The sequence below is a fragment of the Calidris pugnax genome, unplaced genomic scaffold (assembly GCF_001431845.1).
Source record: "Calidris pugnax isolate Ruff unplaced genomic scaffold, ASM143184v1 scaffold44, whole genome shotgun sequence".
In the NCBI taxonomy this organism is placed as follows: domain Eukaryota; kingdom Metazoa; phylum Chordata; class Aves; order Charadriiformes; family Scolopacidae; genus Calidris; species Calidris pugnax.
In genome coordinates this window covers 4,230,823-4,458,169 of record NW_015094506.1, presented here as the reverse complement: position 1 = coordinate 4,458,169, position 227,347 = coordinate 4,230,823, and the positions used below count along the sequence as shown (strand labels likewise).

The 227,347-nt window shown below is 46.1% G+C and overlaps 1 protein-coding gene across 8 annotated transcripts; it reads right to left on the bottom strand.

Moving 5' to 3' along the window:
* Positions 1-43,755: 43,755 nt before the first annotated feature.
* Positions 43,756-222,832, bottom strand: CACNA1I (calcium channel, voltage-dependent, T type, alpha 1I subunit). 8 transcript variants are annotated; one of them, XM_014964117.1, is made up of 38 exons: positions 222,363-222,832; positions 222,190-222,208; positions 209,521-209,822; positions 138,735-138,846; positions 137,675-137,808; positions 120,682-120,779; positions 101,736-101,895; positions 99,176-99,491; positions 98,415-98,507; positions 92,314-92,620; positions 90,513-90,916; positions 82,075-82,226; positions 81,279-81,464; positions 80,479-80,596; positions 80,033-80,188; positions 79,503-79,593; positions 77,360-77,562; positions 75,758-76,174; positions 74,739-74,839; positions 73,580-73,703; positions 72,540-72,608; positions 71,398-71,582; positions 70,933-71,059; positions 69,709-69,834; positions 69,152-69,241; positions 67,162-67,381; positions 65,943-66,094; positions 64,209-64,318; positions 63,469-63,602; positions 62,654-62,724; positions 58,847-58,925; positions 58,160-58,281; positions 57,072-57,410; positions 56,300-56,446; positions 51,968-52,084; positions 51,425-51,593; positions 50,391-50,587; positions 43,756-48,581 (listed from the first exon to the last, which is right to left on the bottom strand). In XM_014964117.1, the coding sequence occupies exons 3-38, from the start codon at positions 209,799-209,801 to the stop codon at positions 47,880-47,882; spliced, it is 6,609 nt and encodes a 2,202-aa protein (XP_014819603.1). In that variant the 5' UTR covers positions 209,802-209,822; positions 222,190-222,208; positions 222,363-222,832; the 3' UTR covers positions 43,756-47,879. The 8 variants fall into 8 exon arrangements, with proteins under 8 accessions (XP_014819603.1, XP_014819604.1, XP_014819605.1 ...); XM_014964125.1 differs by having other exon boundaries at positions 47,880-48,581; positions 51,425-51,590; positions 67,189-67,381; positions 222,363-222,479; XM_014964118.1 differs by lacking the exon at positions 222,190-222,208.
* Between the last annotated feature and the right edge of the window lie 4,515 nt (positions 222,833-227,347).

Below are 227,347 nucleotides of genomic sequence, written 5' to 3'. Positions count from 1 at the left end.
AAACTGTCTTCCATAATTCCAGAGGAAAAAAAAAGTAATATCAGATAAGGCTTTTAACTGTACCATTTTTCAATTTGGGTTATTTTCATATTTCACTTAACCCCTAGTACTGTTGTTGCTCAGCAATCATTTAAAGTCTAAAACAGGTCTGCTTTGTTGAGTCTCTGATTAGAACTGCATGCCCTGAGCTGCTGCACAAGAAAAGTGACTAAATTGTTTCAGGTGGCTGGGCCAGAGCTTCTTAACTCTCAGCAAAGCCAGGGTTAGAGGCCATCAGAAAGAGCGCAGAATTCCCTGCCATTCTCACAGCTACTCATCAAATTTTGAATCACCCAAGTCAAATGCACCAAGCCCTAGTACTTCCAGCTTTGTGCGCCGATTAAAACACAGCATTTGTTCTTTTGGGGAAGATTTGCAGGAAAACAAAGTGAGCAGTAGATAAACCCCTCCAAGTGCCCCCCTCCAAGCCCTGGCCCTGGGAACCTAAAACTAGATGCCTAAATGTTTGTGCAAAACCAGGAATTAATGGATCCTGGCTCTTCTAGAGCAGTCTGCAGCCAGCTGCTCGCCCTGGTGCGGTCTGCATGCCATGGTCATCGCTGCAGTGCAGGGCTCAAGGTTGTGTCCCAGTGGTGACACCACAGGCTGGTGCAACCTGTAGTGTTCTGCACATCCCTTGGATGCCAAGATCAGACCACGCCCTGGCTCCCTCCCCTGGGCACAGAAAAGGACCTTGCACACTAGTTCTCATCTGAACACACAGGTGGGGCAGGGGTCTGGGCACACAAAGCAGGGTTACAAACTATGCTCTGGAGCCCACCTGCCTCAGCTTTGACAAACATGCTGAATTCAAACACCACCAGCATTCTTGAAAGCCACACAGTCTCTTGCAAATCCACAGAAGAATTTAGCAACCCAACTTTAAAGCATTTAATCTTTAATAGCCTTGATATTTTCACAGCAGGCCTGCTCGCTTGCTTGTAGAAGGTGACAGCTGCCACCTCCTTTTGTGGACAAAATTCAGGAGGGTCCTGCACAGAAGCTGCCCTTCACACACAATCTGTTTCTCTTTCAGGAGGTTTATAGAGCTTCTTGGAATAGCAGAAGCTTGGCTGATAGCATATTTGCCTGCTTAACTGCCTCTGCCCTTCTCTGATATCAAAAAGGAAATGAGTGTTTGGAGGGAGCAAGGAGGAGGAAGATGGAGAGAGAGAAAGGAAGGAGAGGAGTTAAGTGAAAGTGAATGATAATAGGCAGCATTTCCTGGTATCGTATCTTCCATGGGAGAGTTTGAGTGGGTAGGCCAGCATCTACATTACATGGATAAATTACCAGCATGAGAACCAGAGTCCAGTGAAGAATGAGAGCCACCCAAACCACAGGAGAGGAAAAGGATCTGCACCCACGACATTTCTCGGATGGAGCTCTGCCATACAGAAATTATACTCATCAGCTTCACACCAGGTTCCAATACGAGAAAGCAAGACAGCATCAGCTGGTGTATATGTATTGTTGTGTAACTGGAAGACCTTTGGATGTGGTTTCTGCTGAAGCTGTAGCATGAGGGTCCCGAGTGAAAAAGCTTACCCAAATTTAAGATACTGAAAGATTTTCAAAATGTATAGATTTGTACAGACATGTCATGTCTTTCCATTACTGGAGTGATATTATTACCTCATCTTAGTATAAGTGGTGGAAGAAAGAGGAAAAGAGAAGAATTAAAAACCTGTCTCAGATGGAGCGTCTGGTAGAACATATGCAGTCATTGTCAAAGGACACAACATATCTACCTTTAAATCAGTTCATTGAGCAATTTAAATTCCCCACTGTATCAACTGTTTAGTACTACAAGCAATTATGACACTGGCCTTTCTATGATCTCTGAGCTCTATTTCTTGCAGTAATGTAATTATTGAAGGCAATTTTTTTTTTCACTAGCACATTCTCAAATCAAGAGATAAATTTAAACTTTTTTTTTTTTAATAAATCTAGTGTCATGCTTGCTGACTCTGCTTTGTAATCTTTAATGGGATATGTCACTGGGGATATCCACGCTACTGGAGAAATTGCTTATAGACACAATCTCCCAAAAAAAATCTAGCTTCCTCAAAGAAAGCTCCGGTTAGCAGTGCATGAAGAACAACGCAGTATATGCCTACACTGACAAGCTAAAGTAAATCATCAGTCAAGAAGGAAACAGAAGTGCAGACCTGTCTAAACCACAGCTGTTGGGACTCGCGTGACATCAGCTTGTGCAGCCCAGAATTACATTGCAGCCATTAGAAGAAAACTGCAGCACTGGCTCACCTGGAAGAAAGCCTCACATCACACGTGTGCCCATACAGATCATTCTCTCATATTACTAAGGTGCCCTTAATTTGAATGGAGCTCTAAGTCACATGCAAAACTGCATTTTGTACTTCAGTAGGCAGAGTATGCCATGAACACAACCAAACTGCAGCTGAGAAGGTGCAGTTTTGCTATGGCTGTTATGCATAGACTAAAACGGCGTGCCCCAGGCTTGGAGTTGCCAACAGAAGGTCTAAGAAGCCCCTTGCACTGGGGTCTTCTGCACATCAGTCATGATGAGCAACTTGTATCTCTTAGGATAGCTGTGTTGTCAGAAATCTGCCATGAAAAAGCGACGAAGAGAAACGAGTAAGGGAGGAGAGTCACGCTAACTGACTTTTCCTACCATTTAAAGAAAAGAAGGAAAAAATATTACCATATGCTATATGACCCTTGGATTTCTGCAGATGGCACCTTCTGTTGCACAGCTGAGAGAAAAATGGATTGTAGGCAATTTTTACATAGTCCTACAAAATTTTCACGCATCTCTTCTATGCCAAGTAGGTATGTTTACTCCTTTTTTCAATTGAACACACTTTCTCCGCGTACCTACCACCTGCCCATTGTGTTTTATGCTGTACTGCAGTGAGACAGCACGATGCCGAGGGGCAGCTTCTGGATATATGTACGGCTTTTTAGCCTTTTTATGCAAGCAGCTTCCAATGACTCTCCCTTTAGGAGAGTTTTCCACACAGGCTGGAAATCTCTCTCTACCTTTCCTTCTCCACATGGCTCTGAGTTTGCTAATGATCACATTTAAGACCATTTGGTGCCAGCAGCTAACTTTTAGGGCTGCTCAGTGAATATGCTGCATCAATGTGGGATGAGTGGGTAGAATGTTTTCTACTGTTTTTACTTTTTACGGGAAAATAGAACTAATCTGGTGGTTTTAACAGTTGTGCTGTCACTGGTATGGCCACAGTGATAAAGAATAAATTGTTCAGTCTTGACAAGAGCTTCATCAGCAACAGCAAGATTGCTCATTAGATTTCACAGCATACACACTTCAACTACATTCTGTGCATCTGTGGTACTGTCAACTGCTTAGAATTTTTTTTACATATATATATATACACACACACATTTTCTTTGACTTCAAGTTTTGATGCTTGTGGCTTAGTTTATAAACAAACAGGATCCTCAATCCTGACATTTTACTTCATTGCCAATGCATAATCCTCAGTACTCTGACTGAGACCTAGTGTGTTGATGAGAGCCGCTCCATTAAGAACCACAATATCATCATTAGAATGACTTCTTTGCAAGAGTCTGCATAAAATCAAATTTACTGGTTGGTTTTAGTTCATTATTTTCAAACTAAGATGGGCATTTGTTTTCATGCCAAATGTTTCTGTAAATCACCTGTATTATGATGTATTAAAGCATTTATAATTTGAAGTCAGCATTAAGAGCAGCCAGATAACCAACAAAAAGTTTCCATGTCACTCCACAGTACATTATATTAATTAGAGAGAAAAGGTATTTTGCATTTTTCAGTAATAATAATGGGTCCATTAAGCCTACAAGAAAGTTTCTGTATTAATTCTGAGTGGCCTGCCTCCGGACTTCTCTCAAGCCATATATGCAATGGCAGCCAATGGTCAGGGCTAACTGTGGATGGACAAAGAAACGTGCCATTTTACAAACACTTCCAGTGGGGGCCTTGAGATTACCTTCTCAAAGGACAGAAAAAACATGAGAAGCATGATATCTTCCTCTCATGAGTCAGAACGCAACATTGAAACATTTTCTCAAAAAATGTTTCAAGGCTATTGTTTAGAGGGACAGAAGAAAATATTTTCCTCAGGAAATAATATAAAGCATATTCTGTGATCCCGTGGGTGCATAACAAATCTTATCATGAATGTTTTCAGGGGAAAGAAACAGCTCTCAAAGACTTTACCTTGTCATGGGATTCAGTTGACCTACTGTCTTTAAGCCAATACATGGCATAAGTGCCACAAAACATTACAACAGAGTTATTTTTCCTAAAGTTTCTGGACAAGTTCATTGCTCTCTTTCTGATAGAAAAAAAAAAAAAATTGAATCAGCTGTCATCCCTGTTGTTTGACCAAGACTAACTCACTTGTTTGTTTCACAAGATCACAGGATGATGAATCATGAAGAGATGCGAGGCCTGTGTTTAGAAGCTGCAGATTAATTTGCAATAATTTGATCACTTCAGCTCACTTCCTAGAGCACTGATCATAAAATCCCAAAGAGTGGACGTCATGCAGGTGCTCATCTTTATTTTTCTCATGCTGAGGCCTTTGCTGATTTAGACCTCCTTTGGAGAGTCATGACGAAATCCTTTTTCAGCAAGTCAGGCTCTATATTAGAACACAATAATGGCCGTACTGGTTCAACAGTTAATGAGAAGTAAGGCAATTTGATTCATAAAGGGCTTTTATCATATGGATACTAGATTGTCAGCCCTGTGGAAAACATCCATTCTATTGATGAATTGGGCTAAAGTTTGATTTTTTGCCAGATGCCATTGCAAGTAAACTTTTTCATAGTTTTGGTGGTCAGGAACTTTTAGCATCAAACCATCTGCTCACCCTATCAAAAACATTGAGAGCGTCTTAATCCTTCATGAATGGATAAAGAATTTTACTTGTCTTGACAGCGGCATACTGACACTAAACTATAAAAATCAACTCAAAAGTTATAAAGTATTAAAAAAGCAATTAAAATATAAAACCAACATGTTTTTTGGAAGTGTTCTAACACTGACGTTTTATAGTTGTGTTTGATTTACTACTGTTCTTACTGAGCTACTGAGAGTTAGATAAATTTGCTAAGAGATTCCCATCTTCTAAACTATATTTGCAATTTTCTCATGACAAAGAGACCCTCATTGTCCTCCTGGACGTACACTTTGCACAGTGCTGTCCTGTCTCAAATGTAATGAAGCCATCAGGGTCTTCCTGACTGTAACTAAGTTACCAGAAGAGAAGTCTCCATTCTCTGTAAACACAGTCCATTTAGCGGTAGAATAAGACACTCTAATCAATGAAAATTTAGTTACCTTAAATACTGCTGTTTTACCATATTTTTTTTTATTCAGTAATAAAAGAAAATCTCAGGGAGCGCTAAGTCATTCTCAACTTCTTTGGAATTCACTGAAAATAGCCTTTTTGCTATAGTGCCTTGTTTCAGAATGAACCAAGAGTGCTGGTGTGATAAACTGCTCCTATTGCCTTTGTGTCACCAGCACTTAATTTTGCCAAATTGATTTATCTTGAGAAAGTGTAACAATTACCTGAACACAATGTTTCCTGTATTGTTATGGATTGCCAAGGCAGGTTGGAAAGTGATGTGTCCCACTGCTGCACCACTTTCAATTTTATTTTTTTTTTTAAAGTTTACTCTTTCATCAATATTGCTACTTGTAGGTAACTTTTTGAAAACAGAGCTTTTCTTTAGACCATACAGCAGTCTGAATACATATCAAGCCTTTCTAACTTTGCTGAATTGCGCCGTAACTGACAAGACCTACATGATTTCCCTTTATTAGGCAAGGAGATGGCCTTCAAGTAATTTATCCAGCCAAGCCAGAAGCTTCACTGTCCTAAAATACTGAACATGCAGAGGTTTATTGCAATATCCTGTTCTGATGTCAGACAACAATACTCATTTACCTGCTTATTTTTGACAAAATTGCATGAAATTCCCCATTGATAGTACTGGAATTAGAACAAGTCAGCAAAATATGGGGGAATAATTACTTATTTTCATCTCACTTAATATATTTTACTTTCCCCCCATGGGGTCAGTGTCTCTGGCTGACAGTCTGTCTGGTGGTTTTATTCCAGTCACACATTTCACACCACATAAACATCTAAGTCATCTTAACATGCATCAGCAGAGAAGACCAAGGAGGAGACTTGGGTCACTCACAATGCCACCTGGGTTCGCTTAATATTAAGAAATGAGTGCTTAACAGGCACTATGTGTGTAGGGGGAAGGGAGTTACATCATTATAACATAATACAGTAACATACGGTTTAGCAGCAGGTCAAGCTTTATGCTCTGATGATCCTATTCATGATCCAACAACATAGTTTTTTATTACAGAGTGATCATATTAGTGAGGAAATGAGACTCCTCCAAGTTTATAATCTTAGAATGCAGAGCCCATTCTGAATGCACAGTATAAGGATAAAATTAAGATTATAGCCATATAAACTCTATATTCCTGATCAGTAAAAGTACCTTAGCAGTTAATATTTACAGATGCGCCACCTCCCTCAACATTTAAGTATATCAGAAAGACTGTCCTATAAATTCCAATAACAAATCTAATTCTTCTTGGCTCATCCCTCACCAGACTAACAAGATTGAAACTTTCTTTTTTGACTGTTAGTGTTCTATTAATAGAAAATAAACTTAGATTTAGCAACCTATGCTTGTGTGCAATTTGCTATAGTGATTGCAATTTGATATTCATCAGTTTCCCTTAAATTATTCTAAAGAACTACTTGATAGCAGTCAGTTCTTCCCCAGTTGTAGCATGGCACAGCTGGAGCAGTCACTCTCTGTGAGAATCTCAAGCGTTCCTTCTCTATGAATACAAAGGTATTCCACAAAATCTTCAGTTAAGATTCTTAAAGAAACTAACATGCCATGGGATAAAGGTTCCCAAATGATCATGTAACAGGTAAAAGACAGGGAAAAAAAAAAGGTTTGTAGTAGAAGGTGGTTACAAAAAAAAAAAAATATCCCCTAAGAATCTACATGTTCCATTCAACATATTCAACATATTCAACATATTCAGAAGTGATAAAAAAAAAAAAATATCCCCTAAGAATCTACATGGGGACATGTCCCATTCAACATATTCAGAAGTGATCTAGAAAAAGAACATACCATGTGGTGACAGACTTTGCTGAGAAGTCTAAATTGATCAGATTATTAAAGACAAAGATTGATAAAGAGTTGCCAAAATACTGAACAGAAGTGTTATAAAGAGGCAGAGGGAGGTACAGTGTAGGTAAAGCACCATTCATTTGAAAAATCAGTAACTTTACATCCACTGTGATTAGTTTTGAGATGAAAATCACCACTTTAAAGCAAGGTCTTAGTATTGTAAGAGAACTGTGAAAATGTCAGTTTATTGCTCATCAGTGGCCAAAAAGCAGGTGGAATGGCATTGACCAATTAAGAAAGCAACAGAGACCAAAGTTGATCATCCTTATAGAACTGTATACATGTATGGAGCTACCGCATTTTCAATATTGCATGAAGGTCTGATCCCCCTGTCCCAAACCTGGTCCCCAGAATCATATAACAGAACTGTGAAAGTTAGAGATGGGCATCAGACCCCTAAAAATGACAGATAAAATAGTAGGAGAGTGGATAGGGAATGACTTGAATACAAGAGCAAAGAAACAAAGGTGACAGATAAAAAAATAAACAAAATGGTAGCCCTTTAAGTAAGGCATAGTTGAACTATGGAATTTCCTGCCAAAAGATGTTGTAAGCACCAGAGGTTTCCCTAGATGCAGAAAGTGACTGAACACGTTAATGAGAAAGAATCTGTTCGGTCTCACCATATCTAAAAGCACCACCTCTAGCTGAGAAAGTCCCTGAGCCACAGTCAGGCTGGCTGGTTTGGCTGGCCTGCCAGCTTAGATGTTCCTGTGGCACACACCCATTTGTAAAGTGCATTGAAATGCAGGATCATGTTTATGCTGAGCCATTTACACTCTGACCAACACGACTACAACATCCTCCCCCCTACCATCTGCAATACATTCCTTTTCTGTGACAATATTTTCATTTGCTGCCTTGCAGGTGTTGCTTCCTGCCTTTCAGAGACAAACTGAACTACTTCACAGACAGGGGGCTTAAACAGGAAAGGAGATAATATTGCCTCAAACCCTGCTTCCTGTGTCACCCTGAAACCTCCCTCTAAGAAGCTGTTAGCTACAAGCACTCTGAAAGCCACAAAAACCATCTTCCTTGATTGCCATCCCCCAAAGATGTCACAAGTAGCCATCAAAACTCAAAGTCAGATCTTCAATCCAGTAGCAAAGCTTTTGTGACTACCATCTACCTTACTTCTACGTCCAATGCCTTTCAATCTTTGGGAAACACTATAGTGAGCAATGCAATGCTGACACCTTCCTCTGGGGATAGCATGCAGGCAGCTGGCAAGTCTCTCTATCCTTCTCCAAGGCCAGGTGAGTTTATGAAGTCCATGCTACACGTTCAGATTCCTTCATTCTCTCCACTCCCAGTCTGCTTCCTAGTGCTTGCTGAATGTCGATTCCTGGATAGCTCAGCTAAGCATGTCAGCCCTGCACTGTTGAGTGTATATTATGAGCATCACCCTTTGTGCTGCAGGCAATCCTTACCATCACCCCAGGTGACTACAATATTGAATATGCCAAGCTGCTTCAACAGAGTTCAGGTTGTCGAGGGTTTAAGTAATCATTATAATTTAAGTCACCATTATTCAATGGTAGGTATTATCAGCAAAGGCTAAAAATCTAATAATGAAAAACAGTAACAATTGTCTTAAGCAGAGCATTTCAAAATCAGGCAACGCATTTGTGCATATTCACTTAAATGGTTCTGGGCAGAGGCTCTGGCTTACCAATCACCAAACCAAAACTCTGCAGTTACTCATAAACATCAGCAGCTTCACGAGGGGGACAGAAAGCTTTTCCTTGACCCAGTCCCCTCTGTGAGTTCCTTGACCTTGAGGGGATTAAAACCTTACAGTTATTTCTAGACATTAAACAATTGCTGCTAAAAACGATAATTTTTAACATTTTCTAGGCAAGTCCATAATTAGAGAGATGTCTGTAGATCCGTAATTAGAGAGATGTCTGTAGATCCACATGAAAACAAAAATGCATTTGTTTTGTTAGCTGAGCTGAGGAAGTGACTCTTGGTTTTGCCCCTGATAACATCATTCATTACTGGGGAATGACAGTGGCATTCAGAGCACTCACACTGCTGGAGGAGATGTCACTCTGCCAGATACATTTTTGCACCCTCTTCTGTAACATGTAGAAAATCACCTCAGAGCATCCTAGGGTGAGTGACCACTCTGAAGATGCTGGAAGATGCACTTGATTCCAATAGAGACACATTACCACCAACAAGAAAATACTAAGCATTTCCAGAATAAAAGAGAAGCCACTACCATGGAAGTATAGACCAGAAAGGCTTTTGTCTCAAATAGACTATATAGAAAAAAAATACATCTTGCGTGCTTACTGGGGCTGGGAAGTATACAGTCAAAAAGACAATACTGCTTGTTGCAAAAAGCTGGTGTGCAACAGTTCAGATCTGCATATCTCTAATATGTTCTTGAAAGTAATAAATTGATTTCTAGTTAGTTAAAATATTAATGCAATTCTCACAGCATAATATAATTTAAAAATACTTAGTATAATGTAACAAAATGATTGCATCTTATCTGCATTCTCATGCGAGTTGGATGGGTGCCTAGTTATGCACCAGTATCTCGCATCAGCACGTTAGCATGTGACAAGTAAACAGCAGAACGTTGCCCACAAGGACTCTTTGTCATGTCTCCCAGTGAAAAGGAGCCATAAAACTTTTCTCAAAGAGACATCAGTGCATTCCTCCACAGATGGGGAATTATGCCAGTTCCAGACACACTCCTGCATCCCAAAGAAGGAATATGCCGAAAGGCAATAAATGGCTGCAGGGTTATTTCAAACTGGCATAATTAATTAGCTCAGAGGCTGAACACATCCCCAGCTGGCCCTGGGAAGCAGAGGGAGAATATAAAGGTGGCTTTCCCACTTGTTTAGTTAGTCCTCAGTGTATTCTTGTCATTGGGTTGCAAGGCAGCGCTCACGGGAGCAGTGTAGAAGGTAAAATCACAGGTGGAGAGGGAGAGGAAAGCATACATGAATCCTGGAAGTGGCAGCTGCTCTACCTGTAAATCTGCACCCACATATGCTGCTATTTAGCATGCTGAGGGCTTGGTAAGTGCTTTCTGGTACATAGATCAGACCAACATCAAGCCTGGGACCGTGGCAAGGACAGTGTGGCACTCTGTGTGACATATAGGACTGCGTTGCACTCAGACTTTCTGAGGATGCTTTTTTCTGTAGGTGAATGGCTGCTCTGGGAAACAGAAACCAAGTCCTTGTTAAATCTGTAGCTGCTTTTGCTGACAGTGTCTCCTATTTAACTCTCATCCTCTTTTCCCTACTCCAATACCCCCAGCCTTCCCTTCTTAAGAGATGGATGTTTCATTGCTCTCCCCTGACAGTCCCTCAATCCCACAGCTGTCACCAGTCAGTGAAGCATCTCCACCTCTCTCAAATTGCATACTCCACCCTATGGGTTACAAAAATCAGTCTGCAGGAGCCTGTGAAGGGCAGAGCTAGTTCAAGCTTCATCCTTCCAGAAGAGGGGCCACATATCTGGCTGCTATTTACTGCACACTGTTATCTTCCCCCCTTCCTTGGGATGAGGCCTGAAAGCTGCAGTAGTAGCAACTGCTGCTACCAGCTTTTGTAGAACGAAGTGATTGCTTTTGAACAAAAAGCCAACCTCATAAATTTATTCTTCATGTCAAAACCCCAGCTTTAGTTTAGACAAGTTTCTAGTCAACAACTTAATACATTTTTCCTTTGGATAGAGGAAAACAGCTTAAAAACAATTATCAACAGCTACAGAAGCAGAAGCAGCATATGAAGTGAATTAAATATGTTTTCATATTTGCAAGGCTTCAGTTGAAGCTTCAAATTTGTTTTCAAATTTTTTTTGTAAAGCAGTGTTTCTCAGTATTTTCTCTTTGAGAACTAAATATAATTTTCCTACTCTCCCTTTTTACTTCTCATTTGGTGGGCTGGATATTGCCACAGCTTCCCTTCATATGCTTTGAAAAAGTTGAATGAGGAATTTTTTTCCATCTTGATTTGTAGATTTGAGTGTTCCCACAACAATGTTATATATAAACAAGCAGCACTCGGTGTGGCATGGAAAGCTTATGGTTTTTAAAAAATCATCTTAATTTAAAATAAATACAGTGGTGGTCAATCTCAGACACTACATGGAGATTTGAGGTTTGGTACCCACCCCAGTATATAGTCGGATATGATTCCTTGCTCATTTTAAATTAAGCTTTTACAATTACTTTTGCTACAGTATACAAAGACCTCCCAGAAAAGCATCATGCAGCCTCATTATTTTTGTTCCCACATCCCCTGCCCCGGCTATTGTCTATTTAAATTGGTCAAACTTTTAAAATTCACTTGTTTAAGTAGGAATCAGGTCAACAAGTATTTGCATCAGATACATGTTAGCATACCCATTAGCAAATACCTGATGCAAATAACTGCATTCCCATTTCAGAATAACTATTTCTAGCAGAGTTTTTGGTGGTTAAGACATGTACAGTTTTAGATGAAGAGTCATTTACCTTTACCTTTGTACCATTTTCCACCACATCTATTTGTTGATTCTTAAATCATGCCTGTACAGAAAGGGTTCAGCACACTTTTCCAGCTACCTGGTGTTCTGCAAAATACAGCTGCATTTAAAATAGCTCCTCAAGGCCCCAGCTTAATGTGGCTAATTTATTCTATTCTCACTGCTAATGAGGATTTACAAATTAAACTTTCATTTTATGAAAATCTGGTATAACATTGTTTTCTATTTCTCCCTTATGTGTATTTTAGATTCAACCATCCCCATGGCATCAGCTTCTTCTTACATCTTTGTCTTATCTCCCAATTCAGTTGTTCCAGCAGACAAATCATCCTTTCCTTACTCCTGCCACAAAGTCTTCATATTTGCTTTCACCTCAGGGGTTCTCCTCTTCCATTTCATTCAAAGAGCTCAAGAACAAGGTCCTAACCTCTAGTTCTTGCCAAAAGAAGAAAATTAAGATTTCATCATCCTGAATCTCCTTTCAGATTCAGGAGATACTGATGAAAAAGCAACCAGTTTTAATAGCAGAACTTTCCACATTTACAGTGGGACTTGGAGGAAATTTCCTCTGCAGAACAGTATTTCTGTGCACTGTACAGCTTTCTGCTGGAGGCCCACTCTTCATGGTTCCTACACCAAAAGCCGTGGTATTGGAGATGAAAAATGCAGTTTTGGGTCTCCTAGGCAATATAGGTGTTATGGTCCAGAAGCTGCAAATTATTAAAGGATAGGTGGCAATCATGGCTAATGCCATTCAGCTTCTGATCAGGTTCCGGACAATGCCCTCCAAGCCTTAAGGATACCTCTGATTACTTCTAGTCCTCAGCATGACTACAGCAGGCTCCTTTCCAACTTTGTGCCATTGTTCTCTCACAATACATGTCACACAGGCCATCCGACTTCATTTATAGTGTTCAAATAATTACAATCAGAAACACAGTTTAGTTTCAGTTCTCTTGAATATAAACTTCTCTCATCTTGTCCTTTGCACTTTGTCACTACCAAAACTATTAACATCTCCCCATTGTTCAAGAGTTTAATCCTCAAGAGCTCACTCTGTGTACAAGACAAATATTTGTACAGTCATATCTGCCTGGGTGTTACTTAGCTATCTGCTCATTCATCTCTATTCACATCTGTGGATTGTCCCTGCATCTCCCACTAATCTATTCTTTTTGTAAACAGAAAAATAGAATCATAGAATCGCTTTGGTTGGAAGACACCTCTATGATCATCAAGTCAAACCGTTAACCTTGCACTGCCAAGTTACCACTAAACCATGTCTCTCAGAACTACGCTTTCACATCTTTTAAATACCTCCAGAAAAAAATGTCTTATCAGCTAAGCATCAGGATAGTAGCAGGGAAATACGTAAAGGGATAGTATAAAGGATGCCTGTGGATGGCTAGGGGAAATAACAGGCTAGAGGTGGAAGATTTAGGATCCAAAGCTATAAAGGACCCAAGTGAAATAGCTATGAAAATGTTTATTGCATCAAGAGGGAAACCACTACCCTAAACTTGGAAATATTCTATGCAATACAAAGCCTGATTTATAACAACTCTAAATAAGTCTCTACTTTTTTAAGTGATGGACCTCTCAAAGCATTATTTTATAATTTGTTTTTCGTACCACAGACTAAATGGACTCTGAAGCACTGTGTTTTACAATCCACAGCCCCACTGTCCTTCTACAGCAATCAGAAATTTTTCTCCTGGCAGCTTGCCAGCATATGTTCTGCATACTTTTATGAAACAGCTGCCAGTTTCTTCCCTGGCTACAAAACCAAAACAGAATAGATGAATTTTCCATTATCCTCAGAGTTTCTTCCCTGGCTACAAAATCAAAACAGAACAGACGAATTTTCCATTATCCTCAGAGTGAACCTGTTGCACGGGCAAAGTACTGATGCAGGAGTGGTTGCTGACCACTCCTAGGAACTGTACAGTACCCGGTGAACCACACAACTGAGCCAAACAGATTTTGCTCCCCTATCTATCACAGCAATGACAAACTAAACTAAGTCAATGGTAGCTAAAATGGATGGTGTAACTTAACCCTGCTAGGACAATCTAGATACCTACACATATTCTGAATAATCCTGTGAACTACAGGAAAAACTCTGCCTTCAAGTTCTTGAGATGTTTTCTCCCTTAGAATATCTCCCGAACAGACACTTATGACACGGTCTCTGTAGAGTCTTGGCCAGGTGGCCAGGCTACATCTCCTCAGACAGGTTGCTAAACACATACAAGCAACCTGACCTTCAGTAAACAGAATGCATCCACAGGCACAACAGTGTGCTAAACCACCCATGGCAGGGAGTTTGCAGCAGAGAAAGGAATTTAATCCTTCCAGCAAAGGGGTCGTTCAGGTTGGACGGAGGTGAATGGTTGACTCAGAAACCTCTAAAAATACCCATGCACTGAAGAAAACAGGTTGTAATTCATACATGACATCCTTCCTTTTAAGCTAATATTTAGCTGATCAACAAGATGTAGAGGAAACAAGGGTTTCTGTACACTGTCTAGCAGAGGTGGCACAGAAGAGAAATTCTGAATGCTGGGTGATATTTTTTTGTGGTAACCTTGTCTGTGGCAAATCTTCACAAGTAAAAAGCCTTCCCTGCATTTTAACCACAACTCCAGTATATGTCACTTAATGTAAGTGTCCTCCTTGCAACTCTACTGAAAGTATATTTCATTCCCTGTTCTTAACTGTCATATAATATTGCTGAGACACAACTGAATTTAACCTCAGAAATAGCAAAGTTTCAACCAGGCTCAAGTACAACGTGTATAGCTATTTAAACACTTTAGTATCTATTAGGAGAAGGAGTATTGATGTGTAACAAAGAACACTGCAGAAACACAGGACCTTTATACAGAAGACCCTGCCTCCCACTCTCTCAAAATTTTGTGCCAGTTTCAACCCCAAAATGTCCTTTCAGGTAAACAACTCTTGTTTTACACAGAGGTGCCAGCTACTCTTAATACAAAACAACACTTGTCACGCTGTTTTACATTACCAGTGGACCAATTATACATTATTCCATACAGAATGAATGACCTTCCTCTCTAAAAGCTGTTCAATGTGCCATGGCAGTCATGGCTTTTGCTATGTCCCTTCCAAAACAGCCTGGAAGGCAGAGCTGTGGTGCTCTCCCTTGCGCACGCAGTGCTGCAGCATCTGTGGATGTTTACCTGCAGCAGCTCTGTGATGGAGCTGTGCATCCAGATGCTTCCACCTGGACAACTCAACCTCCGTGGCTGGTGGCGTCTGCCCAATACAGCACTCCCCCTGCTCCCTTGAAAGGTAAAACAGAGCCTTGAATGGAGAGGACAACAAGGGGTTAAATAGATCTACACACCAATATGAAGAAGATTGGCTGATGGCATTGAGGACACTGAGGAATACACACAACGATAGCAGAAGTTCATTGACTGGAGAAGCTGAGAACTGGAAATAGGAGTGAATATGCCAATAATAGACTCAGTCTGGCTGATTTCAAGTGGTGGTTTAAATACCTTCTGATAAAGGACTAATGGGAGAATAAGTGACTGGTGAGGTTTGTTTGGAAGGCAGCAGGCAGAGAGAGAGAGGATGGATGGGCCCTGATCGTCATGCTTCGGTGAAAGAGACAACTGCTGTTAATCAGAAGCTGTCTGGCACTGATGAATATATTAAAATCCACTGTGGGCACTTTGCCTTCCTACTTCCTTCCACCCAGAGGAGTCACTAGAAGGCTTCCGCTGTGGCTGCTGCTAGAGAGTTGTCTAAAACTTTTTGCATTTATTAGGTATGACCCCTAAGGATGATTTGTCTGCTGAGAATTTGGCATAGCCATAAAGGTGCCTGAAATTAATTCAAGTAAACCTCATCGAAAGGGCAGGACATGGGGATCGAATGATGTATAAAAGATGAAGTGCAAACAAGCAAAAAGAAAATTACCCCGATGTTAGCCCTCTCTTCATTCTCAGTTAAGGTAGTGAGCCGGTCGCGGTTGTGCAAAAAAACCACACACTGTTCTTCTTGAGCACGCACAGTTTTCCCTTTTTAATCTTAAACTACTGGCAAATATTTTTGTTCAACGTTAATCTTTCTCCATGACCCAATTTCCACCTCCTCCACAATTTAGGATATTTTGGCAGATGCCTGTAATTTTTATGAATTAAAGTAAATGTCAGAAGGAAATCTTCTCCTCCCATCTCTCTCAAAGAGCTGGAAACCCCGTGTCTAAGGTTATAAAGCTCAACGCTCCATTTTGGAACATTGCTAGAACAAGTTCACTTAGCAGCACCACGTTAAAAAAATGTTTCCAGAAGAGTTTCTGAATTCCCTCAAAACAAATCAAAGAACAACACAAGCTATATCCCAATATAGTTTTTACAAAGGCTTTTCCCATAACAGCTTCAGCCTGCACACTCATTTTAGCACCAGTCCCTCAATGTTTTATACTTTTTCAGATAGACTTGTAACCGTAGCAGTCTTGAAACAGAAGTTTTAAAGTCAAGCTGGTTGCAAGCTGAACTAAGCATGCTGCATTGATACCAAACCTCAAGACCGGGTAAGGAAAGAAAACTATTTTGTGGTTGGAGGTGCAGAGCTACAGAAACAGGTGCAACCTCAGACCCATTCTTAGGAGTCTGATGGGGTAGAGGTGAGCTCTCTCTCATCAGCCCCACTTTTTTGCTTTTTCTAGTTTCTCCTTCAAGCCAGTTACTGCTCCACAAAACGCTAAGAAAATTCCTTTCCCCAACTAGACAAAAGCCTTGTACTCCTTAGCCACTTGTCCTTTTAAGGGCAGTGGTTTTCTCGCTATGAATACCTTCTGGGATCCCTAGCAGCCCTCTTCTGACACCTGCAAATAATTCCCACAGTCTGACTTCAAGTCTTTTTTGATATGAGGGAGGAGAAAAAAGACTTTAGCAATAGGGAAAAGAGGAAAAGCAAAAAGACAGAAATGTTTTCCTAGACAGCGTGATGGGACAGAAAGGCACAGACACAAGCAAGGATTCCCGTTCTGTAATTTATTTGGGGGGTTACCTTCCCTTCTGCCCCTTAGCATAATAAACCTTATGCAAAGCCCTTAATTTGAAGCTCCCAGTGGAAGTGACAACTTTGGGATACCTCAAGATACTATAGCAGGATAGATTATTACAGCAATGAGATATCTTTATTCTACATATCTGTAGCTTTTATACATTTTCAAAGAACAGAGATTACATTTTTAAATAAAATATATATCTTGAAATTCTCATTTAATGGTGTTGAACTACAACTTCTGAAAAAACCCAGTAAGTCTCCAATACTGAATGAACATTTCTAGTCTCAAGATTAATTATGTTAATGGTCTAAGCAAAATTAATCTCCTCTAACTCAGACAAATTAGTGTTTCCATGTGGCTCATTAATCCCTGCCTCTTCATCTGAAGAGGCCATGCTTCATAGGACCAATGTATGCAAAAGAATAGCATGCCAGGAATGCCTCAGACTGGAAGTGCTGAGAACAGTAGAAGCATTGTCTGATTTTTTTCTAGACATCTAAGGTAGTGTTTTGTGCTCTCCCTACCTCTCATTTACTGCCCCCAGCCCCTTTAATGAAACCTAGGGTGTACCACCACATGCCATCATCTGCTGCAATCCCACTGAGACTAGAATTTTAAATTAAGGAACAGACATGTATTGCACATTTTGTCAGAGAAAGCTTCTGCCACTTGGACAGAGAGGAAAGAACCAAAGCATCTGCAAATCTAATAACCTTGCCACTGACATTCATTCATTAATAATAGTTAAGAATCATCTTGCTGACAGACCTTCACATATGGTTTCAGTAAAAGGGGACAATAGAAGAAATTTCTTTCCAATCCTTTCAAGTCTTTCTGCAGAGGTTGGGCTGTCCTGTCCCTGCCAGCTCACCCAGGTACAACTCCCAGAGAAAGGAACAGCACAGCACCAAGCTCAGGCTCTCCTCCAAAAAACCACTGCCTACGTTTCACCTGGTTACTGAGGATTTGCCTTGGTTAGGACCCTCAGCTGTCAGTACCAATGCAAGAAATAACCACAGACCAGTCAAGGTGCTGCTTTGGATAGTGCAAAATTTACAGCATAATGAAGTTACACTTGTGATAATTTTCAGCACTTGTATATTATCACACACAAAATCTATGACAAATCAAGGAATTGATTTGTTCGTTGTAGCAGGCTTCAGGATCTAGCCGGGGTATCATCTTCCTTTCCTCATAATCCCTCCTGATTTAAAATTACTTTACTGCTCTCTCAAGGTATTTGATCCCTGAGGTCTGAAATCCTCAGTGTGGGTGCCACTGCTCACAAATCAATTGCTAGTGTCACATATGATATTGATTCCTGCAGTGCAGTGCCTAGGAGCAGCAGATGGAAAAATGCCAATTTCAATTACTAAACAAAACAGAAGATTTATTTGTGATTAGATGACAAGAGGAAGATTACCACTAGCTACATTCTGGAGAAGAAAAAAAAAAGAAATCAAATGTCCTCACTTTGCAAAAGATACAGAAATCTATAAAGATACTAGATATGTCCAGCTACAGTATTTATTTTTCCACTCTGTTGAAAAACTTGATATATATACATACATATACATACATTCACATACAGTTGCACCACAACAACATATACCCCCTGAAAACAATTCAGACTAATGAGAGAGAAGTGTGACAGGGTGATTTTCCAGTGCATTCTCTTGAACTCAGTGCTACAGAAATTTTGATGAATTTTAACTGGATCATTTTAATGCCTTCTGTCATTGTTATGTATGGGCACCTCACTGGCATCATTGAATTTAGCCTGACAAAACACTCCCATGTGGGAAATATATCTCACAGTAAACACAGGGAGATAAGTGGAGCTGAAACAGTAGGTCTAAGAACCACAGGGAAAGGTGTCCCTTGGCAAAGACAAGAACTACGTCTACATCTCCAAGCCCCTGACATCACCCTCTCTTGAAGGCCAACCCACACCAGGAGAATCACATCGTCTCCTGGCAAAGAACCAAAGACCACTTTCTCTTTTTTCCCCCCGTGTTTTGGTCACTGTTCCCACTGACATTTTCTCAGCCTTAGCTCTGCCAGCAACAATGGCATTCCCTTCAGAGCCCTGTTTCCTGATGCCCAGGCTCAAAGGACCATTCCATCACACTCACTGCTGCAATGGAAGTTCAGCCATCAGCCGACCTGTGGTGACAGTGAGGGTGACAGCAGCAGCAAAGCCTCCCTGCATCTGGTCCAGTAAACACTGTTTTAATTAATACCTGCAGATGTGGCACAGGGCTGTTCACCTTCCTATTCCTCCCGGTCTGCCTGAACTGCTCAGGAGACATGACTGCAACCCACACAGGCAACTTTCAGCAGAGGTAGCTCTCACATGCAGGCAGGCTGCACAGACATTGGGGTGTGTAGCCAGCGAATGGTGTGACACCTGCAGAGATGGCTGCGCCTCCGTGTTCTCGCTGCAGATATTTCCTATCTGTGGTTTAATCTGCCTCGTGTATGTCTGTACGGGTGCAGCTTGGCTTCCTCATGCTGTGTAGAGAAATCTCAGTTACGTTACAGTGAGCAAACTGACACAGCATGAGGTCGCAATGCTAGGGACACCAGTGACTTACTAATCTCAGTGCCCCAACCACTTCCACCAGCAGCAATGCGTGGGCAACAGGCATTAACAACTGGCTAGCACAGACACTGCCAGTAGGGACGTCTTCTTGGCTCTTGACCCGGTGACATCTGCAGTCCATGACTTTGGCTCACATGTCACACCGAAATCTTTTTCTGTGATCTCCTGTTTTTTTAAGGGGAAGGGGAGACTGTTCCTACATCTAATCTGCAGCGCTGGTATGTGGGTGGGAGAAACAGTGAGATCCACAGAGGTTGCAGGGCATTATTCAGGGAAGTAGACCCACTCGATTTCATGCTTTCTCTTCTGCTGGAAGGGGAGGTAGGGACAGCAAAAAAAAAGTAGATTAAATATGCTTCAGCTCTTATTAAGAAAGAGACTACTCCAGGCAGCTTTCACACAGCTTCTGCTTCAGCTTGGAGCAGGGCTGCAGGGGATGCGATGCAATGCTGTGAAGGGCACCATCTGAGGTACAAGAGATACAGAATACAATCTGCACACCCTCATACTTTCCCTTCCTCCACACTCCCCGAATCTATGATTCTAACCCTCTCTTTCCAGTTTAGCCAATATATTTCTGGCTAGAAGCTGGTGCATAAGAGGAAAAGGGGATTGATTTCCTGCAGTATGGCTTCCTTTGTAAAATAACATTGCTTTTTTGGACTAGCAACATCAAGAAGGTACACCTGTCAATAACACTTATTAAAAAATACAATATTGTCATGCCATTGCAGATCCTTGTGCTGGCCCTTGAACTGCGACATGAGTTGAAGTTATTTCTGAGACTGCTAAGGCACAAGGAACATTTTCCTGAATGCATTTTGCTGGAAAATTGTGTGCAGGACATCACTTTAGAGATCTAGAGAGGTCTACATTTAGACTTCCATTTTTCCTTTTAAGACATCACTGATGTTAATTGAGACTGAATCTTATGTGCAGAAGGGATGTTATTTGCAATGGAATGGGCCAGATGCTGTTCCCAGTGGCACCATCAAAAATATCCTCACTAAAGCAGTGGTGCAAAGGACAGAGCAAACCCTTGACTTTTTTTAGAGTCACTACCCAAGGTCCAGCTCTATAAAGGGTAACTGATCTTGCTTTGAGAAGGGTAATTACTACCTTTCTGTGGCTTGAATTGACTTCAGTAAAAAAAAAAAAAAAAAGGCTAAATCGCATTTGCTTATATATGTATTTTGTTGGGGTTTATTCTACTGTATAAGAGTGTGAAGTTCCCAGGTCAGCTGGTGACATTGCAAAGATGTACAGAGAAGGTTAAGAAGGAGATACAATCTTGCCACTGATCCACAGTTCATGGAGCGTGACAGACAAGTGATAGACTTCAGATGGCTTTGACTAAAATCTTCTGCATTAGGTATGCCACCGGCCCATCAAGCCCTGGGTCAGTTTTCAGCAGTCTAACATCCCTCAAGAGACCCCATGTCATCTTCCGTACTCTTTCTCTGCATTCCTTTACTTCAAAACTGTAGCTTATAATTAGCTTTAATCTGCAGAAAGGGCAAGCTGAGTTGCCTTTCTGGAATTACTCATGCCTCATATCACAAAGAATACTTAAAAACACCCGCATTGACTTCAGATCAGAACATCCAAGTCAAGTGGACTAACAAAGAAGGGAGTAGGCTCCTTGATTTTGCAGGAATCAGCAAGAGAAGTCCCAGCTGTTGCCCGAGTGAGCAGTTGTAACCTCTGCAATATGGTATGCAAGTCCTACAAAGTTCATCAGAAACGCAGCAAAAGTTAAAGAAGGAAAGGCTTCTTAAATAAGCACCTCATCTTGCCAGGACTGTTCTGGCACGCTGCACTCAGCAAGAGCACAGGCTGGGTCAGGAGGCTATTTCTTGGATGTAAACTCAAACGGCTTGGCTAAGGGAGTTTACAGACTCCACGGGCTTCTCAGGTGGAGCCCATGAGTTCCCCATCAAGGGAGAAGGGCTCAGCCAGAGCTCACCAAATTCACAGGTGAATGTGCTATGTGCTAAGAGAGCACATAACCAGTTTGGACCCAAGTGGTTCAGCTGGTGGCATTTAACATTAATTATCTGCACAAGCATAGTCTAAGCACTGGGACTGACGCAGTTTGGGAACCTCAGTCCCTCTTCCACAACCCAGCACCACCAGCCTATGGTGCACCTCTTGGATAGGATCTTTAAGTTGGCTCTGTGTTGTCCAGCCTTTACTTGGTAGAAATCCAGGCAGGCATGGATCAGAAAACTTAGATAAGTCCTGGATGATCTGCAAAATTCTACCTTTGCAGTCTGCAGCCAATGAGTATTGCAAGAATTCTAAGAGGCCTTGCCAAAAGCTTAAAAAAACATTTTCTAATTTGATCCGAAGTTATACTTTATGTCAGCATATCATCAAGGATTCTTGCAGAAACAGAGTTTCTAGGCCAAGTCTCTTTTGAGAAAGCCTGGGAAAGAAGCATTTGCAAAAAGCAAACTGCATAGTTAATATTAGAGCTTCATTCCAACAAAACAGCTTTAAATTGCCAGAAATATGGTTTATTGGCCTCACATCACACAAACAAACAATCAAGAGAACGGACTTTGTTACCGAGGGGATTTAAGAGGCTTCAAAATTGGATACAAAGCTAGTTAAAATCATTACTACATAGACATTGCCAATTCTCCATGCTGTACGCACATGTACAAGTTGTGTAGTCACACAGGCTAACTCACTGATGGGATGTACAAGAAAATACTCCACTTTGCAGAAATGTTTACTTCAGAGGCACAATATGTTCTCCTGACAAGGAAGGGTTATAATATACATGATTAGGAGTCTCTCATTATACCAAAATTTGGACATTGTAGCTCTTATAAAAATTGGTCTCTGACAACACCCAAGTTATTTAATAGCACTTGGCATGTTAGTAGCACACACAGTATTAGCAAGAGCGTGACAGTCATTGCTAAATAATCTGTGTGGCTTTATCAACGAGCAAGCATTCCAGATGCACGGCAGCAAAATCTTTATACAACATGCTTCACATATGTGAGTGTGAATAATATTTTCAAATCCTCTTTCTCTCAGCTGTGTCATCTCTTTGTAAGATGGACCTGCCTAATATTGGTGGAAAACCCTTTTGCCAAGGGAAAAAGCTCCTTTTCTGATAAGCTTTTCTTTTAACAGAGTGAGAAATCCTCATTCATAGCACAGTCTGCACTTGTCCCCATCTATATGAGTTTAACTGTTAGAAATTGAACAGTATGTTTTAAGGAGCGACCACTTTCAAGGTCATATGGCTTCAAGGAAAGTCCATTAGGGAGCCATTTGCAAGGCTGAGTGAATTGGGATTCTTGACCAAAGACTTGCACATTAACTGTTTGACATACATGCATTGGTAGGTTCAAGACATTCGTGATTATAGAGACAGAGTAGTCTACTCTTTGCTTTTTAATGTCACTGGGAAATGCTCCATTTAGCAAGACTTTAATCTATTTCCTTTAGCCTAAGGACAGCCTGAAGCCTGTGCCTACCCTAGAAGATTAGGATTTATTTTCTGGGACAATGCAGCAAATATCCTTACTTCACAGAGTCTTCCTAGCAATGACCAGACTTGCTGTTGACCATAGAGCTTCATATTGACAAAACTGATGCCTGCGTTGGGAGTCTTAAGAAGCACCAAGCAGCAAGAACACCCACCTGACCTACAGCTAGCCACAAAATAAGAAAAGGTGAAGGTATGTGAAGAAGGATACCCTTCAGTAAAAGATGCAACTTTTCAACAAAAAGGCTCACTTTTTTAGTAATAACACTTCTTGGTGAGTATCACAGGTTGGGGTTCAGACTGGATGAAGATGATGCATTTGGATGCTGCTTTGTTGTTGTTGTGTTGGGGTTTTCTTGGTTTGTTTGGGGTTTGATGTTTGTTTGTGGTTTTTTTTTTTTAAAGTTAATACACTACAGGAAAGACTCAAAGCATTCTGCCATGGGTTAAGAGATGCTGTAGTCTGACCTTTGCAAGCTGACAATTGAGTAAGCTGGGTGAAAAAATGGGTCATAATGTATTTTCAAGCGGAAGCTCTCAGTGGCTGTTTTATAGCACCAGTCATCTGACAGTGAGCTGCCCTCAGATCATCACAGGAGATATATTGGCCCATCACTGGCTTAGAGAGCAGTACCTCAGGGTAGAGCAGAGGTTTATACCTGACCTACCTGGGCACATCAGCCAATGCCCTTACACAGAAGGTCAATAGCCCTTGGAAATACTACTTTTCACATTGGAAAACGCACTGATCCTATTGTGTGTGGTCATATGAGCTCATTCAGGGCTGGAATAAGGCAGGAAAAACTTGACCATGATGGTTGGGTGTGTTGCTCCTCCTATTGAGCCATACTGGGAGTCCCAGCACTGCACTCCCTGGTGCTATCAGCACGAGGAAGCATTTCCAGCTCAGGCCCCCAAACCATAAAAAGACAGTGTCTGCTTGAGTCCAGAGAGTGAAACATTTCTGTATTTGTGGGAAACGTTACCCACAGGGAGAATAATCTGCCCAGTGTCAGAGGAGCAAGGGCAATGTTCTCCTGTGTCCAACAGCAGAGCAGCCCTATAGCCCTTGCATTCAGGAGCTCCATCCCATGGGGGTACTGAATGCTCGCCTGCAGACAAGAGTTCTCTAAGTGAAATGAAAAATCCAGTATCTCCTTTGCCTTGCCCTGCTTGGCCCCTTGCCCCCTCCCTCAGTAATGCAGCAGGAGGCCTCTGAAGGCCAGGTGCTTCTTGACAACCAGTGACATGATTTACATTTCCATGGCACATTTCACACTAATGGACACCAAAGGACACTTCAAACCATCTTTCGTAGAGAAATTATTATACCTGGGTTATGGTAAAACACTGCAGCATGTCTCACACAGCAGCCCTATGACAAGCAGCAAAGATAAGTATCAAAGGTAGGTACAAGGGGAATTTGGGTGGGGTGAAAGCAGTTTCCCACATTGGTTCTGGTCAGAATATCAGAACCAATATCATCCCCTTGCTTACAAAGGATGACACAGAGGTCTTAGTATATACAAGTTTTTATATCTCAGAAGATAGTGTGTCCTGGAACCAAAATCATACAGAGAAACTAGAATTAGTAGTAAATCAAAAAGAAATGAGTTCCACTTACTGGGTCAGTCCTCACCATGACCTATGATAACCTATGTCTTCCCTTCAGCTCTCTCTCATCAGGCTCATAATGACTTATGATGAGATCCCAACCCAGCTCAAGGCAACATGTCTGGATGCAGAGGGCTAATGCTCTGCCGATGTACACTGACAAGATGCCACTGAAGTTGATGAAGCGGTATCAATTTACAACAGCTGAGGATATGTCACATAAGGTAATCAGACTTTAAAAGAAATGTGATGGCAAGAGTCCTAAACATTTTCAAAACACTGCTGTCAGAACAAATCTCAGAGTACAAAACCCTTCTTTGAGAAGTCGCTAGAGACCCAGATGGGTTGCTGGTTTATTTTATCCTGCCTGGAACATTGTGCACCCATCTCTCCTCGTTTCCAGTTATTATTATTCCTGCACCCTAAAAGTCCTAGTGACAGGAGTCTCTGGTATCATGTCAGCCCAAAAGCTTGGCTTAAAATTGGCCAAATATTTTGCTGCGCTTTCTTTCTCCCCCATCTCGGTTGTTAAAACTTCAGCTTAAAACATTTATTTTTCATTATTGCTGTGAAATGGGGAGTTTCAAAAGAGACAGAAAAACAACCTGTAAAAGGCAATTAATAAAATATGCCAACCCTCCCAAAACTGTTTAGAACACTTCATTCAACAAGGCGTTGAGACAGAACAACAGCAAAGTTGCTAAATAGCAAGCGACAAAGTAAAACCCAGGAAAGGCAAAATAATAACCTGCATTTCTTAACATCTTTTATCCAAAGTGCTTTGCAGACATATATGCATATTATATAGGGATCATTCATCTAACTCTGAAATATAGCTGGCTTCACATCAGAACAAAGTTATATAATAGTGCATAATAAAACTATATAGCAGAGTCAGAGAGAGGAAAATGAAGAGTAACTGTTCTAGTTGAATTACAGAACAAATGCCAAGTCAGCAAAATACCGCTTTCTCTAGGTGAAATTCAGTGGAACATCAAGGATTGCAGTCAAACTCATGTGGAAGATGTTACAACATCACTAACAACTAAGCCTTTAGGTTTACCTCTAAATGAAAATACAGTATCTCCAGCAGCAAAATGCCTCCACCACAGTGTTAGAGAGGGCCCAGGTGTTACCCAGTGAATCATCAACATTCATTTCTGAATCACCTGCATTTCCTCAAAGGTCTCCCAGCTGAGTATCAATCAGTGAAGCCCAGTAAAGGTTAATATTTCTCAAGAGCCAGCGTGATCATAGCCCTGGCATGAAAACTGCTTCTAATGATTCTGTTAGGCCAGGAGCACCGAGTATAGTTTGAGAGAGGCCAGTCAGGCCACAGGATGCCGTCACTTACTCTAAAGACTGTGGCTAACAGCATGGTGGAAATGAAGTCCACCATATGCCAGTGTGATTGCATGGAGCAGGGGGGAATTCTATTTCTGGCTGTGGACCACACTAGCTAGTTAAGGGGCATGGTCACCCCTAGCTACTGGAGCTTGGAGATTTGCACAGAGGTTGCTGGGCCCCTAGCACGCTCATCCAGGAACTGCAATTTTAATCATTATTCACAAAGAAACTCACTATTGCATTCTACATCACAGAGTGCACGTTACAGGCAGGAGCTTTGCTGTTAGGTGGCTCTTCATTTTCCTCATTGCCTGTGAGTGCCCAGACCTCACTTGTTTGCATCATAACAAGTTTCACATATTCAAATGACCAGCGTTTTATTCAGAAATTTCTGGTGATGGATGCCTGGGGGAGTCAGCTCTGCTCAAAAGCCTTCATTCTGGTTGTTTGCCGTTTCAAACCTCAAAGTGCATGAAGTTGTAATCGGTTCATGCTTGGAAGCTTTCCTTTGCAAATAAAGGCTAGAAACATTAGTGTAATGCCATCTTTGATTCTGCAGAGCCTAAACCTGTTCCACAGACCAAGGGTAATACCCCTGGAACGGGGATTTCCTCCCTTTATCTTACAATACACAGCACTTCTCAGTGGTCCATCACAGCACTGGAGCCAGAACTTCCCTCGCAGGTATCCCCATGCCTCTTTGTGCTACCAACAGGCTTGGAAGCTGTCAGACACATAGGACAGCAGAAATGCAAAGCGTAATTCACCCTTCCTCTCAAATGGCCAAGCAAGCCAGTTTATGTCCTTTTCCCAGAGAAGGCTGCATAAAAATCTTCAGGTATGAAGCAAATGGGATACCTAGGATGGTATTTTGTCCAAAAACCAGGATCATGACACTCATATGAGTGACAAGAAACTACTGTTGGCTCAGCGTGAGGTGCATCACCTGCTGAAGCAATATCACTCTCTGCCACCTTCATCTCTGTCCTTGCCTCCTCCAACCTCACAGCACAATTACTAGAAGGCTGCAGGCATACTTATCCCCCTTTTCTTTACACAGTCTGTTTCTCTTCCTTATTCACACACATATATCAGTAGAGTGACTGTTTTCTGTGGTTAAAATTATATCCCCAGACACTTTAGACCTGTAGCCAAAGCAGATTTGCCTAGTCTGAATTCACCTTTGAAGAATAAATAGGAACATGGAAAGGTGTTGGAATCAAAGCTATCGCAATCAAAGACTGGAAATCTCCAGCTATGTCTTGAGAGACTTGATCTGCAGCAAAGAGAGCCCTTCCAATTTAAGGAAGAAAAGGAGGGTATTGAACAACTACTGTGTGACTCTTTCACCCCTGAGTCTTCCTATAATTTCTTATCTCCATGTGGCTTTTTTGTCTCTAAAAGTCATCTCTTTCCAAGCCCTTTACTGTAGCATACCAGCCTGAACACAGAAAATACCCCCCCAAACCATGGAACTTACTGGGACAGACCCGAGTCAGTCAGTCAGCACCAGCTGATAAGGAATAATTCAATACAGTCTATTCTGCAGTCTCTGGCCCTGGGACACTAATCCAGAGGCTAATAAAGCAGTAATCCCTTGCTGATCCGCAGGCTCCGTTTCCCCTGCTCAGCCTCACGTCATTACTCAGGGTTATATCTGCTCTCGCCACCCTCAATCTCCCTTCCCTCCCTTGTTTCCCCACCTTGCTCCATCCTCACTGCTGTGAGATCGTTACAGCTGCCTCTCAGGACCCACCTAATGCAGCTGTTCATATTTAGTTATTTCAGCTTCGTCTCCTGAATTATTGCTGTCCCAAAGCACATTTGCTTTTTGAGCTGGTGGGGTCAAGCTTGTCTCAGAAATGGCCCTGGTGTCCCAGTGTGGGAGCTGCTTCTGGTTCCCAGGGAGCTGCTGAGAGTGGGTATGAGGAGCACCATCACCTCCAAAAAGGGTTTCCCCCCCACTTCCCAGGCACCCCAACCTGCCCCAGGAGGGGAGATGTACAAACAAACTGACAGGAGGTCCTGGTTACAACATGACAGCCCCTGTTTACTCTGCTGGCTGCTCATTCATCTGGCACGGGAAGCCATAAGTCACACCATGGAGCAGCCAACCCTCCGGTTCACTTAATCTTCCTGTAAACATCTCTGGCAGCCACAACTAAGAGGGGAGCAAGGGAAGAAGATGTATATCTCCCTGGCAAAGCATAGGGCTGCTGTCCCAGGCCAAGACCCTCTCCAGTTTGCTCTCTCTGTGGCCACTACCAGATGCTACAAGAGAAGGTAAATGATGGCGAAACATTGATCTTCTGTGTTAAGTCTTATCGTGCTCCTAATAAATAGAAATTGACTGAGGAACTGAAGCATAAGGTTTAGCATACCATCAGTAAATATTATTATTCTGAAACCTCTGGATTTTCTCAGTTACGTCTCATGCCCAGCCCAAATGAATCTTGCAGAGATCCTGCTTTCGGGGATGTTCAGGAGCAGGGAGTTAGCTTTACAGTGTGCTTTCACTTAGCAATGATCTGGAGCTTAGTTCCAAGCTTGCCATCTTTTAGTTAAATCAAATATCCTTTGAATAAGGTGCTGTATTTTAGGCATCCCAAAGAGGCTGATAAAGGGAGAGCTAAAATGCTGCTTCTTTCCCACCTTTGAAAACACACATCTTTGGCCCACCACTAGAGTTCACCCTGAGACACAAGAGCCAAAGAGAAAAGAAAAAAGGTGCCTTAAGAGGATATAGGAAAAGAGATATCAAATGCTCCCAATACCCATCAACCTGTAAGCACAAACTATTTGCTTTCAGCAGGTGTCTCAGGATGTCGAACACTTTTACTAGAAATGAGTACAAGAGTTGTAGGGTACGTTACTGGGTAGGCTGTCAAACAGTCCTGAGCTCTCTCCCTTAATTTAGGGGATAAGAAAGGCTCCTTACCTTCCACATGGGTGTAACTTTATTCCAATTTTTAAAAACAAAGCAGAACTTAAGAGATCTGCATGCTTCAAGTCACACACAGATTCAGAAAAAACAATAGAGCCGTGGCAGTCTCCCCGGTTGGGAAGTGCTATTTAAAGAGGACCAAGAAGCTGACTACAGCCCTCAGTTTCCATCTGTCCTTCTTGCATCCCTTTCATCCTCCCCACTCTCCAGATACCAAGGAAAATGGATGCAGTATAAAGATCAACAGGTTGGGGAGCTTCAGCTGCTGGTGTTTCCTGCTGGCTAAGAAGGAATAGAAATGCAAAGGCAAGTACACAAGCCATAAGCAACAGGGCTGCCTTAAAGATGTGTGAGACATCCCTAATACAGCAGCTAGGCATGGAAATGACTGCAACAATAAAACCCCGTGTCCAAAGGGCCTCCATCCCTCAAGTGAGGCTTTGCAGAGCTGTCCATTAGAGGTCACTAGTGCCCAGTCACAGCAGGAGCCCGGCCCCTGCAGAAGAAATCCCAGGCACCAGACCTCCAGCCAAAAAAACTTTACCCCCAACCAAAGAGGTGAACCAAACAGAAAACACACACTCTTCTTCACGCTATTGTACACGAGAAGAAAACACCTTAGTGGGGAAAACATAGCTTAAGAAAATAGGTGCATGTGCCTTTGCCACAGGTTTGAAGGAGGGAGCCTGGGGAACCCACCAGCTGCAGGGGCGAGTAAGTGTTCCCTTGTAGTGATCAGAGCAGCCTCATCCAGCACTCTTGGCAGCAAGCTCAGAGAAGTCACGGCTTCTTAGACAAAAGCAAAGATTTAGGCAGGCAAGCTATGCCCTAGGTATTAAAACTGCCAGGCCATTCAGGGTTTGGTTTCAGCTGCCAAGAGAGAAGCTGCAGAAGAGAAACGAACTGCTGGCCACAGCATGGGAAACGGACACTGTTTCTGCTCCCCTCAGAGACCTTCATCCCTGCTGCACCCACCCTCCCCTGCAGGAGGGAATGATCCCACTGCAGCCTGAGTGTGACAGCAGGAGAGAATAACTGTGCTGTGACACTGCCATACAATCCCCCCCGCTGCCTCATCCCATAAGGGTAAGGACACAACACATCCCTGCTAGCCCAGAGCTGAGACTAGGAGGAAACCTGGTGACCTGAGTCAACCTGGGAGCATTGGCATTTATTATAAAGGGACAACACAACATCTTGTGGCTCTTGAGAAAAACATCCCTCCCTCCCTACAAGTTGCTGCCAATTTGCTGTGCTCTGTGGCTGATAACCTGCCTAAAAACACTGCAATTACACTGGATCCCAAAGCAAGTGGGCAATTCATCAGCCAACTGCATCCCTCCCACACATCACTGTTTCCTTTTGTCCTGCAACAAGGAGAAATTGCCACCTCTCTCATTTCCCTGTCAAGCACACAGGACCCTCACGGCTCCATCCACAGAGCTTGTGGCTACCTGATGACCCCCAGGATGACATGTCTGTATTTGATGGCACTCTTGTGGACAGAAAACACAAGGGGTGCAATGGAGCCACAGTGCTGCATCAATGTCTGGAGATGTGAAAGTCAGGCTGCGACCTCTTCGGACCTCGTTGCCCACTCCTCCCTCCGAGAGACCAAACCTGTGATGACAGTCCCTCCACATGGCCACCTTGCATCTGTCCAACTGTTCCTGCCCTGGTAGTAGCTTCTGTCCTTAAGGACCCGACTAGCTCATTTGAGATTACGGTCACAGGCACAGCGTGTGTTTGCTGCATCCCTGTCTATATGCTCTTTACGAACCCCCGGCAGCATGAGGATGCAGCGCACGGAGGCGGCGGGGGGCCGGGGAGAGGGGAAGGATATTTGAGTACTGACTGGGCTGTCCTCCTGATGAAGGACAATGACAAGCCAGGATTCACAGTCCGCAGCTGCTCCCTTTTAACTGCCTATGATGAATATTTACAGAAGGGGAGGGGGAGGAATCATGAAATTATCTGTTATTTTTTTGCATCAGGTTTTCTTCCAGAGAAGAGGCCAGTCTGACAGCCACCCAGGCTGCCTCCAGCCCTCTGTTTATACCCAGCTGGCACAGGCACTGCGAGTTTCTACGTACACATACACATGCATCTTGCCCACCTCAGTACTGACCTGCAGAAGGCTAAGGGAGGAGATCAGAGAAGTCAAAGGCTGATGAAGACACTGCTCAACAATGTATTTATTTTTTTCTGACCTGGCACTGGCAGATTCAAACTGAAGCCCAAAGCTGTTAGACCACTCACAAACCTCAGCCTGGAGTTACGACTCGGTAGACTGCTGACCTGGGCTGGACCCACAGCATAACTAAGCCTGAGAGGCTTAATGCCTCCCCTCTAAGGATTGCTGCCTTCACTACTACCAGGCAACCTGCTGCATTAACCAGACTCCCCAGGGGTCATGCAATAAATCTGCCTTTGCATTCACCTTCACCCCAGGCACTGGCTGCAAGAAGGACCACAGCTTGGCAACCCTCAGCACATTGATGAGATGTGCCACAGCTGAAGCAGGACTCAGCCAGAAGAGGTGCTCAGGAGAGAGAGCCATTTCTTTTCCCACCTCAGGAAGGGGAGACAAAAATGGGAGAGTTTGTTCCACACCTTCTATTCTGTCTGAGCTGTGTGTCCCCTTGCACAGCTCTTTATTCTTTCTTGCTTTTTCAGGTTTTGTGCATAGAAGCACGTTCTTGATCTCCAGGCTACATTTGCCAACACTTTGAAAGATTCCTCATGGGGAAAGCTGGGCAGCCTGCTCTGCTGAGCTCTGTGCTTTGGAGAAGACACAGGCGAGTTTACTTTGTTGAGCAGTCCCATGTGGGCTGTGGGGAGCAGGCTGTTTGTTCTGCCCTCAGTGCCTGCCATGATATCTGAGGTTTGGAAGGAAGACAGGCAAAACAGCTGCTCTGTTATTTCAGTGCTCCCCAACTTCTGAGCTAGAAAAGCCTTAGCCCCAAGGATATCTGGTCTTTCATGACAACAACTCTCCAGCAGGCTGAAATACAGCTCCTTCAAGCTCCCACCCTTACCTCAAGGCTGAAGAGCATCTCCCCTTGCTCTCTAGTCACCACTGGGCATCACTCATCAAGTTTTTCTGCCTTCTCCCCCAGCTGTGGAGTCCTCTATGAGCACAGGCATTTTGTGCAGGCACTGATGGATGCTGAAGGTTGTGGGTGGGAGGGTGGCTGAGCACAAAGAGGACCCCTTCTCTGAGAGGTTCAGTGGCTTGGAAGAGTTTTCCTCAAGGGGAAAGCATGGTACAAGCCCAGGATTGTCCCTGTCAGCCAGCTTGTTTCCCTTACCCTTGTCCAAGTGAGTGGGAGAGCACTGTCTGCTTGCATTAAAGCAGTTGCACTGTTGATAAGCTGCAAGCGAGCAAAGAGTTCACTTGGGGAAAAACACAAAGCGTGGCAGGGCAGGAGAGACTCTGTAAACACTTTTGTCTTTCAATAATCACGGTAATAAGACCTCTAGTGGAAAATCTATACCTAATAAAAACTTAACAAGTCCAAGGAGATATTAGAGGCTACTGAGACCAATTGGCAAGAACCTGAGACTTACTCACCAGCCCTCAATATGTTAATTCAGTGTGTACCTGAGAGAAGATGATGACCCAAAGCTCCACAGAGTTACAAAAACATTGCTGCTGGGAGGATCAGATGAAAACTTTTCAAACTGGTGTTGGTAGCAGTCACTGGCTGTTCTTTCAAGAGGAAAAGGAGGAGAGGAGCAGTTCAGCTATTTTGGAATAAGCAACTGCAAAAAACCTGCCTGAATCAGTCTTGGAATCACCGAAACTAGTTAGCCTGACATTCCATGGAAAACGCTTCCACCAGGGGCTTAAAGCAAACGGCGAGGACAGTTTTGATAGAGGGGTGCAGAGAAAGGCAGGGACAGTAGGAAGGAAGAGGCAGGTGGGAAGCCAGGGAAGCACTTCCCACGCAACACAGAATAAGCTAAGGGAGAGCTTTGGTACAGAGCTCAGGCTAGGAGAGACACTTGGACTGTTGTGTTCAGGGAGACAACCTTGTGTATGTTCCTGGTCAATAAAGAAAGCCGCACCAAGGACAGGCTTTCCTCCACTACCAATTACTTATCAATCCCTGCACTCCTGAGCTAGATGCTCACATCTGGAGGTGTCACTGGCTGCTGGAAAGATTTTGGGACATGCTGCATCTCCTCCTGCAGCAAGCACCATGAAGTGAATCCCAGCAAAGGGGAAGGCTGGCAACATAACTGAGGCTGCAGGAGAGGTGGAGCTGCCACTTGTGCTCAGCATCTCCAGCTCTAAGTCCAGGGCACACAGGACCACAAACACACATCAATAAATACATAAGCCTAGCCAGAAGGTTTTACTCTGGGCCTCACTAGCCCAGGCATCCACACCTCTAAACTCCCTTAGGGCCATTAATGGGCACAGAAATGCACACAGGGAATTGCTCCCTTCCCACCCCACTAAAAAGCAGTCCCGACACAGCAATCCCTTGGCCTGGTCACACACACATACTGCTGGGGAGAAAAAACCAATCTTACTACTGCTGCTTGAGCACCCATCCTGAGGTACTCAGAAAATACCATAGCCAGTGTAATAGTGCTTTGCAGTCCTGGCAGCAGCAGCAGCCAGATGCAGCACCCTGAGAGTGCCAGCCCCACTGCCACCCCCACCGCGCAGGCAGTCATACAAACTTACCTTTCACTCCTTCCTTCACTAACTGTCTTATCACCATAGCAACTGTAATCCTAGGTCATGCAGCTAGGAAAAAAAAAAATACACAGCACAAATGAAGATATACACTATCGCCAAACACAGCCTTGGTGGTAGAATCTAATTATCATTAGAGACATAACACTGGTTTTGCATAATTATACATATATTAATGCCCAACATGCTCATCTTCAGTTAAAATTAATGAATTCAGTTCTAAATAAAAAACCCTGCTTGTCACAGGTTAATTTTTAATTTTTTTTAAAAAATAAGAAAATATTTCTAAAAGCTCAAGTCATACGAGAGCTTTGGTACAGAGCTCAGGCTAGGAGAGACACTTGGACTGTTGTGTTCAGGGAGACAACCTTGTGTATGTTCCTGGTCAATAAAGAAAGCCGCACCAAGGACAGGCTTTCCTCCACTACCAATTACTTATCAATCCCTGCACTCCTGAGCTAGATGCTCACATCTGGAGGTGTCACTGGCTGCTGGAAAGATTTTGGGACATGCTGCATCTCCTCCTGCAGCAAGCACCATGAAGTGAATCCCAGCAAAGGGGAAGGCTGGCAACATAACTGAGGCTGCAGGAGAGGTGGAGCTGCCACTTGTGCTCAGCATCTCCAGCTCTAAGTCCAGGGCACACAGGACCACAAACACACATCAATAAATACATAAGCCTAGCCAGAAGGTTTTACTCTGGGCCTCACTAGCCCAGGCATCCACACCTCTAAACTCCCTTAGGGCCATTAATGGGCACAGAAATGCACACAGGGAATTGCTCCCTTCCCACCCCACTAAAAAGCAGTCCCGACACAGCAATCCCTTGGCCTGGTCACACACACATACTGCTGGGGAGAAAAAACCAATCTTACTACTGCTGCTTGAGCACCCATCCTGAGGTACTCAGAAAATACCATAGCCAGTGTAATAGTGCTTTGCAGTCCTGGCAGCAGCAGCAGCCAGATGCAGCACCCTGAGAGTGCCAGCCCCACTGCCACCCCCACCGCGCAGGCAGTCATACAAACTTACCTTTCACTCCTTCCTTCACTAACTGTCTTATCACCATAGCAACTGTAATCCTAGGTCATGCAGCTAGGAAAAAAAAAAATACACAGCACAAATGAAGATATACACTATCGCCAAACACAGCCTTGGTGGTAGAATCTAATTATCATTAGAGACATAACACTGGTTTTGCATAATTATACATATATTAATGCCCAACATGCTCATCTTCAGTTAAAATTAATGAATTCAGTTCTAAATAAAAAACCCTGCTTGTCACAGGTTAATTTTTAATTTTTTTTAAAAAATAAGAAAATATTTCTAAAAGCTCAAGTCATACTTGCACAGCTTATTCTTAATCCTGAGATTAACAGGGAGAGGAAAATGCAAAGATTAAGTCAGCTTTCAAGTGGAAACATGCTATAAAACATAACAGGAAACTTTGCTACTTTTACAATATGAGGAGTAAGAGCAAGGAACAAAAAAATCCACCAGAGGCTGGAGCATACCTGGAATTGAGACCCAAAGGAGAGCATCTTGCGGCCTTTCCCTTTGGTGTTTGTGGTGAGAGCAATGCAGCAGCATTATACTATGAAGCAGCAAACTGCTGCGAGTGACTGAGCACAGGTTTGGCTAGCACCAGAATTTACTACATCGCTTGAGGTCAGTGCTTACAAGAGGAGGTTTATTTACTCTGACGGCACAGATACGAGATAGCAGTGCCAAGGGACAGCCCCAGCCAAGAGAGCCCTACAAAGGAAAGAAACCTTTCCTCTCTATTCTTCCTTTTTTTATGTGCTCCTACTACCTTCAGGTTCCTTCGTTACCCACTAAATGGAAAAGACCTGAGCCTGGTACCTTATTACCCTCTTCATTACCAAGTCTCCAGGTGGGCCTTGTTTCAGTGATGAGGAGCCCTTGGTGCTGGTTGCACCCCACCTTCCCTGGTCCTACCTGTGAGGCAGTGCCTGGAGGGTCATTATTGTCACTTCAGGTGGCAGGGACCTGGGTTTGTAGGGGCATTGGGAGCTCACAGCAAGCTTTCACATTGCAAGCAAGCACACAGCTCTAAGGATGTTCACAAAACCCTGATCTGGTGCATGCTGGATGTGGTACTAAAATAAATGTGGCTTCCTTAGGAGGTGCCTTTTCTTTAATTGTATCAATATCCTAGGCAGGGAATAAAGGTAAAAACTGCTACCTGGGTTTGTCTCCACAGAGCCTTATTTAATTCCTCAGTTACAGAAAATGCAAGGAGGACTGGGACAAAAGGTAGACGAGGGCTGGGCTTCAGGGAAGGGCTTGGGGCTGGAGGAAGGAAAAAGAGAGTGATGGTAAAATTAATGGAAAGGCAGAAGAAGAGATGGAGAGAGGTCTGTCCTGAACAACGACAGCAGTCTCACATGACTGCCAATCTCCATGTCCTCTCCTCCCTGCGCTGTCATTAGCACACAGCGGGAGGAAGAGAGGCTGAGCACAGAGCTCAGCTGGTGTGGAGGAAATAGCTCCCTTCTCATCCATGTTCCTGGGGGAGGGAGAGGGAATCCACCACATCTTTGTCCAAGCCCAAGTCCGCCCTGGCCAGGGTGTTGCTCATCCTCCCTTCTGCAGTAGGGAGCTCTGGCTGACATGGACCTTCAGCAGTTGCACAGGATCCAAATGTGGTCCCTGTGAGCATCTCCTGTCCCTGCCTACGTGCCTGAGCCCTAGAAATCCACGAGGAAAAGAGAAATAACAGCATGGTTCAGTTGCTGCTGGTCATGAACAGATTTCAGATTTAAATACTTTTTTTTTTTAAATGAACATACACCTTTGGCTCATTTGTGCTCATTTTATTCTCCCTTCTCAAGTGGTGGCCCAGACAGAAAAGATGCTTTTTAGAGATATCAGATAGGGCCTGACAGAGGGTCAGGCCCTGCTGGGCCTGCTGGGCAGGAGCCGGGCACAAAATAGTGGGGAGACCCACCTCCTTTCTAACCCCTTCCTCCTCCTGCTTGTCCTTCAGGCTGACCCCTGGCTGGGAAGAAGAAGGTTGGAAATAAGTTTATGTATCTGGTAGCCCATGCTTGGCAAAGCCCTTCCATAACAGTGCTGTATAGCTGACCTGCGTACACAAACTAACCCTGATCTGCCCAGACCATGAGTGCCAGAGACACACAGTGTGTTGCACAGCTGTGTATCTGTGTTGTAGACCTGTGTGGGCTGTTTGCCCAGGATCGCCCGCTGCCTAAGAAGGCTACCCAGCCTCCTGCCTCAACAGAGAGCAGTGACATGGCTAAAGCCTCCAGAAAAAGAGGGAAACTGTTCATAATGCCTCTGAGGTAATATTTACTGGTGTTAACAGGACAGGCATCGAGATATGGTAGGTCCACATGTGAGGAAAGCCGTTAGTCCTAGTATTAACTTCCCTATTGCTAATCTGGAGATAAGGTTCAAAATTTGCTCTGAACTGGTGGAGGAAACAAAACCAGCTGCTCCTCTTATTTTTGTGTTATCTGCAGTTACCACCTCTGATTGCCACAAAAAAGGTGGGTGGGCCACAAAAAGGGGAAATGAGACACAAGGGGGCTTCAGATGAGCTAATGGAGTAAGACAGACATGAGACATGTCTATGTGGCCATCAGTGTTAGAACTGCAGCAGGTGAGGTTGCCCCAGGTGACTTTCATTTCACACCAGCCCAGGTACAAGGAGCAGTGAAAATAACCTGGCACAGACCTGTGCAGGTTTTGTGTCCCACATGCACTTTGGGAGCTCATCTTGAAGCCTTCTCCTTCCGCCCCTTCACAGATGAGTGCCTGGAGCGCCTATGTTGAGGCAAGATTGAGTTTGTGTCCACAGCCCTCTGTGGTCCACAGCTCCATGGGCTAAGCGCACCCCTGACTCCTCACCCTGTGCCTGTCACCCTGGATGCTGGTGTGCCCTGGGCCTGGTTCCTGAGCACAGGCCACACACAGCCAGCATCGGCCAGCTAATGCCTCTTCCTCACTTCCCGCTCCTCAGGGACAGCATGGACAGAGGGTTTCCTTCTCAGGACATTTGCAGGGGATTCTTGGACCTACTGGGAGTAGCTGGAAAAGTAGTGTGTGTTTTCCCACACCCTCTCCTGCCTTCTAGTATCTGTGATGTAGGATAGGTTGTGAGGGAACATGGGGCTCTTCCTGGGGTGAGATGGGCGTGGGACCCCGAAGTGGCTGGGGAGGTCCCTGAAGGTACACCAGTCTCCCCCACAGAGAATGTCACAGAAGTGGTGCTGAAAGCCGGTGGTGGGACTGGGGAAACTGGTTCAGTATAGACATTCATCTCAGGCAAGTGGCATTAACACAGTAATGGTGTAAAAAAAGTGAGTCCCCACCCTGAGGGAGCTGAATGGCTCAAGGTGCGTAAGGAGACCCCCACAAGCAGCCTCAAAAGGGTTTGTGACAGACATCAGACAAAAAGGGCTTGTGACTGACCCCCTCCCTCCCCCATGTCCCTCATGGAGCCAAATAAATGAGCTCAGAAGAGAAAGCGACTAAAAGGAGATGGGTGTGTGGGAAGGAATTAAGATAAACTCAAGGAGGAGCTGAAATGATCGACGTGGAAGCTTGTCTCTGCCCCAGAAATGTCACCATTCCCCCTTTCCTCCCGCTGACTCCTGCAGTTTTGGTACAGGCCCAGTCTCCCCCTTGGTGTTCCTCTCCTGCAGACCCCTCTGCACACAGACATCCCTCGACATGGGGCACAGAACATGGGGAGCCCTGAACCCCCTCCCCACTCCATCTCCTAGGGGCAGGGGGTTGCCCATGTCACCTGCTGTGGCTCCCATGGTGCTGGGGGAGTGGCAGGGAGAGCTAGAGCTCTGCTGGGGACCCCAACAGGGTGGTCCCCCGCCTGCAAACATGGGTATTGACTCACACTGAGGGAAAGCAAAGCAGCAAAGATTAAAGTGACACGTCCTCCATTACCCTTTGGAGGAACGCTTATGGATGCTGGAGAGACAGAGGGGATCTGCAAGCATATCCAGCACCCCAAGCTTTGTGATTGAGGCAAACAGTGTAAATGCTTAAGTACTTAACACACTAATGTCTTTCCTAGCGCTGTCACAAATGGACCCTCCTGTCCACCTGTGCAGAGCAACCTCTGCTGCAGTCTCATAGTGGGGACCTGTGTAATTGCCTCCTTCTGCCTACAGGCACGCCTGGAATTCATATCTGTGCAGTATGGCACTGTGTCCTCTCCCTCTGCCCTGCCTCCCCATAGGAAGGGACGTGCCAGTGATGCTCATCCTGTCCCCCAGCAATGTGCTGGGGACCTCTGCGTGGTGCACGGCGCCTTGGAGAGTGGCACCCAGGGGCAGGAGCACGAGGCAGGGAGCAGGTGATTTGTTTCAATGTTTTGCTGAAGTGGTGTGGCAATTCCTGACCAGCCGGAGAAGTGGAAGATGCAGTAATTCCAGCACTGGGGTAGGGGCTCTCCTGCCCCTCATGGGCGTAGATCTGCTCTCCTGTGTTCCCACAGCAACAGGGAAGCAATCACATTTCCTCCTCCTCGGCTGCGCACGCCGATTAAAATTGCACTCATTGCGAGCGCCTCAACTCAAGCACCCAGCCCTTTAATTGCTGCAATGAAGGATACGAATGCAGGCGATTCTGAGGCCAGCAAAGCAGAAAATTAGCATTTAGCGTGAAAATGATACCACTGCATCTTCACCAGCACAAAGCAAACAACACGACTTGCCAGGCTGCCTCTTTCCCTCCCTGTCTGCCTGCTCGGACTCATCAAGTGCTGCAACGGCCCCATGGCTTCCTGCACCCATGGGTCCTGCCCCCGTGGGGCTGCCACCAGGGACCCCTGGCAGGCTGGGGGCTGCAAGCCGGCGTCTGCTTTCCACCTCTGGACTTTTGATGAAGCAGATTTATACACTCGCTTCTGAGATAATCCTCCCTCAAATGTCAAAAGTGCCACATTAGCCGCTGCATTGATTCCTGCAGTATTTACAGAGCAGAAAAATGCAGAGGCAGTGAGCACGTGGCTGGAGGGAAGAAACCGGCACCCTTGGGGTGTCCCTGCGGGTGAATCATCCCTGTCTCAAGCCAGGAGTCAGATCTTCACCTCCTCCAGACCCTTAACTAGCTTTCTCCATCGTTAGTGGAAATTCCCCTCAGGCCTTTTCACCTCTTTGTTACCTAGGCTGTATTTTTGCCTGGTTGGACACAAATAAACATTAAAATGCTGTGTCCGTCCAAGCACAAAAGGAAAAGCTGTTTACCAGCCAGGCTGGGATGGAGCCAGCACCCCCAGCACCAGAGCTTAGCCTGCTGGTGGGTCCCACTAGATCAGGGTGTCAGTTTGGTGGGATGGAGGCGGTGGCTCTCTGTCTGTGGTGGTAACTGAGCAGGAGTATGGATGAACCATGGAAAAAGCACTCTGTAGCAGGATCCACGGCCCCAGGCTTGACTCCAGTCACAGGCACTTCTTTGTTGTGAGGTACAGGGCTGTTCAGCCATCTCCACATGGGAAGTGACCAGGATTGAAAGCAAAATCCAAGTTACGGATCAAACTTCTAACAGGCTCCAGGATTGTGGGGACTGGGACAGGGGCTCATGGTTCCTGCTGGCTGTCTCCATTTGCTGTCCAAACTCCTGTAGGAGCAATGTTCAGATGGATGATAAATAACCCTCTGAATTCCTGAGCAGCACAGGGCTGCTCACCACACTTGCCTGCCCCAGCCAGGGCTCTGTATGCTGGTCATTTCTGCCATGCAGAGAGCTGACTTTTCCCTGGCCTCCCTTGTGTCCATGCCCAAGGGGGAATATTTCAACATGTTTTGGCATAGACCTGTGACCTCTTTGTGTTCCTGAGGGAATAATTGATGCTGAAGTGGCCACTCAGGCTTGCGCCACAGCTCAAGTCCCGAACTGCAGACAGACCAGTGATTTACTGAGTGCAAGCAGGGTCCTGGTGGTCCTCCATAGTGCAAGTACATGCATATACAGATGTGGTGGCTCCAGGTGCTCCAGGTCCCTGCATTCCTAATTGCTAGTTGCTCCTAATTTCCAGCCCTGTGGATACTGGTCCCCCAAGCAGCAGCCGTGAGCATGCTGCAACGGCTGATGTGGGTTGCAGCTGAGCCATGCCTGCCTCAGGCTGTGATGCTTTGAGGTTGCCCCTTGCTTCAGGCCCACAGCTCATGGCTGGGACCTGGGGCTCTCCGCCCCGGGGTGAGCAGAGACCTCTGCAACTCATTGCAGCCAGTGATGGAAATGCTGCCCGGGCATCGCCTGATCAGTGCTGCGGGGACTACTGGTGAGCGTTGTCCTGCATCAGCAGTTTGGGGTGTTTATTGTCTTAATATTCACTTGAAAAACAAGACCAGTGGGAGATCTGGCTATAAACGACAGCCACCCTGAAACAAGTACATGCCTGCGCCCACATATACGCACAGACACTCACACACACACACACACAAAGCAGCAGTGACTACAGAAGCATGAGAATAAATATTGAGCAGACACTGAGGGATTTTCAGAATAGTCTCTCTGGTTTTTTTTATTCAACGCTGTGTTGTTTGTTGTTCTTGTTTTGTGGGGATTTTTTTTTTGTTTTTTTCTTCCTGATTTATTTCCTATGCTGGGGCTTACTGTACCAGCAGAAACTAATCAGTGGCCAATGATGATTAACAGCCTCTCACATGTTATTAACTCTGCATTCAATGGAAGGTCATTTTTAAAGACTGTGGCAAGTGTACGAGGGACAGTTTTATATACGTAGAGGGAATATAGACACAAAAGCGGATGTTTTATCCATGCCACCCCATTCACATTGTACTTGAATCTTTCTTAGAAATATCTGTTATCTAGAATGTGTGCAGTATTTCTGTGTGAAGATCACATCTTGAAACAAACACTTCATATGGCTGAGATAAGGAGGTGGGAGAAGTGCATAAATGGGAACATAAATTAACTGTGTTTGTGAAGTTGTAATTGAAAAGATAAATGGGGTCATCTGCTTTCATTGTTATCATCCCAGCAATCATTAGATGCAGGGAGTTTTAGAGGAAAGCCCACCTGCTACTTCACGTCGAAACGTGTGATAGCTCAAAAGCAAGGCTTATACCAAGGACTTGCAGAGCAATAAAAATGCCTGCCTGTGTGTGGACCACATACCTTGGGTTCTTGCGTGATGTTTCTCCCTGTGTGTGGGCAGGTAGCTCTCTCCTAAGGAGGCACTTTGCAGTTTAAGGGCAAAAGATTGCATTAAAGATGTTTCCCTGGAAAATATTTCTCTTTGGATTGCCATCTGCACGGCCAGTGGTATTGCTGATGGCTTGCTTTGAAGCAGCATCTTAGCCCATTGGTGTGTTCCTGACTGAAGACGGGGTGGCTGCCCTGCCTGCTTGTGCTGAGTGGCTGCCAGCCCCCTTTTTGGAGATACTCTGCCAGGCTCTGCGAAGGGACAGTGCTGTTCCCTTAGCAGCAGTCATAAGAAAGATAAAAAGAGAAAGAAAAAGGTGTCAGCAGTGCAATGACAGGCAGCAAATCCCATTGCACCATGGTCAGCACAAACAGGTAACTTACAGTGCAAAAATTTCATCCAGGATGAATAAGCTGGAGCAAAAGGGAGGGGAAGAGCTGCTGGAGGAGCTGCTGTTGTTTTGTGTGTTGCACTGTGTGCATCGACCCTGGCCTGGCAAGCAGAAACAAAAAAAACGGCATCTTTCGAAGTTTTCAGAAATAATAGGCAGCTAAAACGGTGTTAGCCAGAGGGGTTAAAGTACTCTGGTCTCCAGGAAGATGTCCTTAGGAAAACAGTGCCTCTCCCCCTCTATCCTTCTGCTCCGTGGACCGTGAGACAAATGCAGAACCGTATCTGCTGACTTTGGTGAGTACAGACAAAACTAAGGGTAAAGATTTGTATTCCTCTGTGCCCAGCAGCACTGTGCAGCGAAGGGGGAGCGCGAGCTGGAGCCTGCTGTGGCTTACATGGCAACAGCCCAACTGCTAATGGGAGCAACTTTGTGAGGTGCCGAGTCCTCCCTGCTCCTACTAACATCACGAACACGAAAGATGCTCAGCAGCTCTGCTGATACGCAAAGCGATGCTGAGGACGTCCCCAGCCATAAGGTCCATCTGTGCAATCCCATCGCTGGCATAAGAGAAAGGGCAGAGCCCTTATTGCTGGGACTGCTGTTGGAGCAAAAGCAGAGGCACGTTGCAAAGTGGAGGCTGGGATGCTGGTTTTGGTGGGGGTGAAAGCTCTTTACTTGTAAATTGAGCACATCTGCTCTGGAAGTGGTCGGGAGGCATAAATATTGATTATCACATTGCCAGCTTGCGTACAAAGTGTGACAGGATCTTAGCAGAAATAAACAGTGGGCTTGGAAATATGCAGGAAAAGGGAAAAGTTCTAGAGGAGAAACATGTATGTCTAAATGAGATGGAAGAAATGAATGATAGTTCAAAGATACTGAGATACTGAGTTCCTACTGGAAACCCATCCCTAGCAAGGAACAAAAATAACATGGAAAAAACTGAGAAGGCAGATCTTTTAAAATAAAGTATTCATGAAGACCAGGGAAGGGAATATTTGGAAAGTCAGATCACATGCAGATAAACTGAACTTGATGGCTTACATCCAGGGGCTTGACTTTGCAAAGAACCAAGCATTTCCTACAAGGTGCACTGTGTGTTTTGTATCACGGCTAGTCAGAAAACCAGTGGGGTTTAATTTTCCTTCTCTCTGTAAAATTCTTGTGATGAGAACAAGCAAAGCAAAGCCACTTACCTCCACGTCTTCCATAACGAATGTTGAGTTTTTAGTTATGTTTGCCAACATCATCGCTCCTGAGCCGCTGCTATGACGCCTTTTGCTCTTGTTGCATGGCGGGTGTGCAGGGCACATCTCCTCTGGCACCTTGCGGGCACCTCACTGCCTCACCTGAGTGCCTTGAGGGATGGCCAAGGGGCCTGGTGTCCTGAGGAGACAGTCACCAGGTGTCACCCAGAGCACAACACCTCTGTGATGCCCTGTGGGGGCATTTTGGACACAGGAGAGCCACTTTGGCAGGAATCATTTTGGTCTCAGCCAAAAGGAAAAGTAGAAAATTCCTTGGAGACATCGAAGGCTTCTGCTTTATTTTGTCTGAAAAAATTATTTTCCTGCTTAATGACACTTTCAATTTCGCCCCCGCCCCGGCCTGCTCAACTTGTACTAATTTCACAGAAAGCTGGTGTTTTTCAGTCCTTCACAAAAAAACCCAAACCCCACCAAAATGCAGAAAAACTACTCCAAATGCACAACACTACTGACTTCCCATGAAAGAAAACAATGGTCACGCTGGCAATTATTTCCTATATGTCTAATTTTGTAAGGAAACTTTTGGTCATACTAAAGAAGACAGATGAAGATGGAGAAGCCATGAGAAGAAGCAAACCTAGCAGTATGCTTTGTTCATTTGTCAACGCTGAGATAGTGTCTCTGAGTACAGGAGAACTACTAAATATGGGCAGGTTGGAGCTGGTGAGGATTTTCTATGCAAGAGAAGGTGGGAAGCACTCAGGACAGGCTCTTCTCTGCAGCTGCAATAAACCACACCAGGTGGGCCCAGAGGCCAAGGTGAGAGGGGAAAATGTACAGAGAGGACTTAGAAAAATGAACAAAAAAAAATTACTGAGAAGAGGTGAAGGAACTGGCTGCCAAGCCAAGATGAAAAGAACTAAATCCACCTAGCTTAGTGGAGCAGCAGCCGTCCGTAGTGGTGTGCAAGCATGTGGAGGAGCTCAGCATCGAGCAGAGAAAGAGTCTGCTTTTGGTGGCAGACACGGGGGAGAGCCAGGCACAAGGGTGACATGGCAGGGGGACAAAACAGAGATCTCGGGTTAACAACAGCAAAGAGTCTCCTGGCAGGAGCTGCCTGCGATATATTCCCCCGTGGGAAGTGGGGAGTACGGGAGGCTGAAAAGATGCTTGGGCAAATCCTGGCTGCCCTCAGGTGTTGTCTGGGAGGTGGGTGGGTGATGACAGAGGTTTTTTCTGGTGTCAACCAACAGCCAGGCATAGCTGGGAAAGGCATCTCTTGCCAGGAGAAATGGCACAACCTGCCCCACCGCAAAAATCCCCAGCAAAAACACAAAGCATTTGCTGGGTTTTAGTATTCTGCTTCCTCTTTGGGAAGGATGGATGTTTCCTCCTTCTTCTTCAAACAGTTAGTAAATAATTAAAAGAGAGAGACAAAATATTCTCTAAAGATAACCTAGTCTTCTGTTTCCATGGCAACCTCCTTCCTAAGCCAGAAGCCTTTTGCTCGAGTCATACGGTGGAGGGTGAAAGCCCTTTTGCGGGGAGGTAGGAGTGGTGGCATGACCCTGCTAGGAGGCGAAGGGGAGACATCGTGCAGAGCCAAAGGGCTGTCATGAATCCCAAACTATGAGGGAAACAAAGAAGTTTTTCCTTGTGAGTCACTTCCAGAGACAACTGAGAATAAGCTGAGAGCATCCATTCTAGGGGCTGTAAGTCACCCCATGAGGTCACCACCACCATCTTTCCCACCATCCTTTGACCCTTCTCCCCTCCCAACTATCCCAGGCACATACCGTACTTCTATCATGACCAAATATCAAGGTAGCTTCTAGCATTGCACTGATCTCTGACCTTTCTCCCATTCTTCAGCTGAAATGTTTCACAGCCCACACAACTGCCAGGACAACTTGGTGTCCCACCTCCAAGTCCCCTTATGGCCACCTTCCAGGAAACACTTTGCATTGAGTTGTCTGGATATGGATGGGTTTTAACTGTTTGGGCTTCTTCAGTAAGCCCTACCTCTGGCTTCAAAGCAGTTCCAGGTTTGAGTCTATGCCCTGTGCAGCCCAAATTCGTTGTTCAGCCATCCGGGGGCTGACTGCCCTCCTTCCCCAAGGATGTGAAACCACGTGTCTTGCCTCTCCTCTCTGCCCACAGGAGAGCAGGCAGGGGCAACTGACCCAAAGAACCACCAGTGCAAAAAAAGCATTTAAAGACCCTTATTATTGCTTTAATAAATCTGGATCAGCATCCTTTCTGCAAGGACAAGGACCCAGGCTCTCCTGTTCTCTCCCCACAGGCCTGACCTCCCTGCAGTCAGTGTGCACGCTTGCAACACAGCAAACACTCCTTCCAGCAAATAAATCAAGTCCACACAGTAATTATCCTTTTCCTGTTGGGTCCCATTTGATGTGTTTGCTGTTTACAGCCCCGGCTGGTAAGATGCAACAGCTGCTGAAAAATCAGACAGGTCACAATAAAACCAGAACATCTGTTTTGTATTGCCCACTTCACAATGCTTCACATGCCAGCTGGGAGAGCTTCGCGAGGATTGCAGGGGCCCTCTTGATCTGATGGAAAAAATGGGACACGAATCCTGCAGGGAACCCTGCTCCTTCTCTGAGCAGTGCACCAGCCTCCAAACCTCCCTGTCTCTAGTGGGCTGCTATCATCTCCCTACCATCCTTCTCAGTCTTCTCTGACACACCTTAGTGGAGATTCCCTGGGGTAGCAGGTGACATCTGAAATTCTTTCTGCTCCCCAGGTGGCAAACCTGGGAAAGGTATGAAACCTGGGAGTTGCCACAGGAGGAGATCCAGGCTGGCCCCGGCCAAGAAGGAGAGACATGCCATCGTGCTGCTGGAAAGGCAAGGAGGGGTGCAGCCTCTGGAGGCCGTGCTGCAACCACGCCAGGAAAGGATCCCATCTGCTGGATCAAATCCCAGATCCTGAAGCAGGGTCATGATTCGAGGAGTCGTTCTGCCCTTGCCCTCCGCACTGCAGCCCCCCCTGCTCTGCAAGGCAAAGACAAGGAGAACTGCAGTTCTCCTTCTCCTTTCTGCCCCATCTCTGCAGCTGGTGAGCCAGTTAGCCTGGACACAACACGCAATAAACATCCTTACATTTGCACACACACACACACACATACACACACGGGCCAATATTCCCTGCTCTCCATGGCCGCGGTTGGTGCTGAGCAGGACTCCGGTCGCAGCTGCACTGATGCCAATCAGGAAAACTCCGGCGGTTGAAGGTGATGCTGGAGAGGTGGCAGAGCTGCCACCAAGCCAAGGATGTTCTTGTAGGGTCTTCCTGTTGGGACTCGGAGCAGGATTAGCCCTCAGCCAGGGGACTGACTGCATTTTGTGTTGTTGAAGCCCCCTTTGCTTTTATTTGCCTTTTTTAAAATTCTAGTTTTTGTTTTAATATATATATAGCTATAGATACAAAAATAACAGATAGGTTTCTCTAGAGATGATTTTTGCACCTTTGGGCTTCTAAAGCAAAATAGCACAATTACTGCAAATGAAAGGGGGAAAAGTTCAATTTCCTCTCCCCTTTTTGCCCCCCCCTTCCCTTCCACTCTGCCTCTCCCACTCCAGATTTCCCCACACATCTTGTAATTTTTTTCCCTCAGCAGTTTTCTTTCTTTGGAAAATGAAAAAGACAAAATCAACCAAACAGCAGCAAAAATATGCCATGTAGCCTTCATCCCCTCCTCCCATGAGCGTGCCCGCTGTGTTCACACATTCCCTTCAAAGCAAGGCTTTTCACCTCAAAACGTTTCCTGTGCTCCATGGCTGTTTGCTTTTCCCTGCTGCCGGGGCCAGATTTCCACCTGCTGTAAATCAGCGTGAATCCACCTCAAGCCAGAGCTCTGCTGCTTTACACCAACAGAAGCGCACAATCGCATTTTGCCGATTTATGCTCGACCTGAAGATCTGGCCCACGATTTTTAATGTTTGAAATGGAAGCATGGACAATAAGGAAGTTCCCAGAAACAGGCAAGGCAAACCCCAGACGCCCTTCCCCTGCTGATCACTTTGCTACCCTTCCCTTCGCCCCCACCTTCCACGTTTGGCGTAGCACCTCCATCAGCCCCCGTTTCCTTGCTCCTCCTTAGCACTTTCTGAAATTCATAATCTCTCAGTAAAAAAAATAAATAGATCGATCTCTCTATATATGTATATGTATATAACTAAACAGCTGCCACGTGGCAGTCACCTGGCTGGAGGGTCCCGTCCCTCCCAGCCCCATGGCCTTTCCTTGTCACTATAGTCTCTGCGGTGATGGTCCAGGTCTTGCCCTCGGGCAGGACTGTTCCCGTATTGCTTGCACTCTCCCATGCCTCTGAGGTACGGTACCAGAGTATTTATTCTATATATATATATATATTTATGTATATATATATATTTATAAATTTTTGTTTGCCTGGTTCTTTTTCTTGCAAATCCTTTGGAATTGCTGCTGGGGAGAAGCCAGTGAAACACGCTCCCCGTCCGGCGGCCGAACGCTCCCTCCCTGTGCCCCAGGGACCCTCATCTGTTCCTCTTGCTGACTCCATCACCCAGCTCCAGCTCAGATGGGAGCGGGGAGCCACGGTCCCCTGTCCCCAGTCTGCCAGGGCCATCTGGCTCCTCTCCTTCCCCAGGCGACGGAGTGTCCTTGCAGAAGTCCGTCACCCAGGAGGGCATCGAGAGGAAGCCCCGGGGGTCAACGGTGTAGAAGGGCTTGGCGTGGTGGGCGGTGGGGCGGCGGGGTGAGGGGCTGGCGTGGAGGCTGCTGGTGCTGCTGCACTTCTTCACCAGCGTCAGCCCTGGCGGCGGGGGCGAGAAGAGGGAGGTCAGCGAGAGGCTGCTGAGGGTCTCGGAGGGCTCGCTGTTGTTGCCGCCCCCCCGCAGGCTGCTGCCCGCCCCCTCCTCATCCGAGGGGTCCATGGAGTCGTGGTGGGTGCAGCCGGGGCTGGTGCTCCCACCGCTGCTGTGGCTGCGCTGGTGCCGACGGATGCTTCGTAGGCTGAAGAGCCCCCGGCCCCGCAGGCTCCGGCGGCGGGAGGCAGGGGAGAGGGGGGCTGCCAGGGGTCTTTGGCTGTTGGCAGCTGGGACGGGGCACAGAGCAACTGGAAGGTCCAGGGTGCACTGGGGAGAGTCGCTGAGGTTGAGGCTGTCCTCCAGCGTGGTCTGTAGGCTGCCCGCTGAGCTGCTGCTCTGGCTGTCCAGCGAGGTATCGCTCTCGGGGGCCTGGGGAGCAGGAGTGTGAAAACACAGTTCTCAGGAAGGAGACAGGCAGAGGGCAAGAGACTTTGGGGGCTTTTGGGTTGTCTGGGTTTTGGAGGCTTTTTTTGAGTACTTTGGGGTGTGAAAATAAACCACAATTACAGAAAAGGGGAAAAACTCCAATTCCTCTCTCACTCTCCTCTGCTGGAGAAGGCAGCTATAAACCACCCAAGCAATGCTATAAAGCACCAGCCATGCAGCTTGCCCAAGAGATTCCCTCCTTGGGGGTTTGAAGAAAGGTTTCAATATTTTGAGCTCTGATTTCGTTCTGCTCTGTGATTAATCTTCCCTTTCCATGTGAACTGCCCCAGCAAAAGGAAGGGTTGCTGGGTCTGTGAACCCTGCAGCCCCTGCTGCTGGGCTGTCCTTGCCACTGGTTCCAGGAGGCAGTGGAGCCAAGTTTACCTGTGGGTCCCCACTCTTGACTTCCCTGTGAACCTGCCACACAGGCTATGGACACATCAAAACCATCACCTGGCCAGAAATCAGGGAACTTCTGTACATAGATTTCAGGCTTTGTACATAGTCCTCATCTCATTAAAAAATCAGAAATATCTGGGATGAGAAAAGAGGCCTCATGGTTCTTCTGACCAGCACTAGTGGCAACGATGGCATTTAGGGCAGAAAGATATGGTGCCCTTCCAGCAGGAAGAGGAAACAGCCTTAATTTCCTTGTATCAGGGCTCAGTTAGTTAACGTGCATTTCAGTTGTTCCTAGGAAACCGGTCTGCACTGTCAGATCATCACTGGGAATGATGCATGTAGGACTGGGAGCAGTCTCCTGAACCATAGCTATTCAATATAGTCAATCACATAAACAGAAGTCTACCAATTTCTCCTTTACAACAGTTGAGTACTTTTGCCCCAGTGGTATACCAGCTCCAGAGATCTTTCTCTTTATGTCTAAACTTATACCAGAAGTTTCAACACCACAACAACTCAGTGGCCTCAGTTCAAGGCTAAATTTATCCCTGGTGATTTTATACACATTTGTATTGTGCCAGCAGCGTCTGTCACATAGACCTGGATAATGTATTATTTTATTTTTAGTTTTCAGTTTGTCTGGAATAGAGTGTCCCTGTACCCCTCAAACAGGAATTGTTCATGGAGTATCTTCCAAGAATAATAACAGGGATCTTTATTGGACTTTCATCTCTGCCTCCTCTGCTCTTCAGGGACACTTGATCTTCCCTCAACACTTTTATTCTTCTCTTCCATTAGTGAAAAATAGCTGTCTTTTCAGAAAGAGATAGCACCTTTCTGGGACGTAAGATCTAAGTGGGCAGGGGAAAACAGCAAGCTCAGGGATGCGGTGTGTGGATGTGGCCCGAAGGGCTGTGGAGGAGGCAGGTGGGGAGAAGCCTGTTCCAACCAAGCAGGTGCATGATCCAGAGTTTGGGTGCTCAGAGGAGCAGGTGTCTGCAGCACACTCAGCGCAGGGGACCCAGGGGTGAGCTAAAAGGTGATGTGATTTCATCTTCATATGGGACTAGCTGCCGCTGTCAAACTAGTTTTTGATCCAAAGCAGAAGAACGTATGCTTTCAGGGGGTGAGAGCTGTACAACACCCCTTTGCTATACAACCCTCTCTCCTCCCCAGCCCTCCTGTACTCTACAGTCCACTGTGCTCTCCAACAGGTTAGATCCAGGTGACCCAGCCCGTGACCACAGCTGCCTCTCTCCTTCCTCTGCCCTCCTCCCCATTCAGCCCCCTCTGTTTGGATGTGATGTGAAAATCAAGCTTTCTTAGTAGAAGGAAGCGGGGGATCCTCACCTGGTGAAGAAGAGAACAGTTCACACTCGGAGATCTCAGTGATGCCCACGAGCCTTGCAGAGAGATCTTAGGAAGGTTGCGTGGACATGAATCTTTCTCAGGCCCTGTCTGTGTGGCAGAGATGGCTGGGTGGAAAAATTCTGCTGGTACAGGTAACAGAGGGCAAGCCGCACCTGGAGAGAAGGAGCTGGGAGGGGCTGACAAACAAAACAAAAAAAGTTGAAGAGTCCTCCAATTTGATGTGGTGCCTTTGCTGCTGTTACACCGAGGGTCCTGCAAGTCCAGTGGTATGGAGGATATTTAATAACACACCCTCCTGGCCAAGAAGTCTCAGTCTAGTGTTCACACTATAGGCCCCACTTTCTACACAAGGACCAAAACCTGCACCAGACCTGGAAGATCTAACATGGCTCAGAGCCATAAAGCACCAGCCCAGCTTGCCTCTCCCGTTGCTGCTCTCGCAGAGAAATGCTGAGCCATACGGCCTGGATTCAACTACGTATCACTGTCAGAGGACTTTCATCCCAGATCCTGCAAGGCAAGGGATGAAGGGAGATAAATAAACTGGTGGTTTGGGAAACCTGGGGACCAAAGGAGGCCACAGTGTGCTCTAAGAGTCGAACTGGAGCACTTCCACCAAGGGCAGACACATTATGTGTTCCCTGAACCTGTACCTGAGGGGGCAGCAATGTTTTACTGTGCCAAGTGAGCACAGTTCATCCAGCTGGCGTGTCAGCGGCGTCTGTCCCCAACTCTTCTCTGATCGTGCATGGGTGCACTACTGTAAATGGGAATCAGCTCTTTCATGATACTTCATATAGGCAAGTCTGAGGGAGGATATAAGATCTAGCAGCAAAAGAAGAAACCGGTCTTCACCCCGTTCCTGAGGACTGGCAAAATGAAAGCCAACTCTTGGTTAGTGAAACCCCACATCATATTAACTCCATTCCAGGCAGGAGGGACTCAGGAGAAAGGCAAATGAGCTGAACCAACTGATACCTTCAGCAGACCTGGAGAATGAAAGCCATGCTCACCTTTGGTACTTTCATGCTTTAGCCAAGACTGGACTGAGTTGAAAGGAGTTTTCTCCATTTCACACAGGTAACTGTCCGGGTTTGTAGAGCCATCTGCACTGGACATTGGGAGCAGGCATTCCCCCAGATCGCCTACCCCAGTGGAGTCAGGGCTGTCTTGGCCATCCTGCTAGAAAAAAATTAATGAGGACAAAGCTTTGTGAAATTTAATGGCAGATGACAGAGCAGATTTGTCAAAGCCTCAAGAAGGGCTGATTCTGAAGATACCTTCAGGCTAGTTAAGAGATGCTCAAGTTTCCAGCCCAAATCCTTCCTCATTCAGAGGAAGTTACTGACAATAGTGAAGAGAATTTTCAAAAACATACATCCCTGTTTTCTCATCAAATCCTTCTCCAAAATGTGTCTCTATGGAAAGGCTCTCAAACAGTGACCAGAATTTATATTCCTCAGCAGGGACACTTGCATAAATACAGAGCACTTCAAATGAGCAGGGGCAGAAATACAGTGCATGGTGCAATGTGCCTATGACCGCCCGGGGCTAACCTTGATCTCCTTAGGACTCAGCTGAGAGGTACTGCGATTCTCTGACTCATCTCCTAGAAGGATGGAAGAGGACTTGTCTGAGTTGAGGGATAATGCTTCCATTTCTGCCAGCTGGACCTGCAGGAAGGGAAAGGAGCTGTCACAGGTCATGCCTGGCATCCACATTTCAAGCAGTCACACTGTTTATGGTGGGTAAGTGAGAGCCTGTAGACCTCAGACCAGTTTTAGGTTATATTACTTGCATACACCAGGTGCTGCCTAACCCAGAGCTGGGCTAGGCAGGAGAATCCACTTTTTAAGGAAGGTTAAACATACGATCTGCAAGCAGCCCACCGCCAGTCCATGCTCCTCTAGTGCCAGAATTGGAGGAAGGAGTCCTGAATCTGTCCCAGCGATACAGCTGGCACAAGGCCCTGCAAGTAAAGCCAGGCAGGGAGAGGGCTCCCTCAGGCCGGTGACAAGGCAGTCTGCTCTGCTGAGGGATGAGGAGTGGGATCCTTCTCTCTGAAGGTGCCACAGACAGCCCTGCTTAGACATGAAGGTGCTTTCATTCCAGGGATAGCCATGCCTCTTGCAGTCCATGCCAGTATCATGCTTTTTATATTCTCTTACCTTCATCACTGAAACCCTGTTTCCTTCCAGCTTCCCTGTGTCTTCCCTCTCTCTTCACCTCTGTACTACCCAAGACTTCAGCTAACACCATCTCCCATCCTGCTCTCCATCCCTAAACTCACCCCTTCTTCCCACTCATACTTGTGCTCTCTTGCTTTCTGAAACCAGGTCTGACTACTGCATCTCTCTCATCCTTGAGCCTCAGCTCTCCTCCAGACCCATGTCTGACCTTGCCTCATCTTTTGGCCTGTTTCATACCACATATGCCCCTCCTATCCTCTTTCCTCCAAACTTTCAATTCCCCTCTGCCTGACATCTCTCTCCTCTAATATCTGAAAAACATCTCCTTTGCCTTAGTAGACTAAGCAACCCTCCTGTGCTTGGCTGGTCTCTAGAGTCCCACCCATTCCCACCACCAGCACCTGACTCTTGAGAGCTATATTCTGGGTTGTTTCAGTCAGGAAAACTTGCTTCCTGGCCAATTATTTTGTCCTCCCCTGTGCTAGTGTTTGCAAGAGGTGGGTACAGCTTTTGTGCTATAAGAATAGATGGAACATTTGGAGAGATGACTCCTTCGAGCTGGGAGTTTAGTGGCTTGTGCCGGTGCCAGAGACTGGAAGAGGTCTCCATCCAAGGGATAATGCACTTTGAATAAACAGGATGGAAAACCAGAGCTGGATTTAAATAAAGGGCACAAATGACATCCTTATTTGGGATATTATTCTGACACAGGGACATGGTGCCTTTAACCATGAAGAGATTCCAAAACCAACAACTACTGCTCAGAGCATGGATGCACTGGAGAACCCACAATGAAGTTATGTCAAGCACGCTATACACAGCCATTAGCCAGCAACTACATGTGGAGAGAAACAGAGTCTTCATTCAGTCCCACTTAATGTGCATACTCATCCATTACTCGCCTAAGTGCTTGTTACACCAGAACAGCCTTACAGCTGTGCTTGCAGACACAAGCGTGAAATGTGATAACATCTACAACTACCTTCTCCATCCATAAAAAAAGGGTTTCAACAAAAGCCAGAATAGTCTGTTCTTCACTGAACCCCTTGCTCACAAAATCTCACCAGCCTGGGTTCTACACAAAAAACATAATCAACAAAGTCATGAACAGATAAACGGCATGTGTGGAAACACAGTTCTCCGCTGCTCACTGGCAAACTCCCACCACTGGCTAAACACGCTATCAGCCACCAGTACACAGATGTCTAACTGTCAACTAGCCCAAGAGTGAAAGGATACCAATGACAAGAGGAGACATTAGTGGTACCAAAAAAAAGATGTTTTGTTCTTATTGCTTCCCCTACTCCAGAATATTTAAAAATCTTCTGATGAAAGATGAGGAACAAAAAATTTAAAAAATTGCAGTGTGGGCAGAAAGGGCTGTTCACTCAGACTGCAATTCATGAAAACTGCCAGGGACTTCTGAACCATCCACACACATCCCTTAGAAAATTACTAGTTGCAGATATAAAAGAGCCACAATTACAAAAATCCTTAATTGTACAAATAATTGGTTTGAAAATAAGATGCTAGCAGCATAACCGGGAAAGGCGCCGAGCACTTCTACTCAATGGAATAACAAGCTTAGCACATCTTAATATCTTTAAGTATACGTTTAAGTGTTGTGTCCATCCACTGTGCTGAGAATCTTGACAGATTAAACTACAGATGAAAATGGATTGAACATTTTTTGCTAATACGTGATTTTCATCATAGGGGCAGAGTCAAGGGTGATTTGGTGGGCAGGAAGCATACTATTTATTTTTTTTGAACACATATGTATTGAATAGGACTAGATAAAAACTATTTTGCCTATATAACTCACTGTCAGTTACTTCTGAGATGGTACACCTCTGTCTGTGTGTACAATGCACATTCATGTATGTTGATGTACCAGAGTACACTCCAATGTAATGATTGTGCGCATTGCTGGTGTTATTACTGGGATCAAGCCTAGCTGCGACTCGATGTAGTAATTTCCTGTTGAAATCATCTCAATGTTTTTTGTACTATGAAATATGAAGAGAAGGTCGTGATCAACCATAACTTACAATCCTGAGCTGTAGTTTTGATTCATAGGATCAGAAATAAAATATCTACATTTTACTACTAAAGTTATTCCTGCAGATACAGATCATTTCTTTTCAATTCCACATTTTAGATGTCTTGAAATATCAATTTTGAAAAATAATTTATGGTTCTATAGCAGCCATTAGAAGATATGATCTAAGAATAATTCTTTGGTTATGATTATTCTGTTAAACTCTTTGCTGTGGCTGTGGGTTGCACTTGAAAATTTTGCTGTCTAGTTTCCTTGCTGGGAAGGTAAGAAAATTTGTTGTTGTCTTTACTCCTAGGCAGGATATTGGAGATTATCTGGAAGGTTTTCCAATGCAGCAAAGTAGCTACAAATGACTTAAATTGGGGGAAATAATTCTGGAATGCTGTAGAAGACCTGATTTTCTGAGACTAAGTACCAACTACTGAATATAAGGACTTATGTAAAACAGTGGAAATTGCAGTTAATTGAAACTAGTTATTTGGCTGCATTAATGCAGTATCCAGTAGTGAAGCGTTGCAATACTGATAAACTACAGCAATGTTTGCATTTTGCTACTTTCAAAGGGAAGCTATGGGGACAAGCAGATAGCTGAAAGACTGAAAAAAAATTAGAGCATCAGAACTAGGCATCTGAAGCCAAATAAAATATTGTTTTCTTCAAACATGGATAGAACAATCTGCCAATAGGAAGTTTCCTTGTTTCTTTATAAGCAACAGCAACATATCAAGTTAGTTATGGAGAAGGAGATGGTGGAGACTGTCACTGATGTGCTGTCAGATGAGCCACACTACTGTTACAAGTCTGAGCACGATCATAGCACTTAAATACAATAAAATTATTTCAGAAACAAAATTAATCCTGCTACTCATCTAACTACTCCCAGACTACTTCGCTTCTGAAGTTCCACAACCTGAAAAGACTAATTGCTTAGGAAGTAGTTTTCTAAAGCATCTAACTTTAGAAGCACAAGTCTAAGCCATTTGGTGTCCTCTCTCAGCAACAACCCATTTGTCAGCTAACAGGTTCTACATCAGAAAAGAGACTCTCAAACTTTCTCAGAGGGCCTGTTTTTATTTAGTTTTTGCTCAAACTAGTTTTCACCACAAACCAATCCTTGCTCACAGACGGTGACTCTATTCAACAAGGCATTTAAGCATGTGCTTAATTCATCAACCTCAACAGGGAATAAAGAAGCACATGCTTAAAATGAAGACAAAACACGTGCTTAAATATCCCACTGAACTGCCCCTGAATGCTGTTATTGGGATGAGATTCTCTGAACCTTCGGTACAACATAAGCTTGAACCTCTGCTTTTCTTGCAGAATTGAACACAACAAGAACTGCCAGGACACCTTCATAGTCATTTCTCTACAGCTCATTCAGTCTCTTCTGACCTGTGTCCTGGCACATCTCAGCTTTCCACCACCTCAAACATCCCCCAGCAGTGGCTAAGGAGGGCAGGCCTGTACTAGAGGCAGTACCAGCAATTCGTGACAGACATCAAACACAGGTCAACGAGCTCTCTGTCTACACAATCTACAGCCAGGAGCACACATCAGACAACCTGAGGGCATGTGGGTGTGGGTATGCAGGTCTTGGGGGGGAGTCCCCTCACGCATCCTCGTACGCGGGTTACCTCTTGCTTGTCATGGTTACACTTCTCGCACATGGCCGGCGAGGAGTAATGATGGAAGACGGAGCCCGATAGGTTATCGATGATCATTAACTCCCCGTCGAAGGAGTCCTTAATAATTAAAGAGACACTGTCCAGCCATAAGTTCTCCTAGGGGACAAGAAAGGGGGGAGGATGGGAGAGATCATTTTAAGAATGCTGAGTTTTTTTGCTTCAAAGTTTCATGTGAATTTGGGGCTGGGTTCTCCACCCTGACTCATCTGGAGCAGCACCTTGTTCTGCAGGTACCTGCACAGGGTCACTGGGGGAGCATTAGCTCCTTAGAGTGTGTAAGGGTGCCAGAGTTCAATGAAGAAAAAAAAAAAGAAAAAAAAGAAGGAAGGATTGTCTTCACTCACTGTCAGTACACCATGGCACTCACACCTCCCTTCCAGCTCTGCTGGAGTGCCTCACTCTTGGTCTGTCATTTCTCCTCCTCTCTTCTCCTGAGCTTCCCTCTCAAATTTGCCCCTAACACACCTCTAAGCTGATCTGCTCCATCCTTCTTCTGCTGGCGCTCACGTTCCTACACTGTGATGACAATGAAGAGGACCCACCTGCTGTCATATCCTTGTCCCCACACAATGCTACCAACTCAAAAGTCTACCACTGAAAGCAAACCTCTCACCCTGAGGTGGAAGAGTCTATCTGCTACTGCTAAGCTCTTCTAGGCTGCCCAGCTTCTCCCCACAGTTACCTGCTGCAGTCTGGTTGGTAAGCTCAAAAGCGTACTCACCTGTGCTGGAGAGTAACATCTCATGCATAGACGTCCTTCAGGATCTGCTCTCCCACCACCTCCTCCTGTTCCTGCTCCTTTTCCCTGTCCTGAATTTGGGGAGCCTGACTTGCGGGAGCACAGTCCATGTGCAAATTCCAGCTCAATCTCAGCATCCATCTCTGCATCCTCCTGGGCCTCCTTGTTGCTGTCGTCAAGATGTTTCATGAGCACAGCTACCACCACATTGATGAGGACAAACTGGGCTGTGAGCACAAAGCTGACAAAGTACAGTGGGGAGATGAACTGCAGGTTGCTGAGGCAGCTCCGGTCATCGTGGCTGCAGTCACGCAAGGTATCCTTGAGGGGAAGTTGGGTTTGAGAGGGAACGATGGAAGGAAGGAAGGACTAAAGTAAGAATATAAGCTTGGCTGCTCTTTCTGACAAAAAACACTGATGTCAACAGAAAGAACAGAGCAAACCCTTTTATCACCCCACACCCTCTGGGATTATGAGGTCCTCAAAAAATCAAGGACACTATCCAATCATGTATTCTCAGCTTCAGAGCAAGTATGTCCAAAGGTGGACAGAGCAAACTACTTCCAAACCATCGCATGTTGCTGCCATTGTAGCCACACACACGTGAGCAAGAACAAAACCGAGCAGTCTGGTACTGCCTTCTCCCATTTGGACTCAAAAGCAACACATGTTCAAATAACTTTCCTCTCTCTCTGTCCTTTGAAGGAGGTAAGTATTTTTCATTGTCGTGGTAGCTCTGCAAATGGGTGCCATGTCCAATGCACCTATATTCAGCTTTGATAATAGGCCTTATGACAGTGGATATGCCCTCTTAGCCTGGATAGTCTTCTTGTTCCTCTCAGGGGCAATTTACATTTTTCTCAGCCATGTGCCTGTAGGACTAGATGAGCCCAAGGTCTGAGTTACCATGGTGGGAAGGGAGATTTTGGCCCAAGCAGGAACCATATCTAGCAATTCAGCTCCTGTGTTCCTCCCCTTTTCTAGCCCAAGCACTGCTAAACATAGCACACACACATCAGAATTTCTCCTTCCCCACAATAAGGACATCCATACTTCTGAGGCCCAGTTACCTTCATGATCCCATTCCAGTTGTCGCCTGTGGACACCTGGAAGAGTGTGAGGAAGGCCATCCCAAAGTTCTCAAAGGTGGCATGGCGGCTCATGCCTTCACAGGGGTTCTCATCATTGCATACTGAAAGCAAAGGGATCACAGCTATCAGTGGAGGACACACTGCTGACCCTGAGACCAACAGCTGAAACTGAGGAAGGGGACTTGAGGCTTCTCACAGCCTGGAGACCTCAGCTAATGGCCTCAGCACCCTGCCCAACAGTTGGTTGTTGCCCAGTAATACAGAAAAATCCCCAATGGCCCAGATGTCAAGCGGTGTAACTCAATTGCCCAGGGGAATCCTCCCAAGGTGTCATTGTGCTGCCTTTCTTGATTAATATTCCATGGCAAGAGACATAAACAAGCCTTCCCTGAGTTTTTCCTGTAATCTTGAAGGCAATATCAATATAGGCAGTGCAGAAAAAGTAAAAGTTTAAGAATGAAAGGGAAACCAGACACTGCTTTTATTTTGTTAGTCTGGTAGGACAATAACAATTTAGAGGGAAATTCCTCTTGTATCAATTACACATAAGGGAAAATAAAGGCCACAAAGTAATTCAGTCCCTTTATTGAATAAGTACTGATGAGAAACCTCAGCTTCCCAGCAGGTCTGTAGCTCAGACTGGAGCATAGTCTTTTTGAGACTTACCCAGTTTTCCAAAGAGCTCCACTCCTAGAGCAGCGTAGATGAAAAAGAGGAGCATGAAAAGCAGTCCAAGGTTTCCCACCTGAAAGCAAATGGCATGGTCAGCCTACCCCAAAGCCCATTTCATCTGTACAGGCAAGTGTTTCTGTCTTTCAAAGCCTGAAGAGAACAGCAGCAAATTCCACGTGTACAAATGCAACCAAACAATTGCTCAGCACTTGGGAAATCACTAGTGATGGCACCAGTTGCAACAGGACTTGAAGGATGCTCTTTTCCAAGTTGCCTCCACTCCAGGACAAGCTCTGGCCAGGGCTGACTGAAATGTGCAGTATCTGGGCCAGGTGAAGACAAGCATTTGGGAGCAGGGGCACCAAAGGTGAAGCCATTTTGGCTGGGTAAAGGACAAGCTATGGATTACAGCATAGAGACACATACTGCAGTGCTACATGCCCAAGTCCCCTGGAGGTCATGTGAAGAGCGCAATAGCAGTGCTCCAAAAAGACAGAGACACAGGTACATCAGCTCCTGCCTGAACCAGGCAGAGCTTGGTGGGGCAAAGCGCCAGTCATATGTGGAGACTACAGCAGGTCTTGTGGAAGGAGTAGGCAGGCGGGAAGGAAGAAGGGTAAAGAGGCCCTCTTCAAATGTGTGGAGAGGAGTAGAATAGAAAAGAGGAAACTATGAAGGAGCCAAGAGGGCAAGGAGAGCTTCCTTTGCATCTCATGAAAAATAGGTCAAAGTCCGATTTCTGGGCCGCCAGCAGCTGTCTGGAAACCCCCCAATGCAGAGATTGCTGCTTCATGGTGCACAAAGGCCTCAGTGCCACCAGCAACACAGGCACCACCACAATTCCTCACTCTTACAAATCACTGCTTGCCTCTCAATCTTCTGTCTCCCAGCATGTGGGGCAGCCAGGTTATATGTGAGGAGCAGGAGAGGGATTTGGGCAGGTTAGGCTGAACAGTAACAGAAAATTCTAATAATGGTTAGCACACTGTTAGTGGAGCAAGAGAAGGCGGGGAAAAAGTTAAGGACCTAACTGGTATATGGGTGTTTTCTGAAAAAACTGAACAGTCTCTGGTCTGAATGCATGTGGTCACTGGGCCTTTGTTAGGAACATCCACTTCAGGAGTCTAATTTAGTCATTGCAATTGCTGTGCCATCCAAATTCAGGAGACAAATGAATGATTCGGCCCACCCACTCCACCGGGCTGCCAGATCCTGGCTCCCCACACACTCTGTGGAAAGAATTATTTCTGATGACTAAATTGGACACCATAGTAAATGCTCTGAACGCACACCTCTGGGTCTGTGTCTACAGGGCCTTAAGAAAAAGAAGTTATTAAAACTTAGATAAGGGCTAAAATTCCAAAGGGCTCTTTAAAATTAAAGCTCTATTCACTATTAAGAATTGTTGCTGTATAACAAAGACAGGAAGGGAATTGAAACAGGACAACTGGAGACGCCTTATATGCCATTAGCAAGCCAAAATCCCTGATGTGAGTCTGTGCTCTAGGAACATAAAGAGAAAGGTCGAGAGGAGGAAAAAGCGCAAGGGAAAGGACAGCTTATTTTAAACTGCTTCTTTTGGCAAAGCCAATAAATCTTGGAGAATAATATTACAGATAATTCAATTGTCCCCTGAAGACTCAGTGTATAAAATATGGAGACTGAATTCAATCTTTTAACAGTGAAACTGAGGGATTTTAGCCCTGCTTTAAGTGCAGATTTTTACACAACTTTAACTATGAAGTGATTTTTGATCCCTCTGTTCTAGAACTTTATTGAACGAAGACAACCTGTTATAGAAAGAAGCAAAAGTAAATCTATAGGAAGTGGAATGATGATAGGCTTTGATGCTGCAAGGATTAAGCACTGCTTGGTATTACTTTCCAGGGAATACTTGGAGGCCAGACCTTTAGCCATCTGCTTGCGAGGGGTTTGTGCTGCCACACATTAACCTCCAAAAGATCTGACCTATCACCTTGATTAGCAAAGGAGCTGTAGGTGAATGTGAGAGACAAAGCCAGAATTTATAAAGTATGGAAGAATATACATCTGGTTTGTGGCTAGGACCAGACAGCAGGGCTCAGAGTCTTGACTTTGCTACACTGAGCAAAACACCTCACTGCCTGATGACTCAGTTTCTCCATCTACATGACAGGGATATCAATATTCCCTCCTCTCCTATTTATTATTTATATTTTGGGGGTCCTCAAACCTGGACAAAGTTAAGTGTCACCACTGAAGTGTAAATATACTGCAGAGTCCTCTTACTGAGGGCTTCTGGATACTGCTTCAGCCAGTTCTTAATATGTGGGCTGCATATATCTGGGTTGCAGAATAAGATGTCATAGACATGCAGATGCTGGATCTGAACCTGCTCCGTTCCAGATCCTCCCCTGAGAAAAATCAGCCGTTGTGGCTCCCGGAATGGAAAAGAGCAAGGTGCAAAGAAGTTGCACTGGGCCAGCCTGGAGCAGCAGAGCCAGAACTAATCAACATTACTGGCCCAAAGCTATAAGAACATGTTTAATCTCCCGTTTCTTCCATTGTCCAACGTATCTCAGCCCCCAACTATCCTAGATGATTGTATCATTATATATCCTACATATGAATTATATTATTATTATACAAAACCACAAATTATTATTGTTTAATAAAAAGCATGGGAGATCAGAGTGTGCTCAGGATCCATAAAAGATCAGAGTGTTTCCCCCTCTTTTTTTGTCCCACGAGATTCCTCTCATTCAGATCGACTTTTATTGTTACCAACATCAGAAGTAAATTCCTTGGGTAACTACTGCTGCTATTTTCAGATTGATTCTCAGCTCTGCTCACTCACTGAGACTGGCACATTAGCTGATAAATCAACTGACAAATGCCCATGCATTTTGATATCATGCAGGATATCTGCCTGCTCGGGGCCTGCCAGGGGAATGGTCTGATGTATGATCAGTAGAGCCACTTGGTGCCATTACTCCTTGCTTAACAATTCCCTCTCGAGGATCCAAAAGGAAGGGGACCGGTCTCCCTGGCTGCTCATCCATCACGGAGGATCCTTGCAGTGGGCTTGAAGCCTGTGTAAAGCACCGTGTCAGCATCTCATTCGGGAACAGCTGCCGCTCACAGCTCATGAAATCCTTCTGTCTAGCTGTCTTGCAGTAGACACTTAACTGCCGGCTGTGTGAGCCACAACAGAGCGCGTCACTGCTTCTCATACCCGAGAGGCTCAGAAACACAAAGGGATCCAGGAGGAGAAAGGAAAAAAAGAAAGTAGGAAGGGGGAGGCACCGGCTAAGGAAAGGAGTGATGGGAATGTGAATGAAAGAGAAGGGGGAAATGGGGGCACATGCAGGGAAGAGTGAGAAAGGCGGGCACGCAAAGACCTCCTTTGCTCCTGAAATGGCTGCCAATCACTTTCCCCCTCTTATGGAGAGAAGAGAGAGGAGCTGGGGACTGGCCACCCCCCGTGTGATGAAAAGAAATCTGCCCTTATCCAGGAATCAAGCCTTATTTCATTCACCCACTGGAGAACAGAGACATGAGGTGAGCTGTACCGCCGTGACTGACAACATCTGGACAACATCTATCTGAGGAGAGCTGTACCCCCATGAAAACTTGAACATCACCTTCAGGCAGTTGCCTGCACAGCACAGTAGACATCACCTCTGAGACTCCACAAGAATCAGCCCTTTGGAGAAACGATGCATGGCGGTGGGCCTGGACTAGATAACCTTTAAAGGTCCCTTCCAACCCAAACTATTCTATGATAAAAGGAGAGTCTTTGGGGCAGCTGTTCTGTTTTACCTGTGGCAGGGCTTGAACAACTGTATCCAGCAGTGCTCGCATTCCTGTAGCCATCTTCAGTAGCTTCAGAACTGCCACAACAAGCACAAGAGAAGTGTCTCTCAGACTGAGCTCAGAAGGTCTGTCCTTTGTGTGACTTACTAATGGCAGTAGCGCAAGACAGATGTCCTGTCTCCCCTTGCCCTAGAAAAACTCTGTCGTGCCCCTTGGCCCTCTCTTCTCCCTTTGCCCACTTCTTTTCACCATACAACCCCAGTGATTCCTTCTCCTCCAGTGCATTTTGTTCTTACTAAATACTCTGTTTCTGCCACCCATGCCTATCAGGCTTCTTCTGCTTCACCCAGACAGTCTAGCCAAGAGATCTCTTTCTCCCAGCATTGTGTATCACAATTCTCCTTCTACTGTGATTTTTCATTCCATCATTTTATCTTCCTCCAGCCACCATCTGTTAAGGCAGCTTAGTGCATCTTGGCCACCACCAGGAAGATTCAGTCCTCTCCCTGTGCAAACTTTGACCTGCTTGGTGGCACCTTCTCTAAACACCACTGCCATACCTGCCCTATAAGAGTATAAGAGAGAAAGCTCAGCTCTCACATGATCTGCTCACCCTCCTGTTAAAACCACTGCATCTAAATGCCTGGCTTAAGAAAGCTAAAAAGCCTTAATCTCTAGGCTGTCCTCCATCACAACCCCTGCCTCCCTCCCAGGGCTACGGACAGGGGGATCCCATGACTGATCACTGCTCAATGAGTCATGGCACCAAGTCCTACTCCACGGCCACCCACACTCCTGCCTCTGGCCAGTGTTTCTCTCACCCCGGGCAATGCGCAGCACTCTCATGATCCGGATGATAGTGGGGTTAATTGGGAGAGCAGCATTGATTTCAATCTCTTCCAGTGTGATGCCCATGACAGACAGCAGCACAATGGCCAGATCTAGCTGGTTCCACCTTAAGAAGAAAAATTGAAGAGAATAAAGGAAGATGGAGTTTTTCCATTTCCCTGAAAAAGAATGTGAATTGTCTCCACTTCAACCTAAATATTTCTTTATGTATAAATTCAAGGCCCCACTCTGAGTCAGCCTATATGGGGTTTTGCAGACAAACAGATACACTCTGCACACACCCTGAGCAGCCAGAGGCAAGCTAGCCTGATCTGAAAGCGTGGAGCTGTGTTACTATGGTGCTATGCTTTGACTAATGGGCTCTGCTTTTTATGGCCTTACTACCTCAAATCAGCTTCGTTATATACATTTGGCTTCAGCATGCTCCCAGTTTGCCTCAAGGGCAGGAAAAAAACGGCTCACTCTAACCCCACCTCCTTTGCTTTCTAGCCTAACCAGCAGGTGCCAACCAAGAGGCAGCTTTTGGACAACTTTTACTATTGTCTAGGCATTGCGGTTCACGCAGGCTGAGGTTAGGTCCATGCTGTGCAGAACTGGGAGGCAGTCAGAGCACTCTGCTACCACCTCATGCTCCAGATAGGAATCCATCCTCAAAACCGCCACCCCAAACCCAGTTGTCCCACAGCCACGGTTGACATAATCCTCTGCTTACCTGTCTTTGAAGAATCGCCGCAGACCAAAAGCCACCAGCTTGAGGACTGCCTCCAACACAAAGACAGTGGTGAACAGGTAGTTGCAGTACTTGAGGGCTGTCTCCAAGGACTGCCAGCAGAAAGAGAGGGTAAAGAACTGAGGCAAAAGCAACATCAAGCACATAACCTGTGGGGGTGACTCTCCTGAGTGCCAAGAATTCATCGGGAGGTGGGAAAACTGCCCCATGCCTCCTACCTACTTGAGCGTAGAGGCTACCTACTAAGGGCAGCTATCAGCTAACCCCTCTGCCCCATGCTGTTCTAAGGATCAGTTATTGCTCCTTTCTCCTGTACTGCTCAGCAAAACAGGGAGGAGGTGGCTGTTGCAGGAATAATCCATCAAGTACCATCAGCCTCCTCCCTCTGCCAGTAGCCCATGCCACGTGGATGCCACCATGTTAATGGCACTGGCACAGCTATCAGCCAAAAGTGAGGTACTAATGTTATTCCTGTTGTGGATACACGTTATCCCTGATGGGAGGAAACCCCTTTTTACCTTGGTCTGGGGAAGGCATATGTCATGCCACCATTTTGTGGCACTTTGTACTGGAAGGGTTTGAAGAGCTTTGGCGAGATTCTTTAGCAGAGCCTGACAGCAGGTTGGCATGGCTGGACCTGCGTTCCAGGGGAAGGAGCTGAGGAGTAAGGAAGAGGAATGACTTGTTCAGGAACAAGGGCCTGACATGAGGATGACAACAGATAAAGGTTGAGAATTCCTGCAGAGTAAAACTGGGCACCATTATGGGCAAGATAAAAGGTGGGTAGCTGGGCAAGACGGGCAAGAAACAGAGGAGACTGGCAGTGGATTTGAATGAGGACAGACAGATTCCGTTCCTGATCAAAGCCTGAGCTACTTTGGACATCACCTGCTCAGGCACCAGAGCCATCACCTCAACCATGGGTCTCCTGAAGAGAAAACTGAAATGCCACCAGGCAGGGGTCATGATGAATGCTTTGTCTACACATGGAGGCAGAAAGCTCCTTTGATACACGCAGCATACATTTTTTTCCATCAGAGGCATCTAGAGCTTGCAAGGAACACTGAGAGCTACCTGGTCTCCAACCAAAGTATAAAACTTATTTGGCCTTCAAGGCCCTTTTCTGGGGATCAGCCCTTGCAGCTGAGAGGCTCTGCTGAGTGCTTGGGCTCTGCATTTTCTTTTACACAAAAAAGGTGGCTTGGTAGACATCCCATCCCATGACACACAACCAGCCACTCTAGTCCTCTCAGCTTAGGCCATATGGCAGGAGAATTGAACTGGCATTTGGAAATCTGATGCAAAGCCTGAAGCTCCCAGGACAATGCTGTTTCCACCACTACTCCTGTTAGGATCCAGGGGAATGTACAAAGCAGACCAGGCAGCTAAATTTGGGTGACCCACATACCCACTTAATAATATAAAGCACAGAGACTTAATTGCACCGCGCTTTCTAGGGACCCAACTCGTATCCAGATGCCTTATTCTCTATTGATTTTAATGGATAACAAGTGTCTGAGTAGGGGCAACATTTTTGAATATATATGAAACTCTTCACATAACTGTGCCTACTACATTAACTCTTGCAATGCTTTAATGGTACTTTTTAGAGGCACTCAAGTGTCCTACCTGTTGTGGTGGGCAGTGGTCATCAGAGAGCTATAGCACAATAACATAATGACTGGAGGCAGGGCTTATCTCCACGATCTCACTCACCACAGGTTGGTTGTAGTGCTCCAAGGACATAGTGACCACGTTGAGGCAGATGATGAAAGTGATGAAGATGTCCAGATAGTGGCTGGTGCAGACCGAATGAATAAGGAGGCGTATGGGGCAGTAGGTAGCATAGTACGGCAAACGCTGCGCCTCTTCAGTGGGAAGAGGGAGATGGGCAGAAGTAGGAAGAAATTGGAAGAAAGAGAGAAATGGGTAAGAAACACTGAAGAGGGAGCAGGCATAAAAGTGGTGATAGGTATTGAAAGAAAAGGAAATGACATGGGAGAGAGAACACAAAAGAAAGGTAAAAGATAGGGGACATGGGAAAGAGGGAAAAAATGCAAAAAAAGAGGAAAGTAGAAGTGGGGAAAAGTAAGTAGAAAAAAGACAAGGAAAGGAATGCTAGAAAGAAAATCTGTTAGTCTATGTTTGTGGAATGGTGCTAAATCAGCATTTCATGCCTCGACAAATTAAGATCACAAATGATAAAAGGGAGCAGATGGTTCTAGAAGAGGCCCTGGGGTGTCACAGGAGAGAGGGAAAAACTGGAGCAGAGGAAGGGAAAACATGCCCACAGGCTGTGAATGGAAGAAAACCATCAGTCTGGGGTAGTAGGGATGATTTCCAGGGGCAGGTATGCTTTTGCAATTTTTGTCTAAAGGTAATACAGAAGAAGACAGAAACACCAGGAAGAGGGCTTGCTTCACCTCAGAGGGTCTGGGACCCCAAGAAGTGACACTGCAACATTGATGGAAAGAGCCAGGAACAAAACACAGGGGTCTTCCTCTTTTTTTTCCCCACCCTCTTCTTTAAATTTGGGTGTTTAAACACAAAGGATGGTCTGTCCAGGTCTTCCCCAAACACCAGCTGGGTTGCAGGAAGCCCAGGTGGGACTATCCCAAGCCCAGGAGGTGTACCAACACGTGCACGTCCTGTGTTAACAGTGCACGCCAGCACCTGCACAAGGGCATTTTTGACACACGTTATCTCCCAAGGGCCAGGGACCCTGGAGCTTCCCAGTGGCTTCTCCAGAGTCCCAGCAGACCTCGTCAGCCACCCCTCTTCCCCAGACCGCCCCGGTGAGGTGTGTAGCGACACAGCAGTGGCGCAGGGAGGAAGGCTGAGAGCACGGCCACAAGCAATGCATTTTGGAGATCAGTCCGTGGGGAAAGAAAAAGAAGAGGAGAAGGCTTTTCTCAGAAAACCTTGGCCTACGAACCGACCAAACACTTAGGCTGTGCCTTACTCCTTCGCTTCTTCTCCAGGCGGCGCAGGCGCTTCTCCTCCCGCCGGCGCGCCTCCTCAGCCTCCTGGTGCTGCCGGCACTTGTGGAAGTTCTCCACCACCACTCCCACGAACATGTTGAGCACAAAGAAACTGACAATGAGGAGGAAGGAGATGAAGTAGAGAAGCATCCAGGGGTTGTTGTTGATCACCGGCTGGAGGAGGGAGGAGAACAGAGAACAATTGTCTGGATGTGTGGTGGTATGGAAATGATGGGGGTCAGACCTGCCATGGTAATTGGCTGCTAGGGAGGTAGGGAGAGGTTATGGAAATCAGGGGAGTGGGCTGGGAAGAGCTGGGACTACAGGCAAGGCAGTTTGTGATTGGCTGACTGAATTTCAGCATCAGCTGGTGGTTATGGAGCAGTTGGAAGTCAAGGGCAAGCACCCGCCTGCACAGCGTCACCCACAATTCAGGCAAACCCCAGCTGCAGGTTGAATACAGAATCACAGAATGGAAGGGGTTGGAAGGGACCTCTGGAGATCATCTAGTCCAACCCCCTTGCCAAAGCAGGTTCACCTAGAGGAAGCTGGACGGGGATGTGTCCAGGTGGGTTTGAGTATCTCCAGAGAAGGAGACTCCACAACCTCTCTGGCCAGCCTGTTCCAGTGCTCTGCCACCCTCAAAGTAAAGAAGTTTTTCCTCATGTTCAGGTGGAACTTCCTCTGTTTCAGTCTGTGCCCGTTGCCCCTTGTCCTGTCACTGGGCACCACTGAAAAGAGTCTGTCCCATCCTCTTGACACCTCCCCTTTAGATATTTATAAGTTTTGATAAGATCCCCTCTCAGGCTTCTCCAGGCTAAACAGACACAGATCTCTCAGTCTTTCCTCATAAGATAGACGCTCCCATCCCTTGATCATCTTCGTAGCTCTCTGCTGGACTCTCTCCAGTAGTTCCTTGTCTTTCTTGAACTGGGGGCCCAGAACTACACACAGTACTCCTGATGTGGCCTCAACAGGGCAGAGTAGAGGGGGAGGATAACCTTCCTTGACCTGCTGGCTACGCTGTTTCTAATGCATCCCAGGATATCATTGCCCTTCTTAGCCACAAGGGCACATTGATGGTCATGGTCAACTTCTTGCCTGTCAGGACTGCCAGGTCTTTCTCCGCAGAGCTGCTTTCCAGCAGGTCAGCCCCTAACCTGTACTGGTGCATGGGGTTATTCCTTCCCAGGTGCAGGACCCTACACTTGCCTTTGGTGAACTTCATTAGGTTCCTCTCTAGCCTACATACAACACCAGTATGTGGTCCAGGCACCAGGAACATCTTTGGCTCGAGGGTGAGTAGAGGTCACATCTACACATCACCAAAATGGCAACGAGACCAGAATAGAAATGTCATCCAGCTTTGGAGAGAAAGGAGGCCCTGACTTTCACTGGGTCTCCTAACAAAAAGCCTGCAAAGCCAACAGTGGTGTACCCTGTGCAGAGCTTCAGAGGTCAATAGAGTATCATCCCTGAGGTTCAAGCCTGTGGTACTGCATCCCATGGCAGGTGCCTACAATGGACACTATCAAGGTCATTGATAGTGTAGAGGAATATGGATGCAGTGGGCAGCAGCCCAACAGTCCCTGCTTTACAGGGTATTAAAATAGCCATCTGTGGGCCAGGAGGGAGCCAGCATGCCCAGAAAGGCACATGGCATTTTTGCTCCATCATTAGAAATAGATAAAGGCCTGCTGTGAGATCCAAACTGAGTAGAGAGTGAGAATTACTACAGACACACACTGCACAGCCACAGCTCCACCTCCCTGAAGAGACCAGGCATGACCCTGACCCCTTGAAATAGGTGAGCAAGGATTCAGAATGGCCCTGGAAGGGAATCTTGGTTTGAGGGAGGTGTCTGAAACAGAATGTTAAAGCATGTTTCTGCATTACTAGCCCAAGGAAAGGGACAAAGGTCCTTCCACAGGGAATTCTACATACCTGCTGGTCAACCGCTACAGCATCTAGTCCATTATACATAATATTGACCCAGCCATCCTTGGAAGCCAGAACAAAGAGCGACATCAGAGCCTAAAACATACAAAGCAAAGCAGATGTGGAGCAGGTGCATCCAGCAGGCTGGGAAAAAAAAATTGTGGGTTTACGCCGTAACACACACAGCATTGAAATACTCTTCCTGCCTGTGTCACTCCACACATCAAAATCTGGTCCTTCCCCCGTGGAGGAGAGGGAGGAGGGGACAGGAAGCCATGTGCAGCCAAGCCCACCAGAGGAGAGAGGTTGTAAAGAACAAGTGCTTCATGGCATGAAGAAAATCAAGCTCTCTGCTGCCACCACTTTTCTTCCCCCTGCATCCTAATACCAACCCACTAGTGATGCAGCTTCTGCATGGGTACCCATGCCAAATAACCGTCCCTCCTGGCCCAAGGACCGGCCTTTTCAAGCACTGGATCTGTGCCACAGGGAGGGGCATGGATAGGAGGAGACAAACCCTCTGCTGGATTCCCATCACAGACAGGGGCTGTGAGCACACTCACCTGTCCCAGGTTGTCAAAGTTATACTTGTGGTGCACCCACTTGTAGTTGGCAGCCACGCAGTCGGACCGGTTGGTGATGTTCCTGATGTCGACTCCCAGGCAGTGGTAGAACTTGCCCTTGAAGAGCTGCAGGAGGGGAGTGACCCCATCAGCCTCTTTCCCCACAGGGTTTCCCTTGCTCCCTGTGATGTGCAAAAGCTCTCAAGATGGTGGGTGGGCTGCAGGGCTGCAAGCCATGCGGAGCATGACAGGTAGGGAGGGCCACCAACACAATGTAGAGCACAGGCTCAGACATTGCTACGGAGTCAGGGCCACCCTGTAAACCCACATCTAGCTTTTCAGCCTCCTCCATTGTCCCAGGCCAGCACTGACTGGAAGCCCTTACAATCTGACAGCCTCTAGGGCAGCCTTTTGCGGTGCAATTGGAGCCACTGGCCCAAAAGGACAAAAAAACCCTTCTACTCAGTCCCCAAGAGTAATCTCCCCTTCCTGCTTCCCAGTAACTGAGAAAGCTGACGGGAAAAGAAGATCTCATCTGAGGGTAAAGAACCAGAAAAAACATCCCCTGCCTCTCAGATATTTTTTTCCACAGAGCTGCGCTGCACTGCTGTGGCTCTTCTGCCCAGGGCTCCTTTCCCCATATGGAACGTACTGGATTGTGCATTTGTACAGATGCATCAGCTCAGACTAAGTATAGCGCATTCCCCGAGATGGAAGTAACGCCCACGCCCTTGCTCCTCTGCAATGCAACAGCCAAAAATAAAGAGGATTAAATAAAAAAATAAGAGAAGGTTGTGGGTGGATTTAGGGCTTGGAGTGAGGGGGAGAAACAGAGCTGACTGGAGGCAGGGTTCAGGCGCTGAGCTGGTTGCCCTTGTGGTGTGACACGGATGTGACCAACAAGCCCTGTGCTATGCCTATTGTGCTGACCCAAACCCTGACCCAAACCCTGACCCAGCTCTTGCCAGGTGTGAACATTAACTCCTGTCTCGCACATCCAGCAGTGCCTGCACTCACCAAGCACCTGGCTGTCCCTTGCCAAAGGCTGTGGGGACACTATGGTAGGAGACAGCTCATGGAGGAGGGCAGGTGCAGAAAATTTCCTGGCTTGCCTGTCCCTCCTGCTCTGCTTGGTTCCCTGTGCCCATTGTAGTACCTGGGGGTACAAGGGCCCATGGTAGGGGTGAGGGCACCGGGGCTGTTTAATGGGTGGTAACAACCTACCTGCACACCCAGGATACCAAAGATGATGAAGAAAGCGCAGCAGATGAGGACAATGTTTCCTATGGGCTTGAGGGAAGAAATGAGCGTCTCCACTACCAGCTTCAGGCCAGGGGCTCGGCTGATGACTCTGGAAGGGAAGGAAGGGGAGGGGTGACAGAGGGACAGGGCAGGGATGTTTGGCCTAAGCTAAGCATTCTCAGCAGTCGTGGGCCCCTCTCTCCCTGTGCAGTGACCCATCAGTGGGGATCACTCTCTGGTGGTCAAAAAGCCTCTTCTGTCCCATGGGTTGGTTGTCTGATGAGGTACCTCCAGGGCCAGAGCCACATGGCTAAGGGGAACCTCCCTGTGGCTTATGACTTGTCAAAAAACACGCTTCGCCTGGCACAGTGGGATCTGACCCTGGGAGCCTTCCTGGGGGGAAGCAGTGGGAAGAGGGGGCTGAGTAGGGCTTGATGGGGCTCTCACCGGAGGGGACGTAAGGTGCGCAGCAGCCGGAGGACCCGCAGCACCCCCAGGATTTTGGCACCGCCAGCAGAGGCCACCGAGACCACAATGTCAATGAGAGACACAAAGACCAAGAAGCCATCCAAGATGTTCCAGCTGCTGCGGAGATAAGCCTGATCCCCAAAATACAGGCCTAGAGAGACCACCTGCAAGAGAGGAGAGAGGAGAGGGGGTTAAAATGGCTCCTCTCCATGTTGCCTAGCAGAGGGCAGCTGTGGAGAGAGGGGAAGGATAGGGAACAGTTATCAACTCCACATGGCACTGAAGTGTCACCTTGTCATCTTTTCCTTTCACCTGGAAGGCTATGAAGGAAAATGCCTTTGGGGTAAGTGGTGGCACATAACTGCAGAAATAACAAGGCCACGGTGACTTCTCACCTTTCTGCTGCCTCCCTGAGCAAGAGGACACCATAGGGAACACACAGAAATACTTTCCCTGCCATCCCACAGACCTGAGTCGAGTTTCCCAGTCCAGAGATAAAATTGAGGTAAAGTTGAGCACCAAAACCCATACTTTGGCTCCTAAGGAAGTGGTTCGATTCTGAGCAGTTCTCAACACCAGCAGTTCCTACAGACATTGCCAGTCTTGGGGAGAGCTGAACACCCTGCAAATCGTGGCTGTAATTTAGGTATGAATTTTAGAAGATTTAAGTTCAGTTTTGAGACTGTCTTTACCCAGTTTTGGGACTCCTTCCCGATCTCAGGAGGGGAAGAACAAGATTTCCCTATTGTCACAAAGTACTTAAACACTTACTGAATAATTATCTCAATAAAGAGCATGTTATTAGTATTGTTGCTATTTCCCCATTCTTGTTCCAAGAGAAAAGGAATGGACATTTGACATCATGACAAAATCCATACCTGAAGGCCAGCTATTCCTCCCAGATACTAGATCCCTTTGGATTTGAAGTCTAGGATAAGCATCTCCTCTATGCCTGACAAGAGGGGACTCAACCCCAGGCAGCATCTGCCTTTACCAAGGTAGAGGAAGGGACTGGCACACTAAAAAGATGGAGAGATTTTAGAAGGGTGCTGAGCAAATATGAATCATGCTTTTGCTGACACTGGGAAAAAGCTCTGAACTGTTCACCTCCAGTAACTTACCTTCAGTGTCATCTCAGCTACAAAAATTGCTGTGAAAATGTAGTTGGACACAGTGAGAAAGATTCTCTCCTAGAAAAAAAAAAAAAACAAAAAAAACCAAAACAACAGAGAAAGGCCTTAAATGTATCTTGATTTCTTCTTGTTACCCTGTCAGGCCCCCCTGGTGAACTTGATATCTTTTGATTTCCTGTGAAGGGTTTGAAAGTTGGGGAAATAATAGAGGTGGCCCTGGCAAAGGTCAGTGCTGGGCAGCTTTCAGCTCATATGCCTTGGCTCAGGCCTGTGCCACAGCTGGGACAGGAGCCTATTCAATTCTGCAAGAGCACAGCTGATGGGATTTGCAATACATTCTGCAAATCTGGTTTCAAGGCACTCCCTGCCCTGTTCTGCCTGTATTGCTCAGTCCTGACCTGCTGCACTGACCTGGGACTCCTTCGTGAAGGGCTGCTGAGCACTGACCACTGGATTGTGTGTAAGTGCAGTAGAGTCTAGGGGTCAGCTAAGGCAGACATACAGAAAAAGCCATTTCACTTGCCAGCTTGAGCCATCTCCAAGACAGCTCAAAAGCAGCATACATGAATGATGTAAAACCAGGCTGGATGGGGCTTTGAGCAACCTGGTCTAGCGGGAGGGGTCCCTGCCCATGGCAGGGGGTTGGAAGTAGACGATCTTTAAGGTCCCTTCCAACCCAAATCATTCTATGATGACATGCCATTCCTACAGAATGGAAGTTATTTCTATCTTTTATTTCCCAGGCCCTGTCCCTTTTGCCTGTCATCTCTTAACTGCAGGTGTCTGGAGGAGTCTCTTACTTTTCAAGAGGGAGAAAACTATGATTACTGTATTATAAAGTGAGTTGCCACATTATAAGACCCTGCAGGGGAAGAACACTATGTGAATACTTGGGCATTTGAATAGATGAGTGGGAGTTGGTGTTTAATGCGGAAGTTCTTCCAGAGGTCATACCAGTGCCAGGAACACTTACAAACCTCTGTCAGAGAGGTTTTGCTAAAAAGCAAGTGGGAGGAAATGGTGCTCACTGTGCTTCTGTGTTCAATCTGCGGTCTCTCCAGGGCAATGGTGATGCAGTTCAGGAAGATGAAGGCCAGCACAACGTAGTCAAAGAGTTTGTGAGCAATGATGGTTTGGCAGAGGAGGCGAAACCTGCAAGAAAGTTCCAGTAAGCACTGGAGTCCAGTAATCCTTGGGCAGAGCAAGATTAGGAGCTGTGAGGACAGAGAATTGAGAGGTCTGGCCAAAACTGAGCTCTGACATAGCAGCTGTCCTATCGCTGATAGTAATGTCCCTTGCCATGAAAATATTCCAGGGTGGCCTATGGTCACACAGGGAGCCTGGAGCAGATCAAGGAGCTGAATCTTCGTCCATTACCCCAGTGTCAGAGTGGTTTCCTAATCATTATGGGTCTGTGCTCCTCTCTTGCCCTGTAGTGACTTTCAGCTTTCCTCTCAAACTCATACTTTGTACCACCCTAGGGCAATTAGGAGAGGCAGGCAGGTTGGCAGACATGGGGTCCACACTTCTGTCTGCTTTGAAAGACACAGTGTCTGTTAGCACAGGTGTCACGTGCAGTAAAGAGCTGTCCCTCATGAACTGTATTGAAACCCCCTTCTTTTCAAGGGGCAACACACATGGGCGAGAATACTGTTGGCTGGGGTACATGGAGGTTTTCTCCTGACGGGAAGACCCCCTTAGCAAGAAGGATTTATCCCAGATTTCTTTTCAGGCAAGAAGAATTCTAACTTTTCCCTAAAAGGTGTGATATGACTGCTGATAAGTTGGTACTGGGACTGAGAATGAAATGAAGAGACTGTTCTGGTACCAGGGGAGAAAATATCAGTATTATGGAGTCGTTAATAATACATTCCTTCTCCTTTTTGGGTTAATGTTAGTATTCCCTGCCTTGCTTTGCTATAAATATTTATGATTACACAAAAGAAAATAGGATGCTCCAAAGGGAGGGAAAATCACAATAGCTATTTAGGATTCTCATCTTTCCTTTCATCTCCAGAATCAAGGAAGAGAAATTTTGTTTGGCAGTAGAAGGGGAGACAGAGGAGACGAAACACATTCCCACCTGCTAAGTTTGAAGTTGCAACCTAACATGCAGCTCAGGGATGTAGCACGGCATCAGAATCTGTGCCATCTTCTCAACCCTCTCATGCGAAAAACTACACGAACCTGTTTTGTGGAGAGAAGAGATATATGGACCAGTCTTCCCGTAGCTCACACCAGTCTGGCTTATAGACTTCCATCATCTTCCGGATGCGAAAGCACAGGCTCTGGAAGGACACAGCAGAAACACGTGCCACTGGCTACTTTCCCACTTACCTGAGAGAGGCGTTCTTCCTTTCACATCTGACCCCAAAACACCACTACCTGCAGTTCACCAGGTGCACTACCTGCCTTTCTTTAAGCCTCCAAACAAGGAAACAGACTCAAAGACCAACAAGCTACTGAAAAGGAGGTAGGAGTTGCTTTGCTAGGGCCTGGTTTCCTCCCCAGATCATTACAAATAAAACTGGTGGTGTCTTCCTAGAGCAGGATGCTGTCCATGATGCCTTCTCAGAGCTGTTGGAGTGGCTGTTACATGAGGTCAGTGTTTCCTCTCTACTTCAGTTAGATGAAAGGACAGGAGGGCCTTGTGTTGGCACTTGAGCTTGGAAGTAGTTTAATTTCATATAGCATATATGTCTGTTCAAGTTTCTACTGACCCTGCCTCTACTTTTTCCACCCTTTGATCTGCTCAGAGATTGGGCATTGCGGTCTCGCAGGCTGGCACTGCAAAACTTCCTTGCCTTGTCACTTGTGCCTGAGCTTCTTGCTCTGACCTATGGAATAGCTTTTCCCCATGGAAAGCTACGGCTGCTCACACAGCCTAACCTTTCCTATCCTGCAGAAATCACTTGCTGCACTCATCTGAAATAACAGCCCCCGGATGACCATGCACATGCCTCACATCTGCCTTCCTCCCACCTTCCACCTGTACGACTGCTTTGCAGGCAGCCTAACAATGTGGATTGAGCTTGTCTGGGACTAGAAGGTCCCATCTGTGTTCAACGTTGTCTCCCAGCTGTACTTAAAGCACCTCTGCAAGCTCTTCCATCCACGTGGCAGGGAGACTGAAACTTGATGATGGATTTGGGGTTTCTCACAGCACCGTGGTGTGTAACCCCAGGTTTCCTGCACCAAGTACTCACATAATCTATCTCTTCATCATCCTCTCCCCGTTCCTTGCGGTCGTTCATCTTTGGGAAGATCTCCTTGGCAATACTGGGCATTTTGCCGTTGCAGTCTTGATGCTCACTGGCCCCCGATGCTGCTCCCAGCTTACGGGCCACTCTGTGGCCGGGTGGGACGGAGGCCAACTCCAGCAGGTCACAGGAGCCTTTGTTGTCCAGGGAAAGTGTCCGGCGATGATGAAACACCCTTCTCGTCCCATCCGACTCCCCATCTGCGGCCCTGTGCCTCTCCCCAGACAGGAGGGATTCGTGCTCGGCGGAGGGAGGTTTGTGCTTCAGGCTGTGTCCCCGGGCCAGGCTGTTCCAGCTGGAACGACGGCTGCCCCAGGCCCCGCTGCGGCTCCAGGCACCATAGTGGGAACTGCGGGAGCTGGACTGTAAGAGAGCGGGATGGGGACTCAGTGACTCCGGGCACAAGGAGGGAGCATGCGATCCCATCCTATTTCAGATCACAGACTTCTCCCTGGGCCCCTAAGGCAGGAGGTTGCCATTTTTCAGCCGTTGAGGAAGTTGCATATTGGGAACATAGCAGCTATCTCTGTAAATCTGACAATAAATTGATAATGAGTTAGAAACAGTGTTGGCTGTGATTACTTTATAGCACCATCTGTGTGCAAAGCAGTTACAGGGAAAGGTAAATGATAAAGCCAAAGGCCAGGTGCCTGATGTTGTTACTTACACCAGCACGAAGCAAGAATAAAGCTCTCAAAAAATCTGATTGGCAGCTTTTTATGTTGCCCTGGGGTAAAGGATAACGCAAGGTACAGGGTGATGGATAATCTGACACACCGTCTTTGAGTACAGTCTTAGTAAAAGGAAGAAATGAAAGAAAGAGGCTTGTTGGTTACAGTCTATTCCAACCACATCAGCAACTTATCACGTAGTATGTGGCTGCCAGCTCTCCCTGTTTAGAAGTAAAAAGGGCACAAACCCTTTTAGCACCAAAGCACTCCCCCAGAGCTGTGTGTGTCAGTGGGTAGAAAGCCCACAAGAACGATGTTACAAAGTGGACAGGTCTGAGATGCATTGGCTGGACAGCCAGCAGTGCTTGGGGAAGTGCTAAGGGGCAGCAGGATCTGCTATGGGGAGCTCCAAGTCAAGACTTCTCTCTTCATTGTTATGAAATCTTCCAGAAAACCCATCTGTTATGGGACTTGGCAGCTGTGACATCAGCCAGATATTCCTATGCTCTTAATTTAGGGCATCATTTTGTGTCCTGTGCTCTAGGAAAACAAGGAAAGGGCAAGAGGACAACACATATTTCACTCTAAGAGGCAGACTCTGTCTCCTTGGTGTTCCCTCTCTCCCACCAGAAGAATATAATAGAGCTGAATCCCACACTCAATGGAATATAGATCAATAACCTGGAAATAGATGTCAATAATCTGGAAATTTAGATAAATAGTGTGAACTGACCTGGCTTCCTAAAGACAGGCAACATGGTTGTGTTAGAAGCCTACAGCAGCAGCACAATCCTCCACAGCAACCCCCAGATGATGGCAGAAAGACAACAGAGTGCTCAGACTTCCAAAGACAGGTACAACAAACATTCCTACTCACCAAGGACCGCTGGTCATAGGTCATTCTCCCCAGGGACATCACACTGCTCTTCCGGGAGCCAACAGGAACACGGATCTGATCAGGCTGCAAGGAGTTCCTTGAAGAGTTGGTGACCCCCCCAGCAGCCATAGGAGGGTTGGAAGAGGGCAAGGATGGGTCCAAGTGTCCATTAGGTGTCACAGGAATTGCACAGAGCTTGGGATCTGGGTGGAACAATGTAGAAAAAAGAAGAAAGACAAAAGGAGAAGGTGGGTTCCTCACTATACAGTGACTGTTTCAATGTCTAAGCTGTATAGCATGTTAGCAGCAGATAACAGAATATTAGCTGTTTAGCATCAATCAACATGAATTCCTTCTGATTTAGGCTGTTGTGGCAAAAGCAATGCAAGCTGGGAAGACTTTGAAGTATTCTCTTCAGTCCCAAAAACTGAGGGCAGCTCTCCTTGGAGCCACCGGATGAGCAGACTCAGGCTGACCAGCAGAGCAAGAAGCTGATCCCTGGCAGCAAAGGGGAGGAGAGTGCGCTTCTACATGCCAAGAACAGACACCTGCATCTACAGGTCTGAACAAATACTGCCGACTAAATAGTCAGACTGGCTATTTAAAGCAGTTAGACTGAGACACTGGGGAAGAGATTTAAGATGTGAGAAGACCCACTGCCGTCCATGCATTGCGGTCACCTTTAAATTCCTGCAATCATACTCTTCATCCTAGTCTATCCTACTACACTGGGCCTCTTCAAATGACTGATCATGGACCTTGAAGATCCAGGACACCTTTGAAGGGTATGTTAGAAGGGTATGTCCACAGGTATGGCTGTAGACAACTATCAGCATTTGTCAAGATGGATGGAGAAGATAGGGTAGTGGCTTTTAACACCTGAAAGGACTGGAGCAATCATTATTATTTCTTGACATTACATAATGAAGGTCACATATCCTCACCTCACACAGCATCATGGCCATGAGTGCACCAACAGGCTCTGTAACCTCTTCCCCATCTGCCCTCCTAGGGATTTGGCTGCCTACATTCAAGGTAAGCTCTGATATGGTGCACCATGTAACCCAGGATCAGACTGCTGTGAAAAACACCTAAGTTGCAAGGTAAGAGTTGTGACAAGCCAATATTGGAGCTGCTGCTCCCTGCTGCGGGAGCTGCATTTAAGGTCAAACCTGTGCCTATGGTCCTTGTCTGTGTTACACTGTGAGTATGCTTGTGCCCATCTTTGCAGCTTGCTGATCCTGATCTCTTCTTGCTGACTGGGTCAGTGTCAGACCTAGCTCACCACTGTGGACTTTCCTGGTGGTCACAGAACCGTTTCCTGACTCTGCTCTGCTCACCTTGTGCAAGTACGGTGTCTTTGTTGGCATGGTCCCTGCCCTCTTGCCTTGGCCTTCCCCTCAGCTCTTGGCTTGCTATCCATTGTGGAGCAAGCTACTCTTGCTGCTCCCTGCCACCAAGTCCTGTCTGAAGTATAATACCTCTTGCAGAAAGACTTGCAGTCTTCAAGGAAAGACTTTGAGGGGTGGAGACCTTACCCAGCCGTTTGTAGGCAGACTGTTCCAACGGTTAATTATCTTTCCTTAAAAATATGTGGCTTATTTTCAGTCTGAATTTGTCTAGCTTCTGCTTCCAACCTTTACAATCTCATTATGGTTTTTTTTCTGCTCAATTAAAGAGCCATCTACCATCAGAAATGTCTCCTTATGGTTGGCACTTACGGAGTGGGTGATCAAGTCACTTCTCTGGTTTCTCTAAGCTTCATTAGCCTCTCGCTCTGAGGCAAGACTTCCAGATTTGTCTGAGTCCTTTTTAATGTGTTGGTATCCCCTACACAAATATGGGTCCCAGATTTGAATATGACATTCCTGAAATGGTTGATGCCTGTGAAGCTAAAGCAGAGAAAGTCTCACTTCTCAGTCCTAGTTGCTGTTCTGTAGGTCACTCTCCTGAGCTATCACATTCCTCAGGATGCCAACACAGCTCTGTTTTTCAACAGATAACAGCGCAAACAAGGATAAGTTCAAAATGAAAACCGGTAAGTTCTTGGAGATAGGGTTGAATTTTCTGCAGAACCTGCTTTCAGATTTCTCACTAAACAGCAATAGGACATAAGCACATGATGCTGTTTGATCTACTGTACCTGAGCCTTCCTGGACCTCTTGGAACTGATCTAACTCCTCCATGTTTGAAGAACTCTGATCTTCATCTGAGTATGATCGGTTGGCATCACCCTGGAACACACAAATTTAGAAGTTGGGAACTCATAAACAGAAAAGACCATTTGCTTTTGTCTTTCATTGCTGAAGAACTGTAAAATCCTCCTTGGAAGCCAGGATTTACTCACTGGAAAGAGTCTTGTGTGACCTGGGATGACTGATGGACTGTATTATTGCTTTTGGAGGGGCAAAGGACTCACCCTAGCAGGGTAGGTTCTGTTGCACAGGATGGAAATTTTGATCTCCCTTCCAGAGGACTTGTCTCATTCCTTGCAGAGATTAACACTGTCGTTTTAAGAATTTTTTTAATGAAGCCCACCCTCAACTTAACAAGGGAAATGACAGCGATATGATACTTTGGGAGTCCTCCACCCCAGTACTCTCAAGTTGTCTTAATGGTCCCCTTTTAAGCACCTCTATTCCTCCTCCTGATGAAGCTTTGGTGGCAACTTACCTCAGCCTGGAACCCCTCCACAAGAATAGCCACCAGCAGATTGAAGAGCACATAATTGCCAAACGTCATGAGAGCCACAAAGTAGAGGGATGCCCATGGTGAGGTGGAGGCCATGCCATTATAGAGCACAACATTCCAGTCCTCCTGGGTTAGGATCTGCAACCAGGAGCAGATGCCTCATAAACATGAAGGAAGGACAAGAAGGGGATTCTCAGAAAAGGACATGGAAAGGATACACATCAGGGGCACATCAGGCCCCTTAACTTCCCCGTAACCACACACCCACTGCCCACTGTCACTGTCCAGCTGTGGTACTGCTCTGATAACGTTAGCTGAGAAGAAGAAACAAGAGCGATCATGAGGACATGATTCTATGATTCTATGAAAACGCACCTGATCCTCTTCACTTCTCCCTGGCCTACCCATAGAGAGTAAAGTGGGCTCACCTGGAAGACGGTGACGATGGCCCACAGCAGGGAGTCAAAATTCTTCCGGTCAGGAACTGTATCTCCTGTGTCTGTCCTGAGGCTGAACTTGCAACCAAAGATGTGCATTCCCAGGATGCTGTTGGGGCAAGAAGTGGAGGTGGTATCAAATGTATATATCTCTGTCACCACAATGAGCTCATCACAGTCATTCTCTTTTCCTCCCAACAATCTCATGTAACACCACAAGAGTGAAGGATAGAACAACACAGCCAGATCACTGGGACCTATCCATGAACAAGGAGCTATGTATTGCACCCAGAGAGCTCATCAAAAAACCTTGCATTCCATCTGTACTGCCTCAGAGCTCATATATTCCCTCCAACCTGTCTTTCAGATCTGCTCTTTCCATCATTCTTGTTAGCTCTCATTTTTCTTCATTTCCCTACTATTGTGTCCATGGAATGCACTTACAAACTTTCTTGGTTGTTTCCTGCCACCCTTCTGCCAGTCACCCTCTAGATTGAACTGTTTCTGCAGCCAGCATTGATTAGCAAGAGACTTCGTCTATCCTGCAATGGGACATTATGCTCAACGTGCGCATTTGGTGGCAGTATTTCTCCACCCCGTCCAGGCCAAATCTTCAGCTGCTGAACCCAATTTAGGGCAGTGGTAACCTCAGCCCTTATGAACAAATAAATGTTTGTCAGTGTTGCCTGAGCCTAGAGCAATGGGCAAGACGAGTCATGCAATCTTGCTCTGAAGTTGCTGTCATTCAGTGCCTCTCCAAAACAACGGGAGGCAAGTAACTGCCTCCTCACCTGAATATAAAGATGAAGAGCATGAGAAGCATGCAGAAGGTGGCTACGTTGTCCATAGTCTTCATCAGCACCACGAGCTGGCGGCGCAGCGCAGGCATGAAACGCACCAGCTTCAGCACGCGCAGGAGACGGAAAGTCCTCAACACAGAGAGGCCCCCATCTGACTGGCCGATGATCTCCCAGATGCTATGGCCCAGAGAGGTACAGGGAGTACAAGGGACAAAATGAAAGACGAGTGAATGAACAGCAGAGAGAAACAACAATGCTAACCCAAATTTTCACCTCTGCATTGGCAGCAAATATAAAGGGGTCAGAGATAAAAATCTGTTTGAGTAAGATATAATTAGAAGTATATACTATAGGCTTATACTCATGTATAGAAAGCTGCATTTCTCCCTTAAGAACATGAACACAGCAACACTAAATGTGACAGGAATGAGGAAAGGATTGCAGCATTACATTCCAGCAAGGTAAGTTCTTCTATCACACATTAAACCTTTGTAGCATTCTTAATTTGTGCATTTTTAAAATACTTCACAGCTAATATTTCTTGTTGGCTTACAAGGCAATTGAAATTGCCTCCATTCTACAGAGGAGAGGATGGAGGAGCAGAAATGCTACACAGCTTGCCTATGGTTGCCAATTGTTGGGAAGAGACATCATGGTCTCCCAATCTTTGGCCTTGTGCATCAGCCCAGCTTCCCCTAATATAGCTGCTAAATTCTTTCGGAAAAGGCAGAGAATGCAAGCTCTCTTTTCTATGTGTATTTCAGTTGATCCCCAAGGCCCTTGTCACCTGATGATGACGATGATACTGTCAAAGATGTTGTAGGGATTGCGGAGGTAATCAAAGAGACCAAAAGCAGCAAGTTTCAGGATCATCTCCAGGGCAAACATGCTTGTAAAGACAACGTTGCTGATCTCCAAGATGTTGGTCAATTCCTCTGGCTAGAGAAAAGGCAAATTCAGAGAGTCAGAACTGAAAGAGCCCTGAAATTATGGGAAATAAAATGCTGCCATTCCCAGGGGACAGGCTTTATAGAGAGACTAGAGTGGAGCTGGATAGAGCCACTTGCACTCCAATTCCTTTGCACATTTACTACCTTCATCATAGACTACAACCCTAATACATTCTTTTACTAGAGGTGGTCAGGAGCCCCACAGCCATTCACACAGCCAAGACTGACCAAGTGTCTCCCACATCCCATTCCAGACCCTGGTCACCCAGCTAAAGGATGCTTTATTTTGTGCTAATAACTTGGGGGTTTTTTTGAAGCAGGACAGAAGTGACTGATCTGTGGTCAACCTCTTTCTTCAAGGATTTCTTCGTCTGAGGTTTCCACATGTAGCTGGCACAATTTTTTGCTGAAATTCTGAAAACACTTGAATGATAAGTAAGCAGTTCCCCATCTTCCTCTAAACCACACTGCAATTCTCTGCCTCTTTCCCCTCTATTCTTTCCATTCCTCATTTTTCTTTCCCCAGCTCCACACCAAATCCTTGATATGCATTGGTTTCCTGGCCTTCCTCCAGCAATCTTTTCTCATACCTCTGTCCTCAGAGTGGTCTCAATAATTACCTGAGCAAATATCAGCCTGGATAAATAAGACAACAGCGAGATGGGGCACACTGCTAACACCTACCTGTAGGGGACAGGAAGGGTAGGACAGGGTGAGAAGAAGAGAAAAATGAACAGCAAGAAGAGAAAGGCAGATGCACAAGGTGAGAACCTCCAGGGATGACACAAGATGACTGTGTTGAAAGAAAGAAAAAAAAAAAAAAAAAGAAAAAGGCAATCTGACCCTGCCTGAGGCATTTCTTTTTTCTGTTGAAACTCTGGCACATCTTTCAGGCTGTGTGGTATAGCCTTCTCCTGCAGAGACCGATGTGTTTGTGCATATGAGAGAAAGTGTTTTAATGACTCTATCAGTGAAACAAGTCTGAGCAAATTAAATTACTCCTCCTTTTGTTTTCTGAATTAATGACTTCTTCAGCGTGTGCAGCCTTGGAAACTTCTCTGACAAGGTCAGAAAAGGGTCTAGACTGTTTCCTCAGAAATTATGAAATGTTGCTTCACAGACAGAGGCTGCACTGATGTCATCGATGAGGGATGCCAGGATCTCGCCATCCCCTGTGAAACGCAGGCATTCCCTGCACTGAATTTGGGATGGACTCATCTGCTCAAAGCACCTCTCATCCAGGGACTAGGACTGCACTAGGCCAAACAGCAAGGGCTGATGTCTCGAACAGGGCCAGATACACGAGGGGTAACACTCGTGCAAGCCTGCCCACGTTTGTGCATACGCAGACACACGCATACATAGCCCAGGCAGACTACCACGGCAATGGCAAGGTACAAAATGTTCCCAAAGTAAGAGAAAAACTTCCTCCCAGTGTAATGGGTTGCATCTTGAGGCCAAAGCTAGACAACACATGGCCTTCAGACTGCATGAGGCTGCTAGGGCAATTCACCTGGCTGTAGCATGCTGCTGGCCATCACCTCCCCAAGCAGCAGCTGATGAGGACCTGCTCCAGATGAAGGTGTGCCGCCTTCCCAAGCGGAGGGATGAGGCACAGCAGCTCCAAGGCACTTCTTCAGGGCAGGGCTCCTCTGGCCCAAATTTCCATGTTTACCTTGAAGCAGGTATGTCACATCTCAGACAAGGTTACATTTTTGATATTTAACATACTGCACCTCTGAGCCCCAGCTCCAAGCCTTTGAGGTGAGCCTGACCCAGGCTCTGTGGCAGCGGGCAGTACTGCTCTCACTGTTTGGATACCTGTGCCAAAAAGGTAGCTGAAGACTCCCCTCTTCCTTCACGTTGGTCTGAGCTATACCTGGCCACCAGGATGCCCTTTTAAGCACCACATAAAATGGAAGGGAACACGAAAACTGCAAAAACCTGTTGTTCAGGGCAAGAGAGGACAGACACTCCTGGCACTGTGGAAATAAAAAAGTGAGTCCCTGCAGGTCAGAGTCAATATTTTTATCATGAACTCAGTATTAGTGTGCACTAGGAAGGAGAGTCATAGTATCTCCCTGAAGACTGCAAAATTGCTGTTTTTCTGAAGGGCAGCCTTTGTATTGGCTGTGCCTATTACTTATTCAGCTAGTGGAAGGGGAAGTGAAACACAGTTCTGGGTCTGACCCTTCCCCTGAAGCTGGGGGCTGCTTTAACCCCTGCTCTGGGACTCCCAGGGGCCCAGATCCTCCCAGGTGAGCAAATGGACTGGAAACTGCTCCTCACATGTATGGCTTCCCGTGCCATTTGCTAATTTCTTGCACTCTTCGTTGCAAATTTTTATTGAAATAGTCCATTTCTTTAACATCTAAAAAAGGGAGATGGCTCAATTTCCATCCATAATTACATTTGAATAACAAAACCATCCTGGAAATGAGGGGGAGAGGATGGGAGATAAGAGTGAAGAGAGAGAAAGAACGAGCAAGTGCACATGGGAAGGTAGAGATGAAGATCGCTTCATGGAGAGCCAGGCAGTAATGACACTTGCCGGGAACATGAGGTCCATATGCCAATTTCAGCCTGAATCAAATGATTATGTCAGTGAGAATGAGCAATGTATAAAAGCGACAGGCTATGATGGTGGATTATCCTCCTCTCTGCTGTCCACACGTTCTCTCTTGTGCTGTCGTAGGGAGCAATTGATGTTTGAAAAGCCATGCCTGCATCTCGCTTGTGGAAAAGGTCACCTGTTCCCCCGTCTCTCCTTCCCTCCCTGACATCTGTTTCTCTAGTCAAGCCTCCACCTGTTAATCTTTTTCTAATGGGCCATCAATCAGCCCCAGCAAAGCATCCTTCCTAGAGAGAGGGGCAGGAAAGACTGGGCAGGGAAAAGGAGGAGAGATGAGCAGCGAGAAAGGCAGCGAGAGGAATTAGAAAACAAAGCTGAAAAAAACAGTAAAATAAACTCGCTGGCACCCACAAGAGTAGAGAAGGAGAGATTTTAATAAATGGAGTAGGGAAGATGTAAAGGCTGAGCAAGGAAGAACAACACAAAAGGGAATGAACTCAGGAAAAAGAGGAGAAAAACAGCAGATCCAGCTGGAGCAGCCCAAGACAGCAACCTCACTGGCTAAAGGCAGATCCTGCCTGGCAGCTGTTTCTGGAGATACAGATAATTCGGCAGAGTACAAAGAGCCATCAGCCAGGGCTGCGGGGTGGGGGCCACCAGGGGCCGTGTCCTGTGCGGTGATGCCCTTGCATGTGGGGCAGCATGGCCATGAATGACAGTGGGCAGGGCTAGTGGCTGGGGCATGGTTGGTGCTGGGGTCTCTCTCAAGTGTGAACTTGATGAAAGGGGCAAGCAAACGGGGAAAAAGTGGTTCTCTCTCCTTTTCTTCCTACCAATGCACAGGATCCCCAACACAACAGGGGATGTCACAGCTGTGAGAGATCCCCAGGCTCCCACAGACAGCACTCAGGCATTTATCATCAAAACCGTTAGCAAGGCTTCCTCCTCCCAGACCCCCAGCTTTACCTAGAAACTCTAAATTGAAGTGCCTACCAGGGAAGGACTGAACTCAGGACTATTTTAGCTCAAGTAGAAACAGGGAACACCAGAAATCTCCCCACAAGAGAAGTCTGTCCATATTGCCAAGCCAGGATAGAGTCATTTACCCATCACAGCAGGAGAGAAACTTGGATAAAACTGTGGGAGCTGAGTATTGGGGTGAGAAGAGCATCTTGAAGGCGAGAAAGATCCCAGGGAGCAGAGCATGCCCACAGCCAATGTTTTAACCTGACTGGTTCACCTGCTCTGAATATGGATCTCTTTCCAAATTCATGAAACTACCTAATTCAGATCTTCATGGCACTAAGTCCTTCGTCCCTGCCAGTGCAGATCAAATACTGAGTGCGAAGTCCATGATTGAGGTCTACTTCAGGGCTCCTGCCCAGTGATCAGAAGCTAGACCTGGGGCAACAGAGGGCAGCTGCTCAGCTTTTTTCTCCTTTTCAGTTTCTTATTCACTAGCGTTGGTGTTCTTATCTCAGATTGGACTGAAAACATAATTAGTCCATTATCTGACAGCAGCCAGAAACTTCTGCACTACAGGAAAGCTTAAGAATATGCAGACCACCATGAAGCCTCTGCAGGAGGAGTTTCTCCTAACCAAGAATAAATTAGCAACTGTCTAGAAACTGAAAAGTAATTGATGTGATCTATGCACCCAGCCCTACCAACCGTACCTGCAACATCACTGCCTCTAAGAGCATAAGAGAGAAATATTCCATACAGAGGTCTCTCCAGCCTGTCCATTTTTACTCACCATTTCAAAGTCACTTGACAATATTCACAAGAGTCACAGAAATCAGTCATGGAACATAGCAACTAGCTTTTACTTACTCTAATCACCACCCCACAACCAATGCAGGGTTTCGTGATGTTTTGTTATACCCTAGTTTTACAAGGCTGAAGTAATGTGGTTTCCTCTAACACCCCAGGGAAACTGTTCCATCATTTACTAAATGTCAGTATGATGAGCTGGCTTGGACATTTGCTGAATGTTTCTGACAAGCAGCAAATAGTAAAAAGAGAAGCAATAACTGTAAAATATGAACTAGTGGATGCAATAAATGCTGGTATAAACGGAAATCGTGCAGGCTAAAGGATATGAAGCTACTGATCCACAGGGCTGGTCTAGTTAGGAAACAAGGGATCGCCTCCTGATCCACACAAGACAGATCTCATTAAGTATTGATCTGATGTATGAAGGAATAATATAAGTAGATACTGGAGAAGATAAATCAAAGTTACTCAGCAATTTTCTCATTGGCTGCTAATGGCAAAGAAGCTTGAGTCCAGGCCATTCAACAGGCCATTCAAGAAATATATGAAAAAGGCAGCCCAGGACATTCAGCCAGGACCAGCCTTTCATCCTCATGCTGAATAAGGGAGAAAAGCAAGCAGCACCGGATCCTCTGTGAATATTAAAAAAAGTAATCCTCTTTAAAAGATACTTCTGGACAGCCACAAGTATCTAATATCTTGATTTTCTACCCTGGATTTTAAAAATAGGCATTTCCAAGAGAAGCAGATCTGAAAAACTGCAAAAACTATTTCAAGCAGGACAAAGCTTGAAATGATGGATTTTGGCTTGTGCAACGTCCCAGGAATATCTGAAGACCTAATGCTGAGGATATTACATGGTATAATGCACACTGATGGATTTAAATAAACTTATCTACTTGCAAGAGATAATTGTGATAAACTTACGGATTAAAAATGACTCATAGCAGTGCAGTTTGTCCCAAAATGAGTTGATTCCCTTCACAAGAAATGTATAAGGAGATGGCAAGCTGCCTGGGCCACACAAACAGGACAGGACAGGGGACTGGATGGATAAGCTAAACAAAGCCAAATTCCAAGGTGATTTGGATCCAAGTAAATGGGTTTGAATTGCTGAAGTTAAGTCTCCTGGCAGAAAAACATTGTGAATACTAAATCCCTGAATTGTCACAGATCATTTTAATTCCTGGGTTTTTTTCTGTTCGTCAAGGCTCAGGAATCAAAGGCAGGACTTGCACATGGGCTCTGTCCCCAATGTTCCTGTGTTTCTGAGCCTGAACCTTGTGCCTGGTTCCTATAGTCTCTCACCCCTTAACCTGGTGGTTGGTAGGTGCTTTGGTCAGCAGGCCAGCTCACCTGGGTATAGTCCATGAGCAAGCGAAGCAGTAAGGAGCTGATGGACGTGCCACCAGCTCCTCCCAGGACCCCTGAAACCTGTGACACCTTCACACGTCCTTTTGCCCAGTCAGATATGTCCCCACAGAGTGGCTGGGTTTGTGATCTCGAATGCACCAGAAAATAAAAGCTCGAGAGGTCTCTCTACACGTTAGCTCCAGGCCAGGAGAGATTTGTATGACGAAGTAGCTGAAGTAACATAAGCTACTTCAGTCATAGGATGGCGTCACCCTGCTAATCACAGATCTCTGTGGGCAGAGATATCATTCTGTGGGCTTGGATATAATTCTGTAAAAACTGATGTTTCTGGAAGGAAAAAACAACAGGAAAAAGAGAAAGGAAGGAGAGAAAAGGAGGTGACGAAGCATCAGTCTGAGATGTACTGTTAGTATAGCTTGAGGAAAACTGTAAGAGAACAAAGGAATGTGCAAAGGCCTATCGGCTTTTGAGTTAACTGCTGACTAAAAAAGACCTGGAATTCATGGTATGGTCTGAATATTTTTTTTTTAATCTTCTTATGCCAGGGAAACAGGAATCAGTATACACATTTTAAATAAACAGGCTGCACCACATTTTTCAGTTATGATCAATTTAGCTGACATATCTTTCTAGTAGAAACAGCATGCAGGGTCATAAGCTTTTCCTAGCTACTTAGGGATAAAAAGTGATAGCATAAGTTTAAGGACGTGTCATTAATAACCTGCTAATAGAAACCCTAAGGCTGCAGGCAGCTCCCGCTCTGCTGCGGGCTGTACAAACACAGCAGAGGCAGCCTAGAAGGGCTTAAATCTGCACACACAATAGCCAGAACACGAGAGTGAATTCTCTACCTCCAGCTCAAATATTCTTCTGCTAAACTCTTAATTCATGCTGTCTCCAATAAACCAAAATGAACAATGGCTCTCCCTGCTTGGTGCTCACATCTTTAAAACATCAGTGGGCAGTTTTCATATTGTCCTGGGCTTCAACCCTTAGTCATCTCTCTGCTACGTGATAAATACATCGCTCTTTTTTATCTATTTTCATGAGTCAACCCCTCCAGCCTCTTCTTCATTCTCATCTGCTCTGAGCTCCTGCCAGTATTTTTCTGGTACTGAAGCATCCAGTGCAGTTTTGCATTCTGAGATCAAATTAAGGTTTCCCATCCTTGTATCAGAAACTAGCTGGGCTTTGAAAAATGGTCTAATGCTTGGTACGTGGGTGGGATCCAGACATCTGGGGGTTCAAATACTGGCTCAGACACTGTGTTGCCTCAAACAGGGAATTTAAGATATTCTGGGTCTCAAGATACCTCTGTCCTAATACAGCACAGGACAAATCTGAGTGCCTTGCTTGAACCAGACTCACTGCCTTCTGCTGCCTGAGACTGTGTTCAGGACTAGGCTTCACCTTGGCACCAAAGCTTCAATGCAGTCAGCATCTCAGTAGTGTTCCAGCAGACATGTGGAGAGAATGATGGTCACATTCAGTCTGGCAGCACAGATCTGAGACATGGATGTACACCATGGAATCATAGAATGGTTTGGGTTGGAAGGGACCTTAAAGGTCATCTACTTCCAAACCCCCTGCCGTGGTCAAGGACACCTCCGCACTTGACCAGGTTACTCAAAGCCCCATCCAATCTGGCCTTGAACCGGTCCATGGTCCTACAACATGAAGTGCAGCAGAGTTACCAGCCAGCAATGCAGATGCAAGGTCATGGGCGTGCTTAACACCCTCTGAAGCTGGCATCACAAAGTAGACACAGCCTCTGTTTCCCAGCTATAAAATGAGGGCACACAATCCTTCTCCATCTCACAAGTCTGTCATTAGGACAAAGTCCACTGCTGACTCAGAGCTGCCTGCAAAAGTATTGACATGAAAGTCAAACCTATGCCCACACCTGCTGTCTATGTCTGACCTATCTATCACTTTTTGCTGTCAGGGCAAAGGAAGGGCTCAAGTCATCTGAGCCCCCAAAATGACTGGAGATGAGAGGTAGTGTCTTTCCTACCCTTCTTGTATAGATAGACTGTGCTCAGGCATCTCTTAATTAAGCTGGAAAGGCTAGCAAGCTGATGGATTTGAATTGAGATGCTGGTGAAGTGCCTGTGACATCCCCAGAGGGCACACTAAATTAACCAAATAGACTAAGGATTCAGTAAGCTAATGAAGAGAGAAATGAGAGCGAAAGAGAGATAAGAAAGATGGAAGAGATGAGGATGAAGGAGAGGGAAGCAGATGGAAAGAGAAGACAGGGTGAAAAAGAAAAACAGAGGGATAAAAATGAGCAGGGAGGAGGAAAAGAGTCGGATTAAGAGGAGGTGAGAGGAAAATACATGGAGACAGTAAAAGTGATTAAGTACGGGGATAAGGTGAAAAGACCCTGCATGATCCCGAGGCTTTCTCCAAAAGCCATGCTGGGACCATCTGTGCTGCAGCCTGGGGTCCAAATTGCTCAATCTCAGCCTCCAAGTTGCATCAGCTGCTTAGCAAGGCCATAACCCTGAGCAGGACTCACCAGTCCCCGCTGCCCACCCTGTGGCGCCTTACCTGCTCGTGGTGCTCGATGCCCATGCTGATTGTGTTCACTAGGATTGCGATCATGATCCCACGGTTGAAGTACTTGCTGTCCACAATCCCTCGAAGTTTGACCCTCACTTCTCGCCACATGTCACTGCAAAGCTTCAGCCGCCCGCCTTCTTCCACCTCCTCCTCCTCCTTTTCCAGTGCCGAGGCACCTCGGGCCTCTCTGCTGCCCTCTCCCTCCTCTTCACTGGCTCCTCCGTCCTCCTGGTCTGAGTCAGCGCTATCCAGGACAGAGAGCCTTCGGGATGCTTCGTGCTCCCCTCTGTGGCATCGGGGGCAGTTGGTGGGATCAGAGGTTGCCGTCACAGCAATGGGCTGGACCAAGCCCTGAGGAGGGCAGTCAAGAGAGTTGTGCTGCTGGCAAAGTCCTGGAGAGAGAAACGATCATGCTTAATGGAGAAGGCTTTGAAAAAGACATCCAAACTGGGGAGCTGTTTGGCTTTTTGGGTGTGCAGACAGGGTAACTGGGGCTTTTTAGCTATAAGGGTGATTAAACACTGGCACATCATGTCAAGGGCAGCAATAAAAGCCATTGCTGCTGAGGGCTTTACACTGACTGGCTGTGTCACCAAAAGGCAGGGTACTGTTCAGCTGCCAGTGATTAGACTCAATGGGGGTTCACGTCCATCAGAGGAAGAACTGTTTTGTCTGATGCAGGAATCACAGCTTGAGACTCAGTAGCATGTCTTAAGTGGGAACTGAGGGGAAAATGATCACGAGGGCTGCTTTTGGCCTGAACAGCTACAAGTGGGGTCTGAGAACCTACATGCTGAGCTGAACTCTCTAAATTAGGGAAGCCACATTAGCAAAGCATCTCAAGAAGCCAGAAAAGGTAACACAAGAACAGTTCCTCCTGATAGTCCGTGCCCTCTGAATCAGAACAGATCTGCTCACTTCAGTGAGAAAACTGTTTGTGTTCCTCTGTCCTCCAGTTGGGCCTGGAAGATCAAATGGGGGAATGAATCAATTAATTCATTAACACAGTGCATGAGGCCTGCAGAAACTCCCAGCAAGTAAAGAAGAAGAAAGACTGAGTGTGCAGGACCAGCTGAAAAATCTGCTTTTTTGCTTGTTAACGGGAGCATTACTTACGAAAGGCATTGTAAGGCTGTTAATACTAACTCTATTAAACTATTTTTACAGTCACTTTTCAGGCCAGGAATCCAATTTAAATGGCATTTCGTGTCTAATTTTACACAACAGCATGTGCTCCCATCAAGAGAAATTGTCTTCATTGCCCATGCATGCCAAACTGACTTCTTCAGTAGTGCTCCCTTGGTCCAGGAGGCATCCTACGGCAATTCTGCTCCCTTTGCCTCTCTCTTGAGGTCCCACTGCAACTCAGCTTGGGAGGAGAATTCTGGGGAACCTGGTGTGTCACCCAGTCCAATGCTTAGTCCCATGCTCTTATATGCCCCCCCTAATTATCTCTCCTAGACTGCTTCCATCTTGCTATACCAGACCTGGAGCCCATTACAAGCCCCAGTCAGTGTCTTTAGTGTTGTCCCATTATGGTCTCTGGGTTTCAGTCCTGGGTTTCCCATGTTCCCTGCTGGTCACCCTGGTTACATTCCCATTCCTGCTGGCCATCTCCACTTTGCTGGTCTGGTGTACCAGTCATGGCCCCATGCTCAATGGCCAATGTCAATTCTAATTCTATGCTTTGCAGGCACAGGTCCTTTGGCAAGCTGGCACATGGGGATGCTCCCAGTTACTCTCACATTTCCACTGTTGGCATTTCCAGCTTTACCCATGAAATCCTTACTGTAGTGCCTCTGGCTTTTCCTGTTCGTGCGTAGCTTGGCATCGCTCGGCTCCACGTGGCCCTGGCGCCAGCTCTGTATGCTGTTGTACAGCCCAAGGGTACGGCGTTTGGCCTTGCGCATGATGTGGCAGACGTATTGGAAGATCTCCTCGTAGCAGTCTCCTGGCTCCATGTAGCTTGCGACAGTGCTGGACGAGAGGTACCGGGCCCGCTGCTCCTGCATCAGCTGGTGCTCCCGCTGCTTGGTCTCTGAGAACTGCGTGGCAATGACCACCAGGCACAGGTTAATCATAAAGAAGGAGCCCACCTAGTAGCAAAGGAGAAAGAGGGACAGTCAATGTCAGCCAGAGGAAGAACATCGAGGAGGGGAAAGCGACCGGAGGCAGACAGGAATGGGAACCGGTCTGCATATGGAGAAGGGTTTTCAGAGAAAGCCGGGACTGGCTAAGGTTGTTTTTGAGAACTCACTCAATGTCATTTCCATGAAGAATTTAGAGCTCTGAACTGAAATTCAGGAAACACAAGCCCTATTTTCAGATCTTTGGCAGGTTTTGGGACCTTTAGCATGTCACTGAGAAGTTAACTACAAATGGTTTGATGAAAACTGGACTTTTTCTTTCCCTCTCCTTTGTGTTAAACAGAAGGTGGGAGACAGACAACTAGTTTGGTTGTTTTCTCCTCTGCTTACTCTTTTATTACTGGAAAAATCATGCACTGTCATTTATAGTCGTCAATCCCTGGAGGACATGTCAGTATACTTAAAGCATTTTATTTATTTCTACCATTTACACTTTAATTCACCATACAGAGAGATGGCACTTTGCTGAAATGAATCGGTCTTTGAAATCAAAGAGGAGTTTACAAAAACTAATGATTTTGAGAAGGACACTAAATAGTCTGGCAAAACAGTGTTTCCTTGCTCATTTTCTGTTCTTCTGATTTTTCTGATATATTACAGATATTTTATATTAGCTCTTACTTTACTTGTCCTCCAGCCTAGGTAGGATTTCCATTTCAAACACAAAACCAGTCACAACCCACTCCCCCAGTTTCTTAGAAACAAAACAAAATACCCAAGTTCTTCCTATTCTACACACAGAAGCCAATACGTTGATCAGGCTTATTTTACACCTTTGCATGTTCCCTTTAAGCTTCCTTTGCCTCAGCCTTCCTATCTGTAAAATGGAGCAAATATTCCTTAGTGCTGAGAGATCTGGAGGTAAAAATCTCACTCTCAGTGTAACGTATTATGAAATTACAGGTCAATCTCCACTAGAAGAGACTCCATTACACTCAAGATAAAACCTGGGCTTCCATATGATGAGAATTCCACACATAAAAGGGCCGAAAACCACGCTCAGTTCTCAGAAGCTACGATGCCTTGATTGGTGCCTACTCCCCATAGAGATGTAAGTGGCAATATGGTATTGATAAAACGCAGAGTCTGATCTCTGAACAAGGACCACATGTCTGTGCTGCTCTGAAATGGACTCTGCAGGGCAGCCCCCGGGAGGAGAGAAAACGCCAGCTCAAGATTTCTCCTTCCCCTGGACCAGGGAGCATCCCTGCTAAGGGACATCCTCGCACCGTGTTCTTCTTGTACAAACTCTCACAGGACACAGTCTCACCTCCCCATCTCTCCTCTCCAAGAAATAGCCTTAACATAGAGCTGAATTCAGTCCTGCCCTTACCTTCACATGTGTGTCCTCCCCCACGTAACCCTTCCAGCAAAGAGGAGAGGGCAAGCAAAGGTAGCGATAACCTGACCCCAATCCTCGTGCATGGAAAAGGTGCAGGTTTTTTCAGCAAGTACCCCAGCTCATTTTAGCTTTCCAAGCAGCCTTCCCCTCAGTGCACAGCCCTTGCCTCTCCCCCATCAGCTTGCCCCCTTCTTTTGCATACTGAAGCCCAGCAGCTCTGCCCAGAGGCTCAGTACAGTGGCCCTCAGTATTTCAAAGTCTGTGCTAGCATCTGAACAAGCCTTTGAAACATGAAGCCCTTTCCAACCAGATTCAGCATAAGGACAATAAACCACCTCAAAACAAAGGGCTTTTTTCCCCCATCCTCCTCTCAGCACCCTTCAAAGCTGTTCTAATTCTGTTTCTCTTCATCACTGAACCCTTCTCTTCCCTCTCCTCCCACCCATATTTCAGCCTATTTTCCCTTCAGCTTCTGTATGTGGCCTTGAAAATTAAAACGATGTCTCGTTCAGATTCCTCCACCTTCCCCCAAGATTTTCTCTAGTTCATGATGTTTTGCATATTTTCACTGATGAGAGTATGACTGGGAATCCAAAATCTTCTCTGATGCACTCTCCTGCCCTCTTCCCCCTCATCACCATACTGCACTCACACAGGTTTGGCCATTCAGTTACCTCCCTCTGCTTGCCCTGAGTGAGGCAAGGTTGGGAGTTGGACACCAACTGTCCACACATTTCTGGAAAGCTAATTGTGACCCTGCCTGGGCCTTTGCAACTTCCAACAACTCCACAGACAACAAGTGATTAACACTTGCAACAGCTTCTCTCTAGGCTACAAACAGAGGAGCTGAGGGCACCAAGATGCCCTCAGCAGGGTCACGGTGTAAGCCTGTGGTTGAATCCAGGAAGGAGTTCAGGTTTCACATCACCAAGCCTTGTCCTTACAGGCACCATTTGCTGGGATTTCCCACCAGATGACCAAAAAGGGGAGGAGTGGATATGGCAACTAACCCCCAACTCTTGAACCTCTTAGTGAGGAACATCAAACACAAAATAAATGAGCTTCTTTAATCCTTAAGACGGCAGGCAAGTCCATAAACTCTAAGGCTCTGCTGAGCTTCACGCTGCCTCCCAGCCAGCAGAAGGACAGGAAGGGTCCCAGATGGCTCATAATTGAGCAATCCATCTCAGCTAGCTGAGCGAGGAGACTGAAAGTGTCTGACATGGAGTCAGACAAAGCATCTGACAGAGGCAGAAGGAGAGCACTGATTCAAAACCCCAACACAGGAGTCCCATTCAGTCCTGAGACTGAACTGTACTTGGATTAAGCAGAACCTGGCCTTGTTCAACCCAAGGTTCAATCCCTGTTTCTAACAAAATATAACTGGTGCTAGAGATGTGACATATTTATTTGCTCATTACTTTTATTAATTATGCCTGGATATCCAGCTTGTCTTCTGAAGCCCACATATGTAATCACAGAGCACTTCAAGGCAGCCACTAAGTGCTGCAATGTGGAGGTCAGCCGGAGAGTTCAGAAGAGCTATCTCTAGTCCAGGAGCCACATCAGTGGCCACGTAGCTGGAGAAGTGACAAAGAGGCAGCTGGACCTCCAGCAGGAAGACTCAAATGAAACACCGACTTGAGATGTGAAAGCAGTCCTGCCTTCATGTCACTTCCCTGATCTCTGGCAGAGGGGGAAGTTATTTACACTTTGCTTAATATGTAAAATATTTTTACTAGGTTGTTCTGCAAGGCCACTCTGAGTGCAATGGTCAGCCAGCACCCTTCCCCTCAGGGGAGTACAGCTATGCAGGAGTCCTAACCATACTGGGAATATATCCAGGTGGTGGAGCCTTCTTCCTGCCGGATGAGCAGTAGCAGGTAATGCCCTTATGTAGGTGTCCGTGAGGGAAGGAGACATCATGGATGAAAGCATAGCTCTGAAAATGAGGCTGCGGAGATCTGTCCCCAGAAGAGCCAGTTTGAGCCAAGGCTAAAACGTATGTGGAAAAGCAAAGGGTCAGGGCTTGAAGTACAACTGTCAGAGCAATCCTGCTTAGACACCCATGCCATTCAACCATGGAGAAGGAGGGAGGGATAAAGGATGGAAGGACTGGGCTTCATGAGACTTGAAAAGGGGTTCTCATTTCTTTAAGAGGAGGGAAAATGAAACCATGTGATCACAAGTTCACACTATGGTGTTGCTGTGTGCTGCAAAAGATGCATTACACGTGCAAAGAAGGTAACAGAAAGGCTGAGTACTTTCTTCATGTCAACCCACCAACGGCAAAGGAAATACCCCATCTAGCATATGGCTCCTTTGTTCTGAGCAGTCCCCAGAGTAAGTCGAGGTTCATGTGCTCCTGTGTTTGATGGAAATAAAACCTACATGGCTTCTGCAAATGAGGAGGGAGTGTCTAGAAATGTCAATGACACTCTGCAGTAAAATCTCAGGCGGAGTGTTTAATTGAGGGTTTTCAGCCGCCTGCTAATTCAGAGGCAAAGTTTGAATCACTGGGAATCCACATGAGGTGAGCCAGCACTAAAAAGATGCTCCTGTTTAGAAACCAAAAACATGCTGACAGAATTTATGTCGTTTGGAGCAGAGGGTGAGGGGCAGCTGAACTGGCCTGCAGGAAATGGGCATGCCCACCCCAAAGGTTAAACACTGACTCTGCACAGCCCTTTCTGGCTCCGGGAGAGGCTGTGTCTGGGGCCAGGAGTAAAGTCTGTGCCGACCTGCATGTTGCACAAATCTGTGTATCCTGGCCACGCCGCTCAAAACGAAAATGCAAATAGGTGCTAAATATCTATTGCATGGTGGGAGGTCTGAACAAACTTTATGGGAAATAATTGTTTTCTGAACTTACAAAAAGCAGTGGATGCTCAGTTTGCCTTTGGGAATAGAGCTGGGGGGAATTCTCCTCTCATCCTGTGCAATCATACCTCTGCGTTGTCTCTCCTTGGCACTCTCCAGCCTCAAAGTAAAAACAGCATTCCTCAAGGTGTATTTGACCTCTGCTTTCCTGGCTTATGCTGTAGCCCAACTTTCAGGGCTACTTTCTGGTTTTTTTTCCTCTCTGTCTTTCCCTTGTGATGGTAGAAGGGCAGAAGGCAGGGAGAAATCAAGGATACCACGAAGATTCGAGGATTCTGCTTTTCAGTAAGTTGTCTGACGTGAACAGACCAGCAGACCTTTTTTGTGCCACTCCACATACGCACAGGCTACAGGCTTTCTCCCAGAAACTGGATTAAGGTTTGTTTGCTCTCAAGTCATTGCACGTCAATTTGAATTTAAACTAGATCCTGTGCCAGGTGAGTTTACTTCTAGAGATCCTACTTCTAGGAGGGCATGACCATATAGGACAAATAGTAGCTGCAAAGTAGAGTCTTAGCCAGGTCCTTTCAACAGCCCATCCAAATGTATGTAGGCTTTGGAGATACCCACTGAGGTCCTTACTGCGTGGGTTATCTAGAATTAAAGTGCACTTTGGGTGTACAGATTTTATACTTCTCATAATCCATCCTAGGTCTTTTCCTCCTAGTCTTGACTTTGGTCTCTTTGTGGGAAAAGTGCAAGAGTCTTCATAAAAACAGCATCCTTCCTTGTTAGAAATAGAATGTTCCCTCCAAGAAAATGCATTTACACATGGGAGGCTTGAGGAATGGAAGAGACAATGGCATCACGTTTCTCACCTCTCTCTCCAGGCACCACCACCAAACGTCCTTACAGCAAAGCAACTTTCAACCTTCACTTTATAAATCCATGGGGCTTATAAACTGTTTATTAAGTTCTCATCATGGACACACTTCTCTCTTTCCTTCCCCACTAGCCACAAGTGATCTCACGCAGCCAGCTTATGTTGGACTGCTGACACTTTTGGAGCAGCAGCTCCTTTTTGTTCATGGTGAAGAAGTAATTCAGCATGACAGACCCTGAATCTGATAAAATCTGAATCTGAGACCCTGAGTCTAAGAAATCCAGGTGCTGCCAAAAGCCATAAAAACATGTCTCAAGAATGACCCAAGAGCTTAAGATGTATAAAGAGACCAAGTAGGAGGGCAGATGCAGAAAAGGTTTTCTGAGCTTTTGGGCCTACCGGGTTGGGGAATTAACTCTGAAAGAAAATCTGTGGATGAAAACATTATCCTACACTGCGTATATATATCTCTAGGAATCGATCCTGAGCATATTTTCTGAGTGAAAGAGAATAACCTGGCTGACAACTATGTGATTCTGCCACCGACTCTTGGTGACAATCAACTAGCTGTGTTCCTGGGATTCCTAGAAGAAATCCAGGTAAAGTAGCTTGCTTCCAAGTATCTGTGCTGACCTAACACCTGTCTTTTCATAGGATCTTAGTTTACAATGCTGACAGTCATCAAGGCTTATACTTACAATTATCAGCAAGATAAAGTAGATAAAATTGTAGAAGGAATGGGCATCCATCACGTAGTACATAATCTCCACCCACCCTTCCAATGTGATCACCTGCAAAGACAAACAACAACAAGAGAAATAGGAGGGAAGTGGGCTTCCAGAGTTCACTCCTCAGTATACAGGCAGACACTGGCAGAGCTGTTACAACCCAAGGAAGGTGAGAAACAACAATTCATTTTAAGGAGGCCAAATTTCCATTCCAGGAAATCAGCGTGGTACTGCTTGGTGGCACTGGCATATTGTCAAAGCCTGTGAGATCATGCTAGTCCACAGCAGGAATATTTCATTAAAATAGTTCATTTCCCTGGATCACAGCGGGGGAAAACCCACAGGACGTTTCTGTGCCCCTTGGACTGGACACCGCGTACAGCCGGCAGAAAAGAAAAAAGGGATGGATTTTAGCTCCCATCTACAACACGTGCTGGAAATTAGAAATAAATAGACTCTTTTGCTATAGTGATCTGGATTGAAGGGAAAACTGGTACAAGTCAGCCTGAAGTATGTAGCTCATTTCAGCAAAAGCCTGGAACGGGTCTATGTTCCTCCCCATCTTCAGGAACACCGTTTGCAGTGGGCTTGGTCTCTCTTGCCAGAGTAGGCCCTTTTCTCTCTGCAGCTGTGTCACACCCTGCAGAAACCATCATGGGAGCAAAGAAAGAGACTGAGTTGGAAAAAAGAAAACTGGATTGAGCCTTGTTAGGAGGCTAACTCAGTCTTACCTGAAATATCACGATCCAGGCATACCCAATGTTGTCAAAGTTGATGGCACCCTTGTGTGGGTTGGCATTGCCTGTACGGCACACGTTGTAGTACTGGTTCCAGTTGACACACATGCCACTGATGTTGAACTCTTGACGGACTGAGTTGTAGTAATAATAATCGTCCTTGTCCAAGCAACATTCATGGCCCCGCTCCTTCAGTGGGGGTATCTCATGACAGCCCATAATTCCATTGTCTCCTGACAATGAGCAGATAAAGGGCATCTCATCATCTTCTTCAGGTTGGTAATAAGGGGGCAGGACAATGTCACCTTGTCTGTAAGGATAAAAAACCCACAGTTATAAAGTTCCTTAAGAGAAAGTTTCCCATCAGTGACACTGGTAGAGCTGGTAAATCTCATGCTGACATAGGGACTGCAGTGGGTAAGGGATTTCCAGGTTTATTGCCTCAGGAGAAGGGAAGGGAAGACAGGGCTCCTGAAAAACAGGAAATTTCCAGGGTGAGTTCCTAGTTTTCATAACTTTGCCTGCCATCAGATCACCCCAAGCCAACTTACACAACCTGCTCTCACAGAGATGAAGAAAAGCTGGAATGCAGAGATTTGCATTCTGATCACTCTCCCCATTAGCATCAAAGCTAAATCAGATGCAGTGTTGTTAAGGAAGTTCATCAGGCTTCACTGTGATGTGCTCATGTATGTAACCGTTGATGGACATGTTTTATAACATTTGGCAGTGAACCTTCTGTACTTCTAAAAAAAAAATAAAATCCAGTTCATGCATAATTAAGGTTGCACAGCTAAGCCTTAAAACCAGGAAATGCAAAGTTAAAATTGACTTAACCTTAACTTTGACTCCTCCTTGACAGTTGGCATTATGGGTGCAATGTTTCATGACAAGTTCACATGCTTTTTTCCAAATAATGCAAGCACCTTCCAAATGCATGAATAATTAAAATCATCTATGCTTGCCTAGCTGGAGATGAGCTAATGATGAGGAAAGTGAAAGATGGAGATTTAAAATTTTCCATTAAACTTTATCTGGTGCATTCCTTCCAGTGCTACAATACACAGCTTTCAGTGTCGCATGAATGCAGACTTTTTCACTAGGTGTCATTGGAAGAGGACAGGTGTTGATGAAAAAGAAAAGAAAGTTTCTGATTCTAAAGTAAGTGGGACTAAACCAAAAAGATCTGCCATTACATCATTGCAGAACTGGGTGCCTGCAAACTTAATTTCTCTAGTAATGGTCAGCCAAAGGTTTTCTAATATCTGTTACTTTGCAGGGCTGTGGCCCCGATTCACTTCTCAGTTACATCAACTCTGCATGGATGTAATTACAGTCATTTCGGTAGTACTACTCCTAATTTGCATAAAGGACAATCATCATAAACATTCGTTTTTCCCCAAGGAATATATAAACACAGTAAATGGCAGCTTTAAGCAGCTCCTACTCTCCAACCCCACTGCTGTTCTGCAGATTATATTTTCACACATTTTTTTTTCCAATTTGAGATGATCTAAAGCTTCAGAATTGTTTAATCAGTCTAAACTGATCTACAGCTTTAGGTTTTTTTAAGCAGTCTAAACTGATAGGACGCCTGGGATTAGCATACTGTCTTAAGAAGACATTTTAAAGCCTGAGATCTGCTCAAGCCAGAAAGTCAACAGGAGGAGCTGTGCCCTGGACATGGTACTCTGCTCCCCGGGAGGGTAACTGGAGAACTGGCAGCAAGCAGGAGCTTTTCCACCCCACTGCCTCTGGGGAGGAGGAGAGCTGTGATCTGCAGGCCCCCCTAGAATAAACCTCAGATACCTGTAATTGACCCCTGTGTGGCTCCAGGCTCTTTGCCAGAACTGCGTCCACATTTCCCCATGGTGGGTTGTTTTTTTTTCTGGTCCCATTCAAGCAGCCATTTTTCTCTTTCAGATGGTCTCATTTCTACTAACTCAACTGTAGGACAGCTCTCACAACAGCCCTCTGTCCCTTCCCCATGGGACCTCCCATGAGCAATTCTACTCCTGATATTTTCTATGTCCCTCCAAAGCCTCTGGAAGCAACACGTTGCTATCCCAACAGTGATCTCGGCTCCACCTCGAAGGTGCCAACAGTGTCCCTGGAAGCATCAGGCAGCACTATGGTTTTCCATAAGACTCATCTTGTTTTTCTGAAGAGGAAGCAAGTCCAGGAGAAAGACAGTGTTGCTGGTGTTTCAGTGTCAACTATTTCTGGGAGTAGGATCAGCATTTTGAATCCCTGGACATGGCCAGAGGAGGCAAATAAGCATTTTGAATCCCTGGACATGGCCAGAGGAGGCAGCTATGCCAAATGAGCCCAGCCATCTCTGGACCATGAAGACAGACTAAAAACAGCTGCCTCTGCCCTCCCGCTCTTTCCAGTCACTGCAAGACATGGCCAATGCTCTGAATGGTATCAACGTACAGCCATTTAGAGTAAGAAATACACAGAGAGAGGGGCAGCAGAGTATAGCAGAGCAAGGAAGGGGAAAGAAAAATGCCCCTGGAAGAAAGGAAAGGGACACTGTCTCCCAAGCACTCACATTGTGAAGTTTTCCTCCATGAAGCAGCGGTTGCGGAGCAGCCCAGCCCACAGCTGCACCCCGATGATGCCGAAGATGAAGAAGACAAAGAAGCAGAGAAGAAGGACGTTCCCCAGCATGGGCAAGGTGTCCAGGAGCAAGTTCACAAGGATGCGCATGCCTGCAAGAGGAGAAGAGAGCCAGAAAGAGCAAGTGTGGGATGCAGGAACAGAAAGGGGGAAAAGGAAGGGAAGAAGAGGGAAAAGAAAGAAAAATTCAGGAGACATAAAAAAGCCACATGAAGATAAAAGCAGACTGTCGGAAATTAATTACTGCCCAAACCAGGCTAGATTTATGATCGTTGCCCTTTCTTGTCCTAACCTCTACTGACAGGCAGCCAGCAGAGCTGCTGTGATGCCGTGATCTCTTAACCCTAGGCCTCCGTCTGCAGCAGCGAGAAGAAAAGGGAATGAGACTTCTGTTACCATCAGCTATCTGATAGCCCTCCCTCCCCCTTCCCTGCAGAAAGGCAATGGAGTGAAAACTCTGCCCCAAAGGTGCACAGCAGCTCAACCGCCCCATCCTCAGACAGCTCAGGCTGAAAGTCGTCCCAGTTTCATGACCGCACGCTGCAAACCATGAGAACTGCATTGACGGCCCAAGGCCAGCCTGCCCAGCAGGATGAATCTTTCCAGCACACACAAACAACTGGCATAAATTGGTCTTCTCAGTGACAGTCTCATGAGGGGACAGCCACGGAGCCACATTCCACTCCTGTCTAGTCCTCCATACCCAATAGGGCTGGAGCACACAGGCAGAGGGCACAGCCTGAAATGCTGTTGGCACAGCACCTTTGTCCCTTTTTTTTTTTCCCTTTTTTTTGTTCTAATTACCCAGTGAATTCTTGCTCTGGTTTTATTTCTCCCTGATTCTTCAACTCACGTAGTCACAAGTAGGGGTAAGGATTGGGCTCGTTTCTCCACGGAGCTAATGACTATTCCTCTGCTCTCTTGGGATGGTGAAAGTCTAGAAATCCTTCTGAGCACCGCTGTACCACCTTTACCCTTGCACACACCTCGTGCAGTTGTTTCTCCTTGCCTCCATGGAGGTCCCTCCCCCAGGGGCTCAGGGAGTTCCTTCACTGAAGATCTTCCATGTAGGCCAGCAAATAATTAGCTAATTAGGTATTTATAACCAGTTCATTACTTCAGATGGCGGTGGAAGGGGGAAAAGGAGGGGAAGATGAGATTAGGATTCTCTGACAGCCCTTTGAGGCTCAAGTTAATCCCCCTTGTGTGCCCAGCGTCAAGTAATTAGTCACACGATGCTGTGCACTGGGCTCTATCTCTATTCCCCAGGCTGCTCCCGCCACAGAGAGGGGAGGGAAATGGTGCCTGCGGGGGGCACACAGGCCTGGGGTGCACACACAGCAAAAGGCAGGGAGAAAGGTGCCTGGTGTGGAGAATCGGACTGGTTTAACTCAGGAGGGAATGTTTCAGGGACAGATGTGGGTGGGAGAGACAGGAGCGGCATTTGCAGGTAGGTGATGTGTGGGAAGGAGAAGATGCTTAGAGGATGGCTGCATGGCATCACGAAGGATAAGGAATGATGGCATTAGCCCTAAGGCCAGGCTGTGGAACAGCAGCTAAACCCTGCTTGCCTGACTGCCCAGCTGTACCACTAGTCACCAGTTAAGGCCGTTTCCAGACAGCACATCAGTAACTCAGCAGCGCAGGGGCGCAGCTCCAGCTGCTCACTGGAGATCGTGGACATGCCCTGAGTCACGGATAGCTTTCTGATCTGTCACCTCACAAAGCCCCACAGCATAGCCACAGTGCCCTGCTGCCTGTCGCTGTGACCTGCCAGGCTCTGGAGCAACGCTCGGCACAACACTTTGGCTTTAAGGCCACACACCCTCGCCGCAGTGCAGCCTGTTCCCAGCATTAATGTCGCTTCACAGCACGAACTTGGTAGTTCCCATAAACTATCCTGGTCAGAACATTAAGGAGAGCCAAGTGACATGGGAGACCGTGCCAGCAGTGCTGCAAGAGGGGGTGATGTTTTTCAGATCAATTGATACTAGCTCCACCTCAGAACAGAGGAAATGGGAAGAACGAGACTGGCCTTATGCTGAAACACAGAACAGATAGAACAGACATTCCCACCAGAATCATACAGACAACACACTTGCTGAGCCAGAATTTGTAAAAATTGGTTTTTTCCATGTTCCAAGAGAAGACAGGTGACTTCCATTTCTAAATCCAAATGAAACCAAATTTTTACTTTTAAAAAATCTCCCAATCGAATAGTCATCCATATCTGCTCATTGATGCTGACTGTGGATACGAGATTGGCTTTTCCAAAAGCAAGAACACTGAAGCTACACCTATCCAAACATCAATTGTAATTCTCCTATGTGCCAACCACCTCTAAAACAAATTCATCACTTTACTTTGTCCAAAGCCTCTTTTGCTTCCTGCACTAAACTGCAGAGCAATTGCTCTGGGACCCCACTTTTCACCAGAGGCACCAGTTGTCCATCAAATGGGCCTCCTCTGCTGAGTTCACTCAGTCAGTGCAGGTACTTCAACTACTACTTCCATAGGGAAGAAAGGCACACTGTAAATACAAGTTCAGTACCTTTTTTCTCTTCACTTTGTTAGCCTCCCCTGCTGCCTGCAATACTCATGCCAGAGTCCCTGAGCCCCATCCTCTGCTATAGCATCTTGCCAGTACCCCCCCTGCACCTGTGCTAGCCCCTATGGGTAATCTGGGGGGAAGCCCTCACAGCCTCCCCATTCCCTCCTGAGCCAGCAGCCCTGCATGGGTCTGTTCACACCCAGGGCTTTGCAGTCCCCTGGACCCAAGAAGGGATGGGTTGGTCTAGCAGCCACGCTAAGGCAACTGCTGCATATCTCCAGGGAAGCACCCTCACTGCCAAATGTGTGAATGCTTTCATGGGCAGGAGATGAGCCCCACGCAGGAACGACCCACAGAGCAGTGTGTTTTGGGGTCTGCACAGCCTGACTGGGAGCAGGTTGCAAACAGTCCCTAGTTACTCAAGCACTCATGAGGTGTAGGGGAGAAAGAGGGAGAAGGGCTGAAAAGCCTAAGGATAGAGGGTGATGACTTACTGCAGACCCTGGTGGCTGAGGTAACAAGGTCTCTAAAGCAGCTGCAGGACAATGGAAACAGGCAGATATCTTGTTTGTCAGTGAAGCTCTGGGAGCATCCTGCCCTGGAGAACTAGAAAGCCTCTCTTTTCCAGCCTTTGCTGGACAAGCCCCCATCCACAGCAGCACTGGTGCAGAGAATCGTAGAATGGTTTGGGTTGGAAGGGACCTTAAAGATCATTGAGTTCCAACCCCCCTTCCATGGGCAGGGACACCTTCCATGTAGTAGACCATGTAGCTCAAAGCCCCATCCAGCCTGACCTTGAAATCTTCCATGATTCCCTCTTGAAGGTGCTGGAAAGCTGGTTCTTTGGCAAAATCCTTCTGCACCTTCCTTCCTACCTTCCACCGCCTCTGCCTGCCTCTCTGCTCCTTTACTTTTCTCTCTCTGTGCCTACATCTTCTCTCTGCCTCTGCACCGCTCCACAGTGTATGTGCGCTCATCTCCTGGCCTCCCTCCCCACTGCTGCCTTTCCCCACATCCCTGTTTGTCCTTTACCATTGGCAGAGCAGAAGCCACGCTGGCTCACAGCAAGGAGGGAATATAAAAGGGACAATGACCTTTTCTGAAGCAGCCTTTGAAAAAAGGAAACGTTCCCTGAGAAGAGAAAGGAAGAGGGGCTGGGCAGTCTGGAGGAAAAGTAGGGAGGGAGAGCATTGATGAAGCAACATTCAGCAACCAAACAGGCTCCCAGGGCATCAAATATGAAAAGGTTTTGCTCTTCAAGGGGAAGAAAAGCTAGAAACATGAAATATTCATGAGTGCCAGGTGTGGGCTCTGAAAGGTCTTTTCTCTTCCCCACTCACCCTCACGAGGAGATCAGGGGAAAGGAGGAAACAAAATGGCATCGGCTGTGGGCATCCAAGGAAGGATCCTCACGAGACAATGCTCAGATAATTCTCTGCTGCTCACCCATGCCCTTGGGCAAGGGGTGGGGAAGGGTGCTTGACTTCGATGGCAGAGCTACTCCTGGTAGGGTATCCTGCAAGAACAAAACCACAAGCACAACCGCTTGTGTTCACCGCTCCAACACGGCAGTGGACGTCAGGGGGAAAGCACATCGCAGGAATAAGAAGCAGCGGGAGGAGGAAGGAGTGCTGGGGAGTGAGCTGTCAGAAGGACACGGAGGGCTGTACAAAGCCAAAAGATGAAGCAATGTAGCCGAACTCCCTCCTCGGTACGGGCAGAGCAAATCCTCTGTCTCACCCCGGCAGCATCCAGAGGCCCTTCCTGACAAACTCTGCAGACGCTACAGTGACCGCAGCTCCCTCCAGACACTTGCCATCAACCCTGATTAGCCTGGCCGTCACAGCTAAGCAGACTCACCCAGCGTGTCCCAGCCCCAGGGAAAGCGTGGCGGTGGCAGTGAGCAGCTGGGGCAGGGCTGGGGTGGAGGTGACCTCTGGGCAGCCGGAGCTGGCCATGCAGTGCAGGTGTGTCTGGTGGCTCATCACCCCTGCTCCTGCTCAGCATCGCTCTGCCGCTTCGCCTTCTCTCCACCTGCCTCTTTCCAAGAGTGAGGACCAACACCTGAGCTGATTCACTCCCTGGCCCTAATCACCCCATGATCTGAAAGAGGACCGGCTCAGGAGAGGGTGAGAAACCCTGTTCTTTCTGGTTTCTTCTATCTCACCCACCTCTGAGGCTTTTGAGTCCTCCCCAGCTCTTCAGAGAGGGACAAAGCTAACATGCGCAGAGTCAAAATGAGATAGTGGTTAGAGAAAAACAGATGGAAAAGAACATAATTCTCAGCACCCATCTTATCTGCATCATGGGCCAAGCCACCAATTGTCATTTTAACTGGAGCAAAAGCAAATCTCTTCCCCATCAGCATTTGTGACAGTAGCTGGCAGGACATTTTGCAGAATGCAGAGACCAAAAGCATCGTTTTGTCCCTCAGCCAGGCCACTTGTCCAAGCTCACCTTCTTTCCTTCCTCCCCTGCCCCAGGACACATGGCAGTCCATCCAGCTAGTGCGAGGTTGGCAGGATTCTCCTGTGCATGTTTCTTTATGGGAATTTTCAGATCTGAGGAACCATTCCAGCAGATAGATGGTATTTCGGAGAGAGCACACAAGGAGAGCTGCACTGTTTGGGGTTTTTTTTGTGGTCAAGACCTGTAGTTAAAATAATCTCAGTTTGTGTGCACAGTGCAAGCTGGTGTTCCAACTTGTGACCCTCCTCACTGATCTCTTGCTGATCCAAGGCTCAGCTGCCATTTCACACACTGCATTCATTTACATTAGCTCAAACGTGGGGCCAAGCTACAGCTAAGAGAAACCGATCAGCTGTGTCTGCAACAATAGATTCATCATTATTATAACCCACAGCTTCCCTCGCCATCCAGATCTTTTTCTCTTTGCTGCACTCCTCCTGAGGCCTTTCCTGCAAACACACGTGTGAGCAAGAGGAGCTCAGCTGGAACAGCCGGTGTGCAGCTCCAGATGCCTTCTCCTCAAGCTGCAAAGCCAACCTCACCCACATTGCAGACCATCACTCCTCACTTGACACCAGTGCAAGAGACAGCATGTCCAGATGGCTGGTCTGACCCAGATTAAATGAACCCTACGGAAAAACAGGTCTGTCTGACAGGACGGTGTAGGGAGAGCTCTTAAACCAGCTCTGCTACTAAGGAAAACCTGCCCCAGACACAAATGTGAAACACTGGCCTCATTCAGAGGTAATCAAAGTCTTTTCACTGTTCTCTCCACCAGATTCCCAGAGCATTTGGAGAATGCATTTAAGGTTGGGGGTTTTGCACTTGCAGGTTGTCAGCATGATTCGTGGTTTAGGAGCACCACTCAGTTCCTCACCACCACCCCACTCTTGCCAACAAGCAAAGCTTTCAAGCACCCCTGACTGGCTCAGGCACCTCACCCAGCTCAGTTTGTTGATGCCCTCACCTCCAATTACCCAAATATTTGTCACTCCTCAGCTTGACCACAGACACAGAAAATATCAAAGCATGACATTTCCAGCACTTACAAAGCTTTAGCCAGTACAAAAAGCTGCTGCTCATTTCCTCAGTAGCATGGGCACATCAAGCCTCACCTCGGTACAGTGACTTTCCTCAGGATACTGAACCAAGTTCAAGCATTAAGTATCCTCAGTCCTTACTTTCAAAGGGCTCCTTAGCTTAAGCCCGAGGTAGCCAAAAGAGAGACTAAAGCTCCAGGGAAAAAAACCTCTTGGTCAGAGCTTCACCCTGCTGGGACAACAGGGCTCTACAGAGTAGGTTTAAAGTGTATTGATGTAAGAGCAAGAGCTCTCTCAAGCTTGTTCCAGGGCTGTAGAAACAATTCCCTTGGGAGCCAGGGACTATCACAGACCTCACTGCTTTTCACTTCAAGAGCAAGATGCTTACCTTATACGGATCAGGTCAGGACAACACGAGTATCAAAAAGAAAAGAAAGAAGAGGAAAAACTACACCACTTACAACACCCCCATACGCACACTTAGCTAAAACAACTATCAAAAACAGACTGCGAATGAAACCTGAGACATGCTGTTTTCCTTGGGGGGAAGATGAGAATACAAACACATGGGTGCTGCACGGCCACGATGCTCAGCACGCTGCCAAAAGAGGCTCAGGTGCCAGAGCCAGGGCTGAATCTCAATATTCGGAATCCCCCAGAGCTTTTCTTCCTACCTGCCCATCAAATGTCATATGCAGGTGGAGGAAATAGGCCCCTCCTAGAGAGACTTAGCAGACAGAAGTGTCAGCAACCTTGAAAATCTAATTCCCTTTATATAGCAACAAGTCCCATGGAGCCCTGGCTTGGCTCATACCACAAGTAGTGACTGCCACATTTCTTTGCTGGAGACCTACAGTAAATCCTACAGAGAAACAGGCCCACCTTCCATCACAGGGTAGTGAAGATGTCTTTATAAAGCATCTTCTTAGAGAATATAAAGATGTCAAAAGTGAAAAAACAAAAAAAACCCAAAACCACCTTGGATAATGCAAGAGAAATATACACCAAGGTCAGGGAAAATTATCTTCTCACCAGATCATAAATAACGCCAAAAATTAACTATGTCTTGAAGGGTCAAACTCTAGTCTTGCTTTCCAAGCCTTTTGCAGAAGGCAAGTAGTCCAAACAGACCCTGTGGAGTCAGCTCAGTCCCAAGCTCTCATATTTCTCAGCTTTGTTCAAGGTGCACAAGACCCTTCCTGATGGGCTGGAGCCTCACCAGCCCTAGAGAGGGATCAGAAAACTGAGCCATGACAGGTGGAACTGTCAGGTGCTTTGAAGAAGCAATCCCAGAGATGAGGCCTCCTAATTGCAAACCTGATCCCAGGGTGACAGTGGCCTCAAGAATAAGGGCAAAATCTAGAGCATTTGCCTTGACACCTAAATGCTGACCCCTCTGGAAAATGAGAGGCCTTGGTCCAAGCTTTTCTGTGATCTAAAGAGGAGATACCTCAGCTCTGCAGCGGGCTGCACCCAGCTACGGTCCTTGGATAGCAACAGAAAGCTCATGTGTGCCACCATAGCACGATTGGCAGCAACCAACATCGTGGCACAAGCAGACATGGATGGGGGCAAAAGTCTCAGCCAGGAGCCCCCTTCTTCAGTCTCTCGCCCCATTAACCCTTGCAAGCTTTGGGCTGTTAAGCAACCTTGTCTTGGAGAGTGATGCCAGGTGTCAGATTATTTCTTAGAGAGGTGTCTCTCTGGGGGATTGCTGTCATTCTGTTCTTTTTTCTAATACTGAACATCTAATAAGCAACACCTACTACCACCTGCTACTGTTGTTCATTCACTGATCATCTCATTTTTCCCCCATTTATCACTGCAATGATGACTGCATTCACTTTCAGTGAAAACTCTATTAAAAAACACACAGTGCCAGCTTTTCTTTCAGAATTGCAGGGGTCACCTAACACGGGGGACAAAAGGTAACTCCAGTGCCGTGGCTGCGAGCTACTTGTCTCCGTTCTATAAATACCCTTAAGTTCTTTACACATCTCTAGCGCTGTGTAAGTAGGACAGAATAATGCAAAATATTATGTAAAACAGTGTTAATGCAACTTCTGGTTAAGATTTAAGGGAGCTAATTTCCTCTTGCTGTCACTAGCATGAATCATGTTTCTTTCTACAGCAGGCAGTGACGTGACGTTAGGCAAAACGTGTGTGAAGAGGAGAATCGGGCCTGAGATACACAAAGATCGCAAAATTTAAGGTTATGGTTGTAAATTGCCCTGCCCACGCACACGAAGTGTAATTTGCATTAGTGTAATATGACATTATCTTTCACCCCATAATACACTGTCATTATTGCTCACATTTCCATGGTATCCATTGCTTGATAGGTCCCGTGGGACAGATTTTGCAAAACAGCTCAGCTCCCATTTAGGCAGCAAACTATGTGGCTGGGCTTTCGAGAGCGCTGTGTACACTGGAGACTGAGCTTGTTTAAACAGGCAGCAGAATTGTCACAACGGGAGCAGCAAGGAGCTGAGCTTTTTTACAATTCTGGCTGTGCAGGTTCCCCTAGAGGAGAAGGGAGAAATAAAGATTCCAGCGAAGGTCTCTTTATGACTGGTTTTGGGGCTGTGTGTTGGGGTCTTCTTTTTTTTTTTTTTCCAGGCTTGCTTTACTTCCAATAACACAAACTCCAAAGTGCTGCTGCTAACTCTTGTGATTTTTATCAGTAGTCTTGGGATGCATCGCATAAACCTTGGGGCGTGAAATCTTGCTACAACTTGACAATCTCAGATCACAGAAAAAAATTTAAAAAAGAACATAGAGAAAAAGTTTCTATTACTCACTACTATGGGGAGGTAAAAAGAGGACTACAAGATCTATGTCACAAGTCTAAAGGTCTGAAAGTAATGGAAAAATAAAAATAACCTGTGATATTTTTTCCTTTTCTTTTTCCAAATCTCTTTATTTTAAACCCATCTGACAACTTACAAGCACACAATTTGTGACTTTTGAATACTTGGTTATACCAACAGTAAAATTGGTTCAGAGAGGGAAAGATGACTTTATCCTATGATCTGTGACTGCAAAAAGAGGGACTAAGCATGGTACAAAATGAGGAATTATCAGTTCTACATTTCCTGCGCTTCACTGTTCCCCAGGTCCCTGCTATGACGTTACACTAACACAGGGATATAATTTTCGTTTTGTTTTGTTTCCTAAATTTACTTTGATTACCCATTTAAACACGTGGCAATATATTGCACACTGTGGAATGCACCTGAAAAACAGCACTGAGATGAGACAAGAAGTAAATAAAATTGCAGCCTGTCTTCAGTGACTGAAGACTTCCTCCAGCACTACAAGGTGTGGGTCTGTCACAGCCCACTCAGTTTGTCAAAAAGCCCTAGAGAAACACTGATTTGCAAAACCATACAGCATATTTGAGAGTCAATAGACTTTCTTTATACCCATCTTTGCCCTTGTTTCCGTTTTGGTTTCCTCCCCTTCTCTCCACCCCCACTTTCTCTGCATTATCCGACACACAGAGGAGCATCACGCCTTTGCATGCCGTACCCGGCAAACCCTGCTGCTTCCCTCTTGTCATTTCTCCTTCCAACCCAGCTCCTTCTCCTCCTCTCTCTATTGATCCTCACGCTGTTTCCCTGTATCCTGAACACACTCGTCTGATTTAAGGCTCAATGGACTTCATAAAGAACTGCGCTGCCCAAGGAACAGCACATACAGGGAAGTGCAGCTCTGAGTTACATTTCCATCTCCAACATGCACCCTTCTCTGAGGAAAGGCATCCTTTAAAGGCCTGCTCTGGGCATAAATCACATTGTTCTGTTCAGCGCTTTGCTCCACTTGGCTAGGAGATTGGGTTGGGAACAGAGGATACAGACTGAACTCAACCTCATCAGTCAAGTCCATCCCCTGTCAGCTTTTCTCCATCCTTTCACTGCCCGCCTGCCTGGGACAGAGCCTAGAGCAAGCTGGCAGCTTCATCTTTGAATGCATTTGAGCCACACATGGCCTGACTAGGGAATGAAAAGGGCTTTTTGACCTCTTAACTTCTGAGTATGGATGCTGCAAGAGAACATCACTCCTGTCCCTGTACCAGTCTGCTCAGGACTGTGGCTGCGTGTGGATAAACCTGTGTGTGTACGCATTTGCAAGTCGTTTTAAGCATGGTTTGTGTGTCACTGGGATGTGATAATAAATATTTACAGAGCAGATTATATGAAGAACTGAGGATGAGCGAAGTTTAAATACTTGGAAAATACAACATCCGAGTTTCAGTTATCTCTTTACAAATAAACCTGTGAGGGGGAAAATTGTACTTCCAAAATAATCTAATGGAAGAGTACTTTTTTGAAAGTGAATCAACATTGGAAGAGGACAAGCAAGTGTCAGTCCTCTTTCAAAAAAATGAGGCACGTGAAGCAAAAACCCTGGATGGGGGGAGAGGTCTTAGAAGAGGAATCTCATAATCCCATAATTTCCAGCTGCCAGGGCAGGACTGTGCCCACCAAATGCACTTGCTTTTTTGTCTGATCTAGCAGTAAATTAGACTGTTTTACAGCCTAATATATCTCAGTCAGAAGCTAATTCCACACATGCTCATCAGTGAAATTAGTTCTTCAAAAACACATTTAGAGAAGTAAATGTCATCACTTTTCCCCCGTGCCAAGTGCGAGGTTCTTAGCCAGACCACTCTGTCTTAGGCACTGTTACAGCAGCAAACACAGGTAGCTTGGTGTGGAATCCAGATTTAAAGCAGGAAATATAAATACAAAACATCTGCTTTTCCCATTCCAAGGTTCTGCCATTTCAGAGTATTTTTATATTGCTGCTTTGGTTGACTGAGCTGAACACAGGGCCAAGAGTTAGGAGATGTCAGTTGTATTCCTGAGTCTGCTGGTGACACTTGCTGGGTCTCACTCACCCGGGTCAGAAACATGAGGAAGATTAAATTAATGAGCCTTGGTTTATATCTCTGAGGTCTGTAGACAAAAAGTAGAGAAATCCAGTCTATTCAGAACCATGGAGCTACTCTGACAACAATAAAGAAAAATGGAGCTATACTAAGGTTTTCCTTCACAGCACTTCTACCAGAAAAAAAAAAAAAATGCTATTTCATTGAAATGGAAACACTTCAGTGTTGTGATAGTTACTGAAACACCATTTAGCAAAAATAAAAGGAGGACAACAGGAGAGAAAAGCATTTTTATGAAGTTTAAATGTTCTATTTCAGCACTTCTAGAATGGTATGGTTGAGATTTTCTGATTTTTAAACTTCTTTGTCATTACAAAGTATAGGAAAAAATCAAAAAGCCAAACAAACCACCTAAAATTAGGCAGAATAAAACCATATTAAAATGGATGGGAAATGCTTATTCTTGTTCTGACTGAGAAAAAACACATCTAGAAAGAGCAGACCTTCCCACAAATCTGAAATTCTATTTCCTGCACAGCTAGTAATAAGAATATAACATAATATTTCTAATGCCTATACCGCCACATAAGTATTACTGCACTTTCACACCAAGTATTAGCACATGTATACACTTTCTATTCAATAAAGTTGCTATGCAACACTCTGCAACAGACTCGTTCACTTCCGTACAGTGTGCTCAGCTGAAGTAATCTGCTTCCAAATGATGAATCAGTTACTAAATTGTAAGTGGAAACTGGAAGACATCAAACACAATGCAAGGACTCTTCTTTGCATAACACCAATGCGGCAAGAAAGAGTAAACTGAAGAAACATTTTCTGCTCCAATGTCAAAAAAAAGGTAATAACAGAAGCAAAAGAAATTCAAATGATCAGAAACTACTACAGCATCCCATCTGAAAAGCAGGCAGAAATAAAACAAATCCAGCCTCCCCCCTAAACCTTGTGCCCTGCCATGAAAGGAAGGGATAAAAGAGCCAGCAGAAACAGCGTTTCACCTAGCAACCTGCCACACAATTGCAAAAGGACAATAACAACAAATGGATGTGGAATTTCACCCCAAGCCCAGGACACAGACATGCCCAGATCAGAAAGCAACTCCTCTAACAGAGACCCAGAGGGTATTTTTTTCTCCTCTTTACACTTGTTCGCTAGCTTGCAGGGCTTGTCACACCAGCTCATTGCCATGGAATTGAATCACATGGTAATAGGACCAGAACAATCTATAATTTTTTGTTTCATGCACTTTCAGATAAAACCCCAAAAGGCAGCATTCCTGGGGCTGTAGTCAGGAATGCAAGAGATAAGCAGGAATACTAAGGAAGGTGTGATATATATTACAAAACTAGGTTGCCTCATGTTTTCTGTAGTACACTTCAAAGATTACATGCAAATGGAGGAATGATCAAGTGGGGCAGAGCCACAGACCTCTTCATCCAGAAGTGAAATCTGAAATGGTCAGTATCACATCCTGCTGAGAACTGCAAGAAATGCAATCAATTGCTGATAACCAATAGCTAAAGATCAGCTCTAACCCTGAAGCAGAAATGTCTGAAATTGAGAGGTGTCTCCAGGTGAGCTCTGATCCCTTGGACATCCCATTTTACTTACTTCATTTACAGCACCTCAGCTTGATTTTGGGCTTGAAGGACTTCCCATGGCAGCAAACTTTACAGTCTAATTAAAAAATTGAATGGAGAACTTCCTTAATGGACTTTGCATTTGCTACCTTCTGGTTGCACTGGATGTCCTCTTCTTCTTCAGTCATGATTCAGATAGAAGAGTCTATGCATCCTTTATGCTATCCATAATGAGCACAGCACACACAAATAGAATTTGTCAGCTCTTTGTAGGATGTTATTTGAAGCCTCACAAGTCTCTCTTACATGAAAGGGCTTTCAGTAATATGTTGAAAATGAACACAGGTAAGCAGAATTTAGACATATCCAATTTGGGCATTTAATCTTGAGCCTTGTGTCCTGGTTCTGGCAGGAATAGGTTATAATTTTCACAAGGAGCTGGGATGGGACACAGCCCAGACTGACCCGAACTAGCCAAATGGGTATTATGTGAGCCCTGTTCAGTATTTAGATAGAGAGCTGGCAGGAATCTCTGGGGATAATGGCCCTACCCGGAGCCTCTGGCAGAAAGCGCCAGGGGAGATTCAAAGTAGACCCCTAAGGTTTTGTAATTGGGGATACAGGGGATCCAAAGCCTGCTAAACTCCAACTGAAAAAGAGGCATTGGCAGCAAGGGTTTGAGCTGGTTCGGAAGCGGCTGGTATGGAAGCACAGCTCCCCTTAGCACCTCCACTGCTGGTGTTGGGCTGGGTGGTCAGAGAAAGGATCCCTGCTACACATCATCCAACTGATGCTATGCAGGGTAAGTGGATCGGACTGATCACACAGCAAGCCCAAACTGGAAACCCCAGTCACCCAGGAATTCTGGAAGTGATCATGGACTGGACAGAAGACAAAGATTTTGGAATATCACCAGAGGAGGAAGGGTGTGGAAGAGGCCACGCTACCAGAAAATGAGATGAAATATGGCTTGTTCACTGACGGGTCTGCCAGGTTGTGGGAAAGCATAGAAAGTGAAAGGCTGCTGTGTGGAGTCCTACATGACGAGTTGCAGAAGCCACTGAAGGACAGGGTGAATCGAGCCAGTTTGCAGAGGTGAAAGCCATCCAGCTGGCTTTATATGTTGCCAAGTGAGAAAAATGGCTAGTACTTTATACTGACTCATGGATGGTCACAAATGCTCTGTGGGGGTGGTTGTGGCAGCAGAAACAGAGCAACTGGCAACGCAGAGGTAAACCCATCCGGGCTGCTGAATCGTGGCAAGATACTGCTGCCTGGATAGAGAATCTGGTTGTGAAAGTACATCACACAGATGCCCAAGTACCCAACAGTCAGGCCACTAAGGAACATCAAAACAATCAGCAAGTGGTTTGGTAGACTGATTACATTACACTTCCACAAACCTTCCAAGGCAAGTGCCATGTGCTCACAATGGTGGGAGCAACCACTGGATGGCTGGAAACATACCCTGTGCCCCATACCTGGAACTCTACCCTGGGCCTTGAAAAGCAAGTTCTGTGGCGACATGGTACACCAGAGAGAATTCAGTCAGTCAACAGGACTGTTTTCTGAAACAGCCTCATAGACATCTGAGCCAAAGAACATGGCATTGAGTGGGTATCACATGCCCTATCACGCACCAGCCTCTGAGAAGGTCAAACAATACTGGACTGCTAAAAAGTACACTGAGAGCAATGGGTGGTGGGACTTTAAAACATTGGGATACACATTTAGCAAAAGCTGCCCAGCTAGTTAACGCCAGGGAATCTACCAATCAAGCTGGCCCTGCCCAGTCAAAACTGCCACTATTGTAGAAGGGGATAAAATCCCCGTAGTTTCACTTGAGAACCTGGGTGCACTTGGTGGGTGATGTGGAAGGATAGGGAGGTCCAACGTGCACCCCATGAGGATCTGATTTTGGGTGAGAAAAGCCAATAAATCAACTTGTATGCTGTTAATTCCTAAATAACCCAGCCACTGCATGTCATCATTACTATAATTACTATATGCCACATCAATGGTACTACAGTAAGAATCACCCAAACCAATGACAGATGGACTTTGATGAAACCAAGTAAAGCACAGCAGTGATGGGATCAGAACTGACCTCATCAAGTAGCACCCAGCAACTTGCTCAAGATCAACATCTTCAACCCGCAGACTGTGGGCATGGGCCACATCAGACACAGCAGCCGTGAACTCTGAATACAGCTTGCAACAGTCCAGAATTCCAACCATCTCACCTGCGCTAAGAACCTGTTCTAATAGATGGAGCCCAAAGTGATGGATTAAATGAACTCAACTGAACAGACGTTTTGGAAGAATGGCCTATAGGCTACGGGAATGATATCTGTGTGTACCTATGTGTGTAGATATGGTGCTAAGGAACACAATTTAGCGGTGGACTTGGCAGTGCCAACTTAACAGTTAGACTTGATGATCTTAAAGGTCTCTTCCGACCAAAACGATTCTATGATTCTATATATATACCAAAGATGGGGAAAAGTGGTGCCAATTAATTGGAAGGTGTAAGATCTGGGCACAATGTGGATGGTACAGAATAAGGGGTGGATGATGTCCTGGTTCTGACAGCTACAGGGTTCATTTTCACAAATTGCTGGGACAAGACACTGCCAGGTTGGGATCCAAACTAGAAAACAAGTCAGTATTTAGCTGGGAAACTGACTTGGGCAGGGGGCAGGAATTGCCACTCAGATGGGGGCTTTCCAGGTTTGGTTGGTGAGTGGTGGTACGTTAACTGTGTTTTGCATATTCCTTTATCAGTATTATTGTTGTTTTCCTTTCTTGGCTTTTCTGTTAAACTGCCTTTATCTCAACCTACGAGTTTTGCCTTTTTCTTCTGATTCTCCTCTCATTCCAGCAGGGGGTGTGGGGTGAGTGAAAAGACTGCATGGTTCTCTGTTGCCATCTGGGGCTAAACAATGACACGTTGCCCACCTGTCAAGAATATAAAATTAGCTTATTTATCTAACAGGTCATACCTTTTCATCTACCAAGTTGCTACTGTTTCCTTAGAGTCATTCTGAATTTCTTCCCTCCTAATTTTCTGGCATCGCTTCATGTAGTACAAAATTTCTCTCAAATTGCTCCAGAAATTTCTCAATTTTGTGTGTAGACTTTTCAAATGCTTGCTGATTATTAGAGTGTTATTGTTCTTTGTCCACTAAATAATCTGCCCAGACAGACCACTTCAGCACTCTTTCCCTCATGCAGTAATCATTCAGGTTCCTAATCACTTTGTCCATTCTCTTGATAAACTGCCATTATTCAGTCCACACGGCCAGACTCCTCTGTGAAAATCAGTCCCTACCTGGGGGTCCACGTGGAAGCCTTTGAAACGGCCACCAGTGAATGCTGGGCCACATTGTCCCACCACAGCCTTCTGACCATGGCCAAAATATCTGCCTTTGGGATAAAACCCCCTGTCCCTCCCCAAATATTTCACGCTCCCACCAAGACCTCAATTTGCCTTTTACTTCCCACTTATTTCCCACTTTCTTTGCTAGCACCTGCAACACCTCCAGCTTGGTATCATCAGTACATCTCACTAATAGACTTTCCTCTTGCTTCAGATCAGTAATGAAGAACTTTAAAAAGACATTAAAAGAAGATTTGTGGCCAAAGGTCCCATTAATTATGTTTGCTGTACCCCACTAGGCACCTTCTTCCAACACGGCTCATTCCCATTTATCACAAGCCTTTGTTTACAGCCTCTTAGCCAGTTTTCAACCCTCAAGTCAGTGCTTCCTTTCCCAGGGAATCTGATTTTTTTTTTTTTAAATTAATGGCAGGATGTCTTTCTTCCAAAATGTTTTCTGCATAACCAGAGATTTATGTAGCAAGAAAGATACATAAAGATTTAACCACAGAGTGGAAATTAAAACAGCATCAATTACATACAGGTAGAGTTTTATACTGATAAAAGGAGCAGACAGACAGCGTCATGGCTGGGACATTCAGGGGAAATTCAACAGCCTGCGCTCTGCAAAGGTCAGATGAGATGAGCGAAAGGATCCCTGGTGTCTCCACTGGACAGAGCGGGTCCCTGGTGGGCCAGTTTTGATGCAGCTCACACCACTCCTCCTGGGGCAGCTCCTGCCAGCCGGGCTTGGGGCGGTGTCGGGGAGGGCAACTTCAGCTGCTCCAGCTGATAAATAGGAATAAAACAAGGTCTTGACCCTTTATCAGCCAAGCTCTGCTCCTGGCCACCAGTGTACAGCAATTAACATGGCAGATGTCTGCAGGAGTCAACTGAATATCGTTCAAGATGCTCCCACATACTACCAAGGTTAAGTCTACCCTAAATCCTAAATAAGTCCTAAAGGGATCTTTGAGCACAGACTCATGGGACTCCTAACAAAGCAGGGAGGAAACAGGGCTGCATAACATGAGGATGGTGCTGCCCTCATGCAGCCAGCTGTACGCTTCATGGAAGGGGTGAGCCTGCCATGCACGACCTCTGGGCCATCCCCTCACAGAAGAGATGTCCCCCCACATTGATGTGCATGCCCACAGCCAGGACTGTGGCTGGCTCCCAGCCCTCTCCTCTCTGGAATGGGAGCAGAGAGCCAGAAACAGGCTGGGGAAGTTGTTTTGCTGATAGTCGATAGCCAAAAGCTTGCTCTTAGCTCCCATTTTGATCACCCCATGACACCTTTGTTAATTGCCTGGGTGTGTGCTCTGTGCCCAAACCAGCTGCTTCTCTCTGCCTGGTGCCCTCCTGCCGTGTGGGGCACACAGGGCTGCGCCCCTGTTCCTCCAGCACACCTTGCAGCACCCTCTAACCCTGGCTATTGCCCAGAAATAAACATACACCAAGGAAGGGGGACAAGACCTCTTTCCAGAAGGGCTTTGCATGGCGCCAGAGACTCTGAAATCCAACTCCATAGCATATGCAAGAAACTTCTTGTGTCATGAAAGTGACTTTAGCACAAGGGAAAAAGTATTATGCAGACTGGAATGTCAACTGTACAAACTTCCTCAGGTCTGCAAAAGAAAAAGGAGCATCTGAGCTCAAGAGAAGGATTAGGAGAGCTCTGGCAAGGTGTTAGCCACTGCAGACAAGCTGACTGGGGAGATTATGGGGAAGAGCAGAGATTTCCTGCCACTCTGCAAGACAGAGAAACTTGCAGAAGAAACACCTGAAGTCTCACAGGTCTGCGTGTGGCAGCTGCTGCCTTTGCACAGGGAACAGCCAGAGACATCGCAGTGACACAGCAGACCAAGTTCAGTGCTCTTGCAACCCCCTGATCCCAGTGACACGCAACCTGCCTGCCGGTTCGCTTCCATCCACCGGGATACAACCACTATGAACCCCAAGCCACCTCCATCAATGTTTCCTGCAGGTAAATAACAATGGCAACGCTTGCTTACTTGCAGGGTTGCAGGAAGAACAACACTGACTTGAGGGAAAAAAAAATATTAAAAAAGAGAGACAAAGGAAGAGAAGAAGAGGGAATAAACAGTTTGGCACCAATAAAAATGGCAAAGCACAGCAAAGTAGCTGGTCTTGTCTTCGTCCTCTGGGAAGAGAGGAAGTAAGGGTTACGGAGATGCCACCTCCGCCATGAGAGCAGTCCATGCACATGGCATGTGCCCCAGGGATGCAGCTCACATCCTAGGGATGCAGCACCTCACCTGGTTTGCATCCAGACCAGAGCTGGGGACTCTGTCTGGGACCAGAACAGTATCTGAACCCTTTGGCTGCTGACACATCCCGGCTCACACGCAGCCCCGTGCCCAGAGGCGCTCAGCCCAGCTCATAGACACACGCCAGCTCGCAGGGGGGAGAGTCAGCACAAAAGTAGAAGTAGAAAGCACAGGGTGAAGAGGAGAGAAAAAACAGCCGGTGCTACATGCCCCTAAGCTGCAATAGCATGAACATTTTTCAGATGAGAAGATCTGGAAGAGTGTGTGAAAGCCTGAGCAAAGCAATTCTTCCTGCTCCCACCACCCTCTCCAGACCTCACATGCATTCCATTTTGAACCTGCAGACATTATCAAAACTGCAATGTCCTTCAGTAAGAGCAAGAAAAACCACTTTATTGTACATTGTTCAGCTTCAGCTCCTGAGACATCACCATGGTCCTGTACGAAGGATGACCAGTGCAGATATGTTGTAAGACTGCAATTTTCTTGCTCATCCAACAAAACCTCTTGGCCCCATGATGGGGAAAAACCTGCACAACAGCCTCCACTCAGTTTGCACCTGAACTCAGCCTGGAAAACACCACTACACACAGCCTGACTGATCACATATTCCCACGACACAAGCTGAGCAGGTGTGAGAGGGAAGCATGACTTACTAGGCACACGGTTGATAGCTTTCAGGGGTCTCAGGACGCGGACAGTACGGATCGCAGACAAGTTAATGTTTTGGAGATCCAGGGAGTACTCCACCATCCTGGAGAAGAGGAAAAAGAGAGAGAGAAAAAAGATGTTTAAAAGTATCCAAAATATTGGCTTGAGTCACAGAGTCATCGTTTCTTTATTGAAGGGTTTCTGGAAGTTGTGGGGATAAAACCTAAGCCTTTGGGAGCAAAACTGAAGCCCCCAGAAGGCCTCTGGGAGCAGGACCAGAGCCCACAGCCTCCCCTGGCAGAAAACAGCCTGTCCATGGGATGGCAGTGAGCAGTGAGAGCGTGCTGTCAGGATGCAGGCCAGGAGCTGTGGTAACACTTACCTGCTGGGACCATCAGAAGGAAAAGGAGCTGCAAAAAGATGCCCCGATGAGGAGCGTGTGCTCCTGGTGAGGGTGCACATGTGGGCCGGACATTTCCCAGGAGGCCAGGAGGAACGGGGCTGTGTAGCCAGTTCTGCTGAGAATTACCTGCAGCACAGCAGGGTGCTCCCCTCATCTCACAGTAGGGAATGAGGTCCCTGGAGGTGGCTTCAGCTAACCTGTTTTATCTCACATCGAAGCAAACTCTCTGCTTAAAGCAGTAACTGCTTCAGCTAGGTGGGAAGGCTTCTCCCATAGCTGTGAATCACTCCTTTCTGACACCAACAAAAAGGAGAAAAGCCTAATTTTAGGACATATGCTAGACCTTAGCTTTCCTAACCCAACAGCATGCTCCCTAAATAACCTCAAAGTGCAAATAGCTATGACTAATGCATTGGCTGTGCTGCAAGAGCAGCAGGTGCAGGTGAAAAAAAGTGACCTGGCTCAGCATCCCTCAGCCCAGTGCTGCCCTCCTCGCCCGCTGTGGCAAATGTCCAGTAACTCGCCTGCCTTTTGGAAAACACAGCGAGAAACTGGATTATAATAACCATTTACCCTGGACAGCAATTTCCACCTGAGGATCTCAAAGCATTTTGCATGTTTCAGTGCACATGAGACCTCTGGGAAGACATGGGCTGTGGTCACCAGCTCCCCCGGGGTGACCCTGATGGGCAGAAGGGATCAAGAAGGTGACAACGTTGGCAGATGAAACAGCAGCAGAGTAAGGACAGGAACAGCTTTGCCTAAATCTCTTCTCAGATGTGAATAATGAAGCTACAAAAAGCCCTGTTTCTCCAAAGCTACAAAAGCCTTTCAACATGCTCAAGAGACAGGGAGGGAACAGGAGACACAGCCTTTTGTTACTGCACCCCTTCTCAAACCAAAACCACTATAACTTAAATAGAAAGACCCACAAGTCGATCGTCCAGTAACCTAAAGTGCACCCAAAGCCCTCTACCCAGGAACCACTGAAGAATAAGAGCCTAAATGAGACGTTACGAGGGAAATGGGGTACAGCCAGTCTGTAAGAAACGTCAGGGAGAAGACTTGAGTGCAACTTGAGTGAAACAAACTGAACCTTCTATCCATCACCCTCTTCGCTCGAAAGGACCTTGAAGAGCAAATGTCTAGTTATGTCTACACCTTTCACAAAGGGGACTTGTCAGAGTGATAGATTTTCAAACACAATGGGGTAAACCTGTCGAAGTGTTGTGATTATTCTCTCTCATGCTCTCTTTCTTTCTCTCCCTCATTCCTTTCACTCTGTTCTCTCATACACTTTTAGGGTAATTGCATGAAATAATTCTTCCTCTGAAATGCAGTGGCATTCATTTACCTCCCTGGAGCTGTCAGTTCCACATACACTGAGTGCAGAAAGAGAGAGAAGGTATTTCATACAGATAATCAAAATATTCACAACCCTAAGAAGTTGCAACCCCAAGAAACTCCACCCCAAACCAAGCAGCAATACTTACCTTAAAGAAAGCACTTAGATCTGGTCAGCTGAAACTGGAAAGAGGACATGAAAGGAGGAAGAGTGTGCACTGATATAAACACACAGATGTGACCACAGGGCATCACACAAAGGACATAACTGTATGGTCCAGATGAACACAGTACAAAGGGCCTTGAGAAAGCACTGATCAACCTTGTTCCAAAAGCACAAAGCAGGATTGCTTTATCGGAGCGTTGTTGCTCCAGAATTAGACAGACCTGCTGAAACTTTGGAACTATGGTACGGGCAAAGACCTCTGAAGGCAAAAAAAATATTTTTGAACAGTAACGGAATAACCTTAAACACACTCTGTCAGACACCAAATAAGCAAATGGCCCCAAAACATGTTTAATTTCAAAAAGTGGTCTTTTCTGAACCGCAACTGATCAAATGAGAAGTCCTGAAGAACACCATGACCCTCACAGAAACTGAGCACAGAGGAATAGCACAGAGCTAGGACTGAGATTAAATCAGTGGATAGAGGTGACATCTTTTCTTAGGCTTAGCCATACAAAATTAATTTAAAAATAAAATCTCCACTTACAAACCATTCGAGCTTTGTCCTCTTGCAGCTACAACCACATTGCTGGTGTTACAACTAGAGTCGTCTTAACCAGGTGCACATTGCTGCCCTCTCCTAGGTGGAAAAAGCTTTCCACAGATACAGTACAGCCTATGCATCACTAGGAAAGTAATAAACATCAAAATAGTAAGTATAGGCCCTTCTGGGGCAAGACGAATGCTACCCTAGCTGCAACCACGCAGTTCCCACAGCCAGCAAGCCAGCCTCCTGCAGCCCTCAGCGGCTGCAGATTTGCTGCAATTACATTCCAGTTTAGCTAGGGAAAAAAACATGCTGAACAGTCAATCACTCTGTCAAGGAAAACAGCAGGCTGTTCCCAAGGATGGGTCAGAGAAGGGCAACTGTTAAATTTTTCAGAGAGCAACTTCTAACAAAAAACGAGCTCAGCCCTAGCAGGCCCCAGGGCTTTGGCTCACTTAGCAGACCCCTTCTGCCTACAGTCCTTCCTGAGGCCTCCTGGTCTTGGCTGTAATAACAGAGACACATCCAGGATGCTTAAATCCCTGCGGATGAGTTATGCCTATTGTAGTCACGTAAATCACATCCAAAACAACTCTAACAAAATTCCAGTGCAATTTTGCATTAGAGATACTCGTTCTCGCCTTTTCATTCCTGGTGATGGCTTTAGCATCGGCGCACGTTCATGCTTCTTCTTTGCACAAGGGTAGCACACCCATAGAATGACAGACTGTGAGTGAATGGGATGAAATGAAACTCCGTTGATTAACAAAAAGAATATTTTCTGTGTAGGTAAAACCGATAAATCCAAATGGATGCCTCCTTCCCCTAATGAAACAGAATCTCTAAGCAACTCCGCTAGAGTTGCTGGGCATCTGCAGCATTTCAGAGATTGCCAGCCCAGCTGGTTTTGCTCTTATCTTTCTCCAGCCAGCCCTGCTCCCCACTGCCTGGAAACCGTGGACACGCAGACCCTCCAATGTTGGGCTATACCTGATCTCCTACTGCCACATGCGGAGGTGGTGACAGAGACAGAGAGTCAAAAGAGCACATCACAAAAAGTTATCAGCCAAAATCCAGCAGGAAATTTATGTCAGGAGGTTCACATTTTCCCTGTATCTGTGTCTCAAGACCTTGTGATGGTGGATTAGGGGCTTATTTGGATGCTTGGGCAGGCACCCAAACTTCAGTGCTTGGATCTTTATAGCACCAGCAACCCGAGGAACCATGTGTTTGCTGCGTGTTCATAAACCAAGAGCATGGCAATATTAAAGCTAATAAAAATTGGTTGTCTCCTTATTAAACTCCAGGAGCTTTCCAGGCTCCTCCTCCTTGCTTTGTGGCAGCTCACTGCCATGAGCAATGGTAGCCCCCAGGACCTGACCACTCTTCATCTAGTTCTCCCCTGTTTCTTGGCTGATTGAAGCACCTTTTTTTTTGTAAAAGCCTTAGTTTCTTTAACATCTAGGGGCAGCCAGACAAAGCTTAGGATGTGGCAAAAAAAGCCTGTGCTGGTTGCAAGCTGTCCTTTCCCCTTATCGTGATGGGGCAGAGGGAACACATCCCTCCCGAGGGAAATGGCAGCTCATTTCTGCCACCACTAAAGTATTTTGCAGCCTCTGGCGTGGGTGAGCGAGTGAAGGGGCAGGTTAGGAAGCTGGAACTATGCTAAATCAGAGAGAAACTCCTGATCTGTGATGGAATTTGAGCACTGAGCTGTCAAGATAATTGAATTTATACAGTAATTCATCTTCCCTCACTAGAGATTTTCTTCTTCAAAACTTTCTGTGTGAAGCTCTTCTGGAAGGAGAGGGGATTGACGCATGCACCGTCCCTGCACCATACAGCTCAAGGTTGATGCACCATGGGATCACTAACGGGGGGGAAATGGGACAGGAGCACCTGGGTTCATCACCATGGGGTTCACCCTGCAGAAGCAGGGGAGATGTCTGGCAGGGAATGTCTGCATGAGCGCTGCCTCCCTCCCCGCTCTCAGGGTAATCCCACCTCTTCCCTACCACCTCTCTATCATTCCTTCTGACTCATACCTGCCTGTAACATTCCCACTTCTCATTTCAAATTTCCTCCTTAACTTCCTGTTTTTCTGTTCACCCCTTGTCTTTCCTTCATCTTTTTCCATTTTGCCTCATATCCCTCAATTCCCTTCTCAATCCTTTCTTTTTCCATCTTCCTCTTTATTCCTTTTGTCCGTTTCCTTACTGATCTTCCTGCTGCCTCCTCAGTCTCTGCCTTGCTAATAAACATTAGCCTATGCCCAGCTAAATCTGCTCAGCTGAACACACAAGAGACCTTGAATTTAACAGAGATGAGGCCAAGCTAGTGCAGGGAACAACTAAGCAATTTGTTATCACATTGACCCTGTCCAGAAAGTGCCTGCTCTGGTGTACCTCCATCCCATGCCAAGCCACTGGAGGGGACAGCGAGCACCAGGGACAAAGTGACACACAAGCCACCAGCATCGCAAACCTTCACTGCTCATGAAGTCTCAACAGCAGAAGAGCTTCATCAGCTACAGCTTGGCATTTCTTTTGCGCCTCTGCATCCCTGAACTTGAGAGTGGGCTTGAATCTGTCTTGGCACTCCCCACTTCTCCAGCAGCAACAAGACTTGGGAGAGAAGAGTGATGCTGATTGCCCAACAACAGCAGAAATGCACAGCCAGCACGGCGCTCTGCCAGGCAGGGGAGAGCAGACTGACCAGCAGGATGAAGGAATAAAAGCTAAGTCTATTTTAAAATAGACAGAGAGAATATGAAAACCATGTAAGGAGTCCAGAACACTCAGACTTTCTCGTGCTGTACGTGTAACCCAAGATAATGTACTTAGCAGTGCCTGGCGAGCAGCTTCTTCGCAATTACATTCGATGAAATCCATGATTAAACCAGCTCAAACATTACCATTTACCTCTTCATATTTACATCTTCTTATACCTTTATTAAATACTTATTAACTTTCCAAATCTTAGCTCCTGAACTGCTATTTGCTGAAAATTAGCAGCCAAAAAATAATATTTAAATGTATTCTGGAAGCATTCATGAAAAATACAGAGGCAGTATTTTTCTTATGACACAAAGCCAATATGTTTTTGTCAAATTCAAAGGCTGCCTAATTCCCCTTCTCTGATAGGAGTTTTCAATTGAAATCTAATTAACTGCAGTCTAATCAATTCATATTTCTTCGTCAAATAAATTTGGGTTTGGCACAGAAGTCAGAAACTTTTTGGTTGTGACTTCCTAGCTGCAATTCCAGGCTTGCTATGAGTCTGTGCAAAATGAAGGTTTTCCTGCCTGTGGACTTTTATTTGGTTCTTGTATCTATGAGCACCTGAGGCAGAAGATTATTTTATTGTTTTATGCTCTGAATTCCTTCAGCTTCCCAGCTATGTCAGAGGTCTAAACCTTGTGTGTACCTATACCATGAGCAGATGTGATTTAACCAATATCTTCTGTGTACAAGAATATGTCTTTCTGTCCTCGGCTCCTTGATACGGCCATCAAATTTCACAAACTAATTTTTCTACCACTTCAAACATCCAGAACATAGGAGGCACAGGGAAAATATGTTTTTCCTGTCAGAATTTTTAATTCCAATATTGGCACCAAAAGTTGGAGCTGATGTCTCTCCATTTACTAAGGCTGCTATGTGAGCTCTGTGGAGGTAGGGGATCCCACAGCTCAAAACTCCCACCTGCAGTTTGTGGGGTGGTGGTGGGAGACTGATTTGCCCTTAAATCTTCCCACCTCTGTAGCACACACCAGATGAGAGGAAAGTCTCACCACCTCTGCCTTGGCTTCAAAGGCTGCGGCAATAACACAAAGAAGGAGCAAAGCTGGTCTTCTCACTGGACAATGTATTCCAATGGTCCAAATATCTCCCCTCCCCTTAATGAGCCATTTTGATGAAAGACCAAAAAAAAGCATGTGCCCTGCTAAATCCATGCAGTCCTGTCCCTCTGTGGCTAGAGATGTAGCAGTGGGCAGGGGACATGGGGAACACAGCTGGCCAAGCTCCCCCAAGGGCTCAATTGCTGAACCTGGGGTGTGCCAAAAAGGGAGTGCAGCCAGCAAAATCTACTTACTCCTGCCCACAGCTGCCTGGAGAGCAGGACCCATCAGCACTGGAGCAAAAGCGAAGGTGCAGAAGGCAGAGCACACACCTGAACAGCTAAAACATGGGGCATGTGGGGCATTCAAGACACCTCCTGTCAGCTCTTCTAAGGCTGAACGTGCCCGAGCTCGTACACAAGGAGAGCTGTAAGCAGGCAGGCATTAGTAAAGGAATGAATCTAATCTCTCGCAAACTCTCTGGAGTCATCAGAAGTGGAGCCAGGAGATTTTGACAAGGCCTACTGGGCAAGAGAGGAAGGCTACTGCTTCCATCCTGAGTCTGCAGCTACAGGACGCATATGCAACAGCGGAGAGGAAAAACACACAGTGGATGCAAACATAGTACTTGCCAGCCCCAGGACTGTAGGGCTGTGGAGTGGGACCAATTTTTTTAAGATTTCTGCACAGCTGGAGCCACCACATCCTTACTCCCCACCAAAGGTCCTGGGGGCCTATGGCAGAAATTAAAGACTCTCTAGGTTCTCCCTTTTCCCTGCTCAGAGAGTTGTGTTGTGGCCTGTGCCCCTGTTTCCTTCACAGCTCCAAGAAGGCACAGACTTCACCCATGCCTTGGGAATGGGCAGGGGCTCCAGACAGCCCTCATGGGGTGTGCTAAGCACACACGGCCCCCCAGGCACATCAGGGCTGCACTCACCTATGAACCTCTCTTCAAAAAAGTTGTCTTCATGGATGCTCTGGCTCCCAGCTGACTGGTTATTTGGACCTGATCTTTTACTATATGGAACACAGGGTACTCCATGGCACAGGAGGCACAGGGCTGCCAGGCAGCCCCCAGCACTGAACCTGCTTATCAGCTCGCTTGACACATATACTTGAAGAGCAAGCCGTGCAGGCATTTGCACACATTTTGCACAGTTTGGTGCCTCTGGGGCCAGGCTTCAAAATGCACGCTACAGAGATGAGCCGAGCTCCTCTCAACACCTACCACGGAAATGATGGAATAACATTGTATGGGATGTGGCCAGACATCACACAGTATGGCTCTAAATTGCTCTGCGAACCAGAGTGTACTCAGATAAGTAGCCCTGCTTATCTGTTTTAAAGTTACAGCTCACCATGCTGCAAAAAGACAACTCTACGTGTACATAAAAGCTGAAAGACAGAAAAAAAATCACATCCTTTTTTACCCCTTTATTAAAAAAATATATATAATTAAAGACACTATAATTCTGTTAGTAAAAAGTAAGAAATTTCTTTAGGGAGTGATAGATCAATCACTAATTACACAGTCAGCTCCAGAGCTATGATACTTAGTATTCTTAAAAAAAAATAACCTGTAACTGTCCCCTCTTGCCAGCATATTTTTTTACCTTTTTTTTTTAATTGCTCTGCAAGCAAAAGCTGCTGAAAGCTTCCAGAGCGTGTGAGACTGGTCCCTTGCTGCCTAGAATGTGATCATTTCACACCCCTGAACACTCAAGATTTCTCTCCAAACTGTGTACTAAGAGAAAACGTCAGAGTTTCTTAATAGTTTTGGAGACATGATATGAAAAGACATAAGCAGGTTCTCACACTGTGATAAGAAAACCAGAGGGACTCGCCAAGCTCAGATGACTAAAGACGAGTGACAGGGCCTCACTTTTGGAAACCAGGAGTCTGAACACAAGCTCTGAGCTCTGTATTTCATTGTTTAGGGGAGATAAAAGAAAAAAAAAAGAAAAAAAGTGTGTCTGCATTTTGGTCCTGCGAGCCTGCTGGTGTTGCCTATTTTTTTCTATAATAATGCTAAAAATTCACGTGGTAGGAGATTAGCTTTTAGGGAGGCAAAAAAATCAGAGGCAATAATTGAGAAGTACACGTAACTCATGCAGGGTACCACTGCCTCCTTGTTTTGATTCTTTTCTGATGTGATTCATTTCATTTTGATGACTCCTTTCATTTCAATATGTTGCACATCTATGGATAGTTTTACTAGGAGAAAGCAAATGAAATAATTAGTATCATTAAGGAGGAAAAAGTGAGTGTGTGTTGGGGGGGAGGGCTGTGATTCTGATATTTCTGCCTTTGGTTAAGATGCTATTTAGCCTGCTGCTTGCTGGTTTCCATCTTTATCTGATCACTGCTTGAAACACCTAATTGCTGTATTTATTACAGTTTTCACTAACTTGCCATAATTTTACAGAAACTTTCATTTGGCATTGAAGATTAGCTAACTAGGATTTTCTGAGCATTCTGCTGTTTACACTGCTGCTAATAAGTATTTAATGGTCTGTGATTTTAAAGTCATAACTATGCAAATTCTGGCCAGGTCCCTGAAGGACCACAGTTAATTAAAAGTAAAGAGAAAGTGGAAGATTGGCAACATAGTTCCCCATCTTGTGAGATTAAGGCCAACTGGTGTGTTTCAGGCTAAGTGGCATCTTCCCAGTGTGGAAGGACACGCAGTGGTATCTATTTTGTTTTTCCAGCCCCCTTTCCTGGGTTGAAAGGCAGGGGGATAAATTTGGGGCTGCAAGTATAAACTGGTGACTTCCCTGTAAGGAGAGAGTTGGTGTTCAGAGGTACATCCACGGATGATGCACAGCACAGACAAGAACTGGGTTGGAAAGGGGTTCGATGGATGGACTCGGGAAGCAGCATCACCACAAGTTTATGGAAGAAAAGAAGCAAGGAATTAGGGGAAGCAGAAATCAAGGACACTAGATAGCTACCAGTGAGACAAGGCACAAACACTACTACTACTACTACTAATTTCAATTAATAGAGAGTAATACTTTCCAGGATCCCAGTGTGGAAACTACCTAAAACAGTCCTGAAGAAGCAGCTAGTCAAAAGGCTCAGGGAGTGAGAAGAAATGTTCTGCTCAATCTAAGGGGCTATCACGCATGCCCAAGAAGGGATCTTCAGCTGTACAAAGATGCCAGAAAATCCTCTCCAAAGGCTGCGTAACCACTCAGAAAGGAAAGGATGCTTTAGAAAATAAATTAAGATATCAGGACAGCTGTGCTGCCATACTGTTAGTGAAACAAGATAAAAAGGCAAACTTAGGAAGATTTTTCAAAGTTCTATATTTACCTATGATGATGCGTTTTGAAATAAATTGGTTTTCTTATCATGATATGCCATAGATTATAGACAATTTCTGAAGAAGATGGACAAGAAATATTCAGTTGACCTCATTGGTGGCTCATCCTGGCCAACAATCAAAGGAGACAACGGAGGAATCTGGTAATGAACTGCTAGTTTGGCCAGCCACATAGGACAGGAGACTTGCAGAACACTGACCTACCCCTGGAGAAGCAGAAACATTAACCAGCATTTCATTAGAAGAAGAATTAGTTTTTAGGGAAACGAGAGACCAGTCGGGAGATTGTTAAATGAAAAATCAAAGGAGAAAGTGATGAAATTAGGAAAAAAGTTAATTCTTACAGAGCCTCCATGTCAAGAACAAAACTAATCAACGCACTAAAAGATGTAAAAAGGAGAAAAATGGTATCATCTATACACCAGTGCCAGGGGCCTGAGTAATAAAGAGAATAGGAATTGTTTGGTTTATGAGCATAAACAGCCTAAATGACATTAAGAATGCCTGGCGGGAAGATCTACATGAAAGGAATATTAAAATCAACGATTTTAACCTAGGCAGGGAGACGCAAGTGGACAGGAATGGAGTGGGACTGGCACACTGTCCAAAATGGCATTTTCTAGCAGGGAATCAGTGACAATTTGGAAATGAACGCTTACAGATTAATTTTCTGCCATATAAAGTAGATAATTCCTCCTAGCTAGAGGAATGGGCTGACAGAAGCCTCATGAAATTCAACAGACAAATATAAGGTCCTGTATCTGGACTGGACTGACCCACTGTCTCAGTACTGGTTGGGTAATGGCTCTGCTGAAAAGGACCTGTGGATCCTGTGGACAGCAGACAACATATGGTCCATGCAACAAAGGCTGATGACATACCAAGCTGCACCTACAGGAGAACAGTCAGTAGATGAGGAAAGGGATTATACCCTTCAATTTGCATTAGTAGACCACATCTAGAATAGCATACTCAGCTTCTGCCCCTCAATACAAGAAACCCTTGATAAATTGGACTAAGTTCAGTGGAGAGCCACCAAGATGCTCAAGGGGCTGGAGCACCTGCCCTGTAAGGAACAGCTGGGGGATGGGGGCTTATTCAACCTGGAGAGGAGATTAATTTTGGCACGTAACAGCAGCTCATTGGTACCTGTGAGGAAGTCAATAATGAGTTGAAGCCAAGCTCTCCACAGTGGTGCAGTAGCTCCAGAGAGGTGGTGCTGTCTCCATCCATGGAGATTTTTAAGACCTGGACAACTTTGAGCAACCTGACTTGAGTTTGAGTGAAAGGATTGGACTGGAGACCTCACAAAACCTCTTCCAACCTGAATTATCCTATAACCTATGCATGTGACTATGTATGTCCAGATCCCACTGGAAAATAGGCTAGCTAGCTCTGTTGGTATTGATCTGTAATTCACGGTAGAAAACCCCTCCCCTTATCCATCTGCAAGAATTGAATTTAGACAACACGTTGAGGACACCTAAATCTCCTTGCAATTTCTCAGCATTTACAATGATGTTCCTCACAACTCAAAGAAAATTGTATTCAAGGATGTAAGACACAGAAATTGTCTATTAAGTGGTTTGGGTTTTTTTATCACAGATCTTAAAGCTAGAACTACTTGGTTGCATGTGTTATGTACAAATCAAGGTCATCAACAGTACTAGATACACTTGGTGGATTAGAGAGGCCATATTCATGAAGTTGGAAACAGCCATGCATCCCATCCATCAGGATAGACTTTAATTCATGAACTGTGGATGACAATCAAGTAGCATTTAGGAATATTTCTCAGGAATCCAAGAAGCTTCAATAGAGACAAGAAAGCTCAACGGGCTAAAAAGATAGTACAACATTAGAGAAAGCAAAAGCAACAATGTAATAGCAAGAGGGGAGAAGCTAATACCAATGAATATAAATTAGGAGATGGAAATTGTAGCAAATTTGTAAGAGAATTGAACAAGCACATAAAATGGTACAAGTTAATCACTGGAACAAGAAAACAGATTGTCACAAACAGTGTAAAAAGGCAGAATACTTCAATTAGAAAAAAGTTCTACAGGGAAGGTCATATGATGTATGTGTAGCATAGATGATAATGAGCTAGTTTCAGCTCCAGCTGTGATCAAGTATTTTAGGCTGCGCCTATCAAAATAGGGATATTCTAAGATAAGCAGGCCTAGACAATTTATATCCAAGAGGTTTAAAGGAGATGGCCAGAAAAGATCTGGACCAGTACTGATGATTTTTGATTAGTCTCAGAAAACTGGGAAAGCATCCAAGGGTCAGAGAAATTCTGATGTTGTGCCAGTACTTTGGAAACACAGTGATCTCAGTAGGCTGACTGGACTGATGCTGATCACAGTACTGTAATGAAATCGTCAATACAGGGCTTTGATAGATTACGGATTAAAGGTGGATAATAAAATTAACCATAATCAACGCAGGTTTAAGGAAAAATAGACATCACCAAACTATTGTGCTATAACTTCTTATGAGATTACAAGTCTGGTTCACACAAGTAATTATGTTGATGTGGTTGGAGTGATATGAAATCATCATGACATACAGTAGCTGGAGAATAACTGGCTAAGTAATAAACCTCACATGTAATAGTAAATGGGGACTCATTTGTGAGCAGATGTACTTCTGTAATGCACAATTCTTGTCACTCTGTTCTTTATTTATTTATAACAACCTAGCAGAAAATTTAAAATTAAAAAAAAAAAAAATCACTGACAGATTTTGCAGTTGAAGCTTATTTTGGGGAGAACAGAAAAAGATATGAAGAGGACAAGTCAGCGATATAGAACAGTATGAGCTGCTTTAGAAATGCAAATAATATGTATTCCACTGTGAACAAACGTCACAGCATATATCTGGGAACAAAGTTTGCTGTTCCTACTAATAGGAAGGGATTTTCTCTCTTCAGAAGAGGAGGGGAAAAAACAAAACCAACTAAGCTTGGAGCCAATGGAGAAAGCAGCTGAATGAATTGATAGGGAGATGCAGTGATTGATTACATGGGCTACTGCAATCCTTGGCTGTAGGTACAGGGAAATTTCAGGCTGGAACAGAGAGACTCTATTACCACTGAAGTGGCTACACAGACTACTGTGTCTTGTTCCGAAGTCCGCCACTTCTAAAAGCTGGTAAAAAACACTGCAAGTGCATCCTAAAATGCCAAAAATCTACGAAGTCACACCATTCTTCTCATCAAAGGCAAGGTTGGGATGGGATTTGACCACAGTTTATGCGATCTACAGGGCAAGCTCTAGTGTGATAATGGAGAAAGGACAAGACAGGGTATTCTCTGGAAGATACATCAGCCTCTCCTCAGCCATGGGACTCCAAGCAGCAAGTCATTAAGGAAAGGTTTTGGACATATTCTGGGCACACGCTTGTCATCGTGATCATCCCCCTGGCCACATAATGAAGCCCTCTGCTCCTTAACCTACCTCCCTATTTACACAAGTAAATTGCAAATCAGAATATGTTGTGGGGATGCTGCAGAAGTAAGCAGACAGACATAATTTCCACCACAGATCACTAATTACAGCGCTTGGCTCAAGAGAGGCAGAAGAAACACACAGTGGAATTAATGCCCCCAAGGCCAGGCAGGTAGCATGAATTCACTCCTTTGCACAGAGATTCTCAGGACAGAGCCATGCAAAGGGACATCTCCCTTCCCAGAGGGACAGTGGCATCACGTGAACACAACTGCTTCACAGAGCAGAGCGAGCAGGAGAAATTGCTCACTCTATTTTTGCTAGAGAACTGCCTGACGTAAAAAGCTGATGAGTGCTAGCCCAGAAATAAGTGACTTTTCTCCTAAATTGATGCACATAGAGACGCTGGCCTGCATTTCCAGTGTGATTAGTGTTTGCATTATCTCAGCTTCCAAAACCTAGTAGGCTCTCAACTTTAGGAAGCTGCCCTTTGAATGTGCCTCAGAACAAGCTCTCCAAACACACCCATCGCTGTGGGAAACACATGACGACAGACAAGACCTAATCACAAACGCAGGGGAAGAGGGACTCCCACCGGGACAGCTGGTGACAAGCACAGTCTGCTTGAAACGTCTGGGAACCTGCAACCTCCTGTTGCCAACGAGCAGTTGGGAACTGGAGCATCCGCAAGCTGAATTTTCAGCCCTGGCTGCTTGTGCCCACAAAGGCAACAGCATTCTTCAACCCAAATTACCTCGCTTAGTTTTAGGAGCTCCGAGGGGAACAATGAAGGAGAGCATTGACTTAGGACTGTTGTGTTGTGTTTTTTTTTTTAATCCTTTCTGAAAAAAAACGTGTTGAAGGTGGTTGGGGGAGGGAGTGTGTGAGAGGGGAGAAAGTTCTGGTGATGTCAGCTCCTATCGCCATGGAAACTGAACATTTTTAGTGACAATGGAGTCTTCCTCCTTGAGCTGCTGGGTTGCGTGGGGAGCAGGGGCAAGCAGGGCAGGGGCACACGAGGGAATTCAGCTAACTAAAACTATAGCTTCTGGCTTTCCAAGGAAGTGAGGAGGAAACTACAAATGAATGCCTGAATATATGATTTATGTAACCAAAACACTGTCTGGGGCAATAGCAGCAAATAATCGTTATGCTCTTTGATAAAACATGCTGTCGTGCAGCTAGACAGATGGAGGTATCTCGGCTGCCCGGGAACACCTGACAGAACGGTCCCTTGCCTGCACTTTGCTTTTCCATGCTACAGTTTATTCTTCCAACCTTTGCTGCCTCATTGGTGTTTATGTGGAAAGGAAGAAGGGAAGAGAAGGGGCTGGGAAGTAGAGTCCTTATTCTTGAAACTGAGAGAGGAAGCCACATATCTCCTAGGCAGTGCATTACTTCCCAACTTCACAGACGTTTCCTTGAGAACCAAACTTATGACCTCCCTTTGCAGGCAACGAGAGTCCAGGGCCACAAAAAGGAGAAGGCCCTTAGAGAAAACTGATTAGCCTCTGATCAGGATCTAATTCACTAGCATGGAGAAAACATGCAAGACCTAATGCAGGATGTCTTCTCTTAGTCAGCAGCCTGAGGCAGCACATACACCCAGAGGAAGCTGAAGCCACGACCCAGGTGTGGAGCCAATCAGGATAAAGCTTGGGGCTTAAATTCAAGGTTAAATAAAAGCCTACAGTCTGTATGTAAGGGCAAGTTTGAGCCTTGGATTTGATTTAAACAGTGCAGACAATTTTAATGAATTTCAAAGAATAATGAATTAATAACCACAAGCTTTTATAACTCGAAATACATTATATAGTCATTAGTTCTATATAACTAAATGGAAAAATCTTTCTTTAGCAGAAGTCTTTTGAGATCAGATATTATAATGAGATTACTATCATTTCAGCCTGACACCTCATGAGGACAACTGTATAGAAATCAGGAAACAAATTTCTTTCAGTTTTTGGACCTAAAATGAAAAATCCTTCACACTGATTATTTCATATCTAAGGAATGATTCTAAGTCTCCTTGGCACTGAAAGGAGTTCAGATATGAGTTTTTTTCCTAGTACTGCTGTCAGATGCATAAAAGACTCTCTTCTCAAATTTCTGCCAGCAATGGTGACAGAGGGAAACATGTAAATGGGGTTTACTCCCTTCTCATCTAGGTAGCATGGATTTCACTTCTTTCCAGCATGAAGAAAGCAGTTAAGCTCACACTCTTTCATTTAGCACTGCCCCACTGAGTTCTTCATGTGTCCAGATAACACTACTCTCACACCATGCTTGCTGGGACACCAGGCAGGGCAAGATCACCAGTTCCCAAGACTTTTACCCCATACACCAGCAATCCTGTGTCCACCTGAAGCAGAGCCTTCTTCCTAGCATACTGCAGCACATCACCCACATGGAGCAGCGCTGTGGGCTTCAATGTCTCCTTTGCAAGCACACCTATCCCTGCTTTTCCTCCTCAAAGGCTACTGTGGTAGAGTCTTGGTTTCCTTGCATCCAATCATCAGTACATTTTGCCACCAGGAGCTCAGGCTAGACCATTCAATGACCTGGCGTTCCTCACCATCAACTTAGCCTTTCCTGATGAACTCACAGTCCTAATAATACTGGCCCATTTTAAATCAGATGCTAATCACAGCAGGCTCAGCCCCAAGAAAGGTCTTCCCATCTCATACATGTTGCTTTAATTCAGAAAAAGCTCCAGCTTTCATCTGTCTGTCCTCCTTTCATGCACAAGCCAGCCGAGAATCAGCTTTCAAACTTTTTTACAGCTCAACTGAGTTTGAAAATCTCTTTCCCCCCTACCCCCAGAAGCAAACAATTATACACCCCTCCAGAGGGAACGACTTTCAAGTCTTGCTGTAGAAGAACTGTGTCAAAAGCAAACATGAAGACAGTGCTGCTCCACACCACAGGAGGAAACTCTGCAAAGTGAGCCTAAACTCACTGCTGGCTCAGTCAGTGATACGCGCACTTCCAAGTGACAGCAAATGCACATAATTTCTTGCTGGGAGAAAAAAAGAGGAAAGTAGGGGTTTCTCTCTGAAACAAATGTTCACTTTTTTTGCTGTGAGAACAGCAATACTACTAATTTTTTCTAACTTTGGTTTTTGTTGTTTTTTTGTTTTTTTTTTTACTATACCACAAGGCAATCTAATTGAAAACGGACAAATTCATAAAAGCACATGCCCACTGGTATCAGAGACAGACATTTTGCTGTGATTCAATAGGTAAATCCTGGTAGGCTTTCCAATTCATACATGCAGAGGGGAAATCAGAGCTTCACCATAGCAACTTTGTTGTAAAAAACACTCAAATGTCAATTTGTCCCCATAGTACCATGGGTAAGGCCAGTACAATACAAAGACAAAAAGCCCAGAGTAACAAAAATGACATTCCTACCTTTGAAACCTGCTGGAAACAGAGATGCTAGTTTCATTCTGGTAAAGGTTACACCTCTTCCACTCAGACATTTTAAGAACAAAACAAAGTTTCTAGGCTAGCTCTTCAGCTGGTACAAATTAACACCCTCTGCTGAAGTTGTGTGCAATAGCTCCCCAGCAGATGTGCAGCCATCTAAGCTACCTTGTCTACTGTTTCTTCCATAGATTGCTAACCCGAGCACATCTGACTCCAGCTCTGTAGAAGTCTGGAATAGCACCAGAGTGGAAACTTCCCCCTCAGTTTCACCATGGTAAATCAAGAGTAGTATCATTAGCTTTGTAAGGATTTACTTTCACCTGCTATCAGTATAAGAGGGGCTTAAGCCTGCTTGGTATGTTTAAGGAAAAAAGCTTTGTAGTTGCCATTAATCTTCATGTGCTCTTCAGATCTGGAGTGTTTTCCTCTTCGATGCAAGCCTCTAACAAACACAAAACAAATAAAACCAGAAACTGTCAACCTACCCAGCCATGACAATGAAGAAATCCAGGCGGTTCCAGGTATCTCCAAGGTAACACTTCTTGCCAAAGATCCCCAGGGCCACCATCTTTAAGACCATTTCCATGGCAAAGAAGATGAAGATGAAATCATCAAATACCTGCCAAACAGTAACCCAAAAGCACATTTGATAAGCGTTCTCAGCCTTGGATGTGAGATAAATACAAATTTCAATACTTCTGAACAGCGTCTTCCATGCAGCCCTGGCATCACAGCTCCCTGTTGCTCAAGGAAGCAAAAAGGGGCTTTTATGGGTTTTTTCCCCCCGTGTGAGGTAACTGATGTAGACTTAGAGACTCCTTACATGGAGGTCCAAACCTGGCCAGGGAAAGAAATGCCATCCTTCCAAGGTCTCCCAGGAGGGATTCCTCATCACTCCACTGCAAATAGCTCAGGTGAGGACATCGTGCAGCTTCACGCATAGCTTGGGCAGCACATACCAAATACAGATGGAGCCTTCAGATACCTGAACGTTGCAGCCTCAGCAATACTACAGAAGTTTGCTGTCACCTCTTTGGGGAAGCAGCAAGCACAGCTAGTGCGTTCATAAGCTGGGTACACCCATGGCCCTTCCTGATGTGCCTTTTGTTTCTTCTCCTTTAGGCATCCTGAATGACACAGTACCTGAGGACTTGACCCTTGCTCCTCAACAGAGCAGCAAATGTTGGAGGCTACTACAGTCTCTCCTGAGTGCTATAACCTTAGTTATTTCTCCCTGGCTTACCTCTGAGCTACATATCTTGTAGTTGTCTATGTCAGGAAACCCCTACTTAGGCACAGGATCAGGAAGGTTAGCAACTGTTTTGTATTGCATGGTCACAAGTAAACTTTATTCATTCTCTCTCTCTCTTATCCCATCCCCCTCCTCAAGGTAAGCTCTTTCCATTTTACAAAGGATAGCTTACTGCCAGGGACATTCTTGCCAACCTGTCTGGGAAGGCGCTGCCCAGTTGCTGAAGGAAAGCATATGTGAGAACTTGTGACTTGGGCTGAGACACTGTCACAACAAGAGGGAAATCTGCTTACCTGCAAGATTTTACACCTGTCAGAAAGGCAGTCCATATCCTCACACGGCTGGTACATCCCCAGGGTAACGCAGTTTAACAAAATCACCATCATGCTGACACACTCAAACCAGGTGGAAAAGAGTCAAGGAAAACTTCTGTAAAAGCATCATGGCTGAGATAAGCTTGCTCTAGGCTTGGGGTGACAAAACAGGAAGATTAAGGGAAGTAACTGCTGATAGACTGATTTATTACATTCTTATGTTTATCCCACTCAGTTCCTCATTGATTAAGCCAAAACTCATTTGAAAAGGGGAAACTAGAAGTAGCATAAAGGCCTAAGGAATTTATACAGGTCAAATCATTACCACAGTTAAACACATGCTCACTCCTCTCCTGTTGGCTTGCTGAGTCCCTTCCCTCATTGGTTTACTCAATCTTCCAAATGTGTGGAAGAGACTTTCCATAGTGGCCTATATTCAAATGTAGCAGAGATGTCTGTGATCTAGGGATCTAAATCAAAATTGACAGATGGATCTCTATGTGAGCCTAGTGACTACTGCCCTTCCGGGAAGGGGATACAACACAAGGCTAGAAATGTCCCCCTTCCGAGAGGAATTTGGAGATAGAGAGCTGCCATGTTGGAACAGGTCAATGGTCCATCTAATCTGTTATTCTGCTTCCAGCAGTGACCCATGCTGGATAAAGCTCCACAATGTGCCTAATTAAGTTATTCGGTAACCATGGGGGGAAATTGCGTTTCTGACCCCAGCTGGTGATCTATTTATGCCCTAAAGCGTGAGGATTGATAGCCCTTATAATTATTTTCTCAGCTACACTGGTGTCCCTGCAGATGCTTTGCTTATTCATTTGAATCCTTTGTTGATAATCTTACTAAAATATCTGCTTCAATAATAGTTGGCAGCCGTGAGCTACATTGGCTAATTATACTTTACATTAAAAATTGTTTCCTCCTATTTATTTTTAATTTGTTGCCTTTTAATTTCATCAAGCACTACTTCATTTATGTATTACAGAAGAGAGTAAAAATGGTGTATTTGTGTGACCTTCTTTGTGCTCTCCACACCCTCTACCTGCCTCCTTTTCACCATCCCTCTGCTCCTGAAGACCTGATGCGCATTTATCCAAGGACTCATTTACAGTATTTTGGCTCTAAAAGCAGGCATATTTCTGTGATATCTTTCCAGCGTTTGCATTGCAAAGCAGTGATGTAGATCTAGTAAGAATGGACTTCCAACCTCTGGCAGAACCATCCTTCTTAGGTATTTTGACACACCTCACAAACATACCTGCTCAGTTTCCATTTTCAGACAATTTATTTTTTTTAATTTAAAATAACAGAGCCAAGAAATTAACTATTTAAAATATAACCTGCAAAGTGCACCTATTTTCAGTCCTTGCAGAACTGAATTCAGAAGAGTGGCCTGCATCTCTGGTCACTTCTGAAAGACATCGACATCTGTGGTTTGTTCTGAGCAACTCTTCTGTGCTCATTCTCTGACAGTGATTCATGACTAACCTGCGCAATCTGATCTAGGAGATTATTAATTCTCTTCTCCCCAACCTGGTTTTTAGTGAGCTACCTTCAGTTGAAAAATCAGACAAGAACAGGACTTTATTGTGCCAATCATGCTATGAGGTGATTTCAAGAACGCGTTATCACTATCCCTGACTAAGTTAATCCCAAGTGCCATACAAAGTAATGCACACAGAGCCCACCCTTGATGTAGGCTTCAAAACTGTAGGCCTTTTCTGAGAGGAATACACCAAAAGGGCACGAATGTTTGCCCTCAGAGGTCTGCACAACACAACTTCACATTTCCACCTTTCTCTCTCTTACATATTTCTTTAATGATCTGATCCAAAGCTCAGGAAAGCAATTGGAGAGGTTATCATTAGCTCCCACAGACTTTTCAGGTAAGACTGAAATTCTCTTCCAGACTTTTCAAAATCTGTTCAGCATCATCTTCCCCAAAATTACAGAACCACAGAATGGTTGAGGTTGAAATAGGCCTTTGGAAGTCATCTTGTCCAACCTCCCTGCTCAAAGTAGCATCAGCTACAGCAGGTTGCTCAGGGTGACATCCAGCTGGGTTTTGAATGTCTCCAAGGATGGAGACAGCAGAAACTCTCTGGGCAACATGCTCCAGCATTTGACTATCTACACAGGGAAAAAGCGTTTCCTTACATTTAGATGGGATATCCCCTGTTTTGGGCTGTGCCCATTGCCTCTCGTCCTGTCATTGGGCACCCCATCAGGTATACACATGGATAAGATCCTCCTGGGCCTTCTTGTCTCCAGGCTGAGCAGTCCCAGCACTCTCAGCCTCTCCATTTTTTAGCAGGTGCTTTGACAACTACCGGAAAGGCAGTGACTGTGATGCCCTGACACAGGGATCAGTGCTGAATAACACTCTTCAAGAGGCCAAAAGAGTTTTGGCGTGGGCTGAGCCAACGGCTGCAAAAGTCCCTCTCTAGGCATAAGGCAGTCAGGAGAGGTACAGACAGTCCCACTGCCTAGAACAGCCCTGGATGAAATAAGTACATAAAAACCCCACAAGGTTGAACAATGTCCAGTGCAGCATCCTGCACTAGGGTCAGGGCAACTGCCAGTATCAATGCAGGCTGGGGGCTGAAGGGACAGAGAGCAGCCCTGCCGAGAAGGACTTGGAGGTACTGGGGGATGAGAAGCCATCAATGTGTGCTCACAGCCCAGAAAGCCAACCATATCCTGGGCTGCATCAAAAGCAGCATAGCCAGCAGGTCGAGAGAGGTGATTCCACTCCTCTACTCTACTATGGTGAGACCTCACCTGGAGTACTGCATCCAGTGCTGGAGCCCTCTGCACAGGAGGAACATGAACCTGCTCAACTTCAGGTTCAGCAGAAGGCCCTGAAGATGATCAGAGGGCTGGAGTACCTCTCTTATGAGGACAGGCTGAGAGTGTTGGGGTTATTCAGCCTGGAAAAGAGAAGGCTCCAAGGAGATCTTATTGCAGCCTTTCAGTACTTAGAGGGCCTGTTGTGATAGGACAAGGGGTAATGGTTTTAAACTAAGAAAGGGTAGATTTAGAAATTTTTTTACAATGAGAGTGGTGAAACACTGGAACAGGTTTCCCAGGGAGGTTGTCGATGCCCCATCCCATTCAAGGTCAGCTTGGACAGGGTTCTAAGCAACCTGATCTAATTGAAGATGTCCCTGTCCATTGCAGGGGGCAGGGGCTGGACTAGATAACCTTTAAAGGTCCCTTCTAACCCAAACTATTCTATGGTTTTATGAAAATGAAATGCAGAAATGGTTTTAAAGCCAGGTTTTCTTCTCCAGCAAACATCCAGAAAACATGACACAGGAGACCCAGAGACACTCTCCGACTGCAGCCAAACTCAGAGAATTCAGGCAAAGGGGTTTGAAGTCAGGGGTTTGTTTCATACAGATCTACGTTTTTGTGCACATGTTCCAGCAGCAGTAACGTGTCGGTGGTTGAGATGCTCCTGTGCTCCCTTTGCTCCTCTCGCTCCCCTCACAGTGTCCCCCCATGGCCACACAGACCGTCACAGGGTGCCTTCAGGCAGCTGATCAGACCCCAAAGCACAAAACTTAGCCAGTCGCAGCAAGCGCTCCCAAAAAGGTTGCAATTTAGGCCAGATGCACGATGCCCTGATCTTGCTCAAAAAGCTGTGGCTGGCTGCATTCGATTTCTCCTCCCCTGCTTTTTAGATACCAGCTCTCTGAAAGTTTGCCAGCGTTGTCCAGGCTTCCCAAGGACACTGCTGAATTGCTGGCTGCTCCTGGGCTATTAAAGTGGCATTAGGAAAAGCTTTCCTCCTGCCACCCCATGGCTTTCCTTTCAGAGAAGGCAGGGACCCTGAAAAGGCACATCCAACCTGCAGCAGAGAAGAAGAAAGTGCGAGGAGAGAACTGGAGCTTCTCCTGCCCCGAGCCAGGAGGGGTTGCTCCCTGCTTGGGTCGGTGGAGGGGGTAATTAGAAGTACCTGCTGCCTTCAATGTGTCACCGCTGTCAAGCACTGCGACTGCCTCCCGTCACCACGGCAACAGCCTGCAGCCAGGTTTATCATCTTTCTTTCGGTGATGCCTCCCCCTCCCAGCATCCTTTCACCCCCTCCTTTTCCCTGTGCTTGAGCCTGTAATTAATTTCAGCTGCTGACAAAGCCGGTCTCCATAATCTGCATCATTCAGTCAGAAGTTTCATTACTAATTAACTTCTTTCCAAGTTCAAATCTCCTAATTACAAGCAAACCCACACTTACGCTCTCCTCCCCTGTCCTGGCCCTTCCTCACCACCGCTCTCCCTTCCCATGGTGCCACTCCCAACACCTTTCCCAGCAAGGTCTGGGACCTCCAACAGCTTTTGGAACCGAAAAGGAGAGCCAGGCATTTCTGACAAGGGTCAGCTCCTCTCTTCTGGCCACCACAAGATGCTTCCAAGGAAGGTACCAGAAAGTCCACAACAATCCACTATGTGATAAACTTGCCCTTAAAGGGAGGTTTTTCCCTAACAGTGACAGTTCACAGTTGATTCAAGCCCTCCAGGATAAAGGGGTCATGGTGCTTATTTGGAAAAGGAAAAACAGCAGAGCAGAATCGTTTCCCTACTCCTTTAAGCGTGGGCTATCCTCATTATCCACATAACTGTCTCCTCTTTGTGTAAGCCCTGTTAAACTCTTGGCTTCAGCACAGTCTTATAGCATCAAGATCCATATCTAGGTTAATTATATTTTGCCTAAAACACATTTCCTTATACTGGTTCTATAGTTGGTGCTTGCTTGTGGTAACAACACTTTGTTTTGAAGATGCATCACCTCCTTGTCCCTCCACACCCCAAGGAGGGACAATCCAGCTGCTGCCCGAAGGCAGTCACCACATATTAATTGACCCTCCACCACGTCTTCCAACAGCCAGGGAAATTCTGGGACAGGGAAAGACTCAAAGTAGCACCAGATGCACCAGCACCAGGAGAGAACCATCATCCACTCCAACCCATCTGGGATGGAGTCAGTGCTGAAAGTCACAAGTTACAGGACAGTTAAGGAGATGTGCAGGTGTTTCTGGGAACTGGACATGTTTCCCTAGTCCTTGATAACATGAATATCCATAACGCGAGATGATGTTAGAAATGGGTGATGGGATACAGGCAAAGCTTTTGGGCTCAATTCCTGAATGACAAGTAGCAGAAGCAAGGTATGCTGTATTCGAGCTGCAAACAGCTTGCACCTGGAAAAATGGGTACCATTTAATGTTCTTGGGATTGGACTCAATCTCTGCTGTTTATCACTGACAAAAAATATAACAGAGCAAAACAAAACAATGCTTTGGGGTCCTTTCTCCTCTTCCTCCATCATCAGCTGAACAGTACACTAGGCACAAAGAGCTCCCCAGTGGCTGGGGCTCCTAACAGCACAGAAAATATATAAGCTTTACAAGTATGAGAATCCCTCAGTTTTTCCTGTTCCTATCTCTAAACCACTCCTAGGGTATGCCTTCTACCAATTCAGGTCTTAAATATCTGTTTAACCTACAGTAGAAGTGCCTTGGCTACAAAGCACTTACAGCAAGAGCAAAAAGCCAACCCTGTGGCACGGCTATTCACAGCAGCACCTCTTCCTGCCCCAAAACAGAGATGAGCCTGCTGTGGTAGAGCCATTCAGTGACTGAACTGGAAACATGGAGACCCATGCAATGCAACCCAAACACCAGTCACCCACTCAACTCCCTGTGGCCTCCCACCTGTGAACTGGTGCCAGGCAGGCACAGCTGCGGGCACCCTGCAGATGTGACATCACATTTGCATGATCACTCCTCTCTGCCTCCCCTTTGGGCTCCTCTCCACCTCCTTCTCATCCCACCATGCTTCCCACCAGCTAAATGACTGCACCTTATGATTCCAGTTTGCAGTGACTGCATTTTCTTTCCCTCCTTTTGCAATACGCTAAGGACAGTGCTGTGGTTCCTTCCCTACTTTCCTCCCCTGCTTTGTGACCCTCCTGCAAGAAGCTGCTAGGATGCTACAACTGCACTAACACAGTTAATATTTCATTTATAATGGAAGAAGCGATTTGTGTTGCAAAGGTCAGAGAAACAAGTAGCTCCAGGGAAAGAAGTGCTTATTCTCTCTCCCTCATTGATGTTGGCTTTTGCAGATGGCCTCACAGGTGAGTCTCATTTTTCCCCCCTCCACTTTTTTCTTATCACCACTCACCTTTTTTTAGTTTTTCTTCTCCTATGCTGATGCATAGGAGCTTCATGGTCTTTTTCTACAAAACAAGCTGACAGAAGCAACAGGGTTCTTCCTCTTCAGCCTCAATCTGCTAAGCTAACGCACTAGAAGTTGAATGTAACACCTGATGTTCACTACTCAAAGGAAAATGCATCTCAGAATGTGTTTGTGTTCAAATAGATCAAAACAATCAAAACATTTCTCAGAACAAAAAGCTTTAAAAAAAATCCTGTTTTGGAAAGGCTGAAACATTTCTCCTCTCTCTTTTTAGTGCAAGGAAATGTTTCAACATTACAGAAAAAAGGTTGTGTTTTTTTGACCTCAGAACTCTTTTTTTGAGTTTCAAGTCAATTAGAAATTAAATGCCAATACCCAGCATTGCAATACTGAGATTTTTTAGTGGCCAAGCCATACAGGACAAGTTTTAAAGTCTTTTTACAAGCCTCAAGGTCGACATGCTCTTGTACATATTTGCTGTCATCACATCATCATTTATACGCTCTTCCCATGAAAGAGGAGCACCTGAACTTTAGACAGCTAACACACACATTCCTAAGGTCTTCAAAATTTTCACGGTATTGATGCCAAGGCAAGCTCTGCAGTACCGCCAAACATGGCAGGACTGTTACCTTGATTTGAGAGGCACTAGGGAAGACTTACACGACTTGTGATGGTGCTACTGGGAGGCAGGACAACAAACTACAGAAGAGGGAGACAAATTTTAAATGCTTGGCAGTGCTTCTGTGTTTCTGCCCTTTTGAAGGGACTTTCCATCAAGAACATATTTATTAGAAAAGAAGACAACTCAGTCGTAACCATATTAAATCAGATAAATGCCAACAAAAAGCACCACAGGTCAGCTTTTCTGATCAGTCTAACTTCCCAGGACTGCTCAGAAAGAGGGGTCTTGTGCCAGGCCACTCAGGCTGTTGGCTGCATAGCTCAAATTCAGATTTAGCTTAGAGACTAATGAGAAGTCAGTTTTATCTCATGCATTGTATCGTATCTCCCTGTGGAGTTAGGCAGGAACTGAAAACTACTTTTGGAAAGTTGTGGGTTTTCGGGCTTTATTTGTTGGTTGATTGGCTTTTTTTTTTCTCATTGCAGAAACAAAACGAAGCAATTCTTTCAATTCTCAAAACTCCTTCCATGATGATTAAACGTCCATTAAACTCTCAAGTCCAGCAAAACCAAAACTAATAGAAAGAAATTTAACCTCTAGCAGGAAAAACATACAATAGAGATTAAGAGGCTGAGAAGGAATCTGAAGAGCAAATAGACAGAGCTATTAATGCAATGAGGCAAGTCTTCAGATATTCCAGAAACAGGAAGGCAACGAGAGTGCTCTGACCTAGGGCCTCCACAGGCAACAGAGGGCCCCTAATCAAATGGGATGCAGAGAGAAAGCAAGGCTTCTTTATGATGGTCTTCACAACACTGACCATGGGCGAGCCCATCGGTCCTTAACCCAGAGCGAGTTATGCCAAGAATTCTGGCTGGCTGTCACACCACCTGGATGGATATACATTGGTCTTCTAAGGCAACCTGGTGTTTTCTTCAGACAAGGTGTGCATATCCCACGGCTAATTATTCAAATATCTCACAAATACCATGCATCTTCATCAATGCTGCTACACAGCCCTACTGTTAATGATTACCTCCTGCCTGTAGCAGCTGGGCCCCAGAGCTTCTCTACTAATAATGACCCACCTCCAAATTGCATCTAGCTTTCAGGGTGCAACAGAGCATCTGTTTAACTGTGTGTAACATTCCTACAAAGCTGTTTACTATAGGAAGCATGAAAAAAATATAGTATCTTGAAAAAAAAAAAACAACACGAGAATTTTTTTTAGGTCAGAAGAAAGTAATTACCCAAATTTAAACTTGAGCAGGGTATTAGACGTAATGACTGTTCCTGGAGAAAGAGCTTTTTAATATCCTCAGATGGCTGTGGCTGCATGTCTTACTTGCCAGCAAAGCAATATTCTACCATGCTGTGGAACTGACTTGAGGAATCACACCTCCTGCTGACTCCCAAATGGTGCCTCCTGCAGCATTCTGGCTCTGCCTTGGAGATCGCCATCCAAAACCTGACCTGGCTTCACATTAGGGGCTTCAACAAGGTCACAGCATGAGGCAATAGGACTGCAGCTTGGAACATTACTATGCTATAAGACAGTTGAAAATTTTGCTCTAAAAACTCCTAGTCAAAGTGGCATCTGCTTCCTGCTGCAGGTGGAGCTGTAGGGGTAACAGACATCAGGGAAGGACCACCAAAGGAAATCCCCTGAATGACAAAACTGGGATCCAAACTGTAAAGCTCTTCCTGTTTATTTCACTTTGTGGAGGCAATTTTCTACTGACATCAGGGGCAAAATAAGGATCTTAGAAGAGTTAGTCTTTGTTTTTGCACTCAGTTGGACCTCTGCTCTAGACAGGAACCTAAACCTTGGCAGGCCAAGGCAGGAAGGTATTTGCAACCCAGGAGTAATTTGAACTAGTGATGTGCTCCAGAGTAACAAAATCTGATTTTGAACTGAGCAGCTGAATGTTCTGATACAGGGCTCCCATCATGCGTGGCCCCAGGAAGCAAGACAACCAGGCAGAGGGATTGGTGGAGTCGCCATTCTCAAACCAGAGCATGACCCATAATGGGTTTTTCTTGTTGGCTTTTTATCTGATTTAATCTGCATGTGGTCAAACTTACTTGGTGTAAGTTTCCTTACAAAATGTAAAAACACAAAGCATTTTGCAAGAAAAATCAAAATCTCTCTGACACCTCCCTCTGTGCTTCCTCACCCTGCATTCCAGAAACACCATCCAAAGTTACCTAAATTTTCGCCAGCACCTTTCAAACTGATGTGACAGTCTTTCCATGTTTGGCAGTGCACATTTCCCTCTTCGGCCTTCATGCCATGATAGGTTTGAATGGGGTCCTTACCTTGGGTGGGTGCACTAGACATGTCTACCGGATAAATACAGTATCGGGGCATGTGTGTGACTACACTTCAAGAAGGGAAGAACGAAAGAACTAGTGATGATGGATTTGTGAGGGCAGGGAAAGCAAGAAAAGTAAAAAAAAATAAATTAAAATAAGGCATAGCTTTTTCCCTTCCCTATTGTACCTAATATTTTCTGTTTTGCTTTTTTCTTATGCCTTGGTCTTGCTCTTCTGCTTTCCAGAACCTTCCTTACCCCACCCTAATTAATGGAAGTAGTGCTTAAATGTTTGGAATGAAACATCATAAAGAGGGGAATAAATGTTTCTTCAGGTACCAGGAACAAAGGGCCAGGTTTTGGAAGACATGTTTGCCCTTTAAGGATGCAGAAGAACATTCCGTGGGACCTTTTACAGCATATAGATCCCTGCCTCCCATTCTGCCCCTCAAGCCTACCAGATAAACTCTCTGGTAGGTCACAAAAGCAAACAGGCAAAAGGAAGGTAGATGTGAAGGGATGGAAAGTTGGCTGTAAATTGCTGAGCAGAGTCAAAAGCAAAGGAAGGCGTAGTTCACTCCTTCCATTTCCAGCACAACTTTCACCTTTCCAGGAAAGGGATGTTTCATCTTCCTTTCTGGTGCTTTATAAGTTTGTCCTCTTATTGTTGGTTTTAGGCTCAGCGAGCCTTGGGAAATGATCTGTGGGGCACAAATCAAATATTTCAATGAATCTCCAGAAATGGGTGCTGCTATGCAGCTGCCTGTCACTGCTCAGGCTTGGAGGGCTGGGGGACACCTCCCCAGAACTATAGCACAGACAAGTGGAGGACAGACAGACACAGGTTCTGGCTGTTACTTTTGAGGATTGTTTTTTTCCCCTACTACTTTACAGCAAATACAAAAGGGATAGTGAAAACATCTGCCTTTAAATAAAAAGCTGTTGCCTTGGAAAGGAAAACACATAGAAGAAACCTCACCAGCACTGAAGATCTAAAACCCACTAAATTCACTGTCTTCCTGTTCCTGTTCTTTTTTCTTGCACTGGGCTCCCTTCATCACTGTTGTCTTTCTAGTCAATCCTAGTTTTCAGACGCACAGATTACTTTTTCCACTCTTTGCAACTTCCCACCCATCTCTGGCAAAGGTCACACGAGTGCAGGCTGAGCTCACAGGGACGCACAACTCAAATATGTCTGAAGGGAGTTCAAGGCACCTTTGATAAAAGGCCAGCTCGCCTTGCAGGAACACAGAGACGGCACTGAAAGCACAAAAGATGGATTATGAACCTTCTCACAGCCTAAAAGGAGTACGTGTCCTTCTGTGCAGGGGCTCTGCTCTCTGCAGATGGCAGGGCAGTATCCTTCACCAAGCGATGTGCTGGAGTACAGGATACTGCCCTGGCATCCAGGCACCTTGCTCCTCCAGAGGGCCAGTTTCCAAGGCTAACTGATCTGAGAGGGTACTCAGGCTCCTGTAGCAGTTCCGAAATAGAGAGGCATAAGGACAGGATAAAGCCACTTTGCCTTTCTCCCTTCACCCAGCTAGGTGATGCTTTGAGTGGATACAACATCACTGAATCATGTGTTTGGTGCTTAGCTTAGCAGGCTTTTCTGACAAGTGCTTCAGTACAGAAAAGAAAGTCATGCAGTGATGAAGCTTTGCAGCAAAGTAAACAAAGATTAATTCAGAAGTGTAGGGAGTGCTCAGTAAGGTCACTCAGAAGAAATTGCATATAGTCTAAGCAAAATGCAGAGCAATAACAAAACGAGCCGGGTATGAGCTCCTGTTGTTTGTTTCATTATTGGCTGTAATTAAATAAAACTCATTATTTTCAGAGTTTCAAGATGCCACCACCCCCTGAATGCACATTTTTTGCCTCACTGTTTCTGGTTTTTTGGGGTTTTTTGGGGGGGTTTTTTTGTTGTTTTTTTTTGAAGGCTTGTAGATGGATGCATCCCAGGCCCTTTTGCCCTGGTTCCCAGAGGGGATGCTGGAAGAACTGGCACTGATGGCCTGCAGGACACATGCCTGGAGGAAGGACTGATTGCAAATGACTGAGCCAATCTGTCTCAGCAGATAACTGCAGGCTAGGATCTTCAGCCAGCACACAGGCTTGCAGCAGCTGCTGGAACCTCATTGAGGACAAAAGCAGGCTATGGATGGCCTCCTGAAAAGGAAACTCCTGACAGGTAAGTGTGACAGAGGTACCTGTGAGGGATGGGAGTTGCTTATTATTTAAGCTTCTCATCTGAGGAACAGAAAGGGGTCCTGTAGTGCACGAGCAGAAGTGCCAGTACTCTCCTTGTACACCTGCTCTCTTTCTCTTCCTTCCTTACTCTTACATCCTGCAACAAAGACCACTGAATAAAAGCGAGATTATTTAAACCATCTTGTGCTTCCTTCAAAACTCTACGTAAACTTTCACTAATTTCCACAACTACCTCTTAAGGTACATAAATACTTCCCCTTTGTTACTGATAGGAAAGCAAACAGGAGAGGAGCAGGTTTTTTCCCAAAGTGGCCCCTGATTTGGGCTCTCCAATGCACCAGCTTCTTAGAGCCTGGTTTTCAGGACTGCGTAACACTTGTCATTTCTAACACAGCCAACAAGAATTGTGAAGCTCCAAGCCTCCGAGCATCTGGCTCCCACCACCTCAAGCTAGACAGCCAAAGATCAGAGTCTCCTTTAGAAAAAAAATTACCCAGAGATCATGCAGTAAGTCACTGCCTGGCACTGCATTAAAATTCAGGTGTTCCTGACACCCAGAACATATTCACTAAACCCCTCAGCTTTCTGGCTAGCTGACAGATTGCACCATGCCAGGGAAAGGAGCCAACATGACTCATGCTCAATCACCGCGATGCCGACAGTATTGAGTGCTGTTTTAGGGGGGTTAAATGCTGTGAATGTGCTAAGCATTATCAATATTAAAATATTATTAGTATTGTTTATGAGGTATCTCCATGTGTCCTAGATGACATGAGCCGAGATCAAATTCAAATTATGCAAAATGTTACATAAACATGCGGTAAAACATGCTGCCTGCTCCAAAGAGTTTTTAATCTAACCGAACAGGACAGGCTAACGATGCATTACGATCTCTGCTTTGCACACAAGAAGCCAGAGCACAGAGAAATGAGTGGATTTACCCAAGGGCAGAGAGGACACACGGGGCACAGCTGGGAACTGATCAAGAGTCTCCCAATTTGTTCTCCAGCATCTTTGACCTAAGATCATTCTCTACCCTCAACTACAACTGCGCTTGATGAGGACAGTGCCCACAGGGAGAATGGTTCTCCCATAAATCTTTCCCGAGAAAATGGAAAAAATGTCTTCAAGTTCCACTTTACAGAGGCAAGTAACGTACTGCATATAGATTACCATATACATAAGGCTCCCCGCACCCATTCCGAGAGGTCTCCTGCTATTCAGGTGCACAGCACACAGACAAGCTGGAGCAGAAGACCTATGTTCCCTACCTTCATCTTCCACTGATACCTTCATTGGGATCTCAAGATAAAATTCAGTCCATAGTTATGACAGTCCAGTCTGGACTATCCACTGGCCTAACACTAAGTCCAGTCTAATACGCATACACCTGACAATGAATTAGCTACCTTCCAAGGGTGCTCCAGGTTCCTTTGATAAAAGCATGCTATATAAGCACAAATTATCAACACGTTTCACTGCAGAACAACCTGCTCCAAAAAAGGTGGTTTCTACACAGCAAGTTGCTAATAGCACAGGCTAACTGAAGTCTCCATCATCAGTGCAGCATAGTTCGGCTCCCTCTTTGATGTCTTTCTGCCTGTTGTATTCATCTCCTCTCTTCAGATTTAGGACTAGTAGTACATTGCTATCACCACATTCATATTCCTGTGACCTATTTGCTTTCATATAGATTCAACTTCACACTCTATTTATTCTGGAGTTTTTGACAGCCTCTGGAAATATATGTCTCTTCCTCTTATTTACAGCCTAAGTTATTTTTCACTATACAGTTTCCAGTCAGAAACTACGGATGTGCATTAATCTCATTTTGTTTTGGACATACCAGTTACAGCCTAGTTCATTGTGCCATCTTTTCCAGCCGTGCCAAATATCGCCCTTTCTCTTTTCAGAGCCTTTCTTATGAGCCCGTTGGTTTTATTTTGTCTTAATTTTTAAGAACCATCCCCAACTCTGTGTGAATCTGCAGAAGCTGCTCCTTTATTAGATTACTCTTCGCTGTCTCACAGCCATCCATTTTCCATCACATTAATTACTGATCACTTGCATTTCCATTGTCCTATGTCATTGCTTTCTCCACTAGTAGGCTACCCTCAGGTTCCTCCCCCCCTTTCCACAGTACATACACTGTTTAAAAACTGCCCACTTAACCACCTCATTTCCAGCAGCCTACTTCCCTTTTGCTTACAGAAATGAAGTGACTTTACCATAAAGATGGAATAAAGATGATTGTTTTGCTGTGACATAGCTAGTACAAAGCGTTGGTAAGCAGACCACAAAATCCTGCCATTTTCCCCTGCCCCAGAGGACAGGGCTCAGGTGGGGGTCACAGCAGCCTGCAAAGGTCCACCACAGGAAAGGCTGCATCGTGATACAGACATTTCCCCTCTGAAACCCCCTAGATCAGTTGATGACCAAGCCAAAGAGAGACACCAAGTTATTGATAACCTGCCCAAGCTCAGCAAGACGAGACGTTGGCAGTGGTGCACATCAGTGTCCAGGTACATGTGATAAACTCATTATTCACAGATTAGAACAGCTGCTTCATGTCTAGTGCAGCCCTGCCAATGGCCCATCAGGAACAGTAGCTTCATATGCTGTTCTCCGAGATAACATACCAGCTACTAATAGACTCAGGATACCTGCAGTTGGCAGATCCATCACCTTCTGCAAATTTATTCTAGTACCCCTTTACATGCAGCATGTTCCTTTCCAAATAGATTTAGCAGTAACTTAAAGCTCACATCTTCTCTACACAATCTTTTCTTTCATCTGAGAATGATTCTTCCTGGCCAGATACAATCAGATGTGGAGCCAGCAGCATACTAGAAAAGACTACCATAAAAGCTTTAGCTTTAGGCTTTCTTGCTAATAATCTACCCTTATATTTCAAGGCTTCTTTCCTACAGATTCTTATATGACTGATACAAAAATGTACCATGACCACAGGCTCCTTCAGAGCTGTCTCTAATATACTCACATACTTTGTGGGATTTGACACCCTTGTATCAAGTAGGCAAATTATCTTACAGGTCTCATGGCCGTCACACATCCAGCTGCCTGCATGGCAGACAACGGAATTATCTCCTCTCCCCATAACCTGTATGCACATGACATCCACTCAGTTTATACAGCCAATGTAGCAACTATCAAACCCAAACCAGAAGCTATCTGTGCTCCTGCACAAGCTGATGTCTCTCAAACCCAGAATGCCACCTGGCTGGGAAAGCATCGCAGATGCAAACTGACAGTACCGAGTTGTCCTCATCATCACTATCAGCAAAGTGCTACTGAGCTTGATAGGAGCTCTGGAGAAGTTGGGAGGGAAAAAGTCCCTTCCTCTAGTTGCATGTCTAATACTCTGTTGACCACATATATGTACTTCTCCAAGCACAAGTAGACCACAGCCCTTAGCCCGTCCCACTTTATCTTACCTGCAGCACCTCAGCGATGACAGCACTTGACAAGGAAAATGAGAAAAATGCAGAAAAGAACAGTTTTCCTCGAGAGTCAGAAGGCAGAGAGGGCTGATGGGTGAGAAGTCATTGTTATGACCCGTGCCTTGAGCATCCACCCATTTTGCTGCCAGGATGCCCATTGCTTCACATGTCCATTCCCATGGGACATTGTGCTATGCAGAAAGGATGTCTATTTAGTCAGATAAGGGACCAAAACATTTTCCCTCAGGTAGCTGCAGTCACCATTCATCAGGGAGGAAAAGAAGGGACAGTCCTGCCATAGCACCTCTTCAGAAGAGAAGAAAACCCCTCTTCACCATCGGTTTTCTGGAAAAGAAGTTGCCATACCTGCTCCTACAGCAGGAGGCAACTAAACCTCCACAGCATGTAAAGCACAGCCTCCTCTTAGGCCTGTTTTGAGCACCCACTCAGCTGCACCGCATTTAAAGAGCTTTCACATTATTTATGACAGCAAACGGAAGGAAAAGAAAAACCAGAGCTCAGGTCAGGGTAGTAAAGACAGACTTGGCACGCCTGGAGGAACCAGCCACTGAGGACCCACAGTAAATCTTGAAAAAACGGAGCACAAAAGAGCTCCCATCACTTTCCCGGAAAGAACAGCCTGTCCCTAAATCCAGCTCTGCTCCCAGCCCCTCCGCCATCAGGGAGGATGACAAATCACCAGCCAACAGCCAGGTGGCTGAGGTCCTGTGGCCCCATGGGGCAAGGGACCCTTGCCAGGCAGTGGCCGGGGGCCAGGGGACGTGCTGTGTGCCAGGTCTGGAGTCAGCCACACGCTCGAACCCCTGCATGCTGTGCTAGGCTGATAAGGCAATTTTTTCCCCTCCCTCTCCCTCGCTCTGCACCCTTCCCACCCACCTGCCACTAGGACTCGGGGACAGGGTACAGAAGAAAATCACAACTTTGCACCAGTATTTTGTGCATAGTGACCCCTATTATAATTTTTTTTTTGTTTAAGTCCAGCTTCATTTCTCCAGGGTAATTAGTTCTAGCAACCCTTCAAATATACTTTTCAGCCTCACAGAGCCATAAATTTCCAAGTGACAATCATCACACCAGGCTGCACTGTCATGTACGAAGCTCTTCGCTGGTCCTGTCTATCTCTCCATGCTTTAAGACCATTTCCATGAAGCCTATGCACATACCCAGGCCTGATCCTTTCCTCCCCCATCAGCAGTTACACTTCTCTCTCTCTCACACTCCTCCTTTCAGCTTCCTGGGTGCTGCCTTACAGGGTTTTGTTTGAAGGTGTATAAAAAAGAAATGATAGACTTATGTTGGCCCTGTTATAGGCTGCTGCATGACAGCTTTTCGCAGGAAGTGTGCCTGTGTGTGTGTAATAGATACATGGATATAGGCCATGTACCTAGGACAATCATCAGGTGATACAGGCCTTTCACTGGGAAGGCACATACGTTCATGTGTTTTGACGGTTTGTCTAGTGTTTTATTTCTTCACCTAGCACACCCAGGTTTTTTGATGACACATTTGATGTGCATGTTATTTTTAAATGGTCAAAGTACTCTATTTTAAGCCAGTCATACCTTTCTGGAAACTTAATCTTTCTCTTGAGAAAGCCTTTTCTTCACATGTTTGAGAATTCCCCTACTTTTTCCAATTAACCCTTATTTAAAAGAAGCAGAGCAATATAAAGAGATCATTACTCCCTATTCTCATTGCACTGAAACCCAGCGCTCTGCAGAAGGAACGGCTGTAATCCTTTTGGACCTCAATGGTGGTAGTTACAGGGGTAGGTACTAAACAAACCCACTGATGCCAGCAACCCCCCCCAGGTTGCACAGAAAAGGTCCTGAGTAAAGCAGCCACCCCTCATCCCCCAGCACAGAGAGAGTGAACTTGTCCAAACACAGAGAAGACCGTGACAATTTGAGATGGGGCTAGACAACCAATTTCAGCTCCCCGGTCCAGACCACATCAAGTCTTGGCCACCACACTTCTAATCTCGATAGCATATAAATTTGGGGACCGCACTTTTAATTTGTTGCATAAGACGTGAAGATGGAGTCGTGTGAACATGCATGTATATGTTTGTCTGCTTGTTTTGGGGAAGAGCACAACTAAATTATTCCCTTTTCGCTCAGTCACTGTGACCACTCTGGGTCAGTTTTTTTGCTTCTTGTTTCTCATCCCAGAGCACCGTCCCCACAGACAGGCTGGTGAGACACAGCATGAGACTGGGATAAAGCAATCTGGGCAGAGGACAGCAGGAATACACGAAACGCATGTCATTCCCAGGGAAACAGCTAGTTTTGTATGCTATGCAAGGAGAATCACCCTTTCATAGCAAGGAGCCTCCCACTTCCTAGCAGTGCTTCTGCTTCTCTTCTAGTTATGAAATGGCCCAAAACAGTGAAGTTAAAGAAGCAGTTTAACATTAGAGAAGCTATCATAGGTCATCTTTTAGAAATGGAGGTGGTTCTTTCCAGCTCCAGTAGAGTGAGGCTGATGGCAAATTACACACCTGACCCTGGCAGGGACAGAAAAACAACTGCAGGAAAACAAATATGAATTCCCCAAGCCCTTCACAATGCAGCTGCTTTCTAATGTGCTTTAGAGCATGTGGTGGTATGATGGAAAGGTTTTATTAACACAGAACCTGCATAACTTAATTGTAAATTTTAATCCATTCCAAATCATGTCAATAAAGCCTGCCTGCCTAATCCCCATTCTACAGCTGGAATAGCAGAGGATGGTGGCTCAGCTTGAGGAAATATCAACTGGGACAACCCCGGTGCTTACCACTTCTATCAAGCTTTCCAAAAGGGTCATATTTGTAACTGGGCAGGAATAGCCCACAACTCCACTTATTTAATCTATCTCAATGCACAATCCTGCAAACCGCTGCAACACAGGGGCAGATACGCCCTACTCAGCCCTTCTTGCTGGGGGGGGAACCTCCAGCAGAGGGATAGGGCAGAGAACAGAAGATGGCAACTGCTTCAAGTCTTGCCACTGTAACCCAACACTACACATGGGACAAGACCACACAGCTGCAGTCAAAAGCAGAGCTCAAATTTGTTATGGTTGATTTATTACACCACTTGCACATACATAATCGTGTTTTCTGCAAGGCAGAGATAGCACTGGACATCCTCGACCTGGTTTTGAGACGCACTCTGAAAACCGCACAAAAAAAAAATCCAAACAAGCCTGCCTCGTAGCAGGTCTGGGATAAAGATCTCGCACCCACAGGAGTTGGGCTCCTTAGTAATATTTTAATGGAAGTAGAGAAACACCCAGCACATTATCTGGTAGGGAAGCCAGTTGGTAAGCCTGAAAGACCTTTCTCAACTCTAACACGGAAGATAGCGAGACACAGGGGATTTATCAGTTACCACAGAAAAAGCTGGATGGATGTGGTGCTTGTGACAGCATGATGAAGAGAGAAGCTAAAATCCAGGGCAGGGCTTGCAAGACCAAATTCAATCACTCAGCTCTGCCACTTCTGATTTCAGATTAAAACTTCCACCTCTTTCTATCACAGCACCTCCAGCTTGCCCAGCTCTACACACCAGCTGGTGGAATTCAAGCCTAGGAAAAAGCTCTCTGTGCTACCAGGCTCCTTTTGCTGGTGTCCTGTGGACAGGATCTCTGTTCAGACATTTCTGCTCTCTCACTTTGCCATGGGGTTATTCTGTTTCTAGACTACACAATTATATTATGAAGGGTCTTTTATGAAGGTTTTCAGCAGCAGTATCATTTATTTGAAGATTATCAAATCTAGATAAAAAACCAAAACCACAGATGCCTATCGTGTTGCTGGATGTGTAGGGAGGGAGGAATTGTTTGTTTTTCACTGACCCTTTAAAACAAATGTTTTCCTGTCTGGATTATAAAACATACCATGTCTGAGTAAAATTTAACTCAAATCTCCTTTCTGTTTTCTGTTGCTCTTCAAACAGGGAATTTCAGAGACTGCTTCAGTGATGAGAAAAAAATGGATTTGGTTTATTTCAGGAGCGGAGGCTGTGCCTTGGTTCTCTCTGATATATGAAACATCCCTTGATTGTGCAAATGCATCCTGATGGTGTCTTTGTGTTCCTGTCACTCCTGATTTATGGGGGCCTTTTCTCCACTCTGAAGAAGAATTTGCATTTCAATTTCCATTACTTGTACCTCTCCCCAGAGCGCTCCAGCCCTGGAAGGGAGCTCGTGCTCTGCTTCCCCCCACAACTGCCCCACATTGCATTGGCAATGGGGAAGATAGAGGAGTAGGGGTTGTACAGGCACTACTCTATGGGAATAAGCTCACAATGCTGAGATCTCTGGTGAGATATTTCTTTGCTTATGCCCAACATGGACCTTGGGCCTGTTTCTCACCCCTTTCTCCATGCAGTGGTGGAGGGGGAAGGCAGCAGCCCTCTGTCCTGCCTGGTCCCACACTTGCTTGCCCATTCTCGGAGAAACACCAGCCAACAAAAGAGCAAGAAGGACTTGGATATAGTCAGGCTTCTCCCTGGAGGCGACCCAACTCCCTGCCTTCTCCATTCTTGCAGGGGTGGCAGGACAACGAGGAGGAAGCCCTCCCTTGGAGGACCCAGCCCTGCCTTGTTTCCTGGGGGTTTGTCCCTGCTCTGACATGAGCTTGGAAGCAGACTCCTATCCAAAATCAACCAAGCACAGAAAAAGTTTTGGACGGGTGGGTTGAACAGGGGTCTGAAAGATGCTCTTCTTCCTAGACTTCATCCTTACATCTCCTGCAAACCCTGGTGGCCACAAGTTCCTGTGTCAGCCCAGGCTCAGCACTCCTGGCCACACACTGCCTCTTCTCATTTGTGCAGTTGGACGAGCTGTCACAGGCAGCCTGAGCACACTATAAGCCCTCTGAGCTGGCATGAGGGGTGGGCTTCAAGCCAACATGTGGGAAACCACATGGGCTGCATTGCAGACCCACACTGTCCACCTCGTAGCTAGACTTGTAGTTTGTAGTTCGTGTCTACCAGTGAAACATTACAAGCCTTGAAGGGAAAAAAAAAAATAAAGAGAAAAAGATAGCTTTCAGAAATGGAGGAGGAGTTGCCAGGACACATCAAGCTTTAAAGATGTGAGTCGCAGAAATGCATTAAGGCTCATTCTTCAGAGCTGTCAGCCCCGCAGCCATTATCAAAACTAAACTCTGTTAAAAAAAGAGGAACAAACTGAACCTTATTGAGTGTTTGTTTGGATATTAAGGCCACAGATTCCTAATGTGCTGTTGGAAGTCAAATGTCATGCCATGTGCTATAAGCCTGCGTCTTCTTCATTTGAAATGGCCCAAAACAATATATTCAAAAATACATTTTGCTTCAACTTGTTTGAAGTAGATTGTTTTGACCTAAGGGTTTTGACTATTGCCCATTACCATGTTGACTTTTACATTATCATACAAAGCCAAAAGGAAACAGGCTGAGCTGATTAAAACATGCACATTGTTTCCAGGGGGTAAAGGGGTGACAATAAATTTATGCTGATTTCACTGAATCAGCAATTTCCAACTGAAACCAGTTCCAGGCCAAAGTTCTCCAGAAGCACCAGCAGGAACTCACATGCTGTTCCCAGTGTGCACCTGAGACTGTATGCATGCACAGACAGATTCAAATACCCAACTTCAGTCCCCTTTTCTCCACTCATTTTTTTATTTTGGCTTTCAGTAGTTTTTACAGAGTGCTGAAAGCCACTATGTTAGGCAGTATCTGCCCTATTTATCCAGCTCCCAGCAGAGGAACTTTCGTCAGTGGGTCTGAACTCACAAATGCTGACACAGATTATCTGCCCCATGAAGAATGGTTTAACCAGATTAACCTGCGGGAGGTCCCATCAGCCTTTTCCCTGCAGAGCCCTACAGCGAAGGACCGGCGTAATCTCACAGCCCACAGTGTGTGGCCCTTCCAGCATGAAGCTATCCCATTCCCCAGGATGCCTAATCCTGTTTTCCTCCCTTGGCTTGGCCCCTTTGCAGCCTCCACTATTCTCCTTCAGCGAAGGGTCAGCCTTAAGGGACCCAAGGAGCTGTGGTGGGTTATGGGGCAGAAGACTGCATCCTCATTTTCCACACCCTTGCTGGAGCTGTCAGCCCTGCTCCCAGCACAGCTTACTGCCCCAACAGGGACACAAAGCAAAGCCTCAAAGCCCTCAGCCCCTTAAACCTAGCAGGTTTACGCAGCAGGGTGGAGCAAGGGGAGTTACTGAGGGTCCCTTTCTCATCTGCTTGGCTCCAACTTCCTTGCTTTCCTTGCAGCAGATAAAAACATAAACCAGTTTGTAGGCAAATCCAAGCCCAGAAATCACATTCCCTCAGCAACTCGTACAGTTTCAGAGGAGACAGGAAAGACCGATCAAGTCGCATCTTACACAGACTCTTAAATAAGGGAGGAAGGTTCGGCATTAGCATTTCTACTACCGACTTTTTTTCCTTTTACTCCCCCCTTCCCTTTGAGTTCAGCTTTAAACATCTCAAAATGGGCTGATTTTAAGGTGAACTAGAAATCCTGGCAATGGACGATGACTAATACACTATGAATGACAGAAACTTGGTGGAACGCTAAAAAGCAAATGGGATATTATAATACCTGGCTGCAAGTTATATAGAAGAGTGTGTGCAAGCCAAAGGGTTGGAGGAATAATGCAGTCTTTTAAATACCTCTGTGGAGTTAACTCAGAAACCTTAAAACTCTTAAGGGGGAAAACCTCTAAATGCAGAGGATCATACTATCAACTCCGCATGAATTCACAAGCCCAGGAGTTGTTATACATTTATAATCCCATGCTGCACATTTATCATTAGGGCTCTAGATAAAGACAACTGGGTGTGCAGTTTTGAAAGAAGCAGTGGCACAATTTAAAGAAAATGAAGATTGGGGAATTTACCTGTAAGCCGGCACAAAGAACACAACAGCTCCTCAGTGCTTTAAGCAATTGCTTTTTGGAACAGATAATTCCAGCACCCACAAGCAAAAGCAGCTATTCCTGACTTCATTTTCAGTAACACACAGGAACTAATTCAAGAAGTGACAATATCCAAGCCCTTAAGTAATAGGGTTCACAACGTAATTAAGTACAATGTCCTAGGAGGGAGTGAATGAAGAGATACATGAGTGACACTAGATTTTAGGAAAGCATTTAGAGCACAACAAGAGTCATTCAGAAGGACATTAGTTCAGAGTAAAGGAAGCAAGTGCTGTACAGAGGGTTTGAATAATGTATAAGTGATGTGGGAAGGGAGCTCTTGGTGGGGTCACAGAACCTGCAGAGAATACAGGTCATTTTGGGTAGGTCAAAATAGCCCCTTAAGACCAGAGAGGACTCTCGGGTAAGACTTAACCAACTAAGGCGGATAGCCAACACAGTGATAAGTGACACTATGTCAATAAAAGCAAAGTGATTATCTTAGAAAACCTGCATTACAGCTGCACCAAGTCATCTTGCAGGATTTCAAGCAGCAACAGTCTGTGCAAGGGAGCTAGGTTCCCCAAACCCAGCTCAGCTCTCCTCAGCCAAGCACGCTGCCATCAGCCAAGCTGTCCAGCTGCTAAAGAACTGGGAGGAGGAAGGCCACAGATACAAGGCAGGACTGGGCACCTCAGGTTGTGATGGATTTTGCAGGGCCTGAGGAGGTTCAGCAAAAGTTGAAAGAAGAGACGGACAGCCTGGGAACACTGTCCTCTGCAAGAGAGGGGAAACTTTGGGCTGGTTTCCGGTCCCTTTTAGCAAAGGAAATCCTCTTCTGCACCACAAACACCAATTACATTAGCAATACCCTTCATTCGTCCCAGGACTGTAATCACAGTGTATTACTGTTTGAGATTTTTTGATCTGCTATTGCATAGGTCCTACATCTGCTGTAGAGCACACAGAAATAGTTCATGACCTCTGATGTGTGAGAGTACATTTTTGGCAGCTCATTCTGGACTTAACAGCACAGTGGCTCATGATTGCAGGATGCCGGGTATGGCAAATCCCGCCAACCCTTTTGATTTCAAGCTCCTCTTGAACAGAAGAAGTGATAGAAGCGTACAAAATAACAGAAAAAGCAATTGGGGAACTTCTGTGCTCCCAGCACAGGGCCAAGAGGATATGCCAAAAGGGGCATTAGAAGATGGCAAATCCAAACCTGGCAGATGGGAAATACTGCTTCCCCACCACCCCCTATTTCAACATTATAGAATGGTTAGAGTTGGAAGAGACCTTAAAGATCATCTAGTTCCACCCCCCCTGCCATGGGCAGGGACACTTTCCAATACCGGGTTGCTCAAAGCCCCATCCAACCCGGCCTTGAATGCCTCCAGGTATGGGGCATCCATAACTTCCCTAGGCAACCTGTTCCAGTGTCTCACCACCCTCAGAGTGAAAAATTTCTTCCCAATATCTAACCTAAATCTACCCTTTTTCAATTTAAAACTGTTACACCTCATCCTATCACTGTATTCCCTCAAAAAGAGTCCCTTCCCCATCTCTCCTGTAGGCCCCCTTTAGGTACTGGAGGGCTGCTATGAGGTCTCCCCGGAGCCTTCTCCTCTCCAGGTTGAACAACTCCAACTCGTTCAGCCTGTCCTCCATCCCTCTGATCATCTTCATGGTACTCCTCTGGACTCACTCCACCAGGTCCATACCCTTCTTATGTTGGGAGCCCTGGAGCTGGATGTAGTAGTCCAGGTGGGGTTTCACCAGGACGGAAATGAAGTATGTGATTAAATGGCAGAACTTCCTGCCACAGGAAGGTAGTAAGACAAGGAACTGCCACAGGAAGTGAAGATCCTCACATCATTCAATACAGGACCAAGCAATCCACAGGAAAATAAAACCATACCTAGAGTTATCATCACTAGAGACTCAGAGCCCCTGCACTTATACCAATCTAACCCATAGACATAGGATTAATCCACACTTGCCTGTGGCAAGGTCTGGACACCTTCTTGTGAGATGCTCCCTGCTGCGGTTAATCACCAGCAGTTATGTACTGGACCAGCCCCAGCTCAGCCATTCCTCTTTCATCTGAGCTGGATGATATTTATAATCAAGGCAATCACATTTACTGCTTGATTTTTTGAAGTGCCTAAGCATACAGAGGCCATAGGCAGACAAGAAACAGGTCTCTGAGCTGGAGCACAGAGCAAGTAAGACATCATATGAGGGCAGCTGTGAGTAGCAGCGGATGAAGCGGGCATTCAGGTTAGCTTTTCCAACGCTCATTTGGGTTTTTCTTACCCTTCTGGGATCAGTTTGCTCTCATCATTTTGAGTCAGACCTTCACAGATCAGGGCAAGCAAACCCTGCTTAACATCCCATTTTCAATTTATAAAAATAATCATTTGTATCAGTACAGCTGCTATGATTCATGCTAGTTAATACCCCAGAAGGTAGAGACACCTTTCAGACAGCTGCCACCTTCCACTCCAGTCACTGTCAGAGAGGCCAGACCAACAGCTCTGACTTAGCCCAGCACTAGAAGTGCCCAATATCCTTATCCTAGTCACATCAATTTCTTCTGTAATATAAACAGGCAGAGGAATGTTTGCGTAGCTCAGTGTCCAGGGAAAATGCAGCTACAAGACTGTATTGCACTGGGATGCTGCAGTCACACAAGCCAGTTTCAGGATAAGTAGGTTGCTTTGCCAGCCAATTTTTTTTTTTTTCCTTTATTTTTTTATTTTTTTTATTTCTTTTGCTATGTTTTATCTAGCTCTGTTAGCCTGAGTGCCAAATGCCCAAGCCTTCTCTGAGTTCCAAGCTCCTTTTCAGTCATGGCACTTGACCATCTTTTCTTTATGGATTGCCAGCCAATCTGAACAGTGCTCCCAATTCCTAATTAATTTGCTACTCATCTTCTTATCATTGAAAAAGCATATACATGCAGGATTGCAGCTTACACACATGTATTAACGAGCAGCTAGAGCACTTGTCACTTCCTTTCAATGTAAGATAGGTCTAAATCTCAATCATGTCACTCCCTGCCTGCTGCTGCTTTTCACTGCTCCCAGGATGCTGTTTATTCTCTCACACATCCCTTGGGGTATTCCTCATCTCCTGTTCTTTTTGCACCACTTCCCACTCCTCCCAGCTCCCCTGCCCCACTGTCACAATTCCAAATATTTTCTCCTCCATTACTCTCCTGCCACCTTGCTAGATGTCACTACTTATACCCCCTGCACATTCCCACCTTCGCCCTGACACATTCTCAGTTTGCAGCCCTCCCTCTTCTCAGGAAAGCAGGGAGGGGGCAAATGCCAGTTCTCATTTTTATATACAGCATAGACCCAGATTGTTTTTAGATCAGGCTCTGGCAGAGCCAGAGCACTGGAGCTGCCTGGGATAGCTAATGATCTCATCTTCTGCAAACCATGAGCTTTTCTCTTGGCTCGTTCTCTTTGACCTTAACACAGCCTTAAATATTGAGCTGCTGCATCCTCCTGGAATTCAGCATTGACATCTCTTGCTCCTGCCCAGCTTCTCGTTTGTGATACAGCTGCTCTCCCTCCTTCTGGAGGCAACTCCTTTTCTGCTGTGCTGTCTCCACACATGCTTTTGCCTGCTGTGGCCTTCTGATTCCCTTTGTTAAAATGAAACCCTAAGTGGTCCCTCCTGGACTGCAGCGATGCCTGGAAACCGCTGCTATTGTGGATAGGGGCTCCAAGCCTTTGTCACTCCTGACGATGGCACCCAGTAAAGTCCAGGACACCCTTTTAAGACTTGTGGTTTTTAAAAACCTACAGCTAGAGAAACATGATAAGGCTTCCAGTCTGGCTGAATGGTAATTGCCATATTCCTTCTTAATTTTGTGCTTGAGCTGATGCTTCTCTCCCTAGAAATACGCAAGTCAGCAGTGACACAGGCACAGGCAGCAACCAGACATTTTCTCTAGGCTCTGACTAGAAGGATCCTAGCAACACAGTTTCTCCTGCATTTCAGCTGGGTTGAAAGTGTCACAAGCCATGGGGCATTCATCAGCTTAACAACTTCACAGGCACAAAGCTCTTTTGAATATTCAAAATATTTTGTCTCTTTCCTCCTCCATAAGCCTCCAGCATTTCTACAGTCTTAAACCAAATCCTCTCCATCCCTGGGACAGAAACTTTTCCTATTGTTGTAAATTCCTTCCAGGCTCCCCCTTGACTTGTTGCTAAGTCAAACACCACATAATTGGCACTTTTAATCTTTCCTGCTGAAAAAACTCAATCCTTTCAGACCCTTCAGCATTTCCCTTGTTTTCTCTTTCACTGCTTTTCTCATTTCCTTCATCCTAGAATCCCCCCAGAGCTCAGAGTACTCAACGTGTAAAAAGAAAAAGGAGTACTACATGCCAGATCTACAGTAGGACATCTTGCTGTACAGCTAGACGTTAAACTCTTTTGAGCAGGGACCACCTTCTCTTCCTATGCTTACACAGGGTCTACCACAATCAATTCCTGGCCCTCCTAACATAATGGTGAGAGCAAAGCGAACTTTGCTCTGAACTTTGTAGGACTTAGGAAGCTCTTATGATTTTTGTTTCACCCCCTCAAAAGCCCCCTTTTCAGGAACTGCTGTCTGCTCCAGTGCTCCTAAGGGTCCCCCTTGCCCGAGAGAGGGTTGCAGGGAATGAAACACAAACAAGAGGCATCACCAGTTCTGTTGCTCATCATTACTCTCTCCATCCTCTTCAGGTTTGCCCACCTTCCTTAAACATCACAACACACTTCAGGTCAACCTTTCCTGCAACTCTATGCGCTCTGCACCACACCACAGTGTTTTACCTCCTCCCTATGTTCTCAACATCTTCTCAACAGTTTACTCCCTCCCCAGCCTAGGTCCATTCCTTGTTCCCACCAGGGCACCCAGTGCAGCATAGTGTTTCCTACTAGCTTGGCAAGCAATAGCAGCCACCGTGGCTGCTCCTGCACTGCACAAGTGCTGGTTGGCCACCTGGCACAGCAGGCTGGCTGAGCAGGTGGTCACTGCCTTTCAGTGACTAGTGGACCAAGCAGAATAGTCGAGGACACTGCTCTGCCCATCCTTCCTTTAGCGAGGGCACCAGTAGGACCATTCTCCTCTATTCACCCACCTCAGGTTATGAGATTGAAACTGGCCAACAGGGTCTTACAGGGGCCGTCAATCACCTCCACTTCATTTCCTTAGGAAACAAAGCTAAAAATAACAATAGTAATAGCATTAACAGTGCAGCCCAAGACTGCACTGAACTTTTCCTCTGATACATTGATTCGTAACTTCATATCTAATTTACTTGCCTTTATTACCTATAGGACTCTCTAACCATGTGCTGCACATCTGAACAGCTTTCAGGTGTACAGATGGGAAATATTATTTAGTAGATGAGCCTTATTAATCAGTTACAGTTTCCTTGAGTCTCCCCTCCACTGCAATCTTCATCTACATTTTCATTTCTTCTTATCCTGACCCATTTCCCTATTTTGCCTTAAGTCCCACTTCACTCGAACATGCCCCCAATATCACTCTCTAACTGTTCACATTGTATAAGGAAAAGCTATCATCTTTCTTGCACTTGAATAGCTTCATTAATCTCCACTCCATTTAAAATAAACTAGTTTAACATTTCCACTTTTTAAAAATTCTGCTCTGGCCTCTTTTCTACCCTTTTCTGCACTAAAAGTGAAACAATCCTGCTGAAGATTGAGAGGCCAGGAAGAGAAGCAGCTCAGGAACAAACCTATATGGTAAAAACCAAGAAGCTGCTACTCCAAGATGTAACACCGATGATCTCTAAATGACTTGCAGTATGAGGCAATTCCATCACTCAAAGATTCAGTAACATCAACTGAATTGGGAATTAACAGGCAACACATTGCATTTGGAAAGCAACTCAAGAGCCAACCCAGAGACCTTTAGCCAAGGGAGTTTTCAAGTTAATCCAGCAAATGGGATGAAATAATCTTTAAAAGCAGAGTACCTAAACATCTGGAAGAACATGCTGTGACAAGCTCCATGCTTTTTTTTTAATATACACTAAAGAAAAATCACGTCTTATCACCCCTTGAGTATTTTAAACATGACAAGCTAGTGAACGAATTAAATTGGTCAATGTTTATACCCTAGCAGGATTAAAATCCTTACTATAGCAGTGAATTAATTTTGTGATGGATAGAGATTCATTTCTAGGCTGCATCACATGTTACTTAAACACACTTATTATCTGGAAATGAGAACACCCAGTGAGTGACAAAATTGCAGACAACACCAAGTTATTTGAGGTAGCCAAGACCAGAAGGAACAGGGAAGAATCTGAGTGAGACCTAAGCAAATAGACAATGTGATAATAAGTTATATTCAATGTTGGTAAATGCAAATAATACCTCTAAAGAGGGGAAAACCACACATTATTCACACATCTTTCAAATTTATGAAATAACTGTCTTACCAAAGAAAGGAATCGAGATGGCAATAGGAACAGCTGAATGCTGAGCTCAGCTTACTGTGCAGCTGTGGCAGAAAACCCGACGACGATGTAAGAATGCAGGAGGAACAGGATGAAGTGACACAAAGACTGTGCTGAGCCCTCTATAATTCAGGGGTGGGATCACACGCAGATTATTTTATGCGGTGCTGGTCACCATCTCAACAGAAAAAAAAGAAAATCAAACCAGAAATAGGGAGGGTGGGTAAAACAACCATAACCACGATCACAGTACACAATTTAGAAGGAGATACACTGACAGCTCTTGTAGATGGAGTATCCATCCAGCCTAGGGCCATTCCCCATGTTCCTACCCTTCTCCACTGCATTTCAGGCAAAACAGCCACCTGTATTTTCTCAGATACCACTCCCTACCAAGGTGTTTCAGTTGTTTAAGAACTTGCCCGCAAGAATCAATCACGCATTGAATTTAACTCCTGTGAATATTAAAGCTTGTAGCTGGAAACATCTCTCTCGTTTTTTCAGTGGTTGATTTCCCGCTTCCCTCCTCTGTTGCTATTATTGAATTCCCTACTTCTGTTATGTAAAGTAATTTGTGCTATTGTGTTCGGAGAATACGGCTAGCACGGCAGATAGCACACAAAATAAGATGATATTGTATCACTTATCTGAAAATCTGTGCTTACAGCAGAGGAGAAAGGAGGAGAGAGGGTGCCTGCAGAAACAGGAGGTGGGGGGTCTGTGAAGGTTACTTGGACTATAGCAGCGAGGTGGGCTCTGCCCCGTGGCACGGCATATGCCACTCAACAGCAAACAGCCCAGGGGAGGGGGCACATGTGTACCGCAGGTCCTCAGTCCCCACCGTCCCAGGTGATGCTCAGCGAGGAGCAGAGCAGACACACACAGCAAGAGGGGTTCTCCATCCCTCCTCCATTCCCTTCCTAAGCCAAGGGCAACAGCCTGCAGCAGCGCAGGCTCCTGGCAGCTCTCTGGGTTGCCAGCTACTGGCTCCTGATTTGTGCTTCTGAAAGAGAAGCTGTGGCAGAAACGATAAAACTCTCCTCCAGTTGGACCAAGGAAAGGATTTTGTAGCACATGGGTTTGCTTTGGCTAATTAAAAGCACGAGGCCATGCAAGGAAAGCAGTGCTTTAATCGCTGAAAATAGCTGGAATTAAAACTAATCACGAGCATTTAGCACACCACAGATAAAGATGTTTGAAAGTCTTTCTTGCCAGGGGCCTGTGGGCTGCCGTTACATAGCTACAGGAAAAAAGGTACACAGAGTCCCTCGCTGATGAAGCACCACGTAAACCTGTACGCTCTGCCACCTTCCTCGGGGGCTTCGGAGCCCTGCCAGGAGACGACAGAGACCACTTCTCAAGCAGCAAAGCCCAGCTCCCACCTTGACAAAAAGTCATCTCATTCCTGGGTCAAGGGAGTCTCTCCAGACCATACATCAACAGGACAAGGAGCAGGAGACTCCCACTAAGGCAGAGGAGAACACAGCACAAATCCCCTTCCCCTGGTCTCCTGCTGCAGCTCATTACTCCCTGCAGTCATGGCTCTGCCTCTGAGGTCTTCCTCTCCTTGCACTCAGTGGTGGTGCAACAGGGCTCTCTGGTTTGGAAGGTGCTGCCAAAATGCCTCCAACAGCAGCAATCCACCACTTACTCAATCAACTTTGTAAAGCAGAGCCCATTGCACCCGTGAGGGATCTGGTGGATGTCTTTACTTCGCAGCATGGGGATGGATAAACTCCAAGCTCCTAAGCCAACCAACCACATCAGACAGCCACCACACAGCCAAGAGCTACCACATACCTCATGTTGCTGAGGGAAGGGTGGTCAATTCACCCCAACCTACCTCCTTATCCCAGCCTGAAGCCCCAACTTACCCAGCTGCTCTCCTGTCAACCAAACCCTGCTGACACAGACCCAAAACAGGAGATCACCTGAAGCATGAAAACACTCATAGAGTTCATGGGTCAGCAGCTGGCCTAATTTATTCATTAGTGGTGCCTTTCCTTTTAGTCTGTTACAACATTAAGTCCCTAGCTCCATTGGAGATTCCCCCAAATATGGACAAAGCACAGCTTCAGCAAGTCTAATCTCTGAGCTTTGAAGCAAGATTTTTACTCATTTTGGGTTACATCAGGATACTGCACTCTTTCCACCTTCCTAGGAATTTCCTGCATCTCCATTTTCTAGTATCCTCCTACAGACCCTAATCGTGAATGATTTATAACCAAATTCAGCTTGCAATCCTGGATGGCTTCTCCCTATCTCCCTATGAATTGTCTGTTACTCCTCTTGCTGACTTTCTACTGTATTTCTGAATATTCAAACTGCTTAGGAAATGCCTTGTAACTCATTAATTCTTCAATTAATACTTCAGCTACTTAGACATAGCAAACATGTACAAGTGAGTAATTCTAGCCAATAATCCCACGGCCATATAAAACCAGTACTGGAAGTAAAAAAGCTTTTGAACATCTACTGCAGGTTATATTTTTGTGAACTCATAGCTCAGCAGTCATGCCAGGCCATGCAGGGGAGGACATCTGCTTGCGTGAAGACAAGCTCCCATTGTGTGAACAGCAAAGGTCTGTCACGCTACAGTGGAATTCAGAATTTGAAGTCCAAATACATTGCTTCAGCAGCACTTTTGCAGGCATTTTTTCTGCCCTTGACCATGCTCAGAGTGGCCTGCTGAAGGACTGAAATTCTTTAAACTGACCTACTGTGTGACAGCTGGACAAACATGACAGTTACCTTGCAGATCTAAATGAAATTCCAGTGTTTTAGTGGTACCTGGGTCTGATATAATGCTACTAAAGCGTAGATACCAAAACTTCACTATTTCCAACTGAATGATTACGAGAAGTTATTTTTATTGGCTTTTCCCTTAAAGAGACAAGTTTGTCTTTCTCCAAAGGAAGCCCTTTGCTATAGCTTCTACTCACTACATCATAGAATCATTTAGGTTGGAAAAAACCCTTGGGATCATTGAGTCCAACGATCTACCTTACTCTACAAAGTTCTCCCCTACTCCATATCCCCCAACACCACATCTAAACAACTCTTAAACACATCCAAGGATGGTGACTCAACCACCTCCCTGGGCAGCCTATTCCAATGCCTGACTACTCCTTCTGTGAAAAACTCTTTCCTAATGTTCAAGCTACAACAGGGTAGGTTTAAACTAAAGACATTCCCTCTTGTTCTAATTACCTGGGAGAAGAGACCAGCACCAACCGCTCTACAATGTACTTTCAAGAGGTTGTAGAGAGTGATGAGGCCACCCCTCAGTCTCCTCTTCCTCAAACTAAACAGTCCCAGCTCCTTCCAATCGCTTTTTGTATTTGTTTTCCGGGTCCTTCACCAGCTTCATTGTCCTCCTCTGCACCCACTCCATCACCTCGATATCTCTCTTGTATTGATGTGTCCAAAACTGGACACAATACTCCAGGTGTGGCTTCACCAGCGCTGAGTACAGGGGCACAATCACCTCCCTACTTCTGCTGGCCACACTGTTTCTAATACAAGCCAGGATGCCATTGGCTTTCTTGGCCACCTGGGCACACTGCTGGCTCATACTCAGCTGCTTGTCAATTAGAGTCCCCAAGTCCTTTTCCACCAGGCAGCTTTCCAGCCACACTTCCCCAAGCCTGTACCGATGCAGGACCTGGCACTTGGCCTTGCTGAAGCTCATACCAATAATGTCTGCCCACCGATCCAATCTAAGTCTCTCTGTAGAGCCTCCCTATCCTCATGCAGATCAACTCCCGCTTAACTCAGTGTCACCTGTGAACTTACTGATGACACACTATGTCCTTATCATCATCCTCCTTTGCTGATGACAAGATCAGTGGCTCCACCCTACCTTCAGACCCCTTATCAATCCACAGGACACTGCTTCTCCCACACGCCAAGGTCACCGTGGAGATGCTGCCCTGCTTTGGGACGGAGCAGAGCCGACCTCCAGTTGAATGGGAGAGGCTCTCGGGTACACTCCTTGCCGTGGGAACCAGGGTCAGCTGACTTGGTTGTTTACGCCACAGAGGGGAGGCAGGACAACAGGTCAGGTGACCCAAACTGGCCAATAGGGGGCTCCACCCCATCCGCCACACTCGGCAGAAAAGCGGAGAGGTCAAAGGGGGAGGAGGGTTCCTCTTCTTGAATGGAACCTCTTCAATGAGGAGGACCTTGTGAGTTTGTCCACCTTCGATCCCCTATCAGTGAGTTTGGAATCCAGTTCCCATTCATCACCGAGTCCAGTCTGGAACTTTCCCAGTGCCTGCCAGTGGCATCTTCCTGGGAGCTCGGTGTGACTGTGTATATATTTATATGTATTGCATCTATTTCATTATTTCCTTTGTATTTTATTATTAGTATTTCATTGAAGTAGTTTAGTTTTTTCTAACTCATAAACCTTTTCCTCTCCTTGGAGCAAGAGGTGGGGGAGAGCATCTGTCATCTTGCCATTGGCCAACCCAGCCTAAACCACAACAGATGCTGAGGCACATCCCTTCCATTCAGGGCCAAGATGGGGAACCATTACCTGCCAACCAGGGTGATCCCCACTTAGATGTCACAACTGGCCAAATCAGACAGCATGCTTTAAATCAAAGAAAGGTTCAGGAGTCCATGCTCTGGCCCAGCAGCAGGGGCAGCTAAGAGGGCTGTATTCACAGGACTGTAACCAATAGGTTAAGGAAAGTGATTACTTCCCTTCATACAGTACTTGCTAGATCATATATGGATACTTGGCTCAATTTTGGATCTGTCAATACAAGAAAGATATTGATAAACTGGATCAGGTTCAGTGAAGGGCCACCACGATGCTCAGGGGGCTGGAGCATTTGCCCTGCAGGAAGAGGCTGAGGGTCTGGGGCTTGTTCAGCCTGCAGAGAAGATTTGAGGGACCTAATAGCCCTCCATCTGGTACATAAAAGGAGATGGAGCCAGGCTCTTTACTGCAGTACATGGCAGGACAACAAGAAGCAGTAGTCTGTAAGTGGAATAGGGGAGTAAAGAGTTTTCCCTATGTAGATAGTGAACCTTTAGCAGACATTGCTCAGAGGAATGGTGCAGACTCCATTCTTTGAGATTTTCAAAGCCCAACTGGACAAAACCCTGAGCAGCCTGGCCTGAGTTCAGTGCTGACTTTGCTTTGAACAGGAGGTTGGACTTCTGAGGGACTTTCTGAGGTCCCTTCCAGTCTGCAGGATTCAGTGGTATTTTTCCTCCACCTTAAAACTACAGCATTTCCGCAACTTCCAATCCCACCCACACATTCAAGCACAGTGGACATCAAGTAATTGAATGCAGTGGGATGGCTTTTAAAAACTAAACCTGTTCTTTAATCACAGCAAAAAAAAATCAATACAGATATCTGAGAGAATCTTCCCTCCCTTCATTACCATGCAGGTAATGTCCTTCTGCTCTCCACGCAGAGCATCCTTTCCTGAGGACGGATGCTTCTTTTGCCCTTTCACTCTAATTTATTAGGTTACAGCTTTACCACTACTCTTACTCTAGGATGTGGCAGCCTTGTTCTCTTGCCAGAGAAGGAAGAAGTTTCTCTGCTATGACATGAAGAGATGTCACTTTTGTATTCCTGTCGTTTTCCCCAGATGCACATCACTCTCCCGGTCTCCAAGGGAATGTGCATATTCACACAAAGTTGGAAACGAATATGCCTGGATCAGCCCCCAGACCGGGCATGCATACACAGCCTTGTGCTAACACACCCACCCACTCAAAGATTAACTAAATTTTGACCTGATTGCATCCAATTAACCTGAATTTCTCACTTTCTTGCAAAGCAGTTCCCTTCGCAAGCCCGTTGGCCTTTACCTTGTGGCTATAAGTATGATGCCCCAGAAAAATTGAACAGGAGAGGAAAGCAAGGGTATGGAAGAAAAAAAAAAGCAGCATAAGACAACAGTATAAGAGAAAAAGGCAAGGGAGAGGGAGGTACATTATTTTCTTACCCAATGTAATTTTGCTAGAACAACCATCTATTTGTTTCTTGCCTCCCCTCTGTCTGCCTGTAAATTCAGTGACAGGACAAGTATTTCACCTTTTGACACATCAGGAAAGCACCTCCAGTTCTGCAGATGCCTGCTGAAGCAAGACATTTGGACACAGGCTTTAGGCTAGCCACACACCATGCCAGGGGACACACTGCAATCCCAGAGATGAGAGCAATGCAACGAGAGGAAAATAAAGCAGAAGGCATTAGTGGAGGAAAAAAAAAGAGTTAGAAGAAGCAGGAAGATGTGCGAATAAAACAAGAGAAAAAGGAGAAAAGAAAATGAAAAAAAATTAAAGCTAAATAAGACACCAAGGCAAAAAAAGAATGTATGTAGGGCTGGTGAAAGGCATGAGGGGTGCAGCATGGAGGAAAAGTTATGTTGAAATATACTTGGATCAAGGCAAAAAGGCTCCTGCATAGGGAAGAGTAAAAGAACACCACCCCCAAAAAAACCTCAAGGAACACAGAGCTAATTAGGAGAGAGAAAGCTCCAGTCAACACAGACTGAGTTCCTGCAGCCCACCACTCCCCAGGCAGAGCCACCAGTCTCCTGCACTGCGGGTGCAACTCGGGCACAGCAGATCCAGCCTCGGCTGGGGACACCATGGCCCAGTATACTTCCAATAAATCGTTATGGTGACATTGCAGAGAGAACGGGGGCAGATGGAGATGGAAACAGAGAAGACCAGAAATGGGATTAAATGAGACCAAACCCATTTGTCAAACAAAGCAGGAGAAAGAAATAGGGACTTATTTTTGGATAGTGCTTTTGAAGTGAGTAACCCTGCCCCCTCCTGCTTGGTCCTGTAACCCACCTCCCCCCTCCTCGGTTCACTGCTCTATTTTGGGTTTAATTATACACCGTGCACAGGGACTGGAACACACCAAGATCTTCCCTGGTGCAGAATTTTAACTCTTCTGTTTTGCCTTTTCCCCTCTTCATTTCACGCACAGACTTACTAAAAGAAGAAGAAAAAAATCAGTCTCTTGTTTCTCCGATGAACAGGAACACCATTTGTTTCCCCCCCTGCCTTCAATCAGGCTCATTCTCTGTGCCCCAGTGCCGAAGCAGCTCTGTCAATTGTGAGCAAAGGTTTTACAGGGGCATTTTTTTTCACCAATCAAAAGAAGGAGAGAGCCTGAAAGGCGAAAAACGCAAACAACTGCAAGATAAAATAAGGGGGGCAGAAAGAGAAAAAGGAGGTGAGAGTATATTTATTTTTACTATAAGGAAGCAGATGACCTCACTCAGATACAGGCAACTATTTTCACTGCTCTGACCCCTTTGGGCAGATCCCCCCTAAATACCACTGTATGCCACCTGGCAAGATAAGGTAGTCACACACGGTGCAACAGCAAGGTGCGCCAGTTCTGGTGCACGTCCTGGGCCACTAAGATGGGAGGTGACAGCAGGGAGAAACCTGCAGCCAGTGACAGACCAGCAGCAAGGACTGAGCAGAGGTGATATGGGGCTACAGCAGCCCCTTGTCCCATATGGAGACCATCCAACATCAAAAGACCACCACTCTCCCTGCATCCAGGGCTGCCACCCCACTCCCAAGGGAGCCCCTGCAACAGGGACACCCTCACCCAAGGAAGGGAGAGCACCAGTTTTGGGGACAGCATGCAGTGAAGACTATGTGCAGGCTGAAAAAAACCCAAACAGCTCCTCCTAGGCCACAAGTGACAAGTGCCAGGAGTCCACATAAGGTTAAAAACAAGGTACCACCGCCACAAAAAGCTGTGCTGGTGGCACGCAGGATAGACTCGCTATTTCTAGACACTTCTCTTCACAAAGCAAAGCCTTCCTCTGCCTTGCCAGCCGGCTCTGAAGTGTTCCTCTGCTGCCTGAGAACATGCAATTAGCACTACTAATTGTTTGCACAATTGCAGTGCTTACGTGCCCTGGTCTGGTCAGGACCCGTATACGCCAGGTGCTGCACAGACAGAGCAGAAAAGCAGGAAGACGATTTCTTCCCTCCACCACAGACCACCAAGGGAACCACAGCGGTATGAAATTAGGGTGGAGGGGGGTGGCTCTCCCTCTGCAGCCCCTCGGGGCAGGCAATGCAATTCCTGCTTGCAGCAGGCTCCCAGCATAGCGGGCACGCAGGGCTTTCAGATGAAGGGGAGGATGACAGAAAACAAGGCACAAGGCAGAGACTGGTGCCGAGGAAACAATCCTCTTCTGTGCAGATAGTTACCAACGTGGGACCTTCCTTCTTTATTCTTCATCAATGGAAAGATGAATCAGTAGATGCGTATGACAGACTCAAAGCTCAAATATGTCAGTCTAAGGAAATATAGTTCTTTAGTGAAAAGACGAAGCTCATACACAGAATACAAAGGACCGAGCAAGTCACAGACTCGTGGGAAGCTGATTTAACCTTAACCCAAGCCACAGAGATTTTTCAAATTCTGTGAAATGCAAATTTAGACTTGAAACAGGAGAAGCAGCTATTCCAGGTGACATCATTAAAAAAAAAAAAAAAAAGAAATCCCAAGAGCTGAAAGATGCAGAAAACTAAAGCAACAACCACAGATCTTCAGACCAAAAATACAAAGGGCCAACTCCACATCCTGTCACAGCCAAGAAAAATTCTCTGGTGCCTCCACTGCAGCCATACCAAGCTTCACACAAACAGGAAAGTAAGACCCAGAAAACACTCAGCATTTGGTCAATTATGTCATCAATGCCTACACACAAGAAATGCTTTTTCAGAGTTATATCACAGCTATAGCCAAAGCCTCTAACATGCTTGGGCAGCACCAGGGCAATGATACATGTGTTTTGGTAACTGTGCTGACCACAGTACAAACTGCTTCAGGTTTGCTGAACAGAGCTGAATAGAGACAGAGCTCTATCTTTTTATGCCAGGCACTGGTGCTCTGGGCAGCGTTAATCCTAGAAAATAAATAGCATAGCTAAGGAAAACGCACAGAAATCTAAGGTGAGGCGTGCTGCTTATTGAGGACTTGAAGTACAAGAGCAAATAACTATTTCTACCCTGCTCAAAATGAGAAAAAAAACCCCAATAGTAGCACATGGTGACAACTTTATACACAGTGCATGCAGATTAATCTATCGTAGCTGAAAGCCTGCCTCACTGCGATGCCAGACACGAGGAGATCAGCCGCAAGTGTCTTCTGGTACAGCATGGCTGTCTCCAAGGCCCTGCAGAAAGAACAGGAGGCTCCTCCGTTGAGTCGCCCTCCCATCGTGAGCTGCATTAAGATGGAGGGTAATCACTGCTGAGTCATTCAGATGGGACAGGAAAATAACTTCCAAGCAGGAGGAGGAGGAGGCGGAAGCAACCTTGAGGCTGGAGGTCAGCTATCGGATGCAGTTCAGAGGCAGAGCACCCAGGAAAAAAAGTTTTTAAAAATAACTTAAAAAAAAATCTCATCTCTATTGTGGTCAAATATTCATCTTCCAAACTGCACGGGCTGCCGAGGGGTGAGGATTTCCCTCTGTTGGCAGGACTCAACATTAACAAAGGCAAGTGGCAGGCTCCCAAGGCACAGGCAGGGGCTCTGCAAGGAGAGGGGTCTCCCTTGCATGTGCATGTCCCAAGGCTGAAGAGCCACGTGGAGCTCCTATGTCTGATAAAGGGCGAGTGCACGTAGCAGGATTTCCACTGCAGAGGCCTTCGTATGGTCTTTGAAGTCGACATGGCCTCCTTACAACAGCTTTGCTTCAAGACCTCTGCTCCTCTGTCAAAAAGTACTGAAGTAGGAACAACGGGTTCAAGAGATGGATGGTGCGGACACCTAAGTTCTTTCCTTAAGAAAACAGAGCTAAAAATTCAATTTCTCCTAATATGCAAAAACCATAATAGTGTTGAAATTCTGGAGAATTGTTTAACAAGTATAAAAAGCTTTCTATCAAGTTGGAGTCTGTTATTGAAAAGCCACATTAAGTATGGCTATCCAGTGATTCGTGGGATTTACATAAAGCCATGTGAATTCTGTCTGAGAAAGCCCACTGCTGAAGACAAAGCCCAGTTCCCAAATGACACAGGAGATCATATATATATGTACATACAAGCATTTTGGAAAAAAAAAACCACCACGGGTTAAGCTTAAATTAGTGACAGTGCGCAAATTGTTCCATGTCATCTAAGAGTTCTCTACCTGGTTTTAAATCTTCTTTTCAGGTCTTGCAAAGCCTAACTACTTAGATCATTACAGAATTACAAAACAGTGCATTTTAATTATTAAATAGTGTATTTCTAATTAGAGTAAGCCATTAAAGGAAAAATTAGAGGACAGGGTCTAATTCTCCCCTGTGTCATTCCACTTTTGCAAGGTTCTGCCATGAATAAAAGGGCATAACAAGTGGTGAAGAGCATCCTACAGATAAGCTTTGCTGTGAATATACGTGCATTAGCTAGTAAATTTATTAAAGCATGATTATAGTAGAGAAAAGCATCTGTGCTACACAGCAGAGTTGCCTGAGATGAAGCAGCTTTTGGCAAACCATGCAACACCACAACTCAGAGCCATAATACAGGTTTCCTGAGACAAGTTTCCTGCTGGTTTTTAAGATCAATCAACCTCACCTTTTGAGATAAGGGTCACAGTATTCTACCATGGTAAGAAGTCTCACTGGCTTTGGCTTATCATACTTCAGTTATCCATTTATCTTCAAACTACCAGGTGGTAAAATTCTCTGGTCTCAAGAGGTGTTGGACCTTCACTTGCAGGGGGGTGGATTTTTGAGATAAAGGGGATCAACATTCACACATTTCATTAAATGCAGAGAACCTCAGCATGCTGGGGTGTGTGCTTTTGCGCTGTAGTATTCACATGCAGACATTTAAGTCTTGCACTACACTCAAGTTACCCACATATAAAATCCTTAAGCTATGGGGTGATCACAGCTGTGTTCATTCATGCAAAAACAAGGTAAAGAAATGCATCTCCCACATGATAAATTAGTGTACAGCATATGCATGCATATATGAAAGCAATCGTATTTCATGGTCGCAGGTGCACAGAAAACTGATACAAATGGACATCTACTTATATGCAAAGCTTTACAGCATACATGCCATTTATGCCAGAGAGGAAGTACCAGCAGTACCTTGGTTCAGAAAACAATACAGACACTTGTTAGTGGTGTTCTCTGCAGGGCAAACAGTTCATCTGCACAGAAATCACAACTCATCTCCATTTCAGGAGCCCAGGTAAGGACAACCTCACACACACACTGATGAAATCCAGGCAGATACCACAGAGAAGGATTCCTCACACACGTCCACCTAGGAGCCAAGCAGCAGCCAAGCTCTGGGTTATCCCCATTTTGTGGGGAATTTGACTTGCACTGAATGAAGATGGCTTTAAAAATACACAGAATAAAAGCTACGGAAAAAATAGCCACACCAGAACCTAAGTGGAACTACAAGAATTTGTGAGCTTGATAAAGCTTGAACAAAAAGCATTGCAAATCAACTATTAGGCAGTAAAACTACTTCAGGAAAGCACTGGAACATGGCTTACCTCCAGCAGCTGGTTTGAGTGGTATAAAAAGGTACTGGAACTGTTAAACACACTGATCAACAGGCTAACTTTATACTGTCCCTCCCCAAAAGACGTACAGAAGAAATTTGGCACCCTCAAGAGTAGCAGCCAGTTGCATTTGGGTTGCAATCTCTACACAGAGCTAACAGAAACCATGTCCAGGTCTTTTGTTCCCTTGCTTTCAAACACAGTATTATATAGGAGAGAGAAAGATTTAACTGGCTGAAAACCTTTTGAAAGGTTGTATGCCCTTTAGCTTGGTTTATTTTATGCCTACCTTTTAATACAGAATAATAAATTCCCTGATATAAAATTACAATCTCATAAATATCAAACAGATGGCTGCAGGCTCCTCTTAGGAGCGTGCTTTGGAGCAGCACCTAGACTACAATACACAACGCCAAAGCTGAAAAGATAATGGAGGTTGTTTCACCTGCAGTTCAATAAATCCGCTTTGCACTTCCAAAAATGACTACGTTGTGGTGTGAGGGGGGCAGCAAAAATTGCCCTTTATTTCCAGGTGGAATACAAACTGAGAAAAGAACTGAGCACACCCACAGCAACATCAGCATTGCTTCAGAGTGACAACCCTGAATACACAGGTCACTCAGGACCAGGTTCTCCCACAGGCAGAGGCAGAATGCAGGGGTTACTTGGGCAGCTGCTCCTGCTTTCACAGTGATACTTGGACTTGGAGTTCTCATACAAGGGATGCAACTGGCAATCTCAGCTTTCATTAGGAAACTTGCTACCTGAAAGAAACTTTCTCCCCTATGCAATTTCACTGAAAAGTCTTGAAAACCAGCACCTTTGTAGCACAGGAGCAAGAATTGCACCTGCGTTCTCCCAGGGTTAAGGTGGTTTTTTGGTGGTGCTCTACTCCTTGGAGCAATGCGAGTGCATTATACTTTTCTCTGAGTGCTTGTGTAAGCATGTTTTCACACCTTTGGGAGGACCAAAACTTGCCCTGGCCTTGTTCTCTCTCAGCTCTAAGAAGTTTCACATAGAAGGGTTGTCCATACCATGTCTGTCACGCAATGCACACAATCCACTTTGTGCTCAGCACCAGCAGGAAGATGTGACCACATCAGCACAGCACTGAGTCCAATGTAACACACTGTGCCCTCAACACAATTTATTGCTTTATTTCAGCGTTAAAAGGAACTTCATGGCTTTGACTTTGCTCATGCCTGTCCGATTCAGAATGCAGGCGCGCAGAATTGGTGCCTACCTCCAAACGATAGTACAGAATAGCTTGAGCGAAGCAGCTGTCTCTCCACATCCAAATGTGCAGCATTTCAAGCTGAACGACAAAGAGACACCTAATTTTGCATAAGCTGCAATTAGCAGTTTCACAAAGATGGCTTGCAGCAGAAGCAAACTGGGATGGCATTGGCCACGGAGGGAAGAAATCAGCAAGAGAAATGTTCTGTTAAATGGAGCAAGACAGATTACTCTAACAACACCTAGAAAAACACCACCACTTGTTCAGGCGCATAGCAGTCACTCATCTTGGAAAAATGCAGGTAACAAAGTTATTTAACTCTGCAATAGGGAGAAAAGCTCAAACAGCAAACTAGATAGTTTGCTGCAAATAAAAACACAGGAGTCCAATTCTCAGCTGGGAAGTTTTAAAATTTCACTAAAACACACTAATTTCATCCTTTTACATCCTCATCAAGATGCACACAGAGAACCAGACGTCCCATCGGACTCAAGTATGTATGTCTAAAAAGAAGTTAAAATTGACAATAAAAAGCTACGTCTATCTCTGCTGGATCTTAGAAACACACCAATGGAAGGATTAGATTTCCTATCACAGATGCCAACAAGTAGACAAACAAGGACTTTTTTTTCCCCCCACAAGACACCAGTTACCCAAATCTAAGCAAACACCAGACTTGCAAATACAGCTGGAAGAGAGGCAAAATAAACCAAATTTTTACTATGACATAAAACCATCATTTAGACAATCACCCGGTATGGCTGAGATCAAACAATGACAGCTGGAAATCAAAAAGTAAAGCTGCTAGCCCTGCAACAGCAATGCAATTATGTACTGCAGGGTGCAGCAGGTCAGAAAAATATTTCCTCACCTCCCCAGAGAAAAATATCTGTACTTTTTGGCATTAAATCAAAATATTTATTACAGCAAAAAAAGATGAACTGTTTGAATTTCGAAATGCTGCTCTGTGGGACTCTTAGCCACTCGGCATTAAAACTTTTCTCTCTGCATTGGGCTCCCTGTTCATACCCGTTTTGTAAAAAGCAGGGCAGCTATTTTGGCAGCCAGGAGCAGCAAAACTCAACAGCCAGGCAGCTCTAATACATCGTAAGAAAAGGTGTCTGGCTGATGTCATACCCTGCAGCTGACCTGCTCTGTTATAATGAGCCAGAACACACTGTAGAACCTGGATACTCAGGGCTTAGAGCAGGCATCACAAGCCCTGCGGCGTTACGCTTGTTGCCCCAAATAATCCTTTTCTGTGAAAATGAGACGTTTTCCATGGCAAAGCTTCCATGAAATTGAAAAAACAACTTTCTATTGAAAGACGGTTGTGATGAGAAGCTCTCTGGAAGAGACCAAAATACAAAAGTACAAAAGAGTAAATAACTAATATTTATCTGAAATACCCACGACAAAGCAGGCAGAAGTTCAAACAGGAAGAAAGAACAAAATGGGGTTCCCTCAGAGGAACCATATTTCCCATATGGGAAATTTTCCATATGGGAACATTCTCATATTTCCCAAATATTCCCCATATGGGAAAAGCAGGGCCCACATTTCCCTGCTTGCAAAATTGGCAAGAGTTTAACACAGGTGTTTGGCTCCAAAACAAATAATCAATGGATGCTCCCACTAGGTGCCAAGGCAACATCCCACTGATCAGCTGTCCCTGAGGGGGCTACAGCTCCCAGACCCATTGAAACCCAGCAAGAGCTACACAAGCCAAGGGTCTCACTCCACCACAAGCTAAGGGAACAGCCACCATGGCATCACCTGGAGCAAATCATTAGCATGATTCCAATATAGCATGAAGCATCAGGACCTGTGTCCTGATCCCTACACCACCCCTGGTCCTTGCTTCTCTGGGAATAGCTTTTACTACCATGAGAAGGGCATCTTGGTAAGACCTTCTTCCAACTTTGACCATAGGGCCAGAAGCCTGAGCCAAAGGTATCTGGATTTCCCTGCTCTATAGTTTTGGTGGAAAAATAAATCCAATTAGGAAGTTTCCCACCTGGTCACTCTCCTGTGCCAGCAAGCATGGACTAGCCCACCCAGCACATCCTATTCTCTCCTGACAGCATGGTGCAATTGCACCATCTGGTAAGCCATTGCAACGGTGGCCCAAGGGGACTTTCTTCCAGGGGGCTGTCACCGTGGAGTCAGAAGAGAGCTGAGCACAGGAGGCATCTGACCAGAGGCTCAGAATTCCAGGCAGAATAAGTCACTTTAAACAGGTGGTCACTAATTCTGTTACTTTCATTACACACTACGAACCAGAAATCCAGATTGAGGGGTGACTGACAACTCACTTGTGAAGCTGGAGGCTCCACGTTTTGAACACAGGAATTGCTACACTCTGCAGGCTCTGAAAAATACTAATCCCAGGTGTCTCTAATTAGGATTTCAAAATCACTGGATGTTCTGATTTCAATCTGTGCCCACTGCCATCCCCTCTGTATAAGCAGGGAGCCAAGAGCAGCCCTTTCCTCCCGGGGGTGTTGTAAAGATAAATTAATGTTTGTGAAGCACTTGGGTTCTATAGTGATGAGCACTCAGATACTACCGTGATAAAAAAAAAAGGCTATGAGGAAATCAATAATCCCGTCTTCAGAGCAGGACTTAAACAGTGTGTTGTCAATAAGGCCTAGAGGCACGCATTGAACAAACACAGGAAAACAAAGTGTAATCTGGCTGCTCATTAAGTGAGCACAAACCTTTGAGCACCTGACAGAGGTAAGAGACTGAGAGGAAACAACATGGTCTGTGAACACATAAGGAAAGATGCTGACCAAGTTAATTCTGCCCTTTTGAACAACGGAGCACTTGGGTTTGCAACAGTTCCTTATTTTTCCATCCTCCCCTTTGTCCCAGCTTCTTCCATTACTCAAGGGGGCCTTAATGAACCATCACAGCAGGTAGCTGAGAGTAATTATCCTTATTTTCAGATGAGCAAGAAGTACTGAGTTGTCCAGCAACGTGCCTAAGGTTAATCTCAGAGGGAAGTAAGGGGAGAACTTGGATGATTTCAGCCTTAAACTTCCTCTGCAGGACAGCTCATCCACTAGCCAGGTTCCTGACTAAAAGACCATGCTTGAGCATAGACAAACTGTAAAGATGATGCTTTCTGCATCCTCATTTAGGAAAAAAGGGAGAAATGCTAAAACATTCATACTGACACATTCTAGTAATAATCATAAGAGAATGAACCGCAGAGCACCAAACGTTATTTTCTTACTGTGGAAATGCCACATTTAAGTGGCATTTCCAGACGAAACTGAGTCCACGGGTCCAATTCTCAGTTCCAGTAGACCTAGAATTTGGCACTGTGACTCTAGCCTGAGCCGAATGGGCAAATCTGGAAAATCTCACTCCCAAGAAAAAAGGGCCCAGGTCTTGCTGGGCTGCCATTGCTTCAGTCACAATTGTTTGCGTTTTTTTTCCTAATTTTCTTAATTATATATATATAAAAAAAAAAATCAAACAGGAAAGGATGCTTCCCTTGACCCTAGGGTTAAGGAGGAAATGCTATCAAAGGGGCTAAAGCAGAGCCACCATATGCACTATGAGATAGCTATTCACCAAGGAGAACAGCAAATTAGAAGGAAAGCGCCAAGAACAGCTACCGTGCCTTGGATTAATGACAAGAAACAACATCTTTATGTAATAAGATCCAGTGCGTCTAGCACTGTAAACTGCAAGGAAAAATTGAAACATTTACAAAAAAGCTGAAACATTTCCAATTTTGCTCTCGTTTTTTCAAGCCTTGAGCACACTGGGACACCTCTTCCTGCCAAGTCAAAGAATAGAGAGGATCTGGGGAGCGAAGGCAGAGAAAAGGCAGTGGCAGGAAGAGCAGAGGAGTCAGAGAGAGTTCCTCACATCCCTACGCCTGAGGAGCTGCATGTTCACACACTCACATTGCTCCACTGACAGCTCCGTCACCTACTGGGAACCAGCACCAGGGAACAAAGCACCCGACTGCCAGTGCTCAAAACACCAGTCTCATCCCTGATGAGAGCACCATAAGAGCACAGGGTGCCATCACCGATGCGCTCAGAGAGCTGGTGCAATATGGCTATTAGCAGTCCGTAAGAGCAGAGCTTCCTGCTGTGAAGCAGGAGGAGGACAACCAAACGACACACATTCAGCAGGAGTAATGGCAGATACCTCCCACACGCACTCCCTCATTCAGATTCCCCTCATGTCATTTCAGCCAGAGGCAGGCAGCCCATGGGAAGGTAGGGATGCAGTTTAAGCTAGTAAATCAGGCTCCCTTTCTAAGTCACTGATGGTGGACAGGCACCTCCAGAGGCCACCCAGCCCACCTGCCTTGGACATCAGCAACTAGACAGCTTGCTTAGGGAAGAGACTCATCTTCTAGACAGCCCCCTTCCACACCTCACCCCCCTGCCCTGTGACAGGCCTGTCTGAATTTGAGAAATCATTTCTCAGCCAAATAAACCCCCTGCCAGGGGAGCAAGCTCCCTCAGAAGCGACTTAGGTCTATCAGAACAGTGCTCACATAAGCTCAAGAGCCACTGCAATGCCAAGGTGCTGAGGGCACCCACACTATCAAGCCTGCAGGTGCTCCACAATGAGGTTGCAGCTGACCAGAACCCCTTTTCTATACAAGCAGGTCTTGTTAGCAGTTCTTCTGGTGGTGCCCATGCAGAGGGGGTCCGTGCAGCTCTGCACAGGCTGCAGGCATCTAGGGTACTCTGTTCTCTGCCTCTCAGGTGAGGCTGGCAGCTCAGACAGACCAATGCTGCTGAAGGTGGATGGAAAACCATCCCACAGAGCAGCACCATCGGCTGCTCTCCTGACAACTTCACATTCTTCTGTCCAGTTCCCTGCAACTCCACTTTGGAAATATGGATCTGTCCCACGGCCAGCTTTAACTTCTGTTATTGCAGGCTGCCTTAACTTCTGCTCTCATCATGAAGCCCTCTCTCCATTTGACACACTGTGTTTTCCTGTCCCTTTACAGCCACTCAAACTGTCCTTGTGCACCAGGACCTGGAGGAGAGGATATGCCCGGGGAGAGTCAATGCAGGAGCAAGAAGCTCCCCACTGCAACACCTCTGGGCATCACCTGCCACATTGTGGGCAGTTGCCGATCTCCATAAATTCCCTCCTTGCATGAATGTAGAGCAGAGGCTTTCATGACTGGTTTGTCTATGCCACCAAAGGTCAGAGCTGACTTAAGTTACACAGGGAGTTTGGAGGGGTCAGTTCCCAACCCAGGGGACACCTGATCTCCAGGTCCCCAGGGCACCACAGCCACACTCTGAATACACTGCATCCCTTTCCCATAACCACCACAGCGCGTTTCCTCACCACTGCTCCAAGGGAAACCAGAAATGTCAACTGAGGTTGCAATGGATCAATGAGGGGTGGAAAAAAGCCCAACCAACAACAGGTAAAGGAGTCACTGAGAACAGTAAGAGACAAAGGAGAGAGCACCCTGGGGAGGTGATGTGAAGAGATTAGAGAGATAGAAACAGACATGCTTAATAAGGTAAGAGCTATCAAGGTGATAAAACATTAGATAAAGACCAAGGTGCCTACAACATAAAACAGATGGAGAGAGTGATTTGAGGAGAGGGCAAATAAATTTATATACAACTACAAGAGACAGACTTCAAGGCAATGTTGCATGTACACCTGAGAGCTCTATCTACAAGCCTCCCTCTCCGAGGAACACAATATTCATCCTGCCTCCTCTTCTAATCAGGGCTCTTTCACACTGTCTCATCTTACCTTCTGCCCAGACAGGGATAACCCACAAGGGAGAGCTCAGACAGATGCTGAAAAAAAAAAATAAATCAATGGTGTCCCTACCTGACAGCCCATCAGGCTGCGCCACCCACTGGCAATTGAAACATCTCCCAAACTCCCTCTGGGTTCCTATCACCCTCTGCCCCACTGAACAGGCATTTTCACCCTCTGAAATTTAGCCAGAGAGAATAATTGTTGCAAGTTGTACTTTTCTTTAAGCAACCTTTTAGTCAAATTAGACACTTTATCCAACCTGAATAAATCTCTCCGTTTAACATCTGTCCTGTCCCCCACCATAAATTCCCTCCAAAGACTGTTAACATCAGCTCTATCCATATGTTTTTGTATTTTCCCTTTCTACCTATTTAGGCACACAGGCTGCTTCCACCAAGGTGGAGCCGGTTCACTGATGATCCACTCCTCCAAAGCCTCGGTCATCTTTGTCTCCATTAGACTGTGTTACCGTCATTATAATCAAACACCTGCAATCAAACGCCAGCCCCCAAGGACTGAAAGCAGACTTTTCCCAGGCAAACAGAAAACAGCATTTTCTACTCCCTTTCATTAAGAAGTTAAGCAACCACTCCTACATGACCCTCAGTCCTTTACAAGGTTGTTTCTTGGATGCCCATAGAAGCCCATGTGTTCATTTACCCCTAGCCCTCCCCTTCCAGGTCACCGTCCTTCAGACTACTTCACTCTTGCAGTATCTCATTAAGTGTAGTCCTGGAAATTAAGCATGGCTCTAGAAAATTGATTACTAGATCTTAAAACCACAAACTGTGCTGAGTCTAAAGAAAAGGGCGTGAGAACAGCACCCAAAGCTAAGCCCATTATAAAACAAAGAGACCTTGGGTTGGGTAGGAGGAGCAGTTCGTAGAAAATACCACTTAACTAATTCTGAGTGTGACTTGACAATAAAAACCAGAAGAACTAAGAACAGTTTCCCCTCACACAGACATCCAGCAAAGAGCAGAAACAAAAACAGTTCCCTTTGAATCACCTGTATCTCTTGCTGGTAAATACTGGTGTTATGACTAAATCAGAACTTCTTAGCCTGTGGAGCTTGAGCTGTTGTGAGAGTACAGACAACACTGCAGATCTGGTGTAAAGCCACAAACGGGACACCCAAGAGTAATGCAACAGGTCTTGGCCTTTGTGCAATGAAAGAAAAACTTCTGTCCAGACAATACTTTCCTACAGCAGCCTCAGGCTGCTGAATTGCCTGTGTGCTCAATTTCTGTGCTACAGGTTTGTCTGTAATGAACTTCAAGAATGAACTTCAAGAACACGGCTGAGCCTCCAACTAGTCAGTAAGTTGGTCAAGATCTTTCTTTGTAACCAGGGACTGTACCACAGTTTAGAAGGAAAAGGTCACTGTAATTAAATTTTTAGACTAAAGGCTCATATACACTCAAGAAGAAGAGTGGGAAGACAAACAAAGCAAACCATCAAGCAAAAGCCAGTGTGGCCAGAGCAGTCAGAGACAAGCTGACCTGTCCAACCAAGAGAGGTAATCTCCCCCTTGCAAGCAGCTCATGTCCATTTTGCATCTATTTATCCAGTGAAGGGAAGTCAGAGCCCATATTTACCTGCCTCCTCTGGGGGGGCTCTTACTCCTGGATCTGTTTTCGGTAGGAGAGATGGAGGATGGGACACCACAGAGTCTGGGCAGGGACACATATCCAACATGTTCACACTCCTTCAGCTTGACATGCTCCTTGAAGTGCTCTAGTCAGCAGGTAAACATGGAGTGGGCACCACCAGGTGCTGAGATGTTAGTCTCCAACCCCATCCCACAGCTATTGATCATGAGAAAGAAGTCCCCACCAAGAGGTGTTGAGTAGCCTTAGAGCAGCTCCTGTTCCTTCCAGAGCTGGAAGTCTTGTGTCCCCCTGACTGGGAACACCCCTCAAAAGTGCAAGTAACTTGAAAGCAAAGGAGTGAAAAAATCAGGAAAGAGAATTAAGCAGAAAGATTGTTTACTAAAGGAAGTAACCTGAAGTGTTCTACAGACTCTCAGAAAGCCTACACAAGTCAGGGAGCAGTCAGAAGAACATAACAAAAACAAATAAATGAGCATCTTGGGTTGGACCAAATGTCTGTCCAGCCTAGGCTGCAACACGGCTGCCCAGAAAAGTGTGTAAAAATGGGATGAGCAGACAATACTTCCCTTAGGCACTCTTTCAGCTGCCAACCCCTCTCAGCTCATGGGCTTCCTGAGCCAAATCAGGTTTCTGTATTTTTCACTCCCCCTTCATGGATTCCTCCTAATGAGGGAGGAATGGGAACAGCCAAAGATAATAACGACACTTGAGGAGAGCTAAGGTAATACTTGATATCAATCTTGATAGAGGATAATAAAGAGACAGCATCAACATGTAGGCTTCCCATACATAATCTACTCAGATTTGAGCTGCCATACAGCTCTTACAAATGCAGACGCATGTCTCATCTTTGGAAGAAATTGGATGATATGCTACTGCCGTGTACTGCAGATGTTTTATCAATAGCCTCAACCAGACATTTCAGTACCTGGGATCTTATTACAAAAACGATGGGGGGAAAAGCCCAAAAGATTTTCTGAACATTTTCTGGCTGTGATTACCAAAGGGTGGAAAAAAACAGCCCAGGCTTATTGGAAGCCATCAATCCTAGGGAAGGATGCTAGTTCATTATGAAAGCCTGTTATTTTGTCGTCTGAGATAACATTTACTTTTTGTTCACTCCTTCACTTTTATTAACTCATGCTGGTATAGTCCTGTAGCACATTTTGCCTTAAAGACAGTAATGTTTGTCTATTGAACTGTGTCTTGTGATGTTTTTTGATGCCAGACAGACAGAGCACAAACAAGAAAAGCTGGAAACCGATGACCCAGGTTCACTTGCTTTGTGAACTGTGTCAAATGTACCTCATATCCTTCCTTCCTTGCCACTCTCCTTTCTCCCCCCGCAAAAAAACCCCTAACCTCAACATGCACTTGCTGACCTGTCACCTGCAGATCTCAGTTGAATCAGCAAGAATAGACAATACCACCCTCTTAGAAAAGATCAAGTGTGGTTCGCAGGGAAGGGGAAGCAGCGAACAGTGGGCAGGACACACCACGCACAGGAAGATCACAAAAGTAAGATTTCTCCTGTCACCCCTAAATGAGGTCTCCAGAGCTGAAAGATTCAGAATTAAGCCTGGATTTTTTTCTACATTTAAAAACAGTGACTGATACAGGTGTTGAGATTTTTTTCTTTGTTTTTAACCATACCAAAGCCTGATCTAAAATACTAAGTGAATTTAACTCTGGGTTTTGGTGGGGAGCACAGCCAGGTATTGTATTTGTTAACTCAATGGGCATGTTTTTCCCCTCTTTTCTAGATTTAGTTCTCAAACTAGGTCATGGTGATTACACACATACAGTCTGAAGGCAATGCCTCTCTGCTGCTCGCATGGAGGGAAGAGGGAGAAGCTAAGGGTGATGGTATCACACGAGTGTGGTATTTGCATCTAGGCAGAGTGCAGTACACATTGGTTCAAAACCTTATGAGCAGAGAAAGTTGGGCTTTCTGGTTTCTCTTGGGCTCTGCCATTGTCTGGATCCCCAGGCACTCAGTGACATTCATTACTTCAAGAGCTTTGCCTCTGCCAGCCAAAGTGGGATCAAGTCAGAAAAATCCTTGCGGATACTTTTACAACTTAATTCTGCTCCTGCATCACCTCAACTGATCTCCAGGCTTCACAGTGCTGGGCATGGTCCAAGTCATCCCACTCCCAAGAGCAGTCAGTCAAAGGGACCAGGCACCATGTGGAGGGAAGGGAAGGGCTTGAGGAGATGACTCCTGGTGTCCCCAGCTGCAGTAAAGAGAGGAATGGGGAATGGGGTGAGAGAGAAGGCATATTTGCGCCCAAAGGGGACAGAGCTCTATCCTACCCCAGCAGTAGGATACGAGGAGCAAGACCCACCTAGCCTGAAGTTGGCTATTGTCTGAGAGATGCTGTCAGCTTGGGTAATGGGGAAGAGGAAGAAAGCAAGGAAGACTAAAGCAAAAGAAAACTAAAGACTCAGAGGATGAAGAAACCTTGAGTTCAGCACAATTAGACAACATGTCACTTCTACAGAATAAAAAGCAAGAGGTAAGAAGCAATATGTAAAGACGAGAGCCGCATGTTGTCAGAATATATTTTTTTAAAGCTCCTCATTATCAGTCAAATTTTTTTGTCTTCCCCCCGCCCAGCATCTCACCACTGAGAAGCTAGTTTGGTGGAGCACCTTAAATATTTCATGCAGCCTTCAGACTCGCAATCCTTCTCTTCCCATCTGCTTCAGCCTGGCCCTGATGAAATCTCAGCAGGCCCATGGCCCTTGGCAGACTGCCTGGGCAAGGACTCCTTTTACCCTCCTTCCTCTCAATCCACCTCTCTATCTTCTCCTCTCTTGCCCTATTAAATCTCCCATTTTTCCTCTCTCCAGTCTGCCTCCAAAGAAATCAAGTCCCAAACTGAATTTCTTCATCCCCATTTCCATGCTTCTTCCTCATGATTCCCTTTTCAGCCTCTTCATTTCCTCTTCTATTCATTTTCTGGTTTATTTTCATTCTTAATGAGGCATTGCCTGAGGTCAGGATGAATAACCCATGCTTTAGACACCCATTAATCTATTGGTAATCAAGAATGGGCACGAGGAACTTGGCAGCCCAGTGTGCAAGGAGGGAGACCTGTTGGCAAAGCTCCGAATGGGCCTGGAAACCTGATGAACTGGGGTGGGGGCACATGGTGATCAAAGTGTGCAAGGGGGGGGCAGTCTGAGGGCAAGAGGGTGGAAGGGCTCTCCAAGGAGGGCTCCCCTGCTAGATTCTGAGAGAATAGTGGCTCAACTGTTTCCCCATCAGACGGGGAACAAACAAAGGAAGTGATTTTGCAAATGGGGATGGAGGACAACTGTAGGTACAGATGACTAAGGGGCATTCTATGTGTGCAGAGACTCCTGCATGACAGCAGCTATTAGAGACAAAAAAGACTGTGGCAGGGAAAGATGCTGGGCCACAACCAGGGGACTGGGGTGAACAAGATGTTGAGGGGCAAGACCTCAAGGGCAAGAGGTGAGATCGGACAAGACTGGTCCCAAATGACCTGCAATGGGGGAGAGCATGGCTTACCCAGCTGAGGGGCTGAGTCAGGGCCAGCAAAGGCACTAGCAGGTAGGAGGTCCAGAGATGGATGGGTCACAAGGCAGCAGGAGGTGGGAGACTGTGAGAAGAGTTCATAGATGAGCCATAGAACTAAACAAGATCAACAGGGTTACATTTTCATCTTGTGTCCTTTCCATGCTACTAATCTCTCTAGGTCATGTTACCTATAATAACTTGTAGTCAAGGATCTTTTGACATTTCCATTATGGGAACCATTAGCTTCCTCTTCAGTCATTATTGAGTGTGTTAAGTAACCCCAGATCTCCACCAACCTAGTTCTGCTCCTGTTTACTGTAGTGGGAGTATTGCCATTAGTTCTGCTGCCTCCAGTCCTGCACCCACACTCCTGGCTTCCCAGAAATGTCCCTTCTCTCTTCCTGTTTTGCTGTTTGTGCAGGAGCTGAGTCAGGTGCTCTCCCAGGCTCCCATGACGTGGGCAAGCAATAGGTTTGCCTTGGGTGGCTGGTACCAGGGAGACTGTGTTACCCAACCCATGTGGGGGAGTAAAGTTGTAGAGATGCCCAGGCAGTGGAGGGTGCGGGGGCCAAGGAGAGCACACTACAGCAGGAGATGGAGTGCCTTCACTCTGCATTGTTTTTAATCTCCTTGCCATTCTTCTTTGCCTGAATGGGATTACAGAAGCAACAAGGGAGCTTCACTGCCAGGCACACTCCATGGCAACACGTCAGCTTTAAAGCCATACTAGCTCCTAGGAGCACTAATGCACTGCCTCATCTTATTCCCCAGGTTCTCTTTCCCACGCCTTCTCCATGCTTCAGCCTGCCTGGCCATCCCAGGAGGGTCCTGCCTAGCAGTTCTCCCTCAGATGGACAGATACACAGAGGATCAGTGAAGTACCTGAACTTGGAACCTTCACAAAGCTCAGGCTTGCTATCACCTCTTCTCTTGGATGTTCCCCCTCTTTCCCTCCAGCAACATCCACCATGTGAGCATCCCCAGAGCAACGTCCCACCAATTCACAGACAGCAGCTAAGCACAGGCTCCTCTGGGAGCTCAGCTCCCCACCTGCAGTCAGAGGAGAAGGCAGAAGATGTTCTGCTTTGTCTCCTCTTCCCACTGGGCCTTCATGAAAGCAGAGAAGTGACAACTCAACAGCTGCCTCACTGTCTGGGGGACGGGGTGGGAGGTACGAGCATTTTGGGGAAAGGAGAATAAATCCGAACAAAGCACAAATCAAGTGAAGCTGAAACTCAAACCCAACTTGCCAGCTCAGATCTCATTTTGTTTCATTAAGTGCCTGGTTCAAACAGAAGCATGAAAACAGCACAGACAAAGGCTGTCCTTTGTAGTACATTCAGCCTGACCAAAACAAGAAAGGTGGCCAAAGTCTTGTAAGAAAAAGCTTGTTCTAAGATTTATACCCCAGTTTGAGAAACCCAGGAGGCCCTGAACCGGGATTAACGAGCAGAGCTCTGTAGAAGTCAGTGGAGCAGTGCCAATTTATTAGCCACAGCAGACATGGCTCAGACACTTGAGCATTGACCTGCACTGAGCCCAGCATCTTTGCAGGCTCAGCCCACCTTCTCATGCAGTCGGCAGCCATGTCCACCTCCGCCAAAGTGGGGCCTTCCCATCACCAGCCCACAGACTATTTCCTGGGTATGAATTCCAGACCCTGTAGCACATCTCCATTTTCAACCAAACCACCATTCTCATCCCTCACTGGCTGCCTGGATGTGCCAGACCACAGGGTGGTGCTCAGGAAGGGCTGAGAGGGCTCCGCTGCCACAATCAATACAAGGTTCCTTGCACTGGTGGTTTACACTGGGATCCCAACACACCTAAACCAGTGCTGATTTTAACTGCCTGACACACTTCAGTCACTACCCTCCTCCCTTCTGTAGTCTGCAGCTGGCCCAAAATACAGCAACCCACTAAATTTTCTCCATCATGACCTATTCTCTCACCATAGCTCCACAGTCTTCCTTCTACACCTTAAACAGGAACATCAAGTTTAAATCCTCACCTTCCAGGCAAAACCTTTTAGGTCCCCTCAGGATTTTAAATACCCATGGAAGGGCCTCCCCTTTTCCCTGTATCCCTCTGGCATCACCCAGCCAGATGCACAGGGGAAGGTACAGCAAGTATCTCCGAGGGATAATTGCAGAGGAACTTGCCGGTAGGTCAAATATTTACCTAAGCCTCATCAATGCAAATATCTTCTAATCCTCCTGTATCTTTCAGGGACAGCAAGAGAACGGTGAGTACACCTCTGATTTATACAGATGCATGTACATCAGAGTAATAAGGAACTCATTTAGGTGATTGATTATGTAGTAATTTTATCACCATTAGTCAAGTATATTTATTGTGTATGTATCATCCATATAGAGAGTTAATAATATAAAAGCAACATATGCATTGCAGTAACAGTTCCTATAGTTTCTTCTGCCCAATTCTCAGTGCATTTTGATGGTCTGACTGCTGCTTGCACACATGTTTTTGCCGAGAGCCACACTGGCTCCATGAGAGTTATCTCCCAGACCGCATCCTCATGTGCGCATGTTGAGGCGGGGGGGCCCGGGGGAGAGAGAAGATTGAGACATAACGATCTTGTGACAGTGCATTTGAGGCCTCTGTGCAATTTCCAAACACAAGCATGTAGCTAAGTGCCTGAGGGCACCGAGCATAAGCAGCACAGTTGGTGGGGAAGGGGTGCGGAGATAAGCTTATAAATACAAAGCTTCACTGCTGTTTGGGGGAAGCAGCGGTGTTTCAAAAGGGGTCATTCAGTGGGATGAAATAATCCCAGGTGTAACTGTTAAATCCCGAAAGTGAAGACTTTGCATCAGATTCTCTATTGGGAATTTCTCTTTGTGATCCTGAAAAGCTGCCCGAAACCCATGAAAATGTTAATCATCAGAGAAGAATAATTCTGCGTCCGGTGGGGTGAGGTGTCACAGCAATAGATGAGGAAATCCTTCACGCACGCAAAAAAGAATGGGAAATGCCGTAGGTAAAAGACAAAGCCTCAAGTGCATGACACTAATCTGCTTAATCGCACTCAAGAAATACCCAGAGAAGTCAAGCAGCCAGGGGAGGAAATAATCACTTTTGTGCTCTCCTGCTAGAGCTGTCTAACCTGACACCTTTGCTTCCACTGATGGGACCACAGACATCTTCTGTCCTGTGGGGAATGTCCAGGTCATTCAGCCACCCATCCCCTCACCTCTGCACAGCTGCTCACTTCTCTATTTCAAGTGATACCCAGCACCTTCCTGCTTTTCCCACTGCAGTGCCCTTGGTGACAGCGCTTCCCCCAGGGCTATGCTCCTCCATCCCTTGGAAACTCTGCCCAGAAATGCCTCGACAGCAGCACGCCCGTGCCCACACATACCAGCAGTGAGGACACGCTGGCTGCTACCACAGCCAAATAAGCATTGGGCATTTTTATTGCCCAGAAACTTAGGGACATATCTCCCAGGTTGAGTGCAGGAAGAGGGGCGGGCCAAGTGCCACAGGCAATCTTTTGAAATGTAAAGCTGGAAGAAAGACTCAGCTCTCCCAACATGACAAAACAGGGACTGTCAGTACATTTAACTACACTTCCAGAGACACCTGGTATTTATCTCTACTATGTTTGTCTCAGCAAAGGGGAGATGTTGGCACGGGCACTAGCTTCAGGGGCTTGCAGCAGTTCCTCTGCTCTACCTCCTTCCCATGCCTCTCCCTCTGATGCTGCAGGGGAAGGGACAGAGGGGGCTTGCCCTAAGCACAGTGCTTCAGCCTGTCTCCTTCTCTATGGGCAACAGCAAAAAGAGAAAATGCAGGAACAAGATTCACCATAGCACAAGGACAAGGGGACAGAAGGCCATGCTCAAACAAGGTAGAAGAGTCCTGGAAGAGGAGTCAAAACAGAAACACAGATCAGGCCCCTGCAATCAGAGGTGTCATTGGCCAACACAGCAATGACAGGTTCCCTTCTGTCTCTAAACTACAGCCATGCAATCGTGGCCTGAAACATCCAAACTGACTGCAGACCTGGCATTTATGACTTCTTCTAGGAGCCAAATTCAGCAACACCCAAGCCTGAAGTCCTAGCTTAGTTCCCACCTCAGGAACCTGTGTCACCAGTGTCAAGAGTTACCTGAAGGTCTGAGTAACCTCAAAGCTGCCACCTTCCTCCTCATCATACAGGAATGTCCAAGTACAGACTTAATGCTACTTCTGTATCTCTGGAGCATGCAGAGAAGTCCCATGGAGCATGATATCCTAGTGCAGACCTCCCCAGCCTGTTCTGCCCCCCTTGCAGCCCTCAGAGGATGTTCTTCCATGGGAAGTTCCCCTTCACCCAGGGAAGGGAGCACATTTTGCGTTCTGCAGTCTACCTATGATCTGGATTCATGTCTCGCACCCAGCCAGAGAATCCCTGATGTGACAGCTCAGGGAAATCAAATGAAGTGCCAATCCTATTTCATTTTTCAGTAAAATAACCCCCATATGGGAGAAAACACAGTTTCCCCAGACATCTGCCACACATTCCAGAAAAATGCATTACAGGCATGCCACTAAGTGTGAAATAGATTTTTAAAAGTTAAAAAGCTATTGGATATTTAAAGGATGTGTGACATATCACAATATGCTGGAAATGCATTTTAAAGAAATAACAGCACCTCAAAGATACTGTGGAAGGATGCAATTAATTCTGTGCTTTGAAAAAAAATCTCGGGTTATGGAGGAAGGTTTTTTTAAAGTACCTACTTTAATCGTTAATTATTGTATTGTAAGGGAAACTTGAGGCTTCAGTGAGAGCTGAACTACATGGTAGAAGGCTGTATGCAGCTGCACTGATAACACTAATTTTAATTAATCCTACCCCAAACTCTTCTCCCTCTCAACACCCAGTCTCATTTGCTTAGAGCTTTATCTGACTGGCAGCTTGAGCTGAAACTTCCATAGCAGGTACGACTACATTATTTTAATTTTTTTTTGGTGGAAAACTAAGTTGAATTTCAAGAGTTGCAAAAAAGAAAAAGTTATTTTGTCTGTGCAAAAGTATTTGAGAGGTTTTTCTGATTAGCACTTGTTGCTGGATGCTCTGAAATACTGCTTTCATAATGGGCAGCAGGATAGCCTCCAAGACCTCTTTCGCTTATCCTTTAACAACCCATCCAAACAGAGATAAATTAGCAGCTGCCATAGTGGGGAGGGAACGGGGGTGGGGGGGGATGACAAGGGGGAACCACATGCTTTGAATATGCTCAGGAGAGGTTGTTTTGATATGAGTCAGTCCAAGAAATTAAGACCAAATTAAAGATGAATGTGGAAGCTCAGTTTCTCCCTCTTCACCCTGTTTTTACAACACAATCTTTCACTGCATATTTTTTCACTGCTCTTTTTCCATGGGACTCCTGCATCCACATGATGAGATGTCATTCAGTGAACAGTGATGTGACACCTGTTTAGCCAACGGGTCTTACAGCAGTAAATGAAGTGCCAATCCTATTTCATTTTTCAGTAAAATAACCCCCATATGGGAGAAAACACAGTTTCCCCAGACATCTGCCACACATTCCAGAAAAATGCATTACAGGCATGCCACTAAGTGTGAAATAGATTTTTAAAAGTTAAAAAGCTATTGGATATTTAAAGGATGTGTGACATATCACAATATGCTGGAAATGCATTTTAAAGAAATAACAGCACCTCAAAGATACTGTGGAAGGATGCAATTAATTCTGTGCTTTGAAAAAAAATCTCGGGTTATGGAGGAAGGTTTTTTTAAAGTACCTACTTTAATCGTTAATTATTGTATTGTAAGGGAAACTTGAGGCTTCAGTGAGAGCTGAACTACATGGTAGAAGGCTGTATGCAGCTGCACTGATAACACTAATTTTAATTAATCCTACCCCAAACTCTTCTCCCTCTCAACACCCAGTCTCATTTGCTTAGAGCTTTATCTGACTGGCAGCTTGAGCTGAAACTTCCATAGCAGGTACGACTACATTATTTTAATTTTTTTTTGGTGGAAAACTAAGTTGAATTTCAAGAGTTGCAAAAAAGAAAAAGTTATTTTGTCTGTGCAAAAGTATTTGAGAGGTTTTTCTGATTAGCACTTGTTGCTGGATGCTCTGAAATACTGCTTTCATAATGGGCAGCAGGATAGCCTCCAAGACCTCTTTCGCTTATCCTTTAACAACCCATCCAAACAGAGATAAATTAGCAGCTGCCATAGTGGGGAGGGAACGGGGGTGGGGGGGGATGACAAGGGGGAACCACATGCTTTGAATATGCTCAGGAGAGGTTGTTTTGATATGAGTCAGTCCAAGAAATTAAGACCAAATTAAAGATGAATGTGGAAGCTCAGTTTCTCCCTCTTCACCCTGTTTTTACAACACAATCTTTCACTGCATATTTTTTCACTGCTCTTTTTCCATGGGACTCCTGCATCCACATGATGAGATGTCATTCAGTGAACAGTGATGTGACACCTGTTTAGCCAACGGGTCTTACAGCAGTTTGCTGAGAGCAGGGCAACAGAAATAGGCAGAATTGCACCATGCAGGCTCTGGGGCAGGGAGATCACTTCATCCCACCAGTCCTACACGTGATATTCCCCTTTCCACCCCTTCTCACTGCAGCCTGAGCCCTCCAGCCCTGCCAGTCAGCCTCCCTTTGGGGCTCACTGCCCCAGCCTTTGCCTCTTCAGCCAGCTTCTTCCCATCCAGATCCTCACCTCCCTCACCCTGGTTACCAGCCCCTCCATTAACCTTCCACAGCCCACCCAGTGCCCTCTCCAGGTTTCTCACTCATTCTATATCCCTCCCCTTCTGGTGGGCAGATATCTGGTGGATAAGCTTTTCACCTCAGCTCCCTACTGGCTGCCTTACCCTCCGGACTTATTTTCTTCCTGGGCTTCTCGTTTCCCCATTCCAGTATCCTTCCCAGGCTTTTTACCTGGTCTCTGTCTCCTAGATCTCAAATTAAAATTTCATTAAGGGATAAAAAGAGCATTAACAGCAGGAAAAGTTGGTCAGCTTTAGAAAGTCACGTCACCACCTCATGACAAGAGTCTCACCTCAAGACTAAGTCTTCCCTTTGGTTCTGTTTGTGTGCATGGCCCTCATAAAAACCGTGTGGCTTCAGAGGTCCAGCTACGCAGGAGATGAAGGAAAAACATTATTCAGTGCCCAGAAAAGAAGAAACCGTGTATAAAACAAGCAAGCTACCATCTAGGGCCCCTTCCAGTCACTGAAATCCCATTTCCAAAGAGGGGTCTAGATAGGAAGATAAGAGCAGTTACCAGCACAGAGGCTGCTAAACCATGGGTCAACAAGCATGGAGAAAAGAGGAGCAAACTCCAAAGCAGAGAAGGGTCCTACTCCACCAAGGAAATTAATCCAAAAGGGGACACAGGGAAAGAAGAAAGCAAGCAAAAAAATTGCCCTGAGGAAAAAAATAACATCCTTCATTAAGAAATATCACAGTTGGCCAGCGGCACTGAACATCAGGTGGAACCACAAAGGCAATATATTATTACTGTTGCACTTCTATGAGCATGTCTTTTTTAATATAATTCACTTAGGACACAAACACTTTCAAGGCCTGGCCAGAATCTCACACATGGACAAAGCAGAGCCTGCCAGATTCACCCATAAAACCAGAAGACTTACTCAAAGCAAAAATTACATCACAAGGTGGTAAATATGTGAACAAAACCAGTGACATAAAAATTGTAATACATCACAAAGCCTACGTTTCTCAAGTATAAAACATAGCTTAATTATTGATAACAAAGCTTGTCAACAATGCCTGCTAGCTGGCTGGTAAATGGTCTGTAGTGCATTTTGTAGAAAATAAGGACATTGTATTCATAGGAGGGCTTATTGCTGCACTAGATTGTCAAGTTCTTGGCTGAGAAGCAAGGTACAAGATACAGGTAAACGTAGGAAGCATCCTTTTGGGGTGTGAGCGATGAAGCAAGGCAGATTTGCCAAGTACACCTCCCTGGTGTTTCAGTGCGCTCCCAAATAATAAGCAGGGCTTGGAAGGCAAGCAGAGATTTTGGATCTCTGACTTGAGACTACCAACCTCTGCATGGAATAAAATATTTCTCCACCCTTAAATATTGCGCTCCTGCCTCTTCCATGCCATGAAACAGAACAGCTGCTGTTTGCTACAAACTGCCTGTTTCCATAGGGAGGTTAATATTTTACCATGTGTTTTCTTTCCATTCCTTCCCGTCTTCCTGCCTGTTGAGGCAAATCTCGTAGCTAGCATTACAAGCACTGGATTCAGCAGCTTTCTCCTGGATGAATTTGTACTGATGTTAGCCCTTTTCATCCGTGACTCTTTAAGAACTGAAATCCCACAAGAGGCACATTTGGTTCACTCCGACTCTCAAGACATCCAGTTACTTCAAGTTACAAGCAACCTGAAAGCCCTTGTGGTATTTCAGCATTTATTCTACTCCAGGGAGACAGTGATAAACAAAACCAAGTTATTAAAGTAAAGATGAAACAGCTCTGACAAAGGTTTGGGGGTCAGGAACAAGGCTGAGACAACACGGTTGGTTCAAATTCTGTAAGCAAACCCTTGAGCAGCTTGCCCAGGTTCCAAGCTGGGGCACAGGGCCAGGAGACCACAGCTACACAGCTCCCAGCCAGCATGCTGAGCTTACATCTGTCTGCATCTGCCTAAAAGATCCAGCAACAAGCCCACCCCACCATAGCCAAACTTGCGTACCGCTTCAGGTATCACCACCCTTCCATCCATTCAGCCTTGTGTCTCACCAAGACCACCTAACTTCCCTGTCACCCTCACTCCTCACCTTGATTCCTCACTCTGTACCCCCACTTTGCCCCCTTCCCTGCCCTCCCACAGCCCTATACTGTCTCTCAACTATGTGTCCTTGCAAATAGGGGAAACCCACTTTTTTGCCAGGTAAGCTGTACTCATCTCCACAGAGCCCTGGCCTTTTCCCTGCTTCTAACTAAGCCAATAAATTATGCCTCCTGCTTAAATCCAACCTTCAAGACCTTCCCTTTAGCTCTTGACCATTCTCCCCAGGAAGCCTGTTGTCCGTGATACTGGCTAAGAAGCACACTCTACAGAAAGAGCCAATTCCAGGGCAGCAGCAATCAAGGGAGACAGGCAACTAGCAGCAAAACCCGGGAATGACAGTGAGGGAAGAAAAAAAAAAACCAGAAAGAGGGAAAATTGACAGACTGCCACAGATGGAGAAAGGAGAGGGGAGAGACAGGGTGGCTAGTCACAGGAGGGGCTGCTGGAGGAGTTGCAGGGACTCGACAGCTCCGAGTCACACTCGAGGAGGGGGAGAGATGGCAGCTTTTATAGACTTGAGCACGGTAGGCGATGATGAGGGGAGACCGGGGGAGAGAAAACTAAAGGAAGAAAGGATAAGCAAAGAGTGTGGTTTTATATCATTAAGCGAGGACAGATTTCTCTTTCCTCCTGGATGAGTTGCAGTATGTAAGTGTAAATGGCACCATTGTCTCGGGGGACAGATGGTCACCCACATCACAGCTCTGCACGTCCCCCGTCCCACTCGAGGGAGCTGCTCCCCTCCCCTGATCTGCACTGATGCAACAGGCAGGGAGAAAGCTGGAGAAAAGGGAGGCAGGGAAGGGCATCCTTCAGGAAGGAACATCAGGCCAAGCTCTCCATCTCCATCCCTACCATCTGACCTTACAGCCACAGCACTGCACTCAAGCTCCAGCCCCACCAACCCATCCAAACAACTATGCAGGCCTTCCAGCAGGAGGGTTACACCACCATCACACCACTTCCTTACTCACTTCCCCAGTCCTTGATGGCAGTCAATAAAGATCAAGCGCTCATGCTGATTCTCTCAGATCTATCGGCCACCTTTGATAACATTGATTACAAGGATTTGTTGAGATGCCTGCCAAACGCAGCAGGGATTTGCAGCATGGTGCCAGAGTAGCTGTTCCCAACCTAGATAACCTCCACTTATCACTCCCCATCGGTTTCTGTCTTACAGCTTCATAATCACACTTCATCTCTTTTTTTTACATGTCCAGCTGCACTCTTACGTGCCTTCCTTACTCATCTCAGCCTCCTTCCCTAGCTGGCCATAACTCTACTGTCCTCTCCAGCCAGAATTAAAAAAAAAAATATATATATATCCCCCTTGGTTAGCCTCCTCCAAAGCTTTTCCTGAAGTGATCCCTGCTCATTTCAGCAGCAGAGCCCAAAGCACCCCTGCAGGGAGGGGAGGCAGCTAGGGCAGCGGAGCCAGCAGCATCCCTTCTCTGATGGAGGACCACAGCTGACATGAGGCAGCACAGTGCAAACTCATGGCCCAGGGAACAGCAGCAACCAAGAGAAGAGCAAGCCCAATACACCAACCAGATCCATCCCTTTTAACAGCCTGGTGGCACTTCCCACCACTGCTCAGCCCTCCCCCCATTGCCCCCACCAGCAAGAGGCTGCAAGCCCCATTTCAGATAAGCACACTTCATCAAACAGGACCTCCTTCATCCCTGTCCCATGGCAGGCAGTGGCATGGAGATGTGTGAGGAACTTAGGGAAGGGGCTGGCCAAGGTGTGCTGTGCCAACCAGAACCAGTGAGCAAAGTAAGCAGAGACAAAAGTGGGTGCAAGCTTGACCCAGGTCCATTTCACACCAGGCTGCAGCTTTCCTACACCTTTGTGTTCCAAAGACAGTGTCTCTCTAACACTATAAAGATCTTCCCAGCTTAGAAGCTGACAGCTTGGCAGACTCTTTACTCAGGTTATCTCCATAGGTCTGAAATGGGCCAAGTTTCCCGCAGAGCCTTTCCTCTTAACCATCCTGGGACAAGCTGCGGGCCATTTGCTGCAGAAGAGCTGCAACTGTTAACCATTCCCCACCTGAAGCGTCTCCTATCAAGTGTTAACACTCACAACACACTACAAATTCAGCTGGCTGGAGGCCTTTCCCCACACTCTGGGGTGGGAAGAGTGTCAAGTCCTCAAATTAGCAGCTGGTCAATTTGTTAGTGGTTAATTGCATTATTTAATTCACATTGTTACAACAGAACATGCAATTAGAGGTCTGGTCAGAGTATTTTATAGGTCTTAAACTCAAAATGAGTGTTTTTATTGCCCTTTCTATTTCTCCAAGAACCCCCTCCGGCTCCCTCACACGCCCTGCTCCAGTGTTCATGAAGGCTGAAAATGGCAAACTGACCATTTTTCAGAAAGTAAATGGTTCTCATCTCCAAGGCAAAATATATTCCAGTGAATAAACAATATGCTCCAGAAGGGTTTTTCAGCATTTGTTTCGGTTCAGCAACGCGCTTTGCGGCGGGACGGTGAGGTCTCCCAAAGCAGGCACTGCTGCCATCCCTGCACAGGGCAGAGCACATCGTCCCTCTCCTGTGGCCTGATGATACCAGGTACCCCCAGGCTGGCACAAACCACACTGTCTGCACTGGATAATACTGCACTGTATGGCAAGATCAGGCCAATCTTTCCCAATATAGTCTGAAGGGCAACGGCTGGTGCAAATCAGTCTGTTTTCACTAGGTATGGAATACCACCACCAATTTAGAGCAGACAAGGATGTGACTTTCATCTTCTACTCTTTCCCACCTGCTTCCCTACACCTTCCACATTCATTGACCAGAAATCCAGGGAATATACTGGGACACCTCATAAAAAACCATTGCAATGAGAGTCCATGCCCCACTTCCTTCAAGCACCAGGGCATGGAGCATTAGCAGGTGTTTTGTTACTCTTGCCACGTATTGGGGAAACAGGGCAGTACAATATACACACAGAAAAAAATACCCTTCTCCTAAACCACAGTCTCAATATTTTGCAGTTAAGCCTTCCTCCAGCAGCAGGAATCTATCCTTCAGTAACAGGGAAAATGTTCAGAGCTTCACATAAAGACAGTGGGGATGCTCTAAGAATTTTTTTAGCCTTATTTCTGATTTTGTTAGACCCTATGGACATTAAAGCTTCAGACAGTCTGAGCTCTGGTTTTGTTTGTGCTGTTGTCCTGCTTCATTTCCAAACCATGGTCTTTGACTTCTCACTATAAAAAAACCTCTAGAGAATAAGCGAAAGGGATGGGAGGCAGTGAGATATCCTGTCTCAGCATTTGTGCTTAGATATACAGGGCCATCTTGCAAGCCAGCCAAATTTAGACCTCATCCCTTTGCATCTGCCCACTTGCCTGGAATTGCATATATCTCGCATACACCCAACCCAGCCGATTTCTTACAGATCGCGAGCACGCAAATCCCTTTCAAACATATCCATCCCTTGTGTACTACTAATGACAACGCATGAATTTAAATTCCATTTACACCATATCTGACTGTGCAAACGATCCCTCTAAATTTCCCATTGTAAACTTGCACACCAAACGACCCACAGTAATGACATTCCCTCATCCCTAGTTTTGCAGAGGGAGCTTCCTTCCCTACTACATGTGCAGGTCCTGAGGACTCTCATGCTCCTCCTGCCACCTGCCTCTGCCTCCCAATGACAAGCAGGAAACAGGGTTGCCATCCCAGGAAAGAAGCTGGAATTTACAGAACTACTTTTTCCCAATCCAGATTCCAGGCAGATGGTGTGCCTTTCCCTCCCCTCACAAAACTACAATTGTCTGGTATTTCATTATGGAAGCATTAAAATGTTCAGACTGTACTACTTCCAAAAACCAGACCTGCTCCCTACATTCCCCTTTGCCTCCCTCCATAGCATCCGGGAAGCCAAACAGCACAGCAATCCTAAAGGCAGCCCAGGATGCTAACCAGCAATCCCTGCAGCCCGCTATCCAGAAACTCCCTCTTTAGTAAAGAAGTAAAAATAGGCACCTCCAGAGAGTGACTTTGCCCTCTGAAGGGAGGAGTTAAGTTAAGCGTGCTGAATTTCCTGCTACAGATGGCAGTCTGTCAAATATCTGTGGAAAGAGCCTGGATGACTGGTTTTTAGACAGGTAGAGTTAGAAGGGGTGAAACCCAGCCATATTCCCAAGAGAAGAATTAACAGGGAAATTAAGGGTCGGTTCGCAAGCATAGGAAACAACTGCTTTTAAAGCTCATATTGTTAACACAGAAGGGGAAGAGAGTAGTTGAGGATAGATTGGTCCTGGGGAGATGGCTATGTTGGCCCAGTGGATGCATTGCCTTCAAATATTAATCAAGTTTATGGTCAATTGGCTTATTAAAAGTCATCCTTATTTGCTAATAGCAAGCCTCATTCCACTAGTAGGGAGCTTGGCAGAGTGGCAGAAAACCCAGCAGGATCTAAGGCAGGCTTGCCCCCTCTTGAAGCTTGAAAAGCATTTGGCACATGCTCAGGGGAACACCAATGCCACCAACACCTCATCCACTGGAGAGCTCTGGATCAGCTCAGTTTCCCAAGCAACAGGAGCAACTGTAAAGTTGATTTAGCACAGTGTGGAGCGCAGAGAGGTTAGATAACCTCTTACACAAAAACATCATCTTGCATTTGCTGGATCTTGGGTATACAGGTATATCTGTTGGCTGGAAAAAGGTCTACAGAGCTGTGCAATCAACAGAAATCAATCCATTCCTAAGGGCACAGCTGCAACATCTGCTTGATTACCTAGAATGATATGAAGCTATCACAAGTCCTCAAATAAGTGTCAGACTTCACTTGTCTTCTGAACTAGATTTGCAGAGAGAGACAGAAGAAATCTGTCCTTAAAACAGAGAAGCAGGAATAACATATGCATTTTAGTGTTTTCCAGGTATGCATATAAAAGCTGATACTCTGAGCCAAGACTAGAAAGCCATGATCTCTAGGCACCCAAGAATGATGAATGCTACTTAAAATTCATAAGCCACTCAATTTTTGATGTATTATTATACCTTCTGGTCACATTTCCAAGCTTTTCTCTACCTAGTAGAGAGGCAAGAACTTTTTTTTTAATTTATGTATATACATACACACATATAAGTAAATGTACACATGTAAAAAGAAAAAGAAACCTAATCAGAGGATTACAGGAGCTCAGGCCTTAAGACAGACATCAACTATTAAAAGACTCAAGAAATTTGCAGCTGGTGTTTGCTTATTAATTAACTACATTCAGTTCTTATGAAGACTAAACCCAGGGTTTAACAGTACACAAGGCAACAGCTTAATGCAGATACAAGTACAGCATACCACAGAATCTGCACGTAAAATTTCACTCACACAAAAACAAATTGCCCAAACTGGTATTTGACCAGGGTGTAACATATAACACACCTACTCACCCAAAGCTTATTAATGAGCAAAAGATTTGTTGGCCCCTTGACCATATGTGTCACCTGAAAAGCTGTGGTTTTGGCAGCAGAATCCCCACATACGATGGCATCGCCTGCTCAATGTTGCCAAGAGAAGTTACCAATAACCGATCCACACACACATGATTTTCTTTGCTCCTCCAGCATTTGACTCTCCACTCTGCTCCCATAGGACAGTGCCTGCAGGAAACACCACTATTGCCATCGACAACCATCCTATACTCAGTTGGCTTATACATAAATGATATGAGGCACCAGGCAGGGAGGAGGTAGGGAATAAATCTGTAGGTTTTCCCAGTTCCCCATCAATACGCCAAAGGCCAGTCCTGTTTCCTTGTGCACCAGGCACACAGGACAAGCCAACAGAGCTGCTAGTACAAGTTACAAAGAAAGTATCCCCAGAAACCTGGTAGGACTTTCAGGGACCAGTACGATGACAAAGCCTCTACTTGTAGATCATAAGCTTCAAAGATCCTCCAAGGTAGCTCGTCAGTACACACAAGCAGTCATACTAGCTTTGAGAAGCCACCCTGCCCTATATCCTATAAAACACAGCTCCTGGTACTAAAAATTAAGTGCGTACGAAGCTTTTGCACAACTGGGACCTGACCTACTGCTCCTACACCATTGAAATCAACTGGAAATGCAACACTTTACTGCCCAAGAGCAAAGCAGAAGTCCAAATGGGCAACACACTTCACAAATGAGGGAAGGGGCCGGTATATAACAAAAAGCAAGAAAATGACAGAGTGGTGAACTGCAGAGCCTATCTCGTTACTGCCACAGTTTTAGCATTGATTTTTTTTAATGGCACCCCTCACTCTTGCTCTCGCTGTCATGTCAATATTATGGATTCAACAGCAAAGGGAGGTCTGAGCCTCCTGGAAAGAGTCTCTCTTTTAAAGAAAGGCTCAAAGGACAAACCAAATCTATGGCGCTTGACCCTAGGGATGGATGAAGTGTAAAGTCTTTATGGAACCCCAAGGAGTCAAACAGAGATGCAAACATCCAGGCATCTCTCTCATAATCTTCTCATAATTTGCAAAGTGCATCAAGATCCATTTGAAAGGCACCATGTGGCATGCCCTTTATTTAGTCCCAAACACTTTATAAATTCATAAGATGAATGCTACACAGTTGTTTTGGAAACATGTTTTCACACTTTTCACCCTATTTCCCCTCTGAGCTCAAATTGAAACCCTTTTTGGTATGGAGTTCAGGTTTTATAAAAGGAAAAAAATAAATCTTACAGCCTCTCTCATAGGCATATCTCAAATATTGACTGTGTTAACATCGTAGCTGCAACAGCCCCGTGGTCTGCAACTCCGAGCAGCCAGCCTTCCGCCTGTTCATCAAAACAGAAATTAACCTAAGCAAGCTGTTTGGTGGGCTGCTCACGTGGTGCATCACGCCGGACTCCGTACCGACAGGCACACTTCCCAGGTGTGCGCTGCATTGCACACCCACCTGATCACACAGCAGTTACCTGTATCTAACACGGTTAATCAGGATTTAAAAAAAAAATAACAATCATCTGCTCACCAATAAACTAGGGCAATTCAAGCATTCATTCGCACTGTATGTAAAGCCACCCCAGAAACACAATCACCTAACTTAAAAGCATCAGGCTCCTTTTCACCATACAGCACAATGGCAAAAAACACAGTAAATAGTCCCTTCGGGGACAAACACCACAGTCTCACATGGAACACAGTCCCTATCTTAAGGGGGAGTTAGGGTCTACAATTTTTGCTATAACAGCATTACACATTTATACAATCATATGTATCCAGGAGTGATTTTAAAGCAGGGAGATAAGTGATTCTTTCTCTTCTTACTGCACTGCAGCAAAGGAATATGGCAGCTGTTTAATAGCACATAACCAAATTGCTCATGGACTGCTCATGGAAGGAAAAATAATCTTCAGGGGAGGGGGATTTAAGTAGGTAGAATGCAATTACTTAAATTGAAATTTGGTGGTTAATGACCTTGTGCTTACAAAAATTGCTACATAGTCCTTAATGATCAGAGCTTCCATTTTAAGTCTCGTTGACAGTACTCGTATAACAATGATCATGAAACTCTGGCCTAGTAGAAAGTCAATGAGAAGATTAACAGGCTTTTAATTAGTGCCCCATTGTTTTTGCCAAATCTTCAGGAAAGGCCAGGTGTTGTGCTGTAACAGCAACTCACCCCACCCCTGCTTGACACAAGGGCACTGGAGACCCAATAGCCCAATATAACAGGGATGAAAAACTTTAGACAGGGAAAAATCAGACAAGCATATAAATTCTTAGAAAACTTGTTCTGACTTTCATAGAAGCATCCCTGACAAACAGGCTCATTCCCAGCCAGGGATGAGACCACAGTGAGTGATCTGCCACCAGGCCATGGAATTGTACCATTTCTATGGTGCTATCAAAAAAAAAAAGTGTGATGCCAAGAGCGTATGATTGCCTGCAAAAAACCTTCAGGGTGCACAGAAACTATCCCTCACTTGTAAAAAAAGTATGGGAACTACTTACTGCATGATCCATTCAAAATGAGGACTACAGGTGTGGGAGGGGAGAAATCAAAGGAGGAGATGACCGTTCTCCACTCAGTTTCTGCTTTTCAAATAATCTCTTAACGTCACACAGCTGAGCTGAAATCACAGGTCTGAAGCAACCCTTTCAAAAGTTTTCCAGCAGCCCCACCTTTGCCCTTCACCCCCATCCCATGTAGCCTGGTGTAATGTCATCAAGTGATTCCATGAAGCTTTTTCCTTCCTTCTATAGCTTCTGCTATGAAAGAGTCCCTTTCAGAGTCAAATACCATGCATGTCTACAGGTTAAAGGAAAAGTAACAATAAAACACTAAGATGGGCATATAGTGCCAACACCTTAAGACAAGCTCCTTGCTAGGTACCAAACTGGAAGGACTGTTTTGACTGACTTTTTAGCCAGAAATAAGAACATGCACTTCTCTTCTTCCCCCACAACCTCCTTCCCCCTTTCAAGAGAAAATCTTCATCCCAAACGCAGGTTATTTCCCTTCTCTCATTTTCTGAATCCAGCCTTTGCATTGAGACACAAATCTTTCATGCTTTACTCTGAGGCCACCACATGCTGGGACAAGATTCCCAGGACATAATGACTAGTGCAGACACACAGTGACTGAAAAGCCATGCATAATTCAATATGAAGTTTTTAAATTTTAAGGAGCAGCCAGTAGAAAGGAAAGCAGAAAACCTAAACCTCCAACAAGTTCTCAGTCATAACCTGTGCTTGAGACTGCAGCACCTTTTTATGAGCTTCTGAACTTTAAGACAAGAGTTCAGAGCTGAAATCCAAACCTTATCCTACATTTGAAATTGAAACAAATCTGCAGATCCATCAGCCATCTGAGGTCATGTGTTATTGCTGACAGCACCTCAAGACTTCACCCAGGGTTTGCTTTTTGAAGATGAAAAGGCTCTTAGAAACATCTTGCAAGTCTCTACTGTGTGCCCAGACACTCAGATTTAATCTAGAAGCCAATGCATCAAAACCATAACAAGCATCCTTACAGATAATACCCACCAAACTAGGAACTAAGAAACTTCCAGGGAGAAAGTGTCAGCACTTGAGATTTCTGGACAGAAAAAGGTTCAAGTAAAACTTCAGACCAACCTCTCTGATAATTCATCATCTCCTCCACTTCTTCACCCTCTGAAGGATCCCATAGTCCAAAAAGGAGCAAGTGCTTTCCACCTGTTCTTTATATTGCATCAGGCTCAAGAGCCACAGAGGCTGTTGCTTCTTAGCAGCCCCAGTGCTAACGAGTTGTGCAGGTGTTTGCCATTTGCACTTGTGGGTTCCAGGGGCCTCCTTGCAATCAAGGCACTGGGCGTGAACCGTGACACACACGTGTGATCACTGACTTCCCATGCAAAGGAAGGGCGTGCTCACATCCCGGAGGTCTCCCCCAGGGTGTGAAGCTCAGCATCAAACTCTGAACAGATTTTCCCATTCCTTCCTGCCTGGGCATCCCAGCAAGACATCGGCAGGACAGTGACATGTGCCTGCTGGAAAGGCAAGGGGTCACCTAGGTGTCCCTTGCAGTCAAGGTCCAGGAGTGGTGGTTCCCTCACCAAGGGCATGATGAGCTCTCGTTAAAGCCTGTATGCTCAGAGGGAAGAGACACCTCTGCCATTCGTGGCAGACTGCTGACAAGCTCCGGGGCCAGCAACCCTGCTCTGTCCCAAGGCAGAGGTGAAAAAGGAGCCAGGAAGGGGAAGAACGGGCCTTTCTGAAATGCCCCCCCTCACCCACCCCTCTGTCAGCAGCTCTCTCTGAAGTCCCCTTTTTCATAATCAGCTTCTTTTGATCACACACTAAAACAGCCAAAGCTCTGTTTAAAACACAAGCGAGGAACAAAGCAGTTCATTAAATATGTAGGAAACTTCATTCCTTACCTGCCAGGTGCCCCGGAAGGGCAGGGAGAGGGGAGGAATGGGGCAGGAGGGAGCAAGAGCCGGGGAGGGCGAAGGGGGCAGCTCGGAAAGGATATGGGTTGCAGACCATTTTGATGCACCAGTTCCGCGGGCTGGTGGTCTGCTTCAAGCAGAAGAAGACAACAGGAGCCAAGTCGGGGTAGGGGACATCAGGGTCCGGTGGGGACGTGACTTCCTCATCCTCACCCAGCTCTGGGGAGGACGGTGGCTGTTCTGGTGGCATTTGCTGCTCCGAGACCCCCAGATCCATGGGCTCCAGCGGGCAGACGGTGGAGGTGTGAGGGGGCTGCGGGCCCGCGGGCCAGGTGGAGGGAGGCTGGGGGATGTACTCTGCCATGCCAGCCGCAAGCGAGAACTCCTGGAGAGGAGGGGAGAAAGAGAAATGAAACCCAGATGAGGAATCAGCAGCAAGAGCACAGCACTCCCATGCTCTCCCAGTGAGCTTGGAGCAGGGGAGAGCCACAGGACTGACGCTTCTAATAATGATAAACTGTGGTCGCACTTTGTGCTGCAGCAATTTTAAGCAAAACTCTTTGATTTAGCCCCAGCGGTGCAGCATGGCTGTTTCTCTATGCCAGCAGTGTGAGCAGGACAGCTTCTAAGCAGAATGGCCAGAGAGCATGGGTGGGTGTAGGAAGAGCAGAACAGGTCTCGTGCTCGGTGGCACCCAAGTACTGTAGAGCACCATGTTTTTGCTAAAGAACATCACTTTGCTGGCTGGGTGCATATAATGGTGGCCTTTTTCTGGGAAAATGCAAAGCCAAATGTTGTCCATTAAGTAGCACAGTGATGCTCTTAGAAAAGAGAGCTTGCCCAAAGGACTGCCCGATGGTAGCCTGATGGGCACTTTCCTCCCTTCACCTTGTTGGCATGCTCAAATGTCTGGAGTGCCCATGCTATCAGTAGTTTAAAAGCAACATAAGAGCCTTCAGACACACAGTACAGAAAGGGCTGATCAGCATCAGGAAAGGATGTGTCTGCCACCAGCATCCACAGTGCAGACCTCGTCCCCTCACACCCTGGCCGTAGGTTATCCTCCCCAACACTCAGCTCAGTCCCCTTCACTTTAGGATCACACAGCCCATGCACATCCCTGCTGATGCTGCTCTGGGCATCCTGCACCCTTGATGTTTCAGCTCAGGACCCCTTTGATGTCCACACTTCTGGATCCATCACCTCCAGTGCGCTCTGCAGCACTCATCTGCCAGGTCCGGCCAACCTTTCTGCCTTGGGCTGCCATCACCCATTATCCCCACTGAAAACCCTGCAAGCTCTGCCTATCCACCCTGTTCTCTCAGCCCCCTGCTTCCAGTAGGCACTTTGATCCAAAGCTTTGCTTGTTCTTCGAGGCTTGGTATTTGTCAGAACAAAGAGCAGCAAGTGCAGAGGTTTAGAAAGCAGACATAGTGTCCCTTAGGGGATAGCACAGAGACTCTTCGAATTCATTACCCCAAAGGCCTGCAGCTATTGGAAAGAAACAGGTATTGTGTCTCCTGACTGGCTCTGGGATGCTGTTCATAATTTTTAACCCCTGTAACAAAAGTGGCAGCACATCCTTCCCACCATCCAGCACCTCAGTTTTCACTTTCACCAGGTTTTTAACTCTGAGCACCCGTGCAACTCCTTGTACCACCTTTTCCATTCCCTTTTCCCACCAGCCCCCCATTGCCTGCTCTGAGCTGACTCCCTTGCAGGCTATTGACATGCGGTGGCTGAGCCCAGCTTCCTTCCCATTAACAACACAGAGGAGAAAGGTTAGCAGGAGGAATGACTTATTACGGTGCTCAGAGCATCCACGCTGACGAGGGCATGACAATTCCAAACTGCAACATAGAAAGCTTCATAATTAACAATATAACAGAGCAAAGGAATGGGAGAAACAAATTCATCAACATTTCCCTGCTTTCCCTCCAAGTAAATGTTCAGGACCTCTTCTCCATCTCACCACTGCCAGATGCACCCGGGACTTTGGGATGCCGCTCTGCCCGTGTGAAACACACGTGCACAAGTCGGGTAGTGGCTGCATCACGGGCAGTTTATAGCTCCAATTTGTGCAGCCCACAGCGACTCATTAGAGACCATACAAAGAGCCAGGTGAATCCCTTTGGGAGTCCTGAAGCTAAGCACAGACCTTGAATGACAGCTGCCCCACTGAAGCTGTAATTACTGCTCCCTTCCTTCTTGAAATAAAATCTCATTCCGACACCCAAACCAGCCCCAAGGCTGTGATCATGGTGTATTTCCTACATTAAGCAGGATTAGTGTGTTGCATCAAAAGAGGGAGAGGGAAAACCCAAGCAGTGGGACATTTCTGAGCTCTTTATGCAGAGCCAGTCCTCCTGTCTCAACTTCAAAGGGGAAGGGAGCAGTTTTCCTGCTGGAGACATATCCAGGACCCTCACCACTACCAGCTCAGACGGGGAGGTTGGAATCAGATATTTCTGCTATTTTGGTCAGAATGCAACTTAGACAATGCTGATATTTTCTCTGGAATGGCAATTATTGACCTTCCAATGCTGTAGCATTGGTTGGTGTAACAAGGCTGGAGTGAGGCTGCTACAATATTTCAACCCAGGAGAGGTCCGGTTTAAACCAAGATGATGAAGTGGAACGAGTTTGGCACATGCTCACATATGGATATATGGAAAAATGTACATCAACAGAGAGGGCTCATGCCCAGCTAAAATACCAATAAGGCCGGACAGGATTATAAGGCCTCAGAGCTTTCCTCCAGGATGCCTCTAATCTCCCTCCCTTTTGTGCAAGTGCTGCTTACTGTGACCAGGGCAACACAAGAGGATGATTAGATGGCCACAGGGCGGCCAGATGCACGTTCTTCCCACTTAAACTTTTGCTTAGGCAAGCCTATCCCCAGCTGGTGGTGGCAGGTCAGACCCATCAACAAACATAAAATCCTCCCCACCCCTGAATTTTCTGGCCAAATGCCCCCCAAACGCATGAAAACATTCCCCTGCAAAAGTTGCATGCTGTTGGAAGAGCGATGCTCCACCTGCCGCACTTCCCTCCCAGGGCAAGGGAAGATATCTCTGGTCTGGCAGCTCCTCCTGCCTCCTCTCCCTGTGCAGCCTGCACCAAAGCCTTCCTCGGAGCCAGCTCTCAAGCCTCTTTTCCCCACCATCCCTCCCAAGAGCCATTTAAAGCCACTGCCATCCCAAGCCAAGCCCCTGCTGGTCCTGCATCTGGCACGCACACCTGCCCCGGACACGTGTGCTGGCAGGGAGCTCGGTGACTTGGCAGGCAGGGGACAAGCTGCTGGCCTCTGGCTCAGCCCTTCCCTGCTTCGGTGAAAGCACCTGGTCCTGCCGGACGGCAGGTCTCGTGACTCCGCTGGGGAAGGAGAGGGCAGGATGCTCTGAAATAGCAAGGGAAGCGGTGGACACAATAAGCAGGGGAGATTGTTTGGGAGAAAAAAGAGGAGATGTCACGATTCAGGGGAAGCGCTTCAGATCAGGGCCATCTGTCCCCAAAGGCCAGTGTCACCTCCTGACCCGCTCAGAGGGGGCTCTGCTGAGACACTGGGGAGACCTTATAGCGGCCTTTCAATACCTGAAGGGTGCCTATAGAAGAGCTGGGGAGGGACTCTTTGCCAGGAGGTGTAATGATAGGACAAGGGGAAACGGTTTTAAATTGGAAGAAAAAAGATTCAGATTAGATCTCAGGAAGAAATTTTTTACTGTGAGGGTGGTGAGGCACTGGAACAGGTTGCCCAGGGAAGTTGTGGATGCCCCACCCCTGGAGGTGTTCAAGGCCAGGCTGGATGGGGCTTTGAGCAACCTGGTCTGGTGGGAGGTGTCCCTGCCCATGGCAGGGGGGTTGGAACTCGATGATCTTTGAGGTCCCTTCCAACCCAAACCATTCTATTCTACGATTCTATTCTATTCTATGACACGTTCCCCCCCAGGACTGTGACTGGCATCCCAGGTCTGTTAATGCCATGACCTGCCAGGCATGCCACAGCTGAGCAAAGTGCCACGAGTGAGCCAGACCAAGGTGTCCCATCGGCATCACTCCTCATCTGAAGCATTCTCCTGACTCCTCATCACCCCTTCCTCCCCCAGAGAGGGGCCTTCAGGGACTGCAGGTGAGGGAGGTCTGATGGGACCTTTGCAATGCTCATGCAGACTTTTTCTGAAAGCCTCTAGGGTGCAGACAGGATAGGAGAGACTACCGCATCTTGCCAGTAAAAGAGCCTTTTACAGCTAGACAACGGAGGGAAATACCAGAGAGAGGTCCCCAGAGCACCATCCCAGTGCTGGAGGCAATCCACCCAGATCCCAGCGTGATGTCTCCCCTCCTGCAGGAGCATCCGAAGAGTTCACCTTCCCCACCACCGTCCTGAACCTCATATCCCTTGCCAGCCCACGCTGCCCTGGGGCTGTCCCTTCCTCCCTGCATGCTGCTTGCCCGGACAACACCAGGGCCTGCAGCTGAGATGAAAGTGCAGAGTATATTTCCTTTAAGAGCAGCCATAGGTATATACAGCATCTCCTATCCTTGAGGGGACACAAGTCCTTTATGGACCACCCATCACGATCCTTCACTTGTTACTGAGAAGCAGCAAGAAGCCCGGCAGCTGCTCTGTCCTGCTAACACCCCTGCAACACCCTTGCAGAAGAGGGACAAAAACGACAACCTCCAGCTGGCATTGCAGGGGAGGGCAAGATGGCCATGTCCATGGGAGCAGCACCTGCGGCACACGTATTTAGGTATCATCTCCAAACGTCCATCTGAAAGTTGACAAGCATCTTGGGGCACGGCTCTTGCAGCCGGCTTCACACAAACCCAGACTTCTTTAAGGATGTCTCTGGCTGTGTGGCATATTTATGAACTCGTGTGGGTGACCCCATTGGGTAGCTGCGTGTGCGCCTGTGCCTCCCGGGGTGGCCTGTTGTACAGGGTTGTGAGCCCGTGTTTGTTTGTTGCTATAAATGGCAAGCGCCAGTGGTGTGTTATCTTTGATGCATGCGTCTGGCTGTGGGGATGTGTTAGTCACACAGGTTTCACATTTTGAGCGTTTGCCGTGGTACAATGTAATTAGTGGTACACACAGCTCCCTCTGTGTTTATGTTCATCTGGCACCGGCGTGTTTCTCTGCCTGTTCGTGTGAGGCAGCGCCTGTTCTCGCCTGCCTGCTTGTGCGTGGAGGTGTCCTGCTACCGGGTAAGGAACAGGGTCACTTCTATCAGCAGCTAATTTGAAAGTGGAGCTTTTACATCTCCGTCATCTCAGTACCTCCTGATGCGAGGGGACGTGGCAGAACCCAGCAGAAAACGTTTCAAATGGTGCCCAGATCCATCACCCACAGGTGCTGGTGTGCCCACGCACCCCTGAAACATGCCATCAGTGGCCTGCACCAGGGCCAGGGTCTCCCAGCTGCACTGCCTGGTCAAATGCCCATGAACTACTGCCTTTTGGCCACATGCTGGATGATTGTTGTGCCTCATCTCTGCATACGTTATTAACCTCTGCCAGAATAGCTCAGGAGCTTCACAGCCTCCCCCTTTCCACCCTGGTGATTTTGGATCCCTTCTCCTGATCAGGACAGGGAGCAGAAGAAATTCTCCCATCCTGCCGAGCAGGGGAAGGAGCAGCGTGGTCAGCACAGGACCAAATAAAGATAAGCAAACTATCTGTCCTGAAGCCTCGGAAAACCCCCTGCCTTGTACCACAAGCAGGACACCCCAGCTGTAGGAAGAGCAAGCCCAGATCTCCTGGACTCTCCCACCCTTACCATGACAGCCAATGTCCACCACATTGTTTCCCCCTCGCGTGGCTGGGATACTCCCATCCTGGCCTTGCCTCTGGTCCCCACCCCTAGTGCACTAAAGTAGGGATCTGCTTATGCTGCTAAGAAGCCTTTGGCCAAGCCTCAAGGAGATGTTGTGGAGACCAGTAAAGAAGCTGCTGGAGAGATGGGGAAAAGGTAAATGATGAGAGAATAAAAGGCACAGGAGCAACATGGTCACTTTGGGTTGAGGAGGTACAGAGGCAAAGGAAATTTCTGGGTGAAAAATCATTACCTGGCCTTGACTCTGTGGGACGATTGAGACCCAGAGGTTAGTGCTACTGCAGACCTCAGCCTCATCCCACTGCTCCTCAGAGAATACATATGCTTGCTTTCAACAAATCAGTTTCATTGTTTGGTGTCCCAGATAAACAGGCACCCAAAGATCTCCTTTTGGGGCTGGCTCCACTTTCTAACAGACCCATCTATGGGGAGGTTCTGCCCCAGAGCCAGTGTTTTCCCTTTCCAACTTTCCCCCCTTGCTCCCTGAGACCTGCTTTGGTCTGTACAACTCACAGCGATGCCTCCTCCTTGGGCACCTTTCAGTGCATGGATTCCTGTCATGTCCTCTTGCTTAAAACCACCGCTTAGCCAAGCTACACATCTTTAGCACTTAATCCTTGCTCATAAATTAATCTCCCTCGCCCCGTGGTCATTCCGTGCTGAAAGCCGCCTCTCGCCTACCAATGCTCTGCCGATAATGATGTGCCAAGCGTCGCGTTCCCGCAGGGCTGGCGCCTGGGCCGGCCGCAGAGGCGGGCTGCCATCCTGATGTCTCTGTTGCTGGCCCCGTCACGCTGCAAGCCCATGTCTGATATGCCATCTACTGTCACACCTCGGTCTCGTGGTGTGTGCCGTCCCCCTCCTTTGCCCCTCACCTGGTCCTCAGAATGCGTATTTCAGCTTACATTGCCCCCAGATGCATTAGCTTGCATTTTTCCTAAGATGAATCTCATTATGTTATTTTCTGCCCGTCTTTCTGACCTCACTAGTTCCCTTTCTGTTATTTTTCTCCGTCCCCACCAGCAGGCAAAAAACCAGTTTTATCATCATCCGGGAAAGTCATTAACATGCTGTTTACTCCCTCCTCCAGATCAGCAATGACAATGTCAACTAACGCCAGTCTGATGAGGATGATGAAGAGGAAGATAGTGGTCTCACAGGCTCCTAGCAACGACGGCTTTAGGGCCACCCTCACACTCTCAGCCCTTGAGCCAGAATATGAAGTGCTTGCAGGAGAGGCAAAATGTGCAAATACTTCAATTGTGCCTCCTGGAGAAGCCTGCGCTGGGGGAATGGGGCTGCAGCTCCTGCCCACCACAAGGGCTGCCAGCGTTGCACCTGCACTGAGAGTGGATCTCTATCCACTCTATCCACTCTATCCAAGGGCAGCTTGGAGCTGTGGCCAGGCTGGTTGCTCCCACCTGGGCTAAGCCAGCAGCAAGGAGCTCTGCCCTTCCACATCATCCTTCCTGGACCAACCTCTTTGCCCCTTTTGTCCCGGTCCCAGTGCCCAGCCTGACCCAGTGTCCCTTCAGGATCCATTGCAGTGAGCAGGTGTAGGAAAACAGCAGCATAGAAGGAGCGGAGAGACCCCAGGAGCCCCCCTGCTCCCTGGCACAGCACAGCACTGGATGCTACCTCCCATCCCTGCACAAGCATCCTCATCCCACCTCCACACTTTGTCCCAACCCACATCACCATGAGGAGATTCCCCGGGGTGGGAAGGGAGGTGGGGAGAAGTGAGAGAGGAAGGAGCACATCTAAAGGGAACACAACGCTAAGGGATTTGGGGAGCATCAAGAGTTATATCTTATGCTTCTCCCCTCCCTATAAATTACTACCGTCACCAGCCCCCCACAATCCCCTGCCTCCAAAGGAGATAATCTGCATAAACCCAGATGCATATTTGGAGCAAACTAACTGGCAAAAACAAAAACAGGAAGGGAGCTGAAGCTATGTGGAGTGTGATGATGCCCCAGGCTCTGCCTCTAGAAAGGAGAGGGGATATGGGAAAGAAATGTAGCCACGAAGATGGGAATCCTCTCGAAGCAGAGAGGAGACAACAGAAGCGGCTCTTCTGCAAAGGCACACAGGCTGTTCAATCTCAGGCCAGTAGATAGACCAGGACCTTGTGATGGCTCCCTGCATCCCTGTCAGTGCTACTCATTTATATAAGCCTGAAAAGTCCCTTCTCTCCCTGCTGTCACCAGAAAAACAAAACAAAACAAAACCAACAAATCAAAGCTTGTGTGGTTGCTTGAATAGAAATCACTGACAAGGAGCAAAGACACCTATGAAAGCATATTTGACCACAGACCTGAAACAGACCCCTGTAGTCCAAGCCCAATCCCTCCCCATAGCAGACAATCTTGCAAGAAAACTCAGTCCAGAAGAGTCCATAAACAGATACCCTCTCCCCATCTCCCACCAACTCCACTGGAAAACTTAGAGTAACTCGAAAGACAAAATAATAATAATAAAAAATGTTCATGGCAGACGAGCAATTGAGGGCATCACCACTGCCAAAAGTCCTCGCTCCGGGAGGAGATGCGAGATGATGCTGGGCACACTGCAGGCACACACATACTGCAGCAGCAGAAACAGGATCCCATCCATCCCTGGCAGTCTGACCTGTAGGAAAATCCATTCCTAACCTCTGTCCTGCCAAGCAACTTAATCGAGCTTGTCAGCACGACACACTAACCCAACACCTGAGAAATGTTTAATACCACTAACCCCACCTGTGCTCTCTAGACAGTGCTGTTTTTCTAGCCATGGCCAAACTCTGACACTTCAGAGAAAGGAAATATAAACCTTCCCTCTGTCTAATAATCACAACACAGAAATATTTGCAGCATCCACATCACAGCCACAAAATCCCCAGTACTGGCCACTTCACCAGCTACCGACAGCGCAGGTCAGCAGCTCCTCTCCATCCTGTTCAAACACGCAGCGATAATCCCAATCTCTAGTGGTTTCGCATGCAAATGCCCCTTGCTGGCCTTCCCCAGGACGCCCCCACCAAGCTTTACATAGAGGATGGAGCAGGATGTGGTGCCTGTACTGCAGACGACAGCTATGTCAGAAGCAGAGACTAACTGCCCCTTTTTTTTTTTCCTTTTTAATATACACTCACACTAGATAAGAAGGGAACAACCTTTCCTTTCGGAGGCACCTTTCTGATCCTGCCTTGGTGACACGGAGATGGGGCTGCTGTACTGCACTCTGCGGGTGCTAGGAAACACAAGCTACTGCAGAAAACACCAACAAGCAGCATTTCACACCAAGAACCCGCAGCATGTCCACTCACCCACAGGCTGCAAGGACTGGTATCGACCTGCAAAGCCCCCCATGATTGAGCCTGGCTTAGCCAAGAGACCACCTCCCTGCTGTGCCACCACAGCAGCATACACCTTCGGTCCAAGGCAAGCAACAAGGCGTTTTCTGAGATCTCCTCATTGCAATTAGTCCCTGATACACTGGGCTGATTGCTCTTCAGGGCACACCGCAGTGCTTCAAACACGGTGGCCTGACGAGTACCGGGAAAGCGAGGAGTTTATTACCAAGTTAGTGGGTTGATTTATGCAGGCAGAGTTATGATTAGAGGGCTTAAATAAATTTTGTATCAGTATAAGACATTTTTCAAGCCACTACGTGATTTCTAAGAGCTTTAAGGTATGCATTTCAGACACAGATGAATCAACTAAATAAGCTGATTATATTAGGTCATTATAAACAACTACGCACCTCTGCACAACTGGGAAGAAACCTTTACTTCCAAATAACAGGCTGGGGTTTTGTAGATCTTTAACACTCTTAAAATCAGCCCTACATCGTCCCATATTACAGATTTAAAAAAATACAGCTAAGAAATGGTACTACCTGGTCTTGCAGATCCACCTGTGCCACTTGATTTCTCAGCCCACCCATGTACCCAGCAGTTTTAGGAAGACTCTGTGCAAGTGCATCTGTTCACCTGTTTGCTTGAATTTGCAGGATTAGGACTTTGATTTAATAAAGGATCAAATTTATTTTAAATCAGTGGCCAGCTCTTTTAAAGCTTCCTAACACTGTGTGTGCATTTCATGAGTTTCCAGCTGTAGATACTTGTTCTCGGTGAGAAAAAAGAATAAAAATTGGTTTCAACATATTTTTTTTCCCCAGGAAAAAAAGCTGACCAAGCGTATGGCTTCTTTGCAGCAGGGGCCAGAATTGCAGGCTTTTCCCAAAATCAAAGGTGGCTGAGGGTCAGCCTAAGCCACCCTGTTCTGGGATACCCTCTTGGTGTACCTTGCTGTGGCTGGGACAGGGAAGGGCTGTAACTCTAAGTAGTGCTGTAGGTTGGGATGACATCGCATGAACACATGGATTCTCCAAAACCAGATCAGGCAGCAGTAACGCAGCCAGGTGTGAAGTGGGTTAGAAGAAAGGAAGGAAGGAAGGAAGCAATCAATCAAGCAAGCCCAGGAGTAGAGGAGAAGCCAGGGCTGCAGCCTGGGGCAGAGGTGCATTACTGGTGCTTCAAGGATGCCTAGGGCTGGACCAGCAGGGAAGGTGCTGCTCTTGGTGGGGACACAACATCACAAGTGCACTCTGATAGACCCCAAGCAGCCCAGCTGGTCTCCGAATATCCCAACCGAGGCCCCTGTGCCTACCCAGAAACACCCACAGCAAGCAGTGAGTTCCTGGGGAATCAGCATCCCCCTCCCGCAACGCTTCCCCTCACTCCCTCGATGGCTGTGGCTGCACTCGCCCTGCTCCAGCCAGGTCTGCTGCCTGAAAATGCTCCTGAGGCAGCAACAAGGGCAGATTTTGTGAGAGAAAACATGAGACAGGTTTGGCATAACTCCCCCTTTATGATAGGCACTGTCAGATTGATCCAGGCTTCACAAGGCAAACCCCTTAGATGTGGCAGATCAAAGCTCCCCCCTTGTCCCCCTGATTCTCCTCTGACATAATCACCACCAGATCTCCTGGCAAGGCACGTGTGCATCTGCTGGTGCATCGAGGTGGCCAGTGCTCAGACACACGCTTTCCAGTAAGATCTGAGGAAAAACTGCTTTTCCCCACTTTCCTGCTACAGCTAGGGGCAAGGCTTTCCCGGACAGGTGCTGCACCCTCTCCCAGCCAGCACGGTGCAAGGGTCCTGCCAGCGGGCAGAGAATCCAGCGCGATGCCCAGATCCTATCCGTGCCTGCCTCCTGGCTCCCCTGGGGAGGGGATCGTGGCACTAGACCTTCACCAACAGGCATGCACTGCTGCGGTTCTGAGGAAGCCCACGTTCAATGCCAAAGCCATGAAACTATTATGTTATTTAACGGAGAGAGATAAATGCACTCAGTGCGGTGGCAGAAGCCCTTGCGGGCAGCGGGGAGCTGCCTCCCGCCCAGACCGGAGGGATGGGGCAGTGCTGGCTGGGGGAGAAATGCTCCCAAGGTGTCCTTAAAATATAAAAGGGAAGGGGGCTAGAAACAGGGCTCTTGAATTCCCTTCCCAGTGCTTTGAATTAAAAGTTTCTTTGCAGGTAGGGTGGTGAGAAGAGAATGAGCTTGCGGATTTCCTTCCGCTGGCAGAGAAGTTTACGTGTTGGAGTGAAAACATCGAGGCGTGAGGGGGGTGGAGGGCCAGCAGACCCCTTCCTTCTTCTGAGATAATAAATCCTCAATCACCAGCCCAAATTTAAGACCAAGAGCTCTGCAATAGCACACAGAAACAACTGACAATTAACATAGCAGTCTTCTAAGCGACAGAGATACAGAACCACTAGCAACCCCCAGATCAATGAGAAAAACGCTTCCTATTAACAGAGAGAAAATGCAGAGCAAGTTCTGCTTTTTGATGTTTACCATTTTTCTTTGTAATAATTTGCAGGGAAATTATGCATGTTGTTTTTTTCTTTCTATTTTTTTTTTCTTTTTAAAGCCCCTGGTACTTTTCACACAGCTGCTGTTACCAAGAAGGAAAAGGTATCCATCAAGAGTGTTACGAAAACCAGTATAGCAGAAAATATGCCAGATAATTGCCAGTCAATGATGTCTAATATTATTTCTTTTAATTCTTCAATTTCTTTCCCCCTGACTCCAGCCAACAGCATCCAGTGATGTACAGAAGATGATGCATTTGCTATATTAAAGTACATCCTATTCCCTGTCCCTTTTCAGACACTTTGGATGTTGCACACGCAATTGAAATGCTATAATAATCATAAACAAAACAAGAAAACACAATTTATGAAACCTTAATCCAAGATCCAACTCTTTCTTTGCAAAGAAATAAAAATACCCCAAACCCAAGAAGCCCCTAACAGTGAGATGGTTTAAAGAAAAGTTATATATATACACAAGTCTCAGGCAGTTACCTCTCCAGGGAGGAGATTTTGTAACCCTTCCTCTTTCCCACCATCCTTCCCCATCATAACAGTACAAACTAACCAGGGCTAAATTTGAAATTTCTGAGATTATTCACACTCTTTGTAGCATTTATAGCCATGTATAAAGAGCTGCTGAATATGTGTGAGAAACACATTCCCTGCTGCAGTCGCTCATGGACATGAACTGCTGGACACACAGCCGTTCCCTTTCCACCAACCACCCCTGCCCAAAACAGACCAAAATCAATTATTGCTACTTGTTGGGTAAACAGAGGCAGTCTGACATACATGGGCACCGCACATGGACATACACATACAGCTGGACATGCACGGAGAAATAACTTTCCTTTCAGAAAGACAGAATTGTTAACATTACAGACATGTCTACCCTCAGCATTTACTTCTGCTGGAGAGGAAACAGGTACGAAACAAAACAGGAATGATGCAGGTGCACGGGTGGGCGCAAGTTTTCTATTAAAAGGACAGCAAAACCAAGTGAAACGAGACAGACATAAGGTTAGCCAGGTGTGCATGCGTCTCACCTACCTTTGCATGGAAAAGAAATCTCCAAGGGAGAAGTGTCCAAGTCAGAGAAGCAAAATAAAATAATAATGAAGATGCTTTGAAAAAATTCCCCCACCAAGAGAAAAAAAAAAAAAAAGCCCCCCCCCCACCTCCCTCCCTTGCACACAGGCACACTCACACACAGACACACACACCTCAGCGCCCGGGGTGGGGGGAAAAATAGGAGAAAAAAGATCAGGATCAGCTGAGTGACGGGGAGCAAAGAACCTGCAGGCGAGAAGCGGGGAGTTGTGTTAGATCCGTGGCTGCAAGGACTGAGCGTGTGCAGGAAGGAGATGGTTTAAAAGGAGAATACATGGTAAGAAATTGTGGCTGCTCAGGCTGGAGTCTGAAGCTCTGGAGTCAGAGCAAAAGAAAAGAGGCCAAAAAAAGAAGGACCTCTTCCTTCGCAGGAGGGTTTGGGGGGCTTTGTTTGTGTGTGTGTGTGTGTGTTTTTCCAGGCAGGTGGTGTTATGAAGTGACAGAAGCTTCCTTCCAAAAAAGACCAGAGGGTCAAAATAATTGTGGGGTGCTGGGAGGTGATGGAGGTGTGGATGAGGGCAAGTTTAGCTATTCCATGAGGGGAAAGCGAGGAGAAAGGGCTGGTGTGTGGTTTCTGTCTGTCTCTCTCTCTCTCCCTGTGTCTTATGGTATGTTCACCAACGGCTTATGGAGCGAACGGCACAGCGAGAGAGAGAGAGAATAACTGTACAGGCAGAGAGAGAAATGCCGTCCTTACAGTGACACCAAATGTCTTTAGGGGAAACCTACAATTAGAGGCGCATAAGGCAGGAATTTTAGCAACACCAGAGAAAAAGAAGAAATTTCCTCACGGTATATACCATTGCACACTCACACCCACGGTGGGGTCTCAGGACAGCCAATTTTCCCCTCCCTTTTCTGACAGACACTGCCTTCAGCATGCCTGCCTTGCCCAAACTTGTGAGCGTGTGTCCTTCCACAGGTCACAGACCAAGCAGGTTAGAGAACTACCCCTTGGTAAGAGAAAAAACCAACCTAACAGACACCCCAAAAAGCCCCTCCCTCAAAACCAGTCCCTCCTCTCCCCCCATCCTACTCCCAAATCTGTTACGGGAACTCAGGGTGGGGGAACAACTCACTGCAAATTAGTTTCCTACTGCGTTTTGCAAAGCCAGGGTGAAAAGAGCTGGATGGAGAACACACAGAGTATGTTATCCTGGGGCTAGAGTACGGCCACCCTAAGCTCCCTGTGATGAAGGACCAGCCCAGCCATCTCCCCGAGTGGTCTTATCCCATGGCCAAGCAGCCTTGGCATGGCCAAGCACACCAGCACAGGCCTCTAATCCTTGGAGCATCAGCCTTCAATTTTCCTGCTGAGGATCCCCAAGCCGGCTCTGGGAAAGAGACACTGTGTGAAGCCATCATAATCCTCAAGGTTCTTCATGGGTTTTGCCTGTTCAAACCAATAAAACCCTAGATGTTAGGAGAGACAGAGATACTCGTGCATTTGCCATGGGCATATATTGTAAATAAGCAACTAAAAAACACTCAGCTCCCAGTTGGGGTGTGGTACAACATGCGCTGCAGCCCAGAAGCTCCTACACAAGGGTTTTACACAAAGCCTTCTCCAGCCCTTCTCCACCAAGACAACATCTGCACTGTCTGTGGCAGACTTTGTGTTCACAGCTAGAATAGCTGGGTCAGGGTAATTAACACATCTGACCTAAAAATGGCTGGGAAACCAAGCACTTTAATCACACTGTGAAACAGGCCCTTAGTCATTAACTCTCTGCTGGAAGGCAATGGAGCAAGCCCACCTTCCAGTAAAGCCAGAGCATCTCTGGTTTGACCTCAAGGTAGCTCACGTGCATTCACCATCTGGAGTGAAAAACACCAGTTACACACCCCTTCCTCTGCTGTCCATCTCCATGTGGTTTGGCTTGACTTGGCTGCACTTGGCTCGACTTGGCTGCACTTGGCTCTAGAAGCCACGGAGCCCCCAGCCATTTCCATCACATATGCCAAGCTCCCTGGGTTCTGAGTGGGGTGGTTGGCATCGCCGCGGTCTCTCCTGAGGCCCTTAAAAGTCTTCAGAGCAAAGATGATGGACACTGTCCGCTTTTAACGTAACACTGTTGTGTTTTATAGAGTGTCTAATCTTGTTTCCTCTCCTGAAAGACAAACTCAGCCCTCAGAGGATCCTCAGGGTGCAACAGGAGTGCTTTGAAAAAATAGAAAACGGAGCAGAGTTATAAATGACAGGAATGTTGTGAGCATTAGAAGTTACCTGATTAACAGCTCTCATGAAAAACAGCCCTTCCTCAGCAAGTCCAGCCTTTCTTTTTTCATAGCTTCTGACCAGGACTGTGTTTGCATGGTAAACTCATGCATCTTCCACAAGCTGGAAAGAGATTTTATTCCAGGATAAATATTTGTGCTGGCCGGACCTCTCCCTGTCAGTGGTCAGAGCCAGTTTGCACTGAAGCCGTGCAGGACAATACCTCCAGCCACCTTTGGTACCAAAGAAGGTTGTGGTGACCCTGAGTCCCCCCATCCTGCATGAGCTGGAGGGCTCCCGTGTAGGTGCAGGGAGACAGTAAGTGCCCATCCGCAGCAGGAAGACCCCTGAAGTGCAGGTTGGACATGATTTTGTGACACACAACTTCTTAGTGCAATGGGGATATGGCTCTGGGCATGTCCCCAGACCCACAGCAGAGTTTGGGGTGATACCAGAGCCACGTCATCATCCCAAAAGTCAGCTGATGAGGATGCCTGGGCAGATCTCCAGACCATTGCTCTGAATTCTGGGGTGCCAGGCTGATGGCAACTGCTGAGACAGCTCCTGCATCAACCAAATCTTGGCAGCCCCCTACAAGATGTTACTCTCTCCTAGTGACACCACAAGCACCACACGTAGCAAATATGCAAGCAACTATAGGCACTCACCTACACACACCTATGTATGCCTTCCCCGTTCCTACATACACCAGAGGGGCTGGCTGGCCTTCTAGCCAAGCTGTCCACCCTGGACATTTGCAGCTCCCTCCCCTCACAAAAAGCATCCTCTGTTCCTTCATGAGAAGAAGGGCTTCAATTCTGTCCCCGAAATGATGAATCTGAGTATTATATGATTTCAGATGCCTGCAATTCACCAACAAGCCCCTTCAGGGGGAACAGGGAAAAAATGCAATTGAATTTATTCATGCATGAATATCAAATGAGAAAAAGAGAATGAGGAGGAGGGCAGGAGAGAGAGGGTGACACAGGAGAGAGAAACAGGGCAGCAAGGAGAGGCAAAAGAAATGAAATGTTAGGGAAGAAGAAGGGTACACACAGAGGGGCACAGGAGGACAGATGCACATAAATACACACCCAGGATAATCCGTGGGTCATCAGTGATGTCCACATCCCAGGATAATGTCTGTTTGCCTTCCAGCCTACCCACAGCATGGGGATAAAGAGACATTTGAACTTTCACTCAGACAAACCCTCCAAATTGATAAAAACACGCAACAGGCTTAGAAAGAGGGGATAGGGAAAGGGGCTGGGTGGAGAAGTGGAGCCAGGCTGTTCATCCCTTCACAGACTTGGAGCAGGTGAAATGAGTAAGCCCAGGGCAGCTCATGCTCCAGAGCATTTGTGTCCTTGTGTCCTCCCTCCAAAAGACCACACACAATGGGAAAGATTTCCATGGGCTTCCTGGTACGTACACCATGGGCATCCCCCGCAGGGGCAATCCCAGTGTTATCACTAAGCCTTGGGCTGGGAAGCTGCTGCCCTCCCTGAGCAGACCCTCGTCTCCACCAGCCCCAAGGGAAGGGTCTGAAGGTGAATGGCTCCTCGTCTTGCAGGTCGCAGTAGTGACAAGGCTCCATCATCAACCCCCAAGGCACTTTCAAATAGTTTTGTTGCCTGCCCCCATGGGGTCTCTTGGGAGCAACGTTGGGGTGGGTCACACCAGAGGTGAGCATGGCACAAGCTGGTCCTTCAGATGCACCCAGAGCATTTCCAAGGGTCCCTCCCTGTCCCCTCTGCGATTTTTGAGAGGAACAGGAAAGTCCACATTGCCCCTATCACCACCTGAGCCAGCAGCACTGGCAGAGGGGGGAGGTTAGTGGGGACAGTGTGTGAAGAGAATGGGGAAAGTATATTCACTGCAACTGCTTCAGAGAGGGGACAAGTCAAGAGGGAACAAGCAGGAAAGGGGGAGCGGTATCACAGCCGAGGGGCTGCAGGGGTAGCTCTGGGAGACACAGCCCTCTCCTCTGCAGGTTTGCAGGTGGCTGTGGGCTGAGCCCACCAGGCAGCAGCCTACACGGGATTTAAGGGCATCCTCTAGCCGAGTCTCACGGGCACCATCCTGCCTCCTGCCAGGCTGACCCAGCCCTGCTCCCTCTTGCCAGCCCTGATGGCAGATGCTGTGCAGCACACTGGAGCCAAACACCGACCGTCGCTGTGAATCCTGTTGCTGTGCAGCCCAGCCCACCCTCCAGCTCATCTGCACGGCACACAGACCCCTCAGAGCTGGGTCCACTGTGTGGCCACATTAGCCACGGCCACATGTCAGCCCAGCTCATTCCCAGGCACTCGGCAAGGAGGAGGAGCGGCCAGACACAAAGCAGGGTTTTCCACAGTGCTCCCAGGTAGGGCATCGGGTCTGGCATCTGTTGCCATTGTGGGTTTATGTTTGCTGCTTCCAGGAGACGGTGCTCAGCTTTTCCCACACCCTTCAAAATAGAAAGAGAAAAATAAAGAGAGAGAGAGAGAGAAAGCTCTGACGTGAACCTAACTTTAGATCCAAGGGCTGATGACTCACTCTACTGGGGGAGAAGTGGCTGAGCTGGCTGTAGGTTTCTGTTTATATACCTCACTGAGCTAAATATATAGACTGAGAAGTTCTTATGTTCTAGCCCAACAACTTCAATCTGCATTATATCCCTCTCAATCTTAATGTTCCCTTCCCTTCTAAATCTCTCCCTCTTTTCCCCCAGCATTGCCTTCCTAATCCCCTTTACGCTTGCTTTGTTGTAGGAAATTGAAGAAACACATGTCTCCCCACCTTCCACTCTCCCCAGTGTTTATGGTTAGACTGACAGGGGATTTCTGGGAAATGATTCAGTGTTGTGGCTCTTAAGCACAGCTCCTCACACAGATCTGA

Bases quoted from the DNA above. Each gene is read 5' to 3' on its own strand.
- CACNA1I (XM_014964117.1), bottom strand. From the start codon at position 209,801: ATGGCAGAGTACATCCCCCAGCCTCCCTCCACCTGGCCCGCGGGCCCG. The intron at 57,411-58,159 runs GTAACTGGGCCT...CTTCCCCTCAAG, and splicing joins ACTGGAATGGGATCATGAAG to GATACCTTGCGTGACTGCAG. The intron at 52,085-56,299 runs GTAACCCGCGTA...CCCTTCCTGCAG, and splicing joins GTAACCATGACAAGCAAGAG to GTCCAGCTGGCAGAAATGGA.